This window comes from Felis catus, chromosome E2 (genome assembly GCF_018350175.1).
Source record: "Felis catus isolate Fca126 chromosome E2, F.catus_Fca126_mat1.0, whole genome shotgun sequence".
Classification (NCBI taxonomy): Eukaryota; Metazoa; Chordata; class Mammalia; order Carnivora; family Felidae; genus Felis; species Felis catus.
The window spans coordinates 19,497,657-19,701,672 of NC_058382.1; the positions used below are offsets into that span (position 1 = coordinate 19,497,657).

At 51.3% G+C, this 204,016-nt stretch overlaps 3 protein-coding genes and 1 long non-coding RNA gene across 6 annotated transcripts; 2 read left to right on the forward strand and 2 right to left on the reverse strand.

The window, feature by feature from the left end:
* The first annotated feature begins 11,404 nt into the window (after nt 1-11,404).
* On the forward strand, nt 11,405-123,726 carry PEPD (peptidase D). Its single transcript, XM_023245695.2, has 15 exons — nt 11,405-11,505; nt 19,986-20,169; nt 22,151-22,278; nt 30,205-30,268; nt 36,085-36,132; nt 37,731-37,792; nt 45,929-45,973; nt 55,016-55,091; nt 56,021-56,067; nt 100,188-100,256; nt 101,915-101,992; nt 111,807-111,955; nt 119,504-119,688; nt 122,658-122,849; nt 123,224-123,726. The coding sequence occupies exons 1-15, from the start codon at nt 11,489-11,491 to the stop codon at nt 123,359-123,361; spliced, it is 1,482 nt and encodes a 493-aa protein (XP_023101463.1). The 5' UTR covers nt 11,405-11,488; the 3' UTR covers nt 123,362-123,726.
* A 3,223-nt stretch (nt 123,727-126,949) lies between these two features.
* Nucleotides 126,950-137,451, reverse strand: CEBPG (CCAAT enhancer binding protein gamma). 3 transcript variants are annotated; one of them, XM_023245696.2, is made up of 2 exons: nt 137,320-137,451; nt 126,950-130,548 (listed from the first exon to the last, which is right to left on the reverse strand). In XM_023245696.2, the coding sequence occupies exon 2, from the start codon at nt 130,450-130,452 to the stop codon at nt 130,009-130,011; it is 444 nt and encodes a 147-aa protein (XP_023101464.1). In that variant the 5' UTR covers nt 130,453-130,548; nt 137,320-137,451; the 3' UTR covers nt 126,950-130,008. The 3 variants fall into 3 exon arrangements, with proteins under 3 accessions (XP_023101464.1, XP_023101465.1, XP_003997997.1); XM_023245697.2 differs by lacking the exon at nt 137,320-137,451 and adding an exon at nt 137,003-137,027; XM_003997948.6 differs by lacking the exon at nt 137,320-137,451 and adding an exon at nt 133,847-134,306.
* A 46,086-nt stretch (nt 137,452-183,537) lies between these two features.
* Nucleotides 183,538-191,171, reverse strand: LOC123382362. Its single transcript, XR_006590626.1, has 2 exons — nt 190,963-191,171; nt 183,538-183,865 (listed from the first exon to the last, which is right to left on the reverse strand). It is a non-coding gene; the product is annotated as an uncharacterized LOC123382362 (long non-coding RNA).
* Nucleotides 191,172-200,799: 9,628 nt separating this feature from the next.
* Nucleotides 200,800-203,584, forward strand: CEBPA (CCAAT enhancer binding protein alpha). Its single transcript, XM_023245285.2, has one exon. The coding sequence runs from the start codon at nt 201,094-201,096 to the stop codon at nt 202,171-202,173; it is 1,080 nt and encodes a 359-aa protein (XP_023101053.1). The 5' UTR covers nt 200,800-201,093; the 3' UTR covers nt 202,174-203,584.
* Nucleotides 203,585-204,016: the final 432 nt, after the last annotated feature.

Consider the following 204,016-nt stretch of genomic DNA (forward strand, 5'->3'; position numbering starts at 1 on the left):
GGAGTTTGCAGGCCCTGGGTTGGGGGGCAAGGGTCAGGATGGGGGGGGGGAAACGGGGGTTGGGGGACTGAGGATCAGGTAGCCATTGGTGCGGTGGAGGTGGGGGTAAAGTTCAGGGGTCAGTGGTGGTGAAGTGTTGAGGGTAGGGAATCTGGGGTGGAGGTGGAAACTGGGAGATGACATGAGGAGGGAGGAGGTGGAGATTGGCAGGAGGGTGGGGTGGGGAGTCATGGTGGGGGACAGGGGTGGCACATGGGGTGTGGGCTCTCATGAGCCAGAGTAGTCCCCCCACCCAACAGCCCCAACTACCCAACTGAAGTAGGGAAGCTTTCGAGGGATTCCAGTTTAGAAAGGCCCCATCTCTGCTGTTTTTCAGTTAGGCCCCATTTACTCGTGTCCCATATCATGCCTCTGAATAAGCGAGAGAAGCTACGTTCCCGCTTCAGGGTGGAAAGCAAGAAAATTAATCATTCTCTGAGTTTTATCCTAGGCCCCAAACACCTGGTAACCCCTAAGAAGAGCCAGATCCCAAACATGTGCCAGGACATCATGGAACCTCGGCTGACACCAGCATCAATACACCCGCCTTCAGTGCTTTACGGAGTAACCTCGCTTGTTCACCTGACACTCGCCTTTGACCAGACCCTACCCCGGATTCCTGGAGGAACACGTACCCTAGACCTTCCTCTGACATAAACCCCCAGCCCCAAGCAACAATGAGACTCTTTTTTCCTCTCCTCTCCAAGTCTCTCAAGATGCGCCGTGTGCTATTCTCCACCTGTCATTTAACGCTCTTCAATAAATTCTGTTTTCACTTTCTCTGGCTCGTGTTTGATATCTACCCTGCGTCAAGCCAAGGACGCTCTTGGCTGGTCCTGTGGGAGCCTCCCCTGGGTTCTCGGACCCAGCCGGCCAGCATCACAACTGTTCTCCGGGCACTGCCCTGGAACGCTCTGCATACGAGCCTCGTAAATGATAACCAGGCCTTTTCCGTCAACACACAAACCAACCAGCCTCCTTTTCCTGGTAGAGTCTGACTGTGATTTCAGAGCCAGGAGCGGGGTGTGGGAAGGGAAGCACAGTGGTGGGGATGGGCCAGAGTGGGGGGTGCCGGTGCTAGCTGGGAGCCTCCAACAGATTCTGGATTAAAACAAGCTCCTCAGTTTGCAAGGGACCCCTACAGGTTGCGGTGCCTCCTTGAGATAGACATTTTCTTCCTTTTAAAAAAATTTTTTAAAAAATGTTTTTATTTATTTTTGAGACAGAGAGAGAGCATGAGCAGGGGAGGGGCAGAGAGAGAGGGAGACACAGAACCCAAAGCAGGCTCCAGGCTCTGAGCCGTCAGCACAGAGCCTGACGCGGGGCTCGAACCCACTGAGTGTGAGATCATGACCTGAGCTGAAGTCGGACGCCCAACCGACTGAGCCACCCAGGTGCCCCAGAGATAGGCATTTTCTTTTTTAAAGTAGTTTTATTTATTTTTGACAACACGAACGCATGATTACGTTCTCCTTTTTAGGAAATTAGACCACTAAATAAAGTTGCATTCCCTTTCGATTTCTCTCGCAGCACCCTCCCCCACTCCCTGAAGACAACCTTTGGTTTTTATCTTCCTCCAGACCTTGTAAGTGCTTTTACAACATAAACGTGTGCCCACAGAGAATTCATAGAACAGTCCATTGTTTTATGGGTTTGTAAACATTGACGACATCACAAGGTATGCTCTGTGCCTTCGCTTTTCACTCCACAAAGTGCTGTTGAGATTTCTCCACGTGGATACCTGTAGATCTAGAACATTCCCTCTAACTGCTCTCACAGCACGCGAGCTGGAGAGAGTTATGAGCTCAGATTGCTTTCAATTTTTCGCTATCGCAGATAATCCTGCAGTGAGGGCTCTGGCTTCTGTCTCCTCCCGCTCATGTGGAGGGGGAGCCTTAGGGTAGATCGTGAGAGTTGCAATTATGGGTCAGAAAGCTTCGTTTTAATTTTTTTGGTTTTAATAGATATTTCTAAAGTGCTCTCCAAAGTGGCCATTTCAATTTATTTCTCCACAGCCTCTTAACATTTGTCTCGGCAAGCTTTACCTCATGGCAGTCTTGGAGGGGAGTGATGGGCTAGCGGGCTCTCGGGCCAGCAGGCTGGGGCCCCCTGTGGGTGCCACAGGTGCCTTGACCAGGCCAGTGAACTTTCCTGACTAGGCCGTGGGAAGGGCAGGAATGGGCCTCCCAGGGAAGCGGGACTTGAGCGAGACTTGGGCATGAAGGGCCCTCACTGCGGGGAAGGAAGGGGATAAGTGTGTGGGTGCTGGAGGCCGATGAACTCAGGATCGATGACCAGTGCCTACGCCTCATCCCTGGAGGGGCAGCCGGCAGGGCCCCCCTCAGCCCAGCCAGTCAGGATCTCTGAGGGGCGGCCTGAATGTTACCCGCCTCCGCAACCCCACCCCCCAAAACCACACAGAAGGAGCTTGGAGCTTGTCCAAGTCCCCAGAGGATGTGAACCCGGAAGAAAGGGCCCATAATTTTCACATAGCCAGTGTCCCCTAGTGACAGAAGTGACAAAGTCTGCCCCTGGTGCCAGATCCAAAGCTAAAACTGGTTTTCGGTGCGGCCGGTTCTGCAGACCAGAGTTTGGGGAACAGCCACAAAGATTTCAGGAGCTCCTCTCAAGCCCGGTTTGGGCCTCTTTGTCCCTCAAGCAGAGGTGGTGCCTGATGCAAGTTTTCGGTCCCTTCCCCTCCCAGAGTTCTGTGAAGAAAGGCCCGGCTGCCGTCCCCCGACCGGCACTGGTGCTGAGGCTCTGGCAGCCCACCCGGGGGGGAGGAGGCCGGGAGACCCCCCGGTAGCTTGGTCCAACAGGTGAATTCATGGTCTGGGAACTGAGACAAGACGCCTCTTCGGGGAAGCCGCACGGACGGAAGCTCCTGCCTCTGCTGTTTCCACTGCGAGATGATTTCCAGTAAATTCTCCCTCAAGCCCTAAATATTGATCTCTGAGATCTGGAAATAAAATTGTGATTTTCCCAAAGCCTGTTTGAATGGAATGTTCAGAAAAAAAAAATGGGGAGGGGAGCGAGACCCCGGCTGGCTCATCAGACTACTGGTGAACTTGACATCTGATGCAGAGACCATGCTACTGTCTGGACTGAGCACAGCAGTGGCACCGTCAGGAGTGTCTATTAATCTCTGTCAAAGAGGCTCAGAATATAATGGCCAGTGCTCAGAGGTGAAGGAGGGCGCTCAGCTTGGACAGTCCAACCTTAGACTTGGGCAGGTGTCTCTGCAGCAGGACCTTTGTCTTCATATGCTTGGTACCCATGAAGTTTGAGTCTGTCTGAGCAAGGCTAACCTAGTGGTGAACTCCCTGCTGTCACTTCTCAGGCACGCATCCAGGCCACCCGGTACAATCCCACGTTGTGGGCGCCCCATGCCAGCCTTGCTCTGGGATGTGACAGCGCAGGCCAAGCCCCCAGGCCAGGCTCACTGATTGGTTTTTGGTGCACACATTGTTCCATCGACAGAATCATTTCGATTTAATTGGCTCCAGCCCCATCTCTATTCCATGGACCTGCCAGTCTCCTTGAAAATCTGTTCCAGGTGTCCCCAGGGGTCCCCAGAAGGATTCTTACAGAAGCTCACAGCGTTCTCCCACTTCCTGTGCTTCAAGCCTGCTGCCCACTTCTCTACACTACCACTGCCCAGGCACCTGCAAAAAAGCAGCTTCGGGAAATGGTGCCTTTTGGGGCCCCCACGGTAGTGCAACCACAGAGTGCTGGGGCAGAATCAGCGTCCCCGCAACCTTCTCCAAGCCGAAGCTAGGCTGTGCTCCAGGCAGGGGTGAGGTGAACGTCACACTTTCTCCTCAGGGCCCCACCGCAGTGTTGCTTGGACCTGCATCCCCCAGAGCTCCTTGTGAAAACAGCCCCTACCACATCTGTCCGAGGCCCCGGCTATAGGGAGAGCCCCAGGATCTCCTCCCTCTGCCCTGTGTCTGTTCTGATAAACTGGTACAACAGGTCACTCCATGTAATGGTTCAAAACAGTCATTTGTATAGCTCAGGATTCCAGGGGTCAGCTCAACTGGTCTCTGCTGGACTCATTCGTGCATCAGCACGCAGCCGTCGGGTTGGCTGGAGGCTGATAATCTAGGCCAACCTAGCCTGTATGTCTGCTGTATGCAGGCTGTCCAACAGGCATCTTATGCTCCAGCAGAGTAGCTAGCTCGTCTTTACAAGGTGGCAGGGCATCCAAGAGCTGTGAGAGGGTGAGCCCCAGTAGGCAAGCACCTTCGAAGGCCTCTGCTTTTGCTAACGTCCTATTATCCAAGATAAGTCAAGTGGCCACCCCGGATTCAAGGGCTGGTGAAATAGACCCCACTTCCAGGTGGGAGGGGCCACAGCATCACTAAGCAGGGGGGTGGACGCAGCAAGAATTCGAGGCCAATTTTGCAATCTATTATACGTCCTTAGCCCCTCTCACAAACCTCCCATCAGACCCTCTTCCCTACACGCAAATCCGTGCCTCCTAGCGGAGCCCTGCAGACTGAAGCTCCAGGCTGGGTCAGAGGTCCGGGGTGCAGCCAGGAACACCCTCCCTGCAGTTTTCCCCATTCACTCAGTTTCCCTGCAAGATGCTCTTCCATATCCCTGGGTTTGGCTGGACTGCCAGCCCACGTACAGGGAGCCCAGGGCTGGTTCAAGGTGGCCAGGCAGCCCCAGCACTCAGCCAGCCAGTCCTCCCGAAGGGAGTGAGCCCTGGCCACCTGGCCTTGGGGTTATGGATTCACTTATTTGTGTAAAAGTGTTCTGTAGGTGGACAGGGCCAAGAGTGACCTCACAGGGCATGGGATAAGGGTCCTAGTCCTTTCCTGATGTCCCTAATTCTTGCCTGACCATTGAAATAAGGATAGTGGCTATCATGAGCCAGGGGCTGTGCTGTGTTTCATAGGACCACCCTTTCTCATCTCCTCAATAATCCTCCAGGCTGAGACCCATCACCCCCCCTTGACCAACAAGGAAGCTGAGGCTCAGAGAGGTCGAGTAACTTTCCTAATGCCACACAGTGAGTAAATGGCAAAGCCAGGAACTGGACCTGGTATTGTACATTCCTAACCACTGTGTGTAAATGTTCTCTAATAAGAAGGATCATAATAACGCAAGCGACTACTGTCACGTTTGTATAAACTGTCTCCCAAGTCCTCATTTGACCCCTGGAATTGCCCCATACGGAGGCAAAGGCATCTTGGGTCCAATTCCAAATGGAAAGAGTGAGGACCAGAGAAGGAAGTCAGAGGACCGAGCTTCTGACTCTGAAGGCCACGCACTTCTTTCCACACGACGTGATTTCTAATGGGCCACTTTGCATGTGGGGATCTTTGTCAGTGAGACGGAGGCAGGGCTTCCAGGAAAGATCTTTAGAGCCGAAGAAGTGAAGATTGCACACCTTCCCATGTAATCTGAAAATAAAAACCATGGAACAAGAAATTCACACTTGTGCTGTGTCACACACTCTGAGTCTAAAGTTCTCTCTTGTCAAGCTAAAGAGCGGGATGCAGGATTAAAGCGAGAGATGACTAATGTCCCGGAAAAGACAAGCGCCCCGAATAAGGGTCCTTGCTCCGTATTTATTAAGATCAGAAGGCTTACAAACGTAACGGGTGTGCACAAAGAGACAATTGGTGAACATTAACTCATGGGCATGAGGGAAAAGGGGGTTTGAAGATATACGGTGTTGGGGTTTGGGTCAATATAAAACAAAATCCTGGCGCCGGGCAGATGGGCAGATGGTTGTTAATGGCAGACAGGAGGCGCCGCGTCTGTTTATCTTAGCTAGCCTAGGGGATAAGACAGATAGGGTGAATAACCTCAGGGTCATCAAGGCACCTTCTCCTTTGTTAATCAGCTCTGCTCTGGGCAGCATCACCCACAGCAGCAGCGGTCTATAGTCCTATTTACCAGCTTAGCTAATTTGAAAGCAGCTTTCTGCTATAGTACTAAATTGGGGGGCGTTTTCGCCCTGAATTGCCTAATCTTGCTTTGGCATATTACCTTTGTGGCATATTCTGGGGCCTTTGCCCCTCCCCCCACTTCATTCTGGGGGTCTTATCTTGTTCACTCAAGCTTGGGTGAGAACACCCTATGGCTTTGTAATTCTTTATGCCTTGTTAACCCATTGGTGTAAGCCCAGGGAATTTCTAAGCTTATTCCCCACAGCGCTGAAGTGGAAATAATTGCATTCTAGGCTTTTGGCTCACCATACTCAGGACTAGTCCAAGTTGCGGACTTCTCAAGGTTTCATTGAGGAGGAGTTGCTAGTCCTCAAGCTGAGCCATCACTGTACGTCATAAGGCTTTGTGTATACATAGCAGGATCTAACCCCCGCCTGTTTGGTGAATGGGCCTCGGTGAGATGCTAGGTAGCCAATACTCCCCTTCTGCCCCCTGCCCTGAAGCCAAAAGGGATGAGATAGCCAGAGTGGGCACAAGGCTTGGACTTTGTAATGGGCTGAACTGCCCGTCAAGGGCTTTGGCCACAGGGGGCAGGGAAGCCAGGATACTGTGTCAGTCCAAGTTTATGTCCAAGGGCAGAGGTAGTGGCAAGGGTCCTGGGCAGCAGCATGTGGTGTGGCCTGGTCTGGCTACCGACCGCCCAGCTCCTGCCTGTTTTCTGAGCCTTCCTCTCCTTTAAATGTGCTGCCTGACATCCTTCCATCCCTCTTCTGCTTGAGATAGACAGACTCAGGGGCTGTTTGCTACCAAGAATCCTAATGAGCATGGGGGCTCTGAATGGGGAGAGACTGAAGGCAGGCAGGCAGCCGGGGAGCCTTGGCAGTCACATGGGGGTGTGGTGACAAAGGCCCTCAGGAAGGAAGAGGCAAGGGAGGGACAAGGCACTGAAGAGGAAGGGGTGATAGGCATGAGGTCAGGAAAAGGCAGAGCCACAGGCGACCCCAGCCTTAACGGTGGCATGGATAGGTTAATGGCCTCTGGGGACACAGTCTGGGGGTGATTTCATGAAGGGCCAAACGTGCCCTCCTTAAAATGCCACACCGACCGGAATATGGGAGAGGGCCACTGTGAATGTCAGCAGAACAAGTTCAGTACTTGGAGCTGGACAGCTGGAGAGCCGTCCCCCGCCAGGGAGATTTCTCTGCAGGACACAAGCCACCTAAGCAAATCCCCTTGCTCTGGGACCCCACACTCCTACTTTTGAAATTAGGACTCTCATTCATTTTTATCAAGATCTTGAAAGCGGTAATAAGGTTACACCAATGAAGAGCCCAGCACAACACGGGAAATGTAATAAAGGTGAAAGCAATAAAAGGTGCAGAGACCAGCCACTCTGCGCGGATGCAACTCACAAGAAATAAAAGTCATTATCACCTGCGCAACCTGGCCGGCCCACTCCGCGTGTACGGAAGAAAACCATTCCAGAACTTTATTTCCTATATTGAATGTCGATAATTGGATGTATTTATAAGTCTCTCTGGAAGAAAACAGCTTGTGATTTCAGGATGAGAAAACAGTCTTCCAAACAGTGAAAAACAATATATTCCCCATTTTCACACACACACAAAGAGCTTGTTTCCGTCGATGTTTTTAAGGTGCTGTTGGAATGATTTGCCTTTCCGAAGCCACCATTCCATTTCTCATCTTGAATTGCCTCGTAGACCCTGGCAAAGCACTCAGCAGGGACCACTTCATCTGACGTGGTGACGGGCTTCCTAGGGAGGGCCCCTCAGCCGCTGCCGCCTCTTTTCTGCCGGAAGACGGATACGCAGGCGGGCAGGTGGGGAGGAAGGGCAGGCGGAGTGTGCCGTGATGTGGGGGCTCCTGTGGGGGGCTGGCGGATGGGGGTGATAGCCCTGGCGTGGGCCTGGAGGAAGGAGCTGGCCACGCGGGCCTCGGGGGGTGGGGTGGGTGGGAGGCCTGCGGCTGCTACCCCTGCTGACTTTGCAGAGGCTGAAGGCTGGGACCTGCCAGCGCGGTGATGGAGAGGCAGCCTCCCGGCATTTCATTTCCATCTTTCCTCCCTGGCGGAGAGGTCGGGTAGCAACGTGCCATTCCCGCCCCCTCTACTCCTTCTGTTCAGTCTATTTGGTGCTGGTTTTCTGAGCCCCGTCTTCCGTTCTCGGCAGAAGCGAAACGATCAAGGATACCCCAAATGACACCCCATGTCACATGCCACACCCGGAGGCTGGTGTTCCCATGTGGTTGGCACAGGGTCTCTTGCTGGCTTCTTTCCGGGTCCATCCTGTGACCCTCCTGAGCTCGAGCCCCACACATGAGCTTGGCCCCCCTGCTTTCCTGCCCAGAATCAGGAACCCCCCCCCCCCCCACTGATTGCAGGAGGAAACAGCAGCCTTCCCGATGGTGGGCTCCTCTTCCTCCTCTGTCCTGGGACATCCAGGGCAGGGTCTGGGCCTTGACCCCTCATAGTGTGACCAGTCACAGAGTGGCACCACGGGGGACAGCTTGGTAGCCAGGGTCAGAGCCAGCGTCCAGGCTACCTCCAGCATGGTCCCACAGAGTCTTCCAGCAGACCAGTGTCCTCAGTATGCAGCCGAAGATGGACGGGGCCCATGTCCCAGCTCTGCCAGGGGACACCCCTTCAGGGCCCCAAGGGTGGCTCCCGTGTCCATCTGGCTGGCCAACGCTGCTGGGGCTGCCATCGCCTGGCAGCCAACTGTCATCACTGTCTATGGGGCTGCAAGAACATGTGGCTAGGTTGAGAGGGGTGGGTGGAGCAGGGAAATCTTGAAGGACACAGTGTCTTAGGGAGCCACAGAAGCTCCCAGGAGGAGCCTTCCTGGGACCAGGTTTCTGGTGAGTGTCTGGCTGGGGCAGGGCACTTCTGGAGGGTTATGATGCTCTGGCTGCTGAGATGGCCGAGCACAAACACCCCCCCCCCACACACACACACCATAGGTCACAACTATGGGAGACTGTTTCAGCCAAGGGCCTGTGACCTCGGACATGACATCGCTTAAGGCCTGAGTGTGCTGCCTAGTGTTCTCCCTTGCTGATTTACACACTCCTGCTCCAACTCCCTAAAATCAATCTTTCTCCAATTGCCTCCTGGCTCCCAACAGCGTCCGGATCTGCCCTGCATGAGTAACTATGCAATCTTCTCCCACTCCCAGGGCTGCATCTCCTGGAGCCCCGGCTCCTGATGGGGAAGGGTGGGGGTGGGGACCAGCCCTGCCGGAGCTCAGATGGTGGGGGGTGGAGGTGGGGTGGGGAATAGCCCTCCCAGAGCCTCTGATGGGGAGGGAGGGGTGAGTGGTGACGGGTAGTCCCCTAGGTCAGGCTCCTGTGACACTGGCAGGGGAGGCCTCGGTGTCTGGGTGTACAGGAGTCACGGGCAGGTCCCTCCTATTACTGCCCACACACCAGGGAGCTTCACTGAGTTGATAGGTGCCCTCCCTCTATTATTGTGTGGATGTTTAGGATAATTGCTTCTTTTTCATATTAATAAACACTCTGAGCTGACAGTTGGCTTAATTTTGACATAGTTTACGTCAAAAGAAATGGTGGAGGGGTTGTAATTAGCTCAGGGGCAGGTGTTCCTTCTACAAAGGAACATGAAAAGCTCATTCTGCTCACCCTTTGTTAATTTTAACAAGTGTCTCTTTTTAGGGAACTGAGTTTCTTTGGCTGGAGGTGGAGGAACTGCTAAAGGAGGGGTTCAAGTTTTCGGGGGCCCAGGGCCAGGTGGTAAGCTATAGAGCCTGGTACCTCTGCTCTTCTCCCTGGAAACTCACAAGGGGACTGATAGACCCTCTCTGGGGGAGTCCTACCTGGGGGACAGAGACCCCTGAGAACTGCTATATATGTACTAGGAAGGGGGAGGGGGGATGGGGCCCCCCTCTTCTGTCAATGTTCATCTTTCTTAACTGGGTCAGGGAGGTGTGAAGAGCTGTTTGGAGGTGCCGCCTTCCTCCTCACGGCTTTGACCTCTTCGGCTGTGCCACAGGCTAATGATGCCTGGAGGTTTGCTTATGAAACCCTACAATAGCCCTGCAAGGTGGTACCATTAGATCTCACCTGACAGATAAGGCAACCGGGGGTGGTGATGGGATCCAAAGTGGCCATGCTGTGTCACCCACTCTGCTTATGGTCTGGCTTGGTTCTTCCCCCTCTTCTCTTCCCAGCTTTGTGGGAACACATAGTAGCTCTCTCTCCCTCTCCATCTCATAGCCTCTGGGGCCCCCCAGCCTGGCCACAGTGACCCACATCCTTGTCAAAGAAACAAGAGGTACCCCAAACCCAAGCCTTTCAACCAGAAGCTACTTCCAGCTTTGAGACAGTTGGGGGCTCGGGTCAGGATCCCCGTGGGCCTGTGCTGGGCTCTACTTCCTGACCTCACACATATGCACACCCTCATGTGGCCCAGGATCCCAGGGGCACCCCACCCCAGCCCTGGGCCCCTTTCCTTGACAGAGCCAGCATGGGTAACTAGTCAGGGGTGTGGCGGCATAAACTCGCCTCCTGCGTAAGCTCGAGTGAGTTACTTGCCTCTCCAGGCCTCAGTTTCCTCATCTGTTAAAAGGCATTAAGAACAGAGACTGCTGCGCAGAGCTCTTGTGAGGACTCAGTGAGCTAACTCTGCAAAGCATTGGGTTACAGTAAGTGCTCTGTACCTGTTGGCAGTAGTTGTTAGTATTACTGTTATTCCAGAACACCTGCAGCTTAGGTTGCTCCCTTAGAACATCTGCTTCCCATCTCCCTCCTTGGCACCCCTTCCTCCAACTCTTTGGGGGACCCTGCACCCAACAGCAGTGCCCAGCAGAGCAAAGGGAGATACCTTCTGGTAGATTCTCCCTCCTGAACTGTGCCCTCCTTGTGTCCACTTCTCCCCAGCCCTCCTCACTGGCTTCCCTGCCTCTGGGCCCTTCTCCATCCTGCAGTTGAGGGAGCTTGAAAAGGTCCTACCAGACCTAACTTCCCAGCCCCATCTCCAAGGCCCTACAGGATCTGACCCTTGCTTACCTCTGAGGTCTTACCTCTCACTCCCACATCCCCTCTCCTGGACACTGAACTTTTTGGTTACTCCAGTAGTCCTGGCCTCTGCTCAGGTCATTTCCCTTCTTAAGCTACAGTTATCACCTCTTCCCTGTCCCTAGATTGGGTCAAGGTCTCTCTCTCTCCCAGGGTGTCCTCCCCCGGTGGGCGCTGAGACGCCCGGTGGGGGGGTTGAATCAAGGTAGCCGTGGCCTGGGGACACTCCCTCCTACCCTGGAAAGACCCCTGCCCCCTACTCCGGCCCTGCCCCTCGAGTACAGCGGGTTGCCGGTGAGTAGATGGATCCTCCTCTCTTGCAGGCTCAGTTCCTCTGGGTCTCCAGGAGCTAGACGCTGGAGGGGGCGGGGCGTGGACAACCGGCCCCGCCCCGGCCCCGCCCCGGCCCCGCCCCGGCCCTGCCTCCGGCCGTGGGACCTGGCCGGGCTCAGCTGATGCCTCACTTCACGTGACGCTGGTGCCGAGCGAACATGGCGGCGGCCACCGGGTGAGTGCTGCTCCTGTCCCTGGCCGTTGGCAGGCGGCGCGGAGAGGGGGCCTGGGTCTCCCGGTCAATAGCCCCCGCCGCCGGGCGAGGGCCCCGCTGGTTGAGTTGTGTGGCCGTGGACAGCGCGCTTCTTCGCGCGGGGGGCTGGCTGCGCGCTCCGAGTCAGGGGCAGCCGAGCTCCCCTGCCCGCTGCAGGGTGGTCCTCGGGATCACCCTGGCGCTCAAACACACCCGCGCGCGTGGCGGCCCGGCTGTGTGGCCGAGGCAGGGGCTCGCGTCTGCAGGCGCGTTCACTGCCACGACCCTCAGATGGGAAGGCGGCGTTGCCCCGGCGTCCGGGACGCAGTGCTCCCGGGAGGAGGCGGTGTTTGAAAAAGGCTTGGAATTCCCTCCCGAGAGGGCCACTTTCCCGCTTCCTTCGGGGCCCAAACGTCACCTCGGAGACGCTTTCCCTCAGCACTTATCTTACTTCTGCAGCCCTTATCACCTCCTGATAAACTATATAGTACATTTATTTTACTTGTTTCTCGTCTTCTCATTTGAAAGTAAGGTCAGGGCCTCTCGCTGGTTCACTCCTGGATCTCACTAGTAAGTGCCTTGCATGCAGTAGGTGCTTCCTAAATTCTGCAGGAAAAAATGGGTGAGTGGTCCTGCTGGGAGGAAGCGTGGACAGATGGGTTCATTGCAGCGTTGGGAGGAGTGTACCAGAGGAGGGAACATCTGAACAAAGGGCGAGTGACAAAGGTTGAGAGTTAAGACTGCTGGGGACAGGGGAGAACGGGGTGCATCCTTGTGCTGGAGGGCGTGGTGTCCCAGTTGGCTTCTCCAGACTTTGTCCCGAGGGGCTGGAGCTATCCAAGTGTTTAATCTAATCATATGTGCTCTTTAGACGATTGCTACCCTGGACTGTGTGTGAGTTCAAGGGGAGGCCCAGTAATGGGTAGGGCAAATGGGCCCAGTGGTGCTGGGGGCTAGGAGAGGAAGTCATAGCTAGGGGGCACTGCCCCAAATGCCCTGCTAGGAACTGAGATCAGAGTGGGGACTGACTGCATTTCTCTTTTTGGAAGGCGGGGAGAATGGCAACAGAAAATGGCCCCCTCAAGTAGCCCCCAAGGTTGAGAGAGCTTGGGACATACAAATCAAACATTTATTGGTCACTTGCTGTATTCTGGGGACAGTACTGGGCCGACCTTTAATGGATGACGTGTGTACCAGTCTCTGGGTGCCCCTCAGGCAGAGAACTGTGCATGCACAATCCCAGATGAGTGTTAAAAAACCCGGGGTCAGATCCTTGAACCCAGCCCATGACCCTGTCTGAAGGAGCAGAGTGAGCAAGTGTAGGCCAGTGTCCAGATGTGGGTCTGTTGTATTTATATCTGGGCTAGTTAGGTGGCCACAGCGAGTGCCAGGGGCTGCATTTGGGTTCAGAGCAAGCCAGAGGTACAGAGAAGGTACAGAGAAGCCAGACTCCTTGTTTGGATGGGCGTGAGCCTGGAGCTGGCCGAATCCTGGAAGGAGGGCTCTTACAGCAAAGCTGATCCTCTGGGCCTTGGCGGGGGGGGGGGGGGGGGGGGGTTGGGCTGGATGGTGAGGGAGGTGACACAAAATGACAGGGTTCTTGGAGAGGTGCACCAGTGGAAGTGCAGGGAGCTTCCGGAGCTTGACAGGGCCTCCTTGGCAGGAGCCATCCCAGGCCGTGGTGTGGGACTGTCCTGCCGGACACTTTGAATCTGAGGTCAAACCCTAGCAGCTTCTTTAAGGGGGGTAGGTTCTGAGTGTGTTTCCCGCAAAATTCTGCCCATCTGCACACACAGGACAGATCAGGGCGTCAGACGTAATGAGGCACTATGCCATCAAGTCACGGTCATGGGCTCCTCGGGGGGTCGGATTTGGTTGCCTGCAGGGTCCTCCAGAGCCTGGGCCAGGGGAGGCTGTGAGAGTCTCAGGGACTGGAGTGTGCTGCGTGTGATTTGGGGAGCACTGGAAGCCCTAAACTAGCATCTCAGATTCAACTAGAAGACCAGGTGCAATAAAAAGCTCCCCTGGGGAGTGTTTCAGGGCTGACCCCGCTCTGTCCTACCAGCTTGGGCAGGGACGTCATGTATGAGATGGAGGGTCCCATAGCCCCCAGAGGGTCTGCTCTGAAGCCCTCCCTCACCGCTCGACCCCTCATCCCATAGCACTTGGTGCCCCCTCTTTGAGCCATGCCTGAGCCTTCCGTGGTCAGAGATGAGACTTGGCTGCACCCAGAGCTGCCTACATCTCCTCCCTCACCTGGCTTTTTCCTTTCTCTTCTTGGCTGTGCCCACTCACCTGCTGGCCCTGGAGTGCCCTTGGCCTCCGATGTAACTATTCACATACGTGCAGGCCCAGCTTAGATGATGATTCCTCCTCCTAGAAACCTTTCCTGACTGCCCTCCCTCCTGACCTCTGATACAAGCTTCCTGCTCAGAACTCCAGAGATTCCCAGTTTTCTCCACTGGCAGGATGCTTTTCCGTGTCAGCACACCTGCCAGTTGTGGTTGAGATGTTGCTTCCCTTTATGCCTCTTCTGGCATCCTTGGATCCCAGGGATCAGGTCATTTTGTACCTTCAGGGCCATTTGGCCACCCTGTGATTGGTGCTGGGTGACGTGATGCCTAATGAATAAAAGGGGAACTTTAATCCAGTGTGCTGTCCTGCTTTGCAGGAGGCTCTCAGTGATTGAGGAAAGGAAATGTGGCGGGGGGGGGGGGAGACAGAATTCCAAGTAAGATGAAGAAATACCTTAAAAAATTTTTTTTAATGTTTATTCATTTTTGAAAGACAGAGAGAGAGCACAAGAAGGAGTGGGGCGGAGAGAGAGGGGGACACAGAATCCGAAGCGGGTTCCAGGCTCCGAGCTGTCAGCACAGAGCCCAACGCAGGGCTGGAACTCCCAGCCAGCCAGATCCTGACCTGAGCTGAAGTCGGACACTTAGTCAACTGAGCTACCCAGGCGCCCCAAGAAATACCTTTAATTCTTTAACCGAGTGGCTCCCAGGGAGCTGCTTCCCAGGGAGCCTTTGCCAGTGTGGAAAAGCAGATGAGCTGCCCTCGGTGTGTACCTGTTGGGTCATAGGTCATGCCGGAGTCAGCATTTTCAGAGAGAGAAAGTAACTGGAAGAGTCAGGTTCTGGATCAAAGCCTGTCCCCACCCTGATACGAACCTTTTGCTCCTGGAGCAGAGGTGTCAGGCTGACGCTGGTGGGTGGGTAGGGGTGGGTCTGTGGGAGGCAGGCTGGCCTTTGAGTGCTCCTTTGCCCTCCTCTGGCCCTTTTCCAGGCCTGGTCCTGACTCCATAGCTCTCTCTCTCTTGGTCTCTGTGTATGCTTAGACCCCCCTGACCCTTCCTGGGAAAGAGGGAGGCAGGGTGGGGGAGTGTTGGTCAGCTGTCTCTAGGCCCCTCCAGCCAGGGTGAGTGGGTTGCCCTTACTGACAGCCAGCCAGTGGGCTTGGGGCCCAGCCCAAGCCGGAGGCTGAGGGTGAGGAAGCAGAGGCCCATGGCTGGTCTTTCTTGCTGGGAACTTAGCAGTGTGGGCCCCATCTAGAAGTGGCATTACATTCTAGTGCAGGGATCTTGTCCTTGTCTGTGCCGTGGACCCCATGCCCATTGGTGAGGCCTGTGTACCCTTCTCAACATGTTTTTAAATGCATGAAATAGGGGCTCCTGGGTGGCTCAGTCGGTTAAGTGTCCTACTTCGGCTCAGGCCATGATCCCGCAGTTTGTGGTTTCGAGCCCCGAGTCGGGCTCTGTGCTGACAGCTTAGAGCCTGGAGCCTGCTTCAGATCCTGTGTCTCACTGTCCCTCTGCCCCCCTCCCTCCCACCCCCACCCATGCCCGCTTGCTCTCTTTCTCTGTCTCTCAAAAATAAATAAACACGAAAAAAAATTTTTAAATGCATAAAATAAAATACAGAGAATTACAAGGAAAACTAATTACATTGAAATACAATTATCAAAATGTTAATAAATTTGCTGTATAGTAATATATGCTTCTTTATTAACACATTAAGTCATAAAAACAGCAGGCCTAATGACCACCCTAATTATGAAGTAGCGATGAACAAGAGTGATATTTTGAGATCCCGTGACATCAGTAATATGATAGGAAAACACATATGATTGTTGCTGGTGACAGATTCATACACTGCTGATGCTGCCGTGGTTAGTTCCTTGCATTAATAATAACTGAAGAAAATGTACAGTTGAATGAGAGGTTAAAGGCAAGAAAGATCTACTTTTTCCCCACCCAAGAAGATGGAGTCCCTAAGTTCTGTGTGTGAATCCTCATGGGTGAATCCCCCGTGGGTGAGAACCCCGCAGGTGGCCACTGAGGCAAAGGAGGGGGTGGCTCAGTATGGTTTGGGGGGATAGGGTTGCAGGGACAGCAGCGTCACACTCTCCCCGAGGCTGGCCCCACTCCTGGTCACTGGCTGCTTCCTGGGCCCTGGCGGTTGGTAGGGGTGGGCTGGCCTGTGGGGACCGGAGCTTGTTCTCTGGGTCTCTCCGGTGCCCCAGAGCTGGTGTGCCAGCCTCTGCTGGCTTATTTACACTGGCACTTGGGGATGACCTGGCTTTTGCCTTTTCAGTTCTGGGGATCTGTGAAAGCGCCAGTGGAAACTAGGTGGAGGCGTTTTATTGGTGCTGCTTTTGCTGAGCTTGCGGGAAGTCACCTGCACTGGCTCTGGGCCCCATGTTCTGTTGGGGATGGGGGGAGAGGGTTGGTTTACGTCAGGAGAAATTAAAGGGCACGTCTCTATAACCTTGATTCTGGGGGTGCCCTGCAGTAATGCAGCTCCTGGGCTGGCCTGGGCTGCCCTTCTCTGTTCGGGCTGAGACCATGGAGACTTAGGGAGTATTGCACGTTTTCTTCACAATAACAGCTGACGCTCCTAGAGAGGATTCTTAACAAGTTACCTGTCTTGTTCTGGGCTGCTTGGCCCTTGGGCCAGAAGGTCCCAGTCCAGATGCTCTGAAACATGTAGGCCTCTCAGAAGGTTCTGGACAAGAGGAAGCCCAGCTCTTCTTCTGAGAGCCTTCCTGGTGGGGGCATGGTGGCAAGCCAGGTGGACCTAGTGTCTGGTGTGTTTAAGGAGAGAGGGTCAGGGAGAGGGGTGAGGAGTGGTGGGGGATGAGGTGGGCCGGGCGAGAGGATGGGTGCTGGCTGCAACTGGGCATTTTCAGCCAGTTGTGCTATGGAGTCTTCGTGCATCCGGGCAACTTTGGCCGAGGCCACTTGCAGCAGTGTCTTAGTGATGCTCCCGCTGGGCCACTGGGGAGTCTGTAGAGATGAGGTTCTTCCCTGTGCCATCCCCTCCCTGGGATTTGCTGAGTGAGGGGAAAGAGTGTGGGGGGCCGTGCGGGTGCTGGTGACTGCACTTTCGGTTCCTGACTGCATGGCCAGCTGGGATGTAGGCATGTTCACGAGCTGTCACCTCTGCCCTTTGATCCTTGTGGCTGAGCACAGCAGAAAAGCAGCCCAGCTCAGAGGAAGTCCTGGCCCCTGTACAACCCTTCTGTAAGGGCAAGGCCCAGGGACTGGGGTGGGGAGCTCTAGCCCTGTCGACACGTGTGGGGTGTGCATGACCCTTCCTCCCTTTCTGGGCCAGGGTGGGCCCAAGGGTCTGCTTCCTGCCCCACTGGAGCCGACGTGGCAACTTCTGATCTGCACAGCTGTGTGGGTGGCCCCACATCGTGACCGTTGTTTACTCAGCAGATATTTATTGAGTACTTACTGTGTGCCAAGCGGAGTGCTAGGCACTGGGGTGGCAGTGACCAGAGCAGGCCCAGATCTGTCTCCATGGGATTACTTTCTTGTGCGTGGAGGCGGACCTCCCCAGTGAGCACCAGTACATACAGATTGCCTATGTGTCAGAAGGTGGATGTGTCGGGGCACCTGGGTGGCTCAGTCGGTTAAGCACCTGATTTCGGCTCAGGTCACGATCTCGTGGTTCACAGGTTCAATCCCTGCGTTGGGCTCTGTGCTGACAGCTCAGAGCCTGGAACCTGCTTCGGATTCTGTCTCTCTGTCTCTCTCTGCCTCTCCCCTGCTCGCTCTCTCTCTCTCTCTCTTTCTCTCTCACACACACACACTCTCTCTCTCTCTGTCTCTCAAAAATAAATACACATTAAAAAAATTAAAATAAAAAAAAAAGAAGGTAGATGTGTCATTTCAGCCAGGGACCTGGCAGGGCCTCACTCAAAGGGGTGATGAAGAGAGTTTCATGCAGGGTCAGTTTACAGAGCTGTGGGCAGGTTAAGGGGACCTGGGAGAGAAGAGGAGGGAAGCTGGTCAGGAGCCAGGGAAGCCAAGCTGTGGTCCTGCGGGGCGGGACCACCAGCCATCAGGTTCCAGCTTCACCAGGGAGAGCAGGGAATGGATTCTGTGTCCTCCCTCCACCCTTTAGTCTCCTGCCCTGCCTCCCAGCGGCTAAATCCACCTGGAGCCTTACTGAAGTGCTAGGGGGACCTGGGCGGAGCAGGGAAAGCACCCTGGAGGGTGCTAAGTGGGGGGAGAGAGGAGAGAGCTGTACGTGTAAAGAGGAAAGCCGGGGAAGACCAGAATGCGGTGGCTTTTAAGCCATGATGTGCATGGGGGTGTCACCTGCTCATGTGTCCCCGTCTCTGAGGGGCCCATGGCCAGGTGAGTGCGGTGCCTGTCTCTCATTGTGGTCCCTGGCAGAGCCTTCTTTCTCAACCAGCTTTGGGCTGTTTCTGCCCTCTTGGGCCTGCGTGCTCACCTGCTGCCCCCTTCCCTGGGGCACACACCACATGCACTTGCCTGACTCCCCCGCCGCCCCCTGGGCCTGGCCCGGCAGCCTTCCTAGCCCCCAGCACACTTGCTAGGATGTTACCTCTGTCTTCCGCTCCCTGTCCTCCGTTTGGTCATTCTTTCGGAAAGAAGGTGAGGTTCCTGCCCTCCTAGAGCTTACGTTTTACCTGGGGAGACCATGAGCAAGTAAATAAATGATGTCAGCCAGTGCCCTCTGCTCTAGAGAGGAGTGAGGAGAGTAGGGGATAAGTCTTGGACAGAGTATTGGAAAGCTTCTGGAAAGTGTGGCCGTTTCTGCAGAGGCCCGGATACAGTGAGAACGGGAGCCATCCAGGCCCCTGGGGAGTGTTCTTGTTGTTTGGGGAAGAACTGGAGTGCCAGTGCAGGCAGAGTGGGGCTGCATCCCCTCAGTGCCTGGTAGCTCTGGGCCAAGTGCACTAGGTAGCAGAGGGCGTGGGCAGGGGAGGGCCTGCTCCGATTTGCATTGTAAAGTGTCCCTCTGGTTGGGGGAAGCTGGGACTGAGAGAGCCTGGAGAGTTCCCTGTGGTTGTCCAGGCAGGAGAGGGGTTCCTCCAGCTGGAGGTGGCGCTGAGGGGGGAGCGAGCCTGAGCCTGGTGGGGGGCTGTGGAAAGAGTGGCCCCCAGGTGCCTAGGAACCCAGAAGCTAGGCGAGGACTGGGAAGCCACATGAGGATTTTGGGTGCAGGTTCAGGAGCAGGGGTCACTGTGACCCGGCCAAGGCCAGGGAGGGGATCGAGGAGAGCATGGGCAGTAGAACAGTGGACTTGAGTGACCGCAGAGGATATTTCCTGCAAAGGGGACAGAGACATCAACTGTTGGAGGGGCGTTGCGGTCAATGGAAGTAAGTGTTTTTCCTTATTTATTTTTTACAAGGGTGAGGTTCCTGTACACTGGTTACAAAGAGCGATCCTGAGAGGGAAAACTTGATGCTGGAGCAACCGGGGAATAGACATGGGATGCAGGGTCTGGAGGCAGGTGGGCTTTGGGGGGTAGGTGCTGGGAGGGTGAGCTGTTTTCTCAGTGTAGAGGGGATTGGGGTGGGGGTGGGGAGAGACATCCACCTGCTCTCCTGTGATGTGGGTCCTTCAGGAGAGCACCCTGAGGGCTGCCACTGCCCAGTCCATCTCACCATGATCCCCTCGGCACAGACTCACTTCAGGCCCTGGTACTGGGTGTCCTGTGTGTGTGTGTGCTGGGGCCAGGTGGGTGTCCCGGCCCAGGATGCTGGGTCTGTGACTTGAGAAGACAGCATTATGAAGGCACTGGGCAGGGATCCAGTGTTGTCTGGGCCAGATTACAGCTCATTCTTGCATGGATAGTAGGATCCTTGAGGGCAGAAGTTGAGTGCGTCTCCAAGCCATTGTAGGCTTCCCTCCATGGGCCTCACCTGCCAGCTGGTTAAACAGATGCTGTTTTCCCTCATCTGCTCTCGGGGCCCGGCGCTCGGGGACAGCAGGGGAGGGTGCGGCTGAGGGGGCCCTGTGGTCTTCGGCAGCCCAGCGAGGGGCTGTCTCTAGGTCAGGCAGATTGAGGTTAGACCAGCTTGCCCCATGCTAATGGGGGTCCCACAGCAGGCTCGGCCCTCCAGTCACCTGAGGCCACGGGTGGCGGATGTGCTTGGTGGCGCTAACAGAGCCTCTGTGGCAATGTGTGTTCGTGTCTTGCAGACCTTCGTTTTGGCTGGGGAATGAAACCTTGAAGGTGCCGTTGGCACTCTTTGCCCTGAACAGGCGGCGCCTGTGTGAGCGGCTGCGGAAGAACCCGGCTGTGCAGGCAGGCTCTGTGGTGCTGCTGCAAGGCGGGGAGGAGACACAGCGCTACTGCACCGACACCGGGGTCCTCTTCCGCCAGGTGAGCCCGCCCTGGTAGCTTCCTGTAAGCGTGCACCCGGCCTTCTGTGGGCTGCCCGCCCTCCTCCACCATCGGGCCTGGTAGGCCCTGGGCAGCTTTACCCCCAAGGGGACCCTGCAGAGGCTCTCTGAGGGCAGGTCGAGGCGTGGGTACCCAGGAAGCCCATACCCAATAGTCTGGAGGGGCAGATCCCTCCTAGCTGTGGTTGAAGGCAGAGCTGATGCCAGCCAGTCTCAGCTCTTAGGTCAGAATACAGAAAGATGACATTCTTGGGGGAGCAAGTAGGCAAGAAGGCCTCACGGAAGAGGCAGTATTCGGTGTGGGCCCTTGAAGGCCAGGGTGAATTCTGACAAGTGCAGTTGGGTGTGGGTGTTCCAGGCTGGGGAGGAGGGTAGTGTCCACAGGAGTGGGTGGTAAGAGGGTGGGCTGGGCAGAGGTGCAGATGGGGAGGTCTGACTTCCTGGGGCCAGATTCTTCCTGTGCTAGGGAAGACGGGGGCTGCAGGGGGCTGCAGACGTCCGGGAGGGGGCGTGTGAACAGGGTGCTGAGCAGGAGTAGGAGGCCCAGACATTCATCATGGTTTGGCCATTGCTGACTCACTGACCCTCACCGGGCTTCAGTTTCCTGACCTGGGAAGTAGACTAGGGACTCCTTAACGATCTGGAGCCCTGTGCGGGGGAGGGTAGTAGGGGCAGCCTAGCTGCAGCCTGGATGTGGCAGCCTTGGCTGGGAATCGCTGGCATCACTCAGTTCCCAGGAACAGGAGCAAAGGCACTGAGCAGAGAGGCTCACCCAGAAAGCCGGAGACGCCCTGAGCCAGCCCCACTCATCGATCTTAGCATCGCACTCACTCTATAGATGATGCAACCGAGGCTCCGAGAGGAAATGACTTGGCAGAGGGGGAGCTGGGACTAATTAGAGTCGCATCTCTGGACTCCAAGTATAGGGCTCTCTTCTCCTCCCTGCCACTTGCAGATCTGGGGCCTGGCACCCTGGGAACTCCGGAACCTCCCTGGGGACAAGGCTGTCCAGCATCCAGGCCAGGAGGAGTCAGGGAAATGTGAAGGGGACCTGAGTGTGGAGGCGCGGCAAGTGGTGGCCTCCCCAGCTGGGCTGTGTCCCCTGCGCAGGACACAGATGGGCTGTCGGCTGCTGAGAGCCATTGGGGTGTTTTTATGCCGCAAGTGGCTCCCGCTGCACATTTCCCATGCCACATTGTTCTTGCAGCTGCAAGCCTGCAGTCCCCTGGTTGCTAGAGACGTGGAGGTCTCAGTAAGGCTTTTCTGCCTAGTCTTGAGGCTTCCTGAGGTTTACGTATTTTGTGGTTTAAAAATCGATCTCCTAAATTCAGCCTTTGGCTCCCTGACTGCTGTTATGCAAGGTTAATTTTAGAAGAGATCCTCCTCCACTTCATACCTTTCGAACATTATTTTAGCTCAATGTTTATTGCTAAACACTGAAGTCATCAGCTGCCCCGGGGGTGGGAGAAGGAAGTAAGAAGTCCTAAATGGAGGACTCCTTTCCATGCAGATGTCTGGCCTCACTGTCTAAGAGTGGCATCTTGCCCACCTTCGGGCATGGGAGCAGCAGAGAGGCGCGGGCAGGGCTGAGCCGGACCTGTGGTGCTCATGGGCACCCATGTCCTGGCATGCCCTAGGGTGCCCTGCGGGGAGGCATGAGGGTGTTGCCGGGGAGGGGTGCAGGTGGGGCTGGGGCATGTCGTGAAATGTGCATCATCAGAGAAAGCTGAAAGCAGGGTGGGAGGAGCCAGCCAGGCTGCCCCATGCCAAATCCCGGAAGTGGGAGACAGCCCGCAGCTGTCAGGGGACAGAGTGGATAGATGGACAACTGTGTGGGGCTGGGGGGCCCTGAGCTGACTTTCTAGGGTGCTCGGTGCTCGCTCCGACACCCCACACCTCTCCCTGTGCCTCATGTTTTTGTCCTGCTGACCGGGTAACCAGGGTCCTTGTTCTCACCACAGGAGTCCTTCTTTCACTGGGCGTTTGGCGTCACGGATCCAGGCTGCTACGGCACAATTGATGTCGGCACCGGGAAGTCAACCCTATTTGTGCCCAGGCTTCCTGCCAGCTATGCCACCTGGATGGGAAAGTAAGGAGCAGTCTGGGCCTGCTGACCACCGCTGGGGTTGGGGCAGGGGGAAGGGTCTGGCCTGTGGTGACAAGGAGGGAAAGAGTAGCCGGGGATGGGGGGCGGGGTTCAGTGGTCAGGCCCATTGACTGTCTGCTCAGGGCCAGAGCCTGCGGCCTTGGTTGGGAAGGGGTGTCAGAGCCACAGACTGTGGTCATGTTTGTTTGGAGGTACTATTTATTAATCTTGAAATTCTGGATTCTCAGCTTTGTTAAAATGTCAGAGGCTGTGGCCCTAGTGAACCATCACTCCCGCATGGCATCAGTGGGAGGCGGCCCCACCTTGGGTGTCATGGGGGTTGGCTCGGGTCAGAGAGGGCAGCCTGGGACCATTCTCTGAGGCCCATCGCTAATGTGGCATTGCGGGATGCCTGTTGTGTGCCCGTCTCTGGCTCAGATGGAGGCCCTGCCTCAGTTGGCTCACCCATGAGACAGGTCAGTGGCTGTAGGCTTGTGCTGTGTGAAGAGTGTGGGACCAGGGCTGGGCTGTGCTCAGAGGCCTCCTCCCCATCATCCACGGCCTCTACCAGCTCCAGGGCCCTTGGCCATGTCCACCCACCTTGGGAGCCATCCTGCCTGCACAGAGGTGCTGAGTCAGACGCTGTACTTCACCGTGGGTGCTTGAGGTGCTCAGGGGATCCCGGAAGATGCTCATCACCTTCAGCATGTCGTTCCTGCCTGGAGGGTGGTCATTCTGGGCAAACGTCTGAATTGCAGCCCTCGCTGCCTCGTGTCCTCGATCACTCATTACCAGGTGGGCTGGCGGGCCTGTGGCTGCTACAGGGAGCTGCTCTGTGCAGACCCCAGGACAGGGCCTCCTGTGCCTCATGCAGCACCCTTCCCCACCGGCCCTTCAGTGCAGACTCCATAGCTTCTTTGGTTGGCCTGAGAGATCCCTCTTCTGTCATCTTGGGGCAAGGGATCCAGGCTCACAGGTTGGTAACGTTTCTCCTTTGGGGCTTCCTGGCCCCAGGCCTTCAGCTTTGCCGTAAAGACAGCTTTAGGCAGCACTCACGGCAGAAGAGAAGTGGGCTGTGCTTCCCTGGAGGACATTCTCCTGCTTGCCTCTGGGGGAGGAGGGTGGCAAGTGGCCATGCCTGATCCACTTGGCCTCTGGAGTGCGTGACTGAGCAGCCACGTAGGTTCTGGCCCTCTCAGAGGCCTCAGGGCAGATGGCGTAAATGTGTCCCTGCTGTAACGAGCAGGTTCCCACTGGCCTCCATACCCGGGTCAGGGTGGACACGGAAGGTTGTACTGTCTTCTTCCCAGAGGGATGGGGCGGCACCTTGGTCAAGGTGAGCCAGGCCCAGTGAGAGCCCCCAGAGGCTCTACACTGCCCAGGCCTGGGTGGGGGTGTGGGGGGGAGTGCAGAGGCAGATGTCTGCTCTGTCCTCTGGACCTCCTGCCTGCCTTGCCACAGTGTCTTGTACCTGCAGAGAAACTGGCCTCGGGTTTGGCCTGGGGCAGGCCTTCCTCGGTCCATTCTTCCTGGATGCCTCCTCCTGTTAGATCAGCATATCCAGGCCTGGAGACATGGGTACTCCTGGGAGGGTGGGTTCCACCTCTCCATCCTGTTGTAGCCTTTATAGTCAGTCTTCATCAAATTCCTGGTTGAATCCGTACAACTTCCCTGCTTTGAAAGGAAACAGCAGTGTGGTGGTGTGGCCTGCGCAGGTCCTATGGGCCCGTCTTGCTGGAAGCCTGCCGGACGGCTCAGCACGGCCCCTTTGTGGAGCAGGTCTCGCCACTGCTGGGGCCTCTGATTCCTTATCTGGGGAACAGTGACAGTGCTGCTCGTGAGGCACCGCCAGGGCTGTCGTCAGAGTGGGGACGGTTATGTTTGTGACACTGAAGTGAGGTGGTAGATGGCAGGGACAGGCAGCTTGTAATGTCCAAAAATGACCACAGCAATATTTGTGGCCATTCCCTATGCAGAGGTGGAATCTGTCCCCTCCTGCTTGACTCGGGTCAGGACCTGGTGACTGCCTCGATGTGTGAGTGTGGCAGGGTCATCTTGTAGACAGACGATAAAGTGCACTGTGGTTTGTACCTGGTCCTGCTCAGGGACACTGGCCCTTGAACCCGGCTGCCATGCCGTGAGGGGGCCCATGTAGGAGGGACCTCATGGAGAGGAGCGGAGGCCCAGCTGACAGCCAGACTACCCATCAGAACAGGTGACTCCCAAGTCCCAGCCCTTGGGTCCTGCTGCTGAGGTCCCAGACCTTGTGGAGCAGAGATAAGCTGTCCACTCTGGGCTCTGTCGCAAGCCCAGACCTTCAGGGTCCGTGAAAGTGAAGAGTGTCAGTATGGTTTGCTACAAAACCCTGGTGACTGGTTCAGCTGTGGTGAGAAGGTTCCTGGTGAGAGTGTAGGTCTGGTCTTGGTAAGAGGATTCCTTCCAGACCCTTCCTGCACTCTAGGCGGTCACTTAGCTGCCAGTGGCACACCCCACAAAGAGCTGGGGCCCCTCTGCAGCACCCGGGGTTGTGAGCTGGCTGTCTGTGATCCTCCCTGTGGCTCCCTACTGTCTCCAGGAGTGCCGGTCCTGCAGTCGGAGACGTGGGCCTGGGTGGGGGGGATAGGGGAGGGTGTGAGCAGGGCCTCACTGGAGTTTCTGTCTGGAAATGTAGGGGAGCCTCTGAGTGCATTTTCTCTTCTGTCTGCTTGCTTTTTATGTAGGGCTGACTCTTGTGTGAAATTGGGGAGTGCCTGTCCTGGAGGGTGGATGTCTTTTGGGGCAGTGGGAGGAAAGGCCTGTCCCTGCCTTAGGGACTCTACCATCCAGTGGGAAAATCTGAGCAAATCTCACTATGTTTCCCCACAGCCACCATCTGGGGAGCCACATGGCACTTGACTGGAGGGTTTAAAACCCAGGACCTGATTGGTCAGGGAACAGCTGTTAGCAGTTGGCTATTCTGAAGCATAATCTTCAATAATACAGGAATAATATTCTGTGCTTTGGTCATGGCCGACCTTTAGGACCACTGTTAAAAGTTCTCCTTCAGTCTGTCCCTGCTTTGCCAAGCCAGCTGATTGTCTGGTGCAGACACAGCTGCTTGTGCGGCCTTTGAGTATAGAGATGGGTCTGCAGTGTGGGTCTCCCAGTTGGAAAGGCTCCATGCTGGGTGGGCCGGAATGAGCAGGTTGGTCCCCAGGGGCCTTCTGGCTCCACAGCAGAGAGCTAGACCCCGCTTTCCTACAGACCTGGCTCCCCACTGTGGCCACCTGGGCAGGCCTTTCCCTTCCTCTGTTCTGGCGTGCCCCTTTCCCGGTCCCCATGTCCCCAGCCTTTGGGAGAGAAGGCTCAGTTATAGTGGGGCAGTGGTAAATGAGTTGGTTGTTTGGGGCTGGAGCTGGGGAATGGCCGGATCTGATTGCATGTGGCTATTTCCAGACACTCATAATCAATAGGGCTCAGGAGCGAGGCTGCGGGATTACCTGGCCTTTGCAATCAAAACCCACCAGCCTGAACATTTGACCTTCAGCTCCTCAGCTTCCTTTTCAGTCTCTGATGGCTTTTGAAAATCCATCTGGCAGATCCTGCAATCCACGGTCGTCCAGGGAAACAACACCCCCATCTGCGGGTCTGCCACTTCCTGCACAGAGGGCCTGTCCCGTTGTCAGGGCAGCAGACGCCGAGGGGTCTGCCTGCTGCCCGGCCTGTTCCTCACCCCGGGCCTTTTTGGGTACAGGGGTAGGGTAGCTTCTCATTTGTTTTCATTTGGAATCTTTGCTGACAAAAGTCCGGGGCCTTTGGACGTGAGAGTGTTTCCCATCATGTCTTGTCAGAATCAGGCTTAGCTGATGGCAGCTTTGGCTGCCGGGGTGTCTGGGGTCCTCTAAAATTGTCTCCGTAACTCAATACCAGGCAGCCTCAGCGCCCAGAGAGGGTGAGTGACTTTGGGCCTGCGGGGTCTGGGGGGCCCTACTAGAACCTTTGCAGCTTGACCGTGTTCTGCTCCTGTTGTCTCCTGGCTGAGACTGTGGCTTGGTATGGGAGACAGTGGGCCTGGTGTGGGGTTTGCAGGGAGGAGGGTGCTTATCCTACTGAGGGCCCTGCCCAGGAGTGGTGAGGGGGAGTTTCCCCCCGGGCTCAGGGCCTCAGGGCCTGAGCCCTGCTCTTTCTGGTATGGGAGCTGATGCGCATGTGCTGTGATGTGTGTGTGGGTGCCAGGGGAGTGGTTGTGGGTGGGTGTGGTTTGGGTGTATGCGGTATGCGGTGTGTATGTGCACGTGTGGGATGGGGTGTGCGGGGGCGTGTGGTAGGGTGTGATGTGGTATGTGTGCATATTGCGGGTTGTGTATGTTGTGAGTGGTTTCTCACAGCTACCGTTCTGCACCCTGTACACACACCTGGGTCAGGAGGACTGAGGCCGCCTCAGCCCACCTGGTGGCCTCACCCTGTCCCTCCCTCTGTCTTCAGGGAGGGGCACTGACGGAGGTGCAGGCCTTCCTGAGGAGGCTGAGGGAGCCCCTTTGGCTCTTACCCCAGGCAGTCCGGGGTTGGGGGAGCCTGATCTCAGGCAGCCCGAGGCCTGGGTAAGCGTTTGCCAGAACCCTTGGGCACCTTTCCCGGGGCTCTGGCTCTGCTGATCACGGGCCTCCTTTTGATCACCTCCGGAGCCCTGGCTCCCCCGATGCCCAGCACTGCCTCACGGCTGTGATCCCCAGGATCAGGAACCTGCACTGCTTTGGAGAGACCTGTTCTCTGACGAGCCACTGGAATGTTGCAGTGGTTGCCGACCCACGTTGGGAGCGAGTGCCAGTGCTGTGCTGTGAGCAGGATGAGAGGCAGCAGCGTTGCGTGTAGCTGAAGGCAGACTCTGGCCGCTGAAATTGATGGTGACTGCTGTAATTTGGTCCTGTTATTTATTCATTAACCGCACACAGGTGGGCAGCTAGCTGGCAAGACCTGTGCTTGGAAATTTCATATTCTGAAGGGTTCCATTGTGTCTACACCACAGGCATTCACTTAATGTCTCCTTCTCACAGGAGGCCCTGCACGGGGCGTGGGTACTCGCAGTGTCAACCCTGACCTTGAGTTCTGGGAAAGGCCACCTCTAACTCATGCTGGCCCCGGCTGCTGGTGGTGAAGTCACAAACCGCTTTGAGTGGGGCGCTCTCTCTTCTCTCCTGCCAAAGCCGTCCCTTCCCTTTGAAGGGACAGTTTCTAGGGTGAGGTCAGCTTCTCTGCTGACCCACTCTCCCCTGGTCCAGTGGTTTTTTCTGGATCTGCCATGTGATGGGATCTGGCATGAGCTGCCCCGCTGGACCCCGAACCCCAGACAGGGCAGAGTGCAGGCCCTCCGTGTGGCTGCCGCCAGCCTGGCCCCCAGTGGGTCCTGTAGCTGCCTGCTGACCTCTCTTGCCTGTCCAGCGGGGCTCTTGGAGCAGCCGCTCCTTCCCTGGTCGACCCCACCAAGTCATCACGGCTGAGTCTCTGGTGGCTGGCTTGATGCGGTGGCCTGGCACACGTCTCCCTTAGGGTGACATTTAAATTATTTTTACTATAATTAGCCTCAAAACATGAAAAACAAGTAGTACTCAAACTTAATTATCTGTGCCCTTTAGGAGAGAATGGCAGGCGAAGTGCCAGAAAAGATGCTTTTCACATTGTATCTGTGAAGTGATCGTTCCTGTTACGAACCAGGCCTGTGGCTAGTCAGTGGTTTTGACCCTTGAGGCCCAGTGGGTGCTCAGGACTGTGTCATTCGACTTCTTTGAGGAGGGCAAGGGGCACGTGGTGGGACTGACTCCTGCCCTGCCTTCCTCCCGGATAATCAGGGTGGCGGCAGCAGGCTCTCGTGTGGGCTGGCTGGCCCTGGCTGCTCCTCGGCCCCTGTGGCAAGTGGAGCGGCTTATGGCTGGTAGGCGAGGGGTGGACAGGTGAGCGCACAGCCCTGGGGCCACCCACAGGTCACAGCTACCTCGTGTTTGCCTCGCCATTACACCTCCTCCTCCCATCTCCCCTGGTTCCGTATCGCGAAGACCTTGACCTCAGGCTGAGTGTGTGGAGATGTTCTCAGGTCTCCAATCTAGGTCTGTGCTGAAGCCTGACCACCGAGACTCCCAGGCAGGGCAGGCAGGCAGGCAGGCAGGCAGGCACACATTCCCTGGGGTAATTGCTGAGATGCCCACCTGTAGGGAGCATCCCCTGAAAGCAGGCCCTTTGCACTTCCCAAATCTGCTGGGAGTTGGCGTTGGGTGCCTGCCACAGCTGCAAGCGATGAAGTGGCTGGGGACCAGAGGTGGACTGGGGACCTGCCGAGGATGCAGGGCATCCGTCCTGGAGCTGAGACTGAAGCTGGTGCAGTCGAGGGTGGACGTGGTGATGACACTGATGGCCCCACCCCTCCCTTCTGGCATGTGCTTTTGCGCATGGCTGAGAGTGTCACCGCGTAGTAGCCGAGGGTCAGTGAGCTGTCCGCAGTAAGCGGAGAACCGGGGCCTCCCGCATCCAGGTGCCTGTCATCTGTTCCTGCCCCGTAGCTCCTTCAGGTGGTACTGCTGGTGGTGCCAGACTTTGGCCATTTGACGTTTGAGTCCTGACTCAGGCGTGGAAGCTAATGTGCCTGGATTGTGCAAATTTAATTAACAGCAAGAGCTTGACACCCAGTGCCCACTTCAGAGAAGCCAAAAGAGAGATAAAGCAAAGAGCGTTCTGGGGCACCGAGCGGCTCGCTGCAGTGAGACCGTCATCTCTTCAGTCCTGCTCGCCGTGTGTGGCTGTGAGCTCCTTGCTGATCCCTGAGGCCCACCCATCTGCCCCCCAGGTTCATGCTCTCTGCTTCCTGGCCATGATCTGTCTGGCGCATGCTTGAGTGGAGAGGGAAGCCGTGCAGGGCTCAGGGAGGGTAGTGGGCTTCTGTTTCCTGGGCAGTGACTCTGGTCACTGATGTCTTAAAGGCACATGGAGCTTGCTCTTGGAGGTGGTCATCTCCAAGTCTGGAAGTGTGCTCCCTCCCCTGCCCCCTCTGGGCGTCCCCAGGCACACTGCCCTTGGCACCCTCACCCCCCTGTCATCTGCTCACCCTTGCGAGTCCAGGAAGCACAGTCTGAAAACCATCTGCTGTTTTCTCCCGAGGCCGCTTTCGGATCTAACACTCGATGACTAGAATACCATGTGATCACAGGCAGGCTGGGGGGTATATCCCCTGTGCTGATGTGGTGCCCAGGCGTGGGATGGCGCAGGATGGCGTGTGTGCGTCAATAGACTTGGCTTGTGACACCCTCCCCTCGTGTGGCTAGTGCTCCACTTCATGTGAGTTCTGTCACCAGCAGTGACATCAACTCACCCACCTGCCGGGAGGCGGGGGGATGAGAAGGTGCTGGCTGAACCATTGACCGTGACCATGACCATGACTGGGAGCCCTCCGGGAGATGGCCCAACCTCCTCCTTCCTTTGTCTGTCTTCTCATGGCTGGTTTTTCAGAGATGATGAGTAAGCTTGAATGTTCTCATCACAATGAGTAATACTGATATTGACTTCTTTAAAATGTTAATTTTAAAACTTTCCTTTAAAGAGGCTCCATGGGGGGCAGCTCCTGGGAGGCAGCTTATTTCATGCCCCAAAGGGTATGCTGGCTGGCTGCCTGGTGGGCTCTTGCTGGTGGTGGAGGGTGAAGTTTGGTCTGCAGATGCTTGCTGCGGGTGGCCAGGGTCATGGGCTCCAAGGACGAGTGGAGGTCAGCTGGGGAGGTCAGGAGAGGCAGACGGTTCAGCATTAAATCTGTGGCCCAGTGCCCCTTGGCATCCGAGTCTGTGCCTGCTCTGTGTCAGGGCGGGAATGGGCCCCGGGGCTTTATGGTCTGGGCTTGAGAGCGGGAACGCAGCCCGTGCCGAGTGTGGCCAAACCCTGACCCTGGTGTTCTTTGTGCTTCCCTTTGAGGATCCACTCCAAGGAGTACTTCAAGGAGAAGTATGCCGTGGATGACGTCCAGTATGCAGACGAGGTCAGTAGCAGCTGGCTCCTCTCTGTGCAGGTCAGGGCTTCCGTCACCCCTCCGTTCCGGCATCCCCTTCCTCTCGCTGCCATAGCCTGGCTGTGTGTTGTGGGATGCCACCGCCTGGCTGCCAGCCACCTCGGCAGTGCCCACGTTTGCAGAGAGCAGATGGGAAGTGTGTACCTCAGACCTCCCTGAAGGGGAGGTGCCTGGGCGGTGCCCTGACTCGGCAGCTGGAGGCCTCTGTACCTGGGTTGTGGCTGCTGAGCTTCCCAGTGGGAGGACAGCTCTGGGAGGTCTGATCTAAGCGCCCCTCGGGCTCAGCCCAGGCCTTCACGGTGGGGAGGTGCTCCCCCACAGACCATTGCCGGCTGCAGATGCTGCTGTCAGAAAAACCCCAGACTTTGAGAGACCTGTGGGTGGGGTGCATTTGGAGGCCCCGGATTTAATCTACTTCCCAACGTGGGTGCCCAGGGGTGTCATGTGGCCTGGGTAGGTGAATGACTGTCCTTCTGGGACTCTGCATCTGTCCCGAATCCAGACAGTCACAAGGGGCTGCCCCTGACTTTCATTGCTGATGGGGCAGGACTGGGGCAGAGGTGAGCACACAGCCGTGCGCCCCCATGGTCTCCTTGGGAGACCAAGGCCTCCAACACTGCAGCCACTGCCAGGTACACAGGGAGGCCTGTATTACAGGCCCCATGGCCCAAGCAGGTCAGTGCCTGCTGCTCCAGGCCTACCGCCAGCCTGGCAGGATTGGCGGGATGGGGCCCTCGTATGCCAATTTCCCCAGACCAAGGTGGCACGTGGACATACATTAAGTGCTGGGGGTCATTGTGGAAGCAGCAGAGGAGCCAGTCAGCCAGCTTGAGTAAATGTTCCAGGGGTGTGTGGGCATCAGAGCTTGCTGGGACCCAAGGCTGAACTCCGTAGCCAGGACACGGTCTGGTGCAGAGGGTGACTGTGGCCCTTGGTGCCTGGTCAGGGGGGCCTTGGTGAAGGAGTGCGGCTTGCACCCATACGCCCAGGGCCATGGGCACCTGTTTCTGCAGCACCTTCTGCCTGATTGGGTTGTGGAGAGAGGGTGGCTTTTGATCTTTCTTTTTGTCCTTGGATTTCAATACTGAGTTACTGGGGGGCAACTCATAGCATCTAAAGAGTCGGTTAATACACTTGTGACCTGTTGTATTGATTTCTTTGGGTATAGGATCTCAAATAGCCTGAACATTTACTCACGTGCTCCTAATGAGGTCATTTGCTACTTACCTTGCATCTCTAAGTACCAGGGAGCAAGGGACCCGCTCATCCTTCGTTCCCATTTTGTTTCTGACCCTCTCCTTGGCAAGTGCATCCTTCCTGCCTCTATAAACTGCATTTTAACATTATCGTCCTTGGGGACCTTGACCTTTCCAGAAATTTGGAGGGGGCAGCCTGGGACTCACCCAGTCAGAGCATCTCTTCACTGCAGCCTCCCCAGCTGCATTCTGACATTTTTGCTTTTATGGCTGGGGGAAACTCAACTCCGTTTGTACTGTGATCTGGGGGGAGAAGAGTAGAACTGGCCTCCAAATGCAGTGAAACAGAGTCTGGAGTGGCGGGACGGGAGAGCCGGTAGTGATAGTGTAGAATTACAGCCCCAGAGAGCAGCTCACTCTGAGTCTGTATGTACAAAGCAGAATATTAAATGAGGTCTTCAGAGGAGTTCAGAGGACAGGATGTCAGGTCCAGGAGCTTTTTCTGTGTCCTATCATCGCTGCTGTCATCGTTAATCAGTACTCTCATCACTGTTGCCACTGTGGTTCTTACTGGACACGAGGCTCACTGTTAACAGTTGGTCAAATGCTTCACTCTGGGGTGGCACCTGCTGGTTCCAGCAACATCCCTTGTGCCCTATCCCATGCAGGCCACAGCCCCTGCCCCATTGCAGAGGAAGCCAAGGCCAAGGTGAAAGGCCCTAACTGTGGGCCCTTAGCCGGGGAAGCAGCAGGGTTAGGGGGCAACCCCAGGACCTTTGGACCCCAGAGACCCTCCACTTCTGCATTTGCCCTGTCAGACAAAGGGGATGACATAGACTCCCAAGTGACTTCGATTTTCTGTGGCTCGAAATGGAGCCTGACGATATAGACTACTGGATTAAGACACCTGTGCTGGGGGGCCCTTGAGGTGCTTGGGACCTGCTCCATCATAGATGGTGACAGGAAGCCCCTTGGATCAGGAAAGGACTCCTCAGGCCACTTCTATGGTGCCGAGCCCCAACTGGCTTTGGGCAGCCTTGGTTATTTGTGAAAATCACAGATGGGAAGCAGCTCACTTGTCTTTTCTGAAAGAAGGCAGGAAGGCCCGCACCCCAGGCTGTGGCTGGTCACTTGACGTCATGTATAAAATGCAGGCGTCTGATATAGGAAACATGGCTGCCTGGTTCCTTTCATCCCCATAGACGACCTGATGTGAATTATTGGGAAGGTAGAGCAAATGGTGCCTCCCTGAGAACGGGGTGCTCAGGAGAACCTTGGCAGGTGCTTCAAGACATCTCACTCAAGTGCGGTGCAGAGGCTGGCATTCCTCATGGGAGGGCAGCTGCAGGGTGGAGGGCACGTTTCATGCGCTTGCTCTCCTTTGTGGTGCCGGGCACATGTTGGGAGGTGCCAGGGTCACTGGCTCAGATGCGGGCCGGATGGATGAAAGAGATACCATTGTGGTGGCACAGAGACAGATGCTGCCTGCCTCTTGGCCTCGGTGTGGAGAAGCATCAGGGAATGGCGGGGTCTGAGGGCAGGGGTGTGGGGGGCCCTGTGGGGATGGCTGCTACATCTGGACTGCTGGTCCAGAGTTGCTGGAAACTTCATTTTGTCAGGAGTGGCTGCAAATCCATGTGGTTTGTGATCTTTCCTGATACTTAAGTTTTTGAAACAAGTTCATGTTTTTAAATGCATTCCCAGCCACCAAGTTGCACCCCTGTTTTTGACTGCCATGGAAAAGAGTTCATTTTTAAAAGCTCAGATGCTTGCAAGGTCCAGCTCCCTAGAGCAGCACAGGCTTTCTTACCAGCACCATTTAAGGACTGTCCTGCCCCTTTCTCTGGATCATCACCCATGAAGAGTAGCCTTCAGGCCTGGTTGGGACCCTGGACATGAAGGCGCATGAGATGTCCTCGGGAAGCCTCTGATTGTCCCCAAGGTGGGGAGGGTCCCTGTGCACAAGGCCCTGCTAAATTCTGTGTGTGCCATCTACCTCGACCTGCCAGAGAGGCCCGGCTGCCCGGGAAATCGATGCTGGCCGTGGCACGAAAAAAGTCAGGGGCATTTAATGGCACTGGTTTGTGAGAGCTGATGGGTCCCCAGTGACCACCGCTCCGTGGAAATGAGGCCCTGTGCTGACAGAGCCGTGCCATCCCGTGTGCTGGAGCTGCATTTTGAGCTGGCGACACACAGGCGCGTCCCGTCTCCTTCATCGCCAGGCCTGGAATCAGGGTCTGCTGATGAGAATGTACTGCTAATGGGTGTCCGTGGGGAAGGGCGGGTGGAGCTGCCAGGCTGGGGGAGGTTTTGCAACCGCAAAGGTAACCAGGGCCCGCTCAAGCAGCCGTGATCGATGAAAGACGCTGCCCTGCCAGAAGTAGCAGACGCCCAGCCTGCTCAGTGTCGGGGCTCGACCCGCCTGCGCATCAGGCGGTGCAGAGAGGACTGCTTTCTGCATTATTCCTAACCGGCACGTCCTGAGCCGTTGCCCAGAGAAAAACCGTCAGACCACACATTTGTTATGTGGCTCCCCTCTCCCAAGGACAGTAGCACATACAATCCCCAAGTGCCTGCTTGCTCTCCGGTGCTGCTGCCGTAATTGACGGAATCATTCTGTGCTGATGAATGTAGACCCTTCACATCGACGTGACAACACACCCAGGGGCCTGACATGCACAGCTCTTGTTCTTTTAATGAGTCCCCCCCCCCACCGCCCCCCACTCCTCCAGGAGGGCCTGCGGGAGTGGCGGGGATTCAGCCAAGCCGTTGGTTTGTGCAGCACAGAGGTGGGGGATTCAGTCTTCAGAGCGGTTCCGAGTCAGAGGGGAGGGTCCGGGTGGGGAGGGAGCCTTGTGCACCATGGTGGGAAGACGGTTGGTGCACATGTGGAGAGTAACCTGGCCAGTGGCATCAAAAAGGTCAACGTATATGGCGTTTCACCTAGCAGTCTCACTGGGTCTAATTTTGTTTTTAAGGAAATAAATTTTTGAAGGAATATGTTAAGGAAATAAACACGTGTAGAAGAATGTTCCTCAGGCATTACTTATACTGGTTAACCATGAGAAATTACTTAAGTGTCCAGTGGAGGAATGAGTAAGTAAATCGTGTGCCATGTCTATTGAGAGAGGGCCATGCAGCCGTATGTTCAGCTCCGAGGCTCGCTCTTTTTGAACTGTGAACCTCAACAAATGAGCGAACCCATAGTCTTTCTCATATGTGAAATCTGGACATTTGTAGCACCAGCTTCACGGGTGGCGAAATGAGATGATGTCTGGAGGACTGGCGCAGGCCGTGATCAGGGGCTCATTGGCTGTTTACCATCCCCGGCCGTAGTGACTGGTGGGAGTCACGTGGCTGAAGAGTACTTAATCTCAGGAAATAAGTGAAGTGTGTAACTCCTTATGATCCAAATGTCATTACAGATCTCTGTTTTTATGTGCAGAGGTAAAAAAAAAAAAAGTCTCTGGGGATGGGATTGTAGGTGTATTTTATCTTCTTATACTTTTCAGTATATTCCAGGTTTTCTCCGGGAGCCTCTCAGTATTAAAAAATCATGTATAGATATACATATGTCAAAACTTATCAAAATGTGCACTTTAAATATGTGCGTTATATAGTATGTCAGTGGTAGCTCAGTAAGGCTGTTTAAGACACAAACAAATCTTCCTCACTCTCGCCCTGTGTCGGGGTGTGAAGGAGTTTAGGGTGGGGGGGGGTGGCTCAAATGCAGTAGGAGCTACAGTAGCCAAGTTGCAGGGCAGACTGAGGAGTGGGGGCCAGGAGAGGGAGAAAGTGCTCCCACTGGGGTGGTTGGCGTTCTTGGGGTACAGATGTCATGGCTAATGCAGGGTGGTAGGTGCTTTGCTGAAGGAATGGGGCAGGAGAGGAGAGAATGAGCGAGCCTGTCTCGGGGGGCCAGAGGGCCTCGGTTCTCAGTACGCACTGATGAGGTGGGGAGGAGGCGCGCCCGGCAGAGGTGAGAGCCCAGGCAAAGGCGTGGAGAGATGGGGTTGCAGGACACGCTCCTTCATGGCGTCGGGGTGCAAAGCAACCAATATGCAGGGGCAAGAGGCCTGCATGGGTCAAGGGGGAGCAGGGATGGAGAGTAGGGATGTAGGATGGGGGACAGAGGGTAGACAGGGTCTAGGAGATGAATAGGGGACAGGGAGGAAAGTGTCTGCCCTGGGGACAGGAGGCTGTTGGGATCAGTGCCTAAGAGCTCTTACGAACAGGTCTTTTAGGGGGGACTGGCAGATGGACAGAGGTGCTGGCCTCGCAGGGTGGGCAGGTCTGGCGGTTTGGAGCCTGGGATGTGTGTGGGGCCTGGAGGTAGGGCAGCATGTGGGAAGGTGTGCCATGTTTGGGTTTGAATCCCTGCCAGTTGATAGCCGTGTGGCTTTCAGAAGTCCCTTGGCCTCTGTGAGCTTCGGCGTCCTCAGCGGCAGGATGGGGACAGCAACGTCACTGCCCGCTTTAACACTGTGCTCCGTAAATGTGAGCCGCCATGATTAAGTAGTGGTGGTGTATCATCTCCATCAAACGTCTTCACGGTTGCTCAAAAGTGGATTTTTCTTTCTGACCTTTCAGATTGCCAGTGTCCTAACATCACAAGGCCCCTCCGTGCTCCTCACTTTGGTAAGTGACTGGTATCCAGGGACCGGACACCACGGGGAAGGGTTTCGGGGAGCTGCCTGTCCCAGCAGAGGCATAGGGGAGGATTGAGAACCTAGAGGAATGGGCATCGGTGACACAGAGTGACACCTTCTCATCCGGGGTGGCTGAACGTGTCCAGGGTCACGACCTCGATTCTCCCGTGTCCCTGGGATGTGCTGTGTTCTGGCAGAAGGCCGCTGTGACAAGATACCTACTCTAAGAGTTAAAATAAAACCCAGCCGGAGAATGTATTTGTGTCAGGATGAGCTCCTGGAGTCCGTGGATGTAGAATATCAATGTGCTTCCACCCTGTGTCTCCTCCATTGTTAATAGGATTTTAAAGATGCACCTGTGGCATCTGCCCACGAGGGTGCTGGGCTTGTGGCATCAGATTTAGAATCGAGTACACTGAATGGCCGAGGGCCTGCCACAGCCTGAGGGTGGGGTGGGGTGCGCTGCTGGCCCCTGGTACCACATGGGGTGGGGTGGGGAGCATGGTGGGTCCTTAGTACCACGTGGGGCAGGGTGTGTGGTGGGTCCCTGGTGCCACCTGGGGCTGGCTGGGGTGCGCGATGGGCCTGTGGTTCCTTAAACAGGGCTGTGGCGGCATTGGGGCTGCGGAGTGGCTCAGAGAAGAAGCCTGCTGTCTTGCGCTTTTTTGACCTTGGGGAGTTTCAAATATGGAGAGTGTGCAACCCTTCTTCCCTCCCAAAGTGACCTTTCTCTCCCTTGTTAATCGACCCTTCTTCAGAAATGGTTCTTCTTGCTTATTTATTTATTTACTTGAGCCCTTCACATGTTCTCTTTGTTCCGCTCGGCTCTTTTGATGGCCAAGAAGGAAGATTCCGTGAGATGGTTGTGGTCAGAGACGGTCCGGTGTGTTTTCTCTGGGGGCCGTTATTAAACATCGGCCTGCGGTTCCTGGGGGCAGAGGGTGGGTCAGAAGGCCTTGTCTCTGTGGGGATGGCACACTCTTCTCTGAGTCCCTTGGTCTGTCTCCTGTCCTTTCCACCTGGAGTCTCCTTACAGCTAGAGAAAGAAGAGGGATGTAGTGCAGCTTCCTCGTGTCACCGGGGAGGGCCCGTCATGCCTGAGTTGGGTCCTACCTGCATCTCGGGAGGGCTGGATCTGACAGTGCTGTTTGGACCCCATCAGTGGGGAGCGTGTGTACACATATGTGTGTGAGGGAGATGACGCCGGCCCGGGAGAGCAGATCGGTGGTGGAGCCTGGTCCTGTCGCCCCCATCTGTGCCTGCACAGCCTGAGCTGATTTCGGCAAAGTGATCTGATAGAGGAGGCTCCTGTGCCCCGGGGACACTGTTTGTGTGGCCCCTTCCTCCTTTTTCAAGCTGTGGCAGAGAAAGGAACTGCCTGCCTTTGTGGGGAGGGGGAGGTTGGCTGGGAGCTACCTGACAGGCAGGAAGGGATGGATATGTTTGCCGGGCAGGGGTGGGGGCTCTAGGTTCTTCCCCAGTCCTAAGGCTGGATGGAGGAGGCAGGCACTCCCATGCAGGCTGTGGGGACCTGCGCCGTGGCCCCGTGTGACGAGTCTACCCTTAACGCTCCCTCTGTCTCTGCAGCGTGGTGTCAACACCGACAGCGGCAGTGTCTGCAGGGAGGCCTCCTTCGAGGGCATCAGCAGGTGAGTCCTGGGGCCCCCGCAATGGTCTCCGTTCTGCCCCCCTCACATCTCACCAGCAGGCCTTGCCCTGTTTACAAACTAGACGTAAAGTACGTGAACAGGAAGAGGCTAAGGAGTTAGTTGGGCATTTTGAGGAAATGTTTAGAAAACACTCTGCCTAAAATCACTTCAACTTCTTCTCTGTTGAGCTCCATAATGCAAGTGCAGACCTGCCCAGGCTTGGGGAGCACACACAGGTGGGGGCCTGCTCTCCCTCTGGACACCTGCTCTGAGCTCTGTGGTCTTTGCTCTTCTCAGCCCCTTCTTATTCTTGGCTGCTAACCTCTCCCAGACTGAGTCCCCTGCTGCCCCAGTCTCAGGGACCCCCTTACCTGCCCTTACTTACCCCATTTAGCTCCAGGAAGAGTCTTCAATCCCTGCTTCCCCTCCTGGGCCTCTCCGGGCAGGAAGGCAGATGTGGGGCCCAGAGAGAGCACTTTGCCCTCCTTGTCCCCTTCACGCCAAGGCCCCTGGAGAGTGCCGCCTGCTAGCTGTGCGGTGTCCCTGGGCCGGCTCGTGCCTGGCCCTGGGGCATCTGTGGGGCCCCAGGCTGCAGCAGAGGAGCCCTTGAATGGAGGCACCTGTTCCTACAGGCTGCTGAGTGTGGACAGCTCCCAGCCTTGCTCCTGGGCCTCCATTCCTAGCTCCTCCCCCACTGGCGCCTAACTCTGCACCACTGCCACCGCGTCCTGTCGTCCTTTGGTGGACTGAGGCGGTGACAGAGGAAGTGCCTTATAATTATGTATGAGCCTGAGCCACAGGGAGTTTGTGCGGCTGTGTGATATAGGGGTGATTAGGAAGGATTATGAGCTCATAAATATGTATCACTCCCCCAATGATCAGAGCAATGGGACGGGGGTGGGTATCAGGTTTGCTTCTCATTGCTCAAATCCCTGCGTCCTCCTGGGAATTTCCTCAGAACGGCCACGCCACGCGCTCGCTCTCTGAAATGCTGGCTGTGGAGCTGCCATTTCTCCCCAGGCCCTGGAGGGGGAGGTGTGGGGCCCAGCTCACCGTGGCCTGTCCTGGGCCCAGCCTCCCCCGGTCCCCCAGCACTGTGGACGTGCCGCTGCCCTGCTCACCCATCTTGACCAACACCAACGTCTGTGTTCCCGTGGGCTGGCCCCTCCAGCTTCTCATCGGTCTCTGCCTGGTGGGGAAGGCCCTGAGTGGGAGCAGGGAGCCCTGGTGATCACCTCACTGACTGGTGCTATGACCTAAACAGAGCTTGCCCTCTGAGCCTCAGCTCCCCCACGTGTAGCGTGGTGTTGCCTGGGCTTGCCCTGGGGGTGAAACGGGATCCTGCTCCCCCAGAGCCTGGCACGGAGCTGGCGCTCAGTAAACAGTTGTTCACAAGCACACCCCCATCAAGCCCCCCCCCCCCCCCCCCGTTGCCTCCTGAGCCTTGGTCTCCCCATCTATGTAGTGAGCCAGGTGGACTTCAGGATCACTGATTCTAAGGTTCCCAGTACCAGTGAGCTGTGGGTTCTTTGCCCCCTCCAGAGTTTCTGATGCCGAGAACCTCCTTAGCACCCCAGGAACGGGTCTGGCAGGTGCTGTGGCAGGTATGGTTCCTGGGAGGCAGCGCACGATGTGGCCCCTGAGAGCAGAGCTCTGCTGGCTGTTCCCCAAGTTTTCCCAGAGAAGAGGCATGGGGAGATTCCAGGGACATCACAGTCAGGGGGCAGTGGAAGTCGAGACCTTTTCCCCTCCCCTGCTAGGAGGAGTCCTGCTGTGAACATGACCTCCCTTCAGTAGGCAGACCTCAGCCTCTGTCCCTTTTGCTCCCTGGGACTCCTTAGCCCCTGCCAAGACCCCAGAGGAGCCTCTGCTCTGCCAAACCCCCACCCCACCCGGTCAGCATCTGGAAGCTTTTTTGGAGAGCCAGGGCTGCCTTAATGTTACATGTTCTCCCCAGGCACTGGACTGGGCCCTCTCTAATCTGTAGTCCAGTCCAGGCGGGGCTGACTCTGGGGTACTGCCAGGCCCCTCCCTACCGGGCTAAGAGCCTGCTCCTGCATGCCGGTGCTGAGGGATTGGCTTCTGTACCCGTGTGCCTTGGCTGATGCACTGCTGGTGAGAGGCCTCCCCTGGGCTTCTCTGCCTTGGAGTCCCCTGGCCTGCCCATGGTACTCCCTCCCTTCCCTCTGGGCCTCTCATCCCACTGGGGCACCCTTTCAGCAGCTCCACCCTCAGGGGTTCTGTTGGGGAGGAGCCTGTGGTAGGTGCCCCCACCCCACAAGCCACGGGTATGACCTTGGGCCCCAGTCTCTGCCTCCAGCTGCCCGCCAGTGGCTTCCGTACAGAAAGTCATGTCTATATTCCTGGGCTCTGAGTGCAGCTCAGACCCCTGCCTCCCACCATCCTGGCTGCCAGCGCCTTGACTCTACCTCCTCCTGACTTCTGCCATTGTCCTTGAGGGCTGCTGCGGCTCAGCCACCACCTTCACCTGCCTGCCTTGTCTCCAGCTGTTTGCTGGGGCTAATAATAGCCTGTTTCCTAAGCAAGGTGAATCTTGCTATTGTCCTACTTTCCATCAGCTTCTATCATCGGTTGTAATAAAGCACCTTATTCCCGGAGGTTTTGGTTTTGACCCTTTTGAACTTCTCTGAAGCACCTTGCATCTTGGATTTTTGATTAACCTGCTGTGGCAGAAGTTCCGGTTTCGCTTCTTGGTTTATGCTGATGGACCACCCCAGGCCATCTTTATCCCTTGGACTGAGGGGAGGAAGGAACTTGTAGTAGAATAGTGGCCTCAACATGTCCACCCAGTCCAGACCCCCTGGGCACTGGTCCAGGTGGACAGTTGGCCTGCGACCTTCTCTCCAAGTATGGCTCCTCGGGGCTGGCTGCCTCTGGGTCTGTGACCTTGGTGGGGCTGTGGGTTTGGTTCTGGGAGACCTCAGACCTGTCTCAGCCTTCTCAGATCAGGGTCAGGCTGCTTGCTACCCACGTCGGGGAATGTGTCTGGTCTCCCGGTGGTGGTGATGGTAGAGAACAGGAGCAGAGGGAACAGGAAGACAAGGGTGAGGTGGGAAGGGTAGACATGCACCGGGGCCTCCTGATGGCCTGGAGCCCCTGGGGTCACCGAGAAGTGTGTCTATTCTCTCTGGGATGACGGGAACAGGTGGGGAGAGTCTGCTGGGCTTTGTGCTGAGTTTGGGCTCTGGCACAGGCCACGGCTCCACGTGTGGCCACGCTGGTGCAGGGATAAGTCCCACAGAAGATGTGGAAGGATCAGACACCCCATGGGCTCTGGAGAGTGGGGTCGGGTACTTCTTGCCAGGTCCTGGGGAGGGCATGGCCAGGACTGTTCTGTGGCTGGGGTGAGCCAGAGCTGAGGTGAAGAGGCTGGTTGCGCAGGAGTGGGGGGATGTGAGGTCTCCCCGTGGGCTTCCTCCCACAGCTGCCTGGAGAGGTTGGTTCCTGTAGCCTGGGAGCAGAGGCAAGCATGATAAATCTTTGTTAGCATCTGAGGAGGTAGATTTTAGAGCAGATTTTCCTGAGAGAGAAAGAGAGAGACTGACCATGAAGGAGAAGATGATCTGTGGGGGCCAAGTGGCCCATGGGGGTGCCTTCTTGGCATGAAATAGTTCCCTTCAAAGTAGGCAGACTGCCCAGGAGCCCTAGGCCAGGGCAGTGAGTTACTGAGGGCTCAGTGTCATGCCATTGTCTGAGAGAGAAATATGGTCGATATTTCACATCAGCTGGTTATTCGGGATAAGCATATCTCTTATCTTCTGGCATTTACTTAAATTGCCTTGCATATTTGAAGACAATTGGTTACAAATGAATTCCATTTAAATAAGCAGTTAAATATGAAATTGCTGAATTTGGGGGTTGCTAATGTAGGAGTATTAATATTCAAAGATGTGAATTTTTAAACCCAGGAAATAGAGGGACTTTATTAAAACCTGATGATCGCAACAAAATGCCGGTCTGTGGCGTGGGGACTTGGCATTGTGGTTACTGTTAACTTGTGTATCAGTGTGAGGTGTGGGCTTCTCATTATGGCCCATGGAGTCTCCATGAGGAGATAGGAACCCACCCCAGCCCCTAGCAAGGGTGGGCAGTGGGGGGCCCTTCTAGGGCCTGTTCTCCGGCAAGCCTCGCCTCCCTCCTTGGGTTAGAAACTGCAGGGAAGAGGACAGGGACAGGGACGGTTGGGCCCATACTGCTCACCCTTTGTCACCCGTCCCTGAGGCAGAGCCCATCAGGGAATTACCCTCTGCTTCTAGGATACGCGCTCCCCACCCTCATAGGCACTGATGGGTTTGTTGTTGTTTTTACCCAGTTGATACATGCTCATCATAGAAAATGCTGACTACAAAGAGGTAATACCCAAATTTCATCACCCCAAGTTAAACCCCACCAATGCTGCGGTGAATGTCTTTTGGACTCTTCTGTGTGTGTCTTGAGTGTTTTTGGTTTTTGTGGGTTTTTTTTTTATTTTAATTTTTTTTACTGTTTATTTTTGAGAGAGAGAGACACACACACAGAGCGTGAGCGGGGGAGGGGCAGAGAGGGAGGAAGAGACAGAATCCAAAGCAGACTCCAGGCTCTGAGCTGTCAGCACAGAGCCCAATGTGCGGCTCGAACCCACAAACCGTGAGATCATGACCTGAGCCGAAGTCAGATGCTTAACCGACTGAACCACCCAGGTGCCCCTGTCTTGAGTGTTTTTGTATCTGAGTGTGCATTTGTGTGCATCTGTGGGTTTATGTGTGTATATTTAGGGGTGGATCTTTGTGTATTAGTCTGGGTGCGTCTACATGCCTGTGTGTGTGTGTGTGTGTGTGTGTGTGTGTGTGTTGCATACACATCTGTGTGTGTCTACGTGCATCTCTTCCTAAGCGCATGCCTGCCTGTGTGTGTGTTCATCTTACCTGTCTCTTTATATCCATGTTACCTGTGCGCTGGGTCACTCTGCTGCTTGTGTGTGCACAGGTGCACGTGTGCATACGTATGTACATTTTATAAAGTGAGATTTTACTGCTGTGTTTGCCTGCTGAGTAGATAGGCCATTGCTTTTCCTAATGTCAAAGTGACATTTGGGGAAATGGGAGGCAGAGCCTGGGTTGTCGTCTTGATTTATGTCATTTGCTGCTCTGCTCTTGACTCCAAACCATGTTGGCTGCCTGAGGTCTCTTTGATATTTCACAAGTAGGGCTTTGATTCTACAGCATTTCAGGTGACTTTGAATTAGTCAGGTGACTTTGAATTTGTGTAGCTAGGATTCCCGACAGCTTTGGAGAGCTAGAATCCTGCCGGCCTGCTAATGCCCCCTTCTCCCTTCTCTCCTCTGTCCCTCCTTCTTCAATGGGCTCAGCCAGCAGTGGGGGTACCAGCTGCACAACCACGGCATTAGATAGGTGTTTTTCAAACACTGGTAATGGGGCCATGGAGAGTCCTTGCCTGGTCACAAGCCAGCATGCCCTGTGTGTAATATCCTGACCTGAGATGGAGCAGGGCTCAGAATCCAAAGGGTTGAAGGCTTGCTGGAGCTTCTCTGCTGAGGCCTGTGCTTTGTGCTGGGCCATGCCAGGCTTCCCCAGCTTTCCCACTGACAGCTTGGGCTCTGGGTCCCACATGATGTACCCCGACCTGATCTTTTTGTCTTCTGGGGTCCCCTTGTCAGTTATGTTTATCTTATCAAAGAACACATTTTGACTTTGTAGATTTTTCTTTATTTTTATGTCTGCCTTTTATTTCATTGATTTCTGTACATTTTCATTTCCCTTTAATTTCTTCAGGTTTGTTTGTTCTTTCTCTAGCTTCTTGAGAAAGAAGAAAGGGACATTCTTGGTATGGGAGCTTAGATCATTGTTTTCAGTGTTCTTTTCCACTAAGTACGTTTTAGAGCTATCAGTTTTCCTCTGGGTGCTGTTTTAGCTGCATTTCACCAGTTCTGATTTTTCATGCTTTTAGTTTCTAATTTTGTTATTTCTTTTTGAACAATGGGTCTTTAGAAGTTTGTTGCTTAACTTCCAAACAATTCGGGATTTTATAGTTTTCTTTCTGTTACTGATTTCTCGTTTAATTCTACTGTAATCAGTGTACATTTTCTGTATCTCAGTGCTTTGAAATTTCTTGCGACTTCCAGTGTATGATCACTGTGACAGATGTTTCTTGTGTACAGTATTGAACAGAAGTGGAGAGAAAGGAAATCCTTGCCTTGCTTCTAATCTTAGGGGAAAGCTTTTCGTCTTTGGCCGCTAACTATGATGTAGGCTGTGGGTTTCTTGTAGATATCTTTATCAGGTTGAGGCAGTTTCCTTCTCTTCCTAGTTTACTGAGTTTTTTTTTTATCACAAAAGGTTGTTGGATTTTGTAAGATCCTTTTTCTGTATCTATGTGGTTTTGTTCTGTATTCTGTTGATATAAATTATTAATATAATTAATAGATTAGAGCATATTACACTGATTATTTTTGTCTGTCAGAGTAACCTTATATTCCTGAGCTAAATTGGACTTGGTCATGGTGTGTATCCTTTTTATATGCTGATGAGCTCAGTTCTTTAAGCTATTTTTTTTTTTTTTTAATTTTGAGAGAGAGAGAGTGCGCACGCGAGCAAGCAAGTTGGGGAGGGGCAGAGACAGAGGGAGACAGAGAATCAAATCAGGCTCTGCACTGACAGCACAGAGCCTGATGTGGGACTTGAACTCATGAACTATGAGATCATGACCTGATCCCAATTTGGAGGCTTAACCAACTGAGCCACCCAGGTGCCCTTGTTTTAATTATATTTTTAGTTGTTACCTGGGGGATTACAAATGACCTCTTAAACTGATAACAGTCTAGTTTGCATTAATGTCAATTTCAGTAGTCTACAACAAATTTGCTTCTATATAGCTTTGTTTTGTCCCCTCCTTTGTGCTGTTGTTGCATACAGATTGCATCTTCATATGTTCTGTTGGTCCACGCAGATTTATGATTGTTGCTTTTTGCAGTTGTCTTTTAAGTCAGGAGAAAAAAGGAGTTACACAAAATACATTTACACTGTCTCTGTACTTGCCTATGTAATTACTTTTTTCAATGCCTTCATTTTCTTCACATGGATTTGAGTGAGTCTAGGGTTCTTTCACTATAGTCTGAAAGATTCCCTTTAGTATTTCTGGTAGGATAGGTCTTCTAGCGATGAATTCTCTCAGGTTGTTTATCTGGGACTGTTTTGATTTTTCTTTCATCTTTGAAACACAGCTTTGCTGGATATAGAATGTTGGTTGACACTTTTTTTTTTCTTTCATCCCACTGTCTTCTGGCCTTTATAGTTTCTGATGAGAAATCAGCCAGTAATCTTATTGAGGGTTCCTTGTATGTCATGCTTTTTTTTTTTTTTTCTTCCCCTCTTACTGCTTTCAGGATTTTCTCTTTGTCCTTTGAAAATTTGATTATGATATGTCTGAGTGTGGATCTCTTGGGACTTATCCTGTTTGGAGTTTATTGGGCCTTATGGATGTGTAGATTAATGTTTTTCATTAAATCGATGACGTTTTGGGCTATTATTTTTTCAAATATTCTTCTCCTTCATCTCTCCTTTTCTTCTGGGACTCCTGTTGTAAGTGTGTTGGTACACTCGACAGAGGAGGCTAGGTCTGCCTGGCAAGAGTGGAGGGTAGTTTTTTTTTTTAATTTTTTTTTCAACGTTTTTTATTTATTTTTGGGACAGAGAGAGACAGAGCATGAACAGGGAGGGGCAGAGAGAGAGGGAGACACAGAATCGGAAACAGGCTCCAGGCTCCGAGTCATCAGCCCAGAGCCTGACGCGGGGCTCGAACTCACGGACCGCGAGATCGTGACCTGGCTGAAGTCGGACGCTTAACCGACTGCGCCACCCAGGCGCCCCAAGAGTGGAGGGTAGTTTTGCAGCCGAGCAGCTTGCTCTCCCAAGTGACAGCACTTAGGGGGCTCGGTGCAGCCGCATGTCTGCTGCAAGCAGTGGGTGGCAGGTCTTCTGTGGGCCGGAGGGTCGTGGAGTTATAGTTTGCGGCCCTCTTTGGGTCATGTCCTCTCTTGGTATGTCTTGAAAGAGGTATTTCTTGCTGGGAGATGATGGACCATTGAACTAAGAGGCTTGCTTTGTGTTTCCTCTGCAGGTTTAACGTCAACAACACCATTCTTCATCCAGAGATCGTGGAGTGGTGAGTATTGCCTGTGGCTGCTTTGGCTGTTTGTTGTGCTTCCGCTCAGGAAGCTCAGAGACCCGGCTGTCGCCACCCGCTCCATCTCAGAGAGCCCCTCAGACAAGACAGTCCCCAGAACAGCTCTCTTCTCTGGTTGTGTGTGTGTGTGTGTGTGTGTGTGTGTGTGCGCGCGCACCAGTTGGTCTGTTTTTCTGAAAGGGCATAAATCACTTGAATGTCAATTAAATTTATCTTTTCCTTTGTTAAGCAGTCTTTTAAAAACTCCTACCCTAAGCGAGCCACACTTACATAGCTCACTTAAAGTAGATAATGAAAAGAGTAAAAACAGACATCATCCGTAATGCTATTACCAGAAAGGTAAATGTGTTTTCCTCCTGTGGCATCTGTGTCCTGACAAGTTGCCATCCTTTTGTATGTGTTCTTGTGTTGCCTAGTTTCCTCGCTTGCTGATACCGGCAGCCCGGTCCTGCAGCACGACTGGTTTCTGTTAGGTCACAGCAAGGCAAACCTTCTCGGGTTGGGCATCCCCTCCGTGGGCCCTGGAAGTGGCCCTCCAGCTCTGACATGCCGCCAGTTTTCTTCCTAAGCCATCGAGTTGCTCAGCAATAACACGTGTTTTATTGGTTCTAAGGCTGCACTTACTCTGAATGTAGAAGAGCGGTGAGGTGGGGCCTTTGGCACCTCATCACCTGACAGCGGGGAGGTGCGCGGACCTTTCATGTCTGATGCTATGACCTTGTGGTCGTGTTTCCCCACCTGGTTGGGAGATCTTGCTCACCTAGTCTTGGAGTTTGGGCACCTTCCGACTAGGGGAAGCTCCATCAGGAAGAAGGAGAAGATGATGCAGGTCCAGGGGCTGCGTGTTCCGAGGCCTTGAGGGCAGTCAGAGAGATGGGCAGGGGGCTGGGTTGGCTACCGTGTCCGCTTGGACTTGATCTTGAGAGAAACGGAAACCGTGGGAAACCTTTGACGAATTTAAGCAGGAGAATGGTAGGATTGTGTTTGTGTTTTAAACGATCGCTTTGGCCTCGGTCTGGAGACTCAATTCTAGGGCAAGAGAGGGCACAGGCTGCCAGCTGGGAGGCTGCTGCAGGGCCCAGGTGGCAGGGGAAAGGCGGTGTGACAGAGCTGAGAGTGGCGTGGCAGTCCAGGGGAACGCCCCTGGGAGGAGCCGGCTGTGACACCACTGAAGGATGGAGTTGGAGGTGACTCCGTTTTTTTGTCCTAAACAGCTGGGTGGTGTGTCACTGAAATGAGGATGGCTGGGAAGAGCAGGTGCCGTGACAGATCGGGGACTTGTTTGGGGCATGTTGAGTTTGAAGCAGGTTCCAGTGGGAGAGAGGCTGGGCCAGAGGTGGAAATCCGAGGGCCGTCGGGACTGGCATCGGGACTGACCCCTTGGGAGCGCTCACCGGAGGGCAGGCCGGCCAGCCCAGCTCTGTCGGCAGCCGCGCGCCCTCAGAGGATAGGACCTGGGTCCTTCTCGTTCACAGCCTCCTTTTCTTGTTTTTGTAAAGTAACAGACGCCTGGCCCATCTGTAGCTCCCAGTGGACAGAAGACTAAATCCTGGATACCCAGGAATGGGCCCTCGCCCACTTACACCCCGCAGATGACATTCCCTCACGGCTGCTAACAGTTCGGGTGCTTTGGAGACCGGGCTGGGTTATCCGCTCCGGCATCTCCTGAGGGATCAGCCATTAGCTCGTTACTTTGGAACAAGCACACTTTAATTCTAGTGACACTTCCAAGGCTCTGAGGTGGATTCTGCATTCATAAGAATACTTCCCAACTTTATCAAAGCCAGCAGCAGAAAGGACTTATTTGGCATTTGATGGCAGTAGAACTATTTTAGAAATGTCACACTGTCCTTCCTGCCTCAAGGGTGTGTTTTAATAGCATGGGTTCTGGCCTCTGTAGTGACTGCAGTCATTCTCGGGTGAGATCCATGGTGGTCTTGATCACTGCCCTCTTCAAGTAAGCGAAGGAAGGATTCTGGGTGCAATGGCAGGCTGGTCCCTCATTTATAGGAGAGGGTTTTCTGTGATGTTAAATTATGACTCACTGGTACATCTTTGGGCCCCTGCGTCCTGAATGCTTTCATCACCCCCTCTGTCTAGGCCCCATGGAGAGGGACTGCCTGGGGTGACACAAAAACCCTCCACGCAGGCAAATCCAAACTCTCACCCCAGCTTGCACCCCTTGGGAAGTCACTTAACTTTTCTGAGCCTCAGCTACATCTGTCAGTGAGCTTGTAGTAATACCTAACTTGTGAAGATTCACCAAGTGTCTTAGACTACGCTGGCTGCCATAACATTTACCATCATGAGTGGCTTATAAACAACAGAAATGTATTTCTCACAGTTCTAGAACCTTGGAAATCCAAGTGCTGGCACACTCCGTGTCTGGCGGGAACAGACTTTCTGGCCCCGAGGTGGCCATTTTCTTGCAGTGCCCTCACATGGCAGGAGAGACAGGGAGCTCTCTGGGGTCTCTTTTATCAGAGCACCAATCCCAATCACAAGAGCTCTGCCCTCATGGCCTCATCACCTCCCAAAGGCCCCACCTCTGCATGCCGACACGTTGGAGATTAGGTTTCAACATATCAGTTTTGTGGGGGGAGACAGATATTCAGCCTATAGCATGGAGCCTCAGTTTCTTCACCTGCAAAACAGAAGTGGTCTCCCTTGGTGGATGATGGCTCAAGGCTTGAATGAGAGTAGAAGTCAAGTGCTAACTCAGCTTAATAAAATGTCACCTTTTGAGACTTCTTGTGTGCAAGGCACTGTGCTAAGCACTTGACATATGTCACCTCATTCAAAGAGATATTTTGCTTATGCTTTAAGCTAGGTGCTCCGATTATCCCCATTCTACAGGTAAGGAAACTGAGGCACAGGGAGATGATTTGCCTGAGGAAAAGCCAGGGGCTGAGCCCAAGTCGGTAGTTCCCGGATCTTGTGCTGCCCCTTGTATATCTGAGGGGCACCCTGGAGGAGTGGGGGGGGAGGGGTGCCTGCGTTTCAGCCATTTCGAAGTCCCCTCTAGGCCACTGCAGATGCAGGGGTGCTCAGAGGCCCCGGCATGGGTCTTGTGTGAGGTCAGCGTGTGCAGGTAGCTGCCCAGGACTGTGTGGCTAAGCCTCCTTCAGCACCATGCCCCCTGCCACTCATGCACCCCGGCTCCTGGTTAGCTGCTGGGCTGGGGATCTGGGATTCCTCCCAGAGCCTATCTGATAGGCAAGGAGCAGCCTCTGCTAGCACAGAGGACGCTTCCTTCCTAGTGTTTGTTTGGGCGTCATTCATTTCCTTTCTGTGACTGCTTTATTGTTTTCCATTCTCTCAAGCAGTGCCTTTTTGATTTCCTGTAAATTCCTCTATCATCATACTCTTCCCCAGAAACACAAGATCATAACTGATAATTTCTTTTCTTGTGCTGGGTATTGCAGTTTGGATGTGGAGGTCAAAAGTTGAAACTTAAGAGCAGGCGGCTCACTTCCATAATTTAGGCTGTGGTTCTCCTTTCCTGTTCTGCAGATGATTAAATTGATCTGAAGGCAGGTTAGGAAATAAAAGGAGATACTTTTGTGCAGTCTTAATAGCTCGGCGCCTTGGATTTCAGTTAAGTACCACTGGAAGCGTCACAGAAGAGCAAGCATGTCAGCAATTGCCGTGTGCCTTCTTGGGTTTTAAGAGAGACTGTGTTAAATTGAGTCACACGCCGATTTTAGAACTGTTAATTACACAGAGTGAAGGTGTCCTGCGTGTATTAATCCGGCAGTGGAATAACATACCTGTTTCTCCTTCCCCTGGCTTTCTGTGCGCAGGAGATGGTGAGGTGTGGATGGCACAGCAGGACCCTGCATCCTGGTAACACGTCCCGAATTAGAAAAGATACGTAGATGATGACCTAGATTCTTGGTGTGTACGTGAAAAGTCTTCCAGTAGGGTTGCTGCCTCTGTCTCCTGAGGAAGAGGCACTTAACCCTACGTTAACAGGAAAGCCAAGTGGACAGTGGGGATCCTAGGGCAGAGTGACTGTGCTCCAGAAGGCAGCAGATGGGGTGTGGGCACATCAGGCAGAGGGGAAGGCGTGGCCGGGCCCCAGTCAGCAAACGCAGAGGTGGACCCTCCCACGCCTCCCCTGCACGCGGCCCGCGCCACGTCTCAAGCACACTCAGCTCACTGCTGAGCGAAACCGCTATCTTCTTCATGGCTCTGATTTCTTCGAGAGGGCTTATTGATTGAGCCTCCTGAAGATATGCAATTCCAGCTAGCTCTTTCCTTTCTGTCCCTCCTGTTGTTCTGGGATTTTATCCTTTGCAACACCAGGTCGTGGGGTATAGAGGGAATGGATGTGGGGTCCTGTGGCATTGAACTCTGCCCGCCTGCTCCCACAGACCCATCCCCTGCACATTCATCTGCAGGAGGGATGGAATACTTATCCCTTCAGATGGGTTTTGTTCAACACGGTGGCACTTTGACACTTAGACACTGATTTTGGAAATACTTCATTCTGTCTTGCTACTATTTTAATTAGTGGAGCATTCAAACCTCCGTTCATTAATGCCTTAATCCTGGGTTTAATGCCCAGAGGCAGTTTTGTGACCTATGCATATTTAAGGGGAAAAAAAACAGATTGCACAAAAAAAAAATCTCAACCTCGTCCGGTTTTTGTCATTTCTGGCCTGTTGCAGGGGACTCTGGGCCTGGCATAGTGAAGGGACTTTCTCCCCACTCCTGCTCCCCTGCCCATAGCGCTGCCTTCCCCCTGAGTGGCCCGCTGGCTGTGATGATGCTCACGGGTGTGGCCGCAGGCCTGGGGACTCTGCACGAGTGCTGCATCGCCTGCACACATCAGCCACCTCCTCTTGCTAGTCGAGGAGCCTGAGCTGTTTCCAGCGCAGACTTGTTAACTGCATCTTGTCCTGTCCTAAGCCTGGGTCCTCTGATGCCTCGTGGAGGAGGCAGCCTCGGTCCCTTCCTGGGGATAGAAAACTTGCAGATTATATTGCTTGTTGCCACCCCACACATCCCGGGGCCAAACAAGGCTGGGGCCAAGTGTGACACTAGGCATCCCTCACCCCGGAGGCCGCTGGGACAACAGAGGCGGGGCCGTGGTGGAATCCCTTTTTCCTTATCTTTTCCTGCCCACGAGTAATGGAAATAGCCTCCTCAGGCTCAGGGTAGTCAGTCCTTCCCGAAGATAGCGAGAAATTGCCAGATGCTGGAAAGTCTTGTTATTTTTTTACAGTAATCTTAAAAACCGTTTCTGGTGCTTGTGTCCTGGAGATAAGGGGGCCAGGCTGAACGCCCGGCACCTGGACAAGACTTAGGCCCAGAGTGCCCTGTGGATAATCAGGTGAGCCAGCACACAGGCATCTGTTCTTGGGGTCTTTAAAGCTTGGATTCATTTGGGCCAGGCCGGTTTCGTTGGAGAACTGCCTTTGTGGCATAGTTTGTCCTGATTCAGTTTGATTTCTTTCTTTTTTTCTTTTCTTTTCTCTTTCTTTTCCTCCTTTCTTTCTTTGTTTCCTTCCTTCCTTCCTTCCTTCCTTCCTTCCTTCCTTCCTTCCTTCCTTCCTTGCTTCTAATGTTTGTTTTTGAGAAAGAGACAGAGTGCAAGCAGGCGAGGGGCAGAGAGAGAGGGAGACACCCAAAGCAGGCTCCAGGCTCCAAGGTGTCAGCCCAGAGCCTGACGCAGGGCTTGAACTCATGAGCCAAACCGTGAGATCATGACCTGAGCCAAAGTCAGATGCTCAACCGGCTGAGCCACTCAGGAAGCCCCCTTTTTTTAAAACATGACTTACAAGTAAGTCCTGAGTAAAGCAGCTAGAAGCCTCATGTGTCATCTTCCACAAGCTCAAATTGGGCAAGAAAACAGGACATGGCCTCCATGGCTGGAAGTGCTTGCATCTCTGATGAGAAGAGAATGTGGTTCCGGTCCAGGTCCCCTTGGAGGAGAAGCCAATGGCCACCAAAGCTTTTCAGCAAGGAAAAGCATGATCACATTTGCGTTTACTAAAGATCCACAGCCGCTGTCCCTGAGCACATGGGCCTGGAGGCACGAAGAGGCCAGAGAGGTTGTCCAGGCCGGAGGCAATGGGGTCTGGATGGAGAGAAACAGAGGGTCTGAGAGAGGGTATAGAGGTGGAATTGCAGCCCTTGGTCATCACTTGGATGTGGGAACAATGGATAGGGGACAGGAAGGGATCTGGGATGGCATGCAGGTCTCTGTTGTAAGTGGCAGGGGGGCGCTGCAGCTGTGGGGGGAGGTGGGGGAGGTGGCGTCCCACCGAGCTGGAGGTGCCTGGGGGACCTGCGGGTGGAGGAGCGGCTGGAGGGTGGAGGAGAGGCCTGTGCCACAGACAGCCATTCGGGAGCAGGTGCAGAGGCAGAGTGGAGAGGGGGAGGGAGGGAGGCCTTATCGGGAGATGGGAGCAGCCCAGCGGTGCCAGGGGAGGCGGGGGTCACTGTGCTGCTTCCTCTCTGCACTCAGGGAAGGCCTCTGAATTTGGCAGCCTGGGGTCCTCCCACACATTGTGAGAGGGGGGCTGGCAGGGGGTAGGGGTGGGCTGAAGGGAGAAGAGGAGAGGGGAGAGAGGAGGGAAGGGGATGGGGGAGAGCTCTGAGATCAAACACGAAAGCTCCTCTTGCTCCCCGCCTAAAGCAAGGACAGTTGTAGTTTCCCTTCCAGAAACGTGGTGGAGTAGCGGAGGATAGAGCTTGGCTGGAGGAGGAGGACGGGGGGGGGGGGGGGGGGGGGGGGGGGGGGGGGGGAGGAGGAAAGTGGGTGGTCGTAGAGCTCCCGGTAATAGGGGCCACGTGGGCTCTGAACCCAGGTGTGTGTTAGGGTGCTGAGCCTGATCCACCCCTTCCCTTGTAAGTGGGTGGGGAGGAGGACGTGAGTGGGGAGGGGAAGGCTTGAGAATTTGGAGAGGAGGGGAGAGAGAGGAGTGCATTTATGCACTGAGCTGGGGAGGGGGCCCAAGGAGGGGAAGGGAGAGATCTTGGGGAGATAAAGTTAAGAGGAGCCCTCCCGCCCTGCACGCCCCCGCGCAACTCACAGCAGAACTGGGGCCGTGGCGAGACCGGTGGGGCTGGTGACTGGGAGCTTTTGCTGTGCCATCCGCCCGGCCGCGGATTTTCCCAAGGCCTTCATGGCCCTGGAACATGGGGGCAGCAGGCACGGGCTCTGGCTCATCCCTCATCCCTTGTGAGGGTTTGGTCAAGGCCACGCGGATGGGTGGGCACAGGGCCTGGGGGTCTGGAATTTTGGCAGGAGTGGTGGCTGGCAGGTTGGACCAGAGGTCTAAGCCCAACAGAGGGTCAGAGGGCTGGAGGCGGGCACAGCCTGGGCCCGGTTCCCACCTGCGTTGTTACTCTGGTCATCACCGCATTTGAGAACAGAGAGGCCCGCTCCTTGCTTACCAGTCGCTCAGGCTGGAACCGGGCAGGCGGCAGTGGGGAGCAAAGCATCAGGCTGCTAGGTTATCCTGTGAGTGGATTTGGGCCTGAGGAGCCTGAGCCGCTCACCTGAGTCCTGCTCTGGCTTTGGGCCCTCACCTCCAGGGCACAGGAAGCAGCTCTCTGGTCCCCAGGTGGGCTGCTCCCAGTGTCCTGGTGGAGAATCAGAGACACCTTATGATGATAAAGAGCCAAATGTCAGCCTTCAGGGACTCCTTCTCAAGAAAGAAAGGATGTTCTTTTGGGAAAAGTCTCACTGGGCTCAGGGGTTTGTATTTTCCACATCCCCCAGAAAGCTTACGGTCTTAGGAGGGCGTCTCGGTGCTCCAGGATACCTTTGTCACTTCCCCGTGGCAGATGGCTGGCTGTCCCAGCTGGATGGCACCATGCAGACGGCATGAGTCAGTGGCTGACTACAGCTACTTCTGTGCAGTCTCCAGAGGTTTGCTGCCCCTGATGGAGGTGGGGGCACCTTCGCTGCCATCCTTGGCCCGGGTCGGGCTTCAGGGCACAGATGGCGGCCGGACGAGAGACAGATACACTGTGAACAGAGGGGCGGGCCATCGTCAGACACTCTGGCTTTGCTGATCCGGAGGTTGCTCGAATGTGCCCCCTTCGTGAGAGGGAGGGGAGCTTTGGTGAAGCCGGCCATGGGGGATGCACCGAGGATGCTGGGCTGTTAGTGACTGGTCGCGGCCACCACTGCCCATGGCCTAGAGTTGCTTATTCGAAGTGGAGGGGTAGACAACCAGTATTTCTGTAGCTTCTCTGGTTGAATCTTACTTGGCAATGAGATGGATTACAAAAAGACCTAAGCAGATCTGGGAAAACTAACATGAATTTACTATGAGGACTCCAGGACCCCTGGAGTCCAGTGGCAGGAGGCACAGCTAAGTGTCAGAAGGACAGGAGGGTCTCTGGGCTGTGCCTGCCTGCCCCACACAGCACCCCCTCTCTTCTCGTGTCTTCCTGGTCTCCTCTCTGCAGACCAGCTGTTTCCACAATTCTTACCTGCACTCACAGCTGGAAGTGGCTGCACCACCTGCTGTCCCCACTCCCACCCCTGGCTCAGAGTCAGGGGGTATTCCTGGGCTGCCCCGAGGGCAGGCGGGTGGGGTAAGGAGGAAACGGGAGACCTCTTCAGCGAACTGGGCAGAGCCCCGGAGTCAGCACAGTTGATTCAGGTCTAAGAGCCTTGCCAGGTAGATTTTATCCCTCTTATGGATGGGGAAACTGAGTCTCAGTGAGGTAGGGCATGTCTGGCTACAGAATCTGGGCCTCTTCCACCACCCACGGTGGGTTCCAGATCTTGAAACTGGAAACAGCCTGCACGCCCAAGGCTGGCATTAAATCAGGATGGGCGGTACTTAGCGCAGCGTATCCGTCCTGGGCCTTGGCGGCCCATCTGCAGCCTGGCTGGGCGCGAGCCGGCCCTGTGGTCCTTCCCAGGCTGTGCAAGGTGTGACGGGCCCCGAGGTCTCCCTGGCGGGGGTGCGTGGGGTGGAGGCGGTGGTGGAGGGGCTCATTCAGCCAGCCCCTGCTGGGAGTCACTGACCTGCTGCTTTGTTCTCTCTGAAGCCGGGTCTTTAAAACGGACATGGAGCTGGAGGTTTTGCGTTACACCAACAGAATCTCCAGTGAGGCCCACCGAGAGGTAAGTTGGGCACAGGCTCGTTGGGGTGCTGGTAGCTGGGGTGGGTGAGTGGTGTTGCTCTGAGCGGGGCAGGAGGGCCCCATTGGGATGGGTGGTCTTGGGGAGCTTTAGTCCCAAGTGCCCCATGAACAGGCAGCAGGTGTCCCTTCCAGCAGAGACTCGTGATGGCTCTTCTCTCTTCCCCCGTGGGGGCAGGGACAACAGAGGCTCTGCCCCTCTTCCTGACCTTAAGGCACCCACCCTCAGGGCATCTCCCAGCCACAAGTCCCCCACTTGCAAGAGGGCAGGGCTCTCCTTCCCAGCACTCCGGCAGGTTCTAGCTGCTTTTCAAGACTCTCTCGTCCTCACCCAAGCACATGGATTACCGTCCTCCGTTTTCCAAAAACTGTCCTCCTTCCCAAGGCTTCCCACTTTACCTGAGGAGCCAGAGCAAATAAGGAGGCGCATTTCTTGCAGGACGGTCAGGGTGACGGGTGGCCTGGTGCCTGCTTAGTGGTGGTCATGGCTTTGTGCGTTTGTGAGCCACAGCCTCTTGTATGCGTTTCATTTTCTGCACGTTCTATGACGGCTAAACAAAGGAAATCTTTTAGGATGGTCACTGTCGCTCTCTGAGCATCAAGTATTCACCAGGCATCTAGATAAAATCTTTGCCGCCCTCGGTCTGCTGCTGCCTGTGCCGTAGAGCTGGGTGCTGGATGCCCACTGGCTTCCAAATGGAAGTGCTCCAGAGTGGTTTAAAATAAACTGTGCGGCTTTCAGAGCTTTAAAAAAGTTCTAATTTTGTTACATTTCTGCACCACTGTATGCACATATCACTCTTTTTTTTTTTCGAAGAAGAGATTCTTTTGAAAAAGGGCTATACATTATTTATAAGGCAGTGTTACTTATCTCCTTAATACAAATGTCTTTGCTTAATATCCATCCTCCAGGTAATGAAGGCTGTAAAAGTGGGAATGAAAGAATATGAGATGGAAAGGTAAGCTGCCGTGTTTCTCTGGGTAAAGATTAAAATGTAAAAAACAGTAATTTATGTTCCCTGAGCAAGTAACAGATGAGGCGCCGCAGCCCCGCGCACAGATTGAGTGGGGATCGTGAGCAGGGCTTTGGCATCGTGGGCAGAGGATTTGTCTTCCGACTGTGGCCACCTCCCCGGCTCTCGGCGGAGTGTTTGATGGTAATGGTCTCTGATTACTTTTCAGGATGGTTTAGTGCCCCATCATTCCACTCTTGGACTTTGTTTCTGCAATTTGCAGGAAACTTTACCAAATAGCTGCTATTGTGACTCTGAAAGCCGCTAGTAAAGAAAGCTTGCCATTTTTATGTGTAAACACTGCCATTATGTCTGCTGTGCTTGGATGACTGGGTCGAGGAATGGTTAAGTGGCTCGTAAAGCATTCTGGAGAACTCCATTGACCTTGGGCTCCAATTAGGCTAGAGTGCCCCACTGGAGCGCTTCCCGGGGCTGCCCAGCATGAGGGGTGTGGCCTGGCCAGCGCCTCAGCCCCTCTCCAAGACCCAGGGGTCAGCAGGTTGCTGCCCATGGCATGAGGAAGCCCTTGGGTCAGACCCAAACTGCTCCTGTGGCTCTCCTCCCACCCAGGTCCTGGGGTAGGAGGCCCCCAGTCCCAGGTCTCCCGCCAGTGACAGTACCGTCTAGAAGCTCCACTGGGGAGAGGACACCCCCTGTGATATAATAAGAAACACATATTTGGTCTCTGCCCCCATCTCCTGGCACAGAGCTTCTAGAACCCTTGGAATTCTTGAATTATTCATAATAAGCCCCTTTCAAGGGCACCTGAGTTTATGCTAATATGGTGACTTGTGGAAGGTGGGCGCTGGTTGCTGGAGGAACCACTGCTGAGATTAGGGGGTTGGAACTTGCAGCCCCCCCTCAAACTCCAGGGAGGGGAGAGCGGCTGGAGGTGGACTTCTGACCAGTGATGTACTCAGTCGTGCCTGCAGAAGGGAACGTGCATAGAAACCTTACACAGTGGGGTTGGTGGACACGTGGGGGGGTGCTGGAAGGGTGGCGACCTGGAGGGGGCATGGAAGCTCCTTGCCCCTCCCCCATACTTTGCTCTGTGCCTCCCTCTTCTGTTTGGCTCTTCTTGAGTCGTATCCTTTCTAATAAAGTGGTGATAGTAAGTAAAACACTTTCCTGGGTTCTGTGAGCCATTCTAGCAAATTATCAAACCCAAGGGAGGGGGTCACAGAAACCCCCAGTTTATAGCCAGTCAGCCAGAAGTACCAGAGGCCTGGACTTGCGATTGGTGTCTGGAGTGGGGGCAGGCTTGTGGGACTGGGAGGTCTGTACTCACTCTGGCCGTTCATGTCAGAACTAAATTGTAGGACGTCCATTTGGTGACCACAGAGAATGGGAAGATTGCTCGGTGTCACTCACATTTGGTGTCAGAAGTGTACGTACAGAAAAGAGTTTCACCTTTATGCTGCCCGCCCCATGGCGGGGCGCCCCTTGTACGGGTTTGGTACTGTCACCCCTTCCCCACTTTGCTGAGTCCACCCGGGTGCTCTCGGGGCCCGCTGTGCCTCCACGTCCCTCTCTCAGCCTTTCTGGCCTGCCTGCTTTGTCAGTGTGGGGTGAGACTGAAGTGCAGACAGAATCAGCAGTGGACGCTGTGGGCATTTCTGTTCACCTCAGGTGGCTTGGGGATCAGCATCTTTTTCAAAGTCTAACCCTGAAAGGAGTCCAGAACAGAGGGCCTCTGTGTTTCTCTCCTCTTACCCCGAGTAGTGAGAGGTTAACATGGCCTTGAGGGCCCTTGTTGCTGTGCAGTCCCAGGAGGGGGCACGGAACAAGTGCTTCATCAAGGACCCAGCTCTGTCACGCTGGAGGAGGACAGGGACAGGCACGCAGAGCTGTCCCAGCTTTTGCCTCCACGTGGTCTGCTGCAGTGCGGTATCTGCTCTGGTAGTCCCGCGGCCCCTGCCCCCCCGCCAGGATCAGGGCCAGGAGGGGTTCTACAGGGCTACCTGGGAGGTGGGCCGGGCAGCGGTCCCCCAGATTGGCACTGCCCCCACAAATCTGTTCCCCGCTGAATCGGCCCATAGCTGATGCCTCAAATAAAAATAACCCAGAAATTAGAGCAGGACTAGCTTGCCCCAGGGTGGAGCCCTAACGTCTTCTGTGCGGTGGCAGCCCCGTGTCCTAAGCTGCCGGAAGTCCAGCTCCAAAGCTGGCTCCTGGGAGGGACATGAGCTGCCCTCCCACCCACTGGCCAGAGCCTGAGGCCGCTGCAGCCCAGGTGGGCCTGTGTGTGAGCTCTGGCCAGCGGCCCTCGGAATGCTTCCCCCAGCTCCTTGCTCCCCGACCCAAGGCAGTGCAGGGGTTTTTTTTCTCTTTTCATGAGAAAGTTCAGAAATCCACCACCCTATGCAAAAGAGAAAAGAATAATATAATGAGCCTGAAAGTCCCCAGCAGAGTTTGTGTTTCCTTTTGTTTTGCTATAGTTATATTTAAAACCAACCCCCACGGGGCACCTGGGTGGCTCAGTCAGTTAAGCGTTCCACTCCGGCTCAGGTCATGATCTCACGGTTTGTGGGTTCGAGCCCCGCGTCAGCTCTGTGCTGACAGATTGGAGCCTGGAGCCTGCTTCGGATTCTGTGTCTCCCTGTCTCTCTGCCCCTCCCCCCCCCCAAATATAAATAGACATTAAAAAAAAGTTAAAACCAACTCCAGACATGATGTCATTTCACCTGTACATACAGCAGTAGGTGTCTCAGCTGATGAGGGTTTTTTTCCCTTTATGTAACCACCACATCATTATCACATCTAACCAAGTTAACAGTAATTCCTTAATCTTACTAATACCTAGTCCACGCTGGTCTGTTTGCATCAAGATCCGGAGTCTCCACGTTGAGTTTGGCTGTTCTTTGAAGGGGTCTTGGTTAAGCTGAGCTCTGGGGACACCATGCCTTCGTCTTCAAACTGCTCAGTGCCCCCGCCCTCCAGTCCCTTGGCCCCACGGCCGCCTCCTCTGTGGATCAGAAACATGAGCCTGAAGCCCACAGCAGAGCAGCTGTCCTGAGGATGCCAAGTGGCATTAATTCAGCTTGACTGGATGCACCTGGTGTGCATGCTATCGTGCACCTACTGTATGCCTTGCACACGCTACGGCTGGCTGCAGGAGGTGCACATGGGAAGCTGAGAACAGGGACGTTCCTGGGGCACAGCACAGGGGGATTGGGACTGTGCTGGGGAAAAGCTGAGGCAGAGAAGATGAGAACCAGGCGGAATCTGTTCCTGAAGGACAGGCGAGCAGGGTGACCTTTGGGGGCTGAGGGTGTCACCCCCGAGGGCAGTGGGAAGATGGTTGTCATTGTTAACCTTTGGGATGTCCCAGGCCAGATTTGAGGAGGCCAGTGCCAGCTGAAGCCCCTGGGGACACGTGCTGTGGTGAGATGGGCTGACTTCTCTCTGCCTCAAGCTTCCTCCCCACAGGCACATTTCTCTGTCATTGCCTGGGTGACTCTGTGACACAGTTTTGTGGTTGGTGTCCTTGGGAGGCTGGAGGCTTCTTGAAGTCCTGTCTCCTTTATCCCCAGTGTCTGCCCCACAGTTGGTGTCAGGAGATATGTGTGGGTGAGTTGGATGGATGGATGGGAGAGAGAAGAAAATGTCCTGAGCTATTTTTTGCTGTCCTCTATGCCACCATGAACTTTTAGAATTCTTTTCTTAACTAGGTGGGGAGTATAAAATTCTCTCTAAAGCAGGTATTGTTTCCCCATGGGGTGTGGCCCTTTTAATGCCAGGCTGGACCGATGCCCGGGAAGGCCCAGGGAGCCCAGGTTCCTGTGCAGGCTGCTGACCCACGGGCCCAAAACAGCGTCCCTGGAACCTGCTGGACATTGTGCCAGGAGCCGGACCAGCCCCGCAGAGGGACACAGGGCAAGACGAGCAAGGACTCCTGTGTGTCAGGACTTGGGGGCAGGGTGGGAGCCTGCCCAGGGGATGGGGGGTTGAGACGGGCTGATTTTCTCAGAAGAGGGCAGACCATCAGGGCAGTGGTGCCCAGACTCAGGCCAAAGAGATGCTGGCCTGGAAACCCGGTCCTCATCTTTGTTTGTTTTATAATCAAAGGTTTGTTATAAAATCTTGAGGGCATGTTAAAAGAAAAAAGTGAGCTGATGGCGTTTATTAGGATCCCCCTCTCCTCTGGGCTGTGCCTGTGAGTAGGGTTTTCAGAGGGAACGAACATCATTTTCTGCAGTGGAGGTATAGTAAATTGTGTTAAAGCGAGAAGACGTTAATGTGTGGGTAAATCGGGTGCCAAGGGCACCTGAGCGCAGGCCCAACCAGGCCGTCCATTTTACCGCCTCATATTATTTCACGTTAGAGGTGTAACCAGCATGTAGCCGGCTGGCGTGGGGCTGGCGGCGGAACCAGTTACCTGCAAACGCTAATTTAGAGCAGGCTCAATTGGCTGCGTAAGCAGGTCCCGGCTCACGTTTGCCACAAGGAGATTAATAACGATGTTTTGGACAGCCTGGGACCTTAATTGAAATTATGCTTTCTCTCCAGGCTGTGAATGGGGCATTTGGGGCTCTCCCGTGACCACTTCCGTGGGGGTCGTGGGAGGGATTTAAAGGCAGAAGGTCTGTGAGGTGTGCTAGGGGACTGCATGGCTGTCCGTCCTCCTCCCCGGGCTGGGGTCCTTCTTGGCAGACGCCCCCGACCCTGCCTGGAGACCCTCGACAAGGCCTGGGTTTTGCCCTGCTGTTGTGTCCCCACAGCAGCCCACACCAGTAGCCTCCTTGGTGTCTGAAGAACTCGCTCCGCTGTGCTGGCCGCTCTGAGGTCGTCTTACCTCCCCTGCCCTCCGGCAGGACCCGAGTGAGTCACGATTCTGTGCGCTCGGTGTGCCCTCTGAGTCCAGACCGGGCATGGGAGATGGGGGCCAAGCGGAAGGGTCTCCTCCCCTGACGCTGTGCGCCCGTGTGTGCACGCACACAGACATCACCCACTGACACCACACACACTCCCCACAGACCTATACACCCCCCCCACACCACCCATCTATACCACGCATACATATGCCACACATACGCACACTACACGCCCCATCACTCACACCACACAGACGCACGTATCACACACACAGTTACAAAGTACTGTGCACACACACCCCCACATCGTGCACCACCTTGTACACCACACTGCTCACACACCATGTACACTCATACCTGCACCCACATACACCACACACACACACACACACACACACACTCACACTCACACACTCTCTCTCTCTCCACGTAAGCCGTGCGGTGCTGGGTCTTTCAGTTCACCCCCCCCCAGGGAGCAGGTTGCAGAACCCTTGCTGTGTTGTTGTAAAATAAGTCCGTTTTTTTTTTTTTCTTTTTCTGAGGACTAGAACGCTTAACTGCAGTGAGGATAATTGGAAGATGGGAGAGTTTTCAGGAAAACGCCACAACCACAAGCCTACTAACTCGCGGCGATTATGGCTGTAGAAACACAGGCAGCTGGCACAGACAAGCTGCTTTTCCCTGTCCTGCCCCCTGACCCGAGCCCTAGGCCTCACCAGGCACAGGTGACCCCCGAGCTCATCCCTCACTCCCAGCTCCCCCACAGGACCCACAGACTCCCCGGCTTCTCTGTTATATCTGCAGGGGCTGCATTTCCAGGTGTCCTGAGACCGCCAGGCTTTCTCAGATTAGCTCCCTCTTTGTCCAGCCCTCCCGGTGCACTGTAATCCCCGAAGGACCATCTCTCAGGTGCCTGGACCCGCGTGCCCCACTCTGGCTCTGGGTCTTGCCAGGGGCTCTCCGTGCTGGATGTGGTGGTCAGACATGGCCCTATATGGCTCTGGCCGTGCCCCTTATGGGTCGTGCAGAGGATCCAGGTTTCACTGGTGATGGATGTTACCAGGAAGCCCGTATTCTCCTCCTTCTTGGAGGCTCTGGAGATGTATAGCTTTCAGTCCCCTGGGAGTGGACCATCTAATGTGGTCTCCCTCTAGGCAAGCCTGGGTGTCAGTAAGGCCACCCTCAGTTTACTTTCCTCCATGAAGGTGCTAGAGTTTTGCTCGGGGCCTTTGGGGCAGGTGTGGGTCCAGTCAGCCTCTGACCCTGAGCCCCCCTGGGTGAGAACGGATGTGACAGGCCTTCTCTGTGGGCCTGGTCACTGTCGTGGGCATGTCCTGTCCCCTCCATGGCAGACGCATCCTCTGTCCACTGGCCACCTTGAGGGACGAAGCCACGGCACGGCTGGCTCATAAAGGGCCTGCTGAGACCCCAGGTCTGGGTGTGGCGGAACCCGTTCTTTGCCTTGTGTTGTGAGGCTGATGCACGTTTCCTGCCAGCACTTCCTTGGCTGTTGGAGGCAGGCCACACTCGGCCTACCACGAGAGGGGTCAGGAAACCCCCATCTGTTTGGTACACCCTTCAGGAAGGCAGCCCACGAAACTGCACCCAGCTGGCTGTACCTCAGTGAGCTGAGCGAGCCCTTTCTAAGAGGCAGGCCCACCTTGGGGAGACAATTCCTCAGTGTTCAGAACAGGCTTTGCCTCATCCTGGGCCATCCCGTACTGGGCAGGGCAGGTCCCGCGTGCCCACCAGCCTTCTGTGTCCGCACGACCAGACATGAGGGAGGGGAGTAGCTCTCTCTGCGAGGTTCAGCAGACCCCGTGTCTGAAAGTGTAGCTGGGACCTTGGTGGTGGAGGGGCTGTGGGCCTCTGAGGCTTAAAGCAAGGTAGTGCGTTTTGCCCACAAGAGTAACTGGAAAATGGGTGCATTTAGGGTGCAAACAGGTCTGGTATTCGGCCGGAAAATGTGGACAAAGAACCAGAGAGAAAGGCTTCCTGCAAATAAGCAGCCTGGGTGATGCAGCCCTAGTTAGAGCTTTTGGGGACAAAGCCAATAGAAATAGGCATTTACTCTTCAAATGCCCGGGAAATTGCCCCCTGAGAATCCTGGTAAGTAACAGCGGTGCCCGCAGGCATCTGTATGGATTTTCCTGTAGTATTTCACCATTGAACCCGATTCTGACCGTTGACTTCTCATAAATAGATATCATCAGCTTAAGGAAGTAGTATTTTCTTCCTGACTTATGAGAAGATTTTATCAGGAAAAGATGTTGAATTTTGTCAGATGCCTTTTTGGCGTCTCCCTTGGCCTTTTTGTGTATATGTGTTTCGAGGAATTGATAAAGTTTTAATTCTATGATAGTTTTGGATCACAGAAAAGTTACAAGTATATTAGCTAGTTCAGGCATACCCCATACCCATTTCCCCCTGTTGTTAACATGATTGGCACATTCGTCACAGCTCGTGGACAACGTTGACACATTATTATTATCTGAAGTTCATACTTTATTCCGTTTTCCTTACCTTTTACCTGATATTCCTTTCCTGTTCAGGATCCCACCCAGGTCACCCACTGCCTTTGGTTGTCCGGTCTCCTTAGGCTCCTCTTGGCTGTGACAGTTTCCCAGACGCCCTTACTTTTGATGACCTTGACAGTTTTGAGGCATGCTGGTCAGATACTTTGTACAAGATCCTTCAGTTTTCGTTTTTCTGATGTCTTTCTCAGGGTGACACTGGGGTCATGGGTCATTGGGAGGAAGACCACAGAAGCAGAGTGCCTCTTGGCATCGTGTCGTATCAGGGCTCCGTGCTGTCAACCTCACTTATCCCTGGTGTTGACCTCCCTCACCTAACAGGCAGCGTTTGTCAAGTTTCTCCACCATCAGCTTCTCTTTCCCCCCTCCCGTACCGCGTTGTGCTCTGTCCTCTTGGTTTGGAAGCGTCTACATATGCTGTCTGTAATTCTTCTTTGTAGGGATTTGTCTCTTCTTCTCCATTTATGTATTTGCTGAATCACTCATTTATGGACTATTTTCTATCTATATGGACTCATAGCCGATTATTTTCTACTTTGAGTTAGAATCTGGTGTTATTTATTTTCTTGCTCCAATCATTCTAGCTTTGGGCATCGGGGGCTCTTTCAGTTAGGCTCCTGTGTCCCTCTGACATCACCCACCCCCGGTCAGTTTGCTTTCTGAGCTCTGTCTTACTTTCTGGCTCGGCAGGATGCTCCAGGCTCATTTTGTGTGTTCCCCGCTCCAGCCCTAGAATCAGCCATTTCTCCGAGGAGCCGCGGTTCCTTTTATCGGAGCGGGACATGAGATGCCAGGATCGGGCACTAGGTGTACCTTAGGTGGATTTTTTGCGGGGACCTCCTGGTGGGGAGCTAGTGTGGCGTCTGTGTCACGCACTGCTTAGTCACGGCGGATTTCTGCTGTAACAAGCCGCATGACTGAGATGGGGAGGCAGTAAAGAGTGGTGGTTAGAGCACGGCCTCCGGAGACTGGTGCGCCCCGCATCTGAATACCAGTTCTGCCACTCATTGTGCCTCAGTTTCCTCATCTGGGAACAAGGTAATAACAGCGTTTCATAGGATGATTCGGAGGACCCAGTGAATCATTATGTGGACAGTGTGTAGAGCAGGCCTGGCATCTAGTCCGCATCACCAGGACTGTTTTGTTGTTAACTCTTTTACTATAAAGGCTCAAAGTAGAGGATCGAGCTACACATTTTTTTTTGTTTAACTCCCTTTGCCATATTTTGAGAACAGGGTTTTTGAGATTGTGATTTGGGAAGTTCTTCACATTCTTCTGTTTTCTAGAACAGTTTAGAAAGCAGAGGGGCTTTGCAACAACATGGATAGAGTTGGAGAGTATTATGCTAAGTGAAATAAGTCAGTCGGGGAAAGACAAATACCATATGATTTCACCCCTGTGGAATTTAAGAAGCAAAGCAAGCAAACAAAGGGAAGAGACAGAGAGAGAGAGAGAGAGAAACCAAGAGACTCTTAACTATAGAGAAGAAACTGATGGTTCCAGAGGGGGATGAAATAGATGATGGGGATTAAGGAGTACGCTTGTGGTGACAAGGACTGAGGCATGTATAGGACTGTTGAATCACTTCATTGTACGCCTGAAACTCATATAATATTGTATGCTGTCTGTATTGGAATTAAAATTAAAATTAAAGAAAAAGAAGGCAAAGAGGCATGTCTATTCCTTGAACGTTTAAAGAAATCCTTCGATACTATCAGAACTTATTGTTTCTTGAGGGGGAGGATTTCTTGGCCAACTTTTTCAGGTTTTCCTAAGGCATTGTTTCAGTCTGACTTTATCCTTTATTCCTCTTAGAGTTCGTATAGTACATTTTCCTGGAAGGGTGTTTTTCTTTTTTATCATTTTCTTTCTTAGTTTGTTTCTTTGTTTGTTTCTTTGTTTGTTTGTTTCTTTCAAATTTATTTTAAGAAAGAATAAATGGGGAAGGGGCAGAGAGAGAGGACAGAGAATCTGAAGTGAGCTCTGTGCTGACAGCAGAGTCCAATGTGGGGCTTGACCCACGAACCGTGAGATCATGACCTGAGCTGAAGTCAGATGCTTAACTGACTGAACCACCCTGGCGGCCCCATCTTTTTATTTATTTATTTTTAATTTTTTTAAAATTTATTTTTGAGAGCAAGAGAGACAGAGCATGAGTCGGGGAGGGGCAGAGAGAGAGAGAGAGAGAGACAGAATCCTAAGCAGGTTCCAGGCTCTGAGCTGTCAGCACAGAGCCCGATGCAGGGCTCGAACCCACGAACTGCGAGATTGTGACCTGAGCTGAAGTCGGACGTTTAACCGACTGAGCCGCCCAGGCGCCCCTTATCTATTTTTCTAAATTGAAGTATAGTTGACATGTAATATTAAACTAGTTCTTGGAACATTTTTATTCTCATCAAGAATTTTGAACTTATTAGAACCAGGTTATTTTATTATGTTAAATGTGAAAACCTGCTCTGTGTCTGTTAGTTATGTTTCCTTTCCTGTTCCTGACTGTCTGCTCTTTCTGTATGGGGAAGCTTTGTGTGGCCACTTTGATGGTATCTTCATACAATCAGCTTCCAGATGTAATTATCAGCTCCACTGCTGATCTGCCTCCTAGATCTCCAGTTTTATGCTTGTTCCTTTCTCCTCCCTTCCTGACCTCGTTATGAACATCTGTCTTTAAACTTCTTCAGTTGAAACTTCATTTTTTCCCAATCTTCTTCTTGTTGAGTAATAAATGAATTTTGGCTCATATATTTTTGATGCTGCCTTTACCATATCCTACGAAGTTTTAGCTGATTTGATTTTTGACCTAAGAAATGGACTAAGAGCATTTCTTCTCATTTCCAGATAGATGTGGTTGGTTAATTTTCTTGGTTAACTTTTGGTTACTGGTTTCCACTGGAGTTAGAAAATGTAGGGGCACCTGGGTGGCTCAGTCGGTTAAGCATCCGGCTTAAGCTCAGGTCATGATCTCACGGTTAGTGGGTTCGAGCCCCATATTGGGCTCTGCACTGACAGCTCAGAGCCTGGAGCCTGCTTCGGATTCGATGTCTCCTTCTCTCTCTGCCCCTCCCCCACTCGCACTCTCTCTTTCCATCTCTTGAAAACAAATAAATGTTAAAAAAAAGTTAAGAAAAAAAAAGTGTAGTCTATGTAAATTTTATTTTCCTTAATTTTGAGATTTTTCTTTGTGACCTATTTAAAATTATTTTTGTCAGTATTTTGTGGGATAAAATCAAACATTAAACATTTATTGGAAAATGTTAATTTTTTATTTTTAGAGTACATGCTTTGATGTACGGTTTCTCATCTTATTCCAGTTTTCTGCCTCATCCCTTAATTTTGTACATTTTCTCTAGGATTAAGAGAGGTGGTTTTATGAATTCCTCTGTGGTTCTTAACAGATTTTTGTGTTTTATTCATTCCCATGGTTGTTATGTTTTTTATTGTGTATTTTACCTTTGTACAGCTTCGAGGAACCCCTGTTGACCTAATTAATCTTTTTTGTCTTGAATTTGACTTTATCTGCTACTGGTTTTGATGTGTGTGTGTGTGTGTGTGTGTGTGTGTGTGTGTGTGCGCGCGCGTGTGTTTGCATTTTCCTGGTGTATCTTTGCTTACTCTTGCTTTTAACTTTCTCAGCTGCAGTTTTTGTGTTCCAGATGGAGGGCCCCTAGGTGTTAGGAGAGCCATTTGCATCCGTCTTGATGACCAGAAGGTTTCCTCTCTCATGCGCTTTGGTGCTTTCTGGCTCTGTACCACCTTTCAGGATTTAAAATTTTTTTGTCATCCTGGAAAGTTGCTGAAGTTTTCTTTGTTCTACACATTCCACTTTTGTTGTAGAGTTACTTTTAAATTAAGAAGAAAGGCCCTGTGTTTCTCTATAGTCTCTACCTCTGTGAAAAATATCGATTCTTCACTTTGAAAAATGAGACATTCGGCATGGTTTTACTCTTTATCCTCCCCCACCACCTCTGCCTTCCAGTTTTTTACTATCTGACTTCTCTTTCCAGCAGTTATTTTCAACATTTGTGTTGTTTTATAATCATGTTTGTAACAGTTCAGAATTAGCACTGTCTCACTGAATCCAGTGTGGACCCCTGTTTTGTACCATGTTTTTCCTTTCCTTGAATGCTTTCGCTTTGACCTTGCGCATCGGAGAGTTTTTCTGCTGCCTCCTCTGTGAAGGATGGTTTCACTGGGTATTGAATCTTCATTCCATGAAACCATACCCTCCATTGTTGCCAGAGATCTTAGGCAAATCATCTTCTTTCTCCTTTCTAGGGAACTTTGTAATTCTCTTGCCTTGATGCTTATTTTCTTTATTCTGAGGGTCTTTCTTTATTCTGAGGGTGACGGGATTTCCCAAGGATTGGTGCTGTTTCTTGGTGCTGGTCTGGGCTCCAGCCGTACTTAGGGAGTCAGAATCCCACTGGCCTTGCCAGCTGGCCTGAAGGCCCAGGCAAAGGCGTCCCCTTGAGAAGAGGTGTGAGCTCTTTGCGTTAGCATACAGTTCTGCAGCCAGTGGTCAGCAAGGGTCTTGGGGGGTACGGAGGGCCACACGGTTCAAGGGTCGAGACATAGATCAGGTGTGTTCTGACTTAGGCCAGTGGCAGGTAGAGCATCATACGTCACACACAGACCACATGGGGTAGAGGACACAGCAGGTTGACTGTGATCTAGGTGATAGGTCCTGTGATGTCAGCAACAGCCCTGTGGAGTCGGGAGCAGCTTGGCCACAAGCGAGGCTGGTCTATCCATGCAGGACAGGCCAGCAGTGGTGGCTGTTTGCACACTCAAGTGGGAATATCACGCCTGTGTGTTTCCTGTTATCTCCCTGGTCACTCCCCAGGGGCATTTATCCTCTTGGGTCACGTTATCCGAGACCTGGGATACTATCATTTATCATGTCACTCTGACAGACGTCACTCCCCAGTTTCTCTGTGGCTTCCTTCTCAGTTACAGAAGCTAATGTGGTGACCTGTTTGGGGGCCAGAAGCCATGCAGACAGGATTAGAGTTGTCCCTGTGAGCCTAGGATCTGGTTCTTTTTCTTTTTCTTTTTTTTAATGTTCATTTATTTTGAGACAGAGAAAACATGAGGGGTGGGGGCAGAGAAGAAAGAAAGAAACCCAAGCAGGCTCCATGCTCAGCATGGTGCCCGACATGGAGCTCAATCCCACGACCCTAGGATCATGACCTGAGCCGAAATCAAGAGTGCGGTGCTTAACCAACTGAGCCACCCAGGCGCCCCAAGATCTGGTTCTTTAATCTGAACAATGAAACCTTTCCTCACTTGAGGATCTTCCTTTTAAATTCCTGCTCTGCATGGGGTCCCCTGGATGCCTCCTCTGGCCCTTATCTTTTCTGTCATGATTCCCACTTCTGCACCAGTAGAAAGTTCTCCTGCTTCTCTTCCCATTCACTTATGGTAACCGCCATACACCGGCTCTACTGCTCACTAATTATCCTTGTTTATGACTTGGCTACCACGACTTTGGTCTGGCTGTAGCAATGCTGAGCCTTCTCTTGGTGGCGGCAGGAGACCTCTTCTTCTCTGTAGCGGATCATTGAGTTGGCTGAGTTGGCTTTGGCCACGCCCCATTAGCTGGCCTCCCTTCCCCTCTGGGGCCCATGTGAGACTTGCCTGTAGCTCCCGTGGGCTTCCAGAAGCTTCTGTCAGGTTAGGGTCCTGGTGGGAAGACCCTGGGTGTCCCCACTTCTCACTCCCAAGGAGGAATTTTCTAGCAAGACAAAGGCCAGAGTTTGTAAACTGGTAGCCTCTGGGCTAGACTCTAGGACATAGGCGGCTTTCCTTGGGCTCACACAGTGGGGTTTTGGGGTTCGTTCTGGTTGTTTAGCCTCAATAATGAAAACTCAGGAGACTTTTCTGGCTTTTCCTAGAAATTGAAATGGATGGTAACCTTGGGCTGAAGTTCCCAAGGAGTAGCAACCCAGTGGGCACTGAGTAGCTACAGGCACGCACCACAGACCCCACCCCACCCTGTCGCTCCCCACTCCCCCCAGCGCCAGGCGGCCCTCTTCCATCACCCTTTTCATCACTCTGAGGCCGCAGCTGCTTTCAGAGTCAAGAAAGATTTCTCATACCGACGTCTCTATCAAAAGCAGGAAAAATAAGAGCCAAAGGGTCATGTATTTTAAGAAAAATGGGAGAGCTGTAGGGGGGAAAAAAGACTGTTTCTCATGTTTCGTGTGTAAATTTCTGGTTGGCTTCAGTCTTTTACAGGTTACCTGCCAGGTGCCCCCAGGCCTCACCCCCACCCCGGAAGAGCCTTTCTTTCCCTGCACCCCCTGAAGGAGCCCAGTGGCAGGCAGGAGGGGTGGGGATGCGGCCTGTGGACCTGTGTCCATCGGGGAGGGGGAGTAGTCCTGTTCAGTTCTGACCACCAGAGAGCAGGGCTCCCAAGTCCCAGGAGCGTCAGCGCAGAGCTGTCCAGTAGGAGCCTTTGTCCGGGTGTCGCGCCCAGAGTAGGCAGACAGTTGTGATCATATGGTGAGGTTTGGTGCCGGTCTTTAGAAAATTCTCATCCAGGCCTATTACATGCTGGTGCAGAAAGATGCTCCCTGTGGGAGCAATTATTCTGGGTTGGGAGTTTTCCCCTCCTAACTCAGAATTCTGTAGATGTCATGAAGGGTTGAATCCAGGAACTCAGAAAGCCCGTTTCCCTATCTGCCAGCAGGCATGTCTGCTCTTGAAACCTGGGGGTAGTTTTTGATGAAACCACAGAGAGGGATTTTGCACTTAGAGGCCCCAACAACAGGCTCTGGGTGCTGGGTTCTCTGTGAAGCCAGGCTCGTGTCCCACACAAGTCGCCCAGGGCCCCCAGCCCCGGGCCAGACCGGCTGTGGCCTGCGTCGTGGCTCCCCTCGGTTTCTGGTGTGCAGGCTAGATGGTGCGTGCAGTCAGTGCGAGCCTTCTGGCTTCCTCCAGTGGTCGTCGAAGGCCAGGCTGCCGTCCTCGCCCCGGCTGCCTCCACTTGCGGCCGCCCCAGAGGAGGGTGCGGGGTCGGGGTGGCCGGTCAGAGGGGCTGGGGCAGCTCTGCCCCACTCTACTGCTGTTCTCCTGCAGCCCTCGCCGATGCGGGACCCCACACGTGGTACTTGGGTCCAGGAGAGATGCAGGCGTCTGCAAGCCAGGCCGCTGATGGCTGCTGGTGGTGGCAGGCCAGGGGGTCTGGGCTTCCACGTTGTCACTGTGGAACATCGCAGGCTCCTCCCGGGCCTCTGGCGCTGCCGTGCTCCAAGGTCTTCTCCTGCTCCCCGCTTCTCCGAGCGGAATGAGATGGCAGCCACTGCCCTTGGGCGAGACCCCGGCCGTGAAGGCTGGCTTCTCCCAGCTCCGGCACCACTCCTCACAGGCCCAGCCGGCCGCGTTCATGTTTATTCTACGGTTTTGTTAGAAAAGACGGTGCTCTGGTGGCGCAGCACAAGTGCCCGCACCTCCCCCGCCCCCTCTGCTCTTGCGTTGTGCCTTCCCCTGGGGCCGCCCTCTGTGAGTGTGCCACACACCCTCGCCAGCTGAATGGATTGCGCGTGTGACAGCACTTTGGCTCCCCTGTTCGTGAGTGGTGGCTGTTGACCTGTGTCTGGGTCTGGGCTGGGGCTGCCCCCATTTCATGACCTTCAGGAACAGCACTGTGGGCTGCCCAGGTGGGGCTTCCAGGTTTCCTGGCAAGATCCAGGTGCACTGTCCCCTGCCCTCCAGCCAGAGGTGACTGGGGCTCGTTGGTGGAAGGCCCTGCCCGTCCAGCCCCCCACCACAGCACACGCCTGGTGGCTGTTAAGGGTCAGGGCCCGGCCGGGCTTGGTTTTTGCTGTGTTACTTTGTCTTGCTGTTCATCCCAGCAAGAGAAGTGGGGTTTGACTGCTCTTGCTGGAGCCGGGCTGGTGGCTGTAGAGACAGACACTCTGGGCGGAGGAAGCTGATGTCGGCCGAGCACCACTTGCTCTCTTGAGGGGTGAAGGAGCCCTTTTGGGGCAGGGGTTCCTTGGGAAGATGGTACCAGCTGCAGGACTGGGAAGGAGGCCCCTCCTGGATGCACAGTTTCCAGTGAGGCACTTCCTTGCTCCTACTAGCCCCGGCCAGCTAGTGAGTTCCTGGGGCCCTTGGGGACATTCTGCTCAGGGGTAGGAGGGTCTTGACCAGGGAAAGGGCAGCTGCTGCTAGCTGAAGCTGGACAAGTGTCACTGTCCCACAAGCAAAAGGACACAAGAGAGTGTCCTGGTGTCCTGGTGAGTCTGGGGCCTGGCCGCCAGCAGGACCTGTCCGACACGAGTGTGGTTCGTGCCTTTCCCTCCGGCGTGGGGTGTTTCCGAACAGGCTGTACGCAGTCCATATATTTTCAGCGTGAGCTGGAGTCCTGGAGTCTTTGAATCATTTGTCTTGGCAGCTCTTCTTGAAACTGAGAAAGGTGGAAATTCATCTAGGTGCTGAGAAAGGAGCCTGGAAGAAGAAAGTGTCTGGTGGCTGCCGTGATGGGTGGCATGCCTAGAGATAGTGCTGGTGGCTCAGAGATCAAACAGCTGAGAAATGGTTTCCCAGGAAGAACTCAGGGAATTCTAAGTAGGTAATGAGTAGTGACTTTCTTTTGATTTACGGCAAGACTTGGCAATCAATCTATAATGCTTTGAAGAGGCAAGAAATGAATCTCCAAGAGGTTACGGTCTGCACGCTCCGCACTGGCAGTCCTTCCTTGTGGGGCTGGGGACGGGCTCGCGGTGGGTCCACTTCACTTCTCTGCCACAGAGATCCCGGCCCCTCCTTGCAGGCCACACAGCTGGTTGGAGCTGGCCTGAGGGAGGGGCTCCTCACATCCTCCGTCTCCCCGCCGCCTCCCCCTCCCCCTCCTCTCCCTCCTCCCCCCCTCCTCCTCCACCTCTCCCTCCCCCTCCCCTCCCCCTCCTCTTCTCCCTCTCCCTCCCCCCTCCTCTTCCTCCTTCTCCCCCCCTCCTCCCCTTCCTCTCCCTCCTCCCCTTCCTCCTCCTCCCCCTCCCTCTCCCCTGCTCTCCCTCCTCCTCCCCTTCCCTCTCCTCCTCCTCTCCCCGCCCCCTCCCCTCCCCCTCCTCTCCCTCCTCCCCCCTCCCTCCCCCTCCGCCTCTCCCTCCCCCTCCCCTCCCCATCCTCTTCTCCCTCTCCCTCCCCCCTCCTCTTCCTCCTTCTCCCCCCTCCTCCCCTTCCTCTCCCTCCTCCCCCTCCTCCTCCTCTCCCTCCTCCCCCTCCCCCTCCTCTCCCTCCTTCCCCTCCCTCCCCCTCCGCCTGTCCCTCCCCCTCCCCTCCCCCTCCTTTTCTCCCTCTCCCTCCCCCCTCCTCCTCCTCCTCCACCTCCCCCTCCTCTCCCTCCTCCCCTTCCCCCTCCTCTTCTTCCTCTCCCTCCTCCCCCTCTGCCTCCCCCTCCCCCTTCCCCTCCCCTCCCTCCTCCTCCCCCTCCCTCTCCCCCTCCCCCTCCTCTCCCTCCTCCTCCTCTCCCTCCTCCTCCTCTCCCTCCTCCTCCCCTTCCCCCTCCTCCCCGCTCCTCCAAGGTCTTGGCTTTGACCCTGGCAAGACTCTAGTTCAGCTTTCAGGTCATGGGTGATTTCAGGCCTGGTGGTTTGTGGCCACAGCCTCCCTCCCTCTGGAGCCCATTCTCATCCCTCCGTCCCAAAGGTACCTTGTTTGCTAGGGTTGCCATTACAACGTACCATAGACGGAGGGGCTTAAACAACAGAAATTTATTTTCCTGTAGTCCTGGAGGCTAGAAGTTTCAGATCAAGGTGTCAGTAGATTTGATTTCTTCTGAGGCCTATCCCCCTGGCCAGCAGAAGGCTGCCTTCTCTTGGTGTCCTCACGTGGCCTTTCCTCCGTGGGCACACATCCTGGTGTCTCTGTGTTAATTTCCTCTTTTTATAAGGACACCAGTCAGACTGGATTAGGGCCCCACTATAGATTTCAGTTTAACTTAATCCCCTCCTTAAAGGCCCATCTCCCAGTACGGTCACATTCTGATGGAGTGGGGTTAGGACTTCCACATAAGAATTCTTGGGGACACAACTCAGCCCATACATAACTGCCTTTGCTCCCTGGAGAAATCAGGCCTCGTTTCCTGTCTGCTGGTTCAGTAGGTAACTCAGCAGCACTGGCATTCTGAAGGGCTTGGGCTGGCCCGGGGTGGGCGGGTGGTGGGGGCAGATTCCCAGCTGATATTCCAGAGGGGGAGACAGACAAGCAGGAGAAGTACACATGGTGGGAAGTTGGGGTCCAGGAAAGAACAGGGAGCTGTCTTGGCCCAGCATGACCCTCAAGCTGAGACTGAGAGGGGGCGAGGAGCTAGCCGGCACTTGCCGGGTGGTCAGAGGGCACAGTGGGTGGGGCCTGGCAGCTAAGAGAGGAGTTGGTGGCGGGGCGAGGTCTCAGTGAGATGCCCCTCAGAGGTTTCTGTGACTGGGGAGGGACCTGACCAGCTGAAACTGTGGCTTTGGGTGGCAAGTAGACAGAGGGCAGCAGGAGGGCAGCAGGGAGGCTGCTGTGGGAGGAGAGGGCGGGTGGGGGGTGAGTTTGGAGCTGGAGCTGAGGACTCACAGACGGTGGGGAGAGGGGAGGGGAGGAATGGCAGTGAGTCCCCCACTTCTTGCTTGGCTGCCTGGTGGCTTCGGGCCGTGCTGCGCAGACCCGGTTTTGCTCCCCCTGGCGCCCATTGTCTGGTTTCTGTCTTGCCTCCTGCCTCCCAGTCATATTTCCTGCCTAAAATGGCAGAGACTCTGCCTTCGGGCTGTGCTTTTATGAGGCCCTTGGATATGGACGGGAGAGAGATCCCCCGGGCCCTGGTGCTGTACTTTCAGTCAGGGCCTGGCTGTATTTCAGTGCCCCAGCCTCCAACAAGTGTGTGTGTGGTGTGCATACCCACTAAGCACACCTCCTCACACTCCCTGCCTGGGGCCACAGGCGCGTGTGTGTGTGTGTGTGTGTGTGTGTGCGCACAGGCTTGGCCCTTGGAGGTCCCCCTTGGCCCTGGGCAAGAGGCACAGGAACCAGGGCAGGCAGTAGGTGGGTCTTTTGACAACACTCAACCACTTTCCCAGGGACAGGGTACAAATCTGGGGTCGCCATCCAGGTAGAAGAGCAGGGAGGAGCCAGGGGCAGTAGTTCTGGGGTCTTAGAAGTGACACAGTGGTGACATGTGGGGACAGGAAGGTGGTGATTTCCAGGAGAGGCAAGGGGAAGTTGGGGAGGAGTTCTTGGACCAGCATGTAAGACGTAAAACCCATGAGGCCGGGGCATGTCCCCTCGGTCAGACCGCTCCTCTCTCATAAGCGTTTGCCATTGTCTTGAGCTCTGGGGACACAACGCAAAGGGATGACCCTGCTTCCGTGGGGTGTAGTTCCAGGGACAGTGGCAGTGGTGGCAGCATTTTCTGAGGTCTGATCACACAGCAGCCTGGTCTGGGCCCCTTGCTCTTCTCTGCTCAAGGGTAGGGACTACTGTTCAGTCCCTTCCGTGGGCCAGGAAAGTGCGGGACAAAGAGGCCGAGTCACTTGATGAGGTCATACCTTTGGCAGGCAGATGAGCCAGGATTCAAAGCCTAGCAGCTCCCACTGTAGGGCGCAGGGCACCACAGAGGCCCAGTTATCTCGTTTGGAGGGGTGGGGTGGGGGGGAAGGGGTCCTGGTTTTTAAAACACCTGTAAAAATTAGAAAGGGCAAAATGTTGATGGTCTGAATTATGGTGATATATAACCTAAAGCCAGAATCGGGGCAGAATCTGGCCACCTCGACCTAAGGTGGAAGTTTCCACCCCTGCCTAGGAAGGGGTAGGAGGCTTAGCTCACCCCTGCCCCCACCCCGGCCAGGGTCAGCCTCAGCCAGAAAGCCCAGGAGCCGTTGCCTGAGAGCCAGGTGTGGCCTTCAGAGGTTGCTGCAGCCTCTTGTCTGTGACCCTGCACAGGTAACGGGTCTGGAACAAAGCAGTTGGAGGGGTAGGCAGAGGTCACTGGCAGGGATGGACGGTGTCCCAGGAGCCCAGGCCCACCAGGTTCCAGGCTGCAGTCAGGGCCCCAGGGCCTAGGGTGGCCTGGCACAGAGCAGGTGCTCAATAAACGTTCCTGTTCCTCCTCTGGTGGTAGGGAAGGATGGCTCCTCACTCACCCCTCGGAGGGCTCAGGGTCCAAGTAGCGTCCACCCGACTGGGGCCAAAGTCATGTGTGTCAGAACAAGGTCGTGTCCCACCCCCCACCTCACCCCTGGCCGTGCACCCTTCCAGGCAGCCTCCCTTCCTGTGGATGTGGTCACCGGCCCTGGTGAACCCGACGGCCCAGTGGTTATCGGGGAATTGGATCTGTGCCCCTGCGCTGGCAGATAAGGGCCGTGTGCTGGTGTTGCAACGTGGCACGTGTGGCAATCGCTCACAGGTGGTCCCAGGGCTGGCCAGGCTGACGAGCAAGAGGTGAAATGTCAGGGCATTTTTGAAGGCAGATTTACGATGCCATCTCAGGAGGTCTGGGAAAGCCAGAGCTGATCTCTGTGGGCTTGATGGAACCTGCATAAACCGGACTCATTGTCCCTACAAGACCAGGATTTTCCAAAACATTTCCAGATGTAGTCGGTGCAGCTGAACCTTGCTAGGAATTGCACCTAGGGTTGTCCAGCTCAGGGAGCTCCAATTCGATCATGCAGATGGCTTGCCTGGAGCACAGCAGAAGCTCTCTTGACTTTCTTGTAGCTCTCGGCCGAGCAGGCTGACACATGCCCTTCCCCCCCACCCCCTGCCACACACCTCTGTTCTTGGCAAGCAGGTCACGTGTGGGCCAGTGAGTACTGGCTCATTCCCAGCCTGCCTATGCCAGTTTGTTGGCTTATAAAAATTTATTGGGTAACTACAGCTGCCAGGCACTGTTCTAGGAGCAGGGAGACAGAACAGAGGAAAACCTGTCTGTGAAGCTCCAGAGGGGAGATAAACAAAATAAATAAGTAAAATGTACAGCATTTTTGGTGGTAGCAAATACCAGGGAAGAATAAAACCAGGAAGGATAACAGAGGGAGTCCTGGGAGTGATTTGCGGTTTTGAGTAGGGTGGCATTGAAGGCCTTGCGTAGAGGTCCAGCAAGGCCTGGAGGTGCTGGGGGGCTGAGCCCTGGGGTGTCAGGAGAGGCCTGAGTGGCAGAGAAGAGGGACCGGGGCTGGGGCTGGAGGTCGAGCAGAGGAGGGACTTGGTCTGGTGGTCATCGGAGAGCTGACTGCAGGGGGGGCCAGTGAGGAGGCCCCTAAGGGCTGACAGGTGACAGGACACCGGCCTGGGGTCAGAGTGTCGGAGGGGAGAAGCGGGCAAGTTCTGGGCATATTTTACGCCAGGCCTGGTGAACCTGGTGGCCCAGCGATGCTCAGGAAATCCACTCCAGACCGGGTAGAGCCAGCAGCATTTGCTGTCACATCAAGGGTGACTCCAGGGTTTTTGACTTGAGCACATGGAAAGATAGAGTTGCTACTAAGTGAGGTGGGGAACGCTGAAAGAAGAGTCCAGACCACCTGTGACTGGGGAAGTTGAGGCAGCAGTGGAAGATCAGAGGAGCATGTGGGGCAAGTTCCTTTCCAGCCAAGGTCACCCATCTTAACGACAGGTCCCGCTGGATGTCATTTAGAGTCGTTATAAATGGACCATTGCTGTGCTTGAGGAAAAGCCAGCATAAAATCATTAAGGACACTTCTTGGAACCTCATCTTGTAAAGTTTGGCATTTGCCCTGGAGAGTTTATACGAGGCATTAATCGAAGCCCGAGGGTCGTAGCACCTGAGAGGAAGTGAGCCGAGGTAGTCACAGAGCAGGCTGACCGTCGGGGGCGCCAGCCACACTTCAGGAGGACACTGATGCGCTCCGTGACTGCAGACAGAGGAGGAACCAGCTGTAGCGGTCATGTTTGCTCCAGGTCCCTTTTACCGTGAGCGTCTCCTTTGCAGAGAGCTCTCAGAAGCTAAGACCAATGGCTTGGGTCCCGCAGTAGACCCAGATGCCCAGGGGGGTTCAATAGGCATTCCAACCAGTCTGCACAGAGGCCAGCCTGCCCGTGCCTGGGCCCCCCTTCCCACTGCCCTTGTGCACAGGGGAGAAAGCCTTGGTGCTGACCCAACTTTGCCTGAGGTTTGGCCCCTCTGGGAGAGGATTTGGAGGCTCCCAATCCAGGCAGAGGTCATGGCCCCCGAAAGCTTAAGAGCCCAGCCCAGGGCAGGTGTGGGGCCAGGAAGTGCAGGACCCAGCCCCAGCCCAAATACTCTGGGGGCTGTGAGTGCATGTGAGACATGCCAGGTTATGGGGGCCCCAGCAACACCACACTTTTTCCTCCTTGGGCCGTGACCCCAAACCTCTACTCCAGGTCCCTTCCAAGAACAGACACTTTTGCACTTCAGGGAGGAGAATGGTGCCACCAGCTTGTCCTGGAGAACAGATCCCTTTTTGCTGGAAAGCATTCTGCTTGTTTCCTGTGTTCCTGTTAAAGAATGGGGAGGGACCACCACCCGTCAGTCCCAGAGGTCTGCCATTATGAGGCTCCACTCTACCACTCTGAGGAGAGCAACCAGTGCAGGAAGAACATTTTCCTCCAGGACAGCTGCCCTGCCAGAGCTGGGCTGTCGGTGTGGTCTGGCCTTTTCATGTTATCGGGCTGCGGGGCCAGTGGAACCCTTTGAGCTGCCTCTTGGTGCCCTGCAGGTTCCATTGTCTGATGACCACAAAGTCAGGCCAGTCTGGCCCAAGAGAGGAAGCACCCCGCTGTGTTGGTTGGGGCTCTGAGCCAGGGTGGGATCGTAAGACGGGCACTCTTTCTCCCGCCGAACAGGCACAGCGTGGGCCTGGCAGAGGGGGTGCCCCACTGGGGTGTAGCATCCCTGCCGCTGGGACGCTTCTCCAGTCCCAGGGAGCAGATGGGTCTCTTTACCCTGTGCTCAGCTGAGTGTGTGTACCAGAAACCCAGTGCCCAGGGGCTGCCCTCTGAGATCCTGCCTCAGTTTCCCCAATGCGTCCTGAAGTCTCTTTGGTCGGTGATGTCCGTGGGACTTCCGTCTGGGCAGCGGTCCAGTCTGTAGGACTCAGAGGGTTATTTCCGGCTCTCCAGGAGGATCACCCGTTATATGAACACACTTCCCCATCCTCATATTTCACGGTGAGACACATCACTACATTATTCTGCCTATATTACTTTTCTCTGCCCTGTCATTAGCTCAGCTGTGACCTGGCTGTTTTGGGGGAGAGCCTGGGCATCAGACTCCTGTCTTATTGAGGGTTTGCAACCCCACCTCTTCCAACCATGAGGCAATGTGGCGGTAAGTGGCAAGGGGCACCGAGAAGACAGGCCCCTCACCGCACGGTCCAGGTGCCTCCGGAAATCACTGTCCAAGCTGTTTCTGATGCCACCACCCTCTGCACATTCTCTCCCTCGTGTCGCTGCCTGCTCACCTGTAGCGGGCAATTTGGTTGGATTTATTCCGATGGGCTCTATCCACTTAGCAGTTGAGAAAGAGATTTGTCATTTTGCTATAGAGCGTCACACACCCCGCGACTAAACGATGTGACAACGAGGAGTTCAACCACAGTGTAAAATTTCAGCATTATTTATGATGTCGAGAGGTCCGGTGCCTGCAGTGGCTCCTTAATCCAGGCTAAATCTGGAGCCCTGTCTCCCGGGCCTGCCCGTGTGTCTCCAATGGCTGTTAATAACTGTTCCTCCAGGCGCCCTGTTTGCTGACGAAAAATCCATCTGAAGCTTTTGCATCTCATGTGGCTGTTAAAAATTGACGTTTCTTTATTGATGTAACTGGCTCCTGCCAAATACTCGGGGACAAATAAAAGTGGCTGAACTTGGAGACAAGCAGAGAAGCATTTGTTCATGGAATTGCTGGCCAATTGATGTTGGTAGTTAAACAAGCTATCATTTAAAGAAATCTTGGAAGAAAGAGGTAGACTATAGCGAGAAGTTAGCGTTCAGAGTGGCCTTGCCGGGAAGGGTTGCCACGGCCATTCTGAGGGTCGGAGGCGGAAGGGGTTTTTTTCTCTGGCCTCCCAGGCCACATCCTCGGGTCCCCCGCCTCTTTGCTTTCTGTGCCACCCCCGAGCTCCTGCTGTCTCCTCGGGCCTTGCTGCTGTTCCTTTCACATGCCCTACTTCTCTCTGCCTCTGGATTTCCCATTTGCTCTGCCCTCTCTGCTGACCTCCTCCTCCAGGGAGTCTTCCCACGGGTCCCCTCCCCACATGGTTTCTGCCTTGTGCAACTTCACTCAGGGAACCTCTGTCTCTCTCTGGACAGAGGGCCTGGATCCGTCCTGCTCACCCCGCGATCACGGCACCTCGTGGCTGGCACACAGTACGTGTGTTTCCAGCAGACCCGAGGAGCAAGCACAGAGAGCCGGGTGTGATGGATGGAGCTCTCCAGACAGCTTCCCTTCCTGGGCTCCCCAGGCTGCAGGGCTGGGGGCCAGCGGGCGCTCCCGGGAACACCAGCCCAGTTCCGGCCTGTCGCCCTGCCGAGTAATTACTTTAGACCAGCAACAAGTGTGGAAGACCAAGGAGGCAGTGTCATTGATTTTCCCATAAAGGCGCAATTTGTAGTAAGTGAGAGAGCCTTCCTGGTAATACCTCACCCATCTTCATGGACGGCCCTGGCGCCCTCGTGGGGAGAGTGAGGAGGGTCTGCGGCATCTGCCGAGGCCCCCCGGGGGCACCAGGCTTGTGGCCCGTGGTGGGGTAGGTGTCTCCTCAGCCTCAGGCCGCCTGGAGCTCGTGGCTGTGCCCAGCCTGTCAAGCAGGAGCACCCTGCCCTGGGCCAGTGGGAGACACGGAAGAAAGCTCGTAACAGCCTCAGGTGAGGCACTTAGAGCCCATCCCTCCCCCCACCCCATCCTTCTCCCCCACTTCCCCTAGGCCAGAGCAGAAGCCTGAAATCAGCCTGGGGTTGGGAAGTCAGGGGGAGCTCTGGGCCGGTTGAACCTCAGCTTCTTCCTCTCCTCCCCCTGCTCTTCCCACCTGTCTTCTTCCTCACTGCTTCCTGGAGGCCAGCACCTTCCTCCACACCTGCTCGCCTCCTCCTGCACGAGGCAGGCAGAGGACCTACTGAGAGCCTGAAGGGGACACCGCCATGCGAATGGGCCTCAGATCAGCAGGAGGCCCTCAATGTGGAGCTGGTGTCAGAGCCCAAGTGGGGGACACCATGGGAATGTCGTGTGAGGGCCCGGGGCAGTCCTCTGCTTGCAGCCTTTGGAGATTCTGAGGTCAGCACTTATGTGAAAACATCCAAAGTATCTTTGTCATCCCCGTTTGACAGTGAAGGGAACTGAGGCCAGAGAGACATATTCGGGCTAGGAGCCTACCACCTGGTGCACTGTGCCCGGGGCTAGAGAAGGGGGGGGGGTGGTTCTCTAGCCTTTGTCCTCTAGCCAGACCCAGGCCTCAATTGTCCTTTGTTCTGGGCTATAGCCAGATGAGGGATTGATGCCCCGCCTCCATACCACCTGTCTATTCTGAGAGTCTTGGGCAGAGATGTGACAAGGGAGGGTGACCTGGTGAGTCACCCGCCCTGGGGCCTCAGCTTAGCTTCCAGATTCTGTTTTCCATCACATTAATTGCATTTATTATTCATAAACTTCTGAAACTGGCTTCTGGGGCCTCAATTTTCCCAGCCCCCTGGGCTGCCACAGCTGAGGCTCCTCTGTGTTGGGCTCACCAGGGTCCCTTATGGCTTTGAGTCAGGATCAGACGCTGGCTTAGCCTAGCCCAGGGCCCTTTGAATTTGGAAATGAAAACAAAGGATCCTCCTCAGCTTGGTGGCTTTATTGGGACAGTCCTGGGGGCTGGGCCTTTTCTCTCCTCTGCCTGAAAGTGCGGAGTAGACAAGGGAGCCGTCACCTCAGCTGCCCGAACTTGGCTGCCCCAACACCTCCTTTGTCCCACCCCACCCCTGAGCATCCCTCCCTGTCCCTCATGGTGCAACAGACTCGCGCCCTGGGGCTCCTTCCCCGTGGGAGCTGATGTCTGTCTGGGCTCCTTGTCTCTGCTGTCCTCAAATGTCTATGACCGTCTAGTGTTACAACCCCCGCCTGCCCCATCTCAGTCCTTTATCGGAAGCAGGGAGGGCAGGCCTGAGAGGACTGGGCCTCACTTGCTGCCTGCTGGACGTCCTCTTCCTCCACCTGGCTCCTTCCTGACCCTGTTCCTGAGGCGTGACCTTTCCCAGCCACTTCTGGGTGCCCTCAGCTGGCAGCTTTCTTCTGTAGTTGAACTGGTTTGTGTGTTTCACTCCCCCTTCCTTATTCCTGATGAAGTTTCCATTTCTGCTGAGGCGTCTACTGGTGGAAAGACAGGTACCTCCGAGGGGGCATCGGAAGCCATCCGCAGCTCTGTGTTTCTTACAAATGTGTGGTCCTGCCCTGGGGTGGATGGAAGGCCACTGCGCTAGTTGTCCTATGGGAAAGGTCTTGCCACGGGAAAGATGGTCAAGGAAGGCAGGAGCGTCCCTGCAGCTCCCAGGGACTCCGGTGCCTCACACTCAGGTTCAAGCCTCTGGTTCATAAAGGCACGGGCTTGAAACCTTCTTCCCTGTTAAGGAAGAATAGTGAACATAAAGAGCAGAGGTGCCAGAACCATCACTGGGAGAGAGACAGCAGCATCACCAAAGCTGAGCACTCCATGCCTGGCAACCAGCGTTTCCGCTTAGTACACAGCAGACACGGCCAGAGATGTGTGCGAGAACGTTCCGTGCGCGGACGGGGCGTACTCTAACACCGGGGGCACCCAAAGCCTTCCCGCAGAGATGAATAAACTGTGGCGTGTTCATTCGACGAGTACTGCTGAGTGGTGGGGACAGCCAGGTTGTCGCTGTGCACAAGACCACGGGCGGACAGCTCTCATGCGGGCCGTGTCTGGCACGAGAAGCCAAACTCAAGGGCCTCTGCTGTATCACCCCACTTACATGAAGCTCCCCAACAGACAAAACTTCAGTGTGGTGGAGGAGCAGAGGGGCAGGGGGAAGAGGCGGGGTTGGCACCTGCCAGACCGGGAATGTTCTGGATCTTGATCAAAGGGATCTGTTTGTGAACTGTCATCAGTCTGGGACACCTAAGATGTTTGTGCTCTTCTGTAGGTGTTCTATTTCAATAAATAGGTTTACCGAAGAAACCAAAAAGCAAAGAGCAAACCTACAAAGCAGGGTGACTGCAGCGACAGTCTGGGTAGGAAGGCTGCTGTCTGTCCCTCATCGTGAGCCGTCCTCATACTCTGCAAATTTATGGGCCTCTCGAGAGCTACAGGCTGACATAGTAAGATGACCATTTGTGTGCTTTCAGAATTATTCCGTTGGCCAGTGACAGAAAGAAAATGAAAAGTTAAATGCAATTTAGGGAAGTACCTCCCCGGCTGTCTGTTAAGGCCAGGACCTGAATATTGAGTCTATTAGAAGCAATTATAAAAGGGACCGCATTTCTTAATGTTTCTCATTTGACAGGAAGGTTTTTAAATATGGGGCATTAGTTAATAAAAAGTCCCTAGAAGCCTATTGTAATATATTGCCTAATTCCTAACAGTTCATAGTCACAGAAATAGGTAAAAAGGGAATGTAGAATTAATATATACTTATTATTAAAATTGCCTGTTAAATTAGTTAAGTCCCCTGGAGGTACAAAATGGGCATCATTATTCTAAGACAGTCTCAAGGGCCTTGGTGTGCCCTGTGTTTGTTCAGTGGGAATGCCCCCTTAGTAGGGAGGGAGAGCTCTGGCTCTGTAGTTTAAGGATAAAACACCTGCTCACACTGAAAGAGGTGAGAACTAGCAGCCAGACTACAAAAATTTCATAAAGAACTCTCCTTCCCTAGTTATTGAAGTTTCCGGGCAGGCTGGCGCTTTGAGGCATCGCTGAGTTTGTTCTGTGCCCGAGGCGAGGAAGGCCAGGAAAGGCAAGCCAGTTCACACGGGATAGAAGTGTTTGTGTAGCTCCCAGGGCCCTGGGGATCCCTGGTCGTTCCAGAACTAGTGGGGTAGAAACAATTCCCTTCAAGTGTTTGCCCCCACAGCACCCTGCTGCAGGCGCTGGGGGGCTGACACCCCTCACCCGGCGTGGCTGTGGGTCAGTACGGCAGGGGGCGGGGGCAGGGCGCCTCTGGGGGATGTGTGCCTGTGACTCGGGCAACGTTAGGGCCACTGTCTCCGGGCTGCCTGTGCAGGGAGCCCCGGCATCCCACCTTTGCCAGGCCCCAGTGCATCCCATTAGGGGATTCCGAAGCTGCGAATGGAAGTCCACTCAGATCTGAGCTGTTTGCTGAATCCGAGTTCTTTCCAGGAGCATTTGGTGAATGTCATGTTGTGTGTGTTCTAGGTGATTTGCCCTGTGCCTGCTGAATCTGTTTACAAAGGCAGGCTTGCTTCTGTGGAGCAGCACAGTCCCCCTGGGCAGGGAAGCTTCCTTCTGCCCCCAGGGGAGATGGAGAGCACGGAAGGCAGATTTGCGTCTTAATTCTGTCCTTACGGTCTGCACGTTTGGCCCCATCCTGTCTCTTGCTCCCTTCACTCCAGGGGGGCCCCAAGCCCTCCGTGTTTCCCTGAGGGGTGGGCAGCATTTGTGCAGTGGGCAGCCAGCAGAAGCAGGCAGCACTGTTTTCCAGCCAGTCTCTGACATCCCCAAGTGTCCCCCTGCAGGAGGGAGACCTCTGTGCAGACAGGGGTTTGGCCACAGAATCTGACTCCAGAGAAGAAAGGAAGTTGAGTGTGCTTTTGAAGCAGGGCTCACTGGCAAGACCTTCTTGTGGCTCGGATTCTCCACACCCCATACCAGAGAGTCTTGCCTACGGAGTTAGTTTCTGCCTTGCAGGCCCTCAAGCCTGGCTGAGGTTTCTCCAGATGCTCTGTGCCAGCGGTGGCAGGCGGTGTGCATTGGCGACCCCTTGTGGCAGGTTCGCGGAGTCGTCCCGGATCGCGGCTGCGTGGGTTGTGTCCGCTGGGCCAGCACCTCGCCAGTCCTGGGCAGGCCAGCAGGGCAAGGCTGGGTGTAGGCCAGCTGGTCTTTAACAAGGAGCTTCCGTTTCTTCCAAAACAATATTTTCAAAGTGAAATGGCTTTGTCTGACAAAAGGATATTACCTGTTCCAGTAGGAAAATTAGTCAGTACAGAACATTATGAACAAGATACGAGAAAACCCTGTGATGCAGAGGCTCGCTAACCCCTGTTGCTCTAGCAAACATGCTTCTGGGTCTCACCAGGGGCACAGACAAACGGACTTTGATCTTCTGGGATCACACTAGGGCAGAGTTTGTTCTTCCTCCTGTGCAAAGTGGCTGTCTCCTCCGTCTCTGAGCCAGGGCACGGCGCACCTGTGGGGCCCTGCCATCTCCGCTCACACAGGTCCTGTGCCGGCAGTGGCTTCCCAGTGTGAACGACACTGCAGCGATCGACCTTATCTCTCCATCTCTTCTCCATCTCAGCCAGTCATGTCTTCGGGGTAGGTTCCGCAAGTGGAATCGCTGGGGGAAATTTTGATGCACGGAGCCCATCTGGTCCTCTGGAACTTGTTCTCCCTCATAGCTGTCAATGACGTTCAGGTCCGGTGAGCACATACTGTGTGCTTCCTAGAAATTTTCTCATCTAATCCCCTGAGGTGAGGAGACCTACCTTCTGCACTTGATCAGACACCAAGCCTGTAAGGGCCAAGGCTTTCAGCAACTGGCCCACAATCCCACAGCGGCCAGATGGGTCTTGGAGGAGCCAGGCAGCCTCTTTGTAGAACCCATGCTCTCTACCACTGAGCCGGGTGCACACACACACACACACACACACACACACACACACGCATGCACACACACACACAAATGCACTTGGCCCTCAAAGTTAACTGTGCTGTTTTTATTGTTTTTCATCTTTACCAATCTGATAAGGGAAACCATGATTACCAGAGAGGTGACACTTCTCTTGCGGGTATTTCTCTGGCATTTGTCTTTGTGGCTTGTCTGTCCTTGGCACAATCTGCTATTGGGACATTCGTGGTTGACTTACTGATCTGTAAGAGCACTTCATGTGCTCTTCATGTTCAGTTTTATTTGTCAAAATATTTTTCCTTGTTTGTTACATAGCTTTGACCATTTGATAAATGGTTAAATTCATCCTTTCCTGTAGAGTTGGTGTCTTTTACATGAGTACGTAGGCCTCTTCTGCTGCCTCTAAACAATTCAACTATTTGCATATGCCTTCTCCTATCCTTATGATTTTATGAGTTTCTTTAGAAACTTTACAGTTATGAAATATTTCAACACTGGTGTGGATAGTATGACAAATCCATGCATCCACATGGTTTTGTTTTTTATACTTATACTCTTTAGTCTACCTACAGTGCATTTAAAAGTAACGAGTAAGAAGGATGCTGACATTTTTGCTCCCTGTGAATTGGCAGGTAAGCCCACTACATGTGTTAGTCAGCATAGGATAGCCTTTGCTGCACTAACAACAAAAACCCAAATCTCACTGAATCAGCTCAGTGACTGTTTATTCCCGGCCATGCTGTAGCCTGAAGCAGGCCCCATGGCTGTCCTTCACCAGTGTCAGGGCTGCTTCCGTTGCCCAACTCTGCCCCTGTTGAGAGGGGAGAGAGAAAGCATGGAGAGCTTATATCCACTCTTAGGAGCCTTGCCCGGATGCAGCACACGTCACTTCCGCTCATACTCCCTTTGGTGCGAGCCCATCACGTGGTCCCACTGACTACAGGAAGACAGTGAGCTACACATCCAAGTCTCTGCCCAGGGCACCTCCTGGGAAGCTGGGGGTTAATGCCACGTGTATGTGTGTGTACACATGCATGTGCTCGTGTGTGTGTGTGTGTGTGTGTGTGTGTGTGTGTGTGTTCTGTTTTGACCATTAGGTATGTTCAGGCCAGCTGTCCCTGCCATCTGTTACCCTTTGCTCAGATGTTTACTGAGGACCTGCTGTGTGCCCAGCCTCAGGTATAGGGTGCCTTGGGCCTACGTCTAGGGGTTCCCTTCGAGACCGGTAAGGAAAAAGGACAGGTGCCATAGCATAGCCATATGCAAAAGTGAAAGCCATGAAGGGTGTGTGGTGAGGGAGGAGAAGGAGGCTGACCTAGGAAGGGCTTTTGATGGTGAAAGGGGGGAGAGGCCACTGAGAACTACCCCCAGCCACCACCTCTTGGGCAGGCAGGTGGGCCATGAGGGGACCTGGTTCGAGGCCAGCAGAGCAGCCTGTTGGACTCAAGGGACCAGTGAGGTGGGGCTGCAGCAATCCTGGCGGGAGGGGAGCCAACAGCGTGCTGCAGTGGGGACAGGGCTTGCGCTGGAGTCGGCGAGACCCTGGAACAGAGTGCTCAGGGCACGCTGGGCTGTATGGATGCTTCCCACAGTGGCCAGCATGGCAGACGGGGAAGCACACCATGACACCGTGACTCCCTCTGCCCCCTCCTCCAAGTTCTCATCGCATTTTGTAAGCTTTTTGAATTTTGGTGGGTGATTTGGTTGCTTGTGTGGGTTGCCCTGGTGAGGTGCTTCACGGTATGTGCAGGAAGGAGATGGAGAAGCCACGGGACTTTTCTGCCTCGTGGCTGGACAGGAGAAGGGGAGACCCAGACCCTCCTATCACGTGGCTGGTGCTTCTGCCCTGGAGCATGACTCTTACAGACCAGGAGCCAGGAGAGCACCTCCAGACCATGCGGTTCACCAGAAGTAGATTGCCATCCGGATGAAGGCAGAGTTCCAAAGTGCCTTTGCTGCTTGCTACACAGCTCTCTGAAATGGGACTCACACCTGCAAAAAGTCCTGCTAGCTGTCTGCTGGCTTTGGTTAACAGTATTAGTACCATAAAGAAAGAATATTTAACTTTGCATCAATAGGCAAAGAATAATTAAAATATAATTAAAAGCATGAATTCTTCTAATTATTGGCTTCATATAATGTGTATTTAAAAACAAGACATCTGTTAAGGCTTTCTTTTGAATCTATCCAGAAACCAAGAGAGGGTCGCATTTTAATTAAAAATGGGTTATTTCAGAAACCCTTTAATCACCCTGTCATCATAGGACTTAGACCTTATTAATTAGCTATTGATAAATAGGTTTACGTTACAGAAATTTTTAGTTCACGGGGGTTGGCGGAGTACTTTCATGAACCTGCCCTTCATCTGCAGGAACTCAGCAGGGGGAAGGCCCAGAGTAGGAGAACGAGTTCTTAAGTCACCTCACCTGTTCCCTATGGACCCAGAGTGGACGTCCTGCAACAGGTTGGGAGCAGGTGGAGAGCACCCGTGGCCGTCCCTCCAGCCACCACCTGCCCATGTGACGTGAGCTGGTGCTGAGGCCCTGGGGCCCGGGAAAGTCGAGCCCGCTGCCCCGTTGTCCACCTCCCTCCCCAGCCCCGTGCTTCTGGAGCGTCCCCCGTGGCAGTGCCTCCTCTTTTCAGGGCTGATCTTTCTACAGGGGCAGCCTGAATGCTTTCCCCATTTATCATCTTAAGTGGATAAAGACTTTCAAAGTGATAAATAGCATTGCCGTTGTTCCTTCAGCCAAGTGTGTCTGAAATAACGTTTGGAGTTGTGAGCGGGGACGCGAAGGCTCGTTAGAAGAGGGTTTTCGGCAGCCCAGGCAGAGTAGCCCATATGCTGGAGTAGAAAGGGCTGTCTCCTCCAAGGGCCCATCCAGGCCTGCCCGACGGTGTCTGGGCCTCCTTCCATTGCCGGTTTGGCTCCAACCTGGGCTTCGTGGTTCCCGGGAGCTTGGGAGAATGTTCTCAAAGAGGACACATTGTGTCTTAGGTCCCTGGGGGAGTGCTCACCTGGTGAGGCAGCCATGATTCTCACTTCTTGCAGGTGACCAGGATCCTGCAGTGACGGGACTCTCCTGGGTCCTCCCGCCTAAAGGTGGCCCCAGCCTTCTGCTGCGCAGTGATCCTCCCTGCCAGGTCCCTGTATTTAGTGTCCTGTGCTTCAAACACCTCGAATGGTCTGTGTGTGCGCAGCTGGGCCCGGCTGGCGTCAGAGCCTGGAGCAGAGGGCGTTTGGGAGGCAACATGTGGACACCAGTGAGACCCAGAGGGTGACTCATTCAGAAGAGGGGAGCGAGCCCCAGAGGGCTGGCCAGAGCTGGAGACGGGATGGGGAGAGCCAGCCGATACTTTGGAGCGCCACTTTAGAAAGGCATTGATGTGAAATGGTGCTTTCCAGGAAAGTTACATGGGAAACGGCAAATTTATGAAATACTTTAAGATTATGGGACTGAGAAAGAAATTTGATGTTTGGAAATCAAGTAGCACCGGGCTCTGTAGAGCCAAGACACCCACCCTGGGGGGCATTCGAGGAGCAAAGCCCTCTCTTTCTCTAGAAGGGATGACGAGGGGTCTCGTCCTGAGTGCACCGAGTGGAATCCCGGACCCTCGTCTTCCGCAGGATTGGTATTTAGGAAGCACCCGTGTGGTGAAAGAGCCCAAGTTTTGCTTCTTCCACTGGTGGTGGCGGGAATTTGGGGCGTGGGGCCTCCTGGCGAGTGGTGCCTCCAAAGGGAGCCGCAGGCGAGCGGGAGCCGCCAGGCACCCGAGGTGCTGTTCACCCGTGGTCCCGCGTGGGTGTTCGAGAGAGTCATTGCCCTGAACAGCCTCTGTCTAATGACCCGGCTTTATGAGGAGCTATTAAATAAAGGAAGGCGGAAACAGTGCCAAGTAAGGCTCCAGCCAGGATTCAGGCCACGGGGAAGCCCTTCCTCGTCTTCAGTCAGTGGCAGAGCAGAGCAACGTGGTACGAACTTGGCATCTGCTCGTCCGAGGCCCTTGGCGGCCAGATTTGCTGGACTTGGCCTTGTTCCCCGACACCTCTCCTCACCCCAGGTGCTAAGGACAGAGGAGCCCGTGTGGCATTTGCCCTTGGGGTCCGCGGTGGCTCAGGGTCCAAGGCTGCTGGGCCAGGGACAGGAGCAAGTGGGGGTACAGGAAAGACTGGGTTCTGTTTGAGTCCCTCCCACCAGCTGTTTTCCAAAGACCAGCAGGTGCTCTCTGGCAGGGAGCTTCTGGACCAATATATTCCCACCCAGAACTAAAAACGGGCTTTTCCTCAGAGAAGCAGAAACCCCCAGCATCAGGCACGTGACACGCTCTCACCATCTGCCAAATCCTGGTCTCACTTGTAGTACTATTTGCTTAATAGTTTCTTTGCTTTTTTTTTTCTTTAAATATCCTTTAAAAGAAAGCTTTATATCCCTGTCGTGAGTGAAACTCAGTATAATTTGCCATAAATGGAGCGGAACACTTTAAAATAAATACCTAATGCATAAAACCTGTTTGTCAGTCTACCCTATAATGTCATCTTGTGGACTTTTGTCATGCCACGGGAAATACTAGCTCACAGGAAGCCCCCCCACCCCCCATCATTCTTCCTGAAGGTGCCCCATGTGCCTGCTTCCTTCCCCTGCACCTTTCTGGGGAGGGGAGGTGGGGGTGCAAGCATCCTTTGGAGGGAGAGTAGCCTCTAGATTGTGTTGAATAAGTATTATCTCCCTCTACCCCTTCCTGGTCATACGTTAAGCCTCTGTGGATGATTCCTAGCATGGCCTGGTGCATTTTTTCAAGGGAGAGTTTTCAGTTTGGGGCCGAAAAGGGTGTTATTGATGACATCGGCAAGGGCTGGTGAGGTTGGGTCGGATGTGAGCAGACACTGATCCCAGATTAAGGCAGATCGTTGTCAGTTGCATTGGTAAACGTTTACAAAGCTCTCCAGGGGCCTCCCAAAGCTGGGGCCCTCACACTCGTTCAAGACGTCAGCCCCAAAGGGGGTCGGGGCTCACAGATATAGAATTTTCCACTCGAGCCGTGCGCTGCAGGCTCCAGGTTTTGTCTTCCTGTATGTTGTCACATTCAGGGCACCAGTCATCCCTGCCCTTGTGTGTAGCCCCTGCCCCGGCTGCCCTGCCCTTCTTCCAGGGAATCATCCAAGAAGGCACTAGAGAGGGTCAGCATGGGCCGGCTGCTTGCTACATAGATGATGGTCAAAACCATTAGCTAGTATCCTTCATATATAAATCCTGTAAGGATCAATAAGAGAAAACTGAGCGTCTAGCTTCCTAAAAAAGAAATGAGCCATTCAGCAAGGAAGAAATATGAGGAAATAAACATGTAAACTTGCCACTTAATCAATGAAAAACAAAATACTTTTGTGTTTTGCCCACCAGATTCACAGTTCAGTGGACAGACAGGCCCCATGGGGCACCGTCCAGGACCCTGAAAATCCTTATGAACCTTTTGGGGTCTGTTTGGCACAACAGGCTCTGAGGCTCCAAATGTGCCCATGTAATTCTCCTTCTAGGAATTTAGTCCAAAGACAGCGACAGGCGTATGGCCACGGGTGTCCATCGTAACACGGAGGTGGAAGCAACCTAGATATCCAACAGCGTGAAATTGGTTGAGTAAATTATAGGCCGTGGTATTGCCCACGCAAGCATTTACTATTCAGTCACTGAACAGAAACGTACCGAGAAGCGCCTGTGTGCCAGGCACTATTCTGGGCCCAGGAGATACTAGAGTGAACATAAAATAGAACCCTAGCCTAATGGAGGTAAGGCCGGATGGATAAAAGTTAGATGGTGAGGGCTATAGGGGAGGGAGTCCTTTATCCAGGAAGCTCAGGACAGGCATCCCTGAGAAGGGGACATTGGAGGAGAGTCCTGAAGGAGGGAGCAATCTATGGATCTGTGGGACAGACATTCCAGGCAGAGAGAATGGGGCTCATCTAGTGGTGCTGAGGTGGGAACTTGCTCAGCGGTCCCAGGAATAGCAAGGAGACAGATGGAGAAGATGAGGGGAGACCGGGAAGTGAGAGGAAGGTGGGCAGCTCCTGGGAAGCCAGGACTCCATGAAGAAGGAGCCCTCTGTAGAGGACAAGGGCTGAAGCAGGGAGACCAGCCACACCAATGTCACCATCAACCTGTGAGAGAAGAACGTGGCCCGCACCAGCATTAGTGGGGAGAGGTAGTCAGATTCTGGACAGAGGGACAGCCCTAGAAATAAAAATAGTATAGACATGTATCTATTGACAGGGGAAAACATTCTTGCTTTAGCAAGAGCCTTCCCCGAAATATCCCAGCCTTCGTCCAGGACTGGGTGGGGCCATTCTCCACTCTTTTGGGCCCCGTGCACAGGGCCCCGTGCACAGGAGGAAGTTATGAGCCGGTGAATAAATTGATACAGTACCTGGAGAGACTGGTGTTACCCGCTAACCCTGAGCCGACACAAAATCCGGTGACAGCGTGTCCGCCCTGGAGTGTGCTCGGTGGAGGTGCACGTGCCCTGCCTCCCAAAGACCGATCCAGAATGTCCACAGCAGCACCACCTGTGAGAGCTGCAGTCTGGAAACGGCCAAAATGTTCAGCAGCAGCAGGGCGGAACCAGTGGAACGCTGCCGACAATGAGAACGCACGACGACAAGTACCCACCACCTGGCACCACCTAGCATTACTGGGGAGCAGGGGAGGAAGCCGACAGAGAGGTCATGCTGTTTGATTCCACTTACATAAAGTTCAAAAACAGGCGAAATTAACCTGCTGTGTTGGAAGTCAGGCCACCCCCCTGGGAGTGAGGTCTGAATGGGAGGGGCCCCTGGGTGCTGGGCACATTGGATGGGCGTGCTCACTTCGTGACAGGTCACCGTGCTGGGTCCTTAGGACTGTAGTCATTTTCTTTTTCTTTTCTTTTTCATTTTTTGTTTTAGAGAGAGAGAGAGAGAGAGTGCGCAAGTGGGGGACAGGGGCGGAAGGAGGGAGGGAGGGAGAGAGAGAGAGAGAGAGAGAGAGAGAGAGAGAATCTTAAGCAGGCTCCACACTCAGTGCAAAGCCAGATGTGGGGCTCAATCCCACAACCCTGGGATCATGACCTGAGCCAAAATCAGGAGTCAGACGCTCAACCTACTGAACCACCCAGGTGCCCTGATTGTAGTCCTTTTCTGTATGCATGTCAGATCAGACATCAGTCAAAAAGTGACTTAAAAAACAGTTTTACTATTTTAGTATAGAGTTATTATTTTTGAAAGTCTGTTTTTAAGGGGTGCCTGGGTGGCCTGGTCAGTAAGCGTCCAACTCTTGATTTTGGCTCAGGTCATGATCTCATAGTTTGTGAGTTCGGACCCTGCAACATCGTGGAGCCTGCTTGGGATTCTCTCTCTCCCTCTCTCTCTCTCTCTCTCTCTGCCCTTCCCCCACTCACACGTGCATTCTCTCTCTCAAAATAAATTAATAATAAGCTTTAGAAATATAAAATGTAAAAAAATTTTAAATCTGTGTTTATTGCATTAAAAAAATGCCTGGAAGGATGGTCAACAAAATATCTGATAGAGGTTATCTCTGGGGCATAAGATTATGGGTGAGTTTTTTCTTTGTGTAGAGAATTTCTAAAATCTTTTCCATATTTACATATATATATATATACACATATATATATATCCATACGTATACATATACATATATATATATATGATTTGCATTTATTAGCAGTCTGACGTGGCCAGGGCTTTATCCAGTAACTGATACCGAAGAACTCAGAAATTCAACCTAATCAAGCATGTCAAGAATAAAGAGGAATATTTGTTAATTGAATGTCATGTTATGTCCTCAGTTATGCTTAATACAAGATAGGCAATTTAGAATTCCCAATTATCCAATTAAAATGCTAATTATCTCGTACCTTGATAACGCTGCTCTCGGGGAGAGAGTGAGTGGCTTCTCTCTGGTGCTCCTCGTCTTCCCGCCGTGACCCTGTCTTTGCTGCTGCCCTTGCCTCTGGTTGGTGGAATCTTCCCTTGCGGGGCCTCTGCGTCCCAGGGCCCTCTCCTGGAGCACCAGCTCGTATGTTGCACCGTCCTGCCTGGGGCGCTGTCCCAGGGTGGCCGGCCTTGGCCCGGGATCGGGTGGGGCCCTGTGCACACGTGTGAGGCCAGGGCCCTGGAAGGCGCGGTGTGGCACCATCCACCACCAGCATTTGCAGAGCGGGTCGCCTCGCCCTGCCGAGGCAGGTGCTGTTCCCGCACGTGCACCACTAACAGGCCTGAGGCTTCGGGCGCATCGGGGTCAGAAACCCTGCCGAGACGCCAAGCTCAGACACAGATGCGGTGGGTTCCCTGACCACAGCACGCCACCTGTCTGAGCCACAGATTCTTCCATCCACAAAGTAGGAACATCGCCCCTTCCCACCAACAACTGTGGAAAACTGAAGGCTGCTGGTGACTGTTGGGTTTCTGTTACGGGCCGTGGGAGGTCCTGGCCGGGAGGGTGTCACTGTCCCCAGTCCGGTACCCAGGTGGGGCAGCAGGAAGGGATTCGGGGAGCATCAGGCAGAAGGAACTGCTGCTGACGGAGACAGCCACCACAGCCGTTACACATGGTCTGTGTCTCTGGTGGTGCCAAGTCTCACAAGCTGTGCCTTGAGCTCTGGTTTTATTACTAACGCATGTCTGGGTTCAGTCCAAGGCTTGAAGGCAGTCCCTTCTTGGTGACAGACTGTGTGGATGCTCCTCGCTCATTTAAAACCCCCCGGTGGTGGCTCCTAGCTTGCCCTGTGCCCTTCTTCACTGGGGTTCTGGGGAGGGAGACGGACAGGACAGCCTCTCAGTTCACCACCACCGAGCCCGGAACCCACCCCTCAGAAGGCCCACAGAGAACTCCGTCACGGAAGCTGGGATCCCCCCGGGAATTTGGGCCGTGCCCTGGATGGGTGGCTGGAACCACACTGCATGGCAACAATTATGAGGGCGGGATGGGCGCCCTCCTGCTGGGTGCATTCTGATGACATCTGATCACCCCCGGAAGAAGTGAGCCAAGCAGCATCCACCCTTCCCCGGAAATTCAAAAACAATGTGGTCTGTGCTTCCGGCTCCCCGGGAAAGCTGTTCTGGTCCTACTAGAAACCTCTCCTCTGGGTCTGGATCCTCTTTGGCTGCTGCCTCCATTTTGGGAAAACAGGAAAACCCTCCAGTCGCTTCCGGGTGGATGTCATGACTCCTCTCTGTGGGACTATGGTTTCCTTACTTATCAAGAATTTTCTTTTAGTAGCTAAGTCTGCAAAAGGCAATATCACATTCATTACACAGCTGTGGTCATTTCTACCCCAAAACTAAGAGTAATTAAACAGAAGAAATGTGAATGAAAAGTAACTCAGTGCTGTGATAACTGCACAGAGCATAGTCATTGGCCCCAGACATCATGAGACACCCCCACTCCTCTCTCTTCTTATCCCCCGAGGCCCTGGTTCTTCCCCGAGGAGGGGAGACTTCAGGATGTGTGAGCAGGACAGAGGCGGCTGAGATGCCCCGTGTCAGGGGAAGCCCCGTGTGCATGTCGGTCATAGGGATGCTGCACGTGTCCACCTGCGTGTGGGGCTGGTGGGTGCCCATGGAGACCCTGGCTGCTCTGGAATATGCGGGCGCCAGTGTCCGGCCATGGAGGGATTCTGTTTGGCTTTAAAGGAGTAGGCAAGAGACGGTCCAAACCCAGCCTCTTTTCCTTCAGCAAGGGATCCTTGCTGTGTGACTCCCTTTGAGGCCCCTGAACCATGACAACAGTGACAGCTAATGCGTCCTGTACATAGGGCTTGGTGTGTTATGTACTTTATATGTATAATGTCACCTAAGTGATACAACAACTCTGTGGGAGGTACTCTTATGCTATTTTACAGATAAGGAAACTGAGTCACAGAACAGCCATACAGCTGGTAAGTGGCAGAGAGCTAGGATTTGACTTCAGTGTCAGTATGGAACAGTGCCCCGGGAGGCATGTGGCCCAGAGTGAGGACTACGGGTGAGGAACCTAACAGGCCTGAGCAACTGGAACCTGCCTCTGCCAAGAGAAAACGTGGGGCACCCGCCTGAGACCGCAGTAACAGTGGGTGTGGGGTGCACCCTGGCCCAGGAGGACCCTGCATTTAGCTCGGAGTGCCTCGGCCCACACACAATAACCCTGTGTCCTCACTGCTCACTCTCCTAGACCCGCAGCTCAGACGAGTGGCCTGCACCAGCCTGCTCAGCTTCCCTTCCACTCTCCTGTTCCTGGCTTGGCCTCCCGGGAACCGACGTGCATCAGGGCCCCGCCTGGGAGGGGGCTGATGTGGCCCCCGCTGACCTCCCTGGCTGGCCTGCCAGTGCTCACGCTTGCACTGATAGCTCACTGACACCGGCTGCCCGGGGCAGCCCTTCTGCCATTATCTTGGGCGGCTCATGCATTTTTATAGGGCTGTGGCTATCTCCTCATCAGGTGATAAACCTCAGGGGGCAGGAGCTGGGCCGTGTGCCCAGGAAGGTTCCACGGGCTGGATTTGCAGGCCCCGGCGGAGACCCACAGTGCTGTCCCTGGAGACACCTTTCCTGCAGATCCGACCGAGGCCATCTGCTCTCCCTGCCCCATTCGTCACTCTAGGCACTGACAAATGGGCCTGCCCCTCTGTCGCTGTGGTGGCTCCATCCACCTCGTTATTCACAGCACAGACTCTCCCAGGTTACTGAAAGGTTCTCATTGATGCCTGGATACAAAGCATTTTCCACTCGTGTCTTTCTTGGGAGAAATTTATAGGCAAGGAGTATAAATTTACAGTTTGGGGAATGGCCATGCTGGGGGAGCTTCAGGGGCCACAGAGTGGCAGGTGTGTGAGAGACCCCTGCTTCCCTCTGCTCCTCAGGAAGCCCTCCTGCTGCGGGAGGGGGGGGCAGGGGGAGGCAGTGGTGGCTGGGCCACATGCCCGGTGCCTGGTCAGGTGCTCTGTGAGGGTAGAGCAGGAGGGAGCAGGGCAGTCAGGCCCGGCAGGACACTGTGACACACGGGAGAGCCACAGATGGAAAGAGCAAGCAGGGGTGATCTCTGGGCCTCCAGCACCACTGCCTGGCCTCTTGCCCCCGTCTCCTTATGGACAGACTGGTCACCTCCAGGAGTTTCGCTGTAGTTCTTCACAAGCCCTGCCTGTTCTGTCTGCATGCTCCAGGTTTAGGCACCAGTTATTTTAAACGATGTGTACAGTCTCCATCTGACGGTTCTGTTAGCAGAAGACAACTCTTGTGGACTATTTTCGGATTGTGAGTTCATCCTCAGTGTGTGTGTGTGTGTGTGTGTGTGTGTGCGCGCGCGCGTGTGCACATGTGCATGTGCGTGTCCGTGTGCACAGATCTTGGCTGGCCTGGGTCGAGGGTGTGACGGCCCAGTTGGTCCTGTGTCTGCCCCTGCCGGGTGCGGGTGCTCCAGGCATCACCAGTCAGGAACATAGTTTTCTGCTAATTTCTTGGCTTGGGGTGGGGGTGGGAGTTTCCAAAACCAGGAACCTGAACCCCATGGAGGACAGGCCTACACTATGAATTCTGAGGGAGGGCATGTATTTTGTTTTATTCCCAAAGCCCAGGCAGGCTTCTGCTGAGGGTGCATCCCTGCCCGGGGCCACAGCCGCGTGTGGGGGCGGGGTCTCAGTTCTGTTCCGCTGCTTCTTATGTCCCTGAGGCCTTGTCGCCAGCCCCACATGGCAGTGCAAGGCCAAGGCCTCCAGCTTCCCGAGATTGACAGCTCCCTCTTCCTTCTGGCCCCACCTTCCTTCCTGTCCTATGAACGTGGCTCTGCGTATTCTCTTTTACATAGCACCTCTGAGTGTGGGAGAAGGAGGATTTCCAGCCGCGGACTCTGCTGTCATCTCCTTGTGGCTCCGGAGGGGCTAATTGGTAGCCTATGGCCGAATTTGGCTGTAGACTTGCGTCAGTCCGTAGTTAAGCTCCTATGGTTATAAGTCACCTGGACCCTCATCCGGTTCACAGTTTGCCATATTTTCCGTAAGGTTCTAGAAGGATCTTTAGTAATTGCCCTTCTATCGCCGCCTTGGTCTGTGAACTGTGCAGTGGGAACAGGTGGCTCTGCTGTGGTCTGTCCTCGTGGCTGATGCTTACCACGCTCTGCAGGAACTTCGTGTCACTGATGTGGCCCCAGCTTGGAGCACCCACTGCTCACCCCTACCCCTTGAAAATCAGAAATATGTCGGACTCACATCTCTCCATGAGCCCCCTGAGCCATTGAACTTGTCCCAGAACTTGGACACCCGAGGTCCCAGAGAGAGGGGCCTCCGAGGTGTGGGAGCAGAAAATGTGGGCCTGTTGCATTCACCTGTTATCGTCACCAGTTGGTCCTCACATCATATCAGAAAAGTTAAATTAGGTGCTGAAGTCCAATTTGAAGAACTTCAAATCATTTTCAGCTAGAGTGACTTTTCAGCTTGTGGCGGTTCTCCTCTTCCTTATCGCTGTGTGGGATTGTCCCCGTGTCTGGAGAATGACCCAGAGCCGGGCTGCAATCTGTGGGTGAAAACTGGGTCAGCCATTGCTTAGTTGGTGCTTCTGTAAGCTACGCCTTTTACCCAAAAGTCCTTTTTTCTTTTTCTTTTTTTTTTTCTTTTTTTTTAATGTTTGTTTATTTTTGAGAGACTCAGAGAGACAGAGCATGAGCAGGGGATGGGCAGAGAGAGAGGGAAACACAGAATCCAAAGCATGCTCCAGGCTCCGAGCTGTCAGCACAGAGCTTGATGCAGGGCCTGAACCCACAAACCGTGAGATCATGACCTGAGCTGAAGCCGGACGCTTAACCTACTGAGCCATGCAGGTGCCCCCGAAAGTCCTTTTTTCTTAAATGGAAGCCAGGGGTGTGCTGCGAGGGCTGCTTCCACTGAGTAGATTACATGGCAGGCCGCTGAGTCTGGCTGCAGAGGAGGGAGACAAGGCACCCACCCCTCGTGCTCAGGCTGCCGCAGAATGTTCCTGTTTAGTCACCTGCACGTGCAGGTGGCACAGCTGTCCCTCTGCCTGTCCTTCCTGACGCTGGTGGCTCCCACAGCCTGCACTTGTCTGCCTGTCCCCCGACCCCAGGAGAGGCCCGCTGTTCCCATCACCTGGAGAATGGCCGTGCAGCCCCAAGGTCTGCTTCTGACCGGGCACGGTTGTGTCTTCCAAAGCTAAGGGAGCATTGCAGCTCCGTGGTGGCTTGGGCCTTCTCCACTCACTGTGGGCTCGCTGTGTGGAAGCCTGGCGTCCGAGGCCCTGGTCTCTAGGCTGGGAGCAGAGGTGGTGCACCGCTGGTGTCCAAGGCTGCCCGGGGCAGGCTTGCCTGCCCCATGGAGGAACGGGCCGGGCTGTGGCCACACTCGGGGCTGTGACTCCGTCTTGCCGCCCCCCATGGTCTCTGGGACGGAGGTGGGAGTCGGTGGCGGCCACCAGAGCCACCAGAGTGCTTTCTCTGGTGAATACAGGGCACCGATAAGGGGACGTGTGCGCCCTTCCTTGCCTCCCTGGCAGTTCCTGAAATCCTTTATGTTGAGGAAATAGTTCGCTCGCAGATACCCAATTATCCCGGGAGGTTTGTAAAGCAAGTCTGAAAGCCGACTGAATGTAGCAGAACCACTCCTGCATGACAACTACTTAATACCCAGTCATCACAATTATACATAATTGGTGTTTACAGTGCCTGGAAGATTAGACTCCTCCATACAGACATTCTCCAAAACAGGCCTAGAATGCACAGGGCAGGATTGCTGCTTAGCGTGCCCACGGGCGGCCTCGGTGTGCTGAGGACAGGGACAGCGGCACAGCCCCGTGCTTGGTCCCCTGCCCTGGTGGCCGGTGGGTGGGGTGGGCCCCCCCGGACCTGCTTCTCTGCCAGGGATGCAGGAGGGCTGGACCTGAGGAAGGGGGCGAGGCCTGGAGACGCTGAGCTCTTGGAGCACAGCGTCCCATGCCAAGACGAGCTCCTACCCCAGATCCTGGGGCTTATGGTGGGGGTATGGGCAGGGTCGTGGCCTCCCCAGAGCTCTTGGCAGCATGGCCCCCTGGGGTTCATTGTTCCTAATGTGGTGTTGATGTGGCTGGTCGGGTCCAATAGCCCCTGCAGTCATCTCCAGGATCTGCCCCTTGGGTGGGGGCAGGGGGACAGGGGCAGGGCCCAGACCTTTGCCAAGGGTGGCTTACCCTCTGACCTTTGTTACATTCCTGGGCTTTCAGGGGTCTGCAGACATCCTGCACGCCTGGAGGCCTCCCCAGGCTCTGGTTCTGGGCTCGGCCTGGGGGCTGGCTGCCCCCTCTAAGGTCTCATCTTTCCCTCCAGACTTTGTTTCTGGCCTCCCCTTCCCAGGCTAGGAGCTGGTCCACGAGGCCAGCCTGTTTGCTGCTTGGCCTGAGGACGGGAAACAGGGCCTGTCCTCAGATCCTGCCTCTCTCCACCCCCTCTACCTGTGACCAGAGACGGCTCTGCCCTGCTCGGTCTGCATGAGGGCCTGCCCCGCAATCCTGTCCCCCAGGCCAGTGCCCAGTGGTTCCTGCTCTCTTTTCCCTGTGCCCCTCCCCAGGGTCAGGCCCAGGGCCATGTGAGTCCAGCTTGGGGCCTGGAGAGTTCATGTCCCTCCCTGGCCATGTGTCCAGCCCCTCCTGGTGGGGTGGGTCGTGGCCACTGGACCTGGGAGTCACAGGGAGACCCGCAGAAACAGCGGTAGCCCCCGCTTCCCAGTGGGCCCAGGAAGTGGGGTGGCTTCTCTAGTTTTGCTCCCTGTCCTCACTGGCCTCTGTGCTCTTGTGGCCTGTGGCCAACCCTTCTAGGCTATGAGCCCCGTGGACCCATGCAGGGTCACTCAGGCCTTCCTGCGGGTGTAGCCAAGCAAGGCTTGGGCTGAAGGTTTTCCTGGGGTGGGGGCTGTGCACGCTCTGGCAACCGCACCCTGACTTCCTTCCTTCCTTCCCCTGCAGCCTCTTCGAGCACTACTGCTACTCCCGGGGCGGCATGCGCCACAGCTCCTACACCTGCATCTGCGGCAGGTAAGTGGGAACAATGGAGGAAGGAGGTCGTGAGAAGGCGAGGAGACCCCGCCGCCCCCCTGAGCTCAGGCACGCCTGCCCACTACCGTGCCCACATGAGTGCCCGCTTACGCTTGGAAATTGTTCTCCTCTCCTGAGGCCCCCAGCCGGGGTGGCCCCCTCACTGCCGTGCCCTTCCTGGCCTCCTCTAGGGTGGCCGCTCCCCTGGGGCTGCTGGCTGGCCTTCCTCGTCCCTCCACACAAGCACACACCCAGCGTGTGGGGGCCAGGACGTGGCTTTACCCTGTGATGGCTTTTGTGTGCAGCAGAGGTGGAAGGAGCTCTGTCAATGCAGGAGGCCGTGTGTGTGTGTGTGTGTGTGTGTGTGTGTGTGTGCGCGCGCGCGCACATGCATGGTTGTCAGTGTGGCTGTGTAAGGAACATCACCACTGTGGTTGAGTCTGGGTCTCTGCAGTAGGGGGTGTCACTCTAGGTACCTCTGCATGTGGCACATTGTGTCTGAGGCAGGGAGCTCTGAGTCTCTGTGCGTGTGTCACCTGCACGGTGGCTGGAGGCATGGGGTACAAATGACCATGAGTATGGGGCAGCTCATGGTTGTTAGTGTGCACTATTTTTTTTTGTATATTTTTTTAAATGTTTATTTATTTTTGAGAGAGAGACACAGTGTGAGCAGGAAAGGGGCAGAGAGAGAGGGAGACACAGAATGGGAAGCAGGCTCCAGGCTCTGAGCTGTCAGCACAGAGCCCGACACGGGGCTCAAACTCACAAACCATGAGATCATGACCTGAGCCGAAGCTGGACACTTAACCAACCGAGCCACCCAGGCTTCCCGAGTGTGCAGTGTTGCGTGTCTGTGTGTCTGCATGTGTCACCCTAGGTGTGTGTCTTTGAGGGGCACAACCTGGCTGCGGGTGGCCCCTCCTCTCCCAGGCTCGCCCCAGCCAGTCTCCCCCTGCTCTGCCCCCCTGGGTCAGAGGGTCTGGCCTCTGCCCAGCCAGGACAGAGCCTGCAGCTCTGCTGATGTGCACGTCCTCGGCACATGAATAATACATGTGAACATCTCAGTCTTTGGAAATGTTCTTCTCTGGTGGATAGAGAGAAAAATCATTATTTCTACTTTTATGATTCCTGAGACTCCCGAACAGGGCCATAAATATTACACCCAGGTGGGTTTTTTTTTTTCCTTTGGACAGACTTAAAAGTCCTTTTTTTCTTAAAGGCATCGCTCATTAGGGAAGCAGTCTCGAGCAGAGGAGCCAGCCTTGCAGCATGGTGGCCCCTGACATGGGTCTCCCCTCTCCCTCCGCCAGGACAAGAGGGCTTCATCAAACTCCCTTCCCTGGGTTTCAGACCCTTGTCCCCCCCACCAGCCCCACATCCCCGGGCCCAAGGGCACCTGCCCAAACAGCACTCACCTGGGGAAGCCCTGACGGTGGCAGCGCTGTGAACCGTGCACTCAGAGGCTTCCACCAGCTGTATGGCTGCAGGTTCCGGGGCCGGTGTGCTCCCTGCCCACACCTCAGACTGTGGGCCTGATACAGCCCCCACTGGGCCTCTGCTGGAGGGTGGACGGTAGTGCCCACGGGGCAGGGTGGGGTGCCCCCTCCGGGGCCTGCTGGGCGAAGATGGGCTGTTGACCTCCCCTGGTTGCTGTGCAGTGGTGAGAATTCGGCCGTGCTGCACTATGGACATGCCGGGGCCCCCAATGACCGGACCATCCAGGACGGAGACATGTGGTGAGTGAGGCCAGCCCTGAGGCGCCCCTGCCCTGGCTCTGCGTGTGACCCGCACGGCCGCAGTGGGGCTCCACCTCAAGGGGAACAGACTGGGATCTCTTGGTCCCCACCCTGGGAGGGCTGAGCACAGTGAGGCCCCCAGGCCTGCCCTGGGCCCAAACTTCTTTGCCAGGGCCCCCCACCTGCATGGCACCTTCTGTCCATCATCAGGGAAAGAGGATGTGGAGGGCCCTGTGCTGGGGGCCCAAGGTGGCCCCCAGCCCCTGCCCCGTAACTGCCACACTCACACCTCTGTCTTGGTACCAGGAGGGTGGGCACCTAGTCTGGATCAGGGAAGACCCGGAGGGAGCCTCGCCCCCTCTGAATCCTGCCAGCCTCAGCCATCCATAAATGGCCATTAGCCCAGGAGGTCAGAGGCAGTGCTTGACCTTCAAGACTGTTTGCAGGGCTTTTCTGAGCACAGCTTACAGTGCTCACAGCACCCCGTGGAAGCCCTGACTAAGCAGGCGTGGGCGGGATCTGCAGCCCCCACCCCTCCGATGGACTGGCCCCTGTTGGCAGAATCCTACATCTTGCCCACGACCCCGGTCTGTAGGGCTCATGCTGAGCATATGCCGCTCCTCTCCAGACAGCTGCTCCAGGCCTCGGGAGGGGTCTGTGACCTTGCTGACCTGGACCAGCTCTCTCTTCAGCTCATGGGCGCTGGGCATTCCCTGCTTCTCCTCTCCAGCACCCACATATCAGGCAGGGTCAGCCCAGGCTGCCACAGGGCTACTGAGAACCAGTTAAAGGCTGCAAGCCCCGCGTCGCCACCCTGCCTTAGCCTGCAGGCATCTTTGCTGTGGTCACCGACACATGGGCGGAGTGGGGGACACGGACTGTCCCACCTGGTTCTCTGGTGCCTTCGCCTCCTGGTTGCCAGGACACCTGAGCAAGATTTCAGCAAGACTGCTTCCAGTCGGTATCCTGCTGCTTCTCAGAGTGTGGGCGTTGCCCTGCTGGGCTCAGTTCCTGAGCTAGAGCTCTGGCGATGCCTGCACGCTGGCCTGAACCTGAACCTGGCTTCACGCGCGTGTAGCTCAGCCCTGCATTGGGGCGGAGGGGAGCCTGCACGTAGGGGTCCCTGGTCCACATCCACTGGGGGGCACGAGCCATGTTCTGAGCTGTCGCTATGTGTTTGCAGAAGCCCACCCAATCCCAGGGTGTCCTTGCCAGGGGCACAGCAGGCTCCGTGACTAGCTGCGCTCACCCGGGTCAGCGGCTGGACGGGATGTTCTGGGTAGGGCCACTGTTGGCAAGAGCCCAGCTCAGCCTTCTGGGAGGAAACACAGTCACTTAGCTCCCTCCCAGAGCCTCAGTTTACTTTTCTGTTGGTGGAGGTGGCACATGCCTCTCAAGACTACATGAGGGGTAGAAGAGACATGTCAGAAACGCAGGTGCTGAGCTCATGTGCCCTTTCCCAGGGGCCTGGGCCGGCAGGGCAGGGACCAGAACATACAGAGGGGGGCACCCAAAGTGGCTGCACCCTTCCTGAGTCATTCTAGGCATAGGGGCCAAGGGCATGCAAAAACCCCGACAGGAGTCTCCCCAGTGCCTGGCACCAGGGACACCCCTCTGGGTAGATTTTCTCACCCTGTCCCCACCCTGTGTCCCACTGCCCATCTCCACGTGTAGGTGAGATCACTGAGACACAAGGAGGGTCCAGGTGCAGAGCCAGAAGGATTTGGGGAGGGAGTTGGCTGCTTCAGACTTGGCTCAGCTGGAGACGAAGGGAAGACAGGGGAGGGCTCTGCCCTCCGGGCCATGGCTGAGCCACTCGTGGCCCCAAGAAACCACCTGGCATCCCCAGGCACTCTTGCCTCCTGCAACATTTCCTAATGCTCTTTGTGCATCCCATTCTGGCTGGGCCTGGAGGCCAGGATGTGGGAATCGGTCCTCGGGCAGAGGCAGAGACCTAGCCCTACCAGCAGGTTTCAGCCGTCACTGGACCAGCTCTGGCCTGCCATAGGGCCCTGTGGCAGCATCGTGTGGCCATGAGTTTTTCTCCTCTGTGCGTTTGGCATACCCCAGAGGACTGTCTGCTTCTCTGCTCTCCTCTTTATCTGCCCCCAGTACGATCCTCACCCCAGGAGAGGCCGGTCACGGCTGTGTTCCTGGGGTGGCCACTGCTGGGGAGGGGCCCGGCTGACCGGGGCGCAGCGTAGATCAGGTTTCCACACGGCCCAGATGTGGCCTTGGCCCTCGTGGGAGCACATGGCACCTGCATCTGCCGCTTGCAGCTAAGAGAGGAGAGCGATCCAGGAATCCCACGGATGTTAATGCCAAGTCCAAATTGGTGATTTTATTTTTCTCGTACTAACTTTGAAATGTAGCCAGTAGAATAATTATGAGTTTATTATAGTCAATTTATTATGCAGCATTTAGAACAACATGTTTTGTTGATTACTGCTGCTGCCAGATTGCTGGCGGCGTTTATAATCCATTGTTTTACTGAAATTGATCTGCCGAGCGCCTACTGTGTTCGGTAAATAATAAATCACTCTGTTATCCCAACATAAAAGCCACAATACTTTATCATAAGGTATGAAACCAAAATATGAGCATAGCACAGAGTTTCTCCTGAAGCTGAGTGTCTCCCAGAGCCACGGCTATTCCAGGTGCCCACCGGCTGGCACGCTCTGGGTGCTTCAGTCCCCTGAAGTCAGGGGAAAATGCCCCAGAGATGTTTGAACGTTTAGTGAGGGGCTGTTTGGGGTCAGAGCTGGGCCGGGGCAGTCAGGCTGTACTGGAGAAGGTGGGGGTAGGGCTGAGGCAGCCAGCCTTTCCATCCTTCTCCTCCAGTCCCACACGTGCCCCCGCACCCCTACAGGGAGCCTTAGAGAGCCCGGGCTGTGTGATGATGCCCCTGCCCTCCCCCTCCCCAGCTGAGTGGCTGGTACTCTGAGCCTCAGCTTCTCCATCAGTCACGGGGTGATAGGGCACCTATCTCTGGGAGAATACACAGTGTTGAGTGGGGAGCCTGGCACAGCATGGCCTTGGCAGGTGAGAGCTGCGATGGTGGCCATCCTCAGAGCCAGCAGTCTGGGGCTTGTACCTGTGCCCCGGGGCCCTGAGGCCCATTTTCCAGCAGCTGGCTCCATGACAGACTGGCGGTGAGAGCCACCGGCAGACTCTGAGCCAGACAGCTCTCAAGTCTCAAGGCCTGTTGTATGTTTTCAGCCCCAGCCCTGTCCTCAAGGTGTGTGCCAAGTAGAGCATGAAGCTAGCCAGGCCCGGCCCACCGCCTCTGATCAAATGGATGGAAGCAGCAGCTGAGGAGGGGTGTCCTGGCCATTTTCCAAATCAGAACCCACTGGAGGCACAGCCTGGCCCCCTCCACGTGCCTCTGTCCCTCCAGTACCAGCACCTTCCTAGGAGCTGGGCCATGACCGCTGTTGGCCTCCGTCGTCTCCCTGTGAATTGGGGCTTATAGGTTAGGCATGCTGCTTCTCCCTGCACATCAGCTTTGTCACCCAGAGCTGAGAAGTAAGGGCCTGCCGACTCCGTGGGCCCCTTCCCATTTCTCTCTGCTAGATGCTGTCCTGCTTGCTCTGCGTGACCTTGATGTGGCTTCAGATCGCTGGGGCCCTAGTACTCAGCTCACTCAGAACTGTGAGGCCTCTTGTGGGACCTCTTGGGGCTTTGCCCTGGGCTTAGAGCCCTTCCACCAGGAACCCCATCTCCCCGTCACTATCCCAGAGGAGCCATTAGCTGCTTTCTGTTTTGGAGTTTGAGGCAAGTGGCAGACCTTGTAAACCAGGGTGGCAGGAGTGTGGGAAACTTGCTGATTAATGCCCTTCACATGCTCACACAAGGGGTGGTGGCTACTGTCATTGGACACCCATCCTGGGGGGGATCCCCAGAAGACCCCTTCTCACCAAATCAGCCCCTGCCAGGTGGGTGTGAGGGGAGACATAGCTCCCATGTACTGCACTGGCTTCCCAGAAACCAAAGTCCCAAAGTGGATGGAGGTGCACCCAGGGAGCATCACTGTCCATGTTCAAGTCCACCCGGAAGCAGTACACCCAGGGTTGGGACCCTCTCTTGTGCTGAACTCCTGGGTCTGAGCCTGGCCTAGCAGCCTTCCCGCCTCCCCTGGGGCCCTCAGCAGGAGGGGGCCAGGCTGTGCCTCCAGTGGGTTCTGATTTGGAAAATGGCCAGGACACCCCTCCTCAGCTGCTGCTTCCATCCATTTGATCAGGGAGCAGAGTGATGGTTCCTGAGGTAGCATGCCCTGTGTTCCCTCTGAGAACCTTCTAGAACACCTAAGGATCACCAGGCCTGGGTGGCCCAGCTGCAGGCAGCATGTGGGTGCCGAGCCCGATCTCCCAGCACTGGCCAGAAGAGGGCAGTGTTGTCTCAGGATGTGTGGGCGGGCCTCCTCCCTGCCGGCAGTTCTCCTGTGTGCCCCTGGGGCATGGGAGCCAGCCCACTTTCCAGGAGAGAGGCCTGTCCGGCCCCATGCAGTATCCTCTCCCCGCCTCTCCTCTCCTCTCCTGTCAGCAGACAGGGACCCCTATTTCTCTTCGCCCTCATGATGGTCAGCCTGAAGCCCCGGTTCTCTCTTGCCTTACCCTGCTAACGCAGAGGTGGGGACACAGCACACAGTGGCCAAAGCCCCCTTCTATTTGCCTGGAGAAACCAGGGTTTTCCTCACAGGGAAGCCCCTGGAGACCTCTGACCTATTGCTGGCATGTCAGTGACACATGCTACTGCTCCTGCTGCCCATGTCACAGCCCCAAGCTGCCCCGTCCTTTCCTTCCATAGATGAGGGGACTGGCCTGTGAGGGACCATGGCCCAGGCAGGTTCTTTCCCTACCTGGCCACCCTTTCCTGCCACCAGCACCATTACCGCCAACTCCTTCCTTCCCTTGTCTCATTCCCAGTCAGTCCCGCAGGTTAGATGTGGGCTAGGCGTGAAACTGCTTGGGGAAGTGACCCTACCTCGCTCCCTCTATCCTGGGCCACCGTGCCATGGGCAGCAGCCTGCATCCATGGGACACCCTGCAGGCCATGGGAGAGGGGGGCTGCCGCTCATCCAGGGCCCCAGCAGCCCCCTTGGCATCCCACAGGCTGACAGGACCGTTCTGCGGCCACAGGGAGGGGTGAGTCTGTGCCTGGGGGCTCCTCCCCAGCTGGTGGAACGTCTGGGCTGGGTTCTAGGCCCCACTTGTCCTGGTGCCTGATGCCCTGGCTGACCTCAGAGAACAAGTGTCACCTCCAGGGCCTACTCCCTGGTGCCAGGCCCAGCCCAGACCTCTCTCCCCTTGCTGTTTGCACAGGGGAACACTTGATTTTCACCCGGCAGCCCCATCCTGAGTTTTTGATGGTCTTACGGACGTGCCCAGGCCTCAGGGCAAGAGAACGCTGTCAGGAGGGCACAGGCCCTGCTAGCCTGGACAGCCAGACCGGTGGCTGTAGCCTTCAGCCTTCCGCCCAGTTAGATGTATCCTTGATGTTCTAACCCAGCCCCAGTTATAATCAGATCCCCCTACCACATGCTTTCTGTCTGTTACATCCTGGCCTGTACCCCACACTCTGTTGACTTCACCACCCACAGTTTGAAAAGCACTGGTCCAGACAGCCTGGGTGCTCACACACATCATGGGACACTGCACTCCAAAAAAGTGAAATGAACCATGTGCTGTGCTCGTGACACCGACTGAGTCCCTCCTTGGCGGAGGCCGCTGCCCTGACACCCAGGCTTTGTCCACGGTGCTTCGGTGGCGGCAAGGGCTTGGGTGGGCGCCATGTCCCGCCCACACATCAGGCCTGGTGCCATGCAGTGTCCTTCCTGGGGACTTGACCCCTCACCGGTGCTCTGCTTCTCTCCACGTCATCCGTAGAATGGGAATAGCAGTTCTCTCCAGACACACAGGACGCCCCCAGCCTGTGCCTGCTTTTGTTACCATGGGTACCAGGGATCACCAGCTCTGGGTTCCTGGGGGTGGTTGCTTGGGCAACTTTCCTGTCTGCCTGGGCCCCATGGGAGCAGTCGCCCCGTGGAGCAGGGTGTGGAGCAGGGATGCCTAGAAGGTGTGGGGAGAGGTCTGCTTGTTGAGTCAGCCCGCGGCCTCCAAGTGATGGCCTTTGCCCCGTTGGTCCCATCAGGGCCTTGGCACTCCACAGAAGGTTGGGCTGGAGGCGGGCAGGCAGCCCGTGTGCTTCATCTGGAGGGGCTGCCCGCTGGAGTACATCAGCGGGAAAGCGACTAGTACGTCTTCCTCTCTCACCCTGACGCCTGGAGGGAAGCAGGAGTTTCCGAATTCTCAGAAATCCCCTGGCCTCGCCTGGAACGCAGGCTGGGGCAACTGCAAATTGGGATCTGAAATGCTCCTGCCATCGCATAGAGGCCTGTGTGCATGCACAGTGCCGGTCCTGAGTGAGAGGTGGCCGAGGGCTAGGCCACAGCTCGGGAGGCTGAAGTGAAGCTACCTACCGAGCGCAGGGAGCCTTGTCCGTGCACAGCAGCGTTTCCCCAAGATGCGGCCCAAGCTGGCCGAACCATCTCAGAGGCCTTCTGCCTGTAGGCCGGCCGGCCTCTGCGGTGGGGCCAGGGGAGCTGAGGTAGGGGCTTAGGGAGGGTCTGGCTGAGCCAATGGTGGCGGGTAGCCCGGGCATGAGGCTGCTGGGGAGGAGCCAAGGGCAGACAGAACCTCTCATCCCGGCCAGAAATAGAACCAGATAAACACATGTGAGGAAAGAGACGCCAGCGTATTGCTTAGAGATGTGTAATATCTCCCCAGATGTCTTAGATTATCATACGCGTTCACTCGGCCAAAGAAGGTAGCGGCCCTGGTGGGTGTCCCCAGGCAGCCGGGGAGGAGGGATCCTGAGCGCTTGGTGGAGCCAAAGTATGACCGAATTCCCCATTGTCACTTTGCGCTCAGAGGGCGGATGAAATGGACACAGAGGAGCTGGAGGGAGATGATTTATGAAAGAGATAGCTTTCGTCCCTGGATTCCAGAGCAGCTTGAATGTGAATAACTTATGTGTGTAGGAACTCTGAGGGGGGTTTAGAAAAAAAAAGGGGGGGGGGCAGAGAAAGATAGGGAACTGAGAACACGAAAATAGACTCCAGCCCCGTGCCCCGCGCGTCGCTGGGCAGGATGGAGCTGGCCGACTGGGCGTATACTTCCTTCTACAGTAAGCAGATGATTTTCAAACAAAAAATACAAGCAAAGTCTTCTAGAATCTGAACAGTAAGGCCAGGCTGGCTGAGGAGCTCCCGGCACCCACTGTCCCATGTTCTGTGTTTTTGAGGGGAGTTTTTGGAAAACTTGGTCAGGAGTCTTGTCTGCCGAGGAGAAGCGTCTTGTTTTTGCTGCTCTAGATGACTCCAGTGTTCCATGCGCTTTTGTGGGCTTCCTCGTTTTTTAAATAGTTCAATTTCTGTTTTTGTTTGAGACCAGACGGACCAATAGAGCCCTCTGCCGGGGGGGGGGGGGGTGCTGCTGATGTGGTGGCCCCCAGGAGTCTGTGTCCCCCAAGCTCCCGGCTCTGTCCTGTCTGCTCAGGCCATTCTTGGACGTTCTGAATCCACAAACCACAAACGATTTTTCTTTTCTTGCCTCTGAGGGGCCCCAATGAAAATGCTCTGCTCCCCGAGTGAAACTGGACCATGGCCCCACACAGACCTGCTCCCCACGCCTTTCTATACATCGGCCCTAAAAGGACACAAACCTGCAGCCGTGGAGGCATCTTCATCTTAAAGGAAGCAAAGCTGAGGCCCTGAGACCCAGTGCTGGAGCCAGGACAAGAGAGCCCATCCCTGGGCTCTGAGCTTCTGACCCCGACATGGGACTTTGCTGGACCAGTGTTCAGAGCCTCACTTTCCCAGCAGGTTAGGGCTAAGCCGCCCTCCCACCCAGCTCTGTGAGTGTGCCCCTGGCAGGAGTAAAGCTACAGGCAGCTGTTGGCCCAAACACCCTGTTGCATCTGGAGCTTCCCAGGGAGCAGATGCCTGGGCGTGTCTGCTCAAGGCCTCTCTGTTTCATCTTCAAGTCACCTCTCGTGAGGCCCAGGTCCTCCCCGTCAGCCTGCCCCAAGCAGAGTCTGCTGGAGTCTATGGCTTTGACCCAGCCTGAAGTTCCTGTGCCATCCTGGTTGGGGCTCCCCCCACTCCCGCAGAATCACCTGAGGTGTTATCTCCTGCTTTTTGCACTGTTGACACTGTTTATGGTGTTTTGCAATAGGAAAAAGACAGGAGATTAAAAAGTGCCTGGCTGGGGACTTTGGATTCCAGCAAAGTGTCCAGGGATCCTGAGCATTCAAGTTTTTCTTCTCCAAAGATCTGTTTCTTTGGAGTAGCTGGTGCTTCCTGTCAGGCCACATGACCCGACCCCCCCTGCTCCACCAGCAGGGCCAGGGACCCCCTGCTCTGTCATTTGGGGTCAGGGCCCCAAAGGCAGGCTCGCAGGCAGCCCCTGGAATGTTTGTGGATGGTGGTGTTCACCCCGAGGATTTGGGTTTGGGGGAGAGGCCCCGGTGGAAGGCACAGCTCTGCCCCTGGCTCAGGTTTGCCAGGACCTGTGCAGCTGCAGACCAACCCCCAGGAGAAGCTGAGGACAGAGCCGGGCACCGTCGCAGAGGGCAGCCCCACCACCCCTCAGCTCCTCCCGACTCTGTGGCCACCTGGCACTGAAGACTCAGCAGAATCCTGGGCCTGGGACTAGACCAGTGGCCCTCAATCGGTTTTGTCACCATGAGCGTCATGGCCTGGCTGATGAAGTGGCTGGGGGTGCTGGTGGGGCCCCCTGTGTGCCTGCTGCCAAACACCCTGCCGAGGTGCTCGGGTGGGATGGGATGTGGAGGGGGGCTCGGTCTGTGCCCCCTCACTGCTCTCATCCGGGGCCCCTCTGGCGTGGTGACCCAGCAGCCCTTCGCATGACCTGCTGTGTTCCGCCATGGGGGTACAGGGCAGGATTCCTTCCTGCCCTTGACCCGCGAGGGCCCTGAGGCCCGGGCAGGCAGCAAGGGTGGTGGAGTGGCCCACCCCACCCCCTCCTAGCCCTGCCACACTGGGCCCTGTCACAGGGGGTCCAGAGGGCAGGCCCAGCCGGCCTGTCCTCCGGACTCTGGCGCCATCCTGCTTGCTGGCTCACAGACCCCAGCTCAGGGCCTCTGCAGCCTTCCTACTCTCCACCTCTGCCTGTGCCCGCTGGTCCCTCCCCTGCCACTGGGATACCAGGGCACCCTGCTGCGTGTGAGGACCGTCCTCTGCCAGGTCCTCCCTGCTCTTCCCTCAGGCCCTGGAAGAGCACATCTGTGCTATCCCAGCAGGGTCCTCCAGTCGGGGGACCTCTGTGCTGGGACAGAGCCACTGGCTGAGCTTTCACTCAGACACGAAGGCCCAGGAGAGCTGGGTGGTGCTCCTTATCCCACTTGTCTGTTGGATGGGGGCATTCCCCCCCCATGAGCAGTGCATGGAGGCCAGATGCTGCTTCAGGGCCTGGGGACCTGTCTGCCCCTTCCTCATTCTCCAAGTCAGTCCCCACAGCTGGGCGTCCATAGGCCTTGGAGGGCAGGGGTATGTGTGTGGGATCGACCCCACTCCAGGCTTCCCTGCTCTGGGGTCAGAGGTCTCTGCTGATGGCACCGTGAGGATGCACTGGGGTGGGAGGCCCCATACTGCTTCCTGCACTGGTGACCCAGCAAGATGGCTCGGTCTCAGCGCCCGGCGCCTCCAGGGTCCGACAGGCTGCCCTTGAGCCGCGCGGTGGAGAGTTGGAGGGGGGGAGGACACCCCCTACCTCACACCTTCCTCTCCCTGCAGCCTGTTCGACATGGGTGGGGAGTATTACTGCTTCTCTTCCGACATCACCTGCTCCTTCCCCGCCAACGGCAAGTTCACCACAGACCAGAAGGCCATCTATGAGGCGGTGCTGCGGAGCTGCCGCGCTGTCATGAGCGCCATGAAGCCAGGTGAGGGCACTGGTGGTTGTGGGGCAGGTCCTGCACTACACAGCCTGACTCGGTCCCCCATCACCGGAGGAGCTCAGCTGGCCAAGACTCCAGGCGGTGTCAGATCCCCAGGAGCAGTCCTAGGAAAGGGGGCCGGCCAGCAAGGAGAGACAGAGCTGGGAATCGGGGAGCTCAGCCCAAGGTCACCCCAAGTCCCACCTGCTACTCTCCACCAGCAAGAACCCCTGGTCGCAGTGGCCACTGGAATGTCAGCATGTCCGCTGTCCTCTCCTGGAGCAGGGTCCACTCCAGAGAGGGCTTGATCAGCAAATGCCAGCACTGGCATTTGGTTGGACGTCAGGGCGCCCTTCTGTTCAGGCCGCAGCTGGCTCTGGCATGGGCCGAGTGTCTCCCCAGTGTCTGGGGAATGGTGAGTGGCTGCCACAGAGCCCTCTGGGGACCTGGCCATGACACCCTCGAAGGCTGGACTCTAAGCTCATTCTGAACTCAGAGGGACTATGGCAGTCAGACTGGCATCCCTCCATGGAGCCTTTATTCAGGAAAAGAAAAGATCCCCAAACTATAAAATCCCCAGGATGTGGCCTCTTGAGGCTGATGGCTCTGTGTTGGCTAAACGGCCCCAGGGCCCCCACTGCCCGTTGTTGGGATGAGTTACAGCCTCGGTCATCAGGCCAAGAGCTGCTTTTGAGGGTTCCTCAGCAACTGTCACTTTCAGAGGCAAACGGAGCAGGCCTTTCCGGATGGCCCCTGTCTGGCCGCAGAGCCCCCCCACCTAACCCCACCAGAGGTTAGGGAACCACAGAGGGACACTGGCGGACCCCAGCCCAGCCCCCTCACTCATCCAGCAAGAACAGAGGTCTGTGGTCCCAATACGGGGAGCTCAACCCGAAAGGAAAGCTTAAAAGTTAAGCCCCTGCTGGGGTGACGAGGTGATGGGACCTGCGTGTTTCAGCAGCTGCAGAAGGAAGCAGCATCTTCTGTTAATTTTTGAAAAAGCCAAGGTCACGGGGCACCTAGGTGACTCAGTCGGTTGAGTGTCCAACTCTTGATCTTGGCTCAGGTCTTGATCTCAGGGTCGTGAGTTCGAGCCCCACACATGCTGGGCGTGATGCCTACTTAAAAAAAAATTTTTTTTAAAGCCTTGGCGGCCACTGAGTATTAACATGGGAACCTCCAGGATGGTTGTTGAGTTGTCAGAAAAGTGGAGGATGGAGTGGCCGATGGCCCCCTTTTGTGTAAAAGAAGGGAGTGTAAAAGTGCCTGCAAATCCACGGAGGAGGCGGAGGAGGGGCGCTGGAAGCCGGGCAGCAGAAGAGCGTGCTGGTGGGCGCGGGGTGTTTCTGACCTTTAAACCAGGGAACACATCCCCTATTCCCAGTGAGGTCCAGCCTCGAGAAGCGGTCACCGGTCACCCCGAGGGGCATGGCCCTTCCTGCTCCCTCGACACCACAATGAGAAGGGTTTGTTCAGTTTTGAACAACACTAGCCGTGGGCTGTGGCGTGCTCCCTGGCGTCTGTGAGCACAGCCGCCCGCAGCCCCCGGACATACCTCCAGGACTGGGCCAGGGGCTCCCTCCGCTGTGCTCCCCACACTGTGCCCCCAGCCCGGCCTACCTGGCAGCACCCCTACCCTCGGGAGAGCCTGCTCACACCTGGGTAGCGCTTCCCAGGTGGGCGTCCTGGCCGACGGCTGACAAAGCGGTCCTCATTCTGCCCAGAAAGTAGTCGGGCCCGCTGTCCCCAGGGCCCCCGGCCAGTTGCGCTGAGAAAGGCCTGGTGCTCTGTGCCCTGGACGTGCCTGGCCACATCCCTCTGGGGGCAGGCAGAAGGCTGGGCTCTGCGGAGCTGGTCTGCACAGACTGGGCGGGGTGGTCCTCCCCCAGCGCACAGTGGGGCACGGGCTGGGCCTGTGCTGCGGCCTGGAGGTTCCCTTGGGTGCGGGATGGGAACGGATCCCTGCTGTAGCCCCCACCTCTCCCACGGATACTGGGGATCGCGACACAACTGACAGTGCCCGAGGGCCGACTCTGTCGGCTCCCACGCCAGGCAGGCCGAGCTGTGCCCACAGAGCTGCTCACGTGGGGACAGCTCATCTCCCCAGAGCTGCGAGGAGGCCGTGGCCAGGTCAGCCCCATGTCCTGTCCTAGCGGAAATGCCCCTGGTTTGTGGGTCCGGCTGCTGGGCCAAGACACACACCCGCTGAGACTGCACGGCTGCTTCCGACGACCTTCCAGGGAAGCGGAAATAAAGACACCAGAGTGGCAGTGAGATGCCCAGAGGAGAAGCGCAGAAGGACCAGAACCCCGAAGGCGTTCTGTGTGTCAGAACACACAGAACCCCGGGTCAGCATCGGGGCCTCCCTCCCTGTCACCCAGACAGCCAGGGGAGGGTGGCTGAGCCCACTCAGAGGGGCCGTACCTGGGAAGGTGCCCCCCACGCCAGTCCTACGGCAGGGGCCTGGCCGCCATGGCTGGGTGGAACTGAAGCTCTCCCTGGCTCCTGTGTTGGGGCAAGCGGCCCACCCCGTGCAGACCACCCTGTCCCCATGGGTACCAGGGAGTATGCCAGTGGGGCCCCTCAGCCCCCGTGAGGGAGGCCTGGGGTGAACCCAAGCAGGAGCGCCCCAAAGACTGCTGTCCATCGTGCATTCTCCGTCCCTCGTCCCTCCGGCCACCATGGAGCACTGAGGGCACTTCTTGCCGCTTCCAGCACTCGATTCCCCTCCATGTCCCTCGGTGCTCACCTGCCCGCCCTGGCCTCCCCTGCTTAAGCTACAGGTCCGCCCTCCTGAGCCCGCACCGCCACAGGGCCCCGCAGAGGCAGTGTAGACTGCTCGCTCGGCTCTGGGCCCCGCTGCCCACGGCTGTGAAAGCGGCGGGTCTGTATGAACAAGCCCTTCATCGTCGCGCCCGTGCAGTTGTGTGCAGCTCCTGGCCCGGCTGGTGTCCGGGCTCTGGCCACCTGGGGGCGAGGGCCGGTGCAGCCAGCGCAGAGTCAGAAGCAGACTGCCCCCAGAGCAGCCCAGGCGGCAAGAGAGGACGCTGTGGAGCCACCAGGTGACGAAGCAGGAGGAGGGCACCCGGAGCTGTGCCGGCCCGCGTGGCACAACGCGTGTCGGCTGTGGCCTGTGGTCGGGGTGCCTTTGCCAGCTCTGCCTCCCTGCCGGGCGGGAACAGGGACAGGAGTGGCTGGGCTCCCCTCAGGCCCCTTCTTGGAGATGGCTAGGAGCGGAAGGGTGCGGGGACAGTGTGCCTCCCGGTCTGCAGGCGCCCTCTGTGGCAAGAGCCGGGACAGAGGAGGCTGTCTGGGGAGGGCCCTGAGAGGCCCCCCTGCCGGCTGGAGGATGGTGGACAAGTTCCCACCCTCCCTGGCCTCATTTACTCCCTCAGGCTGTTGGCCAAGGTTGGGGGGTGCGGGGAGGGGGAGCGTGCGGAGACTTTGAGAGGCAACCGCGCTCCACTCAGCATGGAGGCGCCTGCAGCCCCAGGGCGCATGCCGCCCCCTGCCCTTCCGCAGGGTGAATGGGTCCCCGGAGGTCCTGGCAGCAGCCGGGTCTGCGGTGGGGTGGGCTGGAGGCCCTCAGCCCTGCGCCAGTTTGGCCCACCAGACGGCTCCCTGCAGCCCACGGGGCCTGCCCTGGGACCAGGCCCTGCGCCTTCCTTGCGGCACCCCCAGGGTCTGGCGCACACGTGGTCTCCCGAGGGCCATTGTCTTTGGATGAAGTGAGCTCTTTGTCTGGAAGTAGCAGTGAGGATTCAGCTCTCCGGGCCCTCCTGGCTGAGCTCTGGCCGAGCCCCTGGGGCTGCCGCACTCTGGACGGGAGGCCTCAGGCGGTGAGGGATGCCGCTGAGGCTCCCAGGGGCCAACCTGGACCCTGGCCCTTTGGGGAAAGGTGTGGGGGAAGGGGGCCAGGTGGGCACAGATCAGCCTGTGACCTGGGGCCCGGGCACCAGGGCTCTCTGGTCTCTCTGAGCCAACGGCCGGATTACGGGCACAAACCTAGATGCTACCCTGGCACTCCAGGGTCTGAGTGCACAGAGGAGCAGGGTGAGGGGGGTCACACCTGGATCCTGGGCCCATGAGGTCACAGCACTGGCTGCAGGAGAGAGCCATGAGGGGGGCCGGGGCTCCTGCTCAGGCCACACATTTGCCAGGCATGGAACAGGACACAGGGCCCTCCTCCCAGGGTTCAGAGGCTTTGACCAAGCCACAGGTGGCCAGCGTGCTGTCCACTGGTGGGAAGAGCTCTGACAGCACAGGAAGGGGCAGTCAGGGAGGGCTTCCTGGAGAAGGCCTTAACACAGAGGCTCACAGGAGAGAGTGTGAGAAGGTGAGGACTTTGGAGAGGTGGTACCAGCTGAGGGGCCAGCAGGTGGAAAGCACAGGGAAGCGCCGGCACGAGGGTCGTGGGCCCAGGGGTGGAGGGCAGTGAGCCTGGAGAAGGCCAGGCTGAGGTACACATACGTGGCTCTGTCCTCAGGGCAGGATGCTCCCGCGTTCTAAGCAGGATGCAGGGAAATGAGGCCTTGCAAGCGTTGGGGAGGAAACAGGCAGGAGTCCAGGAAAGGTCAGGGTCTAGATTCCAGAGATGTTTCAGGGAAGGTGGGACAAAGCTTTGGGGCTTGCCGGAGGTGGGAGGGCGGGCAGGGCCACCGATGCCCAGTCTGCAGTGTGGTCCCCAGTGTGGCATCCCCAACCCGAGCAGGCTTAGGGGACCGCTGAGCTTCGAGCTGGCCACATGGGCCCCGAGGTGCCTGTGAGCTGCTGAGGTTGTGGGGGAGCCTGAGGTCCCCTGGTTTGCATCCACTCCTCCGACCCAGCCCAAGGACGGCAACCTTCACACACTTCAGGGCCCCTGTCCTGGCGGAGGGTGTCGTAACCACCATCCGGGCCAGACGCTGAGGCCAAGTTGCTGGAGGTTGGATCACTGTCACAACCCTAACCACACACAGGCAGCAGCCCCACTGCCAGCCACGAGAGCGTGTGCAGGGCCGGCCCCGAGGACACAGGCGAAGAAGACTGGAGGCGCCGTGGGGACCGCCTGGGCCCTCGCGTCTGGCCCCAAGAGGACAGGAGAGGAGCCGAGCTGCCGGCCGAGCATGATTTATACCTGACTCCCCTCTGCCGAGGCCACAGCCCACTTGGAAGCCAGCCAGGCTTGACGTCAGGCCGCTTCCTGGGGCTTCCCTTTGGCCACCGGAAAAGGCCCCTTTCCAAGAGAAACGGAGCTGCTCTGGAGTCGGGGTGCAGGATGCCCTTCCTCAGCCCCAGGGCCAGGCGGGCCGGGGGAGTTTGCAGAGCTGCCTGGGGGCACTTTCAGGCCCAGGGGATCTGGGCGGAAGCACAACTTGCGGAAGAGCTGCGGTGTTTTTGCCCCTGAACCAGCAAGCTCTCTGGTCCTGAGGTGCGAGGAACCAGCAGGCAGACCCGTCCAGGGAACAAGGTGCTAGGAGGGCAATAACCAGGACGGTGGAGAGAGTGCTCGGGAAGGTCCCTCCAGGGCAGGGCCCACATATGTCGAGACCTGAGCAGTGGGTCTCACTCCAAGCAGCCTGTGTGCGGCTGTAACAGGTGGCCCGGCCTGGGGAGGGCGAGGTGGGGTGCGTCGGCCTCGGGGGAGCGGGGAGCCGAGGCCGGGGCAGGCTTGGCTGGTACCCCAGGAGCACGGCGGACATCCAGCATTGAAGTAGGGTCTGGCTGGGCCATAAGCAACAGATGAATATTGGCCGACAGTTTTGCGGGGGTTACTGACCCGGTCCCCCAGTAGATGCCAGAGTCTCTGTGGCCAGTCTTCTAGGGCAGCATTGCAGCTGTTTGACAAAGGGAGGCATCTGAGGCTCCCAGAAGTGCATTAGCAGCTGAGCTGGGATCCAGTACCCAGCCCTCCATTTCAGGATGTCCAACTTTCGGAGGAAAGCCGCCCACCTTGACTCGGCCGTCAGGGCTTTGAACCGGGCTCTCCCCGCTGCTTGAGTGGGTAAAGCCAGACCCTAGGATGCCACCACTACCCTGGCACTCTGTGGGCCGAGGCAGGTCAGGCCTCAGGAGCTGGACTCCAAGGAGGCTGTCTGTCTCTAGAGACGGGGCTTCCCCCCTTGGCCTCCCTGCACCTTGGGCCCTGGGCCGACTCCTGCCCTATGAACTGGCCAGGGTGCAGCCCTCGCCACCTGCTCAGAGCCTGGCCCGCAGGGATCCAGGAGGATGGGTCAGCGCTGTGCCTCCAGCCAGCCCAAGACCCGAACTGTGGGGTCTCCATCCCTGGCGGGGAAGGGGGCCCAGGTGGAGGACTGGTGCCCAGCAAGTGCCTGAAGGGTGATGCCCTGTGTCCCAGAGTGGGTCCCCCTCTCTACCCCTGGATTGAGCCCTTGGGCTACCTTCTGCCAGCCACAGAGGTTCGGAGCCCTGAGCCCAGACCTGCTGGTCCAGCCCTTGTGGGCGCGGGGTCCATGCAGGTTCCCAGTGGTGCGGGATGCCAGGGCGCCCCTCTGCAGCTGCCATCATCCGTGCTGGTGGATGTGGAGGGCAGGGCGTCATGGGGGTGCCACTTGGGAGCCAGTGTCGCTCCCCACAGGGAGGAAGCCGCAAGGGTTGGCACTGGCCCCCTCTGGCTGGATCACTGCTCAGGGGTGTACGCCCCCACGTCTGCCTGGCCCACGGCCTCAGCCAGCATGTGACCTGCCCCCAAATCAGCCCTGTGGCGTGGGGCAGGGAGCTTCACCAACCTCAGTCCTTGTGTGGTACTTAGGTGGAGTGCCCAGTGCCCTGGAGTGAGGTTGGAGTGGGACCCCGCCAGCCCAGTGGGGAGGGCCGGCGTACCCCCGCGATGGCCAAGGCCGTTTGAGGGTGGCTGCCTGAGAACCTTGGACAGAGCCCCTGAGCTTGCTTGCCTCGAAACTCAGTGCCTGGGGACATGCTCTCCCCGGTGACCTTTGCCCCAGAAGTGTGGGGCAAAGATGAGTTGGATTAGCAGTCTGGGGCCTGGATGTCTGGGCTGCCGTGGAGACGGTCAACCCTGGCTCATGGCAGGCGGAGCCACAGACTCCTGCCGGCCAGCCCACGAGGCCGTGCTAGCTCGTGCTAGCTGCACCTTCACCCCGAAACCTTTGCTCCCCACAGTGGCTCCAGGGGTGATTCAGCCCCGCCTGGGGGTGTGCAGCCATGCCCTCGCCCCGCAGCCTGAGGCCCTGAGCTTTGATTTGGGGCTCACTGAGGCAGCCCCACATCTGTGGGGGACGTGTGCTTTTCTCCTCCTGATGCTCAGGAACCTTCCTGGGCTCGCTGGCCCCGGAAGCAGGCACTGGCCGCGGGCAGACACGCCACGGGCTGGGGCTGGGGAGTAGACCTAAGCTGGACGCCCGGCCACGGGTGACAGGAGCCTGCCCCTGAGGGCACAACGGAGACAGAGGAAGGGTCTCGGGGTCCCCAGCTGCGGCACCCTCACCACTCACTTCCGGCCTTCCTGCCTCAGCCAGTGCAAGGGCTCCACGTGTCCCCCAAACTTTCCCTTGGGGAGCCCGCAGCTCATTGCAGCCTCCTTTGGAACCGCAGGGGTCTGGTGGCCTGACATGCACCGCCTGGCTGACCGCATCCACCTGGAGGAGCTGGCCCGCATCGGAGTCCTGAGCGGTAGCGTCGACGCCATGGTCCAGGCCCACCTGGGAGCTGTGTTCATGCCTCACGGGCTCGGCCACTTCCTGGGCATTGACGTGCACGACGTGGGAGGCTACCCCGAGGTCAGTGTGGACACGTCAGCCAGGGGCCTGCCCGTGAGCGGTAGCTGAGCTGGCCCTTGCCCACAGTGGGTCGGGGCTCTGGGATCAGCTGCGGTGTAGTGGGACCGGCTAGAGAAGGAGGAATGGGGTCCCACAAGGCCCCCCACCCCTCCTGTCCCTCCACCCATTGGTTGGTCCTGGTTCAGGCCCTGTGGGGGTATTTCCCGGAGTGTGCCTCCCCTGGTGGCTGCCACCTCAGGACCTAGTGCCAGGTGGGTGTGCCCTGCCTGGTGAGCCCCAGGCTGTGCGCTTGGGGGTGACAGTTGCCCCGAAGGGTGGGAGGTGGCCAGTGTGCAGCACGCGGGGTCCCCAGAGAGCAGTGGGCACCCCAGAGCTGGCTCTTAGTGATGGGGCTGGCGCTGTGGCCCTTTTGTCCCCTGCCTCTGGCTTCTTTCGGTGGGGGTGGTGGGGCACCATGGCTGGCCCTGGGCCTTCCAGGGACTAGCAGAGCCCAGCACCCCTCACAAGCCCAGCAGCAGACCCAGCCCCTGGGCCAGCACACCCCGTGGCCTCCTCGTCTGCAGGCACTCGAGGCACCCTTGGCAGGGGAGGGAGGCTTCCGTGGGCATTTCCAGACGAGGCTTTCCCCTCCCCCTCCTACCAACCGAGTCTCGAAAGGACCACCCAGAGGGTGCCTGCAGCCAGCCTTGGGGAGGCCCTGCCCGGCAGGTGGCTGCGGTCTTTCCGGGCCCCGGGTGGGTGGGGGTGAGCCCGGCCCTGCCGCCTGGCCCGGTGCCCAAGGTGCAGGGGGCTGATTATGCAATCGGTGCACACCCTGGGGCCCACCAGCCAGTTAGCCAAGACTAGGCTTGGCCTGTTGGCTGCAGGGTATTTTGAAAGCACCAAGAACGATTTTTGGGGGGAAAAATTGCTCAAGAGAAGCATTATTATTCAATTATTTTTTCCTCAAGTGTAAACAGTTAAATTTGGAGAAACAAAATCAGTTTTAATTTCCTAATTTCTATCCATCACACTGTGTACAGGGAGCCAAGAGCAGAGCCTTCCAGACATTGTTAACTGAGGTTCGTTATTCATTAGTCGCCAGGACTCTTTTTTTCCACCAGAGAAAATTGGCAGCAAACTGCTTTTATCTTTTCCAGTAAGCAGCCCTTTGTGCTCACAGAGTCTATTCTTTTGACAGATAAACATTGTAGAAAAAATATGGCTTTTCCTATAAAAGTCATTTGTTTTATTTCAGGCCTGCAGACACATCTGGGTCCCCTCTGCTCAGAGCCCAGTCAAAGCGGAGGCCCCATCCAGCCCTCTGCCCCAGCGGAAGCCGGTGTGGGTGCGGCACGGGCAGGCGCCCCCGCTCCCCACAAGGCTCGGGTCCCTGGGCTGGAGGGTCCGGGGCTTCGGCCTCTCCCCTTCGTGGGGCCTGCTCTCCCCTGCCCAGCCCCCATGCTTCTCCCGGCCCCGCTCGGACGGGCGTTCTTGTGGAGAGACTCCTGAGAGCCAGTGCTCTGAAGGGGTAGAGATCGGGGCCAGCATAGTCTCCTGCCCCCAGGGTCCCTTCCCCCCCTCACCTGCAGTCTGGGTGGTGGTCCTGGAATTTTCCGGAGGCCTGCGTAGACGGCCCCTCCCCTGGGCACACCCACGGAGTGGCTCGGTGCGGGCACACAGTGGCCAAAGGAGGACGGGGAGACACGACCTGGCCAGGTTTCTGCCTCTGCCAGGGCCCTGGCTTTGCCGCCCTTGGAGTGGAGGGAAAGGGATAGGTGCTCGGGTGGCACAAAGGTGAGGGACGGAGAGGGTGCCCGGGGGCAGCCACAGACTTCAGGTGGCAGAAGGCCCTGCCCTGCCTGCACCTCTCACCTGAGCACGGGGACCGACATTCCAGGCTGGGCCCTTCCGTGTCGCCAGCCCATCCGGGCAAAAAGTGCCACGGGACCCGGCACCACACCAGATAGGCATCTGTACCCAAAGCATGACTCATCAGGGGTCACAGTGCCTTAACGTCCCCTCATCACCTCCGCCCCAGCCCAGCTCATGCCAGAGTGGCTGCACACGCGTTTCTGTCCCCACCCTCGTGGAATCCCGGTCACAGCCTTCCCTGCTGTGCCCAGCTGTGGAGGCCGAGCCAGCCTGTTTCTGGTTACCTTACATGAACCGCTAATTGAAGTCTGATGTTCTTGGCCCCTAAACAGTCAGAAATGACAGCTCCGTGTCCAGCAGCTGGGCTTCCAGGGAAGAGCCGCAGGCGGGGCGGGGCAAGCCCGCAGCCCGGCCCCAGAGCTTGCTCGCTGCCCGCTTGCTCCCTGGCCCCGGCCTCAGGGACCCGGGGACACGGGTGTTGGCTACGCCCTGAGAGTCGAGAGGCCCGGGCCAGGTGTGCGTTTGTGGGGAGAGGGTGCCTCTGCAGGGAGGCGGGCAACCGTTCCTTAGGGGCGCCCACGTGCATCTGAGCATGTGCGTGGGGCCGTCCTGCTGACGGCACCTGGCCCCCCTCCTGGAAGGCCACACGGGAGACCTGGGCCTGGGGGAGCAGCGCCCAGCACCGCCGGGGCCGCTTTCCAAGTGAGCCGCCTGGAAGGAAAAGATGTGGCACGGGAAGCCTCGCAGCCTCCCTAAGAGCTTTTTTGGCTTCACGAGTTTGGCTTCTGCCGTTCCTCTGGCGAGGAGAGGCCTGCGTGAGGGCAGCCGGACCCCAGGCGGCCGCACGGCCAGCACGGGCGGGCGGCCCTGGGTGTGTGCGCGCCGGTTGTCCCCGGGGCTCCCGCAGGCGCTTCCGGGGGTATTGGGGGGGGGGGCGGGCAGAGTCTGCGGGGAGTAGAGGGTCTTACCGAAGCGCTCGGGGTACGGCCCAGCAAGGGGCAGCCTGGGCCAGAGTCTCTCCGGAGCACAAAGCCTCCCTCGCAGCTCCGGGGAGCGCAGACGCTCGGGGTGGAGCCAGCCCTCCTCAGGCCCCCGTGGCCTTCCTGTCCGCGCAGGGCGTGGAGCGCATCGATGAGCCCGGCCTGCGCAGCCTGCGCACCACTCGGCACCTGGAGCCCGGCATGGTGCTCACCGTGGAGCCGGGCATCTACTTCATCGACCACCTCCTGGACGAGGCCCTGGCGGACCCGGCCCGCGCCTGCTTCTTCAATCGTGAGGTCCTGCAGCGCTTCCGCGGATTTGGCGGGGTGAGTGCCCACAGGCCCCGGGTCTCTGATTCCAGAACATCCCCCTAGCGCACGCTGCCGCGGGTCGCCTCTTTGTCCTGACACAGGAGCCCTAGCGGGAGGAGGGATGATCTTCGCTTCCTCACTTGACAAGGACCCGGGCCTGTCCTTTCTCCTGGTCTGTCGCAGATGGGGTGGGCAGGTGGCAGGAGCAGATGGCCCTATGGGAGGAGCCTTCCCCTCCGCGCCCCCCCCACCCCCCCCCCGAAGCCCGGAGGCCAGCCCCTTCCATCAGGGGCAGGACAGACCGCTCCTGAGAAGGGGCCCCTCTGACCCTCTAATCTGGTGCACGAGGCCAAGCTCAGGAATACTGAGTGTCTGCCGTTCCGAGCCAGGTCCGTATCGAGGAGGACGTCGTGGTGACCGACAGCGGCATGGAACTGCTGACCTGTGTGCCCCGCACAGTGGAGGAGATCGAAGCGTGCATGGCAGGCAGCGACAAGGCCTTTACTCCCTTCTCTGGCCCCAAATAGAGCCAGCTGGGAGCACCCAGTGGGACCAGGGACCCAGCCTGGCAACCTTTCTTCACGACGGGCCCTCCAGCGGCCAGATGGGCGCTCGGAAATCACGTGGCTGGGTCCGTGTTTGATCATGCTGTTTCCTCGGGGGAAAATCTTTCTTAACCTTCTGCAAGATCACACCTCAGTCTGCTATTACTTTGCTTGAATGACAGTGGCTTTTGAAATGCTAATGGAAAACAGTTCTGTTCTTTAATAGCAACTAAAATGTGTCTTGCTGTCATTTGTATTCCTCTGCTCAGGGAAGATCCATTTCCAGTGTTTTCTCTCAAAAATCAATATGCAGAATGGAACTTGCAATAAAAAGTTTCCAAAAATGGGCCTTTGTGCGCGGCTCCCTCTCTGTCCTTTCTCCCTTTGCAGATGAGCACGCGTGGCCGGACCTAGGACATGGGCGCTGACGGTGCAGAGCGCCGGGTGCTGGGCGCGTAGCTGGAGCCGGCCTCCATGCGCCTTTGCACGGGAGACGGTGAAGCGGTAGAGGAAGAAGCCTTCCTGATACGGCTACGGCCTCAAAGCTGCGTTTCCGAAGGGGGCACTTAAGGCATAGTTAAAACTTGAGACTTGCAGAGATTCCCTGCCTTGACTTCCTTTTCACCCCGGACGTGCTGGCCAAGCCGGCATCTGCCCGAGAGACACTGCCCCCCAGCTCAGCTCCACGGCAGAGGTGAGCTTTCTCGTGGCCTCCGTGTTTGCTGAGACCACGTCTTCCCTAAGCGTAAACCCACGGGCCAGATTCCTCTCCGGCAAGGAGACTTCAAGGCCGGCGGGGCCTGGTTCCTGCCGAGGGCAGAATGCCTGTCCTTACCTCTGCTGGCCCAGCTCCGCACTCCCGCAGAACCCGGGGCTGGGGGACTCTGTGCCAAACCGGTCCAGGTTTGTCTCCTCACGGTGCCGTCATCCAGGAGTTTCCAAGCCAAGATGAAGGGCACATGAGAAGACAGGACACCAGAGGTGAAATCACCATGGGGTGGAAAACTCTGTGGCCCAAGCTAGATGTCTTGAAAAGTCACTGAAGCGTTTAGTACAGATGATTTCTTCCTGCGACAGGCACGCAAACGTGCTCGTGAAGTAACCAAGTTAAAACGAAACCATTTTTCCTGTTTGCTTCTCAGACTTTTTTTTTTTTCTTAAGTTTATCTTATGTGTGAGCTGGGGAGGAGCAGACAGGGAGGGAGAGGGAGTCCCAAGCAGGCCCCACGCTATCCGCGCAGAGCCCAATGTGGGGCTCGAACTCACCAACCGTGAGATCGTGACCTGAGCCAAAACCGAGAGTCAGATGCTTAGCCGACTGAGCCACCCAGGCACCCTGCTTCTCAGATCTGTAACCACCATTTTTTCAGGTTTTCTGCTGGGGCACAGACAGCCCCTAAGTTCTTGGTGACGCTGAGCGGTTTGAGTAACGACAGTCTTGAGTGTCAGGAGTTTGAGTTCACCAAACGTTTCTCCAGCCCAGCTGTACCTGAGACACATTGTGGCATACAGGGTTTCAATTCACCCACCACCAGGACAGAATCAGTGGCGGTTAGGTGGAAACTGAAATGGTGTTCATTAAAAAACATAGCTGAGTGTATTATATATCTTTGTCCTTCCTTTCCTTGGGACGTCTCCTCTCCAAACTGCCCATTTCCCATGATTCTCAAGAAGGTAAAAAGCATAAAGAAAAATCTCAGTCACTGAATGTTCTTTGTCCAAGAGGGACACTGGGAGCATAGTATGACTGCTTTTGCCCAGGTCAGTAAGGCAAAGGGATTCTCTGCTGGTGCAGGGCTCAGGGGGGAGGGTGGGGGGCGGCAACAGATCTCCCCTCCACCCCGTGTTCCGGAGGGAGCACCCAACTCAAGTCTCCAAACCTCTGCAAAAATCCATACAGCTTCAGAAATACATTAGAGACCCTTCCAGAAAGCTGAACAGCACTAAACAAGGCTTTCTGAAACCCTGGAAGGGCCTAGGTATTCATTCAATAAATAATTGAACATCCACTATGTGCCAGTGTAGTATAAAAACATGATTCCCTGCTCTCCGAGCCTGTAGTTTACTGAGAGACTTCGCCGCCTTGAACAAACAAGCACAAATATATTATCTTTTTTTTTTTAAGTTTGTTTATTTTGAGAGAGTACGCACGAGCGGGGGAGGGGCAGAGAGGGAGAGAGAATCCCAAGGAGGCGGCAAATACATGATCTTATACACTGAAAAGTGCCATGAAGGGAAGTAACAGGACTGACCTTGTCTAGAAAGCCAGGGTGGGGCTGAGATAGGAAGGGTTCAAAGTGAAAAGCAAGGCAAAGAGGAGGCATCCAGACCTGAGCTGTTCCAAGGAGTAAAGAGAGCTTGGAAAAGCCCTGCAGCCACAGCAAAGAAACGAGGGCTAGAAAAAGGAGGGATGTTAAGTCAACAAGACCAAATGGAGCCACATCGCAAGGAGACGGGGCCTCACTGGGTGCAGTGGGGAATGACAGAAGGTTCTGGAGAGCATGCAATGGTCCAAGGAGACAAAGTTCAGACAGGAGCGGATGATGGCTCTGCAGAAGGCGGGGGAGGGGAGGGGAGGGGAGGGGAGCAGACAGGTTCGAGAGGCACATTTAGGGGGTAGGACTGAGAGGCGGGGATGTGGGAAGGCACCTGGCTCTAACAGCTGCTTCAGAGGGTGTGGCCAGACCCAGTTATCTGAGCTACAAACCAGCACAACCCCCTTTGCCTCGAGGCCCAGTTCTGCAACCCCAGCCCCCCCCCCCCCCCCCGCACCCCTGCCTACCTTGCAGGCCTAGAGCTCTTCGAGGAGTGGGTGTGGCAGTGAAAGAACATTCAGGATTGGTGGTCTGAAGACAAGTAAAAGCCATATGGACTCTACACACTGACCGAGCAGGTCCAAAAGTGCTTTTATTAAAAAACAGCTGGCACCTTCACAAATCACCTCTATATAAAACTCCTCAAGACAGGGCGTCCTACCCACAGAAATAATTACTGCACTACAATTTTCATTAAGAGGCAGTGAGTGGAAACCTATTTCCCAAGACCTGAGAATAGCTGAAGGATCACAGACGTATCTAAATGACATCTTCCCTTGAGACACTCAAGTCAGCATGGATTCAGTATTCGCTTTTGTAGACACTGGCACCAGTAAGTGAAGATGGTGTACGTACCACAAATTGCACTGTTAGGGGAAAGACATCCCTGTCTTCCTCAGAGCCCGAAGAACGAACCTCCTACCACTGCGTGAATGGGAACCACACACCGAGACACCAGGTGTCTGCGCAGTTAACGCCAGCTCGGCCTCCCCTAGTCTAGCACACTCGCGGGGATTAGACCACGCGACAAAGCACGTGACTAGAGAGGCGCTCCATCTTCGCAGGAGATGATGTTCCTGGCCATTCAGGGAAATCTAGGCTTGGACAGAAGCACCCCTGCTTGTCCCCCACGCTCCCCTGCCTTCACCCCTGCCCTGGGCTGGAAACGGGAGAGACCGCTCCGCCTGCTCTGCAGAGCCAACACCTGGACTACTTCCCTGGTATTGAACATAAAGAAACCCACAGTGAAATGCAGTCATTATTCCAAAGTGTGTTTTTATTTCATATTCATTGAAAGAAATAAAATTATATTTAAAAAAATAGAGTAATCTCACAAACTGAGGAAAGCCAGGAACAAAAGAACAAGTTAAGGGCTTTTTCCTGAGAGGCAGATCTAACAGCTATAGAATGAACTTTCTCCTCCCTAGCTTTTGTCAAACAAAAAATTGCTTCCTATTTCTAAGGCATCAAAAAGCACTCTGAGTGCTAACTGGGTGGTTCAGGTACAAAGTTTCAAGCCTCTAATGAGGATTAAGAAACATCAAAAGCTGATTTCTTTTAATACCAATTATTAAATTGCACATACTACCTTTTTTTTAAACGTAAATTTCAGAATTTCACACTCATGACCCGAATTTCAAAAATCTGGTCATATGCTGTTAACGTCTTACCACTTCTTAGTAAGAATCCTAAGTATCTAAGCTCACATCCCAATAACTGAAAGGGGCCAGACAGCAGAAGAGCTCCGATCTCCCCACCTGCAGCCAACACCGGCCAGAGAGCGCCTATCTCCGGAGACTCAGACGCAGCTAGAAATTTACACGAAAGCCTAATTCCTAAACCACTGGACCCGCCTGCAAAGGCAGATCAAATCCTAACGGTTCATATGTAGCCTACAGAACAAAAGTTACAAAAGTCATTTTACAATTCCCAAAGCTCTAAACGTACCCATTCCCCATACTTGGTTTCCCTCAATTTTACACTAAGGAATCTATCAAACTAAAAACTTTCAATCCCAAACACTTCAGTAAGACAGTCAAGACAACGGTTAACATTTTTGTTCTACGAATAAATGACTGTTTGTGCTAAAGTTCTTGTTTGCATAGGTAACAGGAAAGCTTGAGTCAATTTTTCCAAAAGTTTCAATCTTGTGTTCTGATTCGAAATATCAAGTGTACACCCCTGATGATTTCCCTACAACTTCTTTTTCCAAGTTAACTCAATCCATATAATTGGTAACCATAAATTCCATAGGGACATCAACTTCTGAAACACAGTTTTTAGTAAACAAGAGATTTAATGTAACACCTTTCTAGGTGCTTAAAGATTCAAGTGGCCTAACTGTACCTCTAATAAGGTTAATTATAGAACATGGGTCAGCTATTAAAGATTCAGTAGGATTCTGGGGCTATCTCCTAGTTAGGCAAAAAAAAAAAAAATCCATCAACCTGTAAGTACACTGATACTCCAGCCAAAGTACATTGGGGTTGGACCCTAATAGAAACCCCGATCCTGTCTCCTGGCTGTCCAGGGAGTGAAGCCTCCGGGGACGGTGGCTCTCCTGGAACAGCACTGGGTCCTAGTCACATGCGGAAGAGGCTCCATGGACACAGTGATGGCTCTGTTGAATCGCAGGTCACCATGCTATCTTCGCCTGCCCAAAAGAGCACAGACCAACCTAAGGGTGCGACCTGAGTTACATCCTGGTTAAACTGTTCCAAGTCCTAGCGCAAAACAACAATGTGGCCAAAAGGTGACCATGTTCAAATGAGATACCTGGTAACACAAATGTTTTAACCAGAGGTGACTCAGAGGTGACGCAGACTCTTGTCACCAGCCTAGACTGATACTGACACACACACACCGACACACACACACCAACAAATCTGAGCTAGAATTGTGCTAAAAAAAAAAAAAAAAAAAAAAAAAAGGAAGAAAGAAAAAAGAAGAGAAATCAACACGGACGATCAAAACTACCAACACTGATACAAACCAAACTCTAGAGATTCCCTAACTTTAGTAATCGCCATTTTTTAGTCTCGACAAAAATGTCAATATCCTGAGTTTTATCAGTATTTTCTTTCTAAAATAATTTATGGGACACAAAGCATACAAATAAACAAACAGAAGCAGTGGTACAAAAAGTCTAGAATAGCCCACTAACTAGAAAAAGAAATGTCACAAGAACAATATAAAAAGATGTATTTATGTGAAATAAATTAAAGGTTAAACCTTACATTTTCAAGTTTTCTTAGACTATACTATTTGGGGAGATGGCCTAGAGTTGATGATGTATTTTTCTGATAATCACCTGGTTAGGACCAAATGCCAAATGATCCTTACCAAGACATTTCTGCCTTTAAAAATCATGGCCCCATTGCAGATATTTGGACATAGAAGAAACTACCTAAATCTCAATCGGTAAACAAGGCATTCTGTCTACTAACCTGGCTGTCAAAATGGTAACTTAAAAATGCTTACTTGACTAGCATCTACAGAAACAAAAATTTTGGTGCACAAGTTTCTCTAAACCAGAGCTGTCTTTTGGTTTATTGTTGTTGTTAGAAAACAAAATAACACCAATCCAATAACCCAAAGGTGTCCCAAAAGCATAATTCTAATATGCTTTACTCTTATTTTTAAAAAACCTATTCACCTCCTAATTATTTGTATTTTTAAGCCAACTGGCTGTATACTGCCTTTAAAACACAATGGGGCTTATTTAACATGGAATTGCTACTCAGAAACTTGTACTTGTTGGGGAAACAATACTAATTGTGCTAAAACAAGGGTTATGCTATACATAGAATCACTCCAAATCACAAAGTGATTGATTTCTATAGCCCTAAGGAATTTTAGTACATAATTTAGAAAAAAAAAAAAAATCACAAATAGATCAACCAAATGGCATTCAACTTTCTTAGTCCAATTAACCATCTCCAATAAAACCAAGAACCTCCTGCAAGACCTGCCGGTTCCCTGTTCCTTTTATCAACCTAGAAAAGAAGCATTTCTTGGGAAGTGAGGATTTATTAAGAACATCGAGGTCCAGGATTTTTTTTTTTTTTTTTACCATATACCTTAAAACTTTGTTTTATTCCCCACAAAAAAATCCGTATCATTTAAAACTAGATATTCAAATTACATGGCTAACATTTTTAGCTAATCAACTCTTCAGTGCTGATCCTAGAAAACAACCTTCAATGGATCTTTGAATAATGGAACAAGACAACGTTCGGCCATTGATACGAGTGGTGTAGGTAGTCACACCTTTAACGTTCAAGCCACAAACCGTGAACTTGGAAGGGGTGAGGTCTACTGTCCTGCATTATCAGGAGTTGTTGTTGTATTTTCAGTGCCACCGGGTTGCACGTTATCTGCAAGGTTGTGTGCGTGCTCAAGAAACAAGTCTTTCAGTACGCTTAATTCCTTAGTCAGCAATTTAATTTTTGCTTCCAACCGTTCATTCTCTTCTTTGAGCTGATTCACCCTCTGCAGTGTATCCTGTGCCTTCTGCTTGCTTTTCAACCGGCTCTTTTTCACAGCCATGTTGTTCCTCTCTCTGCGCTGCCGATACTCATCACTGTTTCGATCCATGGGCGAGCTCTTTTTGCTTTGCTTGCTCGGAGGCGCAGCTTTGCCCCCTCCCCCAGAGCCGGCAGGCACCAGCTGAGGAACCTGCTGTAAGCCGCTGGCATGAGCCTGAGTATGAATAACACTTATTCCAGGAGTGCTGTTCTGCTGTGCTATCTTGCTCATTTGGGCACGCTCTCTTGCTGACACGGAACAGGTAGAAATGAGGGCAAGGTGATCAACGGTTTCCACACTAAGCTGCCAAGAAATCTTCACATGTACCTAGTTAAAAAATAAATTGCATTAAAATGTTTGAAATGACAAGATCAAATGAGATTAAACTTGCAAGTACCTAACAGCAGGCCAACATTAATTGATTATGCTGAGAAAAGTCTACAGCAACTGCCAACTGTTCCAATGTTTCAGAAGTCTAAATCATTTAATTTAGAAAGGTGAGTTAGTACAGAAGCACCATAAGGCCAAATCCAGCCCACCTGAACCCCTGAGGGTACTACCCATCTGTGACTGTTATCAAAAATGGAAGGAAAAACAAAAGAATACCGCTAATTAGGTAGCACATATGAACTAATAGCACTTGGCAATCTGCCAGAGAGAAATGAGATGTTTGGGTTAAACATGGAAAACCTGAGTTCAATTATGATAGAAGAGACACCTGCAAAGAAGGGGAGAAAAGTTTCGATTGTCCGCTCACGTCAAACGAGCGTACTGCAGCGCAGCGCCCGGTCCCCACTACTCATCAGGGTCGCTGCACACTCCTGATGCCGACATACAGGGACGGAGTCATCGAGGACTTGCCTCTCCTCCCAGAGTACATCTTTATGGGATATTCTGAAAAGCGGGGGCGGGCGGTGTTGGCTTGTTTTTTATTTATTTATTTATTTATTTATTTATTTATTTATTTATTTATTGCCTCAAAGAGAAGTAGTTTACATAGATTTCCTAAGTTTGTTTCTTGTATCCTAGACTTAGGAGCTCTGAGACACCCAGTCTGCTGTCCCACCCCACCATGCTTCTTCTAACAGTGCTTTTTTTCTTCTTGACGTAATAAACACATCTAAACATGGGCAACCTGAACCACAACGAGAGACATAAAAGCCTTAAAGATGCATCCAAGGCAGAGCAAGCCTGGGGCTGAGGCCAGACAGAGGCCGAGCAGCGGCAGCGCCCACACCCACGGCCCACTGAAGAAGGGGCTCAGGGGAAACGCCGACTCCAAGTGCCACGGCAGTGCCGCCCGTAGAAATGAAGCCACAGTTTCGGAAACTGGTCGTGTGTGGATGACTGTGAGTCCAACTAGGCCCCTACAATTGCCTCAAGAGGTGTCAAAAGGATACCTATCCTATCCTGAGGCCACTTCAAGACAAACTGACTAAGCTGCTGAGCCACGTCCGGCAAGAAATCAAATTACTCTTGGAAATTCAGAAAGCGATGTTATGAACCATAAAACTATCCTGTCTTCTTTTCACAAAACTGCCAAAACTACATCAGTGGAAAAAACCCGGGGCCAGAATTCTGAAATGCCTCAAATGAGTACATCTCATAGTTCTTAAGCTCAGTTAGTAAACACCAGAAGCTTCACCCAAACTTTTAGCTGGGCATTTCCGTATAAAACACTGTTTACTGGCCTGCTTTTTAAAAATCTTTCCTTTTAGAAAGTCGCTATATCCTTACTTTCAATGGTCTCCAAAGCCATGCAGGCAGCCCTGAGCTAGTGAGCCATCTGTTCTCACTCCAATATAAGGCAAAAAAGAAAGCTTCCTTCCAAACCATGGACGATATCTACTCCAAGTCTATCTTCAGTAGTGGACATTTCACAATCTCCTTTGATAATTTACTATGTTGCCTATTTTTCTTCCAGTTAAACAGTGGCAGTTCAGTATTAATTTGAGCCACCTTACCACTAAAAGTGTTAGTGGCCATCAACATTATTGCTTATTTGGTGTAAAGTGGGCATAATATTTTAGTCAATTTTTAAAAACGTGTTTAACACTTCTCCTGGGATTGTTTCAACTATCATAATAATCATGGTCATCTTCTTTAACTTTTTAACTTTTCATATGCCAATTATGTTTTTAATCTTTAAAACTAATCTATAGACAACACAAAGATAAGAATGATCCAAAGAAGTACAGACCAGGAGGAACCAGGTCAATACTGTCTTGGCTCTGGCTCCCCTCTTTTGCTCGGAACCCATATCCTTTCCTTCTTGGGGCCTTGATTTCCCCATCTGCAAATGAGGGATGTAGAATGGTAAGATGCCTTCTGACTCTGAAAATATACCATGAACTTCAGTACTAAAAAGTCTTTTCTTCCTGCCTTATGCTCGGCTTTTTATGCCCAAATCACTAAAAGATTTTAACACAGGTTCCAAATTCAGTGACGTTCATGTCCATTTTGGTACCCAGAGATACAGGAATAGAGAAGAGCTCTTTTTACCTCAGTCTGACTCACAGTAGAGGGGCTGAACATAGTGGGTTGAACCTACTAGGGGGGGACTTTGAAAATGTGCCCTTTGGCTTGAAAAACAAAGAGTAATTATCAAATTGGTAAAAACGTAAGTAAGGGAAACTTAGAAATATTAAGAACTTTAAAAATGTTGTTGTTTTAAAGTTCCTCAACCAAAGCCAAGAAAGTTTAAGTGAAAAAAATATCCATTAAGGAAAATGAATCAAGTAAAGGGGGTCAGAGCCAAGTGGTCCAAAAAAGCTGACTCCAGAGTATTAACTGTTTTTACACAAGCAAAATAGCTGCCTCCAAAAGTTGCCCAGTTTACACTGTCACTTACGCTTTTGTTCCTTCCACAAACACTTATTGAGCACCTACGATGGGCAAAAAAATACTAGTTTATTTCAAACCTGGATATTCAATCCCAAATGAAAGTCTGGCTCCTGCGTAGACAAATACTATTCCAAAGTTCATTCTACAGGAAGCAGGGCGGCGCCTTATTTCCTTACATGTGAATCATTCGAGCAGGGAGGAGCAGAAAAACTGAGCAGTTATTCTCAAAGTGCGGACCAGCAGCAGCAGCATTTGGGAACTTGTGAGAAATGCAAATTCTCGGGCTGCCCAGACAGAAGGATTGGGAGCTTCAGGAATAGGCCCAGGCAATCCTGTTTCAACGGGACCCTGAAGTGATGAAGTGTGAGAGCCACTGCTGCAGATTCACAATGAGGAGGTGCATTTTTTTTTTTAATTCAAATTTTTCAATTCAAGGAGTGTTCATTCAAATCAGCAACACACTGAAAACGCAGAGCAGCCAGAATGAGTAAAACAAATTTCTCTCAAGTTTCATTTGGGAAAATAAACTTGTCAAGAATTTTCCTAATCCTCCTGTCATCTTTTTTCACATATCTACAACCAGATATTCCTCCCCATGCCCCCCAAAATAAACTTTTAACTCCAGTCTCCTCAGTGAATGTCCACACTCCAAAACACTCATAGATGTTTCTCCCTGACACCAAATCTTTACTATCACTGGTATGTGACAAGGCTACCCACCCAGCTCCCAAAAACTTACAACCCACCACCTTCTCCATCCGAATACCACAGAATTAATTACCTCAGGCTGACATCATCTCTCAAGGGGCACTGGTCTCCGCTGGTTTAGCTGTGATCCCTCCAACCACTGCCTCCAGAGCAATCGAACACTCCAACCTGCTCCAGTGTGTAGGATCAGATTGAAGGTATCAACTCTCTCTCCAGCCCTTGCTCCCTTACACTTCACACCTCAACAACACTGAACCACTATCAACCCCCTAAATGGTCCTGCATTCTCTTTTCTTTGTACTGCTGTCCAGGTGGTTCCCCCAGTTTCTCTGTCAATGCCAGCTCTCCCTGGAGACTAAGCTAGAGGCAGCGATCTGTCTTCATGTCCACACGCTCAGCATCTAGTAGTGCAGGGCGAGCCATATAGTGGTGGGGCCCAAGAAATATCTGTCGAGGGGCTCCTGGCTGGCTCAGTCGATTGAGCGTCCCACTCTTGATTTCAGTTCAGGTCTTAACCCCAGAGTCATGGGATCGAGCCCTGTATCAGGCTCCACGCTCAGTGTAGAGCCTGCTTAAGATTCATTCATTCATTCATTCATTCATTCATCCATTCATTCATATTCTCTCTCCTTCCCTCCCCCCCTCCCTCTCCCTCCTCCCCACTCCCCCACTTTCACTCTCTATCTAAAATAAATATGATGAGGGGCGCCTGGGTGGCTCAGTTGGTTTCTTTTGTCTGTTGTAAACCATACCAAGCGTCCGACTTCCGCTCAGGTCATGATCTCACAGTTCATGAGTTCGAGCCCTTCATCGGGCTCTGTGCTGACAGCTCAGAACCTGGATCCTGCTTTGGATTCTCTCTCTCTCTCTCTCTCTCTCTCTCTCTCTCTCTCTCTCTCTCTCTCTCTCTCAAAAATAAATAAACATTAAAAAAAAGGTTTTTTTAATAATAAAAAGAATAAAATAAAATGAAAATAATTTTAAAAAGGGGAAACATCTGTCAAATACTGGCTCAGAGGCTAAAAGAAAATATTTTTATAAACATCATATACAGAAATGAGATAGGTTCTCTAGTACTGGAATCTCTTAAAACAACCACAATTAAATCAGGAGTGTTAAGATATTATGGCCTGGGGCGCCTGGGTGGCTCAGTGGGCTGGGCGTCCCACTTCAGCTCAGGTCATGATCTCGCAGCCAGTGAGTTCGAGCCCCGCGTCGGGCTCTGGGCTGACAGCTCAGAGCCTGGAGCCTGTTTCGGATTCTGTGTCTCCCTCTCTCTCTGACCCACCCCGTTCATGCTCTTTCTCTCTCTGTCTCAAAAATAAATAAACGTTAAAAAAAAATTAAAAAAAAAAAAAGATATTATGGCCTTACTTCCTTAGGTTCTTGGTCTTTCTTAAAGGTGTACATGAAAATAAAAATGTAATTCCACTTGCTCCTTTGAGTACCCAGTCTATGCAGTGAACATCATTTCTAGTCTGGTCTTTGCTTTATTTCAGTTGAGAACTTGCTTTTCTACTTAGCCCAGTTATGTGTTCCAATTAATAATCTCAAGTTCTTAGGCATCTGTTGCCAGGGTCTGACAACTCCATACTGCAAGAGATGTAAAGGTAAGCAAAGTCCATACATGCCCAAAGGAGCAGGATTTCTATTTAGTTGCCACTGCTTGCTTCATGACCCAAAACAGGGTCCACGAAGGAGGGTACATCCCTTTGGGGGTACATAAGCAGTCCACTAGAGTATGGAGCAAATGTATGTTCACTTGTCTTTTTTTTTAACGTTACCTTTTTAATCTACTTCTGTTATGGTTTACAACATACAAAAAAAAAGTACACACATTGTTTATAAATATACCTCTATTAGGAAATCATGCTTAAAAAAAATTTTTTTTTAACCAACAGGGCTGGAAAGCCAAAAAGGTAGGAAACCAATGTACCTACTAGAACCCATGGAAGCACTCCCTCCCAAGAATACCCAATAAATTTGGAATTGTGGCTACCTATATTTACATTACTGTGATCAGGTGAGGCAATCCTAGACCCTAAGACCTAATTCAGCCCCATGAGGTCCTAGTTGTCTTTACCAGGGCCTCACCATGTGCTGTTCAAATCCCTACAGACGAACCCACCTCTCCAAGATCAAACAATTGCTGACAGTCAATGATGTGCTCTTGAGAATTTAAAGGATATTATGAAAAAAATGAAATTTTGTTTTCACCTGTTTTTTAGGCAGGTATTTACAAACGACTGATTAAGCCAAGTAGACCCACCAGAAGCAGGAAATCAAGAAACTGAGAAATTCTTCAGCTCACCAGCATCCTGTAATTATTTAGCCATGTTTACAGTAAGTGTTTCCAGAAACAGAGAATCGACTTTAAGAATAGCTCATGCCAAATACTAATCAAGTGGTAACAGTGACCAGATTTTAACTTTTCAATATCAAGAACTTTTAGAGGCACAAGTTCTTAGGAAAGCAAACCCCTGTAGTATTTTCTTTCCAAAATTTATTTGGGAGTCGCATATCCTATCTGAATTTAGGACAATCTCTTCACATAAGGATTCCCTGAGTGCAGGCTCGGGAGAGAAAACTACCAATTTTTGTGTAACCCACTAACCTTAAAACCTTTCTGAAACTGACACATTTTAAGGTGCCAGATTACAGCACAAACCTCAGACAAAAGGAAAACGAAACAAACCTTCTCAAAAATGAAAACATACAAGCCTCCTTGGAAGAACAGATGGATAATCTGGATATTCCCCCCCAATATGCATTTCCATTCCGTTCATCTAGACACCTCTGCTAGCGATTTTCTTTACTGTGTTCCCTCCAACATGCTAATGAAGCGCTTCATTCCTTGCCCTTCTCTTTTCTATTCAACTCGTGGTTGCTGCGCGTTCATCTAACCTATATTCAGCAGTGAACTGCAGGATATTCAAATTACAGCTCCCTAAGTAAGCGCAGGATCATTTCTGTAAAGTCGTGTATTTAATAAAAATCAGCCGCCTTCCCTGCCCACTTTATCACCCTCCTAACTTCTGAACAGAAGTCTCGTCTACCCCTCGCCAAGCAGTTCTGGAGGGGCGGGCAATTTCCGAAGTGGCGCTACGGTAAGGCACGGTCCTCCTCTTGCTATTCTGGGAACACCCTTTATCCCCGGGGGCCAATACGAGCCTAGCTTGTCACCAATGCCCGTTTCCCCAAAAGAGGCCGGGTTCCGGAGGGGGCACACCTCGTCCCCCGCCCCGTCCTGTCCCAGGCCGGCAGCGAGGGGCGCCCGGGAGGAGCGCGGGGGTCGGCGGGCGGCGCCGCGGCCCTGGGCCACGGCCAGGGATGAGCTCAGCGGCCCCGCCGGGTGTTGCCGGCAGGTTGCATCAGACGCCGCGCGGGGCCGCCGCCCGCGCCGCAGGCCGCGCGGGGCCTTCCCGGCGAGCGGGCCTCCTCAGGCCGGGCCGAGGTTCCTCGGGCCCGGCCGGCGCCCACGCGAGCGGCCGGCTCCGCCGCGGCCTCCTCCTCTTCCCTCATCCCGCCCGCCCGCGGCCTCCTTACCTGCGCCTCCAGCCCGCCCGCCCCCAGGCGGCCTCCACTCCGAGCGGCCCCGCGCGGCGCGGCCCGACGGACCCAGGCCTCGCAGCCCGCGAGCCAGCGAGGAGGAGCGACGGTTACGAAACCGGCAGCCTCCGCCCGTTCCGCCGCCGCCGCCGCCGCCACCGGCTTCCCCTCCTCACGCCGACCGCGCGCGCTGCCGCCGCCGCCACGACCAATAGGCGCGCCGGCCTGCGGGCGCCGCGCCCTCCCCTCACGACGGGCAGCGCCGCCAGCCAATCGCGGGCGTCCTGGCTGCGGGAGGCGGGCACGTGGCGGAGGCGTTGGCCGCGCCGCTGCGAGGCCGGAGGGTGTGGCGGGGGTAGGCCAGCAGCTCCTGGCACCGCCCGCATCCTTCGCTGTTCGCGCGGAGCGGCGGCCCCGGGCTGTGGGAAACCAGCGGCGAGAGAAGATCTGTGAGAGCTGGAGGCGCTGGGGAGCTGTAGCCTTGCGAAGGCAGCACCTGTCTTTGGGAAGCACGACTTCCTGAGGTGTTTTTGAATCACCGACGTTCGCCTGGGTTTCGCCGAGTCCTCTGGGAGGCCCTCTGGGCGCCCCTCGCCTGAACGGTCCCCAGAGCGGCCCCCGAGACGCCCTCCCGGGACCCCCGGCGCCCGACGGAGCTTGGAGGACAGGGCACTGACGGCAGCTGCAAGCTTGCCGGGAAACGAGTGAAGTGGCGTTTTCCCAGCGTAGGGGTAGTGCTGATATCACGTTGGTGAGCGCGGCAGACCGAGGTTCGTTGTCACCAGGGAACGGTCGGATTTCCGCGATCGATTCCCGTGTGCCGTGTGCCAGGTGAACAGGATGAGAGACGGGATCTCAAAAAACGCGGGGCAGTCCAGTTTAACGTAACCAAGACCCTTCACAGGAGGATCTGAAAGCGTTTTAAAACCAGGAAGCAGCGCGCTGGGCGGAGGGCAGAGCCAGCGCGATAGGTTTGATTGCTTCCTCTTTAGCAATTCTTATCGTCCAAAAAATAAGAGTCTTTGAAAGAGGAAACATTTCTTCATCGCCCAGGCCATGGCACCGGCTCTCCGCACAAGATTGTTTCGAGGAATCAGTTAAAGAGATGATAAAACCTTTGAAAAAAACATAAAGATAAAAAAAAAGTGCTGCAACTAAAAGTGAACAGCGATAACCATAGAACCATCCTCGGTAGGCAAGACACAGTATCACCAAAACCACTGTTTCTTTTACTTTGACCCTCAGTGTTCTGATTTGAAATTTCTTTGATTGAGATGTTAGCACTATGAACACTGGATTGTTTCATTGCTCACAAAAATCATAATTTTTACCCTCACCATTTGTCAATCGCAAGTTATACAGGGAGAATTTTTTTTATAGATATACTCATTTTCCTGTGGCTTGCTAACCACTCTGCCAAGCTGCTCTAGCCTTCTCTGGGCAGGCCTTCTTCCACACTCAGCAGAGCAGGTCTAGTCAATGCCAAGTAGACTCTAATATTTATTTCCTCTTCAGGTGGTGGCTGGAAAGTCTCCTTAGTTTACAAGTATTTATTTGGTGCCAACTACGTGCTAAGCTGTGGGCTAAGTGATGGGGATTCAGCAACGAACAAGCAAAACATAGCCCTTGCCTACATGAAGTTCACACTCACAGCCAAGGAGACAGACATTCAGTACTTACACCATTTTTCTGTTGCTATTTTCATCAATAAGATGCTGTGAGATCAAAAGAAAGGAACCAAATGTGGTCTGTGAGGCAGGGAAGGCCTGAAAGATGAGTTGGATTTGGCTGTGGGGTGTGGATGAAGAGGATGGACCAATCAGAGGGAATGTCTTCTCTAAAGGTTTTATGATGGGAGAAGCGTGAGGCCAGAGTGGCTGACGCACAGTGTCCCAGTGGAGACTGGTGAGATTGATAAAGCCTGTGGCCCAGGAAAGGTTCTGATTTCTACCCTAGGAGAGATGGAAGGCCTTGGAGAGCCTGATGGAGGCTGTGTCTGGCTTGAGATCCACCGTGGGGCTTTCTTCCAAGTCACAGAGCCCTAAGCTCTCATAACAAAAGATCTCCTGCACAGAGCTCTGCCTCACTGATACCCAAGTCGTAGTCTACAAATCCAAAGAATTTGTAAGCAAGTAGTACATTAAAATCTCCTCTAAAGGACCTTAGAAGTAGGATGTCTTGTTAGTTGATTACGCTATTTACCTGAGAGCGACTGTGATTAACTATCTTAGTTACCTGACGGGTTCGCCCTGTGCTTCCCCTCTTAATGGTTGTGTGACCTTGGGTAAATTACGTAGCCTCTCCATCACCTGTAAATGGGCATAACAACAGTATCTACCCAATAAGATTGCTGTGGGGGTTAAAAAGTTAATATGTGTTTGGCCCCTAGAACAGTGCCTGTCTGGTACACGGTAGCTATTATTACCATGATGAATTATCAAGTTACAGTGTAGAATTATAGTACACTAAAATACAGTTCAAAACAAGGTCAAGCTGTGCTTAATACAGCTTTGATGATTCAGTCACTGACATACACATACTATCAAAGGTGCTGATGTTGACCCTATAGTGTATCCCAAAAGGTGTTTTTTAGAATATTTTTTTCCTTAGTTACCACATCTTAGTTCATTAGTTTCCATAAAGTAGAGTGAGGACAATTTTAATAATTTCAAATCTCTTATTGTTTAGAAAGCCAGATCAATAAAAGTTTGCTATGTAAACTTTAGCATTTATCGAAAATGTGTCTTAAGTAGTTATGATAATACTTAAGTACTTATCATAGATTTATATTTGGAAACTTTCTGAAAAATAATATACAAAATTAACCGTCTTTGATAGGAGATCTGGGTCATATCTGTATTTTGAATATTGAAACAATGTCACCGGGTTGCATCTCAGTAGATATTTATCATGGTATATTAGCAATAATATGACAGTGATTGTCAATCATTCCGCATTGGTAAGGGCTCTTTTGATTGAAAGTAACTGAAAACCATCCCTGACTAGCCTGAGCATAAAGAAGGACTTGGTTAAAGATTTGAGGGCATACTTCATGAAATACCCATGCCATATCAGAATCAAGAACTCAAATAATCAAATGTCTTCATTTCTGTCTCTGTCTTTCTGTGTGTGTGTGTGTGTGTGTGTGTGTGTGTGTGTGTGTGTATGTGTGTGCCTGTTGGTTTTATTATTCTTCCTGCTTGCACACCAGCTTTCTTCACCTGATCACTGACAGCCTCAATGTCCACAGTTTTGGTCACTAAAATAAAGCCAACTCTCTTTTTAAGTTCCTGTTACAAAAGTCTTAATTAAGGACTCTGGAATTGGCCCAGCTGGGTCTAGTGCTTATCCCTGGAATAATCAAATGGCCAGGAACAGGTCACGATGTACTAACATGATGGCTCTGGAGGGAGTGGAAGAGGCACTTCCTTTGGGGAAAAGGAGTGCTGAGCAGACAAATCCATCAATATCCACTTCAAATGGCAGATCAAACTGTGGTCACTCTGATGGAGCCTTAGTCACTCAGGCTGACTGCTACGTTCTTTCCCATGTGATATGCTCCCTATCCTTAGGACACCCTAACTTTCATAACCGGCCCAGTTCATAAAAGAGAAAAATCTGACATAATTTAAACTTGAACAGTTAGTAAGGACATAGTATGAATGTCCATTATAAAGCACTTTACCACATGTCAGATTTCATTATCGTGTGAGTTAAGATATGTCACTTGTGCACTTAAGAATGTCATCTGCCGGGGGCACCTGGGTTCATTCGGTTGAGTGGCCATCTCTTGGTTTCAGCTCAGGTCACAATCTCATGGTCATGGGATCAAGCCCTGCATTGGGCTCTGCACTGAGTACGGAGCCTCCTTGGAATTCTCCTAATTTCTAAATGCCATCACATCTGCAGGACTCCAACATTTGCATGGGGAAGGGCACAAACATTGACTCCACAATAGTATGTCAAAGGTCACAGGAGCCAAATGAAAGAGGTCCTGGTGCCCAAAGAGACCCAATGCCAATTTGAGTGGCAAAATAAATGACGTGATATTGGATTATAATCCAAAGTATAAAATAAATATCTATGTTGATATAAATAAGTGATTGAGCAAATAAATGTCAAAGAAGAGACAAATCTCCCATGCAGAAGAATTCCATATAGTTTACAGAAATACTCCAGCCATAGATGGTGGAGTGTAACTCCCGACACCTTAAGTGGGCTACACACAGCGACTTCCTTCTGGAAAGTAGAGCGTGAAAGGGAAAAATAAAGAGGAACTTTACAGCAGAGAAAACTGACAATCACTACTACAGCCAGGTGACCAAGGTCAACATCAATGGTCGTAAGCTCTGTTGGTATAATGAGGTGAAGATGGCACTTGACCTCTTCGATTTTCCTCCCCAGACCTCACGACCTCAGTCTAACCGTGAGAAAAACACCAGACAAATTCCAACAGAAGGGCATTCCACAGAATACCTGAGCAATACTCCTCAAAACTGCCAACATCACAAAAAAACAAGGAAAGTCAGGGGCGCCTGGGTGGCTTGGTCGGTTAAGCGTCCGACTTCGGCTCAGGTCATGATCTCACGGTCCGTGAGTTCGAGCCCCACGTCAGGCTCTGTGCTGACAGCTCAGAGCTTGGAGCCTGTTTCAGATTCTGTGTCTCCCTCTCTCTCTGCTCCTCCCCTGTTCATGCTCTGTCTCTCTCTGTCTCAAAAATAAATAAACGTTAAAAAAAATTAAAAAAAAGGAAAGAGGACGTCTGGAGAATCCTAAGGAGACATGACAGCTAAATGTAACGTGATATCCCAGATGGAATCCTGCAACCAAAAAGGGCTACTGGGTAAAAATTAAGGAAATCCCAATAAGTATGTACTTTATTTGTTTGCTGACTTGCCAAAATTGGTTCGTTATAACAAAAACTCATGTAAGATGTTAATCATAGGGGAAACTGGCTTCAGAGTAAATGGGAAATCTCAGTCCTATCTTTTCAATATTTTTAAATCCAAAATTATCCTAAAAAAAGAATATTTAGATGTTTAAAAAAGCATTTGTGGTACACTGCAGCATTAATATTAACATAAAACAGGACACTTGAAAACATTAACATCAGATTAAGCCCAGACTTCAGCCAAATGGATAAGAAGTCGAGCTCAGTGGAAGATCCTTGAGCCCCACTTCTTACCTTGACCACTAATGGTGACTGTGCTTTTGCTTGGCAAACCCAAGACGCACAGAGAAATGGAACCAGAGGGTCAACAGAATTATAGGAGCTCCTCCAGGAGAGGAGGAAAGTGGGAAAGAGGGAAGACAAGGTGGAGGGAGACCACCTGGGGTCTGTGAGATCATGCTGAAGCCTTGGGAGCCATCTTTGGGCTAGCGAGGAAGCCCCATCCCCACACTAAGGTCCAGATGCCAGGTGGATCACTGGAAGCCGCAAGGCTGAGCTGAGAAGCCACCAGACAGAGGGATGCGGTTGCCCTCATTGACTCGTTCCTCCCTCTTTCTCATCTGTCTCTAGTGATAAAGAGTCCCCACTCTGTGCCAGTGCTGGCCATCCTACAGAGCAAGGTGCTGGGGCTGGGGAGGCAGGGGGCTGGTGCTCAACAGACAAGAATAAGGTCGAGGAAGCACAAGCCGGGCTAGGTGGGCTTGTAGGCCATATTCCTTGGCTTAGAATCAGGAATCTGTGTCCGCTGCTAGGTCTTTGTCATTGTTTCTTCCATTTTCATTTTACTTTTCTTTTAGATTCCTGTAGTAATAATCAGTTCCTGTGTGATCCTAAACTGGGATTCAGATTTGCCTGGGCTCGGTGGGTGGAGCCAGTAGCATCCATCCATGCACACAAATCTCAAGGGTTTGGCTGGAAGAGGAAGGCGGGATTTGTCATTTCCTTTTTCTTTGCAAAGGTTTCTGGGGGAAATCTGGGATTTGGAGAGGCGAGCACTATTTCACAGTCCTTATGAAGAGAGGAACATTTCCCCCCACCTCTATGAATGAAACCATTTCTTCAGCCCAGTGGAGCTACTTTGATGCCTCTAGAATTTGTGCTCTTGTAAAGGTCAGGACTCAGGCCCCTTGGCCTGTGGGATCGACTCTGCAAAGAAGAGGCTGAAGCAGAGGCTGTGCTCAAGGGCCTGCCTTCAAGAGACTTTGATGATAGGAGATGTTGATGGTGAGGTTCCGGGAGCTGGCTAAGAAATCTTGGTGAAGGAGGTTGGAGATTTGTTCTATTACTGTTAAAAAGACCCAAATGAACCTATACATGGGAGGGCCTAGACAAACTTGAGAGCCAGAATAGTACATTTCCTTTCAAAAAATTGTGGATTTCTCTTGGCTAAACTATAGGTGAAACCAAAGGTGCAGCAGCCAGAACAGATTATGAGGTCAGAGTGTGTCTCGGGCAGAGAACAAAGGGGAAGGGAAGTGGAAAATGATGGAGGAGAGCTAGAAATACCCCCTAATCTTGGTTCCCACCCAGTGGGCCCTTTCTTCCCAGTCCTATGTGTCCAAATCCTCCCCACCCCTCAAGCCCCAAGGCCACGTCTCAACTGTGCTGGCCGTTCAAGTTCTCGCTGGCCCTCCTTTTTCTTCTCGGTGGCATGTGATGTAATAGTAACATGCACACTCTTGTGCCTTCAGCTATTGTCTTGTCTGTTATACTCTGTTCTTATAGAAAGGGAAGGTTCTGTTTTATGTACATAACACTCTGCCAGGTACTTAGGAGGCTTTAGAAAACACAGCCGGGGGAATGAGTGTCTCTGTCTTGAATGGAGAACCTGAAACCTGGGAGTTCACCATGACTCCTGCTATTGTCCACCTGTTGCATGGCATGAATCCACTTATTACTAATAATATATTAATCTCACCTGTGAATAGCTTCTCTAGGATTCTGGATGGTCTCACTTTCTGGAAGAATTTTCCAGAAGAGAGCTAGTAGATGATTTACAGTTCCTAATGCTGCAGATAACCTCAAAGCTACATCAATGTTCATCACCTGCCTCCCCTACCACCCATCCTAGAGTTTCCTCACCCTTGCCTAGCACCTCTTCTGGTCTAAGTAGCTTACCTGTTGAACTGACCCACACCTTCCACCTTGAGAAATGTGTACTCTTCAATGACATGTCCTTTTAAGCCTTGGCTACGATATTTGTCCATTTGCCATCAAGATTAGGGAGGGGATCATTTATGCAATTGAAATACAGGACGAATAAACCAGAAACTAATGAGATGGATTATCTACAAGGGTGGATGGGAATTGGAAAAGGGGTAGAATAGATGAGGGGGAGAGTAAGTGTACCTTTCTGTATAGCTCTGATTCTGAGAACCATGGTAAAGTTTCACATGCCCTAGAAATAAAAAGATAGTTAACACCAAACAGGGTGAGGGAAGAACCCAAAGTAAAATACAAATGGTAACCAATGAACCTAACTGCACTACCAATGAACAACATAACCATGCTGTGGCAAAGAAAAGAACTAACCTGAATAACTTTAGAAAGTAGTATTTTGCTTGGATAAGGCTAAATACAAAAAGAACTGTATGCAAATAATATGCACTAGTTGCTAAATTTTTCAAAGGGGCATGGTAGCGGTTGTGAAACTATTTTATGTACATGCTTGGACTGAGCAAACACGTAAATACATTTGAATAACAAGAGCACATTTCTCATCGTTGGAGAAAGAAATTACTAATAAGGGGAAAGGAAAGCTAGAATGAATCCGGTTAGTGTGGGGCTGGAATCTGAGGTTATCAGAATGAATTCATGATTTGTAGTATATATACAGATTGAAGGATCTAGAAATAAATACAGATGTGTATAGGTGTATGTGAGAATATAGTTATGTATATTCTCTAGTCTTGTCCACTGAAAGGATCTAAAAACAAAAACACCCTGGTAGCAATGATCCCACCTAGAGACCAAATCATGGTGTCTAAATATCTTCCTTCAAGGAGAGGAACTAGGGTTCATCGGTAAAGTGGTTGATTCTAGAACTGGGCAGGGAAAACACAAGAAGAATCTGGAACATCTTGTAGTGCCAGGAAGTAAAGAAATGCTCAAAAAATGATGGAGACATATATCACAAGAATTATAGGAGTTGATTTGAAGGAGTTTCCCAATGGCCAAATCTGGGGCACGTGACTAACAAAATAAATAATAGTAATGAATTATAAGTTGCAGAGTAAACGAAATAGCTATGGTTCACACTGACATAAATAAATAACTGAATAGCCACATAAATCACAGGAAAGAAACAGCTCTTCCTTACAGCAAATTCCAATTCGTAAATGTAGAAAGAATTATTGAAATAGCAAATCACCTTTAGACAAACACCACCGTAATAACCATTGTGGGAGTGAATTATCAATGAACGTTAAAATCAATGGGTGAAAATATAATGAGAAACAAGATGTTTGCCAATTCTCAAAGTACCTCCCCACAAGATACTTATTAATCACAATGGGGAAAATAATAACCTTACGTTGGAGAAACCTGGAGGGTACTATCTTAACCAAGTGCCCAAAGTTATGACCTTGTCAGTGTTAATTTTCTAATTTTGATCCTTGTTCCATGGTCAGATCAACTTTTGCTGGGGGTTCGGGAATAGAAGCAGCCATTGTACTGAAGAGACAGGCACCCCTCCCTCACCCCCTGTGCCACCCACTGCATTGTTAGGCAGATATCACTGGTTATCGCTGCCAGAGAGGAGCCAATTGGCCAGCAGGAAGTAAGACTTCCTGAAAGCGCAAAAGACAGCAAGAAAAATTTCCCTGATTAGCACCCAGCTCCTGCCCCAAAGCTCTCTTAGGGACCAGCAAGTTGCTTCCCTATGGGACAGGCACCCGCCACATGGAGGTTGCTTAACGCTGACTCCCAGTTCAAAAAAAAAAAAAAAAAGACAAAGGAAACCATTGACAAAATTTATCAAAATAGTTAAAACTTCCAGATATAAAAAAATACTATAAATAAAATTAGTAACCACTGAGAAGCTGAAGCAGTATTGGCAGCATATAACAAGGTATAAATTTCCTAATCATGCCAGAAACTTGAAGATCAATCATCAGAAGATGAACACCCTGATATTAACAAAGGTAGGCGACATGAACAAGCATTTCACAAGAAATACTAATGGCCTGAGACACGAAAAAATATCTTATTATTAAGCAAATGCAAATTAAATCAATGAGATATCATACTCTATCTGTGATTATAAATAATCAAAAAGAATATTAATAAATCACATTAGTGAGAAGATAAGTTGGCACTTCAAACATGGTCAGTGGGAAAGTAATTTTTAAAAATCTTTCTGGAAGGCCGTTTGGCAATTTGCGATAAAAATCCTAGAGGTGCACATACCCTTTGACCTGGCCATTTATTCTAAGAATATCATTACACATGCATGCAAAGGTACAAGGAAGTACATTACATCATTGTTTACAACAGCAGATAAAGAACTGATCTAAATGTCCATTTGAATTAGCCCCAACCAGTGGTGACCAAATTCTCAAAAATCAACAAGAAGAAATGAAGGTGATGCTTGGAAAGAGATATGCCTAATGTGGGTAATTGCCTTAAAGGAACAGGATTGTGACTGGATTTTTTTTTAAGTCATCTTTCTTTCTTTTGTCTTTTTATCCCTTGAGGAACCGAATTCCTATTTGTATGGATTGCACTATAATTTGACCATTAGTGCACGGAACTCTATCCTTCCCCACCTGATCTCAGGTGTTGATTAAAAATGTTCTCCTCTGGGCTGTCTGTTGTTTGAACAAAATCAAGATTAATTACGTGTGTTCCTTCTTTCAAAAAGAGATACACACTTAGCTTTGGAAGATATCTACAAATGTATTGTATATCATATGTGATATTATGTCCCAATTATTGAATGATTTTCTATACACGTATTTATATATTATATATTTATATTATAGTTATATATATAGTTGCAGATTCTCAGGTAAGAATTTTATACTTCTAAGAAGTTAGATTGACCTTATAAAGATACATCTTTGTAGATTCACTCTTCTATGTAAATTTAACTGATTGATACCTAATCTCTTTTTTTAAATTTTTTAACGTTTATTTATTTTTGAGACAGAGAGAGACAGAGCATGAACAGGGGAGGGGCAGAGAGAGAGGGAGACACAGAATCTGAAATGGGCTCCAGGCTCTGAGCTGTCAGCACAGAGCCCAATGCGGGGCTCGAACCCACTGACCGTGAGATCATGACCTGAGCTGAAGTTGGACGCTCAACCGACTGAGCCACCCAGGCGCCCCTGATACCTAATCTTATATAAGTGTTCTTGTTTTTAACAAGGATTTATAGAGTGAAATATATATTAAAATATATGCATTATAATGATAATATTCTTATTAGAAAGAGTATGAATAATTTTATAACAATAACAAAATATTATATTCAATAAAGCCTTTTGTATATCTAGAAGGCATATGTATGCTTATATTATCTGAAGTACTATATTTGAATGTTGCAGGATCAGAAACTTATTTTAAAAAACAGAATTGTAAATACTGCAGAAAATCATAAAAAGTCATCAATGGGTGGAAGAAAACCAAATATCCATCAGGGGATAAATGGATAAACAAAATGTGTTATATCTATACGATAGAATACTGTGCAGCCTTGAAATCCAGGGGCAACTGGGTGGCTCAGTCATTTAAGCATCCAGCTCTTGATTTTGGCTCAGGTCATGATCGAGCCCTGAGTCAGGCTCTGTGCTCGGTGTGGAGCCTGCTTGAGATTCTCTCTCTCCCTCTCTCTCTGCCCCTCCCCCACTTGCTCTTGAGAGAAAGGAAGAAAGAAGGAAAGAAGAAGAAAGAAAGAAAGAAAGAAAGAAAGAAAGAAAGAAAGAAAGGGAAAATCCTATAAACATGCCACATGGCTGAAACTTGGAGTTATGATGCTAAGTGAAATAGGTCTGTCACAAAATGACAAATACTGAACAATCCCACTGCATGAGGTATCTAAAGGAGTCAAATTCATAGATACAGGACTGTAATGCCGTGGTTACAAGGGGCTGGCAGAAGAGGAAAAAGAGTAATTGTTGTGTAAGGAAGTTCTGGAGATCTATTTTGCAACAATGTAAATATTCTTTCACCCCACTCAACTGTACCTTTAAAAATGGTTAAGATGGCTGGGGCACCTGGGTGGCTCAGTAGTTAAGCGTCGGACTCTGGATTCTGGCTGAGGTCATGATCTCACGGTTTGTGGGTTCGAGCCCTGCCTCAGGCTCCATATTGTCAGCAGGGAGCCTACTTGGGATTCTCTCCCTCCCTCTCTCTCTGCCCCTCCCCCACTCGTGCTTGCTCTCCTTCAAAATAAATAAATAAAAACTTTTAAAAAATGGTTAAGATGGTACACTTTTATGGTATGTGTTTTTCACCACAATAAAAATACAGAACCATCTTTAGTTTAAAAAAAAAAAAGGTCACAGATGATGTTGACCTTCCAAGCTATCACAGGAGTTATTTATTCATTTATTTTGATATCTGTAGTCCACCTGCTATGTGCTAAACACTTTGCTAATTGTTGGTATTAGATGGTGGTTAAGAAATAAATGATCCCTGCTCTCTAGAGTTTTCAGTCTTGCTGCAGGCAGAGAGAAATAAACAGTGTGATACAGTAAGGATAAGTACAAGGGACAAGTACAAGGTGCCAGGGAGACACAAAAAAGGAGGCGTCACTTGGTCTTGGAGTGGAGATCAGGAAAGTCTTCCCATCTTCTCGCTGAAGTGCAGGAGGTCAGTGTGGGTTAGCTGGGCACAGGTGCAGAATGAAAGACCAGATGAGGCACAGGGAGCATGTCAGGGACAGTGAGAAGCAAGATGTGATCAGAGTCCAGGGCTGGAGAAAGCTGAGAAGATGAAGGAGACTGATGGTGGAGGCCTTGCCAAGGAGTTTGGATCTTATCTTTTATTATTATTATTATTGTTAATGCTTATTCATCTTTAAGATGAGAGAGAGAGAGAGTGAGTGGGTAAAGGGCAGAGAGAGAGGGAGGCACAGAATCCAAAGCAGGCTCCAGGCTCTGAGCTGTCAGCACAGAGCCTGACGTGGGGCTTGAACCCACGAACCTTGAGATCACGACCTGAGCTGAAGTCCGACGCTTAACGACTGAGCCACCCAGGCACCCGGGATCTTACCTTGCGATTAATAAGAAGTCATGAAAGCATTTCAAGGAAGGGGATAACGTGTCCAGATTTGCATCTTAAAAGGATTATTCTGGCTGCTACAGTGAGAAGCGGATCGAAGGAGAGCAAGATCAGAGGCAAGAATATTAGGAAAGATTAAACAGGTGACAGGTGACTTTTGCAGCAGACTGAGAAATGAGTGGGAGGAGAAGAAACGAGGAGTTTGGACAACTTTTTTCTACAAGTGTGACTTTGAGCAAGAGGTGGTGGCAGGATTGCTGCAAGGAAGTCTGGAGTGAGAGGGTGTGTGTGTGAGAGAGCGAGAGGGACAGGCATGTTTAAACACAGGACGGACAGGAGCTGTTCCCCTGAGGGGAAGGGAGGGCACGGGACCACATCGCTATGAAGGCCAGCACCAAAGATATTTCTCTTAAGTCTAATCTACGTGTTCTGCCTGGCCTCAGTGTATCTAGACTCAGAGGACCTTAGACGGTACCCTCTGGATTCACTACAGGCTTAGGAAAAAGTACTGAAGAGACATGGTCCTACTAAAAAAAATCAAACTATATCATTAAGTCGTAGCTACTGAAACAGTGTGATATTGGCCCAAGACTAGATGGATAGACCAGTGGAACAGACTAGAAAACCCCAAAGCAGCAGTTACATGTGGGCATTTAGAAGATGAAAAATGTGGCCCTTTAAGCTCCTGAGGGGAGAAAAGGATCAGCCAATAGACGTGGAAGTGACAACTGGTATTTGTTAGGTGCCTATCACGCATTATTCAGGAAAGAAGTTCTGGACGAATCAAGGATCCAACTGTTGGAAAAAACTTTCCAGGTCAATCGAGTAAAATATTTTCCTACGTACACAGATCGGGGAAGTTTCTCCTAAATAATTCATGAGACCTAGAATTCCAAAAAGAAAATATCAATAAATTTGACCACGTACAAACTAAAAAAAAACAAACACAAAACAATGTATAACCAAGAAAAGAAACCGGGAGAAAATATTTGTAACGTATATAACACACACAGGATGACTGTTAATATATGAGCTTCTATAAATCAAATCTACTACTTGGCATGTGTCGCTTTTATTATTAATGAGGTGTCCGTATATGTGTGGATTTATTTCCAGACTCTCTGTTGTGTTCCATTGGTCTGTTTGTCTATGCTTGTGCTAATAGCATGATGATATATTATGGTAGCATAATAATGTTTTTATATCTGGTATTATAAATGTTCCAAAATCATTCTTTCAAATAAAAAGTGAAAAAATTAGAAAAAAAAATGTTCTTTTCCTTAAATTTGATGGGTACATAGTCTGGTATTCATTATGTCAAATATTAATTTATAGCTGCTCAGTGTTTAAAAATACCAAAATAGAGGGGTGCCCGAGTGGCTCAGTCTTGGCTCAGCATCTGACTCTTGATTTCAGCTCAGGTCATGATCTCATGGTTCATAAGTTCAAGCCCCACACTGGGCTCTGCGCTGACAGCGTAGAGCCTGCTTGGGATTCTCTCTTTCCCTCTCTCTCTCTGCCCCTTCCCCCTCTCTAAAAATAAATAAATAAACATTAAAATAATAATAATAATAAACACCAAAATGAAAAGAAAAAGCTTTTTTTCCCCAGTAACAGGATCAAAATTTGTAAAGCTAGAAGTTAGAAATATAAGGGGAAAATCCAAAACTACATTTTTAGTGGGATATTTTAGTATACCTCTTGTTTTTTGGACAGGTCAAGGAGATAAATATTTTAAAAGATACAGAAACGAAGGGGCCTAGATGGTGAAATAGGCAAAAACTTAAAAGCAGTTATTATAAATCTGTTCAAAGACCTAAAGGAGATCATGCTTAAAGAATTCAAGGAGGGGTGCCTGGAAGGCTCAGTTGGTTAGGCGTCCAACTTCAACTCAGGTCATGATGTCGCAGTCCGTGAGTTCGAGCCCTGAGTGGGGCTCCGTGCTGACAGCTCGGAGCCTGAAGCCTGCTTCGTATTCTGTGTCCCCCATTCTGTCTCTGCTCCTCCCCGGTCACACTCTGTCTCTCTCTCAAAAATAAGTAAACATTAAAAAAATTTAAAAAAAAAGAATTCAAGGAGAGGATGATAGCAATGTCTCATCAAATAGAGAACAGCAATAAAGAGAAAATTACTTAAGTAGCAACACAGAAATTCTGGAGTTGAGAAGTACAATCATCAAAACAAAAACTTCTCTAGAGAGGCAGGCTCAACAAAAGAAATCTTTGCTGGCAGAAGCAAATCAGCAAAATTAAAGATAGATCAATATCTATCCACAGAGAGTAAGAAAATAATAATAATAAAGAAGAAAGCAAAAATATGAACAGAGTCTTGGGAAAATGTGAGACAGCATTATATGCACCAACATACACATAAAGGAATTTGCTGAAATAGAGAGAAAGGAACGTTAAAAGTATTTGTAAAAACAATGGCTAGGGGCGCCTGGGTGGCGTAGTCGGTTAAGCGTCCGACTTCAGCCAGGTCACGATCTCGTGGTCCGGGAGTTCGAGCCCCGCGTCAGGCTCTGGGCTGATGGCTCAGAGCCTGGAGCCTGTTTCCGATTCTATGTCTCCCTCTCTCTCTGCCCCTCCCCCGTTCATGCTCTGTCTCTCTCTGTCCCAAAAAAAAATAAATAAACATTGAAAAAAAAAAACAATGGCTAAAACTTCCCAAATTTGATGAAAGACATGAATCTATGTAGCCAGGAAGCTCAACAAACTCCAAGTATGATAAACAAAGATATCCACACCCAGACACATCAGAGTAAAAATGTTGCAGGACAAAGACAAAGATAAAATCATTAAAGCAACAAAAGAAAACTGCTCACCATGTACAAGGAGTCCCTAGGAAGATTAGCAACAGAGTTTTAATCAGAAAGAGTGGAAGCTGGAGATAAGTGGGATGATATATTCGAAGTGCTGAAAGTAAAATATTGTCAAACAATAATCTTATACCCAGTAAAATTATCTTTAAAAACTGAAGACAGAATAAAGACATTCCCAGATACACAAAACCTGAGAGAATTTGTTGATAGCACACCTGGCTGACAAAAAGCATTCAGGCAGAAGTAAGTGATTTCTCACAGTAAATTGAATGTGCACATGTGCACACACACACACACACACACACACACACACACACACGGAGCCTTGGTAAAGGTAATTACTCAGCAATTGCAAAAGACAGCATATAACTGTATATTTCTTCTCCTGTTTTCCCTAAACTGATTTGTAAAGCAATGTGTATATAATTGTATTGTTAGGTCTACAAGATATAGAAATAGAATATACTTGACAATAACTTTACATAGAAGGAAAGTGGGAGCAAAGCTATATAGGGGTAAGGAAAGGACACAAGGGGATAATCCAAATCTTACAGTAATAAGAGAACCAGAAAGGGGAACTAAGAAGGTAATACAACAACTCTACAAATATATACAGCTTTCCCTTGAACAATGCAGGGGTGAGGGGCACTGACCCCAGTGCAGTTGAAAATCTGCATATAACTTTGGATTCTTCTCAGACTTAACTACTAATAGCCTACTGTTGCCCGGAAGCCTTACTGAAAGCATATACCATCGATTAACACATGTTTTGTATGTTATATGTTCTATATACTATATCCTTACAATAAAGTAAGCTAGGGAAAAGAAAATGTTATTAAGAGAATCATACGGAGGAGAAAATACATTTGCAGGACTGTACTGTAAAAAATCTGCCTATCAGTGGACCCATGCAGTTCAAACCTGAGTTGTTCAAGGGTCAACTGTACTTGCTTTCTTTCTTCTCTGTTTCTTTCAAATGCATGAGACAACATAATGCATTCATTTTAACAATGCATTATTGAGCTTTTAACATATAAAGACATAATATTTATAATAATAATAGCATAAAGAGGGGACAGAATGAAGCTTTTTAGGATTAAAATGTCTCTATTTCCTTGGGACTAAGTATTATAACTCTGAAGTAGATTTTGATGTTGGGTTAAAATTAGGATATGGTGGTTGTTGTACAGCCTTGTGAGTACGCCAGAAAACTTTGAATTTATGTACCTCAAATCAGTGAATGGAATGGTATGTGAATTGTGTCTCAAGAAGTATGTTATTTTAAAAAGACATGGAAGGCTGAATAACAACATATAACTGTGATTTAACACATAAAATGTATTAGTGCTGTACTGGTCAAAGAACACGCATTCTTTTCAAATACCCATGAAGCATTCACACACATAAAAATTTACATTAGGCAATAAAGTAAATGTGAATATGTTCCAAAAAAGTAGAACTTCTATTGTCTACAATGCAATAAAACTAGATATTAAATAAAAGGACCAAGAAAATAATCAAATAACTTACCAATCAAAAGAAAAATAGTCTTTAAAAAAATCTTCCGGGTAGAATATGTCTTTTGGATATAATAAAAAATGGTAATTTCAGTTATGCTTAGAAAATAATTATGAGAACAGTATATAATAAATTTTGATGATAGAGCCAAAGCTTTAGTTACTCAGGAAAATTTATGGTTTTAGGCTTTGGTTCAAGATTAGGCTTGTATTGTTGGAAAAGAATAAACGGGTCATCTTTCAGTTCTGGGAAGTAAAAGGGGATTTCTTTATCCGAAGCCCGATATTTACAAAGTTGCTCAGAGAATCCAAGATAATCATGACATGAAAATATGAATGGCCATGGATGATGAGTTTGCCATGGTTAAAATGAATTTTCCCTTACACATCTCCTGACCCAGCAGGGGAGTGATCTTGTTTTTCGTGTGACCATTTCGAAGGGTCAGTCTCCTTGGCAATGGACTGGTATACACATACAACAAATCTAACCTGACGTGACATTGCAGAAAAGGGCCAGATTTCACACAGTCTGTGAAAGCCATATTGATTGTATCACAAGCAGAGTCCACAACCGGGGTGGATGGGGCAAAATTCAGGCAGGTTACCAACTGAGGAAGGGAAACCGAGAGATAAAGAATACTGGCATGGAAGAGAATGAGTTTAAAGCAAAGGGAAGCTCTTGGGGAAAGTAATAAAGTGCCCCCTTTGTCATCACGCTGAGACAGTCTAAGGGGAAATCCATACAGTACCATCACGCACCATAAGTGGAACCTCCCGCATCAACATTTTAAGAACTGTGCATAATTGCAATTATACCCCAAGTTTTCTGAAATGTAAAATAAAATTGACTTTTATAATGCTTGTTTAATTTTCAAAGCAAAGCCCCATCATATCTTTTTTCACTATATTATGAAATATTGGTTCCTGTCTTAAGTAGATTCACTCCAATTGTGTGTGTGTGTGTGTGTGTGTTCACGCGCGCTCGTGTTCATGTAGTATTATTTATCCTAGGATAATGAGGCCCTCCCACAAATGAACCTTTTTTCAACAACTGGTTGCTTAGTGTGAAGTTCTGATTGCTGTAAAGGTGAAGGCAAGAGGCTGGGGCACTTTGGGACCAGGGGAACAACTCGAAGATGGAGTTAACTACTGCCCTGGCCCCCCACCAGAAGGGCTTGGCGCTGGGGTGGCCTCCTGGCCCACCGTGCACTGAAAAATGGAAGATGGGCCCTAGGCAGTCCCAAGCCCTATAGACAGTATGGCAGATTTTCAGCCATGCGGACCCAAACACTGATTTCTCCTGAATCATCAGTGTTAATCAGGTGGAACTCAGCCTTTTGCCTGCTATGTCCAGCTTTGTATTAATATGCCTAATCTTAGCTGCTCATCTCTCCCTTGCCTGACCATCCTCGTCAGTGGAAACCAGCTTCTCTTGATTCTAGCTGACAGGTGTAGGAAACAGGGCTGGACGATGCCCCCCTGGCAGCAGTATCTAAGCCTCACAGGGACAGCTCTCTTGCCTTTTAGAAACCACTTGATTCGCACATGAAAGTTATCACTGAGTTGGCATCCAGTATCCGTGTCCAGAGTTTGGATTGACAGGCATTTTTTTCCGTGGAGCAGTGGATTCCAAACTTCTGTGCCAAAGAAAAGAGGCCTCTGATAGTGCACGTGGCATGTCATGGCCTGTTCTAGCACTTATTTTTGTATTTGTACTCCAGACCTGCATACCACCACTCAGCTGTGACTCTGACAGAATTTATGGTATTATTTTTTAGCCTGGTGTACTGTCTTTTCACAGGGTAGACTGGAAGGGTTTGGCTGTCAACAGTGATTAACGTATGGCTGCCACATTCTAGTTTTTAGGTTTCACGGTCAATTTTGTTTTTCTCTTATTCTATTTCTGAAATGTCTCGATGCATGGAAAAATAAAGTATTTTTTAGGTTAAACGCAAGTATGAGTCATAAACTGTTCGTTTCTCGATGCACATTCTAATGCAGTAAATTAACGCCAAGCGAATGCCATTTGGGCATAGGGTAGATATCTTCGATGGTCAATGGTCACTGGCCTTCAGCTTCCTGTTGATCAGAAACTGAAAGGAACCCACCATCCAGCCTCACCGGGTTTGGTCACCCATGGATTTCTGAGTCATGCCATCCGTGGGACCTTTCCAGCATTGCTTTCCCCAGATGTGGGATTTTCTAATCTAATTTAGGATATAAAAAACTAATGCAGTTGGATAACCCAACTTATGTATTCTTTTTCTTCCTTTTATTTTAGAGAGAGAGAACCTGCGTGCACCTGCATGCAAGCAGGGGGAAGGGCAGAAGAGGGGGAGGAAGAGGAGAGAGAGAGAGAGAGAGAGAGAGAGAGAGAGAATCCCAAGCAGTCTCCATGCTCAGCACGGACCCCCAATGCAGGGCTCTATCCCATGACCCTGGGATCATGACTGGAGCTGAAATCAAGAGCTGGATGCTCAACCGACTGAGCCACCCAGGCACCCCCAGACTTGTATATTTTTGCTTCAAGGTACTACCTCAGGATTTAAATGTTTTACATCAGATATTGAATATTTAATACATGACTAAATTGATGAGTCACTAACAAACAAAACTTGATTTCCCTCTGGGGGTGTGCCTTTCCTTCTTGTAATTCACCCAGTACATATATCTGTCATGACCCAAAAGGGTGTGTGCAATTATTTCAGTGTGGGAGAATTTCAGATGATTAGCTACAACCTCAATGTTTTGAAGGTGTGACTGTTGTGGGCAAAGCCAGATAATTAATTAGATTTGAACAGTCTGTGTGCCCAGTGTCTGTCCTTGAAATTAACTGAAGCTCTTCCAAAAAGAAGAAGAAGAAGAAGAAGAAAGGATTGCTTATGTCTTTTGGAACATAAATCATAAAACCTTAAAATGTTTCAATAATTCTTAAAATGTCAGTAATTGCCCTAGTTGCCTGTGCTTAAAGGGATTTATTAAGAATTATTTTCCCATGACAACTTAAAATAAAAAAGAAAAAACTCTGAGTTGAAAAAAACGAACTGGAATAATTGGCTTTGATGAATTCAAATTATAGTTCCACGCTGTAGTTACGGGTGCAGAGCGTTTAAAGGGGCAGATGTGCTCTGAAAATATACTCTGTGAATGAACACTTCACACTGTGGAAGGTAATGAACAGTGCCAGGGCAAGCCTTCATTCACCCAGTAAGTGGGTCATTCCGGGCTTAGTTCTTTGATGGTTTCAAGACCAGGCAGAGTGCCATGCTTTCGCAGATAAGATCTTGTGATCTGGGCCCCAAATATAGGAAAGCCTCTCCCTGCACCATCGGACAGGGCAAGATGAGCAGCACCCACCCCCCTGCACCCTGGCCCTGGCATTACCTTCCTTGCCGCCTCAGCCAGTGCCCCGGTCCGCTTGGAGGGCCTGAGGGCCCTCATGACTCCATGACTCCTGGTGGCTTCTTCCGTGCTCACCAAGCTTCAGGTAACTTCAGGGGAATAAAGAAAACACTGAAATTTCTCAGCTTTATTCAGTAAGAATCAGACACACTTCAACTGATGGAGAAAGCATCTGAGTAAGTGACCAACAATTTTCCTAAAAGCAGGCTTCACCCTCCGATTCAGTGATGGGCGTCTCTAGAATGTTCTTTTTCATGAACCATATCCATCAATGTTAAGTTCAGGACAAAGGATAACGGAAAAATACTCCTTCCCAGTAACGAATGGACAATAAATTTAGGACAACTGCAAAGGGGTTGGCGGGAAGATCTCATGGGCTCCCAGACTTGATAGGGGATGAACCTGTTCTTGGGTGGGGCGGGTGGGGGGGTGCCTGCGTCACTGTTTCATCCCCGGAGCAGCCAATCAAGGTGTGGCTGGTTGGGTTTAACTTCTACCCACCACAGTCATAGCTGCCTACGGGTGGCCTGCCATCCTTGTGTCACTCACTCAAGATCTGTCAGCTGTCCCATGCCCCCTCACCCCGCCAGTATCCAAGAGAGGAAGGATTTCAGCAGGAGGCAGTGACCTAGGGTCACCCCCGTGGAGAGACCAAGCGGTGGGAAAGGTCACTTCTCATGAGGATTGAGGTGCCACTGTGAGGGGGGATAGAAGCTGGGCTCCAAACTCAACCCATGGCCCTGCCTGGCCGAGATGGCAAAGGGGCACCCCATGATTAAGGCTGGGAGCCCGGCCCACGAGGGCTCCTCCCTCTTCAGAACTCTTACAGCATCCACGTGGGTCCCACTCATCCATCCGTTCACATGGTCTCCCCGGGGTTCGTGAGTGCCTCCCAGCGAGATGGCAAGCTTCTTACAGTGATCTCCAAGGAAGCCCGCACAGTGCTGAGAACACAGCAATTACTCAAAACATATGTGTTGACTAAGAATATGAAACCAATGACATATGTGAATATCACGTGAAAGGGCATTGAGCGCTTTTCTGGAGAGCTAGCCAGTGTCTGCGGGTAAACCCTGGAGTTGAACAAACCATATTATCGTCTGAAATCCATGTGACCTTGGGCCTGTTATTTCTTCTTTGGGGGCCTCAGTTTCCTCACCTATAGATGATAATACCTATCCTGAAGGGTGTTGGGAAAATGTGAGGCCTGGCACATACCAGGCATCCAATGCACAATTTTAACAATGATAATTGGATATGGGCTGTTTCATATGGTGTTCCTCAAACAGACACTTCATGCCGTGATTAAAGACAAATGTGTTGTATCTTTGAGCTCGTCTTTAGAGAATCTTCGTTTAACCCCAAATTTGCTTTACGTCACAGAGGATGTATGTATTACATACATAAGGTTTATTTTATTTTATTTTATTTTAATTTTTTTAACGTTTATTTATTTCTGAGACAGAGAGAGACAGAGCATGAGTGGGGGGGGGGGGGCGGTTAGAGAGAGAGGGAGACACAGAATCAGAAGCAAGCTCCGGGCTCCGAGCTGTCAGCACAGAGCCTGACATGGGGCTCGAACTCAAAAACTCTGAGATCATGACCTGAGCCGAAGTTGGTCGCTCAACCAACTGAGCCACCCAGGCGCCCCATAAGGTTTTTTTAAATTTCCAGATTTTTATACCTTAATATGAGATTAGCATTTATTAGTAATTTATTTTAGGGGTGCCTGGGCAGCTCAACCGGTTAAGAGTTTGACTTCAGCACAGGTCATGATCTCGTGGTTCATGAGTTTGAGCCTCACATTGGGCTCTCTGCTGCTGTCAGCATGGAGCCCGTTCTGGATCCTCTCTCTCTCTCTCTCTCTCTCTGCCCCTTCCCCATTCTCTCTCTCTCTCTCTCTCTCTCTCACACACACACACACACAAAAATAAATAAACATTAAAAAATATTTTAAAAGATATTGGAAAAGGGGGGGAAGTGCAACCTGATCCTGTATCTGGAAAATATCCATATCATTTAGATAACAACAAAGACTTCTTTCTTTCATTGAAGTACAATTGACATACAATGTTATGTTAGTTTCAGGCATACAGCATAGTGATTGGACACATCGATACGTTATGCTATGTTCACCTCAGGTCTAGCTACCGTCTGTCACCACACAACACTGTTATAGTACCATTGGCTATGTCCCCTATGCTGTACCTTCCGTTCTCCGTGACTGACTCATCTCATTACGGGAAGCCTGTATCTCCTATCCCCTTCCCCATTTCCGCCCCCCCCCCACCCTTCCCCTCTGGCCACCATCAGTTTGCTCTCTGGATGTATGGGTCTATTTCTGCTTTCCAGCAAAGAGTTTTTCATCAAAGTTTTCAGTTTGAGATGAGGCAAGAAGACGAGGAGGCTTGGCACTCGGTTAATGAAGGTACTGAATTCTCAAGTTGTCCGCAAGCATCTACTGAGCGCTCGTTGTGTGCAAGGCTCACTCCTAGGCATTTAGTATGTACCAGTATGTGCAATCCGGAAGGAGGTCCTTGCCTTCCTGGGGTCACATTCATCACTGTAGTAAAAGGTGGTAAATACTGTGGGTGGGAAGAGGAACAGCGTAAGGAGGAAACGTTGTGGCACTGAGTACATTTAAGTAGCATGGTGAAGGTGGGCCTGGGTGAGAAGGCCATGCGGGAGCAGACGTGTAGATCAATCAAGAAAATCAAAACCCCCCCAAATGTGCCAAAAGAAAACAATGATCTAGAATGGCTTTCTGCAGGTGTCACATTACTCTGAAAGCTGCCAGGTTCGTTTCTTCCTCTTAGGACGTGGTATCGTGGATGTAACTACAGTCATTCTTTGGGGAAATGTCTTCCCCCTTCCTCCCAGCCCTCTCTCCCAAGGATTATATATGGATATGTGCTCAGAGAGGCAGCCTGACTTATACTAAGGAAAAAAGCACATTCCTGCCTCTTGACATGAAATTTGTTCCTGCGGGGAGATTTCTGTAACATTTTGAAATTTTAAGTAAACCCCCCCCCCAAATTACATACTTAATGAATTCTGTTTTACAAGGGGCCTGTTGATCCAAAGTGTGTCCAAACAAGAGTGAGTGGGATACACCTGGGAATAGATTGTCCTCTTGTACGGGTTTAGGACCCGTCATCCCTATTTCCAAAGGCACCCTTGACCCTTGCCAGGATTTTGTTCTCCTTAACCGAAAAGCAAGAGTCATGGCCTTGGGTCAAGGAGGCACCAGCATAGAAGGAAATCCCCACCTGCAATTACTGGGATATTCATAAAACCGAGATTATTATGAAAATAATTCTAGTTTTGATATAGAACCTCCCAGAATCAACATGAGGAACACAGATGCCAAATCTTAAGTGTTCTAAAGGTAACTCCAGTTAGCTCGGTTTGTTGTTGTTGCTGTTGTTTATCCTGTTACATCAAAACTAGAGACACATTGGGGTGCCTGGGTGGCGCAGTCGGTTAAGCGTCCGACTTCAGCCAGGTCACGATCTCGAGGTCCGTGAGTTCGAGCCCCGCGTCGGGCTCTGGGCTGATGGCTCGGAGCCTGGAGCCTGTTTCCGATTCTGTGTCTCCCTCTCTCTCTGCCCCTCCCCTGTTCATGCTCTGTGTCTCTCTGTCCCAAAAATAAATAAACGTTGAAAAAAAAAAAAAAAAAACTAGAGACACTAACAGCCTCAGCTCCCAGTGCTCAGCTCCGCTCTGTGGCCCCAGAAAGAGGCGGGGAAGAGAGGGCTTTGGAAATGGCACACTCAGCCAGCTTTGGGACACCTAATGCCCAAATTCAGCTGAATAATCAGTTGGGAATAAAGAATCCAAGCCCTTAAGAGGGATCTGAGCTGAAAATGAGTTTTAGATCCTTCGGGGATCAAGACGTTGTCTGGGTAAATTTGTTGAACTCGATTCCTGTCTTGTTTACCCAAGCTCTTTTCTTTCCGGAATCCCTCCTCGATGCCATCATAAAAAGTATTCCCTCATCTAAGCTCCCCTTTCTAAGAATAGTCAACGTAATGTTCCTTTGATCATGAGAGGTGTAGTCTTTGGGGAGAAATTTCCCAAACTTGCTGAGGACCTGAATTACAAGTGGTGTCAGCAGCTAGGACAGAATAATGCCAGTCCATCCTGGTGGCCTCCACCTGGCACGGACAGAAAACAGGGATAGGGGGATTGTCCTGACAAGGTGGCTTTTAATTTTATTTTAATTTTTTCCCGTTTATTTATTTATTTATTTATTTATTTTGAGAGAGAACGCACACGTGCCCGCGCGCGCGCGTGCGCGCGCGCACACACACACACACACACACACACACACACACACACACACGTGTGAATGGGGGAGGGGCAGAGAGAGAGAGAGGGAGAGAGACAATTCCAAGCAGGGTCCTCGCTGTCTGCTCAGAGCCTCACGGTGGGAGCAGGGGTGCTCGATCTTTAGAAACCTTGAGATAATGACCTGAGCCAAAATCAAGAGTTTTGGTGCTTAACCAACTGAGCCACCCAGGCACCCCCAGACGTGGCTTTTTAAAATCAGTTGCAGACCACTATCAGGCTGGGTTAGGGGCTTTATCTTTTTTAATGAACTGATATACTAAGGAAAACTGCACAAACCCCAAGGGCCAGCTCGATGACATTGTACCAGGTTAGCACCCAGATCAAGGAACAGAAGCCCGCTCCTGTTTCCTGACCCCCAGTCACTCTCCTTCCCTCCTCCTGGAACCCCATGGAGTAGTTTTGCTTATTTTTGAACTTGATGTAAACGCAATTCTCTAGAATGTGCAGGATGTATGCTTTCGTGTCTGGCTCCTTTCACTCACCATTATGTTCAGGAGATTCACCTATGTTGGGAGCACCGACAGACAGTTCATCTTTATTATTCTATAGAATTCTATTGTGTGAACATGCCAGATTTTACGTACTCATAAATATTTGGTTTGGGTATTTGGTTTGTCTCCACTTGGGGCAACTATCTTCATGAGCCTTCTTGTACATGTCTTTTGTTATGCATGTGTCTGCATTTCTGTTGCGTGTACACCTAGAAATGGAATCGTCTCTAGACACAGTGTAGCAGGATTCTCACACAGAGTCATGACACCGAGGCTTTTTTTCTCCCCCAGGAAGCAACTTTATTCTTGTCAGCATGGTTCAGTTGGGTTTGTACCTGAAGAACTGAGCCCCTAATGCCATGTGGCGTAGTTTTTTTTTATATATTTTCTACTTCTTTGTCTTCTATATGTGGTAACCCACAAGCATGCAGTCTGATTAAGTGGTCTCAGGTTACAAGGTCATGAGGGATGTTGTCATGTACGTGTATAGCCAGGTTGCCTTGAGGTTTTGTGGGGTTTTTTCTTCCCTTAGGGAGGGGATCTTACCATAACAGGATATGTGTGCCTTTCAGCTTTAGTCGATGTTGCCCAGCCATTTTCCAAAGAAGTTACATCAATCCACACTCCCGGTTCATGAGAGGGTCAGTTGCTCCAGGTTTTGGGCTGAATCCTATCCTCCTAAAATTCATACGTTGAAGCCCTAACTCCCCTGTTCTTCAGAATGTGACTGTATTTGGAGACAGGGTCTTTAAAGAGGTAATTAAATAGTCATCAGAGTGGCCTGTGATCCAGGACAACTGTCCTTATAAGAAAAGGCAATTAGGACACAGATACACACTGAAGAAGACCATGTGAAGACACAGGGAGAAGATGGTTCCTAGAAGCCAAGGAGAGAGGTGCTCATAAGCCAACCAGCTGACACCTTGATCTTGGACTTCTAGACTCCAAAATCGTGAGGAAATAGATTTCTGTTGCTTAAGCCACTCAGTCTGCAGTACTTGGTTACAGCAGCCCTACCCAATGAATACACCCCATTCCACATCTTCACGAACATGTGGTATGGTCATTTTTGTTTTAGTGGGGTATACAGTGATAATTCATTATCCTATTAATTTGCGTTTCCCTGACACCTAACAGAATAGAGCAACCTTTTCCATGTTTATTGACCATCTGGAGAGCCTCTGATGAACTGCCAACCCAAATCTTTTTCTACTGGGATGTCTTTTTTTTTTTTTTATTTGTGAGAGGTCTTTATGTGTCCTGTTTGTAAGTCCTTTGTCAGACATAAGTCAGCAAATATCTTCTCCCATTCTGTGGCTTGCCTTACTATTCTTTTACGAGTGTCTTTTGATAAGGATAAGTTCCTAGTTTTAATATAATCCAATTTATCAACACAACCAACCCGATTTTATGTTTTGTGTTCTGTTTAGGAAAGCTTTGCCTGCCTCATGGTAACGTAGATCTTCTCCTGTATTTTCTTCCAGAAGCATTGTTGGTTCTAACTTTCACATTTAGGGCACCAATACGACAAGAAATCATTTTTACATATGACCTGGCGTAACGGTCAAGATTCATTTTTTTTTTCCTATGAAGATATCCAATTGATCTAGCACCATTTATTGCAAGAGCCATTCTTTCCTTACAGCTCTGCATTTGTCATGTTTATCATGAAGTAAGTATCCATGTGTGTGGATTTACAGACTGTCTATCCTGTTCATTGGTCTATCTTTGTGTCAATATCATGCCATCATATCATTGTATCATTAGAGTAAGTCTTGTTACCTGGCAGTATAAATCCTCCAAATTCATTCTTTCTCAAGGCTGTCTCTGCTATTTTTAGTGCTTTGTATTATGTAAATTTAGAGTCAGCTTACCAACTTCCCTAAACACCTTTTTTTTTAATTTAGATTGCATTGAACTGGAGGAGAATTAACATTTACAAAATTGGGTTTTCCAATTCATGAACATGGTATATCCCTACATTTCTTTATTTGGTCATTACACGTTATCCTTTTGCTATATTGCTGGATTTAGCTTAATAATATTTTGTTCAAGATTTTTACGTCTAAACTTATGAAAGAGATTGGCTTATACTTTTCTTATAATATCCTTGTGAGTTTTGGAGTCAAGGTTACTGGTTTGTCTTCCTAACAGTGTGGCTCTTGATTTGATCAGGTGAATGTGCTCTGGTGCTTACCCTTCTCAGGAGTGGGGATGGTGAAGCAGGCTGCAATGCAGGCTGTGCTGGGTTTAACAGTGAGACCCTTCTGCAGGCAGCTCATTGAGAAGCTGACAGTAGCTTCGGTGGGAGAAGGGTCAGTGTCCATTGTTGTTACGGCCGTGGACCTCAGTCTGAGGGACGTCTCATAAAACAAGTTGGGAAGTGCTTTCTCCTTAAGTAGTCCCTGGAAAATAACATTTATTCTCCTTGAATGTTTAGTAGAATTCACTAGTAAAGCCATCTGGACCTGGAGTTTTCTTTGTGGGAAGGTTTTTAATCATGAATTTGATTTATTAAATAGATACAAGATTATTCCGATTTTTTCTATTTCCTTCTTTGTCACTCTTGGAAGGTTGTTTTTTTTTTTTTTTTTTTCGAAACTTCATCTAACGTTCCAAATTCATTGTCATGATGGTAATTTGTGATTTTTCTCTCTTCTTGATTAGTCCTGCAAGGAGTTTATAGGTTTTAATATTCTTTTCAAAGAACTAATTTTTATCTTTCTTTAATATACAGGTGTTTTTAATGTCACTGTTTCTATTCTAATCTTTATTATTTCTTTCCATGTACTTTCTTTGAGTTTATGTACAGTTCTTTTTCTAGCATTTGAAATGGATACTTCTATCATTAATTTTCAGCCTTCTTTTCTAACATAAACACTTAAGGCTATATACAGAAAACACAGTTTTATCTTTGTCCAATCATTTTATTACATCATAATTTTATTATCATTCTGTTTAAAGTATTTTCCAATTTTTATTGCAATTTCTTCTTTGACTCATTGACTTTTAAAAATTTTTTTTAACTTTTTTTAAAATTTATTTTTGAGAGACAGAGAGACAGAGCACGAGCATGGGAGGGGCAGAGAGAGGGAGACACAGAATCTGAAGCAGGCTCCAGGCTCCAGGTTGTCGGCACAGAACCCGATATGAGGTTGGAATTCACAAACCGCAAGGTCATGACCTGAGCCAAAGTCGACTGAGCCACCCTGGTGCCCCGAAGCACTCGATTTTTAAAAGTGTTTCTTCATTTCCAACATTTGGGGGTGGGGGGTTGGCATTGTTTTACTTATTATTGATTTCTAGCTTAATTCCATTGTAGTAAGAAAACATCTCCTGTCTGGCTAATTTTGGTAAATGTTATAGTGTTCTTGAATAGAATGTGTATTTTTCAGGGGCACCTGGGTGGCTCAGTCGGTTAGGTTAATGTCCAACTTCGGCTCAGGTCATGATCTCATGGCTCGTGAGTCCAAGCTCCATGTCAGGCTCTGTGCTGACAGTTCAGAGCCTGGAGTCTGCTTCAGATTCTGTGTCTCCCTCTCTCTCTGTCCCTCTCTTGTTTGCCTTCTTTTTTTTTCTCTTAAAAATAAATAAACGTTAAAAAAAAAAAGAATGTGTATGCTTCAGATATCGGAAGCAATATTTTATATGTGCTAATTAGATTAAGTTTGTTAATCTTGTTGTTTACATATTACATGTCCTTATTGGTTCTGTATTGCCTATCAGTTAATGATAGACATGTGCTAGGGGTGCCTGGGTGGCTCAGTCAGTTGAGCGTCCGACTTCAGCTCAGGTCATGGTGTCACAGTTCGTGAGTTCAAGCCCCGCATCAGGCTCTGTGCTAACAAACAGCTCAGAGCCTGGAGCCTGCTTTGGATTCTGTATCTCTCTCTCTCCCCCTCCCCTGTTCATGCTCTGCCTCTCTCTGTCTCTCAAAAATAAATAAATGTTAAACATTTTTTTTAAATAAAATAAGAAAATGATAGACATGTGCTAAAACTTTCTCACAATGAATGTGACTCACCTTTTTGTTCGTTCATTTGCTTTAGACATATTGAGGCTTGTGATTCGATGCACACAAATTTAAATTGTCCTATCTCTTTTCTCATTATCCCTCTTTTGCCCTAGTAATAAATACATCCTGTCTTAGCATCTATTTTGTGGGTTATTAGTAAGATGCACCGAATTTGTTTTGGTTGAGGTTTACAGTGTCTGTATTTCCCATCTTTTTATTTTCAGTTTTTCTGGATTCTATATTGAAAGTGTGTCTCTTGTAAGCAGCATTTAGTTGTATTATGCCTTATTTTTCAATCTGATCATCTTTGTGTTTTGATTGAAATACTTAATCCTTTCACGTTTTTGCAATTCGTGATGCATCAAGATTAAAATCTACCATTAAGTATGTGCCCTCCATTCATCATTCTTCCTTTTTTTTTTTTTTTTTTTTTAGAAAGAGAGAACACAAGTGGATGAGGGACACAGGGAGAGAGAGAGAAAGAGAGAGAAAGGATCTTAAGCAGGCTCCACGCTCACCGCGGAGCCTGATTCAGGACTCGATCCCATGGCTCTGGGATCATGACCTGAGCTGAAATCAAGAGTCCGACACTCAACCAACTATATTAGAGTCTAATGTAAATTAGTTTGCTTATGTTTTCCTGGATGGTTAAAAATAAATCTTGAATTTTCGAGCTCTCCTCTTTTCCTGTAGAACTTTCTCTGCCCACCTAAACGTCCACGGCGCTTACCATGCCTACTTGGCTCCATGCACAGCCTCCAGCCTCTGGGACTTAACCTGGCTGGAGGGCTTGTTTTGGATGCTGGATGCAGGGCAGACTCCATGTGGCAGGAAAATTCAAAGTGCTTAGAGGTAGCCCTCAACCAATTACTGACCAGAGACAGTGGGCAGATATCATAGCGTCTTTGCCCCTCGGGTGGGGTTAACCCTGAGGTGACTGTTCCCCTCTGGTCCAAGCAGGATGCAGCTCCAATTACTCGTAGTGACAAATGGCTGGATTCTGCACGCTTCTTGTTCCCTTCCCTCCCCCACCTCCCTTCCCCGGGCCCACAGTGATATTATCTGGGTTAAGTTCCCTGAATGAATTGCATAAATTCAAGTCTTTGTTTCAGGTCCGCTCTGATGAATTCCCCTCCCATCTTTCGTGGTATTGTCATATGTTTTTATTCTACATGTATATAAAACTCATCAGTCATTGTTATTTTTGTTTTATGCAGCCAGCATTCACTCAGCTATACACACACGTTTTCTCTTTCTGCCACTCCTTAATCTTTCCTGAATTTCTACCTTTGACTCTGGAACTATTTTTCTCATGCTTGCGTGGGTTTTTTTTTTCCTGACTTTTATTCTTACTATCAAAAACTGCGCTGTCAATTTTATTGTTCCTTTTGAGGAAAAGGTGTCTTTCTTTCTCCAGACACTTTTCAGATTTCTCGTTATCGTAAATTTTAGAATCTTCACTATGATGTGCCTAGGCGTGGCTTTCTTTTTATATAGCCAGCTTGAAATCCACTCTTTCCTCTTGTTCTGGGGCCCCCATTATATGATGTGAAACGTTTTCAAAATGTCTTTCACGTTATTTTCTGCATCTTCTATGTTTTCCCTCTCTCCATACTTCTCCATGAAATTAACCACCACAGGTCCTACCCCTTGTCAACTTGGCACCTGACCTATGGCACATCTTATACCATAGTGAATCTCCAAATAAAGACAATAACAAGGTCATAAATCCACTTAACAGGATGCAACTACTCTGCATACAACTGAAAACACATGAACACCTTTCCCACAAGAGGAGGTAAAGTCCTTGAGTGGTGTTTACTCTTCTCTGTGATATCCTGTAACTTAAATACTATGATATAAAATGAACAGCACTTAAGTACTATAGTATAAAGTCAATATACTTCATGTTACATTAAAGAGAATGAGACAGGGAGGAAAACATTTTGGCATTTGAAAGACATTTGCTACACACATACACACATGCATGCACACACACATTCATAACAAAATAAGGAGGAAATACTCAGGACAATGACAGTCCTCATTTCTGTAACCAGCTATATGGTTATAGCTGGTGTTTATAACTACCTTCTCCTACCTTTGCCTTCAGCTTAGCACCTCAGCTGGTCATGGGTCTTTACCTGCTGGGGTGACCCGAACCTTCATTTCTGAAGGGTCGGGGCCATTAATCATCCTGCCTGGATTGGGTTGTACTTTTCCATTGACCTTCATCACAGGGCAGGGTAACTAAGAGATGCCCTAAGGGATCTCCTGTATTCCAGACATATTCTCCCTTACCTCCTGGTGGAGTACAGTCCAACTTCCCCGTGGTGATCGAGATCAATCACCCCAGCCAACACAGTAACTCCTTTCTTTGCCTGTTGATTCAGAGGAACAAGGAGTCCAAAGTGGCCAGGTGGCAGTCTTAACGTCCAGTTCAATGGGATCATTGTGTCTTCTGGTGGAAGCATTCCTCCCTTTGGAACTAAGACCTCTGGGCCAACAGAACGTACATTTGCAAGAGCAGGAAACAAACATTTTGCTAGTGGGTCACCAGGGATAAAGGTAAGTGGTGCCCCTCCCATCACCTCCCCTTGATTCCTAGACCTGTGCATCCTGGCTGCAGAGGAAACAGCACCATGCATAGGATGTTGATTCACACTACTTAAACTCTTCTTGAGAACCTCGCCCCAGCCCTGCAAGATTTGCCACCTAGCTGGTGTTGTAACCGAGCCTTCAACAGGCCATTCCACCATCTACTAAACCAGCTACTTCGAGATGGTGGGAAGCGTGCTAAGACCAGCGACATCCATGAGCGCGGGCCCACCGCTGCCCTTCTGTTGCTGTGAAGTGAGTTCTTAGATCTGAAGAAATTCTGTGTGGGATACCGTGATGGTGAATTCTGTTGGTCCACAGATGGTAGTTTTGGTGGGAGCCTTGTGCACAGGGGAGGAAAATCCATATTCCCAGAGACAATGTCTACTCCGGTAAGAACAAAATTCCACGTTGGAAGTTCTTCAATGAAAACAACCGACCAGGTATCCGGCTGACCTCCCTGGGGAACAATGCCGTAGCAGGGACTCATGTTAGTTTCTGCTGCTGGCACATTGGGCACTCCGTGGTGGCCATAGCCAGTTTGACCCCGGTGAGTGGGAACCCATGTCACTGAGCCCATGTATGATAAATTAACCCCGAATCTTGCCACTTAAAGCAACAAACACTTATGATTTCACAGTTTCCGTGGGTCAGGAAACCACACGTGGCTTGACTGGGTAGCTCTGACCCAAGGTCTCTCCTGAATTCACAGATTGTCAGCTGTGACTGTGGCCTCATCTGGAGGCTCAACGTGGGGAAGATCAAAATCCAGTGGCATATTTTAACGGGATTCAGATCCTTCAGCTGTTGGACTGAGACACCCCTCTCCTTAGTTCCTTGCCACACGAGCCTCTCCACTGGACAACCCACAATACGGCAACAGCTTTCCTCGCAGTGAGAAAATAAAGAGAGCGCCCAGGATAGAAGCCAAAGTTTTTTGCAACCTCATGTCGAAAGTGACATTTTTATCACTTTTGTCACATTTTATTCAATAGAAGTGAGTCACAAGCGGGGCGCCCATGTGGCTCTGTATGTTAAGTGTCTGACTCTTGGCTTCAGCCCAGGTCATGATCTCACGGTTTCGTGAGTTCAAATCCTGCCTTAGGATTCTGTCTCTCTCTCTCTGCCCCCTCTCCCCCTTGCACTGTCTTTGTCTCTCTTAAAAGAAATAAACTTAAAAAAAAAAAAAGCGAGTCACAAGGTCCAGTCCATACTTGGGAAGGGCAGAAGTAGTTAACCAAGGACATAAATACCAGAAAGAAAAATGACTGAGGGCCACCGTAGCCTCTACCCATCATATATGTCCTCTTTTGTGTCAGGCTTCTTTTGTGCAATATTATTTTTGTGAAATTTGTCCCTATTGTTTATCTAGATATGCATAATTCATTCTTATCACTATATAGTATTTCACGGATTTATCCATGCAGTGGTCGAGGGGCATTTGGTAGTTTCCAGCTTGGCGTTATTACAGATAGTGCTGTTAGAAGATATTTTAGCACGTACCTTTGGGTGAACATTTGCATGCATTTCTGATGGGTGTATAGCTAGAAGTAGAATTGCTGGGCCATAGATATTCGTATGTTTGACAGTAGCAGATGCTGCCAAGCTATTTTCCCAAGGCAGTTGTCATCATTGATATTGAAGTTGGGCATCTTTTCCTATGTTTACTGACCATGATAAAAGATGACAGGGGAGTAGGAATATATATTTTTCTGTATAGATACCTGATTGGTTCCATGTCATATGTTAAAAAGGTAATCCTTTCCTCACTGCACTCTTATACGGCCTTTGTCATAAATCGGTTAATGGTATGTGTGGCTGTTTCTGGATTCTACATAGTCTTCCACCGGCTCATTTGTCCTTGTGCCAATACCGTACTATCTTAATTACAGCTTACATAGCTTTAAATAGGTTTCGATTTAATAATGTAAGTTCTTAGCTTTGTTCTTTCTCAGAATTACCTTGACTACGATTTCCATATAATTTTAGAATAAGTCTACCCATTTTAGTAAACACACACACGAACACATCTGGGATTTTAACTGACATGACATTGAATTTATTGATTACTACAGGATAGAATTAAGTGTTTATTATGTTGAGTCTTCTAATCCATAAACATCTCATATATTTTCATATATTTAGACCTTTATAAATTTTTCTCAGTAATGTTTTGTAGTTGCTAGGGTAATATTATAGCACTTAGAATCTTTCATTAGATTTATTTCCAGGTAGTTTGATGTTTTGATACTCTTCCGTGTGACATTTTAAATGTGTTTGTTGCCGAGAGACACATACAAAAAAATTTTATATTGAACTTGATTTAGTAACTTTCTTTAAATTCACATGCGAATTTTAGTAGTTTCTCTCTATATTCTTTTGGACTTCCTACATACACCACCATGTTGTCTATAAATAATGAGAGTCTTATTTTTTTTCTATAATTATACCTTTAATTTCCTTTTTTTCCCTTATTCTAGCTAGTACTTCAATCAGGTATTTTAAAGTCCATTTCTTTTTTTTTTTTTTTAATTTTTTTTTCAATGTTTATTTATTTTTGGGACAGAGAGAGACAGAGCATGAATGGAGGAGGGGCAGAGAGAGAGGGAGACACAGAATCGGAAACAGGCTCCAGGCTCTGAGCCGTCAGCCCAGAGCCCGACGCGAGGCTCGAACCCACAGACCGCGAGATCGTGACCTGGCTGAAGTCGGACGCTTAAGCGACTGTGCCACCCAGGCGCCCCTTAAAGTCCATTTCTGATCACTGCAGTATATGGATCCCTTCAGGGTCTGCTTACGGTACTTCCCATCTACTATTTTCTTTTATTTTTAAGTTTTATTTATTATTGTCAATTTTTCCATCTGCTCTCTATATTTTCTTTCAGTTTTGGCCATTTCGTACTGTCACCTGACATCCTGGCAATGTTAGATTGGACACAAGTTATTACGTATGACAGAGTATGCAGATAATTTGGCCCTCTGGTGGATGTTACCACGCTTCAAGAGGACTTAATTCTACCTCCTGGCAGGCAAGAGGAGCGAGAGCTAATGACCTTACTCTAGTTTGGGATTGAAAGATGTCTACGTGTGTGTTCAGTTTTCTGAGAGGGGTGTCTGTCTCCAGTATAGACTTTGTCAAGCGTAGCCCCCTCCTAGACTTCAAGTGAAAGTTGAAATTCTGCCGAAAGTTCCGCTTGGTTTCCCAGATTCCTAGTCATTGACTAGGTGACTTCAGTACGCCCTTCCATTTGATTTCGAATCAGGAAATGCTTCAAGGAGAAAGAGCTGCAGACTGTTGGGCTCATCTCAACTTCCTTCCTCTCTGGGAGTCTGACCCCCATTACCAGAAATGAAAAAGACTGACGTGGTTAATTTTTTAGGTGTATGCTCATACGCTTTACTACAAACAGGGAGAACCGCAAAGAATATAAAGTATTTGTGGCCATATGCCCTCAAATCAGAGTCACCTTTTAAAAATACTTTTATCACGGAAATAATGCATGCCTATTGAATTATTAATATAATACAGTCAGGTATAAAGCAAAGAGTGAAAGTTCGCTGTTCCTTCTGCCCCTTTGTCCCAGCTCTCACTCCATGGGGGTAATCGCTGAACTAATTTGGGTTGTGGGGGTGCAGGTTGGCACATGTGTACTTCAGTTTTTACGACGAGAATATGCTGTTCTGTAATTTTGTTTTCGATTAGCAATATGTCCTGGACAAATCTCGTGTCCTTTTATGCAGATCAACTTCATTTCTTCTAACAACTGTAGAGTGTATTGTGGTAACGGAGACATCATAACTTACTAGAATGTTTGTTGGTGGACATTTACAATATTTCCAATATTTTGCTTCTACAAACAATGCTGCAATGGATATCTTTGACCATATATAATTGCTACGTTGTGTGTGGCTGCGTGTGTGTGTGTGTGTGTGTGTATAATTGCATTTTTTTCTGTACAAAAGATGTCTGAGAGTGGTATGTGTGGGTCAAAGGGTAACATATTTATGTTTGGATAGGGAATGGCAAATGTGCTCCATAAAATTCATGATATCCTTTTAATTACATTTGTTTATTATGATGAGAACATACCAGGTAACCGGGTCACCAGAAAAGACTCTTTTCTGATTCTTTTGTTCTTTTATCCATTTTGGTCTAGACAAGGATTAGCAAACTGTGGCCTGTGTTGGGTCAAATGTGGCCTACAGCTTGTTTTTGCCAGGTGTGGCTTATAGCCTGTTTTTATTTGGCCCATGGGCTAAGAATAATTTTTACATTTTTAGTGTTTGTAAAAATCAGTCAATCAATCAAAGAAGAAGAAGCAAGAGAGATTATCTGTGGCACACAAAGCCCAAATGTATGGCCCATCATGGGAAAATTTTACTGACCCGGGTCTAGAGTAACCTTTCTAAGCTTTAATGTGCCGTTGAATGCTAGGGAACTAGCTTCTGAGACAGAGTGGGGCTACAGCTCTAACAAGGTCCCAGGTGATGCCACTTCTGCGGGTCCCTGGACCATACTCTGAGTAATAAGTATCCCCCAAACCAGCACTTAAGCATGGCTAATTGAGGGGTGCTCAGGACCCCCTCAGGTAGGCGGCTCAGTTGGTTAAGCATCCGGCTTCAGCTCAGGTCACCTCGCAGTTGGTGAGTTTGAGCCCTGCATGGGGCCTCTGCTGTCAGTGCAGAGCCTGCTTTGGATCCTCTGTACCACCCCCCCCCCCCGCCCCTCCCCTACTCTCAAAAATAAATAAATAAACTTTTTTTAAAAAAGGGTAGCTCGTTGAAACTAAGGAGCCACATTTTCAATTTTATTTCACTTTAATTTATGTTTAAAATTTAGAACTAATACCTGATTCAGTGATTGGAGGCATTTTAAATTTTTTTTTTCAACGTTTTTATTTATTTTGGGGACAGAGAGAGACAGAGCATGAACGGGGGAGGGGCAGAGAGAGAGGGAGACACAAAATCGGAAACAGGCTCCAGGCTCTGAGCCATCAGCCCAGAGCCCGATGCAGGACTCGAACTCACGGACCGCGAGATCGTGACCTGGCTGAAGTCGGACGCTTAACCGACTGCGCCACCCAGGCGCCCCGATTGGAGGCATTTTAAACATGTCGGTTTGTGAACCTGTTTTCAACTGTCACTTTCACGACATTAAAATACAGATCAGTTCTTTCCAATAAAAATTTAGTGTCTAAATTAAGATGTGTTCTCGGTGTAAAATGCACACCAGATTTCGAATACTTTGTACAAAAAAACCTGAAATTTCGTAACATATATATATCAAATCACCATGTTGTACAGTTTAAACTTATACAATGTTATACGTCAATTATATGTCAGTAAGAGGGGCGCCTGGGCGGCGCAGTCGGTTAAGCGTCCGACTTCAGCCAGGTCACGATCTCGCGGCTCTGGGCTGATGGCTGGGAGCCTGGAGCCTGTTTCCGATTCTGTGTCTCCCTCTCTCTCTGCCCCTCCCCCGTTCATGCTCTCTCTCTGTCCCAAAAATAAAATAAAAAACGTTGAAAAAAAATATATGTCAGTAAGACTGGTGGGGGGCACTATAAACTATCTTAGCAATAATTGTTATATTGATTTCATGTTGAAATATTTTTATATAATTGTGTAAATTAAAATTACTTTCAATTGTTTCTTTTTACTTTTTAAACATAGCTATCAGAAAATTTTTAATTACATATGTGGCTCACATTCTGTTTCTATAGGACAGCACTGGTCTAGAGTGGCCCAGACCTGTGCTCCTGAAAGCATTCATCAGCTAAGGAACAGAACTCTATCAGCCAAGGTGTAGGCAGCACAATGGGAGAAGCTGGCTCATGGAAAATGTGCAGAAAAAAATAATTTGTTGATGAAAATTACCCATTTGTCTAGAGATTCTCAGGTAAAAAAGACTCTCAGGTGAAAAAAAAAGATTCTCAGGTAAAAAAGGAAAGAAACCATCTTTCTCTCCAATGGCGTGGTATACTTAGCCCTCATGGAGCTCACACTTGAATGCTGTGCATTTCTGTGAACCCCGGGTGGACTCGAGACCATCCTGAAAATGGTGAGCATAGTGTGTTGAATAAAATAATGAAAGATCAGAGTGAGTTTAGGTGCCTTGCCCAAAGCCAGGAAAATATAGCAAGTGTTTTCTAAGAACGTCTATAACCAGAAGATTTGAAGGGGGAAAAAAAAAAAAACCCTCTCAAAGTGAAAGAAAAGGGATAAAAAGGAAACAAAACAAGAGGAAGGGATTCTGAAGAACAGATTCTACCAGCAACCTGGAATTTTCTTTGGGACAATCCCAATTTTAATTGATGGGGTAAACACAGGCTTATCATAACCGAAGGTGTGTATTCAACCCAGTCCACAGGGTTTTGACTTAAAGACCAGCTGAAGGACCTACGTACAGGATAGTAATGACACAGAAAAGGAAAATGGAAAAATTTTACAGTAATTCTACCAATTCGATTTCTTCTACCCCCTTTCCTTAAAATTTCTATTCATGTATTCTTTAAAAAATGCATAAAATGTGAGTAAATCCTTTTGAAACAAAGAATAAGAAGAATGCTTCACGTCACAGAACTTTTCCTCGTTAAGTATTTATATTAGGACCTCGCATGTAGTAGTCTTTGAACAGAGCATCACTGAATTCATAGGGGAGTCCCAGTGTCATGACCACCACTTACTAAAGAAGAGTCGAACATAAGGATGACAACTTTGAGATTAGAAAAAAATTAATAGGGAAGCATAATGTAGGGGCGCCTGGGTGGCTCAGTCCGTTGAGTGTCTGACTTCGGCTCAGGTCATGATCGTGAGTTCGAGCCCTACGTCGGGCTCTGTGCTGACAGCTCAGAGCCTGCTTCAGATTCTGTGTTCCCCTCTCTCTCCGCCCCGCCCCTGCTTGTGCTCTGTCTCTCTCTGTCTTTCGAAAATGAATACACATTTAAAAAATTTTAAATAGGAAAGCATAATGCAATTTGCCAAAAGAAAGTTACTTGTGTGTAGAGTCCAAGCATTTATTGATTACATAAAGTGAAATTAACTGAAATTGAAATAAAAATGGCAGATTTATACTCTTGTGAACACTAGCTATTCTGCAAAAGGTTGGAGAGGACTGGGAGACAATATCACAGAGGGTGATAGTATCTTAGGGATTAGTTAAAAACTACTTAACATTTTAAAAAGTAAAGCCCTATCTGGAGCCACATAAGACAAATCAAGTTCACAAGACATCAAGCTGGAAGGTTTGGTCAAGGAAAAGTGCTAGTGGGTCTTTGGGTGAACTTTGATCACCCTTGTTATCTCTCATGGATTCTTTTGATAACAGTACCAGATTCTTCTTTGGGGAACCAGCCTGGCCCGGCCAAATGAGAATCACGGTGATTGACTGAACGAGTGCTTGGACACATGCCCAGGTTAGAGCAATCGACATTCTCTGCTGGGAATTCAAAAGGGGACGTTGTCTCTTGGGAATTCAAGCGGTGACAGGAGTGACAAGCCGAGAATGGCTGGTGCTAATTCATCTGGACAGTAGCAGCACCCAGGATAGACTGCCAATGGGTTCCTGCTCCCTGGAGCCCTGGAGTTGCCCTGCTGGCTGTCCTTTACAAGGTTATCCTGTTTTTTCCTTGGGTCCTATGAGCTTCTCCAAATCTTTTCAGTAGATTGTTTGGTTTAAGTTAACCAGACTCAGTTTCTGTTGCTTGTCAAAAAGAGCCTATGGCATTCTGGACTTAGAAATGGGAAAATACGTTAGGAGGTAATTTAGCCCATCTCCAGATTATCATTAGACAGAATTAGGTATAAATGATCTTAGACAGGTAAAATCTGGCCTACCTATGTAGAAATAGTGTATTCCATAGTGTCACCTATCAAGAAGCTGAATGTGCCTACCAAGAAGTTTTTCCAAGAAGCTCTTCCTTGTAATTCAAACTCTCAATTTTTGGACTATAACCCTTCAATGCTATTATCTCATGACATATGTTTCTTAAATGTTTGTTAGGTATCGAGAATATAAAAATGTTGGCTCAGTGTGATGAGGACCTGAGTATATTCTCTATTTTCTCTACTCTTGTCAAGTTTAAACATCTCTATGTTGTTCTCTTAAAGATGCCTGTTATGGGGCGCCTGGGTGGCGCAGTCGGTTAAGCGTCCGACTTCAGCCGGGTCACGATCTTGCAGTCCGTGAGTTCGAGCCCCGCGTCAGGCTCTGGGCTGATGGCTCAGAGCCTGGAGCCTGTTTCTGATTCTGTGTCTCCCTCTCTCTCTGCCCCTCCCCTGTTCATGCTCTGTCTCTCTCTGTCCCAAAAATAAATAAACGTTGAAAAAAAAAAAAAGATGCCTGTTATGTGTGTAAACATGGTGGCAATATTGTGGGAGGTACGAGACAAGATCCTACCTTCGAAGAATGCGTAAGGTAAAAAGAATGAGAATACTCTTGGCCCATGCAGAAAAGCTTTCACGAACACAGGGCTGGTAAGAGTCCCCGGGGCACAGATGATTATCTCAGAAGAAACTTACAGGCACGAGGAAGCTAAATGAACACACAAATAATAAAGGTGGATGAACTCTGGGAGGTGGGTCTTGGGGCTGTGTGTCGTCTACTCACAAGGCTTTAATATGTTAGAAGATGTGCTGCTTGTGTTATACTGATTGAGGGTGGCCCAGGCTGCTGGGGCTCTGATCCTGAGAAGGTAAATGGACATACAGAAATGGGTTTACCAGAACGTCTCTGGGCAGGGGTCGTGAAGAAAAAGGGGCTCTGAATGTACATGGGAGGCATCCATCAATAAGCTGCTTGGGTTGGGGAATGACTCCTCCAAGGGCGTGCTCTGACAAGAGTGGGTGACAGGTAACCTGCCTTCCGAGGTACATGGGTCCGGTTACCTGTAGGGCTAGCATAGCCTAGTGTTAAGAATAGGCATTGTCATCGGGTGACCTGGATTTGGATCCTAGCTCCACTCCTTCTTTCCTTTTTTTTTTTTTTTTTTTTGTTAATTTTTCAAAAAGTTGTTGATTGTGGTAAAAGACACTTGACATAAAATTTACCATTTTTGCCATTTTGAAGTATGGAATTCAGTAGTATTAAGTTCATCCACATTGTTGTGCAGCCCATCTCCAGAACTCTTTTCATCTTGCAAAACGGAAACTCTATACCCATTAGACAACTCTCCGCTCCAGCCTCCCTGTAGCCCCTGACAGCCACCCTTCTATTTTCTGTGTCTCTGATTTCGACGACTCTCTGCACCTCCTAGAGGTGGAATCCCACATCATTCATCTTTTTGTGACCGGCTTATGTCACTTAGCCTTACGTCCTCAAGATTCATCCAGGTTACAGCATGTGTCAGAATTTCCTTTCTTTTTAAAGGCTGAATAGTAATCCATTGTACGGCTATGCCACAGTCTGTATACGGTTACTTGGATTGCTTCCACATTTTGGCTATTATGAATAATGTCGCTATGAATACGGGTGTAGAAGTAGCTCTTTGAGACCTGCTTTCAATTCTTTCGATGATATACCCGGAAGTAGAATCGTGGGATCATATGGTAATTCTATTTTTAATGTTTTGAGGAACCGTCACACTGCCTTTCACGCAGATGCCCCAGTTGGCATTCCCAGCAGTGTGATGTGTGAGCGTTCCGATTTCACTACATCCTCGATGACCCTTGCTCTTTTCCCTTTTTAAATTCCTATAGCCACCCTAGCAGGCAATCTTGGATGCTTTAACGCTCACAACTGACTTGGAAGGTGTGAATCTGTGACCCGTGGCAGAGGGTATGGAAAGTAGCCGCAGTTGGTGGGCGGAATTGAAGAGCGCCCTGCAGGAGAAGGTCACAGACCCGCTCATGCCAGAGAACCCGAAAGAGCCGCCAAGAACCATGGCGCCCAGATGAGGGAAGTGCAGAGGAACCACACCCAGAAAACAGTGCTTAGCTAGAGCCACTTTCTACCACAAGTATGTAGGGAATAGGCTGACAGACTGTAAAGAGGAACCAAAGTTATTAAAAGAATGGAGGAATTGGTCCATAGCAAAGACAAAAGCTCCAAGGGGTAGTTTGGGTCATTGGTGTCCACTGTTTACAGCTACTCAGCGGGCACCACCAGCAAGGGAATTCTTTTTTTGAAGAATTGTGTTAAGTAGGGATAATATGCTAGTCATATTACAAAGATCCAAAAAGAAAAATCTGGGTGCAATATTAGACCGAAAAACTAAGATAAAGCTGTACCAGAAAGTGAGGAAGTGCTATTTTTGGAAACCTCTCTGCTGAAAGTAGTTTGTCTCATTGGAGGGAAAGTTCAATCTTTCTACAGGTCAATCAAATCATTGAACAATGTTAAGTCTCTGGCTCCCCAAATATATATATATATATATATGACAAAATATATATATGACAAAGTTTAATATATATATATACACACAAGTATATATGTATATATAATATGTATATATTTAAATATATATGTATATATTTATTTGTATATATTTATATATGTATATATATTTGTGTATATATATATTAAACTTTTATATAAAATATATATATGTATATATATTTGTGTATATATATATATATTAAACTTTGTCATTCAAAGAAAACATTTCCCCATTCCAAACGGAGTTCAGAAAACTAGTGAATTTCAAATTCAGCCTGTCTGAAATTGAACTCTTACGTTCCTCCTCCCACCCTACCTCTTTAAAAACTTCCCCTGCCCACGTGAGGCTTCGCGCCTTCTCTCTTTCTCTTCACTTACCTGGTTGGCTGGTTTCTTCTGAATGGCTTTCTGAACCAGCCTCCTGCCTTCCTTCTCTGCTGCCCCAGATCTGATCCTCACCCAGCCAATAGAGAGAGAGTGGCAGCGACCCCCCAGCACCTGGACTTCCCTCTAACCTCCACCTTCTCCCCCTCCGCCTCCACACCCACCTCTAGCACTCCCAAGCCCCAACCCTGTCCACCACTCGCGGCTTCCCAAAGAATAACTCGAAAACCTTAAAACAGCCTTCGAGGCAAATTAACCTTTACCCTACGAACAACCATCACTTCCAGGACTCACCATACGTGTTTTGAAAAAGTTACATTATTGGCAAAACAATGGTATAATAGCAACAGACATTTAGGGCAAAGATCCCCCACAATCCCACCGGCTATCTAAATCAATATTTCTACATATTCTTGTCCATATGCTCGGTCCATGCTGGCAGAGGTGTAGTAATGTCCACCGAATTTTATATCTTCCTATTTGACTTAACCTGATACCGTGAACAATTTTCCATTTTGTTGCAATCTTTTTTCTAACCTCCCTTTTAACTTTTTGATATTACAAACAGTTGCCAAAATGCCATCTTGGGGTAAATATACTTCCAGGCTGGTAATGTTATACCTACACGATAGATTCCGAATAGTGTCATTTCTGGGTCAAGAGGGACATGCATTTTAATTTTAATAGACATTGCCAGATTATTTCCCCCAGAGCATTGCTGCAGTTCATGTTTCTACCAACAATGTGCGAGAGTGTCTGATTTCACACACTCTCGCCAACCGCTCTGTTATTTGTGCCAATCTCATGGGCTTAGAAAACAGACACATACATCAGTTTCTTTGCGTGTTTACTGACTCTTTGAATTCCTCTTCCGTGAGAAGCTTGTTGAGCCCCCTGCCCATTTTTCTATTGGGTTGTTTGTGGTTTTCCTCTCAAGTTGAGGATCTTTGCACATGGTGGATCTTAACCTTCCACCTGCCATGTGTATTGCAAGGACTTTTCCGGCATAGATCTCTCAGGCCCCTTTTAGTCCTAAGTCAGAAAACTAAATACCCTTCATCATGTCACGGGAGAATGCATCCAATTTGCCGCATCCTTGGGCACCGTGCCCCATCTCCTCCTCAACTGTCAAATTCCCTGCCAAATGGAGTGATGCTTCAGCACCTGCTGTGAAAGGCTGGAGGTAAAAAAAGCCACAGTGAGTGAATGAAGGTGTGGGGACAGGGCTGGGGGATGGCAGAACATGCCATTAGATTACGGAAGAATTTGTAGGATTTATTTTAGGTGCAAAATAACTTCGGTGAGCTGGATTGTGTTTTTGGAAAGAGGTCTGTAGCTGCTGGATGGAAGATGCATTATAAGGAAGCAGGACCGGAAGCAAGGAGCCCAGCGAGGGGAATATTATGGTCCTGGTGAGAGCTGGAGGTTTGGACTAGGGTAATGGCTTTGGGCAGAAGGAGAGCCTGATACATACATGTTGAGTCATAATGAAGGGTAATACTGTCAACAGATGATGCTAAGAGATCAGACACGGAGCAGTCAGAGAAAAGGAGATGTGGGAATTGACTCCTGGGATTTGGGCTTAAGTAAGTTGGAGAGAAGGAGAGAAAACAAGGTCCAGTCTGAGACCTGTCAACTCTGAGATCCTGAGAAACAACCAGAGGCACAGGTGAGATGCTGGAAGACGGAGCTCAGACTTGGCATTGGGCTGGAGACACAGACCTGCAACTCAACAGGACGCAGATGGCACTTAACGCCCGGGGAGAGGGTGACGTCCTCCAGGAAAAGAGTGCAGAGAGAGAAGAGGGCTGGGACCTCAGAAGGGAGGAGCCCATAAAGAGGACTGAGAAGCAGCAGACTGAAGCTGAAGGAAGAAAGTGTTCCAACAAGAGAAGGTGGAGGTGTTTCTAGGAAGGAAAAGCAGCGAGGACGGAGGGCTGACTGCCCCATGGGGCGGAAGGCACCTCCCCCAGACCGGCTTCAGGAACGCACCTGGGCTGTGGGAGTGGACTTGACTACATGAGCAAACTGATGAAAGATGAAGAAGAAGAGGGGGCTCACGGAGACAATGCTGTCAAGAAACTTGCTTGAGAAATAGGGAGGTGGCCGGACGTGGAACTGGTGGAGAGAAAGAGAGAGAGAGAGAGAGAGAGAGGCTCTTGCTTTCCTTAGTGGGGGCATGAGCCTGGGCCTGGACGCTCACCAACGGGCCCCTGAGCGGGAGAGGGCAATGGGTCCAGAGCAGGAGGAAAGGCCTTGACCTGGGTGGGAGGAGGCCACCTGCGTCCTCACAAAGGACGGGGAAGACAGGTGCCAATCAGGTGGCAGGCAGGTGAGAGGGTTGCATCCCGTGGGACTAGAGTGGGACACTGGCCGAGTGAAGACGCAGGAAGGGGAACAGGAGAGGAATGGAGAGAGAGAGACAGAGATTGGGAGAGAAGCAATCACAGAGCCGAAGAGAGGAAATGGTCCTTGGGTTGCTAAGAACAGTGAAGAAAGAGCTCATCTCGCGAAATTCAGAGTACCGAAAATAATGAGAAAATCCTCCGCGAGACAGGGGGAGAGGGGTTACCAGAGTCCCCACAAAGGAATGACCGTGTCTCAGCCTTGTGTCTCCCTGGCAACACGGTGGCATCAGACAGTGAACCACCACATCGGCAGTTCTGGAAAGAGTTCAGCTTTCGAACCCAGAGCTCTCTACCAAGGCTGAGCAGCACTCAAATGGAGAGCACAAAATAAAGACGTATTCAAGTCATCCCAAGATTCGTAAAGTTTACGCTCCCAGACAACCCTGAAAATTTGCCAGAAGGCGAAATCCAGCAAGTGAGAAAATGAACCCACGAGAAAGATACTAAAACCAGTGAATCGGGGGCAGAGGGTGTGCATATAATTAAATGCCAATCATTGCTGGCTGGTTTTTTACAAGACAGTTGAAACTCAGGCACAGATCGTGTAAGCATGAAAGATGGCGGGAAAGAGAGGGCGGAAGGAAGTGAAAGCCCAGTAAGTTCTTCATCTTGTTCAGGGGAGGATATAGACCATGAGAGAAAACGCGTGTTAAAAAATGTAATCATGGGGCGCCTGGGAGGCTCAGCCGGTTAAGCATCTGACTCTTCTTGGTTTCAGCTCAGGTCATGATCTCACAGTTTTGTGGGTTCCGCTCAGGTCATGATCTCATGGTTTCCTGGGTTCCAGCCCCGCGTGGGGCTCGTCTGCCCTGACGGTGCAGAGCCTGCTTGGGATTCCTTGTCTCCATCTATCTCTGCCCCTCCCCCACTCACACTGTCTCTGTCTCTCTCAAAATAAACAAACTTTAAAAATATAATCATAATCCTAGAAGAAGAGATGACATATAAACTCTCCATATTTCTAATTCCCAGAGAGCAAAGAATGGGAGAAGAAAAGTAAAAGCAACATAAAAGGCTTTTCATCAAAGCCAGTAAAAGGTCTTTAAAAATGAAAAAAAAAGGGGGGGGGTCGCCTGGGTGGCTCAGTCGGTTAAGGGTCCAACTCTTGATTTCGGCTCAGGTCATGATCTCACGGTTTGTGAGTTCAAGCCCCACCTGCTTGGAATTCGCTCTCTCCCCTCTCTCTCTACCCCTACCACGTGCACTCTCTTTCTCTCTCTCTCAAAATAAATAAACTTTAAAAAAAAATAAAGAAATAAAAATAAAAATGAAAAAAAGATATGAAAAAATGTCTTTTTAAAAAAAGGTTTTGTTTATTTAAGTCATCTTTGCACCCAACATGGGTCTCAAACTCACTACCCTGAGATCAAGAATCACATGCTCTTCTGACTGAGCCAGCCAGGCGTCCCAGAAAAAAACAAAAAACAAAAAACAAAAAAAAACTTCTATTCAGAAATAGAAAGAGAAAACCCAAAAGAAGATGGTAGAAACAGTTCTAAACGTATCTCATTGAGGAAAGTAGATGAGTGAGTTACTGGAAAAATATAGTAAAATTTCTCAGCAAAGTTGTCTTCTCTTTTCCATCCCAGTTGGAAGGTGTTGAGGAACACCTCTAAAGCTATCTTTGCTGATAAATATACAGGTTACTATGGCTGCGTAACAAATGACCCCAAAACTTCGTGGCACAAAACTATTTATTTTGCTCAGAGGTTCTGAGGGGTGGGCACAGGGACAGGATCCAGTGGAAATGGCCTGTCTGCTCTTGATGTTTGGGCCTCGGTTTGAAGACTCGAAACCTGGGCTGGCAGTTGGTGCCAGCTGTTGCCAGGAAGCCTGCTTTCCCCTCGTGTGGGGCTCTCCACGTGGCCTGGGATTCCTCACAACCCGGTGGCTGGGTTCCCAGGGAGGCATCCCAACACACAAAGAGCCAAGGGGAAGCTGGAAGCCACACGGCATCACTTCCGTCTGTTTGTTAGCCGTGAGTCACTAAGGCCAGCTCACATTCTAAGGGAGGAAAGTTAGATCCCACCTTTCGTGAGAGAAGGGTCAGAGAATTGGGGGAATGTGTTTTTGAAAGTGGAATACCCTATGATAAAATTTTAAATGTTCTATATAAACCAACTCTAAAACTTTAATTTTACAACAAACCTAAGATACCATACAACTGGCTATAATGACAGACTTTGAAACTTTAGTCTTAGTGATTTGTCATTAACAGATTCTTTATTAAGTTTTGCATTTTCCTTTTCTCCAGCTCTCAGATCAGGCAAATCGATGAGAACTACAGTCAAGAAAAACCCATTTGCTATTTGCAAAAGAAAATTCAGGATAAATAAGAAGGCTAAAAAATTTGTTTAAAGGGATGTGAAAAATATATACAAAATATCTTAGAAAACTAACTCAGGGTGAAAACATTAGGGAATTCAAATTCCTTACCCTAACAAGGAATCAGGAAAACAGAAGTGAAAACAACGAGATATCAAACAAAATTTGAAAGTACTAACAATAGCCACGTTGTTGGCATACGTGTAGAGAAGGGCATATATAATCACTATGGGTGGGTGGGTGGAAATTTTACAGGCTTTTTAGAGGATAATTTGCAGTACCTGCCAAATTTTAAACCCCATACCCTTCAGCTCAATACTTCCATTATTAAGTATTCAGCCTATATACATCTTTACGGACTCAATACTATGTAAAAACTATGCAGTATTTTTGTAAAAGGAAGATCTATTCATAATGACATGGAAGGATTCCCAAAACACAGCATTGAATGAAAATAGCAAGCAGCAGAACAATGCATGAATACAATACAGCATGAAGTCTCTTGTTTGTTTGTTTGTTTTTAATTTTTATTTATTTATTTATTTAAGTAGGCTTCATGCCCAGCGCAGAGCCCAGCATGGGGCTTGAACTCACAACCCTTGTATCAAGACCTGAACCGAAATCAAGAGTCAGAGGCTTAACTGACTGAGCCACCCAGGTGCCCCGATGCTCTTATTTATTTTTTAATTCCAGAATGAAATTGTGAACGATATCTTGTTTATGTTCATACATATGCAAATACAAAGAAAAATGTGAAGAGGGATTTGCATTAAACTGGTAACAGTGACTTCCGCTCAACACTGCAGTAGGATTAGAATTGGGGGATAGACGGCAATTTAGTTTTTTGTCCCTTTACATCCTGCTCTATTTTGGAAGTCTTAAGTGTGAAATATACACTTATTAGCTGCATAATTTTAAAAATTCCAGATAAAATGAACGTTTTTCTTGTCCTGTAATTTTACCAATTGCTGCTTTATTGAGATGTAATTCCCATACTGCACAATTCACCCATTCAAAATGTACAGCTTGATGATTCCCAGTATATTCACAGAGTTGTGCAACTACCATCACAATTACAGAACATTTTCTTCAGCCTCAAAAAAACCATGCACCCTTTGGCTACCACCCCTACCCCCATCCTATCTTCCCAGTCCTAGGTAACCATAGATTTGTGTCTCCATAGAGTTCCCCATTCTGCACACTTCATACAAATGGAATCATATAATATGCAGTCTTTTGTAACTGGCTTCTTTCAGTTAGCATAATATTTTCCAAGTTCATCTGTGTAGTAGATGTGTCAATACTTCATTCCTTTGCATGGCCGAATAATATTCCATTGTGTGGATATACCACAGTTTGTCTTTACCATTCAGCAGGTGGTGGGCATTTGGGTTGGTTACACCTTTGGGCGATTATAAATAATGCTACTGTGAATATCCATGTACAAGTTTTGTGTGGACATATGTTTTTATTTTTCTTAGGTATATACCAAAGTGTGGAGTTGCTGGGTCAAATGGGAGATCTGTGTTTATGAAGAACTACCGGACTGTCTTCTAATGTGGCTGCCCCACCAGCAGTGTATGAATTCCAAGTTCTCCACATCCTCACCAGCCTTCGTTATCTGACTTTTGATCATAGTCATCCTAATGTTTTTTTGTGAGCTGGTTTCTTGTTGAGGTTTTTATTTGTATTTCTCTGGTCATCAGTAATATTTAACACATTTTCATGTACACATTGACCATTTGTATACCGTCTTTAGAGAAATATTTGTTCCAATCACTAGCCCATTTGTAATGGATTAATTTTGTTGTTGAGTTCTAAGAGTTTTTTCATTCTAGACATAAGTCCCTTATCAGAGATATGATTTGCATGTATTTTCTCATTGTGTAGGCTGTCTTTGTGCTTTCTTAACAGTGTCATTTGAAGCACACAAGTTTTTAATTGTGATAAAGTGACATTTACCAATGTTTCTTTTGCTGCTTGTGCTTTTAGTATCCTGATAAATCACTGCCTAATCCAAGGTCATCAAGCTTTACTCCTGTGTTTTCTTGTTTCCCTTTTATAGTTTTTGCTCTTCCATTTAGGTATTTGATCTCTTTTGAGTTAATATTTGTATATAGTATGAAGTAGGGGTCCGACTTCATTCTTTTGCATATAGATAGCCACCTGTCCCAGCGCCATTTGTTGAAGAGACTATTCTCTCCCCCACTAATAGTCTTGCCACCCTTGTCAAAACATCAACTTACCATAGACACATGGGTTTATTTCTGGGCTCTTGATTTTATTCTATTGATCCGTCTATCCTTATGCCAGTACCCTCACTGTCTCAATTACTTTTGCTTTGTAATAAATTTTGAAATTAGACAGCGTTTAAGTCCTCCAAATATTATTTTTATCTTCAAGATTGTTTGGGATACTCTGGGTTCCTTGAGTTGCATATAAGTTTTAGGATCAGTATGTCAATTTCTACAAAGAAGCCAGCAGAGATTCTGATAGGGACTGTGTTGAATAAAATAAACTTTTTAAATGGTGTATTAATTACTGTGTTATTATTATTTCATGGGAAAATGGGAATAAAGTAGCACTCACCAAGTGGCTTCATAACACAACTTCAGGAGTTCATAGATGTCAGTGTGTGTCATCATCTGGATCCAGAATTGCCAAATTCTCACTCTATTGCTTCCTACGGAATCTTTCAAAACAATACTTCCTTCTCTATCTATGTGGGACAATTTAGGCCTATAGCATTTCTAATCTGCATTACTGAAGCATCTTCCAGAAGCCACTCTGCCTTTACTCTGATCTCCTTTAACGTATCCTCCAACTTTAAGTCAGAATCAGCCATCTAAAAATCAAACATGATTCTCTCTCCTCCTTTTGAAAAACACTTCAGTGACTATCCATGACCATGAAGATAAAGCTCAAATTCCTTAATATACTTATAAGGCTCTTCTAAGTCTCGCTTCTACTCATCTGCTGCTTATCTTTTATCCCTCCTCAGCAATACCAACCCAACTCTATATTTCAGGCATGCCAGAAATCTACAGTCCCCAGGTACACCAGCCACCCTGATGCCTGCAGTGGCACACGTGTGGCCTTTACTAGAATGCGTTTCCCTTTCATCTATCTGGAAATCTATGATGATGGTGATGATGATGATAGAACAGACATGTATTTGGTATTAAAATTTAAGCCATAAGAAGTATATAAAATTGAAATTAAAAAATCTTCTCCTATTCTCAACCTCAAGTCACATCCTTTTGTTCTATCAATTTTTACTTTATGTATTTTGAGGCTCCATTATCAGGTGCATACACATTTATGATAATCATATCTTTATAATGTATTGACCTTTATATCATTATGAAGCATCCCCTTTTCTGGTAATACTCTTTGCCTTTAATACTATTTTACTGATGTTTTTATAATCACTCTAACCTTCTTATGTTTAAGGTTTACATGATATATCTTTTCCCATCCATTGATTTTTCAACCTGTTTGAGTCTTTATATTTAAAGCGCATTGCTCCTCGACAGCATATAATTGGGCCTTGCACTTTTATTCATTCTGACAACCTCTGCCTTTTAATTAGAATACTAGTCCTTTTTATTTAATATAATTATTTATATAGTTAGATTTAAGCCTATAATTTTACTATTTGTTTTCTGCTCACCCCTTCCATTTCTTTTTCTGTTTCTCTTCCTTCCTTTTGAGTAACTGAATGTTTTAGAGTTCCATTTTAACTTGCCTATTGGGTTTTGTACCTATGTCTTTTTGCTTTACTTTTTAGTTATTGCTCTAGGATTACAATATACATCCTCAGTTTTTCATAGTCTGCTAAGAATTTATATTGCACCACTTCACATAAAATGTAGAAACCTTGCAATCATATAGGTCCATTTATAGCCCCTAAACTTTATGCTATAATTGTTGTAATTATTACATCCACATACATTATAAACCTCATAATACCATGTTATGGGTTTTTTTTTTTGCTTTAAACAATTATTTATATTTTAAAGAAATGAAGGACAAAAACTGTCTATTTATCCACATATTTATCATTCCCAATGACATTCATTTCATCCTGAAGATCTGGGTTTCCATCTGGTTTCACTTTCCTTCAGTGTGACAAACTTTCTTTAGCATTTCTTGCAGTACAGGTTGGCTGCTGACAAATCCTCTTAGCTTTTCTTTAACCTAAAAATATCTTTATTTCACCTTTATTCTTGAAGGATATATTCACTAGATCTAGATTTCTGGGTAGACCTTTTTTTCTTTCCCACCAGTACTTTAAAGATGTTGTTCCACTGCCTTCCAGTCTCCTTTGTTTCTGATAGAAGTCCAAGGTCATTTGAGTGTTTGTTTCCCTGAATGTAATGTGTCATCTTTTTTTCATTTTTTTTTCAATATATGAAATTTATTGTCAAATCGGTTTCCATACAACACCCAGTGCTCATCCCTAAAGGTGCCCTCCTCAATACCCATCACCCACCCTCCCCTCCCTCCCACCCCCCATCAACCCTCAGTTTGTTCTCAGTTTTTAAGAGTCTCTTATGGTTTGGCTTATCTGACTACTTTCAAGATTTTGTTTTCATCCAGTTTTCAGCAATTTGACTACAACGTCCCTAGGCATGTTGTTGTTTTCAAGATCCTGCTTTGGAGTTTCCTGAGCGTTTTGAATCTATAAACGTTTGCCTTTGCCAAACTTAGCCATTTCTTTCAACTATTTCTTCAAGCATCTTCAGTCCCATTTTTTTCTCTCCTCTCCTTCTAGGGCTCCAATTACACGTGTGTTAAATCTTTTGATATTACCCCACAGGTCTTTTAGGAACTGCTCATTTTTTTTCAGTCTTTTAAAAAAATATGTATGATCTTCAGGCTGGATAACTTCTATTGAACTATCTTTAATTTTACTGAATCTTTATTTTGTCCTCTTTTCTGCTTTTAGAGCCATCGAGTGAATTTTTAAATTTCTGAGATTGCAATTTTCATTTCTAATACTGACGTTTTCATTTCTAGGATTTCTACTTGGTTCTTCTTTATGATTTATATTCTGCCGAGATTTTCTATTATTCTCTTAATGGACAACCATGTCTCCTATATATATATATCCTTGGGCATAGTGTTAATACTTTAAAATCCTTGTCTGCTATTCCAGTATCTGAATCATGTTGGGGTTGGTCTCCATTGGTTGTGTTTTTTGTTTTTGGGGTTTTTTTTTTTTTTGGAATGAGTGATGTTTTCTTGTTTTTCTGGAAGGTTAGAAAATTATATTTTCTATCCTAGACATCGTGAATGATGCTTTGTAGAATCTCTGGATTCTGTAATGTTCCTCCGGAAAAAAAAGCTGATTCAGATTTTGCCATGCAGTCAATTTCACTGAATTCACACTGTAAATTTTGTCTCCTCTGTGGTGGGCGGCCTTGTCTGCTGCTTGGTGTCTGTGCCATGCGTGTGCAGATTAGGAGTCAACCAGAGATTTGGGTAGAATTGGGGCACAGAATTTGGGCACCACCTCCCCTTTCTTGGATACTCTTTCCCCACTTTCCAGTAACTGCGGTTGTCCTCAACTGTGTCCTCTGGGTCTTCATCAAGCCAGTAATACTGATAGATTTCCTATCAGAATTTTAGCTGCCCTGCCTGCAGAGACTGGGGCCTGCCTTGAGGATAAATGCTTTTTAAAAAAATCTTTTTTTTAATGTTTATTTATTTTTGATGGAGAAAGAGAGAGAGAGAGAGAGAATATGAGCAGGGGAGGCGCAGAGAGAGAGGGAGACACAAAATCTGAAGCAGGCTCCAAGCTGTCAGTAAAAAGCCCGACACTGGGCTCGAACCCACAAACCAGGAGATCACAACCTGATCCGAAGTTGGATACTTAACCAACTGAACCACCCAGGCGCCCTGAGGCTCAATAAATGCTTTTTAAAGAAATTCACACTGTGATGGTTTTTTCTTCGAAGGGCCGACTTTCCCCCAGCATCTGCCTGCTTTTTTCATTCTCCAGTATCTTCAGGTAGTTGAGTTTTAGATTTTGTCCAGAGCTTCTAGTTGGATATATCATTTTATTTTTGTTGATGCATTCTAAAGAAGTCTTTGGCCAGAAAAAAAAAAAAAAAAAAAAAGCTAGGAATCCAGATCTCATTGTTAAGGGATTTTGATTTTCAAGATTTATAATAGGGAATTTTCTAACACCCTATGTTAGTCTTATTTTGTACCCTTGTTGGTAAAGTTAATCCTCAACATTTAAGGGCTATTAATGGGTTATTGTATTTAATCCTCACAACTCCTCTGTGGGGCAAAGATGGCTTTATTACCGCCATTTTAGAGACGATAGAACTGAGCAAGAAAGGTGAAGCTCCTTGTCAAAGTCACTGTGCATGAGTGGCATTCAAACCAGCCCCTTACTCCACAGCATGTTTTCGTTCATCTGGCTATGAGACACCGCTTGCAAAGAGGGCAAGTTACCAGGACCAAGCCATAGCTGGAGAGAGAAGGTGGAAGGAGTCATCTGTGACTTTGATCTTGGCCCAGGTCTCATTAGTCATCCAAGTCAGAGACTTATCCTAGCTGGGCAAAACCAACAGAATCCACGCTAACTAAAGAGAATAAAGTTAAAGAAGAGTTCGAGAAAATGGTAGGAAGTTGGCAACGTCTCTAGGAAGACCAGAGGATCCAGAGTAGGGGCTGTGTGGCCAGCCTGCTTACGTGTAGCACCCCAAACACTCTTGGTCATTCTCCCAAAGTGAAGTCCAGCAGCACCTGTTCCTACACACCTCTCAGTCGTGCCAACGGCTCTTGTCAGTGTGTACGTTGTCAGTTCTTCCTCACATGCCTCATCCCAGCTGGAAGAGGGCGTTTCTGGCTTCTGCGTGGGGAGGTGGGACATCCCCGGATGTTGGAAGGATGTTCAAATGGTGCTGGGCAACCAAAGAATTCAATCAATGTGCACATTCCATGTTAGTGAGCCATTGGGCAGATCCTGTGTGACCTGCTTTTCTTATAATAATTTCTCCCAGTAAGAGGCCAGAACAACCCCTTTCGATGCTGCCTGACTTTGAGTTTCCCTCGTTTAGAGAAAAGCCAAACTCTGCTAGCAGACAGTTTTATAGGAGCATGACTCACACTGGCTTTTGTTTAACTGTTATTGCACCTTGACTATGATAAAATGACTGCATTTGGAATGTAAGCTGGATTTTTCTAATCAATTATAATAAAAATCAGATTCTAAAGATACACTCGCTGAAACTCTCAATTTGTTCAGGGTCACCTCCAAGTTATTGACCAAGCAGCAAGGCTTTGTAATAGCGCTCCCCTGGTTCCCAAGACTGAGCTGGGATCTGGGCCGTGGGGGGTTATCTAGCCAAAAGGGAGTGTCTGGACAGCTTAGTGGGTTATGTGCTTTCCAAGTGACCTTTGGAATTTTGACTGAAAATGGCAGAGACGGAACCAATTGGAGGGATGGGAAGGGATAACCCTGCCCCACCCGCAGTCCCTGAACTGCTTAAATCAATATGCTCAGGAAGCTCAATCCCATATTTGGGGTAAATGAGTTCACATCGCAGGAAAGAATTTTACTGTAACTGATCGGTTTATAGATTTTCTTGGGGACAGCAATGAAAAGTTTGGGCTTTTATGGTCATATGGTCCTGTTCAGTTATAGAAAAACTAAATTACACTCCCTTCGTATTATCCCAAGACTAGTGTTCTCGGGGAATATTCAGCAATCGCGTTTTGCAATTTTTGGAGTAACCCCAATTCCTTATGAGGTAATTATTGTTTAGTTCATTTATATATCTTAATGTACAATAAAAATGTCTAACCTGCTTGCAAGTCCTTCTCCACTTTTCCTGCCTAAGTGCCCTTCCTGAGATGTTCTAGGCAGAGATGAGCATACGTATAGGCCTTTCCCCTTCTTTTTACACAAATGGAGATATATTATACACGTTTTCTGCACTGTATATATACATATGTACACACTTATATACGTGTGTATGTGTATTTTATATTGACAAATTATGTATGTATATATGTATTTTTATATATGCATATATTATATATATATGTGTGTGTGTAAATGAACATATCAGAGCTTTTTCCATATGTGTTCCTACAGATTTTCATCCTTTTTCACAAAGACACAGAGGATAATTAATCAGCTATCCACGATTATTTATCCGGTCTTCTATTAACAGGCATTCAGCCAGCCTTTTGCAATTATAAATAGTGCTTTGGTCAATACCCATGTATGTAACTCTTTTGTACACGTGAGAGTTTATGGGATTACATTTCTGTAAGGGGAATTGTTAAGAGAAGGGCTAATGACACTTTCAACTTAGATAGGTATTTTTAAATTGTTCTCCAGAGAGACTGGATCAATATATAATCCTGCCTGTTTGCTCTAGCCATTTATCTGTATAGCAAATTATCAGACGTTTTTATCTTTACCCACCTGACCAGTGTAGTTTTAATTTGTATATCTTTTATTCAGAGAATCGGCATTTTTAAACATGTTTAAAATTCATTTGCATTTGCTGGGTTTTTTTATTTATAAACTCTCTGTAAATGCCCGTTTTCTTTTGAATTGGTATTTTTTTTTCACACTGACTTGTAGAAGTTCTTTATATATACAAATACTTGAGCTTTTCTCGTTTAAAATAAAGCTGACTTGTTAAACATAGAACTAAATGTGATTCAGTGGCTATGACTAGGTAAGATTCTCCCTATGAGCAAATTCACAAGTCAGACAACAATTTATTCTCAGGGCACGTTTTCGGATGCTTTAACATGGAAAATAGGGTCACTCAAAAGCATTTTGAAGTTTTTTACGAAACTATGCAACCCATTGTGGCATTATATATTTGTAGAGTAAATGAAGGTGACTTTAAAACATTTTATAGTTTGTAAAACTATAAAAATTATAAAACTGTAAAATTAAGGTGACTTAAAATATTTTTATAGTTTATAAAACTATAAACGTAATAGATACATACTCATCTGCTTAAAAAGTCCAATATACACAAGTGTATAAATTAAAAAGAACAAGTTCTCGCTCGTCCTACAAAGGCAACACCACTGTTAACAGTTTGGTGTGTATTTCTCCCAACTTCTCTCTGTACCCTGGCTATATGTATATTTTAATAATTTTTTTTTTTTCCCCAGAGAAGGGAAGCTACATGCTGTTCTCCAACCTGCTTCTTTTCAGGTAGGGGTGAATCCTGGGTGTCAAGAATGGTAACGTTTGCAAACTCTTTTTTAACTGTTTGTTTCTGTTTGAAGATGCACCCGAAGACATAAATCCTTGGAATCAGCCAGAAGGAATGGGGCCAATATGGTGGGTGCACGGAAGTGCGAGGGAAACGTACCCCATCTCCTGAGTAGTGGGGTTCCGGCAGGTCCACCTGCTGAAGTACCCCCTCCCTTCCATGGGAGCCTGCCGGGAGGAAGGCCCGTTTTCTCTGGTGGATCTGATGTCCATCCATGCCCAAGGACGAAGTCTTGCTCTCCTGGGGCACCTTCCCAACAGTGCCCCACAGGCAGAGGGGCTCTCTGCAGCCAAGGCAGAGGGGCGCTTCAAGGCCATCTGGACTGAGGGTTTGCATTCCCCAAACGAGCCCAGTTCTGGAGGCCTCCCCGCACCAAGCCTTGTGTCCTAGCTGGGCTACATCTCTCCAGAGAAAGGGGCCATTTTTCCTCCCTGCAGAGGCACTCTCTGCTCAGCCAAGCCCCTGGGGGCCACATCTGCCTGAAGGGGCTTCTTATGAGTTAGCCCAGAAGCACTGTGAGGACTCTCCAGGCCCTGGCAGTCCTGCCTGGCATGGCTTCAGGAGGCTCTGGATGGGTCTGCCCTTGGGGAGCCCTAACTTAGGGGGTCGGGTCTTCCCGAGCATCTTTCGGGGCCACCCTTGAGCTGCTCTGCTAGGCTCGGGGACGCACTGAGTTCTGGGAGGGTGGCCGGGTAGCACTTTTCTTGAATAGAATCCATTCTGTGTTCATTCGACAAATATTTGAGGCTCTACCATATGCCAAGGCCTGTTGTAGCTCTGGAAATAGGCAGAACAGGACAGACAAGGTCCTGTCTTTGTGGAGCTGGCATTCTAGTTGGGGGAAGCCAGACAGGGAACAAGTAAAATAAGTAAACAAGACCATTTTCCAGAGAGTGCTAGGAGGAAAATAGAACGCACAATGGCTTCAGGAGTGATGGGGGAGGGGTGGCTACTGTGCCACTCGGGCCTCAGAGGAAGCTCTTGGGGAATGTGAGAGACTCTGAGAGACTGTGAGACTGAGATGACAGGGAAGGAATTGCTCCAACATCAGGAAGGAGCTTCCAAGGAGCCAGCAGAGCAAAGCGCAACGCCTGGAGGCTGGGAGATGCTAACCTTGGCACACAGCAGACTGGGGAGCGGGGAAGAGTGAGGAGTCCGAGGCCCTAAGAGAGGTGAGGGCCGAATCATGCGGGGCCTCACGGCCACGTTGGGACATTCACTGCACATCTTCTCCTGGAAGGCGGGGTGGGGGGGGGGTGGTGGTCACAGGGGTTGACAGAGGTGAGGGACATGGACTGCGTGCACGTCTAATGGGAAACTCGGCTGTTCTGTGAGGAGAGTTGGGGGTCAAGGAGGTAGGGAGGGTGGCAGGGAGACCGGTTAGAGGCTGCTGCGGTGGGGGAGGGTGGCCACTGGAACCAGGATGTCTGTGGTGAGAGGGAGAAAAGGGCTGAACTGGGGACACAAGGTTGGAATTACTGCTGACAGACGTGTCTTCCAACAGAAGTAGAGCCAGGGGCCTCCAGACAAGGCCGGGAGCACGGGCGTCACTGCCCTCCTGCTCATGTGGAATGAATGTGGCCCCCTCCACGGTGCCGAGACCCTGCCGGGCAGACCCCCAGGACCATTCTTAGACTCATGAACGAGGCTCCCACTCATGCCCTCCTCTCGCTGCTCCCTTCCCTCAGGGTGAGGAGCCTACTGGACAAGAAACGCCATGCCCAGACAGCCCCGAGCCAGCTGCCTTGGCCTACGTGGGCCCTTTCACCAGGCATTCAGCAGTGGGCACACTCATCAAGGGGAGACAGGAAGGCAGCAATTTTCAGGGGGGGACGGCAGTGTTGGAGCCCTGTGCTGGGAACCTACTCCCACCTGACTAAGAACCCCTCCAGTGGAGGATGGCACCAGGAAGGAAGAGAAGGAGGCGGTGGCCCTCCCGGCACCATGTTCCAGAGTCAACTGCTAAATTCAAACCTGGCCTTCCAGGACATGACAAAGATTTATTTGTCAAGGCAGAAAGGTAGAACGTATTTTATCTACCAGTCTGTTCGTTTGACTGATAACTTTTGGTATTTAAACAGATGGTATGTGGACTGCCATTTGTATTCTTGTCCCAGATCCCGCAAGAATGTGCAATGGGCCTGCCCACATCCACTGCTTGCTTCCTGCAGTGTTCTCCAAATACTGGATGGGGAGTTCCGGGGTCCATCAGCTACCAACGGAGTTTTCTAACAAAACAGAATATAAGACTTTCCTTGGTTTGCTGAACAAAATTAAGATAATGGATAGAATTCTCTGAATTTTCATTTTTGACTCAGTTTTCTTTTTCTAAATTTTTTTACTGCCTGCTACTGCTTATCTGTTGGTAAGTTGCAAGCAAATGAGATAAACAAACAAGGCGGAAAAATCCATACATACATGATAGTAAATGAAACCAGAGAAAACTGGAAACAGTTGATTCTGATGAATCTGACAGTAGGGCCCTTTTATGGATCTGAGTACTCATGGTTATGGTTTTATATGGTACACATATAATATAGTGACATTTCCTAACAGTTAAAGAATTTCTAGTTCATGGTATTGCGATTAATTATGCCCAGTAATGTTCTGTATGACTTCTAAGTGCCTTTGCCCTAGAACCAGCTGAGAATGCACTATAGTGAATTATTGCCCCCAGTTTACAGAAAAGAAGACAGAGGCTCAGAGAAATTCAACTTGCCCGAGATCACCCAGCTAGTAAATGGTGGGTGAGAGGTTTTAACTGGCCTCCTGGTGAGCTAGGATGTACAATCTACTGAGGAATAAAAATGGTTTCCCCAAGTGTCCAGAGGCTATTGGTAAGAAACACGAGACTCTTGATCGACTGTTCATTGGGTTCATCTGCTGTACCCACCAATATCTAAAACATAAAAATGAATTAGTATAAAACTCATCAGCCAGTGCATTTATCATAAAAAGTAACTTGCATTCTGTTTTGTGTGTCTAAGTTTTAGGAAGGTCTTTAAGAGCATTTTATTAAAACACTGTATTAGACATATTGTATGAGATTCTCATGCCCCCTAGTCAGAGCACAAACCGCGCCTGGAAAGTGTAGCGTTCTTGTCTTTTGTCTTTTCTTAGTCCTTATTTATTATCTTAATGAGTCCTGCTTTGGAGTGACCAATCTCCTATCCATTAAGCTTTCGATAAAGCTAGAAACCTTAAAGTTGGTTCCCGTGTTGCTCTTCAGAATTTGATGAACTCTCAAACTTATATACGAATTCTTTTGTATGCGTTGCATTAGGAAGGTTGAATCAAAGTACAACAAAAAAATTTCCCAGGCCTCCGTTTGTCTTCTCAGAATGGTTAACCCTGGGAATGACCCTGGAATCAGGCTCCATCCCAGGGCACCCAACCCTCAGCACCACAATGCACGGAGGTGGGAGCTCTCCTCTCCCCAGCGGACCAGCCCTCCCCCAGCTCAGAAGAGCCTCCTCTTGTGAGCTGGCTGGAGCACAATTCACACCTATGAAATGCATTTTCACTTCTGTCGCTGATTTTCTCCTTTGTAAAAAGTAGAGCCAGAGCTGCCTCTCCTCTCCCCCGGCCCCAGCAGTGGCAGAAGCCAGGCCCTGGTGAGCCTGCAGCCTGTGGGACTTGGGGTGGGTCCCGGTCCCGAGGCCCCGCCTGCTGAGCACATTGAGGCCAAGGCACTTGGAGAGTTCTCCCTCAGGGCTCTCCTCGGGAACTGCCAAGTGTCATAAATTAAGACAAAAAAGAAGGATAGTAAAGGTGGTCAGGGAGAGGATTTATGCGCTTCTCTTATTACTGGCTCCATGTCAGTTGAGCGGGAGCCACACAGCCATCTCCCTCCCAAGTGAGTCCAGCCAAATGCTGACTGCCCACGCATCCTATCAGGCCACAACCCCCTGCCAGCCGTGGGCACCTCCCATGGAAAGTGGTTCCACAACCCCGGGGTCTTACCCAGGATCTAGAGCCAATTCTTGCATCAGGGCTTGGACAGCTCCGGGACACTCCTGCACCGCAGACCCACAGACCACTACCTGCCCCCGAATCGCTTCCTTCCATCCCCTAGATGTTCTCTTAGACCTCAAAGGGAAAACTAAAATATGGCAGGTAGGTCCTGGCGGCTGTTCCTGGCCGACTGTCCTCTTCTCCAGAGCCACAAAGCAGGCAGGCGGGTGTCCTGCAGCTGACCCCAAGGGGCTTGGAGGAGATCCTCTATTTTCTCTGCACTACATATGTCGGCGGATGGTACCCCCAGACAAAAGCCAGGCATTCAGCCCCCAGCCAGACCCCAAGTCCTGACATTCAAATCCGTTCCTGTCCTCCACCCCCACCTGGGGCCTCAGGTCTCCATCACTTTTCATCTGGTCCACCCTCCCCTGCCCAGCCTCTACCACAGTGCCCTTTCAGGAACTCAAATTGGATCACAGTGCTTGCCTGCTAAAAGCTGGACAGCCAAAGCCTTTGAGATGGCTCTCTCCCTCACTGGGAGTGGCCTTGGCCATGAACCCAGCCCTGTCTGTGGATCCAGCCTTATCTAGGCCCCTCCCCAGCAATCCCTGCACTCCAGCCCGCCACACATCTTGTCCTTTGTTATCAGAACATGCCAGGCACTCACTCGCAGCCTCTCCACCTTTGCACCTGCCGTTCCGTCTGCCCATCCTTCCAGCAAATTCCTGCTCATCCTTCAAGGTGCAGCTCAAAGGTCTACTCCTGCATGAAACCCTCTCTCACCACCTGTCTTGGCTCGTAAGACAAGTGCCATAACAAAATACCACAGACTGTGTGGCTTAAACAACAGCCATTCATTTTCTCACAGTTCTGGAGACTGGAAGCTGCAGACAAGGATGCTACCATGGTTGGACTCTGGTGAGAGCTCTCTTCCGGGCTTGCACACTCTGCCTTCTCCCTGTGTCCTCACATGGCAGAGGGAGGAAGGGAGGCAGGAAGGGACAGAGAGAGAGAGAGAGATTTCCTTCTTTTCTTATAAGGCCTATCAAATTAGAACCCCAACCTTACTTCATTTAATCTTATTACCTCCTAAAAACTGCATCTCAGAATACAGTCATACTGGGGATAGGGCTTCGACATATGAAGGGGGGGGTCACAATTTAGCCCAGAATACCTCCCCAGACAAAGGTGGCTGCTGTTTCTCTTTGAGCCCCATATTCACCAGGGGAGGGTGTCCCTTTCCCATCCCCTGCTGTTTTGGAGTCACCTGTTCTGTGGGAAGGCCACTGTCTCCGAGCAGACCTTGTGAGCCGACCTATCTCCTGCCCAGAGCTCTGGGAGGGCAGGAGCCCCCTCTCACTCATCCGGGGGCCCTGAGCACCTTGCACAGAGCAGGCCTCCTGGGGAGAATTCTGGTTCCGCTGTGAGGACCCGTGGCACTGGATGTGGGCCCCGCTTGGTGCCCCCGTTACCCCTACACGCCCTTATCGATCAGGCCTTATTCCTCTGCTGTCCAGAAAGCCTCTGTGGTTTCCTCCCATCCTAAGAGGTCACATTCTTGCTGCCTGTGCTGGAAACAGCAACCCTGCGCAGTAGACCAGGTGTCCATGCTAGGAACAGGACACTCTCAGGAGCTTGTGCTTTGCTGCTACCCTGCCACCGGCTGTTATTTTTAGCACTGACTGCAGAAAAAAAAAAAAAAAACAAAACTGAAAATTTCACTGCATGTGTTCAGGTTTCTTCCAGGTCTCCTCAGGAGCCTGGTGCAGAAATGGGTCCTGCCTCTGGCCCAGAGAGCTGCTCCGGGCTCACAGAGGTTATTTATTTAATATATTTACTTTTACTCCCAGGCCAAAAGCTTAAAATATCTTGTGTATGAGCCCTGGACCAAAAAAATGAAGCAGTTGGGCCATTAATCATTGGGAATATGTTGAATAGGAACTTGATTAAAGCACAGTATGTGTTCCCCAGACGAAGCTGCTTCTTTACAGTGACCACAGTGGAAGCTTGGCCTCCCGGGGCCGGCTGTGCTTTTGTGGGGCGCCTCCTTGAGGGCTCCGGGGAGGGCTCTGGCGCCTTGCCAGGCTCTGGAAGGCCGCCGTCTGCGAGGGGGTCTTGACCTGCGCAGCCCCGCGTTTCTCAAACAGGGACACCTCCGACCAACACCCAGACGGTGTCGGGCTCCAGCGCACAATCTTAAGGGGCGGTGGGGGTAGAAGCAGGAGCGAACTGCCGGCCCAGGAGGCTCCCAGTGCAGTCCGGCTGCGCCCCTGGCCCGCCGGCGATCCCGGTATAGAACCAGCGAGGCGCCACGTGGCTGGAAGACGCGCTGCCTTAAACCCCTTCCTTCGGCTGCAGTGAATGCGGAGGAGGCGCCCAAGGGGGCACCGGGGCCTGGCCGCCTTGTTCCCCAAGATCCCCGGAACACAGCGCCCTGCGTACCACTCGGCAGGGTTTTCCCGGTAGGTGATGGGACTCTCCGGACGCCAAGATTCCCGAGGCCCCGGCTCCTTTGGCACCCCCGCTCCGGCCTTGGAGCCCACCCGAATGGGGAGGGGTACGCTGCAGTGGATTCTGATCCCGATTTGGGATCCCGGTCCCGGAGTCAAATTCTCCGCCTCCCTCTATGCGCCCCACCTCGCCCCGGTACCCCAGCCCTGGAATCCAGCTCGGCCCGTCCCGCAGGAAAAAAAAAAAAAAAAAATTGGCGGCCGAGAGCCGGGTAGCAGCGCCAGCCCCGCGCCTAGCAACCCTAGCGCTCCGGCTAGGAGAAGTAATTAAAAAGAAAAAGTTTTCCAAGCCCAAGCGGATGGACCGGCCGGGTCCTCCAGGCTCCGCGGCCGCAGCCGCCTCCCATTCCCTCCGCTCCCCGCGGGGTCCTAGTGCCCGGCGCTGTAGAGCCCTTGGGACCCCAGAGGGCTTCGAGAGGCGGAGCGGGGGAGAGGTATTTCGGCGTGGAATCGGTGGGGTCATCAGATCAGAGATAGAGACACAAAATCACCACGCTCCAGGACGCTGCCCTCCGCCTCTCCATGCCGCTGTATGCGCTGGACCAGTACGTCCCAAGCTGTTCCCTACCCCCCACCCCCGGCCCCTTCTCCACGCCGCAGCCTAGCAGAGACTCCGGCCCCGAAAAGGACGATTTCTAGCTTTTAAAGCGAGTCCGCGCCACAGTAACTCAGAGACCAAGAGTGGCCCTCCACCAGCCCACCCCCCTCCTCCGCGCAGCGTCTCGGTGCTCCCGGGCTCCCCGACCGTTGGCTGCAAGTGGGTGCCTCGGGGAAGCTAGAGGAGGGGGCCCCGTCACCGACCACGTGCGTGCGGGGGCGACAACTCGGCCCAGGGTGGGGCATCATGCGCGCGTCCGGGTTCGGCTGGCGTGGCAGGGGGTTAGTGGGCGTTGAGCCGGGGCCTCTCCTGGCCGGCGCTGCGCTCTGGCCCCACTCACCGCCCCCTCCGGAAGGCAGGCGCTAAGACCCAGGAGGCGCCGCTCCGCCGTCGGACACTAGAGGGCGAAGGCCGCCCTGGTATAAATGCGGGTCCCGAGCGCGCCTGGCCATTAGCGACCGGGAGCTGCGCGGGCGCGAGGGAGTCGGGGCTCCGGGTGGTCGGCAGCAGCATAGGCGCCCCGCGCAGGCTGGAGGCCGCCGAGGCTCGCCATGCCGGGAGGACTGTAGCTCCCCCATGGAGTCGGCCGACTTCTACGAGGCGGAGCCGCGGCCCCCGATGAGCAGCCACCTCCAGAGTCCCCCGCACGCGCCCAGCAGCGCCGCCTTCGGCTTTCCCCGGGGCGCGGGCTCCGCGCAGCCCCCCGCCCCACCTGCCGCCCCAGAGCCGCTGGGCGGCATCTGCGAACACGAGACGTCCATCGACATCAGCGCCTACATCGACCCGGCCGCCTTCAACGACGAGTTCCTGGCCGACCTGTTCCAGCACAGCCGGCAGCAGGAGAAGGCCAAGGCGGCTGCGGCCCCCGCAGGAGCCGGCGGCGGTGACTTTGACTACACGGGCGCCCCCGGGGGGCCCGGCGGCGCCGCGATGCCGGGAGGGACGCACGGCCCCCCTCCTGGCTACGGCTGCGCCGCGGCCGGCTACCTGGACGGCAGGCTGGAGCCCCTGTACGAGCGCGTCGGGGCGCCGGCGTTGCGACCGCTGGTGATCAAGCAGGAGCCGCGCGAGGAGGACGAGGCGAAGCAGCTGGCGCTGGCCGGCCTCTTCCCCTACCAGCCGCCGCCGCCGCCGCCGCCGCCGCACCCGCACCCACCGCCCGCGCACCTGGCCGCCCCTCACCTGCAGTTCCAGATCGCGCACTGCGGCCAGACCACCATGCACCTGCAGCCCGGCCACCCCACGCCGCCGCCCACGCCCGTGCCCAGCCCTCACCCAGCACCGGCTCTCGGTGCCGCTGGCTTGCCAGGCCCCGGCGGCGCGCTCAAGGGGCTGGCGGCCGCGCACCCCGACCTCCGCGCGGGCGGCGGCGGCGGCGGCGGCGGCGGCGCGGGCAAAGTCAAGAAGTCGGTGGACAAGAACAGCAACGAGTACCGGGTGCGGCGCGAGCGCAACAACATCGCGGTGCGCAAGAGCCGGGACAAGGCCAAGCAGCGCAACGTGGAGACACAGCAGAAGGTGCTGGAGCTGACCAGTGACAATGACCGCCTGCGCAAGCGGGTGGAACAACTGAGCCGCGAACTGGACACGCTGCGGGGCATCTTCCGCCAGCTGCCCGAGAGCTCCCTGGTCAAGGCCATGGGCAACTGCGCGTGAGACGCGGGGCGGCGGGACCGCCCTGGGCCGGCCGCTGGCTGGGACCCAGGGAGTGGTTTCGGGTCTCCGGATCTCAAGACTGCCCCAGCGGCGCAGGCCGGGACTAGGAGATTCCGGTGCCGCCAGAAAGCCTGGCCTGCCGCGCGCGCCCCTTGCCTTCCTCTGCGCCCGATTCGGTGCGTCTAAGATGAGGGGTCAGGCAGGGGTTTCTCCCTGCCGGAGAGGAGAAGTGCCATGGGGCTCAGCCGGAAGCCCGGCAGCTCCAGTATTAAGGAATAACCTTGTGCCTTGGAAACGCAAACTCACCGCTCCGATTCCTACCGAGTAGGTGGAGCAAATACGTGCCTTGTCATTTTATTTGGAGGGTTCCTGCCTCATTCCTGAGGCTGCAGGCCTCCATGAGAGAAGGCAATGTGCGGCCTATGGCAGGAGAAAGGTTCAGGGAGCAGGGATCCCAACAAGCCAGCCCTAGCCGCTCCTCAATGCCTGTCCTCGGAGGGGAGGAGATACAGGGACTTGGAACGTTGTTCCCCTAGTCCTACATGAAGGTGGAGGGTCCCTAGTTCCTTGCCTCTCATCTCCCAGCCTGTGACAGGCTGGGCTTCCCTGGGCAGAACCCACTGAGATGGGGGGTCACCAGGTGACCAGTGGGAGCCCCCTGCCCCCAGTCAGATCAGAAAGCTAGGTCATGGGTGAGCTGTAAGGACATGTGTTCATGGGAGTGGTGGCCTGGTGGAAGAGGGAAACCCAGAGATCTGGTCGGGGGTGGGGGTGGGGTGAAGGGACACTGGGACCATCAGCCTTGTACTGTATGTTGCCAGCATTGCATACAAACATGAAGCACAATCTGTCCATCCCAGAGGGACCGAAGTTATGAGAAGCCTTCCAAATATTTTGCTTTATCAGCCGATATCAACACTTGTATCTGGCCTCTCTGTGTCCCAGCGGTGCCTTGAGCAATGTGAATGTGCACGTCTATGCTAAACCACCATTTTATTTGGTTTTTGTTTTGTTTTGGTTTTGCTCAGATACTTGCCAAAATGAGACTCTTTGTCAGCAGCTGCAGGGAGGGTCTGCGGCTCTCTTTCCTTTTGGTTTTTGGGATTGCTTTTGCTCCCAAGGGAACCAAAGAGGTGAGGTGGGCTTCCTCTTTCCCGGGGAGGGGGGGGGGTGATGAAGGGGGTGTGGGGCTAGGGGCCTCGCTCCCCTCTGGCCTGGGCTGCCCACAGGCTTGCCCCCACCAGAGGCCCTGGCTCCTGGTCTGGAGGGAGGCGGCCTCCAGCCAGCACGCACAGATCGGCGGGGCTGGGAGCAGGGAAGGACAGCTTGGTTCTCTTCTTTGGGGAGAACGCAGAGTTTCATGCTAGATGTTTTATGTATTATATCTATAATATAAACATATCAAAGTAAATGTTGGTGTCTTTTTAAAACCAGAAAAGCTACTTCCAAGGTTTTCTGTGGGCCAGGTCACATTTGTAAATAATCACGGCATATTCTCTGGCTGAGATCCTGCCTTTCATTAGCTCTCCCATCCTGAGCCCTTCTTTACATTGAGGGGGTGACTTCTCCCAACCGAGGCAAATAAAGGGCAGAAGGAGGATAGACTCCAAGCCGAGAAAGCCCAAAGCCTGAAGAGAGAGTCCCCTGGGGGCTGGCGGGGAGAGGTTGAGGGGGAGGTCATAGGGCCTTGGTGTGGCCTCTGATCAGCCCCTGGGAGGAGCAGAGGGGCTCAGAGAAGGGTCCTTCTGCCGGAAGTTGCCACAGGCTCTGTGGGACTTGAATAGGCCTGGCCCAGTAGCTCCAGGCTCCAGGGGTCCTCTGGCCACATTTGCTTCTCGATCAC

Coding starts and splice junctions, on each gene's coding strand:
- PEPD (XM_023245695.2), top strand. Junction 20,170..22,150: donor CCGGGGTCCTCTTCCGCCAG/GTGAGCCCGCCC, acceptor TTCTCACCACAG/GAGTCCTTCTTTCACTGGGC. Junction 111,956..119,503: donor CATGAGCGCCATGAAGCCAG/GTGAGGGCACTG, acceptor TTGGAACCGCAG/GGGTCTGGTGGCCTGACATG.
- CEBPA (XM_023245285.2), top strand. CDS start 201,094: ATGGAGTCGGCCGACTTCTACGAGGCGGAGCCGCGGCCCCCGATGAGC.
- CEBPG (XM_023245696.2), bottom strand. CDS start 130,452: ATGAGCAAGATAGCACAGCAGAACAGCACTCCTGGAATAAGTGTTATT.